This window comes from Catharus ustulatus, chromosome 22, assembly GCF_009819885.2.
Source record: "Catharus ustulatus isolate bCatUst1 chromosome 22, bCatUst1.pri.v2, whole genome shotgun sequence".
Taxonomy (NCBI): Eukaryota; Metazoa; Chordata; class Aves; order Passeriformes; family Turdidae; genus Catharus; species Catharus ustulatus.
The window spans coordinates 1,363,849-1,647,915 of record NC_046242.1 but is presented as its reverse complement, the minus strand read 5'-3'; the positions used below and the strand labels follow the sequence as shown (position 1 = coordinate 1,647,915).

Here is a 284,067-nt window from a genome sequence, read left to right as displayed (position 1 = left end):
TTCCTGTGGACTTGTGTGTGAACTCCTGGGTTTGGCTGAGAGCAGGAGGATCCCCATGCATAAATCCCTGCACAGTCAGGTCTCTGCTGCCTGCCAGCCTTTGGGGACACTGATGTGAGCGTGGGTGACCCTGGGGACGGTGTGTCCTGCCCTGTGTCAGCACAGTGCAAAGTGCAGCACGGAGAGAGGATCTCCTGCAAAGCCAAGGAGCAGAGAGCAGCAAGGGACACGTTACCTTAAATCAAACGGGAGCACACAGCCAGGCCCTGCTTCCAATAGGACACTGCCTCTGGAAAATTTACAGTATGCTTGGTTAAGGCAAGTCATTTTATTCCATAAGCAGCGCTGCACCGTGGGGTTATTGCAGTGCTGCCAACAGAGGCTGTAAATATCCCTGGACAAAAAAACTATTCATTAAAGAAATGTACCCTCAGCCATCCAGCCTTAAGTTTGCTGACACTTAAATCCCCCTCTCTAATGGTGCTCGTTATTGAGGCTGACTGCAGGCAGAGCCCTGCTGGGCAGGGAGGAGGGCCGTGCTCTGTGGCAATGTGTTACCTGCTCCTGAGCTCATTCCTCCCTTCCCTCTGCTGCCTGTTGTCCATGCCATGGTGTCCCTGTCCTCCTCCTGCACCCCAGCCGTGCCCTGGGGTTCATCCAAATCTTTGTGTTTTCCCCATTCAGAACACGCTGTTGTTGAAGTGACATCTGAATGCCATTACCTGATGGAGCTGTCACCTGTCTCCCTTCACAGGGATGAGGGTCAGGGCTCAGAGAATCCTTGAATGGCAGAAATAGAGCTTGGGCAAACTGACAGGGAACAGCTGGAGCTGTCTCAGGGAGGCTCAGGCTGGAAATGTGGGAAAGGTTCTACCCCAGAGGGTGCTGGGCACTGCCCAGGCTCCCTAGGGATGGGCAGGGCTGCCAGAGCTCCAGGAGGGTTTGGGCAGCACTCCAGGGATGCTCAGGCTGGGATTAGAGCTGGGATAATGGAAGGTGTCCCTGCCCATGGCACAGGGTGAAACTGGAGGTGTTTTAAGGTCCCTTCCAACCCAAACCACTTTAAGATTCTATTACTGTACGATCGAGGAGACCTTTTTAATGTGCAAAGAAATCCCCTCCCACACATAATTCAGCACTTTGTGGCAGCTCCAGAGCAAATAAAGTTGTATAAATAATAATTAACAGTAACAAATGTGGAGATTTAAGGGAGACATGCAGGAGCAACACTTAAGGGACAGACAGGGCATCTTTCATGGGATGTGTTAACGAGGCAAAAATTGATTGCACAGCGTTGTTGGGGGTGGACTCTCCTTCCCCCAGCAAACGCCTTTTCCAATTTCCATCCTGCTTTGGAAAACAACTCCCTGCAATTCCATATTGTGGCTCTTCCAAGCAAGTGCTGTGTTTAAAAAGCCCGTGTTAAACTGTTGGGTAATGTAAGCAAACAGCACATGTGCTGCCCGGGATGCTGGGGTGCTTTGCATGCTGATTTGTGGCTCTGCCTCCGCTGCTCCTGGCACCTGATCTTTCTTGCAAACGAGGCTGTTTTGCCTCAAGGGTTCTCTACCGATTAAGTAATAAATAAATAAGGATAAAATGGGCCCAGCCTTGCCTAAAATAATTTTGGAGTTTAAAAAAGAGAAAGATGGAGAGGGGTTGCTATTGATCTGAGCTTTTAAAACATCGTGGCTACTTTTCTGCATTAAATGGCGATAGGTTTGGGAGGTGAGGATGGAGGGATGGAGTGAAAAATAACAGCAGTGCATGAGATGGAGGGGTTTATTTGCTAGCAGGGATTGGTTTGTTTGTTTAGCTTTTTTCTTGGCTATTCCTTACTATCCCCCATGTGCTTGCAGCAGTGTAGCAGATTCCCCTGAACTTGGCTCCCTCTAATGAGTGCTGCTTTTTAAATCGGGCTTACAGAAGTTTATTTTTGGAATCCCAGAAAGGAATCCAGCCCTAAATCCCTTTCTTCTTAAACTCTCAGGTTGCAGGGCCTGGCAGGCCAAGGCACAGGTTTGTGTGATGTATTAAACCTGACACCCTCTTATCTGCCAGCCCTCAGACGGTGCCTGTGATGGCCCTCACTGGGGTCTGAGGGGCTGCTGCTGCTTTTCCTGCAGTTCCTGTGCCCTGGCATCCCTCAGCCATGGCCAGGAGAGCTGGGTGAGCTGCCAGCAGCCCTGCAGCCCACCCAGACACAGCTGAGCCATGCAGGGCTGCTTTGGGGGGATGCTGAGCCATGCAGGGCTGCTTTGGGGCAATGCTGAGCCATGCAGGGCTGCTTTGGGGGAATGCTGAGCCATGCAGGGCTGCTCAGGGGCAATGCTGAACCATGCAGGGCTGCTTTGGGGGAATGCTGAGCCATGCAGGGCTGCTTTGGAGGAGTACTGAGCCATGCAGGGCTGCAGAGGACTTTGGGAGGATGCTTTTTGTGGTGTCCCACCTGAGGTGTGGGAGGTGTTGCTTTATCAGGTTGGAGACTGGGCAGGAATCCTTCCCTGTGAGGGTGAGGAGGCTCTGGCACAGAGAAGTTGGGGCTGCCCCATCCCTGGAAGTGTCCAAGGCCAGGTTGGAGCAGTTTGGGATGGTGGGAGGTGTCCCTGCCCATGGCAGGAACAAGATGAGGTTTAAAATCTCACCCAACCCAACCCACTCTGTGGTTCTCACACCAAACAATGCTCAGGCACAGATGTTTTGCCCAAGGTGCTGCTGTGGGCTCGTGTCCACCCCTGTCCCCTCTGCCCCCCAGCTGTGAGAGCATCAACAAAAAACTGCAAAGCTCTGGCAGTGCTGGCTGTGATCTGTGTTTGGAAAATAAAAGGAAAACCAACTCTATAATATTTTATAGCTTCTGCCATGGTAGTGTCACACCCCATTGTAGCAAGCGCAGTGCTCGGCTTGACGTGAAGGGTAAGCCAAGGGCAGGCAAAAAAAAAAATCCTTGTTTTTTAATATTATTAAACTTCAAGTATTCCAAGTTGCTACAAATAATAAAGAGTAAATTTAAAAGGGACTGTGAAAAATGGGGCAATGAACATCTGTGCTATGTTGATTTATCTGGCAAAAATAAGCAGAGGAGTGAAAGCAGGAGCAGGAGCAATTTCTCAGGCGCGTTGGGCTGGTGCAGGGACGTGTTTGTGCTGCATGGCAAAGAGCAGCGTGGGGCTGGGGTGAGAGGCCAGACCCCAGCCTCTGCTGCTGGAGCCTCTGATGTTAATCTTGGTGATGGGGAGGGAAATATTGACAGCAGGATGGTGCTCTCTGCCTTGAATGACAGGCCATATGTTTGTAAAATAGTCTGAAGTACCAAATAGAAAAGGCCTGGGCGAGTGGAGAGAGACGTATTTTCTCTTTACATGTAAAACTTCCAAGTCTTGGCAGGAGCCCAGCAACAATTAATCAGCAGGAGCCTTTTAGAAAGGCTCTTCCTAGGAAATAAGGGTACAGAAAAATCCTTTAAATTAAACATAATTTAAAACAAAGTAGTGTGTCAATAGGGGGGGAAAAAAAGAGAATGGACTTGCAATAAATACAGATTACTTGGTATAAATCCATCAGGCCCATCCTGCCTGTGCCGCCGTGGCTTTCTTGGTGTTGGGATTTTGGCAGGGATGAGCAGGATGGGGGACCCAGGGGTGCCCCAAAGGATTACAGGCACTGAGGGCTGGGACAGGAGCGTGGTGGGAGCCCCAGGAGCTCCCCAAACCCAGGAGAGGAGCAGGGTTCTCACCATGCAGCACTGAGCAGCAGAAATTCTGCTAGGGGGGAGGGAGAGGAGGAGCAGATCGGATTTCTAAGCACCCTTGAAACCAAAGCTGCACTGTTTATAAACTTCCATAAATATTAATTGATATTTAATAAGGTAGGCAAACACAAGGGAAAGTATTGTTTTGGCCAACTCCTCCGCAGCGATCCCAGCCAGGCGTGAAAGAGTTTGTGTAACTTTCCTCAGGGGTTAAGAGCAGGTCACGGAAGGTCCTTTTCCCTGGCCGCTGTCCCAGCTTTTTAAGCTCTCAGGGAAGGCAGGAGGCTCCTGGGAACTGAACCCAAATACCTGCAGAATGAAACCGCTGGGCTGCAGCGCGCGGGCACCGCCGGCCCTGCCGCGCCTTTCCGGGGGGATTAGACTGCAAAGGGGGTGACTGTTTTGTCAGATGGGCAGGCTGATGAGCTAATCAGGGCTGTTAATTGATATGCTTTCCCACATAACTTGACAGATCAAACAGGTGGCGGATGGCGCTCGCGCTAATTCACGTCGGGCTGGCGTCCCGGAGCCGCGCTGCGGCTGGTGCAGATAAAATGTCAGGGAAATAGGTCAATGTGCAAAAAGGACAGGCTTGGCACTCACCAGAGCTCCTCCATTCCCACCAACCCTCCTCTGGAATACCAGTCCCTTAGGCAGCTTCTTTAGGTAATCCTCACTGCCAAAGGGTGGAGCAAAATCCAAGGGAATGCGTTTCCTCCCGCGATTTTTGGTGACTTACTGAGGTTTTGCTGCCAGCTCCAGAGAAAAGAATCATGAAAGTATTTAAGTTTTATTTCTCATTCTCCTATCGTGCATGGGCTGATTCATGGATTTGCACCGAGACTTAGCGGAAAAATCAATGTCAAATAGAATGGAGGCTGATATTATAAAATTAAGATCTAAGATTTTCTGGCCGTAGAGCTACACTCGGAGTCAATCTGTTACAGGGACTTGCAGCGAGTTCATGGGGAAGTGGGGGCAGAAATGAGGCTCTTCTTGCCAGCTCCTCTTGCAGAAATGTGTGAATTCTTCTGACCTTGCTACACACCTGGGCCAGCACCCAACTCCTCCTTGCTGCTGGCAAGGTCGAGCTTCCAAAACCATCACCCATGGGAAATTTCATTACTCCTGAGCATGGGGAATAGCCAGTTCTGCAGAGAAATATCTCCTGTGACCCCGCAGCTGGAATGCCAGGGCTCTATTCCATGACAAATCTCATTTGGGAGTCAATGGATGCAACATCTATTCTGGTTGTTCATGATTTTGGCTCATTCCTGTGATTTTTCTTCCCGGGGAGGGAGGGAAGAAGCACAGTGTATTTGTTGGCCAGATGGTGAAATGGCTTTTTAGAGTCATTCCTCAAACTCTGAGAGCAACCAGGACCCTTCTCCCTGCACACTGCAGGATTGTTGGAGAGAAAAGTGGATCTGTTGGAAGAACATCACAGCTCCTGGGCATTGAGGGAAAGTTGGAGGCTTTACAGGGTTTGGGGTGGAGTGACTTTTTGCCTGTCCATTTTCTTTTCTATTTTCATTTTTTTGGAGGGAGAGGAGGAGTGATCTTCTCATTTAACCAGATACACTTCCCAACTGGTGAGCACCTCTCCGAGCTGTACCTTGTTTGGAAAGCACATCCAAAACCCAGCTCTGATTGCAGAGCAAAACACCACTGCCAGTGCTGCAATTACAGACAAAGGCATCTCTGCAGCAGCCTGTATCGAGTTCACCACTTTTAATTACAGCACCCCACAGCAGAACTTCCACAAAACATTTTATCCGTGCGTAAAATCGCGTGGAACCAGCAGAGCCCTGGAGAAAGCTCCGCGTTCGTCCCCGCGGAGTCTGAGCGCTCCCCGCTCCTCCACGTGGGCTGTGCTGCCAGATTGACAGGGGTTACCTTTGATGGGAGGCAGATGGAAAAGGGAAATGTAGGGATTAATCCCTGTGTCCCAGCTGATGCAGCAGCCTGAGCAGGTGGCGGGGAGGCCGAGCCCTTTCCATCTCTCATTGTGTCGCGGCGCCGGCCCAGCCTGCGGCAGGGCTATTATGTGATATAATGGTGAGATGGGAACAGCCAGGGAACTTCTTCCTTTGTGTTCCAAAGGCCACGATGGCATCTTTATTTGATAAAGGAATTGGATTATGTCTAATCCCCGCTCTTGGAGGCGTTTTATTACTTAGAAAACACTTCCTTCAAAGCGCCTTGGCTGGCGCGCGCGGGGTGTAAAACACCGCTAGCGGGAGAGGCCAGACAAGTTTCCAGGGATGAGCAGAAATCCTCAGATCCTTTCTTGAGGGGCTGCGTTCAGATTTCAGGCATTTTTTGATTAAATTCTAAAATGGAAGCCAGGCTGTGCCTTTTAATGAGCATCTGATGAAGAGCCCAGAGCTGGAGCCACCCAGCCTGTTCCCCACGTGCTTAAATCAGTTTATGCTCCCACCCCGGATATTGTGCAGGAATTTAGATTCTTTCATAATGAATAATATATCCATGAAATGTGAGCCCTGCAAATTTAGGGAAACAGGCTGTCAGGTGACCCAAGGAGTAAAATTGGGGAGGTGAGGGCCGTGAGCACAACACAGAGCACATTGTCTCGGGAACTTCCTTTGGCACCAGTGACCAGACACACTTGGCAGATCAAAATAAAAGCTCAAAGTGGGGAAGAGGAATGATGTGGCCGGAGAGCATTCAGTGGTTTGAATCATTTCTAATGCCATGACAGGCCTGTAAACCAGGAGGGGAACTCCCCTGGGCCTTGGGGGCTCCTGTGGGCATTTTAGAGGAACATGGGTCATGCAGCTCCCAGTTCCACCAGAACAGGCTCAGCAAACTTCTCAGAGCTGCAGGTCTCTTTTTAGTCCCTGCACTTTCCTCTTCTCAGTGTCCTCACAACAGAATTGCTTCCAAGGGTGGTCTCATTTCAGTGGTCAAAGTTCCCAGGCCAAAATATCTGCTGAGTTTTGTTACTGGTGCAGATCAGCCGTGCTGGGAGGAGAATCCTCCCTCCCCTCGGGGAGCTGCAGCCTTTCAAACCAAGGTAATCCCTCCCTGGAGCCAAGGAAACCAAACCCTGTGACCTCAGCAGACATTTATCATCACCTGAGGGCTGGGCAAGGTTCACTGAGCTTCAAGCAGGGCTGGGACTGGGTGGGAGCTGGGAGAAACTCTCTGGTTTCATCTAGGGCTGGCACTGACTGGGAGCTACAAGGAAAAACTAAATGCTGCTTTTTCCAGGGGAGGCACAAAACTGGGACCATGGTAGAGGTTTGAGGGGATTCATTCCATCAACTCTTTCTTAAATCAGTGTTTGCTTAGGGACTGGCCTGTGCCAGGTGGGTTTAGGAAGGAAAGGGTGGGAGGTGATGCCCATGGCAGGGGTTTGGAATGAAATAATCTTTCAGGTCTTTCCAACCCAAACCAATCCATGATCCTGTGAATAAGGAGTGAGTTTCCCTCATCCCAAGGTGCCACAGTGATGTGCTGGAGCCCAAGCCCACCTTTCCAACCCTTGCACCCAAAAGCTTTTCCTCGCCCTCCCAAGCTCTCCCTGCCCACATGTGGAGCCTTCCTCTCACTGACCAGTGACCGAAAGCAGAGCTGCCTTTTATTCCAGAGTATTTCACTACAAAAGTGCTTTTGAAATAAGGAAAAACAGGGGGAAATTGCAGTGGGCTTAGCAGACAAAATTGAGCAGTTGACTGTGGCAAGGCATACAGTACTTAAATGCAAGAGCTGATCTAATCGTTGTTCTCGAGGAAGCTTTTTGCTGCATTTTAGCACACAAAGCTTTTCGTTTTCTCTTTTGTGGCTTGAGCTGCTATTTAAGAAAGCAAAAATCAATAAACCTTTCCAGCTTTCAATCTTTTGCCCCAAAAGGTGTTTTTTTGGGTAGTGTTTTGTCATTCATAAGCTGTGGCGACAAATCCTTGACATCATTCGTGGATAATATCGATCAGCTCTTCCGTTGCGCCAAAGGACAAATAGAAATCATTTATCTGTCTGGACTCCAAAACAGCAAAAGACAAAGGGCTCTGCCAGCCACCCATGACAATCAGCAGCTGAAGGTATTACCAGGGGGTCAAGTTCAGAGGTCAGTGGTCAAACAGGTTGTCATCAGTTTCTCACAGGCAGCAGAGTGGAAAAAGCCAGCTGGGTTTTGTTTGCCAAACCCTGGAGCCTGGTGCTGCTGGGTGCTGGTGGCCCAGGGGTGCTGCCCAGGCTGTGCTGTAGGTTTGGGTTCATTCCCTGTAAATTTGGGGTCTTAACTCCTCCTTCTTTCTGGGGCTGAGGGCCAGGCCCAGGTGAACCACAAGAAGCTGCAGTTGCCGACATTGCTCTGAGCATTCCCTTTGTTTTGATGTTGTTACACGATTTTCTTCCATTTTCTGCCTCCTCTTGGGCACAGGGTCCTAAACTTGCTGCTTCAAATGTATCTTAAGGTCTTGGCAAAACCCAGAGATTACTGAGCAAGCTGCTGCATCCCAACAGTATTTCCTGGGATGGAGGGAAAATATTGAGGGGAAGCATCAGTTCCACCCAAGTTCTTCTTCTCCACCACCAGTGCCACCAAATTAGAATTAACAAATATTTCAGTCAGGATTAAATGGGATGCTGTGAGGAGTCAGTCCCAGAGGGAAAGCCTCCCTGGTCATACCTCCTAAACCTGCCAGTGCTGTGCAAAATCTCCTCATGTTGCACTGAGAAGTCTGCAGGGTCTGTAGCAGCAGGAAAAACACCTAAAGCAAACTTGCTGCCTCCTTGGATTTATCTGCAATGCAAATAAACACCTGAAATCCTCTCTTCTCCAGCCTCATAAAAAACATGGGCTGCTCTGAGCTTTGTGGGGAAGCCCTGATCCATCATTCAGGCAGGACAACACGACTGCTGCAGAAATCCCTTGGGAAGGCAGAGGGGAAGGGTCCAGCCAGAGCTGCTCGCCTGATCCTTGGCTGTCCATAAACCCAGGCACTCAGGGGCACTTCCAGAATTACTGGAGTGAGGGGAGGAGGCCATGGGTGGGAAAAATGCCAGCATGATCCCCGTTTTCCCACATTCTGGACTCTTCTATGGGCTGTCTCCCCTTGTCCCATGTCCTTCAGCACAGTTATTCCCAGTGGTTTGATTTTCAGGGGCTGGCAAGCAGAGATGTGTGTTGTGTTTAACCAGGAGTGCCTCTCTGGAGTCCCTCTCTGTGCTCACACAGCATTGACACCTGGCGAGGAACTCACTGCACACACACTCCCAGGAAGGTTTTATTTAAACTGGGACAGGTTTCCTCCTACTCACCAACAGCTGGCTGAGGCAGCAGAGACTTTCTTGCAGGAGCCAGCAGTGCAGAGAGCTCTGAGCAGGCTCTCCCTGCATTTCACAGAGCTGGGGAGGTTCTTGTGCAAACACAAATTCCCACTGGATGCATAATCCAGATCCTCAATGCCAGGCACTGAGTCCGTGTGGTAAATGTGGCTCTGCTGAAATTTCTCCTGGCAGACACAAATTCTGCCTTTTATTTTATTTTATTCTCCCAAGGACACTGCCAAGGTCACCACGAATCCTGATGCTCCAAAGAGTGTATCAGGGATACAAACCCATTTCACCAGGCTATTGTTGTATGTATCCTCCTGTGCATCCAACTTCATTTCCACTTCAATTTTATCAACCTTCCGCTGGAGACTCAAGGAGATAGGAAACAAGTACTGACACGAATTAGCCCGGAGATTGACTGATATAGCTCAGCCCAGGGAACCCTGGGTAAAACCTTCTCTGGGCTCTTTCTCTCTGCCTTTTTTTTTTCTTTTTTCTTTCCATTCCACCCCCTTTTTTTCTTTTTTTTCCCACTACAACTGTCTCTGTCAGTCAGCTGTCAGAGATGTCACCACTCCTGCCTGGCATGACAGACAGGGCAGGAAAGATTTTGATGGGGTAATTTGCCAAAAATACCCAACGTGGCATAATAAAGATGGCAGCTGGTGGCAAAGGCTCTGGGGAGGAGATTCCCTGTGGGTAAACTCGTTTTTCACTTCTCAAAACCGCTGTGAGCCCCAGCTGGGCTCCCCCTTTGCTTTGGGGAATCCGTGGAGGAATTGGAATGGAATTCATGGAGCATCTTGGAGTGGGAGGACACCCATCCTCCCCTTCCTCACTTCTGCAGCCCAGCCCAGGGCAGGGGGAGCTGAAACTCCAGGATGGGGGGTCCTGGCAGAGGCAGGGATTGTTCCAAAGGGTGCAATCCATGGTGCTGGCAGAGGCAGGGATTGTTCCAAAGGATGCAATCCATGGTCCTGGCAGAGGCAGGGATTTTTCCAAAGGGTGCAATCCATGCTCCAGGCATGGCTCAAGCACGGTGTGGAGAGAGGACCTGGCTCCTCCAGGGGGGACAGGGCTCCACTGCCTGCCCTCTCCACAAACTTCAGCCCCTCTTCTTCCTCCGTGCAGGAAATTTATGCCCTTTGGGTTCAAAAAAGGCTCCTAGAGGGAAAGAGAAAAGGGAGAGGGAGAAAGAGAATGAAAATGATTTTAATTTTTTTTTTTGGCGTAGAAATGAAGCTGATATTGAAAGTGAGTAAATTTTAATGAAACGGTGCAAAAATGACATCATTTACTCAGAAATCATTAATTTGTCAGCATTAATATTTCAGCTACAACATTGCCTGTCATTCTGTGCCAGCAATGACTGATAAATCTATAAAAGTGTGCTGCTAATTTACTGAATATTTATGTGCAGTGTCATTTGCAGAGTAGGATTTGAATTTATTTCACTCAGTATTCAGCTGGAGAACATTTCTAACAAACCTAAAATGAACAGCACCGGGCTGTGCAAAGTGAAGCTGGCAAAACTTGCCAAATAACATTTTTGAAGGGAGATGAGAGCCCTGGCACGAGGCTGTCCCTGTCCTGGTGGGACAGCGCGGGTGGCTCGGGACAGGGCAGGGAGCTGCCAGCCCCGGGGCTGTGCTGACACAGATTTGTCACAGCTGTGCCATTTTTCATCTCAGACCTCCTCAGAGGTGTCAGCTTATCCATCCCAGCTCCTGGGAGGCCGCACACGTGTCGGGAAGGAGCCCCTGGGCAGGGGCTGGGTGGGAATTTCTGCGTCAGGTTGGAGCACGCAGGAAAGTTGGCAGGGCTGGGGTGGGAAAGGGAGGAGAGGGGAGATTTTGGCAGAGTGGTACAACTGAGGTGGAATGGGGCTGGTGTGGTCCAGCCCTGCCCTGTGTGACATGGGGACACCTGTGTTGGGAACCCAGCATGGAGCAGGGAGCGTCCATGGGAGAGATTGGAGTGTCCATAGGAGAGGTGCAGTGTCCCTGGCACTGATGGAGTGTCCATGGGAGAGGCTGGAGTGTCCATAGGAGAGGTTGGAGCGTCCATGGGAGAGGCTGGAGTGTCCATAGGAGAGGTTGGAGTGTCCCTGGCACTGGTGCAGTGTCCCTGGCAATGATTGCAGTGTCCCTGGCACTGGTGCAGTGTCCCTGGCACTGGTGCAGTGTCCATAGGAGTGATTGCAGTGTCCCTGGCACTGGTGCAGTGTCCCTGGCACGGGTGTGGTGTCCATAGGAGAGGTGCAGTGTCCCTGGCACTGGTGCAGTGTTCATGGCACTGATGGAGTGTCCCTGGCACTGATGGAGTGTCCATGGCACTGATGCATTGTCCCTGGCACTGGTGCAGTGTCCCTGGCACTGGTGCAGTGTCCCTGGCACTGGTGCAGTGCCCACAGCTCTGGTGCAGTATCCCTGGCACTGATGGAGTGTCCCTGGCACTGGTGCAGTGTCCCTGGCACTGGTGCAGTGTCCATGGCACTGGTGCAGTGTCCATGGCACTGATTGCAGTGTCCCTGGCAGTGATGGGGTGTCCCTGGCAGTGATGCAATGTCCTTGGCACTGGTGCAGTGTCCCTGGCACTGGTGCAATGCCCACAGCCCTGATTGCAGTGTTCCTGGCACTGGTGCAGTGTCCCTGGCACTGGTGCAGCGTCCATGGCACTGGTGCAGTTTCCCTGGCACTGATTACAGTGTCCACAGCACTGATTGCAGTGTTCCTGGCACTGGTTCAGTGTCCCTGGCACTGATGCAGTGTCCCTGGCACTGGTGCAGTGTCCATGGCACTGGTGCAGTGTCCCTGGCACTGATGCAGTGTCCCTGGCACTGGTGCAGTGTCCATGGCACTGGTGCAGTGTCCCTGGCACTGGTTCAGTGTCCCTGGCACTGACTGCAGTGTCCCTGGCACTGGTGCAGTGCCCACAGCCCTGACTGCAGTGCCCACAGCTGGCTCAGGATTATTTTATCACACCCCAGCCATCCCACAGCTCCCCAGCGTCCATGCTCTGGTCCCTGCAGTCCTCCCAGGAGTGCTTCAGTGGCTGCAGACAGTTCTGGTGCTTTCCTTGGTGTCAGGGTGCAGCACAGCCATCAGCTGTGTCGTGGGACAGGGAGTTCTTTGGCCACCAAAATGTGATTTTGAGATGACAGAACCCTTTGGAAGCTCAGGTTGAGTTTGGATAGTGCTTTCAGGCAGAAAATGAAGAAAAATATAAAAAATCCTACTGAAATGCCTGACATTGGGTGTTCCACCCTGGTGGGGAGGAACTCCCAGGGCAGTGAGCAGAGCCCTGTGTGCATTCCCTGGGCTCCATTCCCAGCATTCAGGGTGCTGGGGGCTGCACCTGGTCCTTGCAGCAGCTCCCAGAGGGTCCCTCCAGCCCAGGGTGACTCTGGGCTCTCCCTGGAGCTCCTGAGGGCCAGCACTGAGCACTGCTCCGTGGGGCTGCTGCTAATTAATGGGGGTATTAATCCCAGTGCAGCACCAGAGCCTTATTATAGTCACATTTTTCACTTTCATCAGAATAATATCTTATTATATTAATATTTATTTCTGGCTAATGGGCTGTGAAATGAGCTGGGGTGGGGTTGGGGGTCCCTCCCAAGAGGCAGCAGGGCCTGTGCCCCTTCCATCCTCTCCCTTCCCCAAGGGTTGGGAATGTTGTGCTGGGTGGGGATGGAGGTGCCAGCCATGCCAGGGGTCCTGTGTGCTCTGTGCCACTGTCCCTGCTCCCCCTCAGGGCACAGGGACAGGGAACAGCTCAGGGACAGAGGGGGAGCAGGACAGAGACAATGCAGAACCTCCAGCTTTGGGCACAGCTGTCAACAGGATGGAGATTTACTCTAAAGGAGGGGAAAAAACCTTGCTTACACTTCACCACTCACATCTATTAGTTGGGAAAATAAGGATGGCATGAGAGCAAGGAATAAATCCCTTCTAAAAATAATTTGGGTGAATGCATTAATTTTGCTGTGCACGTGGAAGAGGGTAGGAGAATGGATTTTAAGCTCGCTCCATTCTCCAAAACGAATCTTAAGCCTTTTAATTGTAGAGTGTTGGCATAAAAACATATTATTTATGAAGCTGTGGCTTGGTTCTACATGGCCCCTGTGCCTTTTTCCTTCTTTTAAAGCAAATCTCATTTATTCCTTCCTAAAAGGCGCTCTAGAATCTAATATGAGCATTATGAATATTTAATTTTCCAAGCAGGGTTTACACAAACCCCGAGTGCCTGGTGCCTGGGCTGGCCCTGCTTTGGGGCTGGAGCAGATCCTGCCTTTCTGCTCTGCTTGGTCCATGACAATTCCTCAGCAGGAAGGAGGGAATGGCTTTAAATTGGAAGAGAGAAGGCTTAGATTGAATTTTAGGGAGAAATTTTTCTGCCCCATCCCTGGGAGTTGGAGCAGCCTGGGCTGGTGGAAGCTGCTGGGGCTGGAACTGGATGGGCTTTAAAGTCCCTTCACACCCAAAGCTGCTGAATTCTGTGGTGTCCTGCCCATCCCAGGCTGCTCCATTCCCTGCTCCTGGACAATCCCTGTGTCACAGGGGGAAAAGGAAATTCTGGGGACACCCCACGGTCACAGAACCCGGGTGGGAAAATGGGAACCCCATCAAACCCTTCCACAGGAGAGGGAAGCTCCTGGTCTGCAGCTTAATCATTAGTAAAAAATTATTTCCTACAGTGTTAAAGATCTAATTGGTCCAATCAAAAGGCAAATTAATGACAGCTCATTTGGAGAAATCTGCATGTGTTCCAGCAGGGGCTGCAGGAGGAGCCACAGCGTTCCCAGAGCTGGTAGAGCTGGGGTGGGAGCCCTGTCCTCTGCAGCACAGCCTGTGCTCCCTCCCCAGGGACTGGGTGTGCCTGGGACCTGGGAGAAAGAATCATTTTATTATTGGTTTTATTTTATTTTATTTTATTTTATTTTATTTTATTTTATTTTATTTTATTTTATTTCATTTTATTTTATTTCATTTCATTTTAAATTCATTTTATTTTATTTCATTTTATTTCATTTCATTTTAATTTCATTTTATTTTATTTTATTTTATTTTATTTTATTTTATTTTATTTTATTTCATTTCATTTCATTTTATGCTTACAACATGCAGATTTTCCCTGTCACTGCTTGGGATTTCCCTCTGAAACCAGAGGAATGGGCTTGTGCTCTCAGACCAGACAGCCCAGCTCCTGTATCCACACCAGACCAAACCCTTTTTCTCCTGAGAAAATGTTTTATTTTCCAGTTTGTAAGTGCTATGTTTTCTTGGTGGGGTGAGAAGCACATTCCTGCCTGACTTTTTGCAAAGCACTGACAATCTATCCCTTTCCTGTTCTGTAAAAATCAGAGTTGTGGCTGAAGGATGCTCTGGGGTTTGGGGATGGATCCTCTGTGGGTTTTTGTGGTTTCTGTGCTGCAGGTGCAGCAGCCTCAGTCAGGGCTCTCTGTCAGCCCAACCCTCAAAGCTTCATTTTATTCCAAATCCATCCAACACTTCACACCAACAGCTTCCCACAAACCCCAAACATTCCCAATTTTCTGTAACAGCACTGACAGCACGGTGTGACCCCAAACCCAGAACAAATCCACCTTGCAGGCTGCACTTTGGGCAGCCTGGACACGTCCCTGTCCCTGCCTCCATCACCCCTGGGGAGGATTCCCATCCTGGATATTTCTCACTGGGTTTGTCCCCACGCTGTCCCCAATGCCAGGGACCTGGCAGTGCCACCCCACACCCAGCTGAGCCTGTCCCCTGCAGGGCTGTCCCCTCCCTCCCTCCCTCCCAGCTTTTCCCTGGCATTGTCTCACCTTTCCCCCCGCTCTGATAAATGCTCCCTCCGCAGTTCCTGCAACCTCCCCGAGCGTCCTTCATTTGTCAGAGATCGCAGCCTTTTACAGCAGGTCATTATTTCACCAGGAATTCCAACAGAAATATTTCCAGTCCACACCAAGCGATCTATTTCGCTTCCCCACCCACCACATTAGCCTCTGAATACTCTCATTATACCATTACTAATTAGAAATTCTCTCAAATTGGCGGCTGCATTAAAAAAAAAAGACAGTGTGCTGAGCATATGGCATAATATCCTATTAATGAACACTCTAAATTCAAACTCAGGTCAGCTGTTCATTTCTTGCTCATGACACTCAGGCAAGGGGGAGAAAAGCAAAGCTTCTTTTTTTTTTCTCCCCCCTCCCCTTCTAAAATGCAAAATATGGAAGGCTGGGATGCAGTGGTGCCTTAGGCCAATGCTTTATTTGATTTGCTTAATTTTTTTTTTTTGTAGAGTTGTAAAAAAATTTTTAATTTTATATATATATATGCATTCATAAAGCAGAGTGGAAGGCAGTGCTCACCTGTGTGGTGCCTCTTTTAAACCAGCAGAACAGGCCACGAGCCCTGCCCAGATCCCCCTGAGCACCACGAGCACTCTGAATATCCTGGGAGGTTGTGTTTTATCTGGGAGGTTGTGGTTTGTTTTCTGAGGTTGTGGTTTGTTGTCTGAGGTTGTGATTTGTGTTTGAGGTTGTGTTTTGTTTTGTGAAGTTGTGTTTTGTTTTCTGAGGTTGTGTTTTCTCTGTGAGGTTGTGTTTCATCCTGTGAAGTTGTGTTTTTATTCTGTGAGGTTGTTTTGTCTGTGAAGTTGTGTTTCATCCTGTGAGATTGTGTTTTCTCTGTGAGGTTGTGTTTTGTGTTTTGTGTTTGAGGTTGTGTTTTGTTTTCTGAGGTTGTGTTTTCTCTGTGAGGTTCTGTTTCATTCTGTGAGGCTGTGTTTTGTCCTGTGAGGTTGTGATTTGTATTTGAAGCTGTGTTTTGTTTTGTGAAGTTGTGTTTTGTTGTCTGAGGTTGTGTTTTCTCTGTGAGGTTGTGTTTCATCCTGTGAGGTTGTGTTTTGTTTTTTGAGGTTGTGTTTTCTCTGTGAGGTTCTGTTTCATTCTGTGAAGTTGTGTTTTTTCCTGTGAGGTTTTGTTTTCTGAGGTTATAATTTGTGTGTGAGGTTGTGTTTTGTTTTGTGAGGTTGTGTTTTGTTTTGTGAGGTTGTGTTTTGTTTTCTGAGGTTGTGTTTTGTTTTCTGAGGTTGTGTTTTGTTTTCTGAGGTTGTGTTTTATTTTCTGAGGTTGTGTTTTGTCCTGCTGGCACCAATGGCCCAGAGCAGGGATGGGTGACACAGGAACTGCAGCACACACATTTTTTTTCCCTTTTTAGTTAACTGGGCTGACTGTGGCACCACCTGCTCTGTGTGAGCAGCTTTGGGGCAGAGCTCACCTGAGCCAGGGTGGGATATGACACTCCAGGCTCAGCACTGCTGGGGCTGGGCTCACTGGGCACAGCCCCTCTTTGGGTTTTTTTATTTTTTTTTTTTTATTGTGGGTTTTTAGTGCCATGAACTTCACAGTGCAGTAAAACAGATTCCTGTTCCTCTTCTCAGGGCAGCTGAGCTGTCAGGGCTTTAGGCCCCATCAGTCTTGTTGTCACTGAGGTTTATAAAACCACCAAATGATATTATGTCAGCTGATTCTTTAATGGGATAATCATTAGCCAAGACCTGAGTAAGGTGTTTTTTTGCCATCACTAATTTCACCCCAAGGTGAACGTGCAGGCAGAGCCCTGGGGCACAGCCCTGTGCACTCACTGCAGCTCCAGCCCTGCTGCTGCCACGTGCCTCTGTCCCTGAATTTTTGTCACAGACAGGTCACAGCATGAAGGTTGTGACTTCCACAGGTGCCACAGGACTCCTGGCTCCAGCCCTGAGAGCCTGGGATGGGATCTCATCCCCCTGCTTCCCTGCACATCTTCACTTTATTAGGACAAAGGATGCACAAGGTGACAGCTGAGGTCTGACCTTCCAGCAAAAAAAGTTTAGGCTTCTCAACAAAATGAAACTTTTCAGTAGAAAACAAATATTTTGCCTCATCAAGAATCCAATTTTCTGTCAAAATAGTTTTCATTAAATATTTCCAAGTAGCCCCGGGTTAGTATTGATTTAAACTGTTGCAAGGGAGAGGAGAATGAGGCTTTGTCTCTACGAAGATCATGTTCTCCCACCAATTAAAATTACAGAAGTGAGGAGCTGCTGCTGCCTCCAAAGGGGGGCTGGCTGATGGAACACTCAGTAATTATCCTCCTTGCACATCCCAGGGATGCTCAGGAGCCTGGGAGCAGTGGGAGCAGCAGGCAGAGGGGTTGGGAAGGGCTGCCAGGAAGGGAAATCTCCTGGGAGGGCACCTGGGGGCACCTGGACCGACCCTCGTGCTGCCCACTTGGTTCTCTGGGTGCTCAGGACCTGCTGGAGCTCAGCATGGACAGAGAGACAAATTGTGGCTCATGGCACAGGAATCACAGAATCCTTGGGAATCATGGAGCTGGGACAGCACTCAGCTGGTCACTTTGGAGACTTTTCCCAGAAAATGCAGTGTGAAAGCTGAAGGGAGGTGCAGGGCTGTCTGTGCAAGGGGCTTTTGTGGGGCTGGGGGAGGGTGGGCATTGGGGTCCCTCAGCCTGGAGCCACATCTGTCCCTTCCAGCCAACTTTTGTGCTCTGAGGGTTAAAGCTGAGCTGAGTGCACTGAAGCCCAGGAAGAACTGAGTTTTATTTCATTGGCACCGGGGTCATTCCTGATTTAATTATGTAAAAATTAATGTGAACGTCTTCCCTGGTACCGATAGGCCAGCCATGGAAATTGAATTGGGTGAAATGCTGGTTAAGCTAATCACTCACAAGTCATTATGATGGCTGAGCACAGGGATGCTGTAATCTGCTGGGACTTCCCAGAGACCTGATTGAAGACCAAGTTTAAGACCCACAGGTTTAATCAGACAGGACTGGTGATGTTGCACTGAGGTGATTTTCCAGTAGCTCCGAACCATTTCTTGCTGCTGTGAGAATCCACATTCCAGGTCCTCCTGTGCTCTTCCCAAAGCATTCCCAGCCTGGCAGAGAGCTGTGCCCAGGTGAGCTGAGCCCTGTGGAGCAGCTGTATCATGACATTAATTCAGGAATTCAGGGGGAATCCCAGCCCAGCCCTGCCTTTGCTCCCTGTCCATGGGGAGCTGCAGGTGAAGGGCTCTGCTCTATGTCCTCTGCTGAAATGAGTCCTTTAGAGGCAATAACAATAGCTGGATTTAAAATGCTGTCACTGCACACCTGCAGCTCTGTGTTCATGTGCAGCTCTGTGTTCATGCACCTGCTGGGTGTTTTTGGGGCAGCCAGGGCTCAGGTGAGCTCCAGCTCTGCCATTTCTGCTCTTACAGGGCCTCCTGAGAGCTCCCCTTGCACCCAGAGCCATTAACCATCTTTAATCTGAGTGTGATTTTTTTTATACCAATTGATATACATTTTAAAGGGAGAAGAACTCCCAGTCAATATTTAGAAGAGCATGAACAGCTTGCAGAGTGCTTTACCCATCTGTTCCCAAAAATGACCACCTTTGTAGGTGCCTGGAGGGTGCTGGGCCCGAGCTGCTTCCCAGGCTCAGCCAGGAGCCAGCTGATGTCCACAGCAAATCAAGATGCTCGTTGTAATGTTCACAAAAATGTAATTTGATTTGCCTTTGTCAACAAAATCTGCGGAAACATCCCCTGCCTGAATAAATATCCCTGCAGGGTAGCACATGCTTTGTAAATAATTTTCATTGTAATCCCCTCTTCCTAGCAGGGTGGAGAGTTGAGAACATTCATCAAGTCTCACATTAAGAAAATAATTTTCTTGTACCTAATTTGTGCAATAAATAAAGTCCACAATTTCTTGCTTCTGCAGCAAGGAAGTGTAAAGAGCTGACACTGGGGTTTTTTGACACTGGGTGGTTTTTTTGATGGCTGTTCCTGCCTCAGGCTTGGTGCCAACAACTCCCCAAGAGTTTGGGGTTTGGGGCTCAGCATCCTCTGGGCAGAGTGGGGTATCTGCCAGACTTTTATCTGCCAGGAGTGGGGTCAGAGACTCCAGATCAGCAGTGTCCCCTCCTTGACCTGACCTGGAACAACACCTTGGATGATGCCAAGCCTGGCTTAAGCTTTACCCAGCTGAGGGGTCCTTGGCCAGGCCTGGCACAAAACTGAGGCTATTTTTCACAGAACTTGGAGAGATTTGCTTGTTTGCAGCCTGTGCTCAGGACTGACTGCAGAACGAGGGGCAGGGTGTTGCTGTTATTTTATTTTTCATCCTGAATTCTCCCTGGAGATGGAGCTTTAGCTGTGTGCTCTTTTCTGCTGCTGTCAGGGAGGGTTCCTGCAGAAGGAGCCATGGCAAGAGCACAGCCTTGTCCCCAGGCATTGACTCAGAGCCAGCCCAGGGCAGCTCTGCCCTCTCTGATGGCCTCAGCTGCCTCTGGGCACCCTTTGGCACCTGCACCAGGTGCTCTGCACCTTCAGGGGTCACCTTCAGCGCTGCTGCCCCTCGGGCTCTGCTCCCCAGCAGCTCTGGCAGGCACAGCTCAAACCTGCAGGACAGGAGCCCTGGCTAGGAAGGAAACAAGGAGGACACAGCAGAGTTTTGGCCTCTCAGGAGCTGCACCTTGGGTGATCAGACTCTGAACTCCTCCTTGCTGATCCCATTCTCACTGGGGACCCAGAGCTCAGCTCTGTCAAGATGGGAGAACACCAAGACGGGAGCACAGCTTTGTTTTTCCCCTTGTAGAAATGTAAATCTGTTATTTATATATATTTTATGGATGGCATGTTCCTATCCCCGGGCATTTCGCATTGGAATTCAACTCATTGCAAGCCTATTACATGTTCACTAACTATAAACCATCTGATTTATATTCATTAACCAGTCCTAGACAGCAGTAGTGGCATAACTTTAGCACTGGACATGCCTCAGTCGACGGCTGAACTAAATTTCAGTTAATTAAGGTGCCGTAATTGTTGTCCAGTACAAGTGTCTTCAGGGCATTCGCTTTGTAAATAATTTTTCACCCCAACCTTTCCTGCATACTTGGTTGCTGCTCTGCAACTTTGTTGGTGCCATAAATTGTTAGGAAATCAGCTCTCCTGCCTTTGTGGTAGGAGCAGGTCCCTTTTCTGTGCCTTGCCAAGGACAGCAGTGCCATTAATGATTGGCAGAGGGCAACGGGGCTGTGCAGGAAGCAGAACAATCAGAAACCCCTAAAATACAGGGGGATCTCATCAACAGCAGGGGTGTGAGCTCAGGGCAGCTCTGGTGCAGGATCCCTCCCTGCCTTGGCTCTCCTTCCCCTGGGGGAGCTCACAAAACTGAGCTTAGCAGAGCCTGGCTCAGAGCAGGCCTGGACAGGTTAAATCTGCTGAAAAGACAGATTAAAAGCTGAAACCCCCTTGCTTATTTGCTTTATTTTCTCAAAAGCTCAGGTCTGGGGAGAAGCAACCTTGTGGAAGGGGACATTTCCTCCCATGCTTTTACACCCAGCAGGCGGAAAGCGAGATGGGAAGGAGTTCCTTGTGCTTGATGTGGAAATAATTGTGGGGCAGCTCTGGAAGTGGCTGCTGTGGAGGAGGGTGGTGCTGAGGGGGAGGGCAGGGAGCAGCACTCACCAGCACATTTTCCTTTTCTTTTTGGAAACAGGGCAGAAATTATCATTTCTATGGTACTGGCTGTAGGTTTGGGTTTCCTGGGTTTGGTTTCTGTTAAAGAAGTTTCTCTGAATTTCTGAATGTGCATTACCAGCACATGTCCCTTGTGGTTTTATTTCAAACAAGGGGCTGGATTCCCCCCTGTGCTTTAGGAGTGGAGCAGTGGCCAAGATTCCCTGTCTGCTTCCAGGGATTCATTCCTGGGCAGCTCTGAGCTTTGTGCACCAGTAAATTCTGCTGCTCTGCTCAGACACCTCTGAGCACGTGAAGGGGGCACTGGAGCCTCTCCATTTGTCTGCTCGACTTTCCCCTGGATGTGACAGCTCCTTCCCAGCCCTGCCCGGCAGCAGACATATGCCAGTCCCTCTGATAGTTCATGTTCACTTATTAATATAAAGATTCCACTTCCCCCTCGCCAGAGCAAGCCTTGCATGATGCCTCTGACAGTAATTCAGTTGTAGCCTCAATCAGCTGCTGCATCTCCAGGCCATGGCTATCCCGCTAGCCTTTTCCAATTTTTCACTACACCAGTCATGAATAAATCTCCAAACCACATCAGATTGCTGAAAATGGAAATACCAGAGACAGGCACCAGTTCAGTAGTCAAAGAGCATCACCTTCCTGCAGCAAGCATGCACGCTCTGTGCTCCCTTGTGTGCTCAGCACAGCCCAGCCCAGTGCTCCCAAACACCTGGGAGCCTTCAGAGTGCACCCCGAGCATCCCTGAGCGTCTCTGAGCATCCCTGAGCATCTCTGGGCATCCCTGAGCATTCCTGAGCATCTCTGAACATCCCTGAACATCCCTGAGAATCCCTGAACATCCCTGAGCATCCCTGAGCATCTCTGAGCATCCCCGAACATGCCTGAACATCCCTGAGCATCCCTGAGCATCCCTGAGCATCCCTGAACATCCCTGAGCATCCCTGAGTATCCCTGAGCATCCCTGAGCATCCCTGAGAATCCCTGGGTATCCCTGAGCATCCCTGAATATCCCTGAACATCCCTGAACATCCCTGAGAATCCCTGAGCATCCCCGAGCATCTCTGAACATCCCTGAGCATCCCTGAGCATCTCTGAACGTCCCTGAGCATCCCTGAACATCCCTGAGCATCCCTGGGCATCCCTGAGCATCCCTGAGCATCTCTGAGCATCCCTGAACATCCCTGAACATCCCTGGGCATCTCTGAGCATCCCTGAGAATACCTGAGCATCCCTGAACATCCCTGAGTGTCTCTGAACATCCCTGAGCATCCCCGAGCATCCCTGAACATCCCTGAACATCCCTGAGCATCCCTGAGCATCCCTGAACATCCCTGAACATCCCTGAGCATCCCTGAGCATCCCTGAACATCCCTGAACATCCCTGAGCATCTCTAAACATCCCTGAATATCCCTGAACATCCCTGCAGGCTGCTGCTGCCCAGGACAGGAGATTTCCCCCCTGGCTGCACTGCCACGAGCCAGCAGCAGTGCCCAGGAGCTCAGGAGGTTCAGGCAGGTTCAGGCAGGGCTGCCCTCTCCCAGTGTGCAGACAAGGGCTGTGTGTTTGCAGCAGGAAGTGCAGCAGCACGGTTGGGTTTCCAGGCTGTTCCCTGCCCTCTCTGAAGTGCAGCAGCCTCGTGCTGTCCCTGGTGGGTGCTGCCAGCCCCCAGCTGGCACAAATCCAGGTCTGTCCCTTGGGTGCCACTGTCCCCTGGCACTGGGATGCAGGGGTGCCAGGGAGGCAGGAGGATGCTCAGCCTTGTCTGGAATCCTCAGCTCCATCCATTTTAATTTCTCCTGTCACACTGGCACTTTTCCCTGCCACAATCCTTTTGGGATGGGGGTTCCAGGAGGGGGCACCTCCCACGGGGGTTTCCTTGTGAATCCCAAACATCCCCTCCCCGTTACCTGCCCTGACCTCTGACCCCTCCCCTGGCTCAGTCTGGAGCTCTCAATGGTGCCTTTTGAAACTTGACCCAAAGGGTGAAACCTTGGTTGTGTCCAAATTGAGGGGGCCTTGCTCCCAACGTGGGGCTGCTCACCCTTAATCTGCCCATTACAAACACAGGCATGGTGCTGCCTCTGCCAGCATTGTTCTGGGAGAGCTCCACAGAAAAGCAACTGCAAACCAGGATTATTTAAATCACTTTAGGTCAGAAAATCGGCTAGAACTTTAAAAAAAAAAAAAAAAAAAACCACAACAAAAACCAAAAACCAAATCACCACTCATAAAATAAATCAATTTCTTTAAAATTAGCCTCCTTAAGTTTGACATCAATTCTATTTCTGTAAGGTTTGTCTGTTTTGTAATTTTGTTTTTTATCTGTGTTGTTATATTAAGCCCCCTGCTAATAAAATGTCAAATTAAAAAAAAAATTAGTGTCCCTAGCATTGCAGAAAGCCAATAAAATAAAACCTTACAAGAGAAGCAAAAGAAAATTTCCATCATTCTCTCCTTAACCGAAATCAAAATTAAAGTGTTATTAGAAATTTCATTAGGATGGAGCAGATTGGTAATGAAATTACATTCCAGCTTTCCACAAACCCGATGTATTAAGTAGGTTTGATCAATGATGTTCACACAATTAATTTTGTCTGATTGCTGGGGATTACTTTATCGACAGCCACATTTCACACTTGTGGGGTTTTTTTGTTTCCCCAGTAAATTCTCCGCGATGTCACATCACACGCTGGCCGGGCAGGTTTGAAGCCCTGGCTCTCCAAGCGCCTTCCAGCCGACCGTGACGGGAGCCGAGGTAAGGATGTCACTGCTCCTGATTGTCCCTTCTGCTGGGGCTTGGGGACAGCCAGGGGTGCTCAGGGACACCTCGTTCCTGCCCTCCTGGAGGTTCTGCTGGGTGTGGGGGGCTCAGTGCCCGTCCCAGGGTGGGCTCTGTCTCTGAGCTGTGGGATGAGCAGAGCCAGGCTGGGGTCTGGCCCAGGCTGGGCAGATGTGTTTGTTCAGTCTCAGTGCTGCTGTTCCACAGCTGGCAGGGAGCAGGAGGGGAGGGCAGCAGCTCCATGAACCACAGGCTGGTTTCAGTGAACTCTGCTGCTGGTCCTGGCAGCACCGAGGATTCTTCGAGGTTTCGCCGTCCTTGTCCCTGGTGTTTCCTTTGTGTGTTCCTGGAACCTTCTGTGTTGGTGCTTCACAATGGAATTAGGTGACTTTTACCTGTGAAAATGAAGGTCTGTGATGTTGTGGGGGCAGAGTGAGTTCGCTTTTAAGTTGCAGGAAGGACTTGGTTCCGTGTTTGGGTCTCTGTGTCTTAGAAACGACCCTGGAATTCAGCTGCTCCAGCGAGATTTTACCCGCAGGACTCCGTGGAAAGCTTCAGTAGTTCAAGACCTGCAGAGGAAAGCCCTTTTCCTTCTCCTAGGGATAACCTTTGCTGTGCTTTGGGCACTTTCTGCTGAGTCCCCAGCTGTACATTTTCAGTGCCAGGGAAGGGAGATGCCCCACGGTGGGGTCGGGGTGAGGCTCAGGGCACACCGAGCTCCTGTCCCAGCCCCTGGAAGCTGCTCTCCTTCTCTGCACACAGCAAAGATACCAGGATCTAATTTTTAGAGATGAGACATCTCATCTGTCAGGAGCTGAGTGAATTAAAATAAGAGTGTGCTTTTTTTTTTTTTCCTTAAAACAGCCCAAAGTTTTATCAAGATGCCATTTATCAGCCGCGCTACCAGCCGCTAGCAGTAGGCATCCTGCCAATCATTTTATGGAAATTGGGAAGGACTTTAATGTTTGGATGCCCATCTGAATCGACTCTTGTTCATGTCAGCAGATCTGATGTGAAAGCAAAGGTGCCCCTATGCAGTCTAGTTACCATCAAACCTGTAAGTGTCAGCATTTTAAAGGCAAGGAACACAATGCTGATGGTGGGCAATGTCACTGGTTTAACCTGTTTCAAAGACATCAGCTCCTGCAGTCTTTGCCTGCTCCTTGTCTCTCAAGGATTAGTTATGCCCCAAGTGCACCTGCTCCGTTAATCTCTGCAAATAATTATGGAGATACCTGCTTATCACCAGCTTCCCCTCGTAACAAATTCATCCATTCATCCCTGCTGGTTACCTGCAGGAATAGCCAGCAGCTACCTCGCTTGGTGTTTGAGCTCTGGGGTCTCACAGGATCCTTTAAAGCTGTGTTTGGGTGAAGTCACTGTCCTCTGCAGGGCCAGCAGGCAGCTCTCCCCAGCCTGGGTTTGGCCACTGCAGCTCCTGCAGCCCAGACTCCATGGGCAAGGTCCAAACTCACCTTCAACCTGAGATAAAACCTCTCCAGCCAGGTCAAAGGATGCTGCTCAAACCCCAGTGCCCTGTGCACAAACTCACCTTCAACCTGAGATAAAACCCCTCCAGCCAGGCCAGGGAACACTGCTCTGACCACAGTGCCCTGTGCACAAACTCACTTCAACCTGAGATAAAACCCCTCCAGCCAGGCCAGGGGAGACTGTTCTAAGCCCAGTACCCTGTGCACAAACTCACCTTGAATCTGAGATAAATCCCCTCCAGCCAAGCCAAGGGACAAGGCTCAAACCCCAGTGCCCTGTGCACAAACTCACTTCAGTCTGAGATAAAACCTCTCCAGCCAGGCCAGCAGACACTGCTCAAACCTCAGTGCCCTGTGCACAAACTCACCTTCAGCCTGAGATAAAACCCCTCCAGCCAGGCCAGGGGACACTGCTCAAACCTCAGTGCTCTGTGCCCAAACTCAATTTCAACCTGAGATAAAACCCCTCCAGCCAGGCCAGGGGACACTGCTCAAACCCCAGTGCTCTGTGCCAAAATTCACTTCAACTTGAGATAAATCCCCTCCAGGCAGGCCAAGGGATGCTGCTCTAACCCCAGTGCCCTGTGCACAAACCTCTGGGAGCTGGCTGAAGAGCCAGGGCTGGGCAGTGTCACATCCTTGGCCACCATCTCCCATCCCTCTGCCTCCTCCCCTGTTGGTCTCTCCATTTCCCTGCTTTCTGGGCTGTGTGTGATTTGGAGCAGGGATTTCTGGTGGTCCCTAACACCTCTCTGCCGCTCCATCAGCATTTCCTTCTCCTGATGTGCTCCACAGCCATGTCAGGGCTGCAGGAGGCTGAGCTGGGCACTGCTGCTCTCGGGGACGGGGCTGTGTGTCCCCAGCACCCCTCTGCTCTGTTTGCACAGCATTTCCATCATTCTGGAGGTGATCCCAAGGGATCCTGAGGTGCAGGAGCACAGGCAGCACAGGCCCCTCACAGGGGCACTGCTGCTGCTGTTGACACTCAAAGTGATTAACATGAGTAGGACAGTGAGAGGGAAATAAATAACATCCTAATCTCTGGCACCATCATTCCTTTGATGAGAACAAAAAATATGAAGACTGAAAGATCAAAATAACTGTATTAGAGCATGAAAAGGGAAATGCTCTTTTAACCACCGCTGTTCAGATATATCTCCTCAGATCTGACATGCTGTAATATATTTGTAACACAGATATATATTAGGGGGTAAAGCTGGTGATTAATTTGCTTTACCTTTTCAGAGCATATACATAAAAACCTACATTAGCAGAATTAGCATTTTACCTGTCTTTGAAGATCTTTGCTTTGAAATGTATAAAGTCTTGTCGATTTTATGTCTCTCAGAAGAACAAGAGTTGTTTTTTTTTTCATGAAGCTTCCCCCTGGCCCAGCTCCTCGCTGGTTTGCTGGCTCAGTGCAGGCAGAGATGCTCGGGGTTTGTCTCTAATTACTGCATCAGCACCCTCTGGGGCATTGCTTTAGCTGCTGCCCATATTCACCCCTCTTGACTCATAATTGCTGTTGAAGCTTCTGAGACTAGAGATCAAAGTATTCATGTCATTCATGTTTCTGTCAAAGGTCTTATCGTCAAAGCACCAACTATATTTCGAGAGACATCTGCTTTTCTCAAGAGCAGCACACAAACTTGGCTTTGCCTTTTTTTTTTTTTTTTTTTTTTTTTTTTTTTTTTTTAATTCCCTCCTCCTCATTGCAATGCTGCTGCAAGAAGTGCAGGTGAGAGGAGGAGGAAGCAGCGAGGGGCTGTGCAGGCTGCAGCCCTGGAAATTCAGTTTTGATGGTTGAGGAGCATCATTCCAATCAAAACTGCAGCTCCAAATTTCTTTTTTTTCTTGACCTCTCCCCTGCCTGCACGTGTGGGATGTTGGAGCTGGAGTTGTCTCTGCAGTTTTGGTGGAGCAGGGTGGGTGGTGAGATTTCACCTCCAATAAAACATCAGGGATAAAAACTTCATTTGTGGGTTTTAATGCAATGGGAATTTGGATTCAGACAGCGCGGCAGAAACGCTCAGCTGGATTTGTGCTGCTTCCCTTTGGGACAGAGGCCGTGGGTCAGGGGATGCCCAGAGGGCAGGGAATGACTGAGGAAAACCCAAGGGGTGCAGGATTTGTCCCAGTGCCACCAGCCCAGCCACACGTGGGGAGCAGCAGAGCCCCAGCACTCCCTGCCCACCACAGCAACTTCTGATGAGTTTCTCCCCGAGCCCTCAGAACTGGGAGCAGGAAAAGAACTTTATAAAATTCTCCACAACCAGTCGAGCGGAACCTATTTTCTCTCACAATGCAATTAACGGCACCAACATTTACAAAATATGATTACAAGCACTTTGGTTAAGTAGAGGAAAGTATATTAGATAGCAGCGAGGGGTTGATCTTAATGTGCATTTTTTCGAGAGACTTGCATTTTCTTTGTGCAAATAAAGAGGCCCTAAATTCTCCATAGGCACTAAAATCAATGCAGTGGAACCATGATAACAAACACAGGCTCCACTTTTTGCTACATCCCCCAATTAATTAAGCCTTTCACGGGCATGTAATTAGGAACATTAGCAAGTCATAAAATTGCCGTGAGTCTCTAAATTATGTGCTGGCCCTCAGCAATTTGTTTTTAATTCCTTTTGAAGACAATGGCACTGCGGGGTCCCATAGATCTTCATAGCAGCCTACTGTTTACTTCTTTATGGCTCTATGAAGATCTAACTGTTTTCTACTGCTCCCAGATGCACCCGCACTATTTTCTTGTGCGTTTTCATTACCTGAGTTAGATTTAAAGGGAAAACGGCCTCGGCTGCCCCGCGCCCGCCCCGCCGGCTCCGGGAGCGGGGAAGGAGCGGGGAGGGGCGGGGATGCTCGCCAGGAGCTCGGGATGCTCGCCAGGAGCTCAGGATGCTCGCCTGGAGCTCAGGGTGCTCCCCCAGAGCCCGGGGATGCTCGCCCTGAGCCGGGGATGCTCGTCCTGAGCTCGGGATGCTCTCCCTGAGCTGAGGATGCTCGCCCTGAGCCCGGGGATGCTCGCCCTGAGCCGGGGATGCTCGCCCAGAGCTCGGGATGCTCGCCCGGAGCTCAGGATGCTCATCAGGAGCTCAGGATGCTCGCCCTGAGCCGGGGATGCTCGCCCTGAGCTCGGGATGCTCGCCTGGAGCTCGGGATGCTCTCCCTGAGCTGAGGATGCTCGCCCTGAGCCGGGGATGCTCACCCTGAGCTCAGGATGCTCATCAGGAGCTCAGGATGCTCGCCCAGAGCTCGGGATGCTCTCCCTGAGCCGGGGATGCTCGCCCAGAGCCGGGGATGCTCGCCCAGAGCCGGGGATGCTCGCCCTGAGCCGGGGATGCTCACCCTGAGCTGGGGATGCTCGCCCTGAGCTGGGGATGCTCGCCCAGAGCTCAGAATGCTCGCCCAGAGCAGGGATGCTCGCCAGGAGCTCAGGATGCTCGCCCTGAGCCGGGGATGCTCGCCCTGAGCCGTGAATGCTCGCCCAGAGCCGGGGATGCTCGCCCAGAGCCGGGGATGCTCGCCCAGAGCCGGGGATGCTCACCCTGAGCTCAGGATGCTCACCCTGAGCTCGGGACGCTCGCCCTGAGCTGGGGATGCTCGATCTGAGCCGGGAATGCTCACCCTGAGCCGGGGATGCTCGCCCTGAGCCAGGGATGCTCGCCCTGAGCTCGGAATGCTCGCCCAGAGCAGGGATGCTCGCCCTGAGCTGGGGATGCTCGCCCAGAGCTGGGGATGCTCACCCTGAGCCGGGGATGGTCGCCCTGAGCTCAGGATGCTCACCCTGAGCCGGGGATGCTCGCCAGGAGCTCAGGATGCTCACCAGGAGCTCAGGATGCTCGCCCTGAGCTGGGGATGCTCGATCTGAGCTGGGGATGCTCGCCCTGAGCTGGGGATGCTCGCCCTGAGCCGGGGATGCTCGCCCAGAGCCGGGGATGCTCGCCCTGAGCTGGGGATGCTCGCCCTGAGCTGGGGATGCTCGCCCTGAGCCGGGGATGCTCACCCAGAGCCGGGGATGCTCGCCCGTAGCCCGGGATGCTCGCCCGTAGCCCGGGATGCTCGCCCTGAGCTGGGGATGCTCTCCCGAAGCTCAGGATGCTCGCCCTGAGCCGAGGATGCTCGCCCGAAGCTCAGGATGCTCGCCCTGAGCCAGGGATGCTCTGCAGCCGCCAGCCAGCACAGCAGTTTGCACACTTTGATGCAGACTGGTGCGAAAAGGCAGATAAATAAATAAATAAGCGGGAATCATTTCGGGGGAAGGTTTATCTCCCTGTTACTGTGATTTACTCCTCCTTGATGAGAGCGTGTCTGGCAGCCGAGGCGCCGGGAAACGTCTGTGAGCTCGCGGGGTCAAGAGCGGCAGAAAGTGGGAGCAAATCGTTCTTCCTTCCAAAATATCCTGGCTCACAGCTGAGGGGCCACCAGGATGATACCTGGATGTGTGCTGTGGTGGGGACACGGGGCCAGCTGAGCCCTGTAACCCCTCTGGGCTTTATTGCACTGTGGGGTGGATTAGGGTTGGATGCAGAGGTGCCCAGATGTGTGCAGCTGTGTCCTGCCCAGATGTGTGCAGCTGTGTCCTGTCCAGATGTGTGCAGCTGTGTCCTATCCAACAGTGTGCAGCTCTGTCCTGTCCAACAGTGTGCACCTCTGTCCTGCCCAGCTGTGGGTCTGTCCTGCCCAGCTGTGTGCAGATGTGTCCTGTCCAGCAGTGTGCACCTCTGTCCTGTCCAGATGTGGGCCCATCCTGCCCAGCTGTGGGTCTGTCCTGCCCAGCTGTGGGTCTGTCCTGCCCAGCTGTGTGCACCTCTGTCCTGCCCAGCTGTGTGCAGTTGTGTCCTGCCCAGATGTGTGCAGCTCTGTCCTGCCCAGCTGTGTGCACCTCTGTCCTGCTCAGCTGTGAATTTGTCCTGCCCAGTTGTGGGTCTGTCCTGTCCAGCTGTGTGCACCTCTGTCCTGCCCAGCTGTGTGCACCTTTGTCCTGCCCAGATGTGTGCACCTCTGTCCTGCCCAGATGTGTGCACCTCTGTCCTGCCCAGCTGTGTGCACCTCTGTCCTGCCCAGATGTGTGCACCTCTGTCCTGCCCAGCTGTGTGCACCTCTGTCCTGCCCAGATGTGTGCACCTCTGTCCCGCCCAGCTGTGCAGCTCTGTCCTGCCCAGCTGTGTGCACCTCTGTCCTGCCCAGCTGTGGCTCTGTCCCAGTGCTGCATCCCGGATTCCAGCCGGCTCCAGGCGGGTGTTGCTTTCCAAGCACGGCTCACCACGGTTCCCCCGAGCGCCGGGGATCTGAGCCAATTAACGCTGCTGAATTACAGAGTGGTTTAGTGGTGATAATAACAAGCAGAGATTGTAGTAAATGAGGTGAATTCTGGCTCGTCTCCATCCAGCTGCAGTGACACCAGGGCTTGTGGCCATCCCAGGACTCCTGGCTGCCTCCTGCACTGTCCTTTGTCCCTTCAGGTATCCTGTGCTGCCCTTCCCTGGGGGTGGCAACAAAACCTCTGTGCTGATCTCCTTCTTAATGCAAAGTGGAGAACGTGTTATTGCTGGACCAGGGGATGTGTCAAAAAGCAGCAACCCAGAAGGGAAACCATGCCCAGAATCCTTCATCTTCACCACTGCTCTCCCTGCCTGATTTAGCTTTGTTTTGGGGCTGGAAGAAATATCAAGCTGAGCATATTATAAACCTGTGCCTCGTGGTATAAAGCAGCAGCTGGGCAGAGGGCTCTGTCAGTGTCAGCAAGAGAGGGAAAAGTGGGAAGTGTTTGCAGGATAGCCAGGAATAAGGTGATGCTTAAAGGGTGCCTGAAGTGCAGGAAGAGGAGAGCTCAACATTCCCCTTTTAAAATCAGTTTGCATCTCAGTGAAATGCTGACTGTGGGGGGAATGCAGCCTGGGGTAGGGAGGAACAAGTTCTTCCCTGAGCTGCTCCCAGCACTCGTGGCCAGCCTGGAGGAGGAGCAGCTCTGTGGGTGGGTTTGGTTCTCTCTGCATCATGTGCCAAAATTTCAGCTTCCCACGTCAAATGTTCCTCGTGCCCCTGTGAATTTACTGTGTGAGGAGGGAGGACTCTGTGTGTGAAGGGGGAAAAAACCCAAAAAAACAGACTGAGGGTTCAGTTCTGTGGCTGTGACACTTTGAGCTGAGCCCACTCCTGGGTTTATGCTTTGTGTGTGCACGCTTTGGATTTGCATGGCACAAAGCCCGGGATAGGTGGGAGTGATGGGATGGATGGAATGGATGGGGTAGATGGGATGGCTTGGAGGGATGGGGTAGGTGGGATGGATGGGATGGATTGGAGGGATGGGATGGATTGGCAGGATGAGGTAGGTGGGATGGATGGGATGGATGGGGTAGATGGGATGGATTGGAGGGATGGGATGGATTGGAGGGATGAGATGGGATGGGATGGGATGGGATGGGATGGGATGGGATGGGATGGGATGGGATGGGATGGGATGGGATGGGATGGGATGGGATGGGATGGGATGGGATGGGATGGGATGGGATGGGATGGGATGGGATGGGATGGGATGGGATGGATTGGAGGGATGGATTGTAGGGATGGGATGGATTGGAGGGATGGGATGGATTGGAGGGATGGGATGGGATGGATTGGAGGGATGGGATGGATTGGAGGGATGCAGCGCCGTGCTCAGCAGCCCCAGGCCCCATCCAAGGTGTTCCTGCCAGCTCCCCAGTCCCATTCCCGGCAGGGACGGGAGGAGGAGGAGGAGGAAGAGGAGGAGGAGGAGGAGGAAAAGGAGGGGGCTGTGCTCCTCCCGCACCTCTCCGCGTTCTCCCCCGGTTCCACCGGGAGCTGCTGTTGGTCCGTGTGCTCAGGGACGAGCAGATCGCATCAGGGGCTGGAACTGGGACAGGCACATCCCCTGCAGGGACAGACTGCCCCTGGCACACCCCAGCCCGTCCCCACTGCTGCACACGAGGGATTTGCCTTCAAACCGAACATTTTTGCCTCCTTGCGCGCAGCGATGTTTCAGTGGGAGCGAGCAGCGCAGCGCAGGTTCTGGCGGGGATGCTCGGAGTTTGGTGGTGCCCCTGCCTGGCCCCAGCTCGGCTCCGGCTCTCGGGGAGCTCGCAGGGATGGGCAGTTCGTGAGCCCATCACTGCATTTCATCGGCGTGCACAGAAACAAAGGCGCACGGGAGGATTGCGCGGTGAGCGGGTCCGGGGTTTGCCTTATTTCACACACGCAATCCCCCAGGACAGAGGCAATGGTTATTAAAAAGCCCAGAGAGCAGTGTCTAACCTTGAGTAAGTGTTTTCTTGTTGTCATCCCAGGATCTAAAGAAAATCCTGAAGAGAATACATGGTGAAGACATATATTATAGTTGGAGCTTTTTATCTCACACATGTGACTTTGCCTATCATGAACTGTACGTTTTTATTCTCACTAGTGGGACAAAACTATATCCCACTGCAGCATATATCAAGAGGAAGAACATTGTACCTTCTTTGCATTAATATAAATAGCTGTTTAGGACCGATTCCTTGGCCAGATACTACCATCCCACCTGTCCTTTATCTGAGATATTTGGCATGTAGCTCAAGTTTGGTTTATTTAGAGTCGGGATACAGCAGCTTTTACATATTAAAGGTGCATTTTAAAAGAGCATTTTCTATTCTAATTTGGGGGGAATGGAGCTCTTTAGGGCATTCAGGGAACGATGTCCATCTGATTTACATTTCCCTTGTTGGAGCAGAGCTGCGTACGCATATTAGGATGTAAATAATAGTGATGGATACATGTATCTTTAAAAGATCCATTTTCTCTTTTGACTAAGGCATCCAGGAGAGGAAGGAGAATGTAGATCACTTTTACAGGTGCAAAATCAATCTTCTAAGACAATGTGCAGGACACAGGAGCCAGCCCCTCCTTTCCAAGGGACTCGTGCCAGGGTGAGAGGTGCAAAGTTCCCCAAAAGTCGTGTCTGGCACCCAAGGAGAGGCATCTGCTGATGATTTCCTTGGCTTCTGCTCTCCCAGATGCTCTCCCACCAGAGTCAGGCTTGCCCAGCACAGATTTTTAGCACCACCAGCATGCTCAGGTCTGATTTGGGCTTCCAAAGGCTCCCAGTCCCCCTTGTCTGAGCTGGGAAAAGAATTCAGTGCACAGCCAGTGAAATTACAAATTGTAATTGGGGTCCTGCTAAAGAACATAATTTTTGATATTTTGCTTCTCTGTGAGGGGCTTGGCAAGTGCAGGTTTGTGTGTTCCCCGTTTTATTTTATTGTGGCTTGAGGAATTTCCTGGGCCTCTCCCAGATCTCCCTTCCAGCATCACTGGAACGCCAGGATCCATCACATCCCAAAAGGAGCAAACAGGAAAGAGAAGTCAGAGAAAAGGGCACCCCAAGAGAGGCTGAAATGGAGCAGCACTTCAGCTCTGCCCTGGCTCCCCGTTTTTCTGTGACTTCAGCAGCAAATTGCTTGAGGAAAATGAGAATTAGGAGGATTTCTCCTCTGTGTTGGCATTCCAGAGATGGACACGGGAGCCCTGCAGCAAACTGCTGGATCTCTGCTCCTCTGGGAATGCTTGTGTTGTGCTGAGGGCTTTGCTAACATTTACTGACCCAAAACGAGGAGCACGAGTTCACTTTTCAAGTTTGCTGCTCGTAAAACTCCTGGGCAAGGGGAATGCCCTGGGAATGTGGGGCTGGCTGGGCTCTGATTTCAGGAGCACAGGGTGGCAGGTAATCATTGACTGCAGCAGGGACTGTGCCTCTGGGGCTGGTAGCACTTGTGCTCCCGTGCTGGATTAACCCACAAACTCCTGCCATAAAACCTTTCCTGGCCAAGGTGATTTGTGGGGAAACCAGAGCCTGCAGTGAACTTTCTCATTTGTCTTTGGCTCTGGCTATTTTCCCTCCAACTTCAGAGGTACCAAAAGGAAGAAAAAAAAAATTAAAGTCCCTTGATCATCACAAGGGGAAATTAAATCTCTGGGCTTAGCCCTCATTTCCCTCAGCCTTCCAGATTGCCCAGTGATGGGAGCAAAGCTCATTTCCTGCGGGATCCCCTCGGAGCTGGTCACTCCTGAGGAGGGGAGGGAGCTGGGGCTGAGTGATTGCTGCAGGAAGGGGCGTGAGGAGATGGGCTGAGATACCAGCCTGGTGTCACAGGGGCATGAAATGGAGCAATCAGGAGCTGGGGGAAATTGGGGTCGTTCACAGACCCGAATAAACAAACTCTCAGCTCTGGAGGACAGGGCAGAGCAGGGCCCAGAGATTCTTTTGACTTCTTCACCCCTGAGAGCACACACAGCTCTGTGTGGGAGGAGGACCCTCAGAAGCCTCCCTTGGAGGGGGATGTGCATGCAGGTCTGGCTGAGAATGAATTTGTTTCCAAGCCATCTCCAGTGGGTGTTTCCTGCCTGTCTGTGCCCCAGCTCCACCACAGCACTTGTGGCTGGCTGTGCCCTGGACCCCAGAGCTCTGGTGGGACCCCCAGTGCTCTGCTCTGGTGATGAGGGGGTGATTGCTCATGGGCTGGGCTCTGGGACCTCAGAGGAGTCTGTGATGTGGAGTGAGAGGGACACGGGAGGAGAGGGGAGGTGGTGCCAGCTGTGCCCAGAGGAGCAGAGGAGGCAGGAACAGATCCATCACCAGCTGGAGGGAGGGAAGAGAAGGACACTGATCTGAGATCTGGTTCTCTTTGCACCATGAGGCAAAGCCCAGAGATGGAGTTGGAAGGGGTAGGAGAGAGCTGAGCTCAAGTCTGGCCCTTGCTGATTGTGCCAGCCCCAGTTCTGTGCTGGCAGTGACAGAGCTCTGCTGCCTCATTAACCCCTGCAGGGCTGGTTTGGGCAGCCTCCAGCACACCCTGGAGGGGGCTGTTTGTCGGGGTGGGATGTGTGAGTGAACACCACGGCCAAGATGCTCCTCCAGCTCAGTCTGAATGCCATTATTTTGATTCTTTATTTACCTAGAGAGTGCCCCAGTGAAACCCAAACAGGCAGCTGTGAGATGTGACTTCTGAAATGCAGCCTGGGCAGCGTGGCTGTTCTCAGATCCCTCCTCCAGAACCAAAAGCAGTGGCCAAGAGCTGTGGGAAGGAGGGATTGGGATTTCAGAGCCCCCTCCCAAGCCATTCCCCTCCTTCCCTTCCCTTCCCCAGGGCTTGGTTTGTGCAGGGAATTGCTTTGGGCTTGGGGAATGGGAAGATTAAGGATCTCAAACTGCAGGAAAGAAGGGAAAAGCATCTCCCCAGTGAGCAGAGCCCGGTGGGCTGAGCCTGGAGCAGGGTGGGCCAGCCCTGGGTGCAGCCAGGAGCCCCCGAGGGCAGCAGGTGACACTAACACGAGGGGACACTGCCCAGGGCTGAGTGACAGCGCCAGTGGGGCAGATGGACGTCAGGCGTGAAGGCTGCGCCTTCCTCTGCTCAGATCTCAGTCACACAGCTCTGAATCACGAGCTCTGCAACCAGCAGGCATAAATTTATACTATACAGATGAGAACTGTGCCTGGGAGACAGAACATCTATCTCCTTTGCACTTATCTGCCACCGTGACACAAACAATCAGAGATGATTCTCTGGCACAACAAACAGCAAAGTGTCTTCTTTGTCTTTGCCTCAAAGGAAAACACTATAACACATCTTTTTGGCCCGTGCTTTTATCACTTACTTTTGTTCAATAATCTCCCTGCCCAATACAGCGGATTTGGCCGCGTGTGTGCGTGTGTGTAATAGGAAATCTGCCCTGTCTGAGCAGAAATAAATACACTGTCACTGGGGCTTACACAGCCTGCACAGCCCGTGGCTTAACCCCAAATCTCCGTGCTGATGCTGGATTTTCTGCAGTGCCACACAGCCTTGGCTTTCTGGGGATGTGCAGGAAGGAGGAGCTGGGCAGAGTGGTGCCCAGGGATGTGGAAAGAGGAATTCCAGGGCACAGCAAAGGGAAAAAACAGCCACAGGTGTGTCTCACCCATCCTTCAGGGCGGGATGTTGGCTCTGGAACCTCAGGACAGGCAGTAACACTGCTCACTACAGTGCTGGGGCTCTTTGGCTGTGCTGGGAGCTGACAGGACTCTGGCTTTAGGTGTTTTTAGGTGGAGGGAGGATAAGCAGAAATGGAGTGAAATATTTGGGGTCCCTCCCAGTTCTGCTCAGAAATGTTTCCTGTGGCTCCAGCAATGGATGGTTTGACTGACAAAGCCACGTCCTGTGCAGGAGGAAGGGCCAGGCCCCCAAAGCCTGAGCTGATCCCAAAGGTCACAGCCAGGAATTGCAGCAGCACTGGGCTCTGCCAGGCAGGATCCTGTGGAGCTCCCAGCCCTGCATCCCAGGGATGTCAGCGGGCATCCAACACTTAGGAAGAAAAATTGCCTTTCCATTTTACATCCTGCTGGTTTGAATAGGGAAAGGAGCTGCCCTGGCTCGGGCAGTGCTGCAGCAGCAGCTTTGGGATGGGGGTGCATTCCTGAGGCAGGGAAATGGTGACAATCAGGGACAGTCCCACCTGGGCACTTCCCTGCCCTTCCCTCAGCCGGAATTTTTTCAGGCATTAGCAACAGATTTGCTGTTCTCTATTTCAAAAGGAAAAATGGGATCCGATCGCACCTCGGATGCAGGCAGTCCCTCACACAATATTTCCAGATAAGGCACCTTTTAAGATGATGTATGGATGCACTTACCTGTTGTAGTGCTGCAGAGAGCGAGGGCTGGGGACATCCACTGCGGGTTCAGCCACCAGGATCCATTTCAAACATAAACTTGGATGAATGGGGCAGGGAAAATGGGAGCCAAGCTCCTGATGGGAAGGTTTCACCCCCTAAAGTGTTGTGATGGAGCATTTTGGAGTGAAAATTGAGGGGAAGAGCAGCTGGAGTGGGCAGCGGGAGTAGGGGACGGTTTGCTTTTTTTTATTGTTTTCCCCAAAGGCAAGAAGGGGAGAAAACAGTTCTGGTGTTTGTTGCATCCCTTTCAGATTGAATTCCAATTTGTTATTAGCATTTTATATTTTGCCTCCAGCTGATTATGTGTGCAGATTAAAAGTGCCTTATCTGCTCGGCGGCCCGGCCGCGCTGCGCGGGCTGATCCGGAGGGACGCGATCGTTTACACGGGGTGCTGATAATACACAAATCTCATTCACCGGGGGCTTTGCATTGTGTGCTGATTTATTTGGCTTCAGCGCTGCTCATCATCATCTGCAGCTCTGTAATCTGCATTCCAGCGTGCAATTAGAGGGATTCTCTGGCTCTGCACAGCACCCCAACGCCGCGCATCCATCACGGCTCCTCTTCCAGCAGGGAGCACCGATGCAAATCACTGCTCTGCAACCCTTATTGATCCAAATGGTTGGTGATTCTGACCCTCAGAAAGTCTCTGGGGCACAGCAAGAGGGGCACAAGGTGTTTTCACTGCTCACCCTGCCTGCTGCTGACCCAGCTCAGCCCTCCCAGCCCGGGAGCGGAGCGGGCACCCCGAATTCCAGCCACGGCACACGAGTGAAGGATCATTTCCTGACCTCCCCCAATCAATACCTGCTCGATGGTGACTTAAAAACACCAGACAGCTTTCCTAGACCGAAGCCCTTGGATAAATGAAGTTGTCATTGACTTCTGGTGTATCTGGTTGGTGTGAGATCCTAATTAGGACAGGATCACAATAACGGGGGGGGATAATAAACCCATTGGATCAGGTCTGCCTGCAATTGCAGCACATCATCCCCTGATGCCAACTGGAGCCCTGTACAGGAGTGAAGTGCTCAACTCATGGGTGGATTCAGCTTTAAAAAATGCACAAAACTACTGGAAGTATTTCCTGGGAATTTATCAGGAGGGCTTTCAGTTTCCTCTCTGGTGTTCTTTCCCTGCTCTAGTAAAGAAAGGACTTTAAGCTGAGAAATCCAAGATGCTGAGGAAAATTGTGTTTTTCCATTGCAGAATGTTGCTGCTGAATTTATCACAGGATCACAGAGTGATCACAGCACTGGTGCCATCATTGAATTTATCACAGGATCACAGAATGATCACAGCACTGGTGCCATCCCTGAATTTATCACAGGATCACAGAGTGATCACAGAGTGATCACAGCACTGGTGCCATCCCTGAATTTATCATAGAATACAGACTGATCACAGCACTGGTGCCATCTCTGAATTTATCATGGAATCACAGAGTGATCACAGCACTGGTGCCATCCCTGAATTTATCACAGGATCACAGAGTGATCACAGCACTGGTGCCATCACTGAATTTATCACAGGATCACAGAATGATCACAGCACTGGTGCCATCCCTGAATTTATCACAGGATCACAGAGTGATCACAGCACTGGTGCCATCCCTGAATTTATCACAGATCACAGAGTGATCACAGCACTGGTGCCATCCCTGAATTTATCACAGATCACAGAGTGATCACAGCACTGGTGCCATCACTGAATTTATCACAGGATCACAGAATGATCACAGCACTGGTGCCATCACTGAATTTATCACAGGATCACAGAATGATCACAGCACTGGTGCCATCCCTGAATTTATCACAGGATCACAGAGTGATCACAGCACTGGTGCCATCCCTGAATTTATCATGGAATCACAGAATGATCACAGCACTGGTACCATCCCTGAATTTATCACAGAATCACAGAGTGATCACAGCACTGGTGCCATCCCTGAATTTATCATGGAATCACAGAATGATCACAGCACTGGTACCATCTCTGAATTTATCACAGAATCACAGAGTGATCACAGCACTGGTGCCATCCCTGAATTTATCACAGGATCACTGAACGATCACAGCACTGGTGCCATCCCTGAATTTATCATGGAATCACAGAATAATCACAGCACTGGTGCCATCCCTGAATTTATAATGGAATCACAGAATAATCACAGCACTGGTGCCATCCCTGAATTTATCACAGAATCATTGAATGATCACAGCACTGGTGCCATCCCTGAATTTATCACAGATCACAGAGTGATCACAGCACTGGTGCCATCCCTGAATTTATCATAGAATCACAGAATGATCACAGAATGATCACAGCACTGGTGCCATCCCTGAATTTATCACAGAGTGATCACAGCACTGGTGCCATCAAACCTTGCATCCTGCCTGGAGCTCAGAACTCACAGAATAATCCTTGCAGCATCTTTAGCTCAACTTTGGGGAGCTCTGAGCTGCTCTAAGCTCGATCCTACCCTCCCTGTGATTCCCTCAAGCTGTGTTTTGTCCCTGCATCCAGCCCTGGGAAGCTGCAGGGATCTCCTGGAGCTGTGGGTGCCTCAGCAGCTTTGGGGAGCTGCTCTGTGCTGCCCACAGATGTTATTTCAAAACCCAAACCTGTCAGATCTGGGTGCTCCCTGCCCTTTGCCCCTGTCCAGCTGCCCTGAGCCGCAGAGCTGCGAGGATTTGGAGGTGTTGGGAGAAGCCAGAGCTGTTTATTTGCTCTGCAAGGCCCTGGGCACATGGAAAAGACTCTTTGATTAACGTCGGCTTCCTCTTGGCACTGTTTGACGGAACAAGGCTGAGACACTCCATTTCAGTGAGCCTGTGTCGAGCAATGTGTATTAGAGAGTCCTCAATTTCACACGTGCTTACTCCTGAGTGAGTTTCGCATAAAAGGATTAAGGAGAGAGGAAGTGCAGAGGAAATGGGATGTTAGACACCTTGTTAAACGGGCTGTCAGGGTTTCTGGAGCGTTCATTCTAACTCTATTCCACTCTACATAGAGGGCAGCCCATTACCCGGGGATCACAGGGGCCTCTGCGAGTCACGAATTACTTTTAAAAAGAAGAAAGCAAAAGCAGAGCTGAAAATAGTAACGTGTGATTGTTGTCCTCGTTGTGGCGTTATTGTGGCGGATGTTTCTGCCCGGGGGGAATCTGGGATGCGATTTGCAGCAGCTGCAGGGAGCAAACCTTTAGCTGCCCTTCCCCAGCTTAGCTCAGTGCCTGGAAGATTGGCTGGGGGAAAAGTGGGAGAGAAACCCTGGGGCAGGTCAGGAGGAGAGCACAGAGCTCCTCGTGTCCCAGCAGAGGCAGCAGCTCCCATCTCTGCCCAGAGGGATGCTCAGAGCTCCCAGAGTGAGCCCAGAGAGGGTTTCACGCTGTGCTGTCTGTGCTGGGATGGCTCTGGCAGGTGCCAGGTGTGTCCCTCTGTGTTCCAGATCCCATGAAGGAAAGGAGTGTGGTTCCCAGAGCAGGACCTTTCCCAGGGCAGAGCACTCCTGTGCTCAGGGCTTATCAGCAATGCAGCCTCACATCAGCTTGTTTCCTGTAAGTCAGATCTGTTTTAAGAGCTGTGATGAAACAGAGCTTCAGAATCCACTCTATGAGCATCCAAATTAAAAGCTAAATAGGATGTAGCTTTCAGTTTGGCTGTATCTTCATATGTCAGCACTCATTATCCTCATATGTCAGCGCTCGGCAGCCTTCCCTCCACACTCTGCTCTGTGCTGGGAGCTGGGGGCAGGGACGGGCTCCTCCAGCCCCATCCCACCCAGGGCTGGGTCCTGGCAGAGATCCACGGCTGTCACATCTTCCTGTTCCATCCTTTTGGGCCGGGCTTTTTATAGAGAAACCCCCGGGGCTTCAGTCAGGAATCGCTGCCAGCACAGCCCGAGGGGCAGCAGCCTCTGCATGGCTTGTGGAGGGAGCAGCCTGCTCCTGGTTCTCCATCCTACTTCCCCCCCAAACCATCCTCCTTCCCAAACCATCCTCCTTCTCCCCAAACCATCCTCCTCTCCCCCCCAAACCATCCTCCTTCCCCCAAACCATCCTCCTTCTCCCCAACCATCCTCCTTCTTCCCAAACCATCCTCCTTCCCTCCAAACCATCCTCCTTCCCTCCAAACCATCCTCCTTCCCCCAAAACCACCCTTCTCTCCCCCTCAAACCATCATCCTCCTCCCCAAACCATCATCCTCCTTCCCTCTAAACCATCCTCCTTCTCCCCAAACCATCCTCCTTTCCCCCAAACCATCCTCCTTCCCCCAACCATCCTCCTTCATCCCAAACCATCCTCCTTCTCTCCAAACCATCCTCCTTCCCTCCCCAAACCATCCTCCTTCTCAAACATCCTCCTTCTCCCAAACCATCCTCCTTCCCTCCAAACCATCCTCCTTCCCTCCAAACCATCTTCCTTCATCCCAAACCATCCTCCTCTCCAAACCATCCTCCTTCCCTCCCCAAACCATCCTCCTTCTCCCCAAACCATCCTCCTTCTCCCAAACCATCCTCCTTCTCCCAAACCATCCTCCTTCTCTCCAAACCATCCTCCTCTCCCCCCCAAACCATCCTCCTTCCCTCAAACCATCATCCTTCTCCCCAAACCATCCTCCTTCTCCCAAACCATCCTCCTTCTTCCCAAACCATCCTCCTTCCCCCCCAAACCATCCTCCTCCCCCCAAACCATCCTCCTTCTTCCCAAACATCCTCCTTTCCCCCAAACCATCCTCCTTCTCCCAAACCATCCTCCTTCTCCCAAACCATCCTCCTTCCCTCCAAACCATCCTCCTTCCCTCCAAACCATCCTCCTTTCCCCTAAACCATCCTCCTTCTCCCAAACCATCCTCCTTCTCTCCAAACCATCCTCCTTCTCCTAAACATCTCCTTCCCTCCAAACCATCCTCCTTCTCCCCAAACCATCCTCCTTCTCCCAAAACCATCCTCCTTCTCCCAAACATCCTCCTTCTCCCCAAACCATCCTCCTTCCCTCCCCAAACCATCCTCCTCCTCCCCAAACCATCCTCCTTCCCTCAAACCTTCCTCCTTCTCAAACATCCTCCTTCCCTCCTCAAACATCCTCCTTCCTCCCAAACCATCCTCCTTCCCCTCAAACCATCCTCCTTCCCCCAAAACCACCCTTCTCTCCCCCTCAAACCATCATCCTCCTTCTCTCCAAACCATCCTCCTTCCCTCCAAACCTTCCTCCTTCCCCCTCCTCAGAGCTCTGTTCAGCCGCACATCAGGGCTGATCTGGAGGAGCAAGGGGAGCAGCAGTGGGGATTTGGGGCAGCAGAGAGGAGCTCTGACTCCAGCTGAGCTGCCAACAGCTCTGGGAGAGGCAGGAATGTCCCTCCTGCACATTCAGGAATAGGTGGATTGATGAAAGGAGATGTTGTGTGCACCATGTCCAAGGAGTAGGAACAGTAAAATCCCCCAGGTGCCCCCAAAGTGCCCTTGTAGGGGGAAGAGGGGACAAATCAGGCATGGGACATCCCTGGGATCCTCCAGCACCCCAGGGCTGCTCCCCACTGCAGCTCCCAGCAAAGAGCCCTGCCATCCTCCAGGCTGGGTAGGAAGACACAAAGTCCAGCTAAAATTATCATTCAAACTGGTGGTGGGGAAGAAGCGAGTTTGGCCATAAATAATCCCACACCTGGCCTTTTAATTCAGTTATCTCCTGCTCGGGAAAGTCGGATCTGCCGTGTGCTGTGCTGGTGCCAAGTTAATTACTTGAAAATGAGTGCCTGGGGTTGGACCAAGAATTTCTCATCAGCATTCAGCTCCAGTGCCATGGCAGGAGGGAGAGCCCAGCGCATGCTCTGCAGGAAAATGAAAGGGAAGGGGAGAGGGGCACTGCTGGGCTGGCTTTTCTTTGAAGAGCCTGGAGCTTGGGGGGATTGAAAAACCCTGAGCTGGGTTTGGGGTGATGGGTTTGGGGTGCTGGGTTTGGAGTGATGGGTTTGGGATGCTGGGTTTGGGGATGCTGGGTTTGGGATGCTGGATTTTTAGGTGCTGGTTTTGGGGTGATGGGTTTGAGATGCTGGGTTTGGGATATTGGGTTTTTAGGTGCTGGATTTGGGTTGCTGGGTTTGGGGTGCTGAGTTGGGGATGCTGGGTTTAGGATTGCTTGGTTTGGGATGCTGGTTTTGAGATGCTGGGTCTGGGGATGCTGGTTTTGGGATGCTGGATTTTTAGGTGCTGGATTTGGGATGCTGGTTTTGAGATGCTGGGTTTGGGGTGCTGGGTTTGGGGATATTGGGTTTTTAGGTGCTGGATTTGGGGATGCTGGGTTTGGGATGCTGGTTTTGTGGGTACTGGATTTGTGGGTACTGGATTTGGGGATACTGGGTGTTTAGGTGCTGGTTTTGAGATGCTGGATTTGGGGATGCTGGGTTTGGGTTGCTGGGTTTGGGATGCTGGATTTTGAGATGCTGGGTTTGGGGTATTGGGTTTTTAGGTGTTGGATTTGGGGTGCTGGTTTTGAGATGCTGGGTTTGTTTTCCAGTCTGAGTGTGGGACTGGTGTTACTGGGACAAGGCTCATTTTTGGGGTGGAGCTGGAGGGTTTGGGGCCAGCAGAACCAGAGGGGGGCTGAAGTGGGTGACAGCACCTGCAAAGCAAAAAAGAGCAGCAGGTCCAAATCACTGAGATGCTGCTTCTTGCTCTGGCTCTGGAAATCCCACTCCTGCTGCCCTTTAGAGGCTGCTCCTGCTGTGGGTTTGGGATTTCTGGCCCGGGGTGCTGCTCAAGCCCCTGGCAATGTCCAGCCCTGTCCTTGCCCACCCTGGCCCTGCAGCCTGAGGCAGCCTGGGGCCAGCAGGGCTGTGAAAGCCAGAGCCTGTCCCTCCCTCCCCTCCCCTCCCAGCACAGAGCAGCACTCGCCCTGAATGCCAATGTGGATATTACAGGGCAGGCAGGGAGGCAGAGGTGCAGCTCCAATACTAAATAGCTGGGCCCTTTAAGCTGTTTGGCCAGACCTTATCGTTAAAAAGGAGGGAGAAAAAAAAAACCTCGTCTCTATAGGATTCTTTGAGTCATTGCTTCTTATGTGTAAACAGAGGGCGGCAGCTTACACAGCAAACTCAGCCCGGAATAGCTTGAGGTGATTAACAGTTGTTTGATTCCTCGAAGATTTCCACATGCTTATGCCAATCCAACTGGGAAAGGCAGAATAAATATTTTGAAATATGCCCCTTCTTTTGTAAATTAGGCATGATGAGTGCTGCTTAACTGTTTAGCTCGGAGTTGCAGCGTGGGTTTTGTTCAGCAAACAGCGGCAGAAGGGCTGAGCTGGGGACAGGAGCCTGCAGCCAGGGCTGCTCGCTCTGCCAGGGATGTTCCCTGCTCTGCACACCCCAATTTACCGAGGGAAGCAGCAGCTGGAGTGAGCTGGCAGCATCCTGCTTCCCAGCATGGCTCTGTATGGTTTAGGCCTTTTACTTTACCTGTTAAATTTAAAAAAAAAAATTCCACTTATCTCCAAAAAAATATTTCCTCAAACTAATTAAAAAGAAACTACTTAAATTAAAAAAAAAAAAATTCAAAAATTTCCTCCCAAATTGACCCTAAACCAAAACACTGTGTCACCTTAGTCCCCCCAAGTGCCACTGCCCCAGGGATTTGGTGCCAGCCTTGGAGAAGAGTCACTCTGTGAATGGCAGCACCAAGAAAAGTGCTCAGGTGAGCTGGGCCAGCTTCACCCCCTGAGATAAATCCTGGGTGAGGGAGATGGATCCTGGCAAGGACTGCTGGGATTTGGGATTTGGTTTGGGGTCCCAGGCACACCAGGAAAGGGAAATGCAGAACCAGGATGGATCTGTCAGGCAGCAGCAGCTCTGCCCCTGCCCCAAGGGCTTCCCAGGGCAAAAATTCCCATCTTACATTTGTGGTAAAGGAAAACTTTTTCTTTGAAATGAGTTCTGGCTTCCATAGTTTCTCTCCCCTTTTTTGTGCCCAGGTGCTGGGGCAATAAACCACAAAGAATTCCAGAATCTCTTGACCCACAGAGGCTCTGCTGAGCAGTTCCCTGCTCATTCCCATTACAGGCAAGGAGAGGAACAGCTCAGGTTTGGTCCCAGTTTTATAACAACGCTTCCCATCCCACCTGGGGACCACAAAAGTGCTTTACATGCATTAATGGAACCCCCAGTGCCCCTCTGATGGGACAGTCAGGTTTTATCTCCCCTTTGCACGTGGCCAGACTGGGAATCACCTCCCCCAATGTCTCAGTTGGGATTTTAGCCAGTGACCAGCAGGTGTTGGGGTCTCAAATTCCCATCCTGATGTGCCTGAAATAAACCCATTGCTATCCTTCACTTGGATTTTAAAAGTTTTGTTTTACCTCAAACTTCCATCTCCCAATAACCAACCCACTCTCAGCTTCCCTAAAATTGCACTTTCTTTGTGAAATCTACACTCAAAAAAATCTCAGAACTTCTGGACCATACAGCAGCAGAAATATTGAGGCTGAAGGGAAGCACTTTATTTGCCAGATAAATAGGCTTGGTGACACTTTGGATATGTAGAAGGTGGTGAATAATTTCTTCTGCTTGGGCTATATATCCTTAGAGGACTCGATGAATTTTTCATTCTGGAAGATGTGTTCAGGTCATTAATTGCAGTTTGCCACAGGTCTGTTCCACTTTTGTCTGGGTAAAGCCTATCTCCTTCAACATACAACTCATTTACCCTTTGTAAGCTATGTAACATTTGCATTGTAAATTGGTTAGCTTAACTTAATACTCGAGTAACCCCAGGAAACCTCTGCAGAGGATCCTACGTGTGCTGCTGGAGCAGCCAGGGCCTTTTCCTGGGCTGGGGGCTGGGGATCCTCCCTCCCCACAAACCGGGGGCTCCTGCAGCATCCCAGCCCCCCCAGCTGGAGCCAGCCAAGCCCCCGTGCTGTGCTCAGGGCTCCTCTCCCTGGAGCTGCAGTGAATTCCCTTCCCAATCCACTCCCAGCTCCTACTGGAGCTGTGTTGGGACCCTGGGAACTGGGAATTGTCCCCCAAACCCTGCAAAGCTGGTGCAAATTTGGTGTATTTTGGAGCTCGGGGCTGTCTGGCTCCGTGGCCTCCTGCCCAGGCTGAGTTGTGCTGGAGCTCTGCCCCAGGGCACAGGTGCCAAGAAGTGATGACTGGCGAGATGCAGGATGCTCCATCCGCTGCCCCAGCTCCCCAGGAAGGGCTCACAGAACTCAGAACTGGGTTAACCACAGCTAAAATTAACCACAGCTAAGAATAACCACAGCTTTGGGGTACAGAACTCTTCCTGTGCCTCCCCCTGCCATGGGCAGGGACATCTCCACCAGCCCAGGTTAATCCCAGCCCCATCCAGCCTGGAACACTTCCAGGGACCCAGGGACAGCCACAGCTTCCCTGTGCCAGTGCCTCAGCATCCTCACAGATAAGAATTTATTCCTAATATCCAATTTTTGTCAGTTTTGAGCCGTTCTCCCCTGCCTTGTCACTCCATGCCTTGTCCAAAATCCCTCTCCAGTCTGTTGGATCCCCTTTGGCATTCCCCAGGCATCAATCTCCCAGCACAGGCAGGACTGCAGGTTTGTTTTGCACTGTCCCATCCTGCTGCCTGCACTCCCAGCAGCCTCTATCTGCATAAAACAAACCCAAATAATTTAATCTGCTCCAGTGCAGAGTGTCACCAATTCCCCAGAGTGAGGAACATCTCTGGGGTTCCCACAAGCACTGCAGAGGAGCAAGACACAATAAGTGCAAATTGAGTGAACTCCAGAGGTTGGAATAAGAGCTGTGAAATATTGCTCAGGGCCCCAGAAGTTCCTTTAACCCATTTTCTGAGCTAGCTGAGGGACAGGGCTGAGCCTGGCAGACAGCAGCACACAGGAGTCAGGAGCAGCTGAGCCAAACCCACTGTCCCAGAACTTGTGGCCTCGTTGGAGGCAGGAAAATTCTGAAAGTTTCTTGATGTGAGGTTTGCTGCCCCACTTATTAAACTGAGGCAGTGTGCAGGGGCTCAGCCAGGCAGCAGAGATTTGGGAATCTTCCCCTTGCAGGGTGGGTTTGTCCTCAGCAGCACCAGGGACTCAGAGCTTGGGGTCCCTGCTGGCCTGTGCCAGCCTGGGCACAGCTTTGGGGAGGGATCAGTGGCTGTGCCAGCCTGGCTACAGCCCTGGGAAAGGAGCAGTGGCTGTGCCAGCCCTGGGAAAGGATCAGTGGCTGTGCCAGCCTGGTTACCAGCCCTGGGGAGGGATCAGTGGCTGTGCCAGCCTGGCTACCAGCCCAGGGCAGCACTGGCTGTGCCCACTGGAGCTCGGTGCCACTGAAGCACAGGCTGTGCCCCCTTGCATGGTCCCTGAGACAGGAGAGGAGGGAAAACCAGCCAGCAATGAGATTTTGTCTCCTGGATTCCCAGAGGGATCCCTCTGGATGCAAACTGCCCAGGAGAGAAAGGTGCTGCCCTTTACACATCTCCGTGCTGGTACTAGAGATGTCCTGGCTGTTTGCTCGTTACAGAGTGACCCATTTGTGAATATTTTACAGAAAAAACATCCTGTGAGAATTAGCAGAGCCTTCCCCTCCCGTGGCAATCAGCACCTCTGCCTCCCGGGGAGCTTCCCCGAGCTTGGCACTGTTTTAATCTCCTCAATAAGAGAAGATAAAAGAATGGAGCAGCTGATCCGATAGGCCCGGGGATAATGGTTGGCATTCCCTGCCTCGAGATAAGAGCCGGGCTGGGAAGGAAATCATCTCTGCGGGAGGAGCTGCTGTGTGCACCCCGGGCAGCTCCAGCCCGGCCTTTGTCCCTGCTTTGTGTCCCCAGCGAGTGCCAGCCTGGCCGGGAGCTCAGAGCTGTCTGTCTGTCTGTCTGTCCTGTCCATCCCCTCCATCCATCCCCAGTGCTCAGAGCTGTCTGTCTGTCTGTCTGTCTGTCTATCTGTCCTGTCCATCCCCACCATCCATCCCCAGTGCTCAGAGCTGTGTGTCTGTCTGTCCTGTCCATCCCATCATCCATTCCCAGTGCTCAGAGCTGTGTGTCTGTCTGTCCTGGTGCCCATCCCACCATCCATCCCCAGTGCTCAGAGCTGTCTGTCTGTCTGTCCTGCCCATCCCCACCATCCATCCCCAGTGCTCAGAGCTGTCTGTCTGTCCTGTCCATCCCCACCATCCATTCCCAGTGCTCAGAGCTGTCTGTCTGTCTGTCCTGCTGTTCATCCCCACCATCCATCCCCAGTGCTCAGAGCTGTCTGTCTGTCTGTCCTGCTGCCTATTCCCAGTGCTCAGAGCTGTCTGTCTGTCTGTCCTGCTGCCCATCCCCAGTGCTCAGAGCTGTCTGTCTGTCTGTCCTGTCCATCCCCTCCATCTATCCCCAGTGCTCAGAGCTGTCTGTCTGTCTGTCCTGTCCATCCCCATCCATCCCCAGTGCTCAGAGCTGTCTGTCTGTCTGTCCTGTCCATCCCCTCCATCTATCCCCAGTGCTCAGAGCTGTCTGTCTGTCTGTCCTGTCCATCCCCATCCATCCCCAGTGCTCAGAGCTGTCTGTCTGTCTGTCCTGTCCATCCCCTCCATCCATTCCCAGTGCTCAGAGCTGTCTGTCTGTCTGTCCTGTCCATCCCCATCCATCCCCAGTGCTCAGAGCTGTCTGTCTGTCCTGCTGCCCATCCCCAGTGCTCAGAGCTGTCTGTCTGTCTGTCTGTTCTGTCCATCCCCACCATCCATCCCCAGTGCTCAGAGCTGTCTGTCTGTCTGTCTTGCTGCCCATTCCCAGGGCTCAGAGCTGTCTGTCTGTCTGTCCTGCTACCCATCCCTCTGTCTGTGCTGGGGCTGGGATGGGCAGCAGTGTCTGCAAGGTGGCAGCAGGGGAGGGGATGTTCAGTAGCACCTTTAGCTGAATAAATCAGGGAGGTTGCCAGCAGCCTGCCACAGCAAACATGCATGTTAAATCAAATCAGATCTGCTGCAATGGGGAAGATTTAATGGTAGGGGTTTGTTTGCTCCCACCATAAACACGGAGATGTGAGCACTTCACGGGGAGAACATCTGTGGGCTGGGCAGGAGGTGTCAGGAGCTGGATCTAACATGCAAGGCTTCTCTTCTGTGGCCAATTAAACAAATTGCAGCAAAACAGCATTTTATTAGTATTTGCCCATAGCAGTCGCCTGCTGCAATAAATTTCCTTGAGGCACTCAGGAGGAAGGGGAGGGGAGGATTGGCAGGGAATGGAGGCAGAGCTCACGGCAGCACAGCCTCCAGGGCCTGTCTCCAAAAACAACTGCTCTGCTTTATCATAAACACGCTGACTTATGAGCTGCTCTGCACACAGCCCTGCACAAATAATAATAATGAGGAGGAGCAGGGAGGCAGGGCTGCTTTCCCAAAGCAGTGGGACCTACAGGTCTGGGAACAAAACTTCTCCCAGTGCCTCTCTGCTCCCCTTTAATTCTTTTAGAATTCATCCCTGCCCATTTGGCCTATCCCATCCTCTTATTGCCACGTGCTTCTGCTTTTTAGCACAACTTTTGTCTCTTTTGCACTTTCTTCCATTATTATTGCTTTTAAGGGACAGTTTGTCTTTATTTTTTTCCCACGCAAACGGGGGCTGCAAAGTCGGCCAAACCCATCCCCAGCACGGCTTTGCTGGCAGTCCTTGGGATTTCTCAGGTCTGAATATGCCAGCACGTTTCTTGGCTGAGGGCCTGGCACAGTCACAGGCAGGAGCTGATGTTTCTCAGTGTGGTGTAGCCGAGGCACCTTCTGTGGCTTACACTTTTTGGATGATGGAGAGCTCGAACGAGCGATAGATTTGATTTTTTTTTTTTCTTTTCCCCTTTTCCTCTTCTCTCTTTCCCTTTTCTATTCTCTTTCCTGGGCCAAAGCACCACCATCCAGTTGATGGATGCCCCATCCCCAGTGATAACCAGCCCTCTCATCTCTCTCACCCTCCAAGGGAGGAAACACTTCAGAGCAAACCATCCTCTCCAGAGAGGTCCTGGGACGATGGCAAGCACCAATAAATACCCCAAATCGCCCAGGTTACAGCAAACAAATGGTGTTCTGCTGCACAGACACTCTCAGCCGGGGAAGTGCTGCAAGAAATGCCCTATTTGTTGCTTGGTTATCTCCATATTTTACGTTGGAAGCACCATTCATACCGGAGCGGTGTCGCCGTTATCCCGGGAATTCCTCATTTCCCGACAGCCCCGCTCCAGCTCCTGTTGCTGCTGCTCTTCCCCTCCCAGCTCTCCAGCATGATCAGGTGAAGAGATAAATAATTCCACCTGCACTGCTGATTGATGGCAAATTAATGTTCAACAGTCACCTCCTTCAAAATACGCCGCTGAAAACCGCCTCAAAATGTGCAGTTTTGATCATTTTCCTTTCTCAAGAACAACAAAATCAAGGCAGCAGGTTATTAGTGGACATTAATTATCTATTTTTAATGAATTAGCTGACCAGCCTGGCTGCTGATGGATTACACCTATGAAATTATATTGCTGTTGAAACACAGGATATGTTTAGATGGCATCAGCCTCTTGACTTGAGGATGGATTTGATTTATTCTTCATTAACATAATTCCTAACACACCGCTTCTTTGGGAAAGAAAATTAGTGTCTAACCAGGAGCTAACAAGTTTAATGGCTTGCTTGAAGGAAAACATAACCATTGACTGTGAATAAGCAACTAGAGGCATTAATATGTTGCTGCTGTTGCTCTTGGGTTTATGAATCTCTATTTGTAGGGGAACATTCCTGCTGTGGATGGATGGGAGAGGGTGGAATTTCCTTGTGTGTGTCTGACTTGGTATCAGGCAGGGAGGTGTTGGTGCTGGGCAGGCTGCTCAGGGTGCAAAATCACCTTCCCAGTGCATCCCAGTGAGCTGTGGTGATGCTGGGAACAGAGGCCAGTCCAGCATCCTCTTGGGTTTGGAGAGCAGAGTCTGGAGCAGCTCATGGAGAGGGAGGCCTTGGGCTTCCAGCCACAATTCTCATTTATTTCCATTTTGCAAATGCTGGGTTTGCTGCAGGTTGTCTGCCCAAGTTTTCTGCCGTAGAAGGTTCAGTTAAATTGCTGGTGAGCCTCTATTCTCTCCAAAAATGTTCTTTAATTTATCCCATGCTGGCAGACAAACAGCACAAGAACTCAAAGCAGTCCAAGACATCCAGGTTGGGTGCAGGAGGGAATTGAGCTCAGCCAGGGGAGCTCACCCTCAGAGGAATGAACACTTGGAATACTGGGATGGAGAGGAGGATGAGGATGGCTGCACTGAAACCCTCCAGAACTTTGTGCTTTAAGCTGCTCGCGGTTTTTAGTTTGCAGCTGATATTTTAGGGGGTTTTAATTGTGTTTTGTACCTGCCTGATCCAGAGGGCTCTGGCTCTGGAGGACCCTTCCTCTCCTGCTGGGGCCTGGCAGGTTCTGCTCCCGTTTGGCACGGTGACACCTCGGGCTGTGATTAATGAGGAGCTGTCCCTGCGCCGTACGGATCCCTGTTAGATTTGGTGCTTATTAATTACAGCACAGCACCGTCAGCACTTTTGGAATTGGGGTCCCTGCTTTGCTAATTCCCTTCTTATTTCACATTCCTTCTTTGCCTGGTTCCCTCTCACCTGTGTCTCCTCCTGCCCGGGGCTGGCTGATGGATGAGGCTTCAGCAGCCGTGGATTCCACGCTGGCTGAGCCGAAGGTCAGCGCTGGGAATGGCTCCAGAAAAAGCAGCTGTTCAGCAATTCCCACCTCAGATCCAGTGTCCAGCTGCCTCACAGGCTCTCATCCCAAGCCAGCTCCCTCACTCATGCCCAAACCCAGGGCTTCTCCACCACTGCACCCTGCAGCCCTCCTTGATTTCGTAAAACCATTTATCCTTCAGACTTGGTTTGTCCTCCAAGTTAAGAAATCCGTGCTGAGCCCTGGGGTTTGCTCGGGGACAGGCCACATTTTATCTGTAGTTTCACTCCCATTCCTCTCCTCACTGTTGATTGAGTTGGAGGCAGGACAGTGCCCAGTTTGTGTTTCTTCCTAATCCACCTTTATCTGAAAAAACCTGATCCCTGTGATGGGAAAAAGTGAGGAACTGAGCACAGAAACCAAAACACTGATGGTTTTAACTGGTATTTGGGCTGGGGCAGGTGTGGGTCATGTGCTGGGTGTGGGACAGACAGTGAGGGACACAGTTTGGCCAGTGAAGGGCACGGTTTGGCCACTGAGGTGCTGCAGAGGCTCTGTGCAAACTCTGGTTGTGCCAGTTCCAGCTCAGACCCAGGCACTGATTGAATTCAGGGTGGCTGCTCCCAAGGGACAGGACCAGGCTGTGCCACCATCCCTGTGAGTGCTGGGGGAGGGTGGCAGTGCCAGCAGCCCCTGAATTGTGCCCTGCAGAGGGCACATGGGCCACCTCCATTTACCAGAAGCCAGGGGTGATAAGAGATGAGCTCACACCTCCCTCCTGCAGCCACTCACCTGATAAACTCCTGGCAGGAAGGGGCAGGCACGATAACCATGCACACACAGCCCCCTTCCTGTGGCTGTAAAACTTCTCCCTGATAACAGGATTGCTGCTTGATTCCCAGTCACTGTTTAGCTCCTTTACAGGACGAGGTAAACACCACAGTAATTTATACTGTCCTCCCCGATCAGCTTCGCCCTCTTTTACATCTTGCCTTGCAAATAATAAGGCAGCCCACAAAGCCATTTGTTTCCTAATGACAGGGGTTTCCATAGTGAGCAGATTAAGGAGGAGGAGATTAGAAGATTATACACCAGGCAGGACTCACAGGTTTATGGGGCTTTGGAGATCTGACGATTAATGCATTTCATAAATGGAACTTTCTTTGGTGACAGGTAGAGCGCAGGGAACCGGGTGTTTTAATTGGCAAAATTTATTTAGCAATTCTCCTTGAGGATGCTTCAAGCACCCAGGCAAGGCTTGTACATGGTGCAATTATCAGGTCCCACTGCTCAATTAAGGGTTGGTGGATTTTCTCCATCAAATTTGGCGTGGATGAGCTCTGTGAGCTCTGTCTGCCCAGGCTGAGCCTGTGCCCTTTCTCTAAGGGTGCCAGGGTGCTGGGCTGGCATTAATTGCTTTCTGTCTTCAGTGCAGGAAAGAGAAAAGCTCCTTTTCCATCAGAGGAAGGAGCAGAGCTGCTTTTCCATGGGGGCTGTAGGTGCCAGACGTGGTGTTGTTATTTATGGTGGCACTGTGATCACAGCCCAGCGTCTCTGTGCTGGGCAAGGGGTGCCAGGGGAGGTTCATGGTCTAAAATACAGAGGGGAGGAAATGGAGATCATGTCTGGGACATGCACTGGGGTAAATCTCTTCAGTGGAAGATTCAGGAATCCCCAAATCCACATAAATCCTATGGAAAGTGTTGGTGTCCTGGAGCAGAAGGGTGCAGCTAACCAAGGGGTGCTTGCAGGGTGTTTGAATTCCCCACAGAGGATCCCAGGTTTGCATCAGAAAACTGAAAATTAAAAACCTGAAAAAATGTGGGAGAGGGACCCAAAATATCTTTTATAGCCTTTGGCCAAAAGAAGCTGAAAAGGAAAAAAAATTGGGAAAGAAACTGTGACAGTGTTCTTCTCTTTAATTTTCTGATGAAAAATCAAAACAGCAGGGATAAAAAAAACCACTTGCTTTCATTTTGTTGAAAACCCAATTTTCCACAAAAAGTAGGTTTCAATGGAAAATTTCCACCTCTCCCCTCTCCCTCATGAATTGTTTCAGCACTGGCAGCCCTCTCCCCATCCCACCCCTGGGAGCCACCTGGCTCCAAGGGCCACTCAGAGCTGGAGGAGAAGGATGGAAAAAGCCTTTGCAATGAGCCAGGAGGCCAAATCCTGATCAGGTGCCTGAAGGGGGCTGGGTACACTTTCCTGATCCAAATTTGGATTTGGATTTGGATTTGGATTTGGATTTGGACCCTGAGCCATGTCCATGACCATCCTTCTGCCTCCTTCCCCATGGCTCCAGTTGTTTTCAGCTGACTGTTTAAATGAACAAAAGGGCTCCAACAAAGCCAGTCTGGGCTGAGTGGCCATCCAGGCATGGTGGCAGCCTGGGCTGCAGTTCCTCCTTCCAAGATGACTCAATCAACTTTGGCTCCTGGAACAATCCCCCAGCCCTGCCAGGAGGACAATGGAGACAGCACTCCTGAAGCACGGGGCTGGGGCAGCCCTGTCAGCCTGCGTTACAGGGATGCTTAAGAGTTAATTAAATTACAATTTGCTATGCTGCCAGTTCACACCAAGCTGCAACATCTGTGGAGGGACAGAGGGCTGGGGGAGCTGGCCAGGACAGAGCTGCTGTGCTGCCTCTGGGCTGGGATCTCCACCTGCTCTCTGGCTGGGCTGTGCAGGGAACACCAATGAAAAGAGATTTTTTTCTGGTACACTCATATCTGGGGCTGTTGGCTTTAGGTTTAAAAACCTTCAAGTGGAACAGGAGCTGGATGGGGGCAGCTGTTTGCCCCAGGTCCCAGGAACTGACTGGGGCATCAGGTAAACTTCAGCAGTGCCAGTTTGTAAGATAATTTAAAATATATATATTTTTTTAGGAGCTTTCTGCATTTTCTTTTAGCTCTTGAGTCTCAGTTTTTTAAGACTTTCTTCCATGACCGCTGGTTTTATACACCTACTGAATTTTCTTATTTTCCCTTCAGGAAACTTGTCAGACCCTCCCAAGGGGACGATGGTTTGTAGGTCCATAGGCAGGGTTGTTGTGTCTCTGTATCCTGGATTTCGCTGCTTCCAAGGCACAGGGCTCTGAATCCCTCACTCTTTTGAATCTGTTGGTCAATCTCTCTGATTTTTCTCTCTGTTTTCCTGCTTGCAGCCAAATTATGAAAGGCTGAGAGCAGGAGCTCCGCTGCAGACAAGTGCAGGCACATGCTCACAACCTGAGGAGTAGCAGGCGAACACTTCTGCGGTAATAAGCTCCATGCTGTGCTCAAAAAGGGCACTTAATTTTTCATTCTTAAATGCTGTGATGTTCTTGTCTTCCGGCTTCACCAAAACTCCTCCATGGAGATGGATGGGCCATGCAGAACACAGTTATCAGAAAGATTAAGCCAGGACTTGTCATTTTTTATATCAGCCAGCAGTCAGGTTGACGAGTGATGTCCTCTTAGCTCCTGGGATGCGTCCGGCACCTTTAGTGCCAGTAGTAAAAAGGACTATAAAAAATACCATAGAAGAAAGGGTAATGATGAAATTTAACTGCTCCCTAGCACACACCTGGGGTCTAGTAATCTGGAAATGGGGGGTTCAGGTGCTTCATCTTTTACTGCCTTGTCCTTGTCTGTAAGTTTAAGGTCCTTCCACTGAACCATAACATATTGTGGTCACTGCCAAGAGCCAGTCCTTGGCCCCAGGGCAGGCAGGGACAGCTCGGCACAGGCAGGAGATGCTGAGCACTTCTGCCCTCAGCCAGCTGGAGGAGGAGGTGCTCAGCTTGGAGGGTTCACCCCAAACTGGGACACTGGTGCTGGGGAATCCTTGTGGCAGTTTCCTCCCTGCCACTCACTTCTTGTACAGGCAGAGAGAGCACAGCCAGAGCTGGTGGGTGCTGCCAGCTCTGCCAGGGCACCCAGGCTGGCACAGACACCTGGGCAGGTGAGTGCCTCTCTCTCAGCATCCCTCAGAGGCTGTGGAGGCAGCTCCATGAGCTGTACATCCCCAGTCAGCACCACTTCATCATATCTCAGGACTGCAACCCGTCCCGCTGTTATTAATCTAAGAAACAACTGATACTAAATGATCATGCTACATTAAATTTATAGACCCTTGCATATAGCTGCTATTGATCTTTTCTCCAGCATCATAAATATGTGATGGAGTGTGCATGGCAATGCTTTCCCCCCTGTCCATTAAAGGTGGTTAAACTTTTCATCTCTGGGGCGGAAACGGGCGATGGGTCTCTGCGGGCAGGGGCAGCCCGGCCAGATCATTTGTGTTTTAATTACTGGGAGGTGCAGAAAGCTTCAGCACAACAGGAGGCAAGAGCTATTGCCTTCCTGCTTCCCCTGACTTGCCTCTTTTCCTCTCCTTGCCCAGGATCTGTCACTTTTCCTTATCCATCTCCTGTCTCCAAAGGGATGCAGAGGTGGGATTGTTTTTAATCCTTCATTCCCAATCCTGCCCTGCTGCTTACAGCAGCACATCAGAGCAGGGAGATCATTGACAGGAACCCAGCCTGGGTTTGGGAGAGCAGCTTTCCCCACACACAGGTGCTGTCCAGCACCTTCCAGGCTTTTCTGTGGTGTCCAGCATGAAAAACAAGTCACCAAGGGACACTCCAAGGGACACCACACCCTGACACTGTGCAGGACCTGGCACAGGGACACCTGGGGGGGACACCCAGACCCTCAGGTGTTGCTGTGATACAACCAGGGAAGGGAGATTTGCAAATCATCCTTCGGCATAGCCTGGAACAACTTATATCCTAGAGCCATCTAGGGGCGAAATCCCGGCTGGTGGAACCGAGGGGAGCGGTGCCGGCGGGTCCAGAGGGGTCAGGGCTGGGGAGGCAGCCAGGGGGGCACTGCCACATCCCCTCGTGGGTCCCCAAAGTCCTCCTGAACCACTGGACAGTGAATATCTGAATATCTGAATATCTGAATATCTGAATATCTGAGTATCTGAATATCTTCTGTCTCTCGGTGCTTCTGCAAGAAGCAGCACCCGGAGCAGGGGCTCTGCCAACTCTGTGCTCAACAAAGGTCCTGGAAAATCAGCTGAAAATCTTTTTGGCTTTCATGCTTCTGCTGATAATTTGTGATGTTTTTCAAGCGCTCATCAATAAGTTGGTGCTTGGAAGAGCCTTGGCAGCATGAAAGGTGCACAGTGTGGAAAAGGATGCATTGAAAAATGTCTGTGAGTTTAGAAACAAAAGCAATCCTTGACTCAGCCCCCTGTGCAAGGCCAGGAACAGCTCTGGGAGGGCAGGGGGGCAGCAGGGACTGTCCCTGCCCTGTCCCCAGGTGTCCCTGGCAGTCACTGAGATCCCAGCTGCTCTCCCCTGCCTCTCCTGCCCCTTTGGCTCTTTGCCCTGCCAATGCTCCCCGAGCCTGAGCTGGGCTCAGAGACACCCACAGCTCTGTTCTCAGCTCCCTGGCTCAGAAATGGGCTCAGTGATGCTTTGCAGAGGAGCTGATGGCACAGGTGAGGGGACCCTGGGCCTGGAGGTGCCACCAGCGTGCCCAGAGCCCTCCTGACAATTCGATCCGACTGTGATGGCAGGGAGGGGACAACTGGTGAGCAGCACAATACCCTCCTTTAAATTATTCCTCCTCCTCCTCCACAAATGTCATAGCAGAGATTAGCCATCATGTGTCCTTAAGTATCCCATTTATCCCAAATGACTCTGAGCATGTTAACTGCATTTAGATTAAAATGAGCCTTTATACCCATAGCATCTTCCCAGCCCCTCCTGGCCCCTCATTCCTCATTTCAGAGCTCAGGATGTGGAGATACCTGGGAGCACAGCAATTCCAGGACAACTTTAAACCCTACAAAATTCTCTTCATTTTGATTTGCCAGTCGTGGATTCTTTTTCAATTAACCTCCAAAAGCACCAATTAAAGAGAACAGTGCCACGATCACGTAAGAAGAGGCTGAGCCAAACCCTCCAGAAGTGTTTCAGCACCAAAAATTAATGATGAGGGTCAAAAGCAGGTTGCAAGGCAGAGTCAGCTTTGAATGGGAAACCCCTGAATTAATGTAAGCACGAGCCCAGAAAGTCTGTGGAAAATTTGAGGTAGATTTAATTAAGCTCCTAATTATGCAGCCAAGTTTGTCTCTGCTAAAGAGTTTCAAATGTGTTGGAGTCTCAGTTTGAAGGCAAAGTCTGGACATTGAACCCCAAGGTTTTCCTTGGCTTTGTGACTCCCAGTGAGCTCCCAACATCCACACCAGTCAACTCCCACCCATCCCAGTGAGCTCCCACCATCCACCCAGTGAGCTCCCAACCATCCCAGTGAGCTCTGACCCATCCCAGTGAGCTCTGACCCATCCCAGTGAGCTCCCAAACATCCCAGTGAGCTCTGACCCATCCCAGTGAGCTCTGACCCATCCCAGTGAGCTCCCAAACATCCCAGTGAGCTCTGACCCATCCCAGTGAGCTCTGACCCATCCCAGTGAGCTCCCACCACCCACACCAGTGAGCTCCCACCTATCCCAGTGAGCTCTGACCCATCCCAGTGAGCTCCCACCTATCCCAGTGAGCTCTGACCCATCCCAGTGAGCTCCCACCCATCCCAGTGAGCTCCCACCCATCCCAGTCAGCTCCCACCCATCCCAGTGAGCTCCCACCCATCCCAGTGAGCTCCCACCCATCCCAGTCAGCTCCCACCCATCCCAGTGAGCTCCCACACATCCCAGTGAGCTCCCACCCATCCCAGTGAGCTCCCACCCATCCCAGTGAGCTCCCACCACCCACCCCAGTGAGATCCCATCCATCCCAGTCAGCTCCCACCTATCCCAGTGAGCTCCCAACCATCACAGTGAGATCTCACCCATCCCAGTGAGCTCCCACCCATCCCAGTGAGCTCCAAACATCCCAGTGAGCTCCCATCCATCCCAGTGAGCTCTGACCCATCCCAGTGAGCTCCCATCCATCCCAGTCAGCTCTGACCCATCCCAGTGAGCTCCAAACATCCCAGTCAGCTCCCACCCATCCCAGTGACCTCCCACCATCCCAGTGACCTCCCACCCATCCCAGCCAGCTCCCACCACCCCAATTTTGGAACACCCAACCCCCAGACTGACCCAGAGGCCAGCTGGGGACCACCCATGCTGGGGACCACCCCCAGGGCACACACAGGGTGGCTCCCAAAGGCCACCAAGCCTCGGGGGAATCTCTTCCCCACCCTCTGTCCCTTCCCTGCCACCCACCCCTTGTCACTAAGCCACGGTGACAGTGCCACTGCTGCTGTGCTGCTGTGGCTGAGTCCCCAGCACTGCAGCAGCAGGAGAGGAGGGCTTGGGGAGCAGAACATGCCAGAAGTTGGAGGAGCTGGCACTGCTCCTCTCCTCTCGCCGCCGTCCCCCGGGGCCCGCGGTCTCTTTAGTGCTAACACAGTAACGAAGGCCACAGCCTATTAATTGCAGTGACAATGATAAAGGAAGAGTCAGAAGCAGCTATTTGTCTTTCATGTAACCTCGTGCATCATCACAAGATAAATGAAAACTCATTTTCTGCTTTGATTCAGTCTAATTTTTCAGGGCCCCCGAGGCAGGTTACAGGAACTGTGCTGCTTCATCCCCATAAAAGTGCCAGCCCTGGGGTTCAGGGGTCAGGGAAAGTGCACAGCCAGGAGCCCCAGCTCTGCCCAGCTCCCAGGGGTACAGTAAAAGCAGGAAGGGTCTGTGCTCATCATCATTAAATCCCCATTGGGAGGTGTTGTCCAGGCCCTGATGGATGAGCTGAAGGCAAAGGGACTCCCTGTCCCAGCACCCTGCTCACCTTCCCTGGGCACCTCACACGGGGCAGGGGGTCTGGGGCAGGATTTCAGGGAGAAACACCCAGGGCAGGGGGGTCTGGGGCAGGATTTCAGAGAGAACACCTCACACCCAGGGCAGGGGGTCTGGGGCAGGATTTCAGGGAGAACACCTCACACCCAGGGCAGGGGGTCTGGGGCAGGATTTCAGGGAGAACACCTCACACCCAGGGCAGTCTGGGGCAGGATTTCAGAGAGAACACCCAGGACAGGGGGTCTGGGGCAGGATTTCAGGGAGAACACCTCACACAGGAGGTCTGGGGCAGGATTTCAGGGAGAACACCTCACACACAGGGCAGTCTGGGGCAGGATTTCAGTGAGAACACCTCACACCCAGGGCAGGGGGTCTGGGGCAGGATTTCAGGGAGAGCATCTCACACCCAGGGCAGGGGGGTCTGGGGCAGGATTTCAGGGAGAACACCTCACACCCAGGGCAGTCTGGGGCAGGATTTCAGGGAGAACACCTCACACAGGGCAGTCTGGGGAAGGATTTCAGGGAGAACATCTCACACAGGGCAGTCTGGGGCAGGATTTCAGAGAGAACTCCTCACACCCAGGGCAGGGGGGTCTGGGGCAGGATTTCAGGGAGAACACCTCACACACAGGGCAGGGGGGCTGGGGCAGGATTTCAGGGAGAAACACCCAGGGGAGGGGGTCTGGGGCAGGATTTCAGAGAGAACACCCAGGGCAGGGGGTCTGGGGCAGGATTTCAGGGAGAACATTTCACACAGGGCAGTCTGGGGCAGGATTTCAGGGAGAACACCTCACACAGGGCAGGGGGGCTGGGGCAGGATTTCAGGGAGAACATCTCACACCCAGGGCAGTCTGGGGAAGGATTTCAGGGAGAACATCTCACACACAGGGCAGGGGGGCTGGGGCAGGATTTCAGGGAGAACATCTCACACAGGGAAGTCTGGGGCAGGATTTCAGGGAGAACACCCAGGGCAGGGGGTCTGGGGCAGGATTTCAGGGAGAACATCTCACACAGGGCAGTCTGGGGCAGGATTTCAGGGAGAACATTTCACACCCAGGGCAGTCTGGGGCAGGATTTCAGGCAGAACACCCCACCCCAACCACCTGCCCAAAGCTGCTGTGCCCCAGGACGTGCAGGGCTGGGATGGAGGCAGGGTGATGCTTTGAGTCACACTCAGGATGCTCCATCTGGGCTGTGACCTGCTTAGCAAGGGCTTCTCATCCCAGAAACTTCACTATTGCTGTGAAGGGAGCAAAACACCCCAAAATCCCATCAGCTGCTGGCCCCATCTCCCAGCCAGCTGCCTTGTCCAGCTTTCCTGCCATCTCATGTCCCCTTTCTCCCAGGACATCTCCTGGGGGAGCACAGAGCCTTGGAGCCTCATCCTGTTGGCCTCAGGGCTCAGAGCATCCTGTTCCTCCTGGGATTTGCTGGGTCAGGCCCTCACTTTGTAGAAAGGCTGGGAAAGACTCTGGGTGTTGGGCAGGAAGGTTTGCCAGAAATACAGAATGAAAAACCTCATTAAGGCAGAGAAATTAAAAAGAAACAGGGGGAAAAAAAGCAAGTTTTATAGGGAATTAGCCCATTCTGATCCAGAGGAATCAAACCCCCATTACATGTACTGGTCATGCCTCTTGTGCAGATTTTGGTGTTAACAGTGTACAGCACATTAACTGGGTTAATCAGAATATAATCTCGCCTGCATGCTGCCCTGGTGTGTTCTCCAGCCAGCCCCAAAACAGCTCTCCCCTCTCACACTAGGTAACACACATTTCCCTCCTGCCACCCAGAGAGCTGGAAATCTGAAAATAGCTCAGCCTGGGCCGTGCTGGCCAGGACAGGGCTCCCATCTGTGCAGGTTTCCCAGGCTGGAGGTGGTGGCCAGGCAGGGCTGGTGGCACTGGCACTGTGCCCTCTCTGGACACAGCTCCCCAGGCTGGCAGGGACAAATCCCCTCTGAAAAAAGGGGGAGCAGCTCAGGGGAAGGGGATTTGTGCTGTACCCATGATGCTGCCATGCACAGAACCCTGGATTTTAACTCACAATATCATTTATTTCCTAAATACCACATAAACAAATACCACCAGGGCATTTCCCCAGTGCTGATTTGCTGGTGCCTGCTCCAGCTGAGCCCGGGCTGGGGGAGATTTGGATCTTATTGGCATTAATGAATTTTTGCTTTGTTATTATTTATTTTTTTAAGGCAAAACAAAACTTTGAAAATTTTTAAACTCAATTCATAGCCTGGGATTTGAGGACAGCAGCTGAGCAGTTGGGTTGGAGCTTCTCCCTGGCCTGGAGTGGGGCACTTCCAGCAGCTCCCTCTGCAATTCCTGCCCCAAGGCTCCACCAGGATTTGCAGACTGAAGTTATTTAACAGTTGTGTCGTGCATGAGAGGTGCTTTAAGGACTCACAGCTCAGCTGAGATGCTGAAATGAGGATGGCAGTGACCACTAGGATCATGAAACCCCAGCTTTGTGAAAATGTCACTCCCCCATCTCCTGGGCAGAAAAGCTCTGCTTTGCTCCTGGAAGAGGGAATTTCCAGGAGCTGTGGGTGCAGAGCCAGGCTCAGTCCCTGCTCCCTTGGCTCCCTCCATGCCCAGGTTGTGCTGGGAACACCAGAGCAGCAGCCAGGGGTTGTTCTGAGGTTGGTTTCTATCAAAGCCCACAAACAGTTTTAAGGAGAAAGCCTAATTTCCCACACTGGCATTTCCTGAGGGGATTGTGTTTCGTTTGGAGGACTTTTGGCTTTGCTTTTCACCCTTTTGAAGTTGGTTATTATCAGGGTTCTGCGGTTCGTTAATTATTCTCCTCAGAAGCACAGGAAAGGCATTTTTCATCTGAAAATAAGGCAAGAGCTGTTGTTATTTGGCTTTTCTCCTTTGTAACTTTTATTTAAAGAAACAGAGAGAGAAGTGGGGCAGCAAAAAGGGTCTTAGGGAGCAAAATGAGAAATTAAGACCAAATAAACACAAATCCTTCAGCAGCAGGGTAGGAAATGTGTATTTCTCTTCCATTTTCTCCTGTTCAGGAGGGAGGGGGGAAGGCTTTGCTAACACATTCAAATGAATTTGATATTCAATCAATGAAGATTAACTTGCCCAAGGTAAGATGGTTTTTACATTCATAAGGAAGTCAAATACGATTATGCATATGAGGAAATTATACAGAGATGAGTAGAGTATAATGTATGATAATTATTTGAAAGGATATACTTACACACTGATTAGCATATCTTGAAGACCAGACAGAGATGGAAGAATAGAAGGTAAAGAGATTCCTCAAGATGAACAAACTGTATAAAACTCACTCCCCAAAAATCACAGAAGTTGGTTAGAAATAGCATTTTCTTACGGATGGCAACTTTAAAAAAAAAAATCCCTCACAAGTTCACCTCTTGATTAGAAATATTTAAAAAAATTATTCAAATCAAGCATGTGGAACTTGAGACATCTCCCTGTGCAGAGGAAGGATGGACACAAAGAGATGAAAGGGGAAGGCCAGCAGGACATGCACGTGGGGAGGCAGCAGCAGGAATTCTCTTCCCAAGGGAGGGCAGCTCCAGCTGTGCCAGGATCCAGCACCACTGGCTCCACCAGACAGAATGGCTGGGCCCTGCACTTCAGCACGCTTTGGTTTTTCCTTCCTGGCTGCTGAGATGGGAAAAGAGCATTCCCATCTTTCCAGAGCCAAAATATTTCTCTGTGTTCACAAAAAAAAAAAAAAAAAAAAAAAAAAAAAAAAAAAAAAAATCAGTGTGGAGAGAGCAGCTGAGGTGGGGTTTGTGTTAAAGGGCAAGGGGAGCTCTGAGCCCTTCCACCTCTCAGGGGCAGGAAAATCCATCCTGCAGGGAGAACATTCCTGTGCCTGGGGGATGTTGTGTGGTGCTGGAGGTGTTTGGGGTGGGCAGGGGATGGTCCCACACCCTGTGGGACAGGGGGAGATGCTGCCCCAGTTTGGGATCAGATGCTGGGGGGTGTTCAATCCCAGACCCCAGACATCATCTGAGGATGTGGCTGCTCTGGGAGCTGGGCTAAGGGCTGGCAGTGCAGATTGCTCCTGGACCAGGGTGGTTCAGCTCCCTGAGCAGAATTCCAGGGACATGGAGGGGCTTCTCCTGCCTGGTGTGGGGACACAGCAGCCACACCATGGGGTCCCTGTGGCTGGTTCAGAAGGGATCACAGCAGGTCCTGAGCACCGTGGCCAGGGCTGTGCTCCTCCCTCCAGGTGTGTGAGCTGCTGTGGCTGCTGTGTTTGTGCCGTACCTGCCGTGTGGTGACAGCTGGGGCTTGGAGGAGAATCCCTCTGCAGCACCAAACTTGTTTGGGGAGCTTTGAAAGGGGCTTTGAAAGGAGCTTTGAAAGGAGCTTTGCAAAGGAGCTTTGCAAAGGAGCTTTCCTGCCCTTCCATCAGCGTGTGTGGGATGGAGCTGGGTGCTCCAGGTGCTCTGGGAGGGCTCCCAGGGCTGTGACACCCCCAGAGGAAAGGCAGCACATGGGGACAGGCAGCCCAAAGTCAGCTGGCTCCCAGCCCAGCCCAGCATCTGCCCCGGAGCCACCACAAAGGCCGGCAGGGATTGCAGCCAAGGCAGGGGGCGGGGAGGGAGGGAAAGGTGATTTTATAGAACTTGAATACATTTGTCTGGCAGACATTTCCTGGATCCTGCTTCGGCTTTTAAGAGCAGCACTGTAAATTCATCAACACCACATGATTTTGTCAATTCTGACAGCTAACTTCAATGTTACGACAAATCTGGCCCCAGAGGATATTAAGCAAAGACGCATGAGCCTATAATTTTCTGCTTCCACGTGTGAGATGCTATAATGATCAAAAGAAAATGACTTTCTAACTACCACATCTCTTTGTGCTGTTTTCTCCATGCCTGCTGCACTAATTGAATCACCCCAGAGCCACTGTATCAATTCTAACTTCTGTATTAGGATTTAATCAGGCATGGGGACAGACCAGCTTGGAGAGGTGAGGGGCCTTTGTGAGGTGCCCATCTGCCTCTGACATTAAAGCCGCTTCCATTCAGCGCTGAGCAACTTCAGGGAAATCAGGGATGGCCAGGGAGGCGGTGGGAGATTAGCTGGGCCATGGCTGGGATGGCAGCTCGGAGCTGGCACACGGATTTATCTCAGCACCCAGTGCTGGCTGTGCTGTGCTGGGCTGTGCTGTGCTGTGCTGTGCTGGGCTGTGCCATGCTGGGCTGGGCTGTGCCATGCTGGGCTGGGCTCTGCTGGGCTGGGCTTTGCTGTGTTGAGATGGGTTGGGTTGTGCCATGCTGGGCTGGGCTCTGCTGTGCCGTGCTGGGCTCTGCTGGGCTGGGCTGTGCCATGCTGGGCTGTGCCGTGCTGGGCTGGGCTTTGCTGGACTGGGATGGGCTGGGCTGTGCCATGCTGGGCTGGGCAGTGCCATGCCGGGCTCTGCTGTGCCATGCTGGGCTGAGCTTTGCTGGGTTGGGATGGGCTGGGTTGTGCCATTCTGGGCTCTGCTGTGCCATGCTGGGTTCTGCTGGGCTGGGCTGTGCTGTGCCATGCCAGGCTGGGCTTTGCTGGGCTGGGCTGTGCCATGCTAGGCTGTGCCATGCTGGGCTGGGCTCTGCTGGGCTGGGATGGGTTCTACTGGGCTGGGCTGTGCCGTGCCGGGCTCTGCTGGGCTCTGCTGTGCCATGCTGGGCTGGGCTTTGCTGGGCTGGGCTCTGCTGTGCCATGCTGAGCTGGGCTTTGCTGGGCTGGGTTTTGCTGGGCTCTGCTAGACTCTGCTGTGCCATGCTGTGCCATGCCAGGGTCTCTGCCTGCCTTCTCAGCCAACAGCAGGGCTGTGGTGGCCACGGCACAGCTCGGCACAGAATGGCACAGCACAGCACGGCACGGCACAGCACGGCACAGCATGGCACGGCACAGCATGGCACAGCACGGGTGGGAGCCGCAGGCTGTCCCTTCTCCCTGTAGGTGTGATTTGGGATGGGATTTTGGGATGGGATGGGATGGGATGGGATGGGATGGGATGGGATTTTGGGATGGGATTTTGGGATGGGATTTTGGGATGGGATTTTGGGATGGGATGGGATGGGATACAGGGATGGGATGGGATACAGGGATGGGATTTTGGGATGGGATTTTGGGATGGGATGGGATGGGATTTTGGGATGGGATTTTGGGATGGGATTTTGGGATGGGATGGGATACAGGGATGGGATTTTGGGATGGGATTTTGGGATGGGATGGGATGGGATTTTGGGATGGGATTTTGGGATGGGATTTTGGGATGGGATGGGATACAGGGATGGGATTTTGGGATGGTGTGGCACTGAGAAGGTGGCACAGGACACTTCACAGGTCACATCCCTTCACACGGCTCCTCCCAGCCATGGGATCTCGGGTGCAGAGAAGCTGCAGTGTCAGGGCTTGGGGTGCTGGGGTGTGCAGGGGGACATGGCCAGAGCTGTCCCCTCCCTCCCACCCTGATCGGCTTCCAAACCCCGCTGGAAACCTCTCAGAAAACGGGGGCTTAACTACCTGATTAAATCTCCCCAGCCAAAGCGGGCCAGGCACTAATTTGAGCTTGGTTCCCAAACTGGGGATTGTGTTGGTACTTTATTTAAAATGCACCGATGAATAGAGGCAGGCAAGGAGGAGGGTGATTATATCTGCCTGCTCGGCATTGAGGAGAAAAGAGCGGAGAGTCCCAGAGCCCAGAAACATCAAAGCCAGAACAAAACCCCTCTTTCTTTGAGAGCTGAAAACCTTCTGCTCCTCAAAGGGGCTTTAAGTGGTGGCTCTTGGTAGTTCTTTTACACCGACAGCTTTTCTGCTTGTAAAGGGCAGCTTTGAGGACAGGGACAAGCCCTGGCTGAAGGGAGGGCTGGAGGGAGATGCCCATGAGCTGGGAGGGAGCTGAAAAAGGACCGGGAAGCACAGCCAGTTTTTTTTTTGGGAATTAAACAGCATGAAATGGAGCCCAAAGGCGCATCCTGAACCACAGGAGCCGCTCATGGCCTGGACCAGCGGAGGAAGAGCGGGATAAAGGCAGAGCCGCACGCTCGGCTGGCTCGGGGTGCAGATGGAGCCCAGCCCGCTCCTCCAGCCCGGCTGGAGCTCGGGGGCCGTCGGGGGAGCTGAGAGAGCCATCACTCGCTCTGCCCTCAATGACAGGCCCTTGAGTGAGGCACCATATGCCGGCTCATGCCTCCCCAGCCCGAGTTTTGTCAGCGGGCGCTGGCTGCGCAAATTGGCACAATTCAGCTCCACGGCTCCTCAGCTGGTCTCCACACCCCACTTGACACTGGAGCGACCTCTCCTTTGTGGGAGCCGGCGAGAGGGGAGGGGGGACCCGGCCGTGGGGATGCTCCCCCCGCCTTCAGGCAGCCCTCGGAGCAGGGGAGGGGGAGAGGGAGCAAAGGTGCCCAATTAAAAGCTCATTTATAGCCCGTGCCGAGTAAACAGTTGATTGCAAATGGGGTGCCAGCATCAGCTCCGTGCCCTGTGCTGGGCACCCCAAAATGCCACGGAAAACATCAGCACTGCTTTAATTCTTTAATCATCCTAGTCTGGTGGGGAAGGGGCTCTTTGCTCTCCTGTCTGGGCTCCATTGTCAAAGTACACTGCAGGGAGCAGATCCTTTTATTAAAAACCCAGAGTTTTGTGGCAGAAAAACTTTCAGCGGAAAAAATTTTGACTTCTCTTTCTGGTTCAACTTTGTTCAACACAAATTCTGAGCCAAATTCCCTCCTGGTGGATGAGTCCCTCACTGTCAGCTTGCACCTATGAGTGTGTAGCTGCTGTAGCATGAATGGTGTTTAAAGCCTCCCCAGACTGAGAATGCAAGAGGTTTGTTGGATTGTTGGATTGTTGGTTTGTTGGTTTGTTGGATTGTTGGTTTGTTATTTGTTGGATTGTTGGTTTGTTGGTTTGCTGGTTTGTTGGATTGTTGGATTGATGGTTTGTTGGATTGTTGGATTGTTGGTTTGTTGGTTTATTGGATTGTTGGTTTGTTGGTTTGTTGGTTTGTTGGTTTGTTGGTTTATTGGATTGTTGGATTGTTGGTTTGTTGGATTGTTGGATTGTTGGTTTGTTGGATTGTTGGATTGTTGGATTGTTGGTTTGTTGGATTGTTGGTTTGTTGGTTTGTTGGATTGTTGGTTTGTTGGACTGTTGGATTGTTGGATTGTTGGTTTGTTGGACTGTTGGTTTGTTGGTTTGTTGGTTTGTTGGATTGATGGATTGTTGGTTTGTTGGTTTGTTGGATTGTTGGTTTGTTGGTTTGTTGGTTTGTTGGATTGTTGGTTTGTTGGATTGTTGGATTGTTGATTTGTTGGTTTGTTGGATTGTTGGATTGTTTGATGGTTGAAGAGCAAAGCACCCATCGACACTGCTCCCTCCCCTGCTCCCTTCCCTGCTCCCCTCCCTGCCTGGCCCAGGCAGAGCTCTGGGCTCGATGTGGGGACAGCCAGGTGATGCTGCAGTGCTGGCAGGGAAGGATTTTCCATTCCAGCTGCTCCTGCCATCTGGGGAAATCAAACGGGGGGGATTGGATCAGCTGGTCGCATTAAAAAACGTGGAACTTGTTTCAGCTGAGTTGTCCAATAGATTCAGCGCAAGGTAGATCAGCCGCTGCTTTTCCTTTGGAAAGGAAACAGTTTTTAATCTGTTATACAATGGGAATGCCCCATGGGGGCTGATAAGTCTTGTCATTTAATTATCCTTTAGGCTCCTGTGTGTTGGTTAAAAACTCTCTTCATTTGTTTCTCTGCTGTATTGTCTGTAGCTGTGCAGTGTGGCAGGGTGACAACTCCAAAAAACACGAGTGTGGAGGGGAGGAAGGGCTTGGCAGGGCTGGCTGGGTGCAAGGGGCTGTCCTGCCTTGGCTTCTCCATCTGGGCAATGGCAGGAGAGGGACTGTGGGTGCCAGGGGGGGTCAGCATCCCCAGAACTCCAGAGAGAACATTTTGGATAGTGGATCTGCATTTGGAATGGTGTGCAGTGCTCTCCCCAGAGAGCAGACACCCCAGGTCTCACCTTTACATAGAAACACCCAAAAATGTGGCAGCAACGGCAGCTCTGGCTGAGCCAGGTGCGAGGAGGTACCCGAGGGTGGGATGGGGAGAGCTGGAGCAGGGAAGAACCAGCACAGTCATGACTCCCACACACTCCTGCCTGCACAGGGCTGGCTGCCAGCAGCTCCTGCCAGCAGCTCCGGAGGGAGCAGGCAGGGAAACAGAAAAGAGAGGCTGTAAGTGTGGGTTCAGCACCCAGCAGAGCGCCGTGGGGGATGCAGGATGCTGGGGGATGCAGGATGCTGGGGGATGCAGGATGCTGTGTGCAGGTTGGACCCTCCATCCCAGCCAGCCTGGAGCTGTGACCCCTCTGGCACTGGGGAGGGACAGCAGCTCAGGGAAAGGCCTTGGCCCCGCTGCCTCTGCAGCTCTTGGTGTTTGGCTCAGACAAAGGCTGTTGCTACATTCGTGGCATCTGTTAACAGACTACTGCTGTCATTAGCTGCAAGCAGGCATCTGCTGCTCCAGCCCAGCACGGAACAGATGCCAGTTTGGAGCAGTGGGGGCAGGGAAAGCCCGCAGCTCCAATATTTCACTTTTCCACCGACGGCCCTTCCCAGTTGGCAGCGGCTGCAGCTCGACAGCCACAATGCTCAGACAGCTCTGCCCCCTCCCCACGGACCCACATGGATCCAGCCCCCTGCTCCACATCCATCCTTCAGATGCAAAGCCCCGAGAGCTGCGGGTTTGTGGTGCTCAGTGCTGGCACAATCTGAAATGCATGGAGTCAGCAGCAGCCTGTGCCAGGCTGGGAGCTGGAGCAGGTCTGGAGAGGGAGGGCTGCTCCAGGGAGCAGTGTCCAGCCCCTCACCCCTCATCTTTTAGGAATCCTTAAATCTGAATTGTAATAATAACAGTAATAATAATCATATTGATAGTGCTGATGTAAAAAGAATGGTGCAAGGGCTTTTCCACATTCAGGTTTTCCTGTTGTGGGACAGATGAGGAGAAAAGGGGAGAAGTGCTTGTCCTGTGGGGCTTTCCCCCTAATGCCATACAAATGGGAAGATGAGGACCCTGTGCTGATGGTAATGAGACAATATCAATGTGATGTGTTGTTAGCACCGTACCAAATAGGCTTTTAATTTTCTGGGGAGGTGTGGTGCCTCTCTGCAGTGCCAGCATCAATCATCGTCAGCAGGGCCGGTCCCGGCTCTCCCGGGGGCTTTTCATTGTAAAGGATTCCCTGTCCCTCTGGCTGGGGGCTGTTCTACCTCCCTGGCCGTGCCTCTCACAGACTAATTGCTGATTTGTTCTTCTTATGATGATAGAACTCGTGTCACCACAAAACAGAACATTAGGATAAAGTCTTTAGAGTGGCTGTGCAGCTGGAAAACTCATTTACAACCCCTTCTGGTAAAAAAATAAAAATAAAAATAAAAATAGCAGTGTAGGTAGCAAGGACATTTGGGGCTGGGAGTGAATATGGGTTTGGTCAGAAGCTGCTCAATACCCACTTGGAGTGGCCACTTCCTCACAAATCCCTGCTCCTTTTCTCCCAAATCTCTGTAAGTGACTTTTCCTTTGGTTTGCTCTGGCTCCTTGCAGGATTTCTTTCGCTGGGAGCAGAGGCTCTGCTCACACAGATGGGAAAATCCTTTCCTGCCTTGCAGCTCCTGATCCTGGAGCTCCTCAGCCCTGGCCCTGCTCTCCTTGCCCAGCACACTTCCCATGCACCAGGACATTTGTTCTGCTCCCAAAGGGACATTCAGGTGACTCAATGTCGTGGTGTTCCAGAGGGAATGGCCTTGTCCTGCTTGGAAATCAGGTCCTGATGCCTTTGGAGCCCATTTCCCCAAGCACTGCAGTGCCTGAGAGCCAGTCCCATGGGGAAGGAGGGATCTGGGCACACTCAGGGGGTTGGGATGTGCAGGGATGCCCGTGGTGCAGTGATGGGCACAATGATTAAAGCATCACACCTGGGAGCTCCCACTTACTCTGATGTCACCTCAGCTGCTGCTCCCCCAAAATAAGGAACATTTGGGGGTGGTTTCCAAGCATGAGGTTGCTCAGGAGGGTTAAATCCCTTTTTCCTGCAGAGTGGAGAGGAGCACCCACCCTCCAGAGCCCCAGCTCTGCATCCCCACCCTGGCTGGCACTGGGGACAGAGCAGTGCAGGGGGAGAAGGAAGAATAAGGAAAAAAATGTTGGTGTGAGAAGCTACTTGGGGGAAAAAAGTATCCTTAAAAAAAAGAAGAAGGTGGCCAAGCAGTGGCTGCAGCCCCTTCCCCAGATGCAATCCCAGTGCTGTAATTTCTGGGGGAATTGGTTCATCTTGGGTGCAGATATATTTGTGTCAAGGTGCAGCTGCACAGATAGCCTGACTCTATGCATAGTAAGAGGCTTTCAGAGAGAGAGGTTATGCCCAGAGCAAGGCCTTATCAGAGCAAGCTGCCTGCCATTTATCTGCTTCCCTATCAAATATGAAAACAGGCCTCAATCTGCTGCTTCTATTTTCCTTGTGAAGGCTATGGGTGGAATAATAATTTAGGCCAGTTTTTTTGTTTCCAGCACCAACCTTCTGCCAAACTCTGCTGTTGCCAACTTCCCCAGGCTGGCACTGGCACGTTCATGGGACACCAGGCAATCCCAATCCTAAGGGAATGGGGTCCCTGCTCTCTTGGGGCTGTGCAATATCTGCTCAGCACTTTGATATCTCAGTAATTATTCATTATTTGCATTTCAGTAGCCCCTAGGGGCTTTGCCAGGGCTGTGGGGTGGGTGCAGCATTCACATGTCCCCCATCCTGACCCAGGAGGGTCTGTCCTGCTCCATCCCATGCAGGACTGGGGTCACCTTGGGGGTGGCACCCCTGGGGTGGCAGTGGCAGAGGAGAGTGGCAGGACCAAGCTCTGCCCATCCTGCAGAGCCTCCCTGCTGCCACAATGAGGCCTGAAAAGCCTCTGCTTACATTTTTAATTCCATATCTGTGTCTAACTGCTGATGCTAAACTCCGATCCCGCAGCTTCTGAGGGCAATGCGATCCACATGTTAATATTTTAAGCCAGCCACTAATATTTTTATGTGGGAAATTGAGATTTTCTACGGTTGCTGGATGAGCAGGCCGTTTCTCCACGCTGGAGTAGGAAAACTGTAGCTGGGGAAAACATCATTATCCATATTTGTGTTCCTCATGGCTGGGAGGGATGGCCATGCCCTGGCCTGTCACTCCAGCTGCCCCAGTGTCACTGGGATGGCATCAAAGTGGGGTTTTATTTATTTAGTGGCCATTTCTCCTCAGAGCCATCTTTGAATCCTTTGTATTTTTAAATACCCAAGAGCAGAAACCTATTTATAAAACTCAGGTTCCTTTTGACAGGCACAAACAGAGAGGATGATGTGGTCAGGGCTGCTACAAAGCTGGGGAAAAATCAAAGTGGAAATAAGGGGAACTCCAAAGATATTCAGCCAAAATGCACAGAGATATTTTCTTCTCAATCATGATTTTCCAGCTTTTAAAAGCTGTGGGTGTTCAGTAAACTGGGACTCACAGAGCTGGAGGAGCCAGGAGATGGAGCTGACAAAACATTTCAGGATAAAAACTCATGGAAATTCTGCTGCCAAACCCTGAAAGCATTTTGGGCTTGGAGCACGTTAGAGAGGAAGGAGGACAAATGCAGAGCAGTATTTCTGCAGCAGTTAAATGTGTATTTTGTGTCTGGGCCTCGAGGAGCACTGGAGATGCTGGCCCTGGTATGGATTACTGTGAGAGAAGCTGCCAGGCCCCCATCATCGCTCCAGACAAGCCCATGATGCAAATTGGCAGCCAAAGCACTGAGCAGTCAATACAGATTAGGATGAAGTCTCTGCTCCTGTCCAGGGCAGGGGCCCTGCATTGATCCCAGCCCAGCTCCAGGAACCTGAGCCTGGCCCGAGGTGGGGAGGGAGCAGAGCCTGGCCCAGCTGGGACAGGACCAGCCCTGCCCTCCCTCCTGGGCTTGGTCCCAGCGCCCCAGGTGCCACTTTGTACAAAGAAAAGCCTTAAAAACTCTGGGCAGGGGAGTACAGGGGACCAAATGTGCTTTAATTCAGGTTGAAGATTAAACTCACATCTCAACCTGTCCTGCCTGGGGCCTCTCCCAGCTATTAATAAATTTCCTTTCCTCTCTCAGCATTTCCAAGGTGTCCCCACTCATGTCCTGCTCTGCCTTGTCCCCCAGTGATCACATCCATGGTGGTTTTGGGGGACAGGGTTTATTCCTGATGTCCATGCACAGGAGGGGTTTGCAGGATTTATTTCACCTCCCTGAGGGACCAGCCCCACCCTGAGCAATGCCCATTCCAGGGGTTCCATTCCCAGCCAGCCCCTCGTGCTCCTTAGGCTCACCAGAAACTGCTTGAATGCTTGAGAATAATGAGCACATTGATAAAAATCAACGTTTGTGCCTCTTCATTTGTGTCAGAGAATGAGAGGTGATTTTTGTGGGGTCCCCCAGTTCCTGTGGGTGCTTTGCCTGGCTCTGATTCCAGCTGCAGTTCAGCATTTTCCTCTTCCCACACTGCCAGCAAATCCACCCGGCACTGGGGCACCCTCACTGCCCACCAAAAATAAAATCAGGGGTTGGTGTTTGTGGGGTGTGGCACCAGTCCTGTTTGTTTGGCAGGCAGGGAAAGGGATTGGGTTTGATGATTTCTGTGGGGGATGTGGGGTGTCCTGGAAGGCTCTGATAGCAGATTTCCTCGTGCTGCAGAATTACCCCAGAAATGCAAATATCTCTATCAGTCAGGATCCAGAGCAGCAAACCCCCAGCCCCAAGTGACCCCCAGCCCTCCTGCTCACAATCTCGACCTCTGGGGCATTTTCTTCTCCAAATAATTTATTAGATAGAGGCTGCACGAAATAATCTGTCTTTGTTTTTTCCCATTTGCGTTCTCATGCAAATGAATTCCCACGAACTTTTAGTTTCTTTATTTCCCAATTATCATGCAAAACTCATCTCTCTGAACTGTATCTCCTCTTCTCCACTTTTTTCCTTCTCCCTGAGGAAATTCCCTCTGTTATGGCCAAGGGCAGAGCTGTTTCTGCACCGTGCTCACTGCAGTGGGGTCTGTGGGGTGGGGAGCTCTCAGCCCCTGCTCACTGAGAAAAAAGGGTTAAAACCCTTCCACAAACATCCACAGGGGCAGGGGGTCCACAGCAGCCAGGCCAGGTCCAGCCTAAAAGCCAGATCAAGCTCCAGAGCTGAGCTTGGTGAAACATCTGGATTTAAACCAGTGGGGACAGGGTACTTGGGGCTCTGACAGAGCTGGGTTTAATTTACAGACTGAGGTCTAAATTTGCAGCCCCATCCCCTTTGTGGGGTCTGTGTGTGCTGTAACTTGTGAGCATCACTGAAAGTTTGGGGGGGAAAATGGAAAATACCAAATTCCTGTTTCTTTCCTGGTTCATTAAAGCAATCAATATTATTTTTTGTTTCCCCACCAGGCATTCCTGTCGCTTGGGACTGGAAGCTCCTGTTTTCCATGGAACCACAGAATGGTTTGGGCTGGAAGGGACCCCAAAATTCCTCCCATTCCAGCCCCAATGCTTGTCTCTGACCAGGATTATTCCATGCTGGAGCAGCACCAGGCTGCCCTCCCTGCCCTTCCGCTGGCCAAGTCTTCCCCATTCACCCTCTCTGAGAATAAACTACCTGGATAGGGCAGGAAAAGGTGGGGAAAGCTCCCAGGCAGCAGAATTGTGCCCCCAGCAGCAGGGTGGCCTTTGTTCCCTCCCTGGCCCCGCAGAGCCTCCCCTCTCCCCGCCAGCCTTTGAATTTTTATGCCGGTGCCTTTCTTTGCATTGACCAGAGTTTATCACATATCTCTGGTTGGGATCCTGCCTAGCTTAGCATAAGACAAAAATGGGGAAGGGGGGGTGAAATCGGCTGAATAATAGGATGGATTTGTAGCAGCTGAGGATTTGCATTCAAATGTTCGCCAGCCTCCTCTGAGCTCGAGTTTTATCATGTCTTTACAGCCAACAGCTTGTTTATGAATAAAAAATGTGGCATGAAACCAGAGGAGTGAGTTGTCTTTGTTTTGTCAAGTGTGCTGAGACAAAATGCTCGCTCCTCACAAGTCTTCACTCCATACAAGGCTGGTGGGTCGGGGGCAGCTGGCCACGGGCTGCTACCTGCGCGTTGCCATGGCCGGGGGCAGCCGGGCACCTCCATATGCATGAGCCTGCCTGGGACCCGCCAGCACAGCAGCCCTGCTCTGACAGGCAGCCACTTTATTAACTCATTAAGCTCATCTTGTTCCTTTAAACGCGGTATAATTACAAATAAAGCTGTCACACTTTGTTTGCAGTTATATAATTTAGCTAAGTGCCGCCGCGACCTGGGCTGCAGGGAGGGGAGGGAGGGGAGAGCTGGGGATGCTGCAGGGGAGGGATGGGGGAGTTTGGGGCTGTGCTTGGTGGGGTTTGGCAGGTCTGGGATGGGGTCTGGATGACAAGGAAGGGAGTGGTGGGACCATCAGTTATGGTGTGTGGGTGCAGGGAGCAGCCATCCCTCTGCCCCTCCATCCATCCCTCCGTGGATCCATCCTTCCATCCTTCCATGGATCCATCTGTCCATGGATCCATCTGTCTGTGAATCCATCTGTCCATCCTTCCATCATCCCTCTGCCCCTCCATCCATCTCTCCATGGATCCATCCATCCATGGATCCATCCATCCATCTGTCCATGGATCCATGGATCCATGGATCCATCCATCCATCCATCCATCCATCCATCCATCCATCCATCCTTCCATCATCCCTATATCCATCCATCCATCATCCATCCCTCCATGGATCCATCCATCATCCATCCATCCCTCCATCCATCTGTCCATCCATCCATCCATCCATCCATCCATCCATCTATCCATCATCCATCCATCCATCTGTCCATGTATCCATCTGTTTGTGGATCCAATTGTCCATGAATCCATCTGTCCATGGATCCATCCATCCATCCATCCATCCATCCATCCATCCATCCATCCATGGATCCTTCCATCCTTCCATCATCCCTGTATCCATCCATCTATCCATCCCTCCATGGATCCATCCTTCCATGGATCTATCCTTCCATGGATCCATCCATCCATCCATCCATCCATCATCCATCCATCCATCCATCCATCCATCCATCCATCCATCATCCATCTCTGTATCCATCCATCCTCCATCCATCCCTCCATGGATCCATCCCTCCATCCCTCCATCCTCCATCCTCCAGCCCTCTGTCTGCCTCTGGTAGGGGAGGTGTGGAAGGAATCTGCCACTTCCCAATGCTGGGAAAACACTGCCTGGAGTGGGGATGGGGCCTTAGTGACAGCAAGGGGTGACACAGCAGGATTTGGAGGAGCTGGCAGCGCTGATGGAGGATGGATCCCACTGGAAGGCATTTAGATTGTTGAAGAAAAGGGGTTTTTTGTTATTTGTCTCCTTTTCGGAGTGACAGGAGGAAGAGACAAATGTTACACAGGTGAGAATCAGCAAAATTATACAAAGAGGCTTTTGAACTCCTGAGTGGGATGCAGCCACTTTCCATGTTGGAAAATGAGATCTCCTTCAGCCACAGCTCTAACTGGGACAGACCTGCCCTCATCCCAGTGACACCAGTGAGGTCCTACTCTAACTGGGACAGACCTGCCTTCATCCCAGTGACACCAGTGAGGTCCTGCTGTGGCTGGGACAGACCAGTGACACCAGTGAGGTCCTGCTGTGACTGGGACAGACCTGCCCTCATCCCAGTGACACCAGTGAGGTCCTGCTGTGACTGGGACAGACCTGCCCTCATCCCAGTGACACCAGTGAGGTCCTGCTGTGGCTGGGACAGACCTGCCCTCATCCCAGTGACACCAGTGAGGTCCTGCTGTGGCTGGGACAGACCTGCCCTCATCCCAGTGACACCAGTGAGGTCCTGCTGTGACTGGGACAGACCTGCCCTCATCCCAGTGACACCAGTGAGGTCCTGCTGTGGCTGGGACACGTCCTGGGGGACAGGGATGGCTTTTGTCACCCTCTGCAGTGGGAGCAGCTCCTTTCAGAGCCCTCCCAGGGAAACAATGGGCTGTGAGACATTTTCCTGCTTCCTGCAGAAACTCCTCCAAGGCTGTGTCCTAGATTTAGCTCAGGTTCTGATAAGGCTGGGAGAGATAAGTCCCAGATTGTACTGCTGTGCCCAACAGACTGGTTACACCGTGCTTGATGACACTTCAGCCCCGTTGTCATGACCCCATATAATCCGGCATCCTGGACCATCTGACACACATTTACACTTAACATTTTGTTAGAGACTCCATAAATGAGATCTCTTTGACCTTCAATCCTTGGCTAATTGCTAGTTTCATGTACAAGACCAGCCTAATTTTACGTGATAATTACCTGGAAGTGGCAATACATATGGCATGGCATGTTTGAAATGTCAGAACTGGGAAAATATCAAGTGGCTGGAGTCTTAGGCAAATGGAGGGAGTGGAAGGGTCAGAACAATATCCTTTAGTGCTCAGTGCTGGAGGAAGGGCATCTATCACTGCAGCCCCCAGCAAATGGGATCCATGTGTAATAAATCCCGTGCATGATGTTTGTTGGAGGGGTTGGATGGGCAGGGGGATGTAAAACAAAAAGAGATGTTGGATTTGCAAGCTTTGAAGTCACTTCCTCAACTTGTTTCTTTTCACCAAGGAATCCCCACTCAGGATTGTTGTCAAATATTCCTGAATTTCTCCCACCCTGTTGGAACAAATCTGATCACCTCCCACCTGGGAAGGGGTCAGAAGCCACAATGAGCCAGAGCTGAGTCACATTTGGGGGCTGCTTGAGGGAAGTTTGGCACATTTTGGCCAGTCCCAAGAAAAGAAAAGCTGTTTTTGCTGCAGGAAGTGGGTGCCAGGGGGGTTTGCATGGCTGAGCAGTGCCTGGTGGGGAGGGATGGGGTGTGGGGAGCACCCCAAAAACATCCAGCCCTTGTAGGACACAGCTGGAGCAGCAGCAGTGCCCCAGCTCCTGCCTGGCTGCTGCTCTGCCTTGCTGGAAATGTGATTATTCCTCCTGTTTGCTTACCAGGGTGTAACCACCAAACAATGTCATGTCCCTTATTTGGGTTTCATTAATTGCTTGATAAGATTATCATTAAGGAAAATAAATTAAAATCACTTCAGTAATTATTTCACTGTAAACATTATTGACAATGCTTCCTAACTACTGTAAACTCCGATTTAAAGCCCTGGTTAGGAGTCCTGGGTCGTGGGATCACCGTGATTAGAGGAGGAGCTGGGACTGGAATATTGAGCACAGAGGGGCAGGTTGTGTGTCCAGAGATATAAATTTATATATACATCTGTGTGTGTGTGGATTTTGTTGTCATTTTTAGCCTATCAGCTTTCACATTCCTCTTTGAATGTCTCAGTGATGCTGCTCTTTTATTGAAATAATGAAAAGCACATTTTGAGGTTCTCAGATTGTCTGAAATTTCACAGCCCATTTTTAGGCAGTGCTGGTTTATCCCCAAGGGGCTCTGTGCTGGTCCAGGCTGGGACAGGGATTTTAACATTCCTGAATTCCAGAAAAGCTGAGGGGATGCTGCTCCATCAGTGCTTCCCCTCTGTGTCTGTCCTGGAAAATTTACAGCTCCTGGAGCTGAGGCAAAGGCAGGGCCATAAATCCTTCTGTCCCTGCCATGGTGCTGTGCTGGGATGGCCTTTGGGGACAAAGGAAGGGGCTTGTCCCTCCCTTTTTGGGATTGGGGTTTTGGTGAGCCTGGTCCCAAAGCTCTGCAGCTCCTGGATGGGTGCTGGACACTTTTGGGGCATCCCAAAAGAATGGGATTGGGCTGCAGCATCTTTCCCCATCCCTTTCCATCCTCTACCCTCTCTTGGGCAGTCTGTGCTATAAATACTGAAAATCCTGTTTTAATTGTAGCCCCAAATGACAGGCTGTGTCTGCAGTTAGAGGCAGAGCTGATTGTGTGTCCCACCCTGTGCAGGGGATGTTTGTAGGACAGAACATGGACACAGCCCCACAAAATCCCTTCCTCCAGCACCTCGTGCTTCCCCCTCTGCCAGCAAACCCTGCTTGAGACAAACAACCAAAGCCAGGGAATTCACAGCACATCTTCCCCCTGTGGTGCCTCCACACAGCCTCTGCTCTGTCCAGTTTGGAGGTTAATCCTTTTAGAACATGGGAATTGGGAAGCAGACCCAGTGCCAGCCCCAGCAGTCTCCTCCCAGGTGTGAGCTGGGATTAAGCACTGCACTTCCCCGTGCTTCCACACAAACCGATAAGGGGCTGCTTATCAGATGGTGAAATGGTAAACAGCAGATAAAACAGGCCGGTGATAATTTCACAGCAAAAGGTTCAGGAGAACAAGAGGTGTTTGAACTTCAGCCTCCTGTGGTCACCCTGGCCTGTGTGGATATCCCCAGGTCAGAGCAGACAAATCCCAAATTTCCATCCTGCCCTGGGATGAGGGACCTGGGGCTGTCCTGGAGAGCCCTGGCTGGTAAAGACAGGGCTGGGAAGGACCTGGTCCTTAGGGAAATGTCATTTCCAGGGACTGGGGTGGGTTGGGAAATGTCATTTCCAGGGACTGGGCTGGTTTGGGGAAATGCCATTTCCAGAGATTGGGCTGGTTTGGGGAAATGCCATTTCCAGGGACTGGGGTGGGTTGGGAAATGCCATTATCAGGGACTGGACTGGTTTGGGGAAATGCCATTACCTGGGACTGGACTGGTTTGGGAAATGCCATTATCAGGGGCTGGGGTGGTTTTGTTTGCCTGTAAATTGGCAGAGAGTGGCTTGAGCAGGAAGGGCCCTGTGCTCACCATCCCCCTTCCCCACTTGCAGGAGGTCTGGCAGGGTCAGTGACGTCCCAGGGGGTCTGCAGGGGGATGGGGGGACAGCTGCTGGCAGTGGGACTGGCTGTGGGCCACATGTATATATGTATTTATTTATTTATTTATTTATTTAATTTATTTATATATTTATGTATATATTTTTATATATTTTTATATATGCTTATAATTTATTTTATTTATATATTTATGTATTTATGTATATATTTATATATAATTACATATATTTATATTTATTTATATATTTATATATATATTTATGTATTTATATATTTTAAAATATTTATTTATATATTTATATATATTTATGGGGTGTCTTTGCCAAGCAGTGCTGTGACTCTGGTGCTCCTCCCTTGGAGCTTCACTTCTGCCTCCAGGCTGCCAACTCACAGCACCACAGAATCCTTCAGGAAAACCCCTCTGAGGTCACCAACCTCTGCCCAAACCCCCCACAGCCACCAGAGCACATCACAAAGTGCCACATCTGTGATTCCTGAGCAGCTCCAGCTGCATTTCCTGGTGCCCAGCGCTCCCAGTGCTCCCAGTGCTCCCAGTGCTCCCAGCAGAGCTCCCAGGTGCTGCCTCCTGGCTGATCCTCAAAACCTGCATCATTTTTTGTGCTGACTTGCTACAACACGGATAGTTGTACTTTCCAAGTAGCTGGCAACCCTTAATCAATGTTAATTGGCTCTAATTAGCATATGTTAATTAATGATATTTACTACAAATTAAAGGTATGAGTGCTCCCAGAGGGTTTCCTGTTCATCCAATTAGTGCCAATTAGTTGCAATTAACACGTGTAAATGAGATGCCATTGAACCCAAAACAAACAGCACAGAGTGTGCAGCACTGCTGCCAGTTGAACTTGAGCAGGGGAACGGGAGAGGGGCTCAGAGGGCCCTGGAATACCTGTGCAAGGTCTCTAACATCTGTTTAAACCCTCTCACTAGGGCTCATCCTGCCTCTACTGCTGGGGCACAGAGCTGGAGCGGAGCTGAGCTGGATAAAAACTCTTGGATGTGGATTTGTGTCACAGAAACAAAGTCCTTGTGTTGGGCAGGGGGATGTGCAGCCCCAAAAGTGAGGCTGGAGGGACCCCACAGAGGCACAGGAGAGCCCAGAGGTGTCCCTGAGCTCCCCCAGGATCTCCCCAGCTCCCCCTGAGCTCCCCCTGAGCTCCCCCAGCTCCCCCTGGGCTCCCCCAGGATCTCCCCCAGGATCTCCCCCAGGATCTCCCCCAGGATCTCCCCCAGGATCTCCCCCAGGATCTCCCCCAGGATCTCCCCCAGGATCTCCCCCAGCTCCCCCTGGGCTCCCCCTGAGCTCCCCCAGCTCCCCCTGGGCTCCCCCAGGATCTCCCCCAGCTCCCCCTGAGCTCTCCCAGGATCTCCCCCAGCTCTCCCAGGATCTCCCCCAGGATCTCCCGCAGGATCTCCCCCAGCTCCCCCTGAGCTCCCCCTGAGCTCCCCCAGCTCCCCCTGGGCTCCCCCAGGATCTCCCCCAGCTCCCCCTGAGCTCCCCAGGATCTCCCCCAGCTCCCCCTGAGCTCCCCCAGGATCTCCTCCAGCTCCCCCAGGATCTCCCCCAGCTCCCCCTGAGCTCCCCCAGGATCTCCCCCAGCTCCCCAAACTCTGCTGCTGTTCCCTGGACAATCCCAGCTCCATCACCCACAGTGGCACCTCCAGCCCTGCCCTGCTGGGTTTTTTTGGCCTGCAGGAAAACACACCCACCAAAGTTTCCACTGCACAGGCAGCCTGGCAGGAGGCAGAACAAATTGTCATAATTGTGTTTAATTAAAAAGCGTAAATGGATTATCTGCAGGTAAGGATGATTTATTTAACTAATCAGTCTGATCACGGGGAGTGTGCAGGCTGGAGATGGAAATCATTGGGGGGAAATGGGGAATTCCTTTTTCCCATCAGTCCCAAAGTGTGGCAGGGTCTGAGCACGAAATCCACCTGGAGAGAGGGGCCAGGCTGGGAGCTGCATCCCCAGGGATGTTCCTGCACATCCTCTGCACTTTTTATTTCCCTTTTCTTTTGTGTTCTCAGACAAAACAGCTGCCTGGGCCGGGTTTTGCACAGCTTGGGGAGGGTTCAGGGTGACCCTGGCTGGGACAGAGCTGGCAGTGCCACCCCAGCCCTGCCTGCAGCGTGGGGGACACGGCTGGGACACCGAGCCCAGGGCCAGGCACCATCAGCACCAAACCAGCATAATTAATTGGCCATCTGCTTGGAAAGGCAGCACTGGGGTGTGACTGCCTCCAGAACATCCCTGCAAGCCCAGAGCTCTGGGCACTGTGAGCAGCTCACACACCCTCGGTTTTCTGTGCCTTTGGGAGGTGGAGATGCTCCCTGGGGGGATGCAGAGCCTGGAGCTGGGGTTTGTCCAGGATCTGAACCCAGGGGAAGGTGCCAAGCAGCCCCTGCTCACCCCCAGAAATGAGTTTGCAGCCCCCAGTCCCCACCCAGGCACAGAACAACTCCCCTGGTGTGGGTGTGGGGTTGGGGAATTATCTGAAACCATCACGGCCTGAGCTGGGAAATAAAGCACCTGTGGTGTTTTCTGCTATTCCTAAGGAAATTCTCCTTGTGTTTAATAGGTGATGTTTAATAAAAATGAAAATGAGCTTATCCTGAGCAGGCATGCACGCCAAAAGCTGGCATTTAAATTAGAAATTATGATTTAATAACTTGTCAAGAAACCCACCAATGTAACAGCGTGATAATTATTGAAAAGAGGCTCCATAAATACTGGAATGCCGTGATCCAGGGTGAGAAAAGCTGGGTGAGCTCTGCTGGGGCTGGGGTTGGGCTGCCATGACCAGGACAAGGCTCTTGGTGAAGCCCTGACAACCAAAATGATGAAAAATTAAATTTCCAGGTAGGTTTGGGGGGTCAGGATCGCTGCCTTGCACCCCTAGAGCCTCCTCTGCAGCCAGGACTGATTTGCTGGGGAAATTCCCTTTGTTTGAATCATGGCCCATCTCCTAATTTAAGCAAAATGTTCACTTAAGGACTTCCCAATATATATTTTAAATTGCAGTCCCGACTTGCTGTTGGAGGATTGTGGCTCTCAGCTGGAAGACCATTATTTCTACCGTGATTTACAAAGCAGTCCAGGAGAAATCTGTGCCATAAATATTGAAGTATTGTAATAGATAATTCCCTGGGTTTGGATGTGACAGACCCCGTGGCACGAGGCTGGGCTGGCAGGAAGGGGTGAAAATCCAAATAAAATCAACTGCCAGGTTTGGGGGTTCCTTGTTCATCCCTCTCCTTTTTTCCTCACAATCCCCATCCAGGAGGAAACTCTTGGGGATGAGCACAAAGAGGGAAGGAAAAATAACAAACTATGAAAGTGATGGGGAAAGATTGCTCTCCTGTTTCCCCTAAACCAATAAAACGTCAAGGAAAAACTTTCACACGGATTTTTCAGTGGCAAATGCATTTCCTTGGAGAAATTTCAGGTCATTCTGTGACTAAATAGTGAGTCTGCTTATTATTCTGCCTGCTGCTCCAGGACTTCTGTTTTTTATTATTCTTTTAAGTGAAAACAACTTGAGAAATAGAGAGACAGAAAATCTCTTTGACGCTAAAATCAAATAGCTGCATTTGGGAGAAATAGGGAAAAAAAAAAAAATAAAGGAAGAAAAAGCAACGAAAATCTCTTAGCTGGTAATTTTGAATTGCAAAATGACTGATCCCATTAAAAAGTGGTGCTGTGGGCTGGGTGCTGCCGGGTTTGTGGCACTTCCCACCCTCCGTGTCACCCCTTCCATCCCAAAAAACGCCGGCACTTTGTCTGGCCGGGCTGGCGCATCTCTCACCTCCCGAGCTCGGCACTCGGGGCTGGGAGAGGTTAAATTCAGGTCAGAGCACATCCCGAACATCCCGAGCATCCCGAGCATCCCTCGGGAGCCGCCCCCAGCCAAGGTGAGAGGGGGCTGGTCCCGGGAATGTTCCCAGATCCCCCAACGAGCAGAGATGGATGGATGGGCGACAACTGCGCCTTTGAAGGGTGACAGTGGGATCTGTCACCGGATCGGGACAGCGCCGGTACCCCCAGGAGCCCCCGGGGATGGGATGGGGATGGGGATGGGATGGGGATGGGGATGGGGTGGGGATGGGGATGGGGGCTGCTGACCCCTTCTACAGGACACCTGTGGCCATGGCCACCCCTGTGTGTGCCCCAAAAACACCTCCTGAGCCCCAAAATCACCTCCTGGGCTCCAAAAACACCTCCTGGGCTCCAAAAACCCTTCCTCATCCCCAAAACCACCTCCTGGGCACCAAAAACACCTCCTCAGCCCCAAAAATACCTCCTCATCCCCAAACACACCTCCTGGGCTCCAAAAACACCTCCTGGGCTCCAAAAACCCTTCCTCATCTCCAAATCCACCTCCTCATCCCCAAAACCACCTCCTGGGCCCCAAAAACACCTCCTCAGCCCCAAAAATCCCTCCTCAGCCCCAAAAATACCTCCTCAGCCCCAAAAATACCTCCTGGGCACCAAAAACACCTCCTGGGCTCCAAAAACCCCTCCTTGGTCCCAAAAAACCCTCCTCAGCCCCAAAAACCCCTCCTCAGCCCCAAAAATCCCTCCTCAGCCCCAAAAATCCCTCCTCAACCCCAAAAACCCCTCCTGGGCCCCAAAAATCCCTCCCCAGCCCCAAAACTCCTCCTCAGCCCCAAAAACCCCTCCTGAGCTCCCCCAGCCCGAGCCCCCAGGGCAGAGACACCCGCGGGTTTTCCTTGGAATTCAGGAAATCTGGGATCGGGCTTGCAGCCCCACCCAGGGTTTATCCCAGGACAGGACGGATTTCTCCTCCTGGCCTTGTCCTTCCCCAGCCCCAAAGTCCTGCTGGGTTCCTGCAGGGCCACAGAACATCCTGAGCTGGGAGGGAATAACCAAATAATAAATAATCAAATAAATAATAATCAAATCCAGCATTTGCTGAGTGTTGGTGGCGTTGGGTGGGTTTGTCCCCGTGAATTCCCAGCCCGAGGCTGAGCTGGTTTCCCTGGGAATGGGCACAGCTCTTTGTTTTCACTGAACCCCCAAAAAACGGGGCTGCCCTTCCTGCTGCTCCCACCGGGGGATTCCCAACTTTTCCCTGGACGGGGTGGGGACAGGGGATGGAGGATTTGGGGAGGATGGAGGATTTGGGGAGGATGGGGATGGAGGATTTGGGGAGGATGGAGACAGGAGGATGGAGGATTTGGGGAGGATGGGGACAGGGGATGGAGGATTTGGGGAGGATGGAGGATTTGGGGAGGATGGGGACAGCAGGATTTGGGGAGGATGGGGACAGGGGATGGAGGATTTGGGGATGATGGGGACAGGGGATGGAGGATTTGGGGATGATGGAGGATTTGGGGAGGATGTGGACAGCAGGATTTGGGGAGGAGAGGGACAGCAGGATGGAGGATTTGGGGAGGATGGGGACAGGGGATGGAGGATTTGGGGATGATGGGGACAGGGGATGGAGGATTTGGGGATGATGGAGGATTTGGGGAGGATGGAGGATTTGGGGAGGATGGGGACAGAGGATGGAGGATTTGGGGAGGATGGGGATGGAGGATTTGGGGAGGATGGGGACAGCAGGATGGAGGATTTGGGGAGGATGGGGACAGAGGATGAAGGATTTGGGGAGGATGGGCACCCTCAGATTTCACTGTGCCTTAACCAGGATTCCCAAAACCTGGGCACAAAGTTCAGTGGGTGCTCAAAGGCTTGGACCACAGAAATTGGGTGTTTTCCCACTGGTTTGAAAAACAGGGATGTGATCACTGATTGCTGAGGGTTCAGGGCCAGAGGGCTCCGTGTCTTTCCCACAACAAAGGAGAAAGCAAAGAAAAGGAAAGGAGGAAAAATGGGAGGGAAAAATGAGGAATGGTGAGATGAAGTTGTGCTCATTGAGCTCTCTCCCATGCCCAGATCTCTGCCATTAATATTAAGCAGTGCCTGACAATACCACTCTGCATTTTCCAAAAGAATAACTCTCAGCCTGCTAAACAAACCTGGGGACGCACAGAATTCCTCAGGATGTCTCATCTACAGAGGCTTTATGATAAATGGAACAAGGCAACAGCCAGGGAGAAAAAAAAAATTATTTAAAAAAAAAAAAAAAAAGAAAACGTAGAGAATTGACATTTGGAATGGAGCTGGGATGTGCTGGGAACACCAGAGCCTTATCAGCCAGGGGGGCACCTGCAGCCCTGCCTAAACCCAACCTCATTGATATGCAGTTATTCACGTGTGCAGTAAATTCCAATTATGTTTACAGATGTCTGCTTAACATTTATGGAAAAGGAACCTCAGCATGGCTGAAATATCCTTATAAGGGTTTGGACCAGGCTTGCTTTTTTTTTTCTTTTTTTTTTTTTTTGCCATCACCAATTTAATTATATTTTGCAGGTTTATGAAAAAAAAAAATAAATTCCAGCTGAGCTCTCTGATAGAAGGTTTAACATCTAATGCATATATTTGGTTGTATGTCCATTTCAGAGTTGTTTTAACTGTATTTTTTTTTGTTTTCATGTTAACTCAGGAGTTTCATTGATTTTTTTAAATGCACAAAAAAGCAGTTAAAGATGAGCAGGTTTTCATGTGGCTTCCTGTTGTAGGTTATTTTTATTCTTTATCTTGGAATTTCCTCCCCATCCTGAGCACTCACCTCCAAAGGTGCATTTCCCAGTTTTAGTGGTAATGAGGATTTCCTCATTCTCACAGGAATAAGAAAAATGTGAATTTTCAAGTTACAGATTTCCCCTTTCCCACCCTGCCCTGGGCCCAGCCTCACCCCCTTCCCTGGCACTGGGGGATCCCCAAGGAAAAGGGTGTTCTCTGTTAATTCTAGAATTATAAAATTACTCTTTCCCTGCTCTTTCTCCCTAAATTCTCGTGGATTATTTCAGTTTGTGAGCCCTGGGGTGCCCAGGATTGGGTTTCTACACAAAGCTGAGGTGGTGAAAAGCTCTGAAAAGCTCTGGGTGCTTTCTTGGTGCCCACCTCCAGCTGCTTTTGCTCTGGCCAGCTCTGCAGCCGTGCAGGAAAGGTTTGGGTTTGATTTTGTGAGGGAAGAGCAGGGATTGTGCCCAGACCCCAGAGCTGCTCCTGCTGCCCCTCGCCCTGCAGGACACAGAGGGGCACAGAGGGAAGGAAACAACTCTGGGAGCTCTGGGGCAGCTCCTCTGGATTTACAGGAGAGATGACAACAGGGAACAACCTCTGCTGAATGATAACAGGGAACAACCTCTGCTGAATGATAACAGGGAACAACCTCTGCTGGGTGTTTGGGTCAGGCTGGGAGGGTGCAGGAGCTCCATGGCTCACAGATCCACCAGGGACTGCCACAAACGGGATGGGAGAGGACAAACTGAGCTTAGGGATCCTTTGGGATGTCCCAGAAGGAACAAGGGGATGAGGTGAGGACAAACACCCATCACTGAGCTTTAGGGACTCTTTGGGATGTCCCAGAAGGAATAAGGGGATGGGAAGAGGACAAACACCCATCACTGAGCTCAAGGAATCCTTTGGGATGTCCCAGAAGGACCAAGGGGATGGAATGAGGACAAACACCCATCACTGAGCTTTAGGGAGCCTTTGGGATGTCCCAGAAGGAACAAGGGGATGGGAAGAGGACAAACTGAGCTTTAGGGACCCTTTAGGATGTCCCAGAAGGAACAAGGAGATGGAATGAGGACAAACACCCATCACTGAGCTCAAGGAACCCTTTGGGATGTCCCAGAAGGAATAAGGAGATGGGAAGAGGACAAACTGAGCTTTAGGGACCCTTTGGGATGTCCCAGAAGGACTGAGGGGATGGGATGAGGACAAACACCCATCACTGAGCTCAAGGGACCCTTTGGGCTGTCCCAGAAGGACCGAGGGCTCTGGGTCTGTGTGTCCCTGCTGGCACAGCAGGAGTTAATGAGAGACTGCAGAGAGATGCTGCTGTGCTGAGAGAAACTTATTTGATCTGAGGGCGTATGTGGAATAAATACAGCAGATTCTAAAAAGCAGTTTTGTTTATTAGCACACCCTTAAGGAAATAAATTGTACATCATTAGGAGCGGCGTCTCCTCAGCAGCCAGGGCCGCTGTTATTAATGCATTTATCTAATAACCATGCGAATTTCTCCCCATTTATTCTGCAATCTTAGAGGCTTTACAAATATTGACTAATTACAGCCATGTAGATTTTATTCCAAGGGCTGAAAAAGCCACACTGGCAGGGAATTGTGCAGACTCACAGTTCCTGAGGTGGAAGTTTCCCTGCTCACACGTAGGCGACACCACCAGCGCAGACTTCCCAGCTCCTGCGCTTGTTCTCGGTGAAAATGGGGACATTTCTCGGGCAGGAGGGAGGGAATCTGTTCGCCAGGGGTTGGGGAAACAGGGTTTATTTGTTTGCAGGGGAAATCTCCGGTGCTTTCTTGGTGATGCTCGGAGAGAGGAGAGGAGCACCCTGAGGGCTGGGCTGGCACAGAGCTCCTGGGCCCAGAACCCAATGACCCAGCCACAAAAATGACAATTTTTTAGAATAATATTTGTTTTTTAAAGTGCTTCTGAGCATGGAGGGTCGGCCCTTGGTGTTGCCAGCGTGACTCTGCCCTCCAGCAGGATCCACATGGGGATGGAGCTCAACCCCTGGAAAAATCAGCTGGAACTAGCAAAATTTCACATTCCAGACCAAAATAATTGGGTTTTTTTCATCCTGAACACACTGTACTGATGCATCTCGGGGTGGTGGGATGGTGGCTGTGTGTGCCACGTCCCCAGCGTGGCAGTGAGAGGAGCTCTGTGCACATCAGCCACGCTTGGAGCGTCGCTCGGGAGTGAAGGGAAGGAAACAGAGACTCAAAATGTGCCTGGGGAGGCACCCAGGAGTCAGGGACTTTGCTGGGCTCTCACCCAGCTCCAGGGCTGGAGTGTGGGGAGAAGGGAGGCCAGGCTGGCCAGAGCCTCCACGGCCTCTGAGATCCTTTAAAACAGAAAATCGTGTGAATAGGACACGATGTAGCACCGTAACAAATAACACATCCATGGACAGGATTAGCCAGGGCTGAGCTGGCAGACACAAACACAGCCAGGAGCTCTGGATTCACTCCTGAGGGGACCCTGCTGCCGTGGTACCTGCCCCAGGTGATGCTGAACCCAGCTCTGCATCTCCGTTTTTCTGTCTGTCCTGTCTGTTTGGATTCCGGTTATTTTTCCCCAAACGTCCTGCACGGCAGTGATGTCAGCACCAAAATCTGACATTCCGCTGATGACAAAAACCCTCGTGAGCCGAGACCCCTCTCCTGCAGCCCCTGGGGAAGGACGGGTGATGCTGCAGCCCCTTCTGCTCTCAGGCAGAGATACCTGAGGGACTGCTCTGCTGGGAAGGAAGGCACTGCCCGCTCCCAGAAAGAGCAGAAATCAGGAATTGGGCCCGGGTCAGCGGCAGGAGCAGCGGGGATGCTCCGGGCTCCCGATCCCCTCCGCCCCTGCGCAGGAGCCGCGAGTCGCGCAGGGGAGATCGGCTCTCACTCCCGGGGAAGTTCAGCCACTGTGAAATCGGTAAATTAAGGCGCACAGAACTTAGAAAAACAATATAATCCTGCGGGTGCTGAAATAATTAATTTCCTAATCAAGCACACCTCGCTTTTTTTTCAATTTGCAATCAGCGCTCTGGTCCGACTCCCCATTTCAGGCACCCCAAGGAAGGAATAATTTTGGGCAGCCAAGCCGGAGGGGCCCGAGGCAGGGGTGAGACCCCCGCGGGTGCTCGGCAGAAGCTGCAGCGAGCGCTGGGCGATGCTCTGGGGGAGGATTTGCCGTGCTCGGGGTCCAGCCCGGAGCCGCGGGGCTCCCGCAGAGGTTTTGTGCGGGGCTGTCTCCGCTCTCTGCACCCTTGTTTGCTTTAAATCACTTCAAATGCGGAGGCTGTCAGACCAGACAATTAACATGGGGAAGGGGGAAAGTATTACCATCCATTATTTGCCATAACATGAATTTAAGCCGGGAAGTCAAATGATAAAATATGTGGTGAAAAGTGTTGGTGGTGGGAGTGCCTAAATGAGTAATAGCCCTGGGCTTCTGAGCCTTGAACTTAACGTGCTAAGTAAATCCCCGAGGTCAAAAAGTATGAAAATTGTTGCAGCTTGGGGAGATATATTTTAACTTTGGGAAAGGTCCGCGTAGATCCGCTGCCGGGTCGGGGAGGCAGATGCGGAGCAGCCGCAGCTCCGGGAGTGGGACCGATGCTCGGGGGATGGGTGCTTGTTTGGGGAAAAAAAAAAAATGAAATAATGAAATAATATCGGGCTTGGATGCTGTGGCTCCGGGCAGAGGCTCGGCCGGTCCCCAGTGCCGGGAGGAGAAGCGAAGGGAGCGGCGGCTGCGACCCCCGGCACCCCCCGGGACCCCGGCCGGGATCGCGCTCCGCTCCGCCGCGCTCCAACTCTGCCCCTTTAAAATTCCTGCTGCCGCTCGCGCTGACCATGCGGCTGGATTTATGGAGAGAGATGTTTTAGCAGAATCCCCCCGAGTCCCCCATCAGCCCTAAATCCCCAGCCCGCGCTCCCCGGGAGCCCTCCTGACACCGAGCATGCCAAAACAGCTTCGTTTTGCCTATGCATTAGCAATCTATTTTACCTTTTTGACATCTCTCACACATAAAACCGTAAGAGAGAAATAAAATATCTGTCTCTGGGCGAAAATAAAGCTTTGCCTCCCTCCTGATCTATAGGATATAAAATAAAGCCATGGCTTTGATAGTGGCTTTTCCTTAGACCGGAGTTGCTTTTGCACACACGGAGACAATGAAGATGGATGAGCCGGGAGCGGAGCATCCTCCGGGGGTTCGCTTCACCCTCTTTTTTTATAGCCCCCCCTCGCCCCCTCTGCCTCTCCACTTTTCTTTCTTTTCTCTTTTATTCGCCTTTTATGTGCCCTTTAGCGAGGGAAGGATCCGTGCCCCGGCCCTTCCCGGACACTTTCCCGTCACTCAGAGGCAGAACGCGCACCTCGGATTTGTAATTATTTATTAACCGTATTTCCCATAAACAATGCATGAGCTCGCGGTGTAAGCGACAACATTTAGCGACGTGGGGAGAAACCCGGGAGGGCTAATCACGGGGGAGGGGGGCAGGAAAATAAATAAGGAAAAGGAAAATAAATAGAAAAGAAAGGGAAGGAAAGGGAAAGGCGAGCGGAGCCGGTGTGGTGTTTACCCTCAGCATCGACCCGAGTGTGGCAGGATAAACTGGGACTTTCTAATACATAATTTAAAGATCTTCTTCTCCTTCTTCTTTCTTTTTTTTTCTTTTTTTTTCCCCCCAGCTCTTTTAAAACAAACCTGGGGATGGATCCTGTCCAGCCATGGGGTTTATTGCGCGGGGATGTTCTACAGGCTTAATTACATCTTAACTTCAATATTTGGACAGTGCATTAAGCGCATGGATATTTAATCAGGCGGAGGCGCTCTTTCTGCGGGGGGAAGTGCTGGGGACGGGGGAGAGGTGTGACCCCCACCTTCTCTGCGGGCTGTGCCCCCACAGCTCCGAGACAGCGCCGGGAGAGACCCCCGGAGCCCCGGGGAGCGCAGGGATCGGAGCCGAGTTCGGGGCTCCCCCCGCCCCGTCGGGGCAGCCGAGCCCGACACCTCCCCCAGCCCGAGCGAGCCCGTGGAGAGAGGTTTAAAAAGGAGGGAAAAAATAAAATCAAATTCAAAATAAATGGGGAAAGAGGGAAAACTTAGTGCTGTCGGGGGAAGGATGCGGTGGAAATGCCTGCGGTGCGTGGGAGGGAAGTTTTGGCTCGGCTGGGGATGCGGGGATGCTCCAGAACCGCGGCGGTCCCAGCGAGGGGCTCAGGGGCTGTGCAGCACCGGGACCCCGTAAAAGAGAGAGAAATCCCATTCCTGAGCACTGCGGTGGCGAAAGGGGATGAGAAACAGCGCGATGTTTAACTGAAAAGATGGGAACGACACCCATAAAATGTAAATTTAAACTCGCCTGAAAGGGTCTTGGTTTATTTTTTTGGTATTGGATTTTAAATTAATTTGAGTTTGAGTTTCTTTGGCGTTTTCTTTTGTTAAATCCTTTTATTTTGCCTCTCTCTTTATTTGCGTCTCTGTCACTATTTTACTTACACTCTCTAGTTTTAAAATTTTGTTTTTCCTCTTTTAATTTCCATCCTTTTGTTTTGGTTTGGTTTTTAAATTTCCCTTTTTAAAACATCCCCTGATTTCCCTCTTTTCTTTCTTTATTTTTTTTCCTTTTTTACTCTCTTGATGTCCCTCCTTTCCAGCCTCGGGGCCGGCCGGGGTTGCTCTGGAACATCCCGGATCCCCGCGGGGTTCGGGTGGGTTCGGACCCGCCTGGGGCCGGGGCCTCCACCCGGGAAAACCGCAAAATAAAGTAAAAAACAAAAAAATCCCCCCTGTCCCCAGCACCCGGCTGCTGCTTCCTCGGGGCTGTTCCCCCTCCCCTCGGCTCCCGGGGGGTGCGGGAGGCTGGGGCAGCCCGGCCGTGCTGGGGTTTGATTTTCGGATCCTGCAGGAGCCAAGCGAGGGCATTTTGGCCTCTCAAATCCCTGCTCTGGGAGGGGGTTGAGGAGAGGGGGCAGTGTCCCCACTGTCCCCACTGTCCCCACTGTCCCCACTGCCCCTCGGTCCGTGCTGCTCCTTCCCCGAGCTCTGGGGGTTCGGATGGGGAGCCCCAAACCCCAGGGGAGGGGCCGGGCACGGCCTGAGCCCCCCGGGGAGCGGGGCACCACCAGATGCTTTCGCTAACGCCTGGGAAAGGAAAAAAAAAAAAAATCGCTGTGAAAAAGTGGTGCTTGATGGACACGAGATGCTCATCTCCTTCCCCTCATTCATCCCCCGACACATGGCACCGGGGCCGCGGGCAGCTGTCGCTCCCGGGGCGGGGAGCGGGGCCGCCCTCCCCGCATGAGAAGCGCCCATGTGGGGCGATCCCGGCCCCATCGATCCCGGCACGGAGCCACAGCTGTCCCGACAGGGCAGGGAGGGGAGCCCGGGGCTGGGACACAGCCGCAGGAGCTGCGGGGCCGTGTCTGGGCCCGGGGACAGCCCTGGAGCCGCCTCTCCCGGCTCTGCAGCCCCGCCGGTCCCCGGCGAGGAGCGGGTGCGCTGCTTTCCTTTTTCTCCCTGAATTCCAATTTATGCCTTCCCTGTGTTTTTGAATTTTTTAAAATTTATTTTTGTTGTTGTTGTTTGGGTTTTTTGGGGTTTTTTTAACCCCATCAAAGGCGAGGAAAGCAGAGGTGAGAGAGCGAGGGCGGTGGGCACGGGCGGGGGATGCTGCGGCTCCGCCACCCCCGTGGAGCCCCGGGCACGCTCGGACCCTTCCAGCGCCTTCCCCTCCCCATTCCCCGCCGGGCTCAGCCCCCAGGGACAGCGACAGGGACAGGGCGGGCTCTGGGGCCGGGCCGGGCCGGGCCAGGCGGTGACACCTCCCCGGAGCGGCGGCTCCCGACGGGCAGCAAAGCGCGAAGGAAAGAGAAACCTCCGCACCGCCCCGGTACCGACCGGCCCCTGGAAGGTAAAAGCGAATTAATTTTTATTTACCAAAAAAAATAATAAAAACTAAAGAAGGCACATCGTGGTGGCCGCGGATGTGAGCTGCGAGCGCCGGTACCGGAGCCGCCGCCGAGTTACCGGAGCTCTCTGTGCCCTCGGCGGCCGCGTGGCCCCGGGCCCGCCGCCCCCTCCCCACCGGTGCGGCCCCGCCGGAGCGTCCCGGGCCGCACCCCGGTCCCGCCGCTGCGCTCCGCTCCTCCCGGGACGAGCGGCCCCGGCTCGGGGCTGTCCCGCACCCCGCGCTCAGCGGGATCTCGTTTGTCCGGTCCCCAGCGGGGCGGGGACCCCGCCGGCTCCGGTAACGGGCCCGTGACCCCGCGGGGCTGCGGGGCCCAGCGAGCGCCGCGTCTGCTCGTGCCCACCGTGCCCACCGTGCCCGCCGTGCCCACCGTGCCCACCGTGCCCAGTCCCCGCTCCCTCGCACCTACCGCTGCATCGCGCTCGGGGGCCGGGCCGGCTGTCGGCGCGGCCATCGGGCGGTGTGTCTGTCGGTGCGTCTGTCTGTCTGTCGGTGCGTCTGTCTGTCAGTCGGTGCGTCTGTCTGTCGGTGCGTCTGTCTGTCTGTCGGTGCGTCTGTCTGTCTGTCGGTGTGTCTGTCAGTCGGTGTGCCGATCGGTCGGTGTGTCTGTCTGTCGGTCTGTCAGTCGGTGTCTCTGTCACTCAGTTTGTCTGTCAGTCGGTCTGTCTGTATGTTGGTGCGCCGGCCGGCCGGTCGGTGTTGTCTGTCTGTCTGTCTGTCTGTCGCTCGGTGTGTCTGTCTGTCAATGTGCCGGTCTATCTCTCTGTCCGTCGGTGTGTCTGTCTGTCCGTCGGTGTGCCGGCCGGCTGGTCGGTGTGTCTGTGCGTCCGTCTGTCCGTCGGTGTGTCTCTCTGTCGGTGTGTCCGTCCGTCCGTCGGTGTGCCGGCCGGTCTCTCGGCGGCCCGGCGGGCGGAGGCGGTGGCGTTGCCCCGGCTGCTCTATAAAGGGGCGCGGACGCCCCGTCCGGCGGCGGCGCGGCGGGCGCGGGGGGGCGGCGCTGTCGCTGTCGCGATTGGCGGCGAGGGCCGGTGACGTGCGCGCGCGGTGCATAAGGCTGCGGCGGCGGCGGCGCCGGGACCATGCAGAGCCCGTGCGCGGCCGGACGGCGGGGCCGCCCCTCTGCCCCGCGCCCTCCGCCCGGCCTGGCCCGCCCGCCCCGGGCCCTGCGCTCCGCCGCCGCCGCCGCCGGGCCATGCCACGCTCGCCGGGGACACGGGCGGCCGCCGCGGGGAGCGATGCGCGGGGGTAGGTAGGACGGACTGACGGACGGACGGACGGACGGACGGACGGAGCCGGGCGCGACGGTGCCGCCGAGACGTCGGGGGAGAGAGAAAGAGAGAGAGAGAAAGAGAGAGAAAAGGAGAGTGAGCGGCGGAGCAGCGAGGAGCGGCGGAGCGTGTCCCCGGCCCCGCGTGTCCCCGTCCCCGCAGCAGGACGCGCAGGGCGATGTCGCCGCGGCAGCAGCCACAGCCCGTGTGACCGCCACCGCCTCTCCATGTCCCGGCTCGTTATTTATTATTATTATTATTATTATTATTATTGTTATTATATTTTTTCCTCCTTTGATTTCTCATTGGGAAAAGCACTTTGACTTCTGACTGCTCTACCTCAAACGTTAGAAAAACTCATCACGCTCGCTTTTTGGCGGTTTTATTTTGAATTTTTTTTTAATTTTTATTTTTCTGAGCGCCGATCTTTATAGCCGTTATTGTTTTATTGTTACTATTATTATTACTATTATTATTATTATTATTATCCGTGTGGCTGGTAGCGGCCGGGATCCTGCGGCTGTGTCGAAGCGCTGGGCACTGGGGGGTTCTCCTGTGTGCCCCTCCTAGGACACTCGAACGAAGATTTTTCTTCTTCCTCCCTTTCTTTTTCTTCTCCTTTACTTCTCCAAGGCTTTTAAAACATACATAAACAAAAACAAGAAAAAAAAGAGAGAGAAAAAACAAAACAAAACAAAAACAAACCTTCGCCGGTGTTGTCGTCTTTCTGAAAAAAAAAAAAAAAAAGAAAAAAGAAAAAAAAAAAGAATTGTTGTTTTTATTTTTTTTTCCTTGATACCTGGGAAACCGCTGCCCCCCTCAGAACTAACCAAAGACAATGGTTCACTGTGCAGGCTGCAAAAGGCCGATCTTGGACCGGTTTTTGTTGAATGTACTGGACAGGGCTTGGCATGTGAAGTGTGTTCAGTGCTGTGAATGTAAATGCAATTTGACAGAGAAATGCTTTTCGCGAGAAGGCAAGCTTTACTGCAAAAACGACTTCTTTCGGTGAGTACCGGCCTCCGCCTGCCCCCGCCGCTCCTCTCCATTCCTCCTTCACCTCCATTTTTTCCCCTTTATTTTTGTTGTTTTCCCCGCTGTCAGCGGGACCCCCGAGCGCCTCTCCCCTGCCCCCGAACGCTCAAAGCGCGGCGGCTCCTCGGGGATCCCGGGGGTCGGGCCCGGGCCCGTCGGTGCCGCCGCTCTCCGCGTCCCCGGCCGAGCTCCAACTGCCCCAAGTTCTCTCCAAACTATCGCCCGGCGGGCCCGGGGCCGGGAACACGGGCACGGTCCGGGGTTGGGAACACGGGCACGGTCCGGGCCCGGTGCAGCGGAGCGGGGCTGACCCTGCCGGGGCTCTGGGGGCCGTGAGCGCGGTGCTGCCCGGACCGGAGCCCGGTGCTGTTCCTGGTGCTGTTCCCGGTGCTTCCCGGACCGGAGCCCGGTGCTGTTCCTGGTGCTGGTCCCGGTGCTCCCCGGGCCGTTCCCGGTGCCGTTCCCGGTGCCGTTCCCGGTGCCGTTCCCGGTGCCGCCCGGCAGGACAGGCCCGGTGCGGGCGCTCCCCGGGCCCGGCGCATCCCGTCCACCGGCGCCAGGCCGAGCGAGGGCAGCGACCCTTCGGCGGTGGATGGATGGATGGATGGATGGATGGATGGATGGATGGATGGATGGATGGATGGATGGATGGATGGATGGATGGATGGATGGAAGGATGGATGGATGGAGAGGGAAGCGGGGATCCACGCTCGCTCACCGCCGCTCTCCCCGCGCATCCCGGCATCAATCCCGGGCTCGGGGCCGGTGCCGCTGCCCCGCCGGGCCCCGCCGCCGCACACGGGCGGTAAGGGCTCGGACCGGCTCGGGGCCCCCGGCGCACACCGGCACAGCTCCCGGCCCGGCCCCGCCGCCGCTTGTCCCCGGGCACGGGGACCGGCACAGCTCCGAGCTCCGCGGCTTCTCCCCGGGAATGGGCCCGGCCCTGCTCCGGTCCCGGTTCCCAGAGCTCCGCCGGGCACGGGAGGCCTCCGGCCCCGCTCCGGTCCCCGCACCGGCCTTGCCCGCACCGGCGACTCCTCCGGCCGGCCGCCACCGAGGCCGGTACCGACACACGGACCGTGCAGAATCCCTGCGAGCTGCTCAGAGCGCCCCTAACGCGAGTGTCGGGGCGTCGGGGACACCCGGGCAGCGCATCCCCGGCGCTCAGCGATCCCGAGCACAGCCCCGCTGCCCAGGCCGGCTTCGATCTTTAATTTTAAAAGCTATAATATCGCGGAGAGAGAGCGCTCTGCAGGGATGCCGTGTTGGTTGAATCCCGTTTTGCATGGGCGAGCAGGGTGTGCGGAGGCCGCGCTCGGGCGCTGCTGACGCTGCCCGGCCTCTCTCCGCAGGTGTTTCGGGACCAAGTGCGCGGGCTGTGCCCAGGGCATCTCCCCCAGCGACCTGGTCCGCAGGGCGCGGAGCAAAGTGTTCCACTTGAACTGTTTTACGTGTATGATGTGCAACAAGCAACTCTCCACCGGCGAGGAGCTCTACATCATAGACGAGAACAAGTTTGTCTGCAAAGAAGATTACCTAAATAACAGCAATACTGCCAAAGAAAACAGCCTGCATTCAGGTGAGGGAGCGCGGCCGGGGCCGTGAGCGCGGGGATCGGCTGCTGCTTGGGATGCTCCTCTCCTTCCTCCTCCTTTCTTCTCTTCTTTTTCCTTCTCTTCTTTCTCCTCTCCCTCCTTTCTCCCTTCTCCTCTCTCTTCTCCCTTCACTCTCCCATCCCTTTATTTTCCTCTCCTTCTTGTCTTTTTTTTTTTCTCTCCCCTTTTCCCTCTCCTTTCCTCCTCTCCCCGCCCGTACCGCGGCCCGTCCCTCGCGCTCGGCATTTCCCGCCCGGCTGAGCGTGACCCGGGTTTGTTCTCCCGCAGCCACCACCGGCAGTGACCCCAGCCTGTCCCCCGACTCTCAAGACCCCTCCCAGGACGACGCCAAGGACTCGGAAAGCGCCAACGTGTCCGACAAGGAGACGGGGAGCAACGAAAACGACGACCAGAACCTGGGGGCCAAGCGGCGGGGACCCCGCACCACCATCAAAGCCAAACAGCTAGAGACTCTGAAAGCCGCCTTCGCGGCCACCCCAAAACCCACCCGGCACATCAGGGAGCAGCTGGCACAGGAGACCGGCCTCAACATGCGGGTCATCCAGGTACGGCCGCCTGCGGGCACCGAGCGCGGCTCCGGGGGATGCGGGGGCGAGGAGGGGCCGGTAGCCGGGCACGCTCCGCACTGCGGGGCCCGGGGAATCCCCACCGGCCTTGGGAATCGTTATTGCCGAGGTGGCTCCGTGCTTCCCGGCGCTTCCTGGCATTTCCCGGCGCATTTCCCGGCGCTTCCCGGCGCTTCCCGGCGCTTCCCGGCGCTTCCCGGCGCTTCCCGGCATTTCCCGGTGCTTCCCGGTGTCCCCGGTTCCCCATCCCCGGCCGGTCGGTGGGGACAGAGCTGCGGGTTTACTTCGCAAAAGTCCTAAAGAAGCTGCTGCAAACAGTGTGGAAACTAATAACCAGAAATGCGAGGGGTTAATGGGTAAATAAGAATGACAACGCGCTGGAATTATTAAAAGGTTTATAAACCCGCAGCGCTGGGGTAATGGGGGGTTAAAGGACCATTAAAGACGAGGTTAGATTGGAGAGGCTCAGTGTGAGGGTAATTAGCAGCAATCTTGTCAGGGTAATAAGAAATAACTCAATCATTCTTGACCCGCAGTCGGTGGGGAGCGGGGCCGCCGTCACGCGTGGGTTCGGCCGCGCTCGGAGCGCACCGGCCAGGAGAGACCGGGAAAGGGGAAAAAGCGCAGCTTTTGGGTTTTGGGATGGGGATGGACACGGGGAGGGAGGGGAAGGGCAGCGGGACCCGCGGCTCCGGTGACCGGCGCCTCTTCCCGCCGCCCTGGCAGGTTTGGTTCCAGAACCGGCGCTCCAAGGAGCGGCGGATGAAGCAGCTGAGCGCGCTGGGCGCTCGGAGACACGCGTTCTTCCGCAGCCCGCGCAGGATGCGGCCGCTCGTGGACCGGCTGGAGCCTGGCGAGCTCATCCCCAACGGGCCCTTCTCCTTCTACGGAGGTGGGTACGGCTGCCTCTGTCCGGTGCGGGGATGCGGGGCCGTGCCGGCCTCCCGGCTCAGCCCCGGGGCTGGCCCGCCCGGTTCCCCACCGCGCATCGCGGGGATCCCCGCGCCCGGGGCATCCCGGTGCTCTCCCGGTGCTCTCCCGCTGTTCTTCTCCCGCTGTTCTTCTCCCGCTTGTTCTTCTCCCGCTGTTCTCCCGGTGTTGTGTCCCCGCTGTTCTCCCGCTGCTCTTCTCCCGCTGTTCTTCTCCTGTTGTTCCCCCGCTTGTTCTCCCGGTGCTCTCCCGGCTGTTCTCCCGGTGCTCTCCCGGTGTTCTCCCGGTGCTCTCCCGCTGTTCTCCCGCTATTCTTCTCCCGGTGCTCTCCCGGTGTTCTCCCGGTGCTCTCCCGCTGTTCTCCCCTGTTCTCCGGTTTTCTCCCGGTGTTGTGTCCCCGCTGCTCTGCGGGAGGGGGGTCTCGGCGCTGCCGCAGCCCGGTCCCACGTTTCCCCTGGGGTTCGTGATCTCTCCACTGGGTCCCTGCCCTCCTGTTACCTTCCCTCTGTCTCTCTTTGTCCGCCAGATTATCAGAGCGAGTATTACGGCCCTGGAAGCAATTACGATTTCTTCCCGCAAGGACCGCCTTCGTCCCAAGCGCAGACCCCCGTGGATCTCCCGTTCGTGCCCTCGTCGGGGCCGTCAGGGACCCCGCTGGGGGCCATGGACCACCCCCTGCCCGGACATCACCCCTCGAGTGAGGCGCAGCGCTTCACTGACATCATGTCGCACCCCCCGGGAGACTCGCCCAGCCCCGAACCCAACCTGCCCGGGTCCTTGCACTCCATGTCCGCGGAAGTTTTTGGCCCCAGCCCCCCATTTTCGTCGATATCCGTCAACGGTGGTGCTAACTACGGCAATCACTTGTCCCACCCTCCAGAGATGAACGAAGCCGCTGTGTGGTAGCTTTAAAACAAACTGGGTCTAAGTAAGTGATGATCATCTAGTCTGCTTATTGTTATGGTGTACAGAAATGAATTCATATAACATCTCTCCCGCCCTAAGACAATTTTACCTTGGGAACGAACTGAATCCAATCGCTCCAAGGCAAGCTTTGCTCTAGACCAGGACAATCTCCATGTTATGGTTGTATCAAACAAGCGAGGGGACTTTTTTGTACCATTGACAGAGAAACTGGGGAAGCTGTACAGTAAAAGTGCTGCCATTCCGTAGGATGGCCTAAGTTTGATTACCCTGTTGGATGTCATCCTAAGAGCCACAATCCTTAGAAACTTCTCGTTTAAAAAAAAAAAAAAAAAAGAAAGAAAAATTAAAAAATAATTGAATGAAGGAGAGGTCAAAGAAAAGGGGAAAAAAAGGCGTCAAGAACTCTCTATAGCGTTCCTGGTTAAGGATGGTTCTGGCATTATGAATCTGTTTGTTCATTTTTGTCTCTCAGAAAGTTCGACAACAAGAAACTCTTTTTAGCTTCAGCCATTTCAGCCTGCTGCCGATCAGGTGGGACAACTTTTCCTTTTTCCTTTCTTTTGTTCTTTTTCTGTTTTGTTTCGGTTGTTTTGGTTTGGTTTTTCTTTTTATTTACCTTTTCAAAAATAGCAAATACTAAATGTTAAGCCCTCAGCACCAACTCTTCTACCTTCACAAAGCTACACGTACAAAACCTCCTCATCATAGCAAAGGTCACCACCCAGACCTCTAACGAAAATGACTTGAAAATACAAACAAACAAACAAAAAGTATTCTACCTTCACAGAGAGAGAAAAGCTAAACAAAAAGACTCTATTGAACTAAAAACAGTCAACTGTTTACGTCTAATGTTAAATTCAGGAGCTCAATGTTTTACTAATAAATCCTGTTTTAGAAAAACCTCTTGTTCAAAAGCAAAAGATTTTGAGCAGCCAACCAAAATAGTTCATTTTCTTTTCTGTAGATGTTCTAACAGATTGCAGGGCTTGTGGTTCACTGTGCTAGTTTGTAAAAGGTGTTGTTTACAGAAGGCAAAGAAAAAAAAAAACCCACAAAACCCAGACAGTTGCCAAATAAAGTAAATATATAGCACAAATACTGTAAGGTGCTTTGCACCAGCAACCCGAGAAGGTGTTTAAAAAGTGTTACAAGGTTAAAAAGAAAAAAAAAAAAAGACAAACAAACATCTTTGCTAATTTTTAGTCCTGTTGAACATTCATGGAATTGTTAATATGACTTATATAGACCCACACAGGTTTTATTTTTGTGTCTTTAAAATAAAAGTCCAAAATATTTAAATTTTATGGTCAAATATGCAGTCAACAGCTGCTACTTTTTTCTTTATATATTAAATTTCTCATATGTCTTTTATTGTTCTAATGAACCTAAGCTTGTGTGACCTCCAGTGCATATTAGACCATTCACTGTATGAAAGAAAACATGTTGGATAAAATTTGTGCGTTTTTAATAAAATTAGAAAATCTGATGTTTAGATAACTTGTGTTTCATTTGATGTTTTGAGCAATTTTTGGAAATTGATTCTCCTGAGTAGAATGCTCCTCTCTGCTGCTAATCCTGGGCAGCTCTTTGGCTCTGCTGGGAGTCTGAGCCCTGGTGCCGATGCTGGCACGGCCAGAGGCAGCTCCAGCCTTTCTTCCCCTCTCCAGACTCAGTTGTTGAACTCCAAATACCCTGTTCCACCGCATTTTAAATTTTAAAATTCAGAAATAATCCAATTATTCAATATCTTCAGTTATCCGTGCTCTGTGCTAAGAGAGAACGTTCGAAATGCTGATTTTATGCATAAACAAAAACATGCTGTAAATGTAAAATGCTTGCAAAGATTCCGTTGCAATTGATCAGTTAATTCTCCAAAGGTAATTTTATTTTTTTTCTCTCCTAATTGTATAGTTTGGACACAGCATGTCCTGAAAGTAATTTTAACCATTTTTTCTTAAAGCAGAGTCAGTGCTTTGCGGCGCTTGGTCGTTCTGAAGTTCTCTGAAGGGCAGTGGGGGAGAATATTTTGCTCTGCCCTCGATACAACCTCATTCTCTTGGAGAAAAACGAAACAAACAAAAAAAAAACAGCCCTGGAGCCTTGCAAAATTTCCCGTTTTAATTCTCAGCCGTGGCAGATTCCTGAACGCTCAGTTCCTGCAGAAGTGCCAGAGGAGCTGGAGCTGCAGAGCCGGGCTGGGCTCTGCTTTGGGAGTTCCCCCTCCATGGAGAGGTTCCAGCTGGGATTGCTTCTCCTCCCTCCTCTCCCCTCACCCTTGGGCTGCTCCTCTCTGGTTTTGTGTGCTAGAGCCCAGACTCCCCATTCCCAGTGATTCCATTCTTCCTCTCTTTGGACTGGGGGTGGGAGAAGAACCAACTCCAAACGCTTTTGAGTTTCTAGTTCGTGATTTTCAATGGTGATTTTTGGGTTTGTTCACTACCTGATTTCTATGCCCAGCAGAGGGGCCACCTAGATGAAGCAATAGTTCACTTTAAACACAAAATGTCTTATATAATAACAATATAAAGGTAAAAACTACCTGCAAGGGATCTGTTAGTGTTTCTAAAAAAATAATTCATGCTTTATTAAATACAGGGGAGACTTCTTAAACTCCTGGACTCCGTGTCTAACTCATTTGTTTGTCTTTTGTGCCATTGCCATGTTTTGTTGCTCTGGTTTGCATTTACATAAGTGGAGGAATGGGTGATTTATTTATTCCAAACTTCTACTTATCTGGGAAAGATAAATACTGCTGTTTGTGCTGCTGGGCTGGGCTGCTGCTTTATTGTTGAATCAATGATTTTAAATGAGGATTTCACCAAATATGTTTGTTTTGCAGGAAATTTTTGAGGGCTTTCTTTCTTTCTTTCTCTGTCTCTCTCTCTTTCGGTCCTTGTACAGTTTATTCTGTGTTCATTCAGGCAGCAACACAGCTCGGTTTAGGCTGGTGTTAGGCTTGGTTTAGGGTGCTAAAAATGAGAATTTGTCTTTTTGTGACTGCTCCCATCGCTTCCTTGGGGCTTTGCTGGGTTTGGGGGAGCCCAGGAGCCGTTCCCATGGCCGAGGCCGAGCCCCAGCCCCGTGGAGATTGGAATTCTGCGCTCCTCAGAGCCAGCTCGGTGCGTCTGAAGCCCCTAATCCAGCAACAATTGCACAGTCAAAACTCCTTTTGAAGGCATTGTCACGTTGGCTTCTTGTAAGTCCTTGTTTACAAGAGCATTTCCATTGACTCCAGCGGCGTTCCCGGGGAGGGATGGAGGGATGGATGCAGGGAGGGATGGAGGGAGGGATGGAGGGATGGATGCAGGGAGGGAAGGAAGGAAGGAAGGAAGGAAGGAAGGAAGGAAGGAAGGAAGGAAGGAAGGAAGGAAGGAAGGAAGGAAGGAAGGAAGGAAGGAAGGAAGGAAGGAAGGAAGGAAGGAAGGAAGGAAGGAAGGAAGGAAGGAAGGAAGGAAGGAAGGAAGGAAGGAAGGAAGGATTATGGATGGAGGGATAGATGGAAGGATGGATGGCTAATGAATGGATGGATGAAGGGATGGAGGGATAATGAATGGATGGATGGATGGAAGGAGGGATGGATGGAAGGAGGGATGGATGTGGGAGAAGGGATCCCAGGATCCTGCGCTGCCTCTGCCGTGCAGTGCCCGTCTCTGTGTCCCTGCAAGGGCTCCCCACGAGCCTGTTGGGAAGTAACTGCTCTCTTTTGGTCTCTCCTGCCTCTCCTGCTGCTGTTCAGGTGAGCCTGGGGCCGTGTCCCAGCCCAGGGGGACGCTGTCCCTGCCCCCCTGGTCTGCTCCCCGGCTGGGGATGGCCGGGCCAGGCTGAAGAGCTGAGCACAGCCACGTGTCAGCCCTGCTGCAGTGCCCAGGAAAAGGTTCCAGGCACATCCTGTGAGTACTGCCCTGGGGAGCTCTCTGTGGGAAGGGGATTTTTGCAGCTTGATCAGAGGCTGGTAAAATGCCGTGAGTCTCCAGCAGCCAAACCTCTGCTTTTGGCCCAAATGTCCCACACTGTCCCCACTGAGCTCCTTCCCAGGCCCTGCTGGGATCTGTTTGCTCGGGGATGGAAAGGGATTTGGGAAGATCTGTGTCCCAGGAGTAAGGATGTGCTCAAATGATGATTTGGAGACAGTTGATTTGTAATATTCTAATGCCCGTACCCAGGTGCTGAGCAATACAGGATACAAATTGATAAATAAATGTAATTTCAAAATATCAGTGGTGATTGACACACTTTTCCACCCTGGGAAGTGGCAGATATTTCAGTGTCCTCTCAGGAATAGTCTGGTTTTTTATCTTGAATAACTGTGTTGTCTGTAAGCTTTGCATGTTCTTTCAATATGAAATTGAAGCATTTGCAATGTCCCTTCCTAACAGATAAATTCACATCTACTAAGTTTAAACAATTGGTACAAATCCTTCCATGCTGCTGAGCTGGGAACAAGGAGTTGTGATGCTGGAGCAGGTTTTGGAAGGTCCTTTCTTTGTCTCTGCTGTGGCACTGGGGTGCTCAGCATTCCTCATGCCAACAAAACACCCATGAAGATATAAATGAAATGAGCGGGCCCATTAAAATATATTTTGATGACAAATCTGGGATTTGTTTATTTGTTGATAGTGGTGGTTTAGCTGCAGAGTGTGGGCTCGTGCTTGGAGTGGAGTTTGGTGTGGCTGCAGAGTTGTTCACTCATTAAATGCAGAATTGTAGTGCAGGAATTGGAGAGGAAATGTGGCCTTGGGGTGAGGTGGCCTCCAGATTTCTGCTCCATGCCCCTGTTGCTGGAACTGTGGTTGTGGGGTGATCTGGGGGTGTCCATGCAGGGCTGTTGTTGTTGTTGTTTTTGGTGGCATCTCATGGTTTTTGTTTGGAGCATCCCTTGGTACCACTGCTGGGACAAGGGGGTGGCTGAGCTCTCCTTCAGTTTCTGCTCCAGGATGTCCCCAAATTCAGGGACAGCTCTGTCCTCGGTGCCCTTTGGGTACAGTTCAGTTTGGAAATTGTAAGAACTGGGGAGGTTTTATTGCTTGTTTGTACTCCAAGCTCCGTTCCTGAGGAATGTGCCCCCGCTCTGAGGCTGCTGGGGTGGCTTGGGAGGAAATCCTGGGCCCTGCCCCCCAGGAGCTCAGGTCTGCAGGGACAGGGACAATTGTGGCACAGGAACCTGGGCTGGAAAATCCCCCAGCCCCCGAGTGAGAGGAATTCCCAGTGGGAATTTCTGGGAGTGAACCCACGGGAGAGGCTCCCACACTTCCCTTGTGCCTGTCTGTGTGCAGCAGGCTGCGCACAGGACAGCACACACGATGAAAATCAAACATTTTGCTCCTTCCAAAATCAGTTTTTGTCTAGTTTTTAAATTGCCTTTGGGTGGCCTTTAAAATTCTTATCTGCTGGAAGCATCTTTGGGCTGTGCATCTCTTCAGACACACTCTGTTCCTTCTATTTTTCAATGTAGGAACCATTAAGGGTTGATAAAATCTTTAAAACAATTGTGTTTTTTGAATGAGGGATGGGTTAGGAATAGCAGAAGTACTCAAGTAAATAAAAGCACAGAAGAAAAATACTAATAAATATTTATAAGGAGAGTTTTTTATGTACATAATCTAAATTTTATGTAATTTGTTTTAGTGGATGGGGTTTGCTTGTGTTCTTTTCTTCTTCTCCCCAGTTTTTTTTTCACTTCTTTTTTCTCTCCTTTTCATGGATAAATTGTGTTGCTGGTTTAAAAGGAAATTTTAACTGAACTAGCACGACTGAAACGATAAAGGTCAGTTTGGAAAAGGACATTTGCTCGCCCAAGCGTTGGCAAGACCATCCCCAGCTCGTGGCTATTTTTGGCCAGCACGAGGCCCTCTGTATATGGGTCAAATTTTACTGTTGATGAAGTAACTCAATTAAATCCAGCAGAGGTGACTCCAGGGTGGGTAATTCCCGTGTTTCTGGCTGGGAATTCTGTGGGAATGGGTCCTGCAGCCCAGGCTGGGATCCCTGAGAGGCTCCACATTTCCATCCCAGCCCATGCCCGTGTTCTGCTGAAGGAAAGCTCTAAAAGATGGGATTCATGTTAACAACTGTGAATCCACAGCCAGGGAGGATGGCCCAGCCCTTCCCTGCCAAGGCTTCCCTCTCATCCCACAATTTCCCAAAAGCTGACGAGCTCCACGGGCACGGCAGTGAGAGACATGGAGCAGGAGAAATCAGAGCCCTTTTTCCAGCCCAGCACATTCCCTTGTTTATCTGCTCTGTGTTTATTCCCATTTTAGCAAACAGGTACGTGAATGAAACAGTAAAATTAAGAAGGAAAATGGCAAAGAAATTATGTCAGTGAGGTTGATGGAGTTTCTGAACAGGCCAAGGGTTTCTCGGAGCCGAGCATGAGGCATGAAAAGCATTTCATGAGCATCTCAAATGAAAATGTATCGATGGAGTTTTTGTGCAAATATTCCCCTGCTCTGCTCTGAGTCCCGGGCACGGCAGCGTGGTTGGAGGGCATGTGAACCAGAAATTAAAACCCAGCCCTGGAGTCTGATTTAATTACCCTGCTAAGTGAAAGGCAGAGGACAGAGAATAAACAGCGGCGAGGGCGGCTCTGTGGGTGAAACATTTTCCCAATCCCAGACTTTCATAGGCTGCAGTTGCTGTTTGATGTGGCTTTGCATTGACTGCATCTCCTGAAACGCCGTGAATGAGCAGGGGCTGGGGTGACCCAGCGGCGTGGGGTGCCCCAGACCCGAGCAGAGTTTTTGTTCTGCACGGGGGTGAGTGATGGATGTGGCACAGCAGAGGAGCAGGAGAGCTCTGCCAGGACCCTGAGGGTGCAGCACAGCCGTGGTTTGGATGCATTGCTGCCTTTGGGATTTATATGGAGCAATTGTCCCATCAGTCTCAGTGAAATCCTGAGCTCGGTGGCCTGAGAATCAAAAACGCTGGGAATTCAAGGAGCTCATTTTTTACTCCAAAGGACTAATGCAACTCACTTGTATTTTTTATTAATTCTACTGGGTCTGTTTTATTTAACCATCACTAAAAGCCTCTCTCCCTTCATTAACAGGGCAATTCATTATTTGTGAGGGTAGAGAATATCCCTTTTTCACTCTAAGAGTGCAGAGGTTTGAAAATGCGATTATGCACCGGTTCTTTGGTTGTGTGAGAGGTGAGTTACTCAGAAGTAACTGCAAAGGTAAACACTTGTTCCTGCTCCTTAATTTGCTTCTCCAGGCTCCTCCCTTTGTTTATGGTGGCTCCTCCGAACAAAATACCGACAAACTCAAAGGGGAAAAAAAAGGAAAACCTAGGAGCAAAGCCAGGGAAGATACACTATGCACATCTCCTGGTTTATAAGTTTCCTGTTTTTTCAAACCATGTCTTAGCAGATAAATAAATAAGTAAATAAATAAATAAATAAGTAAAAATGAGTGTTTAATTTCTCATTGCTGGAGCAGGGGCAATCCCCCATCATCGATGATGCAGAGCATCCTGCCGTGATAAAATAAACACAAACTACAAAACGGAGTTGGATTTTATGCTGCTGAGTATTTTAAGGTTTTGGGGGAGGTTTGCAGTGAAAAATGCGCGTTTTCAGTGAATCCTGTTTTTTACATAAATCGAGCCGTGTGATGTCACCAATGTCCCCAAAGCCAGCCGGGCTGGCGGGGAGGATCACGGCAGGGTTGAGAAGGGCAGGGCGATGTTTGGGTTTCTCCAGCCGGTGCCTGCCGGGTTTCTCCCGGCTGGAGGCGATGGGAATTCCTGATATTCCTCTGCCCTCTGTAGGAGAAGCGCCCGCATGAGCCGTGCTGGGGATGGATAAGCTGCATCCCGGCCTTCTCCAGCACAAATCACTGCTGCTGGCTTCTGTGGCCTTCACAGCACCTCGGGAACGGGGGACAAGAAGGGGATGAACATCAGGGAGCTGCTGGAACCTTCCCAGGGGATGTGGATGTGATGTGGAGCCCCGGCTCACTGCAGGCTCTGAGCTCAGACCTACACCCGCAGCTTGGGCTGGACATGTTGGAACCAAATCCAGCCCCACTGCCGACCCCAATTCCAGGCAATTCCTCGAATTTTGGGGCCACTTTAGGAGCACAGAGAGGGGTCGGGGAGGCTCAGAGGGCAAACCCAGAGACGCTGTCCCTGCTGAGGCTCTGCAGGCCACGGCTGCTGCTCCTCGGCCAGAGCCAAAATCCCTGAATCCCTGAATTCCCTCTGGCTGGTGTAACCCTGGTGTAACTGTGGTGTAATTCTGGTGTAACTGTGGTATAACTCTGGTGTAACTCTGGTGTAACTGTGGTATAACTCTGGTGTAACTGTGGTATAACTGTGGTATAACTGTGGCGTAACTCTGGTGTAAGGATCCATCTGTGCGCAAGGCCTGACCCCAGAACCCAGCTTTGGGACCTCACTGCTGTGAGGGACTCCAGCAGAGGAATATTTAACACAGGACGGGAAAAGAATTAATTCAGTTCTGCACAGCTGGAGAGGCTGGAAAAGCTCGGCGTTGATTTAAACCTGCACTTGTCATATTGTGCATTATGCTGCTGCGCTGCCGTTATCCCGTACCGTGAGACCCCAATTCCCACAAGTACCGGGAATGCCCCGGGACAGACGGGGTTGAGACAGCGGGCAGGGGCTCGGGGGGGTCCCGGTTGGATCCCGGGATCGTTCCCGGTTGGATCACGGTGTAACCCCGGGTTCACTCCCGGTGTAACCCCGGGTTCATTCCCGGCTGGATTCCGGGTTCATTCCCCGCTGGGAATTCTATTCCCAGTTGGATTCCGGGTTCATTCCCCGATGGGCATTTCATTCCCGGAGTCACCCCGGTTAATTCCCGGTTGGATCCCGGGATCGTTCCCGGCTGGATCACGGTGTGACCCTGGGTTCATTCCCGGTTGGATTCCGGGTTCATTCCCCGCTGGGAATTCTATTCCCGGTTGGATTCCGGGTTCATTCCCCGATGGACATTTCATTCCCGGAGTGACCACGGCTCATTCCCGGTTGGATCCCGGCGGCACCGGGCGCTCCCCTCACGCAGGCCCCGCCCCGTTCCCCTCACGCAGGCCCCGCCCCGGCCCCGCCCCGGCCCGGCCCCGCCCCGGCCCCGCCCCGCCCCTGCCCCGCCCTCTCACGCAGGCCCCGCCCCCGCCCGCGCTCCCCCACGCTCCCCCACGCTGCCCCAAGATGGCGGCGCCCTTGGCGCTGCAGCTGCAGGAGCTGCTGGACCCCCGGCCCGGCCCGCGGGACCCCGAGGATGATGCGGAGGAAGGTGCGGGAGGAGAGGAGCGGGGCAGCGGGGTTGGCACCGCGGCGGCGGGGGCGGGAGGGGCCGGCGGGGGAGGCCCGGGTGCTGGCGGAGTGGCCGCACGTGGCGGCGGCGTGGAGGGATCGGGCGCTGCCGTGCTGCCGGCCCGGGGGATCTCAGGGTCGGGGCTGTCTCGGGGTTATCTCCGCCGTGGAGTTCATCTCGGGCACCGAGCCGTCTGTGGGATGGGGGATGTGGCCAGGATCGGGGTTCTCGGGAATCGGGCCTGTGCTGGGCTCAGCCTGGTTCTGTTCTGCACGCTCTGTGAGAGCAGTAGTGCCCTGTAAAAAAGTCTTAATAACCACTGAGGAAGTTACCGTGGTCAGCAAAGGCCTTTTCCCGTTTTAGTAACCATGATTTTGTTCTAGATTTGGCAGAAGCCCAGATTGGGTTGGGTTGGAGCCCACCCAGTGCCACCCCTGCCATGGCAGGGACACTCCCTCTGTCCCAGGCTGCTCCAATCCCTTCCAGCCTGGCTTTGGGCACTGCCCGGGATCCAGGGCAGCCACAGCTGCTCCGGGAGAGCTTCATCCTGCGCTGGTGCCAGGACTGAGCACTCCAGGAGAGCGCTGCAAGGATTTGCCTCTGCCCCTCCTTGTTGCCCAGCGTTTTGCCATCCTCTGCTGGCTGGAGTGACTCTGCTTAGAGCACGTTTTGTTGCTTTGGTTATGAGCAGGAGACTTTTTTGCCACACTCTGCCTCTAACAGACACTCCAAGCGAGGCATTAACATTTCCAGACACACATTAGGAGCACTCAGTGATGATTTGAGTCGCTGGACTGCCCCAGCAGAGCCAACCCTGTAATTTGGCACAGGGTGCCTTGCACATGAGTGAGGGCAGGGAGGGAGGATGGTGGGATGTGTTCTCTGGGCTGCACTGCTCTGCTCTGTGTCCTGGAGAAGAAGAAAGGCAATAACCACAGTGAATTTTTGTGTTTATGTGTCTCGTATATGTAGCAAAAGGCCAAAGTGCATCTGAATTGGAGTTTTCCTCTTTTAATCTGCGAGCATGGAGTGAGTGAAGGCACTGCAGCTTGGCAGAGTCCTCCAGACGAGGGGCTGAATTTCCAGAGACCCTCCTGCATCCTTGGGAGGGATTGGATAGGCTTAGTTCATGTTCTGCTTCATGCAGGAACCTTTCCCCCTTGCAGGAAATGATTTGTGAGCCTTCCCCATGCTTTTCCAAGTTCCTGTTCCCCTGCTGTTACAGAGCATGAGGAGCTTCCCAGGGCTCCTTCCAGACTGCAATTCAGTTGAGTTTCAGACACCCATTCCTTTTATTTCCTCCCACAGCTACAGTTGCTAAAGTGATTGACAGATTTGAGGATGAAACCACGGATGACATTTTGCCTGTTGGCAATATCAGGAAAAGAGCTTCAGCCTCTCTCCTGGAAGCTGATAAGAGGTACAGTGGAAAAGCCACATCTCGGAAAGCTTTGCAGGCAGAGCTCTGGGGAGATGCTCTGTCTGAAGAAGGATCTGGTAAGAAATCTCTTTTTTTTTTTCCCCTTTTTGCTGGTAAACCATGATGTCAATACATGACTGAGCAACCTCAGGGCCCTGTTACAGGGCAAGGAACAGCTGGAATTGAGTTGGACATCTAACAACCCAAACTGAGCTGTTGCTGATGAATTGTTCTGCTAAGTAAATCACTTTTTTCTCTCATTTATTAGCTGAAGATGAATTAGATGACTGGTACAGTGACACTGAAGGCTCAGAAGAGGAGGACAGTGCTGGCACTAAGGGCAGGGAGAGGCCCAGCAGTGCTGGCAGTGAGCAGGAGGATGACTTGGAGGATGATGAAGAGGAGGAGCCCCCTGCCCAGGCCAAGGCACCAAAGTTCAGCTTCCAGAATATCACCGACTTGGAGAAGTTTACAGAGGGGATGGATGATGCAGGGAGCAGTGAAGGGGAGGATGAAGATGAGGATGAGGATGATGCTGACATGGAAGAAGGAAGTGAGGAGGAGGAGGAGGAATTTGGGAGTGAAAACCACGATGATGGCAAAGAAACCAAAGACAGCGAAGATGATGGGGGAGTGCTGACCTTCTCCAGAGGACAGGAGTCTGCAGAAGTGGAGAAGGGCAAAGCTGTGAGGAACCAGCTAGGTTTGTGCCTGTTTGCTGTGTGTTTGCTGGCAGTGTGAAAGCAGCCATGCTGGGAAGCCCCTCAGCATGGGGAGGTGCTGTCAGCACCCTGCTTGTGCAGCCCTGTGTGTGTGTGCAGATGTTCTGCCACATCTGGTGTCACTGCTGCTGTAACAGCTCATGATGTGAAGTGTATTTATCCATCAGTTTAACTGAACCAGTGCTGAGTATCCTCATGGCACTGTTGGGTTTGGGAGCTTCCTGTGCTGCTCCTGCTGTGACCACTTTGTTTTGTTCCAAAATGTAACTCCCAAAATGCCATTTCTTCCTGTCTGAGCTGTTAAACTATCAAACCTCTGTGTGCAGGCTGTCCTCTGAAACAGTAAAGCACAGGGATGTTTGGTCTGTGGGTCACAGAGCTGCAGCTGGGATTTGCTTTGTCCAGAGACAACATTTTGTGCTGGTCAGTGCATGCCAGGACTGCCCTGAGAGGGGAGGGCCTGAGCTTCAGGTCCTTCAGGTCCTTCAGGAGGAACAAGTGCCTTGTCTTGCTAACTGATTCTTTCCTTTCCTTTCTGTTGTGAAGCCCTGTGGGATCTGCTGATGGAAGGGAGGATCAAGATGCAGAAGGTGCTCCTGACAGCCAACAGGCTGCCCCAGCCAGACACCTACCCCAGGTTCAGGAAGGAGGGGGGACAGGACTTTGACAACGCTGTGGAGAACTGTAAGAGCCTTTTAACCTTTCTCCTTTGCTCAGACTCTGATAAACAATTGCTGTTCTGGGCTGGGATGCTTTGTCCAGACACATTTTGTACCAGTTTTGTGCTGGGCCAGTGAATGCCAAAAATGCCCAAAGCAGGATCATGCAGCCCAGAGGAGCTCTGTGCAGATGAATTCCTGCATGCAGCTGTTTCATCTCTTTGTTCCTGAGATCCCTGCTAATGATGAGCTCTGTAGTAGATTCTCCAATGTGAAATCATAACATGCAGGCTGCAGTTGGTGAGTGCAAAGCACTGGGCTTTGTGGGTGTGGGTCTGTTCGGTTTTTATGTTTGGACACCTTTTTTCTGGCCTGGAGGTGAATGCATGGTGGGAAGAGATGTCTGGGCCATCAGACATGACCCTGAACCTTGGCAGCAAGTTTTGGCTGTGATCCTCTGCCTCCCCCCTGCCCAGGAGCTGCAGCTGCAGGTGAGCTGCCCTCTGCTTTAGAGTTGGCTCTGCTGCTTTAGATGAAGTGATTAAGGACAAAAAGGCAAAGTCCCACCAAAGCTGTGCTGACCTTTCAGAGGAACACACATTATTAATGTCCTTAATGAGATGCATTGCAAACTGCCCCAGCTCCATGTTTCATTACAGGTCTAAGATGCAATATCATTAAAGACCTTTAACAGAAACAATGCTTGACATTTTGGTATTTCCCATAAGCAAAATACACCCAAGAACATGGAGTGTGATGTCCCCAGTGCTGCAGAGGCTGATCCCTCAGCTGTGCAGAGCTCTGAGGGAAACCCCACTGCTCAGAAGTGCTGAATGATCCCCTCCTCACCTTCTCCTCACCCTCTACCAGGGGAGCTGTGGGGGTCACTCTGTTCCTCAGAGCCTGGGTTTGTGCTCTGTGCTCATCAGGCAGAACATAAAGCTGGAGTGACCTGGGCAGGGTCAGCAGAGGAGATCTCAGGCTGGCAGATGGGAAATACTGAATTCAGGAACATTCTGCTGCTACACTTGTACATGATGAGCTTCAGCCCTGGGGAGGATTTGGGATCATCATGACATGGCCTCTGTTTTGGCCTGGATGATCTCTCCTTGCAGGGAACCCTCAGCACTTCTGTCCAAACCCTCCAAATAAATCTGGCACGTTTTTATCATCCTCCTTGAACAGGAGGGAATGATTTGGTGTTCCAGTTGCACAAAAGACTTGGTGCCAAAATCCCAGACTGCAGGATGCTGAAGTCAGGAGACTCTCACAGCTCCTGGACAAGAGTGTTTCCAGTGATTTTTCCCAAATTTTTCCATTTCTCATGAAATTTCTGCTCTGTGCTCAGAGGAAGATTGAATTTTTTGAATTGGAAAATTGTCCTTTGTGTATTTTCCTCTTGGGTATCTCCTGCTCAGAACAGCCCTGTGTGGTGCTGGAATTGCCAAAAGCTGAGAGTGTAGTTGTGTTAAAGGGGAGACAGCAATTCTCCATCCATTTGCAGTTTTAAAGCCAAACCTGGGTGGAAATGGCAAGGTCATGCTCATTTTCCAGATTTTGAGACCAGAGGTTACAAAACCTAAAGTGTTTAATTTATTATTTTTGTAATCTTTTATGATTTTTTTTTTTTAATGTTACAACATGCTTTGGACAACCTTAGATTCCTGAGATCTCAGGTTCTGGTAGATGATTTACTGCAAAATTGCTTATAAATTGAAGTAGAAAATGTTTTGCAGACCTGGCAGCTTTCAGGCTTCACACCCATTTGTCACCCAGCATTTCCCTTTGTGTATAGAACAAGAATTAATTAGGCTGCACTGCAGGAAAAGTTTATGGCCATAATTTATATAGGATGAATTTCTGTTTAAAGAGACAGCATTGCTTTGTTTGTGCTGTCTTACTTTTTATTTCCCTATTTTTTTCTTTTTTTTTTAAAATTTAAATCTTTAATTATATTCCAGATTTTTTTTTTTTCTGTCACCCTCTTTACATACAAATGGGAGACCAAACTGTGGTGGTGGAGCTCATGTTTATTCCTGTTTTGCACTCACTGAGATGGTTTTTAGTGCTGAGATCAGAGTGGCTGAGCCCTGAAAGCAGCACAAACACCCAGAGTTTATTGCCCTGCTCACACAAACCCTCCCAGCTCACAATTCCAAGGTGGGCTCTTTCCCCAGGACAGATTTGTATTCCCCTGCATCTTCCAGTCTGGTCCAGGGCTTGAGATGTTGCCTCTGTTTGGGGTCTTGCACGTTCAATTAATGTTTTTCATAATCAATGCGAGTCAGAATTTGCAATCTGCTCCTGATTTGCACATTAAAGAGAGCCATTAATTAAAAATTCCAATCCCTGGCATGTTCCCGCAGGATCCCTGCATTATTTACATAGAAAAGGAGTGCAAGGTGCAAGTTTCTGTGCTGTGCTGCACAGATTGCAGCCCTGCCACTCACACTGCTCTCAGCTGGGAGCTTGGAAAGGGATCTCCTGAAATTGTCTCCAAAAATCACCTCAAGGGCAAGGCAGAGCCAGAGTGGAGGTGGGATAAACACTGATGGAGCCACATCCAGTGTGAGGAATTAAACACTTCCAGGGTTTGGGGCTTGTTGTGTTAAATCTTGATAAAATGACAGAAAAACCCACAAATAATTGAGGGACAAGGAGGTAACAAGGGCTTTAAGGAATTAAATTTCTTCATCCTCAAAGCCCTGAGCTTCTCAGTGCAGGTCTGTAGCTTTTTCTTTCTAATTCTAGTTAAAAATACTAAACTGGAAACTTTTAATACTTTATGGTTTTCAAAAAGAGCTGTGAATTCCAGCTTTTAAATAGCAGATTGTGTTATTTATGTACAGGTAAGGATGTACAGAAATCCAGGTGAGGAAGCTTTTTTTTTTGCCAGAAACTGGTGGGAATTGCAGGATTTTAAAGGGACAAGTGGCTGTGCAGGAGTTGAGGAGGTCCCTGAAATGTGAACTGCTCACTGCATTTTTGTGGGATTTTGGGGTTTTTTGGCTTTGACTCCATCTATCAGTGGATTAAGAGAAAATACCAGAATCCCACATTTCTATTCCTCAGCATGAGGTGCAGATAATTTCAAGAAATGGAGGAAACAGTGGGTTTGGTAAAAGTAAGTATGCAGGGTGTGTGGGGATGGATTTGCTCAGTGGAGGAACAGAAGTGGGGACAACAAATAATGAACTTGTTTCCACTTTGGGGAGCTGTGGTGAAGTTTGACCAAGGTTTGTGATCAGTAATAAAACAAACCTGAATAAAGTGAATCAGGTAAAAAAATGTGAACAGCACACTTAGGTCTCTCTGAGTGTTTCTCACTGAATATTTTAATTTTCTTCTGGGTTGGTTCTGCAATATTTTGAAATTTGGGAGAGAGGGAAAGATTCTGTTTAGTCTCTGGTCAGTGTATCAGTGTGTTCTCAATGTCTTTTTAATGAGGATTTTTGTTGGACTCTCTTAATCCCAGTCACTAAAATATTTTTACGTCCTCCACAACATCCAGGTAAGTCGTGTTGAAGACCCTGATTAAGCAGGGAGTAATTTTGGATAAAATCCAGCCTGCTGTAGGTGCCAGAGAAGCTGTTCCTGGGAGAGAGGATGTGCCTGGCAGTGCCCCTCACCTGGACACACCTGGGTAGGGAGCAGCTCTCTGAGGAAATGGGATTTATTAACACAGACTTGGGATTTCTAGGGAAAGCTTGCAGGACTCAGCAGCCAAGAGCTCCCTCATAATTTTGTTCTCACCTCTATTCCTGGATCTCTTTTAGAGCTGCAGTGTATCCACACCTCCATCTGGAGATGTGAATGCATTAATGCAGAGCAGGGTGAGTGTCCCAGGGAGGGGGAGGAACCGAGGCACAGGCAGATTACACAGTTCCAGAGGCATAGAGCAGTTACAGGATTAATTGGTGCTAGGCAAGATCATGGACTTAAATATATTCTTGCTTTGAAGATTTCACTGGGAGCCTGCACAAATGTGTGACAGCAGAACTGGGTTTCAAGCCTGAGTGTAAATTATTGTGATCAGATCTAGCCCACTTAAAACTGGTAGTTCATTTTAATTGAATTGTATTAGTCTGGACACTTTATGAATACAAAAAGCATCAGCCCTGTCAGTTCCTGCAGGGTTGGATGTGATTTAAATGGATGTGGATGCAGGTGTCCCCAAATTTCACCTCTCCTCTCTGATCTCATGGAGAATCTGTTCAGCTCCTTTTGGGACTGAGCCAAAGCCTGTTGACATTAATGAAGACTCTTCTCTCAGCTGAAAGAAATGAATGAATCAGATCCCTTTTTTTAATAAATTCTGTGCAATATGGCATGGAGAGCTTTCGGTGAGGAGTGGGCTCAGTGAGGATGAGCAACCCCTGGGGGTGCTGTGTGTGCCAGTGGGAGGGGAGAGGCTCAGACAAAACCCTGGGCTCAGTTTTGGAGCTCTGTTGTTGGGTGTGAATGTGAGGTTGGGTCATGAAGTCCGTGATGTTTTGGACATGTGCAGAATTTGGGCTGTGACAGGTACCAGGGAGGTATTTTGTGTTTTGCCATTACTGTCTGTGATTTGTTCAGGAATTCTGTGTGGGAGGTAGTGGAGAAATGCAGGACTTTTATTTAACGTGCAGTTTTGGGCTGTTTTCAGAGAAAAAACTTTTGCCCTCCCTCATGGGGTGCCAAGGCTTTCAGCTTGTGGTTATTCAGTGTTTTTGAGCAGAATTTTTGTCTCCTTGCCATGTGTAGGTGTGGTAAAATTATTTTACAGGTGCCCTTCACAGCCATGTGTGTTGTTCAGGGGTGATATCTGAAATCTGCCTTAAATTTTAGTGCAGGAAATGCTGGGACAGTCCCTGGCTGGTGACCTGATCCAGCCCTTGGGATTACACCACACTCAGACAGCTTTGCCTACACCTGAGTTTCTCAAGATTAATAGCTAATTAAACTGAATTTAGCTAAATATTTGTGCATGTTACTCTGTGTACTGCACAAACAAGATGCAGGGAAACAAAGGCTTTAAAAGTGTCCAGACAAGCGTGTGCAAATGTCAGCTAACTGGGATTAATTGGCAACTGGGTACCTTGAGGTGGAAACTCAGGGCTTGTCTTGATAAGTGTAATTAATGGCCTGGTATTGTGTGGAGAGGTCAGTCTGGATGGGCTAATGTTCCCTTCTGGCCTTAATATCCAGATAGAACTATGAAATTTCACATTTCCTCCTCCTTTCTCCTCCTTGCCCGTGTATTTGGGGACTCCAGGCTGGCAGAGGCAGCAATGTGTGCTGTCAGCTTCTTTGCATTTCCACTAATGGAAAGCATCAGTTTTTATAAATCTCATTTTTTTTGCCAGCCCCATCCCCTCCCTGGTTTGGGCTGATATCAAAAGATGATGGTTGAGGAGAATCAGCAGAGCATGAACTTCATGGAAGTGTTTCTCTTTCTCTCCTCCTCAGCTTCCCCCCTCCCCCAGTCCCCTCTAATAAACCCCTGAATACCCAGCCTTTATTCTGTTGTTGAATCCAGTTATTTTCTTTACTTTTAGCAAACTCATCTGTGTCTGATCCTGTTGTCCTCCCTGTCAGGTGCAGTAATACTGGAGTGAAAGGGCTAAATTGAGGCAGTTCTGGAACTCCTTGGGAGTCAGCTGAAGCACTGCTGCGGGAGGGGGGTGCAGCCCTGGCTCCTTTGTGCCCAGGGAAGACAATTTTCCCCTCTGCAGAGGCTCTTGCATCATTTGCATTCCAATGGAACCAGCAAACTGGGCTGGGTATGGCAGCAAAGTCAGCCCTTTCCTGCTGTCACTTGATAAAATTCCCCAAACTCGCTGTTTTGGGAGGCATGAAAGGAGTGTTGCTCCCATCATTTCCTAAATTTGGACAGATTTCCCAGTGCTTTGTGCTGAAGTCTGTGAGAAATGGGAATGCAACCACAGCACCTGTAAAAAATCACCTTTAACATGAGTCTGGGCTGGCTCACCACACAGAATTATTTCTTTTATTTCTGTGCCCCACCTTGCTCCTCCTGAGCTTCCTTCCACACTGAGAATTCCATCCACAGCCCCATGTCTGGGATGTGACACCTGGAGGAATTCCCCTGCCTTTTCCTGCTGCTGGGAATTCAGAGCAAGCTCCAGAAGTAACACTGACAGCCTTCAGAATTACGGTACGGCGGAGCCGCGGCGTAATTCTTTGTTGAAGAAGTTAGAGGCCTAAAATGTTAAGGCTTATTGTTATTCCGAGTTGATAATCTCTGCCTTGCTTTAATAATTTTTCCTCATGCCTGGATAGCCTGCGAGTTGCACAATAATCACTCACACAGCTTTGTAATCAATGCCCAAAGTAATAGGATTCCGCTGGCCAACGGCAATTAATAAATTTGTGTCTTTTTTAAAACACTAGCAAGTCGGGCCTGAAATACGACTGACTGGCTTTCCTCATTTGCATATTTATTGCAGTGGAAAAATTCTTGCCGAATGATTGATGTTGAGCCTGCCTCTTGAATTCCAAACAGCACATTATTATGAAATGAAAAATGCCGGCCATACAGTTGATTAAAGTTGAAGACAGTGGAATCGGTGTTTTTTAAGATTGTGGGAGAATTAAAGGCATATTTTAATAGATGTTGACAAGAAGTGAACTAACAAAAGCAAAGCAAAGGATTTGCTTGAAAAGATTTAATCAAACGTGTTTGGTGGGGGATTAATTGCTGGGGATGACGAGTGCAAGTGGCTGGCTGCTGGATGTGAATGGGGAGCATTGTTCCAGGGCCAGCTCTTCAAGGGCCATTTTGACCTGGAGTTTAACTCCTGTCCCACAGCCCTCTGGAGGGAGGGAAGATTCCCCCTCTGTGCTGGATAAACCTGTGTACCAGGTGGAGATACTTGTGGTGTGCAGCCACTGAAATCAGGCTTGGATTCCTCTCCTCCTGTTGATTTGTGTGCTGGGGGCTCCATGGGGGCTCTCAATATTGTACAGCTCAGTTTTGCTCTGCATGCCCTGATCCCAGTGCCAGCATTGCTCCAGCTTTCCTGTGTGGAGGTGCAGGGAGAACAGAAAACACTGTGTGCCTGTGATATTCCAGTGATGCCAGAGCCTCAGGTTTAATTGAGGGGAAAAACTCCTGAATTTCCAGTGCTGGCACAGGCTCTGGAGTGGGGCTGTGTGCTGGGCAGGTGGTGGCTCCTGCTGCTGCATCCCAGGAAGGGTTTTCCATGGATTCAGTGTCCCTGCATGTGGCTGCTTGGGAGGGTGGAGTGAGAGCCTGGAAAGGAATCCAGGGCTGTTCCTGGTGGGAATCCTGGGCCTGGAGCCCCCCTGGCAGCCCAGCCCCAGGGCAGTGCATGGGATCCTTGGCAGCTCCCTGCTGCCAGCTCCCCCCACTGCAGTTTGTCCACAGCCAGTGGCACTGACAGAATTGATTTGGTGTGGTTTGAGAGCAGCAGGATGGGTTTCATCTCTGGTGGGTCTCCTGACACTTTGATCCATGGCAGTGCTATCCCTGAATGGAGCTAAAACTCCAGGGCAGCTTCCAGCCTGGCTGGAGGGCTGGGTGAAACGAGGATGTGTGAGGAGCACTGAGAGAAAGGCACACTTTGATTTACTGGGGCTGGCTCCCAGCCTTCTGGGTGGATTGGTCTGCTGCCTGCTGGATCTGGAACAACTTTTTCCCTGCTGGACACAATGAACTCCTGTGGACTCTTAAAAGTGCCTCATCACTGACTCTATCTGAGCTGCAAGTTACACTCAGCCACGTTTGTTGTGTTCTTGTTTCAGACAAGGAGCAGCATTACAAAAACCCTGCTGGGGTAGGAGGGTCAGTCAATGTCCACCTCCTTTCAAAGTGACCCAGTTTGCATCCATGGAGCAGTTTTGGTTTGTGCTGCCTGCGTTCACAGGTGGGGCCAGACTGCCCCAAAACAGGCAGACAAGGGAACAGAGGGAAGAAAGCAGCTCCTTCTGGAATGAAAAGTGAGCTGGATAGAGCAGGGCTACAGGGGAAGAGAGCAGAGGAGGGTGACATTGGCTGCTGAAGTTGAGTTTGCAGCACACTGAAGCAGCCAGCAGCAGAAGTGAGAATGCCATCCAGTAATGCTATTAAACACACAAGAACTGAGATCAGGGAAATCACCCAGCTCTAAGAGCTCCTGATGAAGCCACTGCCTGCAATAATTAGCCCTCCCACCCAGTTAGACACATGGTCATTGTCTTCCCTGCCCTCTCCAGCCCCTTCACTCCAAATAAAATTGCTCCCCAGCCCCACTTCTGCTGGGGTCTGTATCTCAGAGCCTGGGGCAGCTTGAGCCTGTCTTTATTTCCCTGCCTGCTCAACGTGGCCCTGCTATACCCCAGAAGGGCTGGAGTGCTACTCCAGTTGTAATTGCCAGGATCAAAGCTGCCTGGGGTGCATTAGCACTGCTGCTGGAGGAGAGGCAGCAGGGAGAAAATAAACAGTTTGGGAAGCTCTGGGGACGTTTGGCTGTGTTGCAGGCAGCAGGAAGGATTTTGCTGGTGTAAGCTCTGCACTCAGGCTAGGGTGGGGGCACTTGGCTCCTGCAAGTGATGCTTCAGCTGCAGACACCTACAACAAATGCATTTTTTTTGGCTTTTGTCTGTTTGTCTGGTGGAATTGTTTTGATGCTCACACACGTCTGATTTACAAGTGCAGCAAACCTAATCCGTTAATAGGTTTATAGAGAGCAGTTGTCAGTGTATCTACGATGAGCCATGGGCTCAGGGAGGGTGAGTCCAACAGCTGATCTGCAACAAAAATCTTAAAGCATCTTCTCCTTGACATTGCTGTTACTGAGGTCAGGCCATAATTTATCTGGAGGTGGTGACAGCTGAGCAATATCACAGTGGGAGCACGTGGAGATTGAGACCTCTGAGTGTCTGGGCTGATTTCTGCCTCTGTCTGCCTGAGGAAGATTTGCTGTTCACTCTACCCATGATCTCTGTGTCCCCCACTGAAAAGCAGAAATGAAGAAAAAAAATGGGCTGGGGAAAGGTTCTCCCTGTTGTTTTGGTGCCATGTGCCAGGGGAGGTTGGGGAGTTGAGCAGAGCAGAGGGGCAGCAGGGGAAGCTCTGGGGAAGGTCCCAGCTCCTGCTCTCACACAAACCCACATGCTCTGAGTTCATGTTTTTGGGTAGGGCTGTGCCAGGTGTTTCACCTGGGAGAGCTGACCCTGAGATGGGTGTGCAAAGGGATGGTTTGTGCAAGTCTGGGCACACACTTGTTTTCTGTCAGGGTTCTGCAGGGAGGATTGTTGGTTGCCATTTTTGAAGAGCTGTGGCAGTGTGCAGTTAACCTGTCCCACAGTCAGAGCTGTGTGTCCTTGGAGACCCCACAGCCATTGGAACAGGCACTGCATGGATACAGGAAACCTGTCAGCTGCAGAAGCCTTTGGATACACAGCACCACATCCCCCTTCAGGATTTGTGTGTGTCAACACCCAGTGTGCCACTGCTCTCCCAATAAAAATCCCATTCACACCGTGTATTGATCAATTTACACCCCTCCACCCCTTCTTCTCTTCCCTTCCTCTCTTCCTGAGGATCTCTGGGCCTGCAGTTCTACTTTTCTGATCAGAATATTCTCATTAAACTTGCCAGGTCATGGTTTAAAGTTTCCCCCATAGATCAGATCTTGTCACTTGTGTCTCTTGCTCTGCAGGTTGTAAAGCCCTGGAGGCCTTGCTGAAAGCGCTGGTGGAACTTCAGGATGAGCTGCTTTATCAGTACCCAGGCACCAGGCATCTGGTGGATGGAAAGCAAGCAAAAACTGAGAGGTAAATGCAAAGAGAGATTGGATCTTTCTGAGCCCTGTGGTCTGCAGCAATCAGGACAAAGCCCAGCCCTCCTGAACCACCCTCACCCTGCTGCTCTCTCAGCTGCTGCTGTGGCTGGGTGACAGACACTCTGTTATTTGAATTCCTTCTGCCTTGTGGGAAGTCTGGTTTGTCATATTTCTGATAATGGAGCAGGGGCTAAACCGTGGGGCTTTTATTAAAATTATCAGTGTGCTGTGGGCTGGTGGTAGAGTGGCCTCCAAGGACTCCCACATTGCCTGAGGGAGGCACAGGGTGTTTATCTGAGTGCTTTTGTTCCAGTGAGGATGAAATCCCAAGCAGCAGCGATGAGGAGCCCGGGAAGAAGGCTCAGGAGAAGAGGAGGAGCCTCCCCAAAAGGAAACTGAAGTTTGAGGAGTACCCTGAGTTCATAGCCAAGCGCTACAGGGACTTCAGGACCTACAGGAACAGCACCCTGCAGAAGTGGCACGACAAGACAAAGCTGGCAACTGGCAAAATGGGGAAGGCAAGGCCTGCTTTGTGTGTGCTGACATGGCTCTCGTGGAGCAGGGATCTGGGGAACTAGTTCAAGCTGAAAAAGGGGAAATTTGGGTGGGATACAGGGAATAAATTCTTCCCTGTGAGTGTGGGGCACAGGGTGCTCAGAGCAGCTGTGCCTGCCCCATCCCTGGAAGTGTCCAAGAACAGGCTGGATGGGGCTTGGAGCAACCTGGGATGCTGTAAGGTGTCTCTTGGCAGTTTCTGTGTTGTCTCAGCCAGACATCCCATCACAGGCAATCTCCAGCAGCAAATAATCTCCAGGAAAATGTCACTCCTGCTGCAGGAGCTGTTTGTGGGGGCCCTCTGAGGCTCTCCTCCATGCAGTCTAGGCTTTAATACAATGGGTAATCATTCCACCCAGAGATCCAGGGTCTCCTCACATCTCTGAGTTGATATTCATCATCCAGAAGTTAATCTGAACCAGAACAGCAAAGGCATTTTATTAAGCCAGGCGTCAACTTGCCTCGGGTCGGGAAGGGAGAAACAAATAAAAAATCCTCCAGAAACACCCCCCTCTTTCTCTTGGAGTGACATGGAAGGCTGGAGGAGCAGGGGTGCCTGGAGGAGAGGCTGTGTGTGCTGTGTGACACTGCTTGGTGCCCGCAGGGTTTTGGAGCCTTGGAGCGCTCGGTGCTGGCGCAGATCGAGCACGTGCTGCTGGACAGGGAGCGGCTGCTGCGCCGCACCCAGACCCGCCGCTCGCTCTACACCGTGCTGGGCAAGCAGGAGCAGCAGCCTGAGCCTGGCCCTGAGCCTGAGCCTGGGCCTGACACCTCGGTAAGGAGGGGTTGGTTCCCCTGGTCCATGCTGGGAGATCCTTTAGTGGGTGTTGTGTTCTCTTTGGGGATGGGGATGGAGCAGGTGGTGTCTGAGCGTTGGTTCCTGCAGTGTAATGGCTGAGTAAAAACATCTAAATTCCAGTTTTGTGATGTCTCCTGTCTCAATTCCTGAACTGGTTTGAGCTGGGATTGTGCCCCTCCTGTGCTGCTCACTAAATCTGATTTTTGTGGTAGCGGCAGCAAAACTTGCTTTTCACTCTGCAGCTCAGCCTGTAACCCAGAAATTCTCTTTTAAAATCATACTGCATATAACCTACAGAATATGTTAGTAGTAAGCCCTTTATTAATTTCGTATTTAAGAATGAATAAATACTCAATTCTGAGAGATCAGGTAGAATTACTGGACTTGCAAGATGTATTTTTGCCATTACATTAAAAATATCTGTAGTGCTTTGCCAGAAAGACTTTGCACAGTCCTATTTATTTCCCAGTAAAGGCATCATAAATCTATTTTGGCATTGGCAGCGTTTCTGCCTTGCCTTTAAATGTATTCCTGGTCCTTAAAAGCTGGTTATGTTGGGAGTTTTTCCCCATTCCTTCATATCATCAAGTGTGTTTACAAGCTGCTGCACGTGATGTCTCTGGAGTTAGGCACAGGAGTGTGCAGAAATGAGCTCTCAGTATTTCCTTGATGCTTCCAGGAAGTCCTCCCTGCCTCAGACTCCAACAGGCACCTGAAGGACATCGATGAGGAGATATTTGATGATGATGACTTTTATCACCAGGTAGGTGATGGTAAATGTGTGTTGGAATTCTGGCTCCAGCTGGATTTTAATGCTTACAGAGAAAATGCTGGTTCTGTGCTCCATATTCCTCTTTACCTGTAAAACTCACCTGGTTTAACACCCAGAATCTCTGCAGGTCCCTCAGGGCACCCTGCTCTCAGTTTTTGCTCTGAATTTTAAGGTGCCCTGTGGATGTGAACTTGCTGCTGGTGCTTGAGTGTGTCAGGGCTGCAGGAACTGAGAGGAAAAGCTCTGAATCCTCTCTGTGGGCAGAGCCCCCTTAGGAAAAACAGCCTCAGGAGCACTGGAAGTTGTTTTTGTCTCTGCCTAAATCATCTCATTTACCTGCTGAATGGGAGAGCTCCTGGGCTGCTCCAGCACTTCTCTTGGAATTGGGCCAGCTTGGATCCAGGCCAGTTATTCCTTTTATTTGCAAAATTCTTAGAAGCAAGGAATCTGCACCCAGTGCACGGAAACACTGTGCTTGTAGTTTGTTTAATAAAGACAGTGCCAGCTTTGTGGGAACTGCAATTGTCACATATGGAGGAATATGTCACTGTGTGTGAAAACCACTGCCTGCTTTGATGATCCACACAGAGCCTGAACTTCAGAACTGAACAAATATTGTATCACTGGAAATACAGATTTTTTTTTATCTGAATAGTTATATTGGAGTGTCCAGGAAGGTTTTTGGGGAGTAGCAGAGAGCTGTTGCCATGTGGGGATGCCAGGCTCCAAATGGTGATGGGAGAGCACCTGTCCTGTTGGCAGCAGGGATTGGAGGGGCCAAATCTCTGGAGATAATGCTGAGGTGGGATTTGGGCTCCAAGTGCTGCAGAAGTTCAGCTGTGGGGGCAGATTGGACCCTAAGAACACAGGAGAAGTGAAATTGGTGTAACAAACTCTTGGGGTGGAGAAACAGCTGAGATTGACAGACTAAGGACCTGTGCAGAGGAGGTACTTCTGAAATGTTAATTTTTTTCAAACAGAACAGCAATGGATGAGTGTCCCCATCTCTCCCTCTAATAACTGTAACTCTGTTAAATCGTGATTTCAGAAATATGAGCAAGCCCAGCTTAGCTTCTCCCCTCACTGGTTAATTGGGGTGCTGGGGTTAATCTAAATTAAAACTTAAACTAATAGAGGTCATTGAGGGAAGAGAATCACCTGAGTAAAACAAATGGGTCTGCCAGGCACAACTGTATCTTGGCCATTTCCCAAGAGGGAAGTGGCAGCAAATTGGAGCAGTTTGAGGCTGGGGCAGAGGTGAAGGATGGGTGCCAGGGGCCCCTCTGGAAGGCAGAGCTCCAGATTGCCTTCCCTGCTGCTCCAGCTGCAGGGGCAGCACCAGCCAGCAACATCTGGCAGCACAGGCAGGCATGGGTGCCACTTTGGGAACCCCACGGACTGGAAATCTGGTGCTGAGGCTTTAATCACCTCCAGTGCTTGGCAGCGGCTCCGACAGCTTCCCCCGGCCTCGTACATCACACACAGACATCTGCTGAGCCCACGGGCAGCTGCACATCCATTCTCCTCTCTTGCTGGGCTTTTTGTGATCTCTCTCCCTCCCTCCCACCCTTCCATCCCCAAAATGTTTCCTGGCAGGGAGGATGCTGCAGCTCCCCGGTGTTTGTGGGGTGCCTGTGCCTGCTCTGCTGCCCTGCTTGTGTCCTGTGCTCAGTGGGGTTTGCCAGAGGCTGGAGCTGAGGCCAGCTCAGGGACAGGCTGAGGAAAGTGGCTCTGTGTTTCCTGTCACCTCCCAATTAAATTGGACTCATAAAGTGCTCTCCTTTATTTGTCAGGGCGCGGAGCTGGGGCTGAACGTTGCATTGAGAGCGGGGAGAGCGCGGCACAAAGGAGCTGCCAGGGCCTGAATGGCTCTGCCTTCCCTGGGTCACCACTGAGCAGGGCTTTGTGTGTGTGTGTGATTGCATGTGGGCATGGAAATAAAACCTGGGAGGGAGCTGCTCCTGCAGGAGTGATCAGCAGCACAGGCTGAGGGTGCTCCCAGCCTCTGACCCCTGTGCATAACACTGATTGCAGCCTGCACTGCAGCACCTGCCTCTTCCTTCCACTGAAATCACATCCAGCCTTGCCTTGGGATCCTCTGCACTCTTCCAAATAACATTTTATAGTTGTTAGTTTGATTGCTGCTTAAAAGGTGAACGTTCAGATAAGGAGCAGCACTGGGAAGCAGCTTCCTCTGTGTGTCAGGGTGAAATTAGGCAAATAAAATGAACCAGATTTGATGAATGTGCACGAGTTGGTGACAACAGAACAAGTAGTTCTACTGTTTTATTATAGATTGTAAGAAAAAGCTCTTTAATTAATCTGTTTTTCTTCTGGAAAAACAATTTTTTTATCCAGGTCTTAATATTCAGTAGAATTCAGCAGGTGGGTCTGGTGGAATTTTGTGATGATTCAGGATTTAACTCTCTTCTGCCTGTTCATCCCTCTTTGCCTTTTCTCCTGTTCTTGTTTTATAAGCAGTTACAGTTTTTATTGTGATGACCCATATTGGATGGTGATGGAAAGCTGAGCTGAAAAATGCAGTGAAATATTTTTATTTGGGTGGGAATAGTTGCAGTGTTTCAGAAGGCAGCAGTGAGAGGCTGGAGCCCATTTCCTTTTCCTTTAAATTCTCCTCCATCCATGGTTTTTAGGGAAGAAAAAAGCTTTTTATTTTTGGAAGTCATATTTACGTAGAATTCATTACAGCTGATATTGCAGCATTAAGACTTAAAATTCCAGCCTGCTACCAGGGAGCTGCTGCTCTGACATGCTACAGTGGAGATTTTATTGTTAGGTTGAAATACTCCTCTGCTAAAGGAGAGAGTGGAAATTGGTTTATTTCCAACAGGAATTAGGTTAGTGTTCATATGCTAAGTGTTCCACTGGTAGCAGCTCTTCCCAGAACAAATGTTCATCACTGCTGGCAGCAGGTATGCCCAGGGAGAATTGGGAATATCCATAATCCCTTTTTTCCTCTGCTCTGCTGCTCCCTCCTCCCCTGCTTTTGGTGTGCATTTGGTGACAGCAGTCCTGGCTGTGGGCACCACAGAGGAGCCAGAACATCCAATCCAGATTTCTCATCCCCCTCAGAGGGATTTACCAAGGTCAGCATCCTTAAACCCCCTGTGGGACTCACAGCAGCTTCACTGCTGGGTGAATTTCCCCTGGTGTCCCCACAGTGAGGTGTCCTGTCCAGGAATTTGATAATGCCATGAGCAAGGAGTTCCCAACCCAGAAAACCATTAAAAGTCAATAATGGTGAAGAATAGAGAAGCCTGGCTTGGTGACAAGCTGGTTTACCTTAATTAAACCGGTGAGTGATTAATATGGACAGCTGATCTTGTGGCTTTAATTAGATGCATTTAGAGTTTTGTGTGAATAAGAGATGTCTCAAACCATCCCACAGGTTAATGGCAATACAATACTCTTATCACAGGCATGTATCTTTCAAATGGCTGGCTAGATGGTTAATAACACATTTTAAAGCTTGATTTGGAGCTTCTCCTAATGGGTTCTTCGAAAATAGGCAAATCTGTGCATCTTACACAAACCTGGATTTGAATAAAATGGGTTTTAAAAGGAGACTGTCCAGCGATTTCAGCTTGCATTTTATTAAATATAAAAATCAAGTTTTAAAAAAGCATTTCAAGGGGGTTTAAAATAATATTTGAGCTGCAAACTTAAATTTTCTCTGGTGTTGGTAGAAATCCAAATGCTGAGTGGGAGCTTGAAAGGGGATCTATAGATGGACTTTTTTTTAATTTGATTTGCTCTGTAAGGTGCAGGACAAGTGAGCCTTTTGTCACCAGACTGATTTCAGCTCTCCTTAGCTCTTTGTCTCAACTGGAAATTCTTAGGGGTCTGCAAATCAGAAAGGTCAGAGAGTGCAGCATTAGAAACACTGATAGATAGTGCATGAAAATGAGACCTAACCTCTGAAATGAAAATTGACCTCTAAAAAGAGAAATGAGTCTCTTTACCCTTGAACATCACCCTGCTGGCATTCCCAAGCCCCTCTGGCTCTGCCCAGTGCCCCTGATGTGCATTTCTCTGCCTCTTTTAGGGGGATTCTGGAGGAGTCATTCAGTGGTGCCAGCAGGGACCTTGGCTTGGGTCAGGGACAGGGTTTGGGGTCTGCAGGAGCTCTCCTGGCAGATATCAGCATTCCCTGCCCAGGAACATCCAGCTGGCATGGACAGCCTCCCTCTGCTGCCAGGGCTGCTCCTCCTGGGCCAGCTCTTGGGAGCTGAGCTCTGCTGAGCTCTGGGCTGTGCTTCCCTGCAGCTGGGGTCCTGCAGGTTCAGGGAAGAGGTGAAGGAGGGAAAGCAAAACAGGATCTGTTTGAAATCAAAGCCTTTTGATGCTGGAATTGCCTAATTCTGTCTTCACACATCAGGGCTTAACGCTGATGGTGATTTACTCACACTTCCTAGTTAATAATTAGACATTGGGAGACACCATATATCACTCCTAATGGAATATATGGGGGCTGATGAGAGTTTTCTGTTTTGACTAATAAATTCTAAGCAGAATCGCCAGGCTTAATGAAATATTACCGTTTGGGAAGTGCTTTAAGTCTTGTGCTGGGAAAACAGTGTTGCTTTATTCAGTAAATGAATTTATCATTCAGTCTGTATCCTGAGCCCTGGCTGGCTCTGGAGCACAGGCTGGATGCAGGACTCTGAACCAGAAAGCAGAAAACTAATCAAATCCTTAAAGACCAGAGGCAGCCAGGCAGGCCTGGGCTGACTTTTTCAGTGGTAGCCTCTGGCTACATCCACTTTTATTTTAGTAACCATTGTTAGCATGATTTATAACCCCAGCTCGCAGACCTTCGCTATTTAGATGTAACAAGATGCTTCACAGCTTTTATTTCCATTTCCTAATTTCCCTCTTGCTCCTGCTTTTTTTTTTAATTTTTTTTTGTACCTCGCCCTCATCTTTGCCTCTCTCTGCTCTCCCAGGCAGTCCCACAGCTGACACTGCACTGGAAGAACATCTGGAGCACATCTGGGCCTTGTCAGCCCCAAGGGTTGGTTCAGGGTTAGGAGCCTGCCCCAAAAATCCATCTTGGAATGGTTTGGGTTGGAAGGAACCTTAAAGCTCATCTTGTTCCACCCCACCACAGTCAGGGGCACCTTCCACTCTCCCAGGGCCTCCCCATCCTCACAGCCAGGAATTCCTTCCCAATATCCCATCCAGCCCTGCCCTCTGGCATCTTCTCAGCAGTGTGGGCACAGCTGTGACATCCTGGGGCTCTCCCTGGTGTCTCAGTGAGGATTTCTGGCCCAGCAGGAGGAGCCAAGCCCTGCAGGGAATGTCCTGCAGGTTCCCTGGGAGCACAGGGTGGGTGTGTGACATCTGTGACATCCCTGCCCCTCTCTGTGCCTGGGGCAGGAGCCAGATCAGAGGGGACAGCAAACACCCTGCACTGCTGGAGCACAGCAAACCTCTCTCAGCTCTCTGCACCACTTGTGGCTGCTGCTCCAAGCCTCCCTCCCACCTTGCTTTTGACAGAATATTGACTGGGAAGCAAGATCCCATTTCTGCTGAGCCTTGAGGGCAGCTGTTTGCAGAGTGGCAGTGCTACACAGGTTTACTGTGTCGTATGTCTGTGTAACACTGGATTTGGATCTTGTATTTAGCTGCCAGAAGTGACTGTGATGAAGTGGCAGAGATAAACTGATAGATTGTGTGCCAGAAAGATGTTGGGAATCAATCAGATAAACAGGGCAGAGAAGGAGCTTGCTGTTTTCTAGTGATAATAAACCAGTGGCCTGGCTCCTGGAATTTCTAAATTTAATTGCTGCAGTAATAATCTCCAAAAATAAGCAAGTAGGAAAAAAAAGTAGTGGCAGGTTTTTAATTATGTTTGAAGCACTCTTTTTTTTTTCTGGTAATGTGATGTATGCCTCAAAGGACTGGAAATACAGGGTGCAGGAAAAGCATCCTGGAATTGCCTGGATTCTGGTTCCCTGTGGGTCTGTTCCAGGTGTGTCTGAGCTGAGGCAGTAACTTCACTTGGGGGAATGCAGGTGTCCATAAAGCAGTTTGTTCCCTCACTTTTGGAGGGTTTGTTTCTGTTCCCTGTGTTGATATCTTGGCCACTTCCCAGGGCACAGCAGGCAGGGTTTGCAGTGAGTGGTGATAAACACCCAGCACCAGTCAGGATGCAAAGGCTGCTCACAGCATCCTGTGGCTGCAGGAAGCAAAGAGGACAAACCCCAGCCCTCAGGACACAGAAAGGAACAGAAAAGGCTGCCTGAGCATTCCTGCTCTAGCTATAAAAAGGATTTTGCTGTGCTGTTCTCTGAGCTGCCCAACCTCTTTGGGAATCATTTCAGTTCTCCTGCCCTTCCCCAGGAGTGTGGGGCTGAGCTTCCCCTGCACATCTGCCCCTGTCAGAGCTGTGGGACCAGGCTGCACAACAACTGAGCTCATCCCAGGTGGGATCTTTGTGTCTCCTGCAGCTGCTGCGAGAGCTGATCGAGCGTAAAACCACATCCCTGGACCCCAACGACCAGGTGGCCATGGGCAGGTGAGTGGGGTGGCTGTGGGCAGTGAGTGGGGCTGGCACAGTGCCTGTGCCCTTCCTGGGGAGGGCAGAACACTGAGCTCACCTGGGTAAAGACATTATGGCATTAGGAGGTTGATTCTCTCCAGCTCCTCCTGAGTTGTGATCACCCAGCCTGGTTTTGCAGCTGTTGGTGTGTGATCCTCTGGAGGTGTCTCCTTATTGCAAAGGTTTGGTCCAGGTGTTTCTGGCTCTCCCTGCAGCACTAAGTGGCACAAAACCTGCTGGAAATTTGGCTTTGTCTCTTTATTAACTCTGGTTTGGTGTTGATTTAGAGGAATAAACCTGATATCAGTTAAAGCAATTCCTGTGTGTCCCTCCTGTAAGAAGAGATTCTGTACAATTGAAACAATACCAGGGAATGTTCCCTGCATGAAGTAAAATAAAATTCTCGTTTCTCTGTTTAATTCTAGAGTTAGAAAGTAAAGAATCTTCCAAATGCCACTTCATTGAAATAGTCACAGAATTTCTCTAATTCAGAAAAGTAAAAGCCAAGGAAAGCTGGAGTTGGGCTCTTCCCTGAAACAATTTTCTGGGGGTTGTCTGTAGGGAGGGGAAGAAAATGCATCAGGAAATTTTGTGATGGTGGAACAACTTTCCTCCTTGTAAAATATCAGCCAGGTTTTAGTGCAATGAGTCAAATTTATTTTGTGTACGTCCGGAATATTATGGAAAGCTATTCACTATGATTTAACACGATATAGACAAAATTACATTTAAGTGGTGATTGCATTGTACATTTATCTGACTTTACAATAAAATAGATTACAGTAATTAAGATTATATTAAGATTGCAGTAATTGGATTTGTTAGATTTTTTCCCTGATGCCGAGTTTTCATTGTATAAATCAGGTGAGATGACGCTCGTTTCAGTTTGAAAAAAAATATTTATAACCAGGAGAAGTTTTTCCCTGCTGGAAACTTCTTTGACTTGAGGAAGTTGTGGTTGAGAAGTGGAGCTTTTAATGCAGAGGGATCAGAGAGTGTTTCAGGGAGTGTTCAGTGCTCTGAGGGTGTGTTCCTGTTCTGCATTCCCAGGCAGTGGTTGGCCATCCAGAAGTTACGGAGCAAAATCAAGAAGAAAGTGGACAGAAAAGCCAGCAAGGGAAGGAGAATCCGGTGGGTGCAAAAAAAAAAAAAGGACAAAAAACCCCCAGTGACAGCTCTGGGTGTGTTGTACCCCAGTTACCTGGGGGGTGTTGGCTGATTTGTGACTTTGAGGGCATTTCTTGCTCTGGGAATGCTGATGTCCCTGAGCCTGGAATAAACAGCAGGGTCTGAGGGAACACCAGAGAAAGGTGCTCACATATCCCTGAGCCTGGAATAAGCAGCAGGGTCTGAGGGAGCACCAGAGAAAGGTGCTCACACATCCCTGAGCCAAGAATAAACAGCAGGGTCTGAGGGAGCACCAGAGAAAGGTGCTCACACATCCCTGAGCCTGGAATAAGCAGCAGGGTCTGAGGGAACACCAGAGAAAGGTGCTCACACATCCCTGAGCCATTTGGGGCTGTCATTCCCAGAGAGAGCCAATAAACCCCTCCTGTGCAGTTTGTATTTCCTGGCTCAGACATGGGCAGTGCCTCCCAGGGAAGATGTGCAGAAATACCTCAGGTAAATCTCTGCTCCTCACTGAGTGCCAGCTGGAGTTTGGTGTCAGATCTCTCTTAGCTGACACCACAGCTCCCTTCATGTCTGAATCATTTCCCTCCTGGATCACTCACTTGGGTTGAGCTCAGTGGAAGGGAAGCAGCCTGGAGAGCAGGAGGTGTTTCCCCTTTGCAGAGCAGCTCCCTGAGCCTCCCTGGGATCAGCATGATTTGTGGTGGAGGAGGGAGGATGCTGAAAAGCTGCTCTGCTTCCTGAAAAATCCACCACATTAACCATCCTTTGTGAGTAAACTATAAATCCTGGCTTTAGATGGCATCTGATAGAAAGTCAGTGGAGTCAGTCTGGGTCTGGCCTGGCATAGCAATTTTTAAGATAGATGTCATAAGATAATTTATTGGAAGAGGGAAGAGCTACTTTGTTGGCCTGAAAAGCCTGTAATTATTGGCTATCAATATTCTTTTCTGTCAGCATCACACATAATTGGATATATTCAGGATTCAGTCAAAACTCCTGACAACATCACACAAGTGAGGCAGCCTCGTAAAGCTCCAGGAATAATGGGGAAATCTCTGCCTGTGTGCAGCCTGTGCCTTCAGCAGTGCTGGGAGAGCAGCTCCCCCACAATCTTAGTGCCTCTTTCTGCTTCTTTAGCCAAAAGTTTACTGACTGTACTGAAAATAACAATAAAAGGGAGAAAGTCTCATTGTCTGTGCTTGGGATTAAGGTGCAGTGAAGCTCCTGCATTTTCCAGAATAGGGCAGTAGAGCCCAAATGGATGTTTTTAAATAGTTGGTGATTCCACTGAGAGACTTGGTGTCATCCCCGGCAGATCCCTGACCCTCTGTTCTTCCCTCTCCTCTAAAATTGGGACAGCAGTGCTTAAATTTGCCTTAAATCATGACTTTGAGATCCTGGAGAGCCAAGTATTTCATACCAAGTTTCATCTGTCTCCTTAATTCTTCCTTTTTAGCAAAGCTTGGCTATCACAGCCTGTTGGGATGCAATGTGCAGGTTGATTGTAGGGGCTGAGGATCTGCAGGTGCTTCCAGAAGCACTCAGAGGGAAATTTGGGCATTAAGAGGGGAAATAAATTCATCCAAAAATCAAACTTCAGAAAGCTGTGAGGTGGCTGTGGAGGAGGGATGCTTGCACACCTCTCACATGTCAGGGCTTTCTGATCTGAGCTGCTGCAGCCTGGGGTGTCTTTCTCTCCACTAAGTGAAATATTTTACATCTGCTGGACTGGCTTTTTCCAAGCCCTGATTTCAGAAGCTGTGGACAAACAGCTGGTGCCAGAGGCTGAGTGCCACATGCCAGGCTGTGCCCTGCTGTTTGTGGCTGCTCCTGCTCCATCCCTGCAGCTCCTTCCAGCCAGGGACAAAGGCTGCAGGGTGCAGGGGAGCTCTGAGCTGGGCTGTGAGCTCAGCATCCCCCAGGGAATGTTCCTGCACAAACAAAAGGGACTGCAGAGGTGGCAGAGTGGAAAGGTGATTCTGGGCAAATGCTAGTGAATCCTGCTATTTGTCAAGCTCTAAAAATAGCAGCAGCCTGCATGAGCCACCTCAGGCTGGGGTGGGCAGGCAGTGCACACAAATGCCTGGTTTGGAATCCCCTGCCCTTGCACACAGGGTTTAAAACCTTCTCATTCAGAGCTTCTCAGTACCCTGTTAAATTTTATGGCAGGTCCTTGAATATAAACCATGAAATCCCTGCAGGCTCCTGCCCAGGGTGGCAGATGGGAAGGAGATCCCCCCTCTGTGGAGCTGCAGAACTTGCAGCAATATCTGATGATGAGAATCTGTCCCATCCCACCTTTTCCTGTCTCCTTCCCTTGTTTTTCCATGCTCCATTTGCAAGTTCCTCAGGGTGAGATTTCCCAGCTCTGGGGTGGCTCCAGAGTGGGATTTTTTTGTCCTTTGGGGCCTGCAGAGCACAGAGCAGGGCAGGAGGGGGAGCAGATGGATGCTGGAGCAGCTCTGATGCTCCTGCTGCCTGCAGTGGGCACAGGCTTCAGCAGCTGGGGCAGGAGGGGCTGTCTGTGTGTCTGTCTGTGTGTCTGTTTGTGTGTCTGTTTGTGTGTCTGTTTGTGTGTCTGAACCCTCAGGGCTGGGCAGGAGGGGCTGTCTGTCTCTGTGTCTGTGTGTCTGTCTGTCTGTCTGTCTGTCTGACCCCTCAGGGCTGTCTGTCTGTCTGTGTGTCTGTCTGTGTGTCTCTGTCTGTGTGTCTGTCTGTGTGTCTCTGTCTGTCTGTCTGTCTGTCTGTGTGTCCCCTCAGGGCTGGGCAGGAGGGGCTGTCTGTGTGTCTGTCTGTGTGTCTGTCTGTCTGTCTGTGTGTCTGTCTGACCCCTCAGGGCTGGGCAGGAGGGGCTGTCTGTGTGTCTGTCTGTCTGACCCCTCAGGGCTGTCTGTCTGTGTCTGTCTGTCTGTCTGTCTGTGTGTGTCTGTCTGTCTGTCTGACCCCTCAGGGCTGTCTGTCTGTGTCTGTCTGTCTGTCTGTGTGTGTGTCTGTCTGTCTGTCTGACCCCTCAGGGCTGGGCAGGAGGGGCTGTCTGTGTGTCTGTCTGTCTGACCCCTCAGGGCTGTCTGTCTGTGTCTGTCTGTCTGTGTGTATGTCTGTCTGTCTGTCTGACCCCTCAGGTCTGTCTGTGTGTCTGTCTGTGTGTCTGTCTGTCTGACCCCTCAGGGCTGGGCAGGAGGGGCTGTCTGTGTGTCTGTCTGTCTGTCTGTGTGTCTGTCCTGGGCTCACAGGTCATGGCTGCTACTGTCCTCGCTGGGATGAGAGAGGATTTGCTGTTTCTCAGCTCATTATCCCTGTGTATTAGGAATATATTGGGATTATTCCTGTCCTGAGAGGGGAGGGGCATTGCCAGCTGCAGCTGGGGCTCCTTAGGGATCAGCCCCCAGGAAATGCCTGCTTTTCCTGTGGGAGCTGGGCTGCTCTGGCCAGGAGCAGCATTTCCCCCTCAGGAGCAGCTCCTGATGTGATTCCTGCTGCTCTCCCCAGGTACCATGTCCACAGCAAGCTGGTGAGCTTCATGGCACCTCTTGACCTCTGCACAATGAATGATGATGCCAGGTGAGTAAGAGATTCATTATGTTTCTCAAATGGCTCCATGACAGCGTGGTATTGACCTGTTCTTCAGCCTGTCACCCTCTCCATTCCTTCTTATCACTTCCCCATTTGTCACTGGCATCACAGCCTGGGTGTCTTGGTCACATCTGTCCTGGCAGCCTGGCTGAGCTTTCACTCTGTAATTACTGTGACACCAAAGGAGAAATTGTCATAAATCTCAGCACCTTTGATTGTGCTGGAGAACTCCTCCCATTTTGAAATTTCCCTGTTTTATGGAATTAGTTGGGAAATGCATAGCTGAGCTAGCTGGTGTCTTCAGGTAGAATCAGAATTAAAAAGAGCTCCAAACAGAAATAGCAGCTTTTCTATCCTGGTTAATGGGCATTTTCTTAGCTCAGTTAGTAACTGAAATAATTCCCTCAAGATTCACTCAAGACTTTTATGTTGCTTGTGTTTATCTCTGTTTAAAGAGTAAGGAATTTTATTGGGAGGCTATAATGTTTTAATGTGGTAATTAGTAAAGAAAACACCAGTGGAGTTCTGTGCACAGTTACCAGACAGCTCTCCCACATACCCAACCACTCCTTAAACCCAAATCTCCAAAAGCTGAGCTGTTTGTGGGGAGGAGGTGGGATCATTTTTCCAGTGAATGGATGGAGAAAGCTTGAGAAACATCTTTCCCCTGGGTTGTGGAACATGTTTGTGCTTTGTGAGGGAGAGATGTCATTTGTCTGTTTGTGAAATGGAAACCAAACACCTGCTGCTCTTTTGCTGCTGCCTTTTGGGGGATTGCAGGGACTTTTGGATGAGAGGTTTTGTGTCCATAGGACCTGTGCTGTTCGTGCTGTTGCATCTTTCTCACAGTTGCTGTACTCTGCTTTTTTTCTCTCCTTTTTATTTTTTTTTCCAAGTAAGAGCAAAGCCCAGCTGCTCTGATTTTTCAGTATTGTTTGGATCCTCTCACCACAAAAAGAAATGGGGTAGGCTCCAAGCTGTTCCTCCAGCCATGCAGTCCTAAAGTTCAGCTTAAATTTCCCTCTGCTGTGATTTAGGACCATCATTTCTCATTGTGTTCCAGGTGGGAACAGATTTTTGCTTCCTCTTTGCAGCAGCCCTTGCACATTTGAGTGAGAATTCTTGTGAAAAGCTGACTGTTATTTTTTGTCTTCCTCCCCAGTTTGCACCATTTGTTTTTGCATCCATTCACAGAACACATCCAAAATACTGAATGGGTGTCTGAAAATCAGATCTTTTGTAGGAGTTTTGGTTCAACTCTCCCCAAATGAAGTCAGTCATTTGTTTGAAAATCAGAGCCACTCTCTGATCAGGGGCTCAGCTCACCTCTCTGTTTAAAATACACCATTTAAACATTTAAATGTTAAAATGAGCCACAGAACCTCTGTCCAACACCCAGCTGGACCACACAGAGCAGGAAGAATCCAACATCTGCAGGGGATTTAACAGAGCAGGCCAGGCCTGCTCTGGAGAGGGAAGCAGCAATGATCACAGCTTCCCTTTGTGGCAGAAAGAGGTAATTTTATTGTTTGCAGTGTGAATCACTGCACTGAAATTGCACTTCACAGAGATGTGGCTGTGCTCTGAGCCAGTTGTTTTTTTGGTGTTTTTTTTTTTTTGGTCAGGCACTTGAAAAGCATGACCCCAGAATAGATCCAGCTCTGATCAGCAGGGCACTGTGCTGCAGTGGGAGAGATTTCCCAGTGCTGTGTAGGAAATGGATGTAGAAACAGCTGGCAGAGCTTTGCCAGGGGCAGGAGGACACCAGGAAGATGCCAATAAATAAATAAATATGTGTCTGCAGTTGGGGGTGGTGCAGAGGGCAGGCAGGGAGTGGTGCTGTCCCTCTGGTTCTTCCTTGGCTGTGCAGGAAGAAGAGAAATCCCTGTGAGGAGGAGCAGCCTGAGCACTGCCAGGAGAGGGATCCCTCCAGGTTTTCCAGCCTGAATTCAGGAGACAAAAGTCAAATAAGTGCCTTTGTCAACATCCCTGGCACTTGGTGCTCACTCCTGCTGCAGGTTGGGATAACATTCTGGAGACAATTCATCTTCCCCCTGCCCATTTTCCAGGCACCCCAGGCATGGGCAGGGCTCTTTAACCTCCTGCTCACATATTTTATGTTCTAATGTGTGGGGCACTGGTGGCCTCCAGCCCTCCTTTTTAACCCCTCTCTGGCAGTATTTTAACACACACACTGGAAGTGATTTTTATGGTTACCTTGGGGGTCTGTGTTTATAGACTTTAACACATTTATTGTCCTCTTGGGCCAAGGTTTTTCTAATCAGTCCAAGGTCATTGCTGAGAATGCTCTGCCTTGGGACAGGGAACCCAAAGGCAAAGCTGGGAGTGTGGTCTGGGGGCTGTCCAGAGCAGAGAGGACGGGGTTGGTTGTGGTTTCTCCTGGGTTTGAGGCTGGGCATCATGTGCTTTCCCCTTGAAACAGGTTTTTCCCCTCCTCAGGACATGGCATCCTTCAGCAGCACCTTGTGCAGGGACATGGGGCACAGAGAGGTGACAGCTCCCTCTCCACAGCTTTTGGGTGCAGAGAGCCTCAGGGAATTCCTGAGGATGTCCCACAGGGCTGGGCTGAGGCTGAACCCAGACCTTGTGTGCACTCATTGCCCCAAAAGCCTCTTTGGGAGGTCAGGTGCACTTGCAGAGAGCTCCTGTGCCAGGTACAGGTGTTTGTTTATTTGTCCCTGTGGGCAGCTGAGGGGTTCCCAGTGCTGGGGTGGATCAGTTCCCAGCCCAGGTGAAGTCTGAGCTCCTGGAAGAGCTGGGTTTGCTTTTGGGGTTTATCCTGGGATTCACAACCCTGAGATCTGCCCCTGGGAGGGGAGCAGAGACTGGACACACACTGCAAACAAGGCCTGGTGTCACATTCCTGCCATGAACATCCTGATTCCACCTCTGGAGGACAGCAGCTTGCAGGGAGAGACATCCTCTGAGGACACAGATGTTTGGTCCAAACACCTTTATCTCCCAAGACAACTCAGGTTATTCTGACAGGTGAAACAAGATTGTGCAAATATGCAACAGTGATCTAATCAGCTGGAACAACAGCAGTATTTTAACTGGCACTACCTTTTAACAGCATCATTAAGGGCTCTCATTACTCTTTTATTAGAGGCTCACTCTATTTCTTATCAGATTACAGAATGAACATAACTCATGGCACTGATTTGATCTCTTGTTAAAGAGGATTACAGCTTTGCATTAGCTGGGATTGACATGGTTTATAATTTGCTGTTGAGGCACAGGCTGGAGGTGTCAATGTGTGACCCCTCCCCACACCCCCCAGGGAAGGGCACCCATACATCATCATTAAACTGAGCCAGGGCCCTGCAGGAGGGGCAGGCAGGACACCAGGGACACCCTGCAGCTCCAGGTGGGGATTTACAGCTGGGGGAAGGTGGGGAATAGATCCTGGTTTATATGGGCTGGTTTATACCTCTGCAAATGGATCCTCATTAGGGAGGAGGGATTTGCATCCTTTGTGAGCCCAGTCAGAGGGAAGGGGATGGCTCTGGTGGGGCTGTGGCAGTGTCAGGAGCTGGGAGTCACTTCCTTAAATCCCACATCCATCTGCAGGCAGTGCAGCCCTGGCTGCAGGATCCAGCCCCAGCCCAGTGCTGCTCCTGCAGGTGCCTGCTGGGAGGCTGAATGAACACCCAGATTATCAGTGGGGTTTGGATTAGAGCCTTTCCCTCCATCCAGCCAGGCCCTGTGCATTTTCCCAGTCAGAATTCTCCCTTCAGTGCAGTTGCTTTGTCACTGAGTGTCTTGCTGCAAGCAGAGGGGGGTACATAGCAGGAAATCCTGGTATTAAAAGATTAATTTACTTATATGACATAAGAGTTTAATAAAAAAATATTAAAAAAAAAAGGTTGGTGAGATAGCAGCCTTTAACGTGGCTCACTTGGTACTTGGGGTATTAAAACACCATGAGAGCAGATTAATGGAGGAATTTGGGCTTGGAGATTGTCAATCCAGGGTGCTCAGCAGCACAGAATTCCTGGGAGGGAGCAAAGCCCTTCCTGCTGGAAGAACTGAGCCTGTTTGGTGAGAGGAAAATGCCTCCAAGGCTGTGCCTGGAGGGGAGGATGTCCTGCATTGGGAAACAAAGGGAGGAGCAGGAGCATGGAGGGCAGTCTGGAACCAAAGGGAAAATGTTTTCCTGTGAAACTAAACCTGCTTGGGTTCATCTGAGACTTTGGCATCATGGAATCCCAGAATCTCAGATTGCTTTGGTTGGGAGAGAATTTAAATCCCACCCAGTGCCACCCCTGCCATGGCAGGGACACCTCCCACTGTCCCAGTGTCCAGCCTGGCCTTGAAATTTCTTCTCTTGGTGCCTGATTTTGCATTATTTGAAATCCCCCCAGCCTGTGAGCCCCTGGAGCACCCATGTCCCTCACCCAGGGCTGATGGAAGGGCTCAGCTGCCAGGCTGGGGGCTGACCCAGCTGCTGGCACTGGGCTGCAATCATTGTGTCCCCAGAGCTGATGTTTGACATCCCTGGCAAGGAGACAGGAGCCTCTGCTATGGAAATTTCCTTCTTAAAGGGGAAAAAAAAATAACCTGTTAAGGGCTGCGAGATGATTTGTCGTTTTTCCTTGGTGAGACAATTTGTCTTCTCCTGCATCAAATCTGTTATAAAACAGGCAAGCTGTGAAAGAGGGAAATCGTCCTCGGAATATGAGGAGCACAAAGAATGGTTCCCTCTGCACGGGGCACTTCCCAGCAGCATCCCAGAGCCTGCCCTGCTCAAATCCCCATCCCAAACCAGCCTGGGAGGTAACACTTAATGGATTTCCTGGGGAAACCAGAGCTGCTGGAGCCTGCAGGTGTCTGCACCCTGTGTTTTGTGCTGCACAAACTCCTGTGAAAATGGGTCTGGGACTAAAATCAGGATGAGAGAGGTTCCAGCTCTGCTCCATGTCTGTGTGCTGAGCTCAGGGCTGGGCAGGAGCTGGGTGTGCTGAGGGGATGTTGGAATTGTGGCAGGGACAGCAGGGATGAGCCCAGGGCTGGGCAGGAGCTGGGTGTGGTAACAGAAATGTTGGAATTGTGGCAGGGACAGCAGGGATGAGCTCAGGGCTGGGCAGGAGCTGGGTGTGGTAACAGAAATGTTGGAATTGTGGCAGGGACAGCAGGGATGAGCTCAGGGCTGGGCAGGAGCTGGGTGTGGTAACAGAAATGTTGGAATTGTGGCAGGGACAACAGGGATGAGCCCCGGGCTGTGTCAGGGGACAGGGCTTTGAGCTCCATCTCTGTGCTGTCCCCTCTCCTCAGCCCATGCCCTCATCCAGCCCCTCCACTGGGCACTGAGCACACCAAGAATTCCTGTTCCTTTCATTCAGTTTTTAAAGAGAAATATTAATTTTCATTGATAAATTTAAGGCTTCAGCTTTGTTTTGTCTTCTGGTGCGTGCTGTGCTTGCTGCGCTTTAATCTGAATTTCACACCACAAAACATTTCACAGATAATCCCAAGCTGGGAGAGACCCCCATGGGTCACCAATTCCAGTTCTTCAGTGGATGATCCATCCATGGATTGAGTCCCCAGAGCTGGGGTTGGCAGCTCCCTGCTCTGCCCTGCCTGGTGCACACAGAAAGTTTTTAGGGAATCCATCAGCCAGCTTCACTTCCCATCATCCAGGGGTGTTCATGTTCCATCTTCTTTTCCACTTTTTGTGAATTAAGAATTCATAGTTCCCAGTGGAGGATGGCAGTAGGAATGGGGGATACACTCATTTCAGTACTGCTTGTGGCATATTCTAAATTATCTCTTTTTTTTGGGTAGGAGAAGAGAAGAAGTGAAAGGTGCTTGGGAAAAGGCAGAGGAATTGCTTGGAGGGTGTTTTTACTAAAGAGCACAGCAGTGACTGGAGCACTTTTAATAAAAACCACCCCCTATAAGCTGAATTTCCCCCCTTAATATTGTTCTTCTGCTGGTTTGCAGAACTGTATTTTCAAAAAAGGAAATAACATGATTGTAATTACCCAGAGCAGCCCAGCACTGGCTGCTCCCCTCCCAGGTTTGCTTTCCCCTTGGAGTATTTGGTGCAGCTGCAGGGGGGCAGAGGAGATTCCTGGGGGTCTGCTGAGAGTTTTTGTGATTTCTGTTTTGATGCTTCACAGAGATGTATGAAATGTGCTATTAATATTCATCCAGGGCACTCCTTCCTCTCTGTTGTGCCTGGAAAATGTCTGTAGTAACAAAACCTGGGATTTGGAGGGGGAAGAACCACTCAGCACCCCCAGCTCAGCACCTGCACTGGCTGTGGCTGCTTTTATTTCATTTTTAATTAAACAATTGTTGACCTGGAAGCAGCAGTGTCCAGGTGGGGAGGAGCCACTGGAAGAGATGCATAAATAATTAAACCAGGGTACTTACACACACATGTTTTATGGCAAATGGCTCTGTGGCTCCTGATCATTTTTTCCAGAAACAGGTTTTATGATAATACAGTAAAAATATTAAATTAGAAAATGCCTCACTAAGGGTGATAAAACCTTACTACAGTGGAAATAGGTAATTATCCCCTCTACAGCCTAAATGACAGTTTAAAAGAAATAAAAATGTTAGTGCTCATTACTTGCTTTTGTGGGTTGCAATAAAGGGTGAGTTAAATTTGAATTCAGGGAAGACCCCTGCTCTGGCTGTAGTGAGGTGGAAGTTGTGTTAATTAAGCACAGGTTATTCCTCAGCCCAGACCTTGTGCTAAAGTCACCTTTCCCCAGCTCCAGGTAGCTCTGGCTGTTTCAGCCCACTGGCTCAAGTCTGATGTTTAATATCTGTGGGTGGAGGAGAGAAATTTTATATTTTTTTAACCAAAATCCAAGTTCATTATGCATAGCCTTAAGGGGGCTGAAAGTATTAAAATCTGCACTTACCCTGGTGAATTGAAACACAGACAAGGTTAAACCTGGAGGATTGATGAGTTTTACTCTCTGCATGGTTAAATCCTGCTGAGGGGAGAGGAAGGAGCCTGGCTGCTGAGGGGAGGGGGGAAAGGGTTGGCTTGTTTTATATTTGATGTTCAGGGTGAAATATTTGCCCTCTTTTGGGGGTGCTGGTTTCTCTCTCCTCTTGTCACTCTGCCAGGGTGTCCCTGCTGTGTCATTTTCCAGACAAATCCACTGGGATTGGGCTTCATCCCATTCCTTTTGCCAGTGCCATTCCTGGGGGATGAGGGAACCCCCCTGACCCCCAAACCTGGAGTTTCCTGTTCCCTGTCAGTGCCAGCAAAGACAAATTCCTCCTTGAAACCTCCCCAGGCTCTGCTTGTTTAAAAAATGGCTTTTTATTTAAAATCTGTGGGATTGGAGCAAATTCAGCATCCATCCCTGAACTCCTGAACAGGAGAGCAGCAAAGGGAGACCAAAACCCAAGGAATTTTCCTGCTGGCTTCTCCCCCAGGGGGAAGGGCAAGGCAAGGCTGCAGAGCAGCACTTTGGGGTTTTTCTGCTCCTCAGGAGCTTTACAATCTCCTCAGCTGGATTTGAGCTGCCTCAGGTTCCTGGGGATGGAAAAAAAGAGTGAGTGTGAAAGGGAGAAGGGGCTGGAGAGGGCAGCAGGGCCACTCTGGATTTCCAGATCCTTTAGGGTGGGTTTGGAGGAAGGTTTGAGGCTGTTCCTGCATTGCTATCACTGAGATTTCATTCCTTCACTTCCTGGGGAAGTTTCTGTGCCATCACTGCTGAACATGGAATTCCTCCTCTGGAGGCTGCCAGGGAACCCTCCCTGCAAGCAGGGACAGGGCACAAACCCAAAAACATTTGGCTCAAACCCAAATATTGCAGTTCTTGGAAGGGAAAATCCCACCTGTGTACCCAACCCTCCCCTCCATGTGTGCAGCCAAGAGCTTTTAGGAGCTGCACTTTGAGAAAATCCAGCTCTCCCCTGCTTTTCCCTCCATGCCTGGCTTACAAGAATCCCTCCTTTCCCCCAGCTCACCTTCTCTGCTTCTAAAATTAAAGATAAATAACACCAGCCCACTTTTCTTTCCTTTTTTCCTTTTTCTTTTTCTTTTTTATTTTTCTTTTTTTTTTTTTTAAAGGGAAATTTGCTCCTGTTATCAGAATTGCTGCACATGGGATATTAATTGGAATCTTGTTGCTGGGTCATTTTCATTGTTTTTCAAGTACTGTCCAAGAAAATGTATGAAAACTAAATTACAGCCCCACGTTGGCTGTGTGATTGAATCCTCCTCACAGCCCTGTACATCCTATTAAAATATTCAATCTTGTTTTCCTACTTGAAGAGCCTGTCTGTAAAGGGCAAACTTAGAGGAACCCTCATTCTCTGGAGATCCAATGTGCATCCCCACTGGAATATTTCCACATTTCTGTCCTGCCTGGGACTGGGCTCACACACATCCCCCCTCTGCCTGTATTTATTAATAGAGATTCTCAAATGCATTTTTAATTACACAACTGAAGGAGGGGAGGCTCTGTGCAGCTTTTTGCTTCCATTTTTGACCTTGCAAAGTAACTTTTCCCTCTGCACCTTTTACCCCCCAGGACGGAGCTTTATCGGTCGCTGTTCGGGAAAGTCGCGAACGGAGAAGAACCCGAGCAGGATTAGGGTCTGCATGGAGCTCCTGGTGTTCTCCAGCTGCTCCTGGTGTTCTCCCAGCTCCTCCTGGTGTTCTCCAGCTGCTCCTGGTGTTCTCCAGCTGCTCCTGGTGTTCTCCAACTGCTCCTGGTGTTCTCCAGCTGCTCCTGGTGTTCTCCAGCCCCCTCAGCCTGCCCAGGAGCTGAGCCAGCCTCGGGTTTGTCCCCAAAATCCTCCCTGAAGGAGCAGCAAGCGCTGCTAAATCAGAGAGAAGTGAGCCCTGTCCAGGCTGGAATGCTTCCTCCCTAAGACAATCCATTTTGAACTATTCCCTGTCCATTCCTGACCTTGATTTTGCAGCCTGGGCAGAGTGCTGGGGGTGGGACACAACCCAGCCCCCCCTGCAGCTGGATCCCCCACGGGTTGTTTGTGTTGAACCCTTGGAGATTTGGGGGCTGGGGGGGTTCAGTGCCCTGTTCTGGTGCTTGGCTGCATGCTGGGAGTGTGTGCCTTCATTTTTCACCAGTCAAGAGGATTTAAATGTCATTTCCATAATTAACATGGCCTTAAAACAGAGGAAAGGTGCTCCTGTGCAGGCCCCAGAGCTCCCAGCTCTCGTTGTGCTTGTTGAACAGGCACAGGGACATTTGGTGCCCCTGATAAAGGGATGTTGAGCATCCTGGGGCTTCTCCAGCCCAGCTCTGATCCTGCACTCTCAGATCTTGCAGCTCTGGGCCAGGATGCCAGCACACGACTGAGGTGACTCCATGGTAGGAAATCCCACAGAGGGAATTTGGGAGCTGCCCTGACCAGAACTGAGGTTCCCTGGTGTCACTGATCCGTGTCACAGCCAGGGCCTGTCCCACTGAGTTTCCCTGTCCCTGCCTGGGCTTTGGGCACTCCAGTTGAAAAGGTTTGTGAGCTGCTGGTCCTGCTGTGATGGTGCAGGAGAGGGCCCAGAGGTGACAGGAGGCAGAGCAAGGGGGAGGCTGTGGTGGAACAGATCTGCCAGGGTGAGTAAATCCCTGCTCCTGGCAGGGCAGCAGGGCTGCAGCTCCCAGGGAAGAGCTTTGATTTCCCTTCCCTCCCTCCTTCCCCAGCTCTGTGGTCCAGGCAGAAAAGCAGCTGGAGTTTGGGATCCAGTGATGGGATCAGTGGGGTTTCAGTGCCCCCACGTCCAGCAGAGCCCAGCACAGCCCCAGCCAGGAGCTGATTTTTGTCACCTGCTTTGGATCAGCTCAGGTCAGCACTCCCCATCCCATGGCAAACCCTGGCAGTGTCACCTCCTGTCCCCAAGGGAGATTCTGTCCCCAGAACCTCGGTGTAACCCTGGAGCTCTGCGTTTTTGGGGTGCTGGGGGCTCTGCCACCCTCCCTGTGCCTCCTGTGTCCTCTGCACCTCCGGGGCTCTCGGGGTTTGGTTTTTTTTTCTGTTCCCTTCCCGGCTGTAATGTTAAAAGGGTAATAGGAGCCACTTTAAATGTGATAACTTCTCGCCGGTATTGTTGGAGGAGATAAGAGCCCGAGCCGAGCTCAGCAGCGCTTTTGAATTCACTTATCAGTGTTTGAGCAGGCGCTGCCTGTCCCCATCCCTGCCACCACCTGGGCCGGGGGACACGGGGGACACGGGGACAGCCTGGCCCGGGGGAGCAGCTCTGACCTTGCACAGAGGGCAGGACAAGGGCTGGACCTGGAAAAGTGCAAAAATCCCCCAGGAGCAGCCCTGAGGGGCTCTGACAGCTCCCAGAGCCTGGGGACAGCAGGGACAGGGGCTCTGTGTCACCCTGTGTGTCACAGGTGAGGGGGACACACACAGAACCTGAACTCCACCAGGATTTCCTCATGCTGCCAATTCACTGCGAGATCTCCTCTCCCCCATCAACGGAATATTAATTCTTTATTAATTCATGATCCAGCTGCTCATTAGCACCTCCACAAATGGGCACCACACCTCAGCAAAGCACTCAGAGGTGTTTTGGGGACGGGGCTGTGCACAGGGAGGGACACAGGGCTGTGTTAATCCTCTCCCCCAACCCCGCCACAGCCAAGAATTTCAACTTTCAGACAAACAACTTCATTTACAAGTGTGTCTCTAATTAGCTGCAGAATTAGTAAAGCAGAGTTTTCCCCCCATAGATCGGCCAGAGCCCCGGGGGAGGCTCTGGAATGGAGAGAATCGCATTTCCAATTATTTTGTTGAATTGCTAATTTAGTTATTGTGCCTGCCGTAATTGTGATGGGTATTGGGTGTGCAATTCAATTTGTTTTAAATATTTGTGGGAAGGCTGATCAGTAATGGAGCTGACCTATTTCATGGCCCAAAGTGAGAGAAGAGACTAAAACAAAAACCAGCTACAAAGCCCCAGTTTGTCTCAGTTTTTATTTTGATGTCTCTCATCCCTCTTAAGACTGTTGATGCAACAAAAGGTTTACATTAAAAGATGATGGCACTTTGATCTTGGGCTTTGGAGAGCTTACAGCTTTGGTATGTCTTTTCTTGGCATTTTAATATGGAGATATTTTAGGCTAAAGAGTTTTAAATGTGATGCTGGAGTTCAGTAGGGTCTGTCCCCTCTGCACCCCCCAGATTTTAACTATCATGATTCTGGCTTGAGAAACGTGGAAAAAAAATCAACTGCTGGAGTTGTGGTGGCTCATGTGGGCAAATTTAAATCTCACCTTTTGTGTGAGACCCCAGAGGTGTTTGGGGATCAGCTCCCAGGGATCTGATCCTGCTGGGCCCTTCCCTGCCCAGGGCACAGGATGAGGATGGAAAAAGGCTCCAAAAAGGCTCCAAAATCCCCCAGTCCAACCCTCCCTGCCCCAGCACAGCCCTGGGAAGGACATCCCCACGTTGTCCCACCCCAGCAGCACTCCCTGGGGTTTGGGGGGTTCCCCTGCTTGTCCCATTCTCTGTGATGTTCAGGATGACAATAAATGAAATAATTCATGGAGGATTGGAATGGGGAGACACCTGGGGGCAGAATCCACAGACCCCTCCCTGTCCTGGCCTCCAGCAGAGCCCAGCACATCCAGGACAGGGTGACAGAGGCCACTCAGAGCAGACAGAGCTGTAATTCATTCTTTTTATTAAAAGAAATTGAGGTAAGTGAAAAACTTCAGCACCAGCGAGAACCGTTCGTACCCAGGGGTTCCCCCACCCAGTGACCCCCCCACCCACACCTGGGGACACCCTGGGGACACCCTGGGGACATCCAGGTGCTGCTGCCACAGGGCCCCAGCAGGCCAGACCCCAAAGTCACCCAGCAGAGTTTTTGAAGCTGCTTTGCCCCAGGTGCAGCAGGGCCTGAGCTGGTGCTGTAACACTGAAATTTGGGGGCTGCTCTGCACGAGGCTGTGGCAGAGTGGGGACATTTCCCACTGTCCCTGCAGCTGTCCTGGGAAAGGGACCCTGGGGACAGGGGAGGAGCCCCCCAAGTCCCGGTCCTGCCTGGCTGACACATTCTCTGTCCGTGTGTCTGTCTGCAGCCCACCCTGGCATAAGCAAAAGCATCTTTGGGGCTTGTTCAGGGGGCTCTAGTGGAAAAAAAAAAATCTCTTAAATCAAATTAGGGTTCTTAACTATTAAGAAAAAGCAAATCCTGCAGGTGGCCGAGCTCTGCTGGCCACGGGCAGGGAGCAGCGAGCCCGGGCTGGCACCTCCAGTCACTGGCACCAAGGCAGGGCTGCATTGCACTTCAGGAGGAAACAAGGACAGGTGAGAGGCACTGGCAGCATCACTGATCAATTCTCTCATAAACCCAGCCCTGATGGAGCATTCTCATCCATACAGCCCTTGCTGCTGTACTGAAGGAGGGGCTGTAAAATCTGAAATTCTTTAAGACCATCATGGGTGAGGCTGGGACTGCCCAGAGCTCTGCCAGGAGCTGTGAGAGGGGGGCTGTGCTTCCCTCCAGCACTGCAGCTTCTCTCAGCTTTTGTCACATAAAAAACCTGTGGAAAGGAGTTGGGGACCTGGGCAGCTGCCACCCCTTCCTGCACTTACCTGGAATGAGATCCCAAACCCAACCTCCTCCCCAGCCAAGCACAGGCAGCTCTGGGGCAGGGCAGGATGATGAGAAAAGCTCTCCTCAGGTCCTCTGACTGAAATTTCCTCCTGCAGTTCCATCCCCACTGGGGGATTTGGTTCTGTCCTTTCTCCTCCCTCACCTCAGCTGCCTGGCTCTGCCCAAGGAGAGGGATGAGCACTTACACCAAGGATACACCAAGGATGCACAGCGGGTTGTGTCCCCATCCCTTCTCCCTGAACACATCAGGGAAGGGAGAGCACAAACACTGAGAGCTGCACTTTGGTCTCTTGTGCCTCCTCCCAGAAGGGCCTTGCACACAATCCACAGCCTGCTCTAAGGGAATTGGGCACCAAGGCAAAGCCAGGGGGGTTCAGGCCCCAAAATCCTGCCCCCAAAATCCTCCACAGCCCTGGGGAGCCTCCTGGGGGCACGGGGACAGCCCTGGCCACAGCAGCTAAAGGCTGGTTCTGCTCTACAGGACAAGACAGACGTGGGACACACAAATCAAATCACCACTGACAGAGGGTGACACACAAATCACCACTGACAGAGCCAGGGGCTGGAGAGGGGACAAGGGGACATTGGCACTTGTCAGCACGGAGCTGCTGCTGCGGGCACGGGGCAGGGGAGGAGGGCAGGGGGTCCCTGAGGGACAAGGGGTGACCTTGGAGGGACAGGGGTGTCACTAAGGGGTGACCCTGAAGGACAGGGGTGTCCTTGCAAGGACAGGGTGTCCCTACAGGGGTGACCCTAAAGGACAGGGTGTCCCTAAGGGGCGTCCCCAAAGGACAGGGGTGTCCCTAAGGGGTGACCCTAAAGGACAGGGTGTCCCTGAAGGGACAGGGGTGACCCTGAAGGGACAGAGGTGACCCTAAAGGACAGGGTGTCCCTAAGGGGTGTCCCTGAAGGACAAGGGGTGTCCCTAAGGGGTGACCCTAAAGGACAGTGGTGTCCTTGCAAGGACAGGGTGTCCCTACAGGGGTGTCCCTGAAGGACAGGGGTGTCCCTAAGGGGTGGCCCTAAAGGACAGGGTGTCCCTGAAGGACAAGGGGTGTCCCTAAGGGGTGACCCTAAAGGACAGGGATGTCCCTGAAGGACAGGGATGTCCCTGAAGGACAGGGTCTCCCTACAGGGGTGTCCCTGCAGGACAGGGGTGTCCCTAAAGGGTGTCCCTGAAGGGACAGGGGTGACCCTAAAGGGACAGAGGTGATGCTAAAGGACAGGGTGTTCCTACAGGGGTGTCCCTAAGGGTTGTCCCTGCAGGACAGGGTGTCCCTGAAGGCCAGGGTGTCCCTGCAGGGCCCTGCTGTGCCAAGGCCTCGCGGTTCCGGAGCTCCCAGCCCCGCTCTGGTCAATAAATAAGGTACAGGAGGGGACTCAGTTCCGCAGGCGCTCGTGTTTATCCATTTCCTCGTGTCCCTGGCCAAAGGACACGCTTCCTCTGGTCAGCTTGATTTGAAAAAATAAAACTGTCCCTGCAGCAGCGTTCCCTGAGCCTCCCCGTGGTGGCCCAGCAGACCAAGGGCAGTTCCCAGCTCCGGGCTCCTGGGGCAGGGCGGGGTGGCACCCACGCTCCTACGTGGAGGAAGGCGAGTCCATTGTGGAGAGGATCCTCACGACCTCGGCTCGCTGCGTGGGGGAGATGTGCTGGGTCATGTGCACGATGGAATCCATGGCAACCTCGGGATTGGCCTGGACCAGGCTGCAAAGGGACAGAGGTGAGCGAGGGGCTCGGAGCCTCCACAGCCCCCAGCAGGAATTCCAGGGAATGGATGGGGCTGTGAGCCCTGGGAGCTTCCTGCTGGGGCTGGAACCCTGAGTGGGGAGCTCTGGAGCCAGCCCTGAGCCCTGAGCCCAGCCCAAATCCCCTCCCTGCACTCACCTCCGGATCTGCTTGAGCACGTAATCCCTGGAGATGTATTTGATGTTCTCCTCCACCACCGAGCGAACGCCCTCCTCCTCCGTCAGCTGCTTCTCCAGCCACTCCACCAGGTCCTTGTTGCTCTCCCACAGGTAGGCCTGCCAAAAACCACAGCTCAGCTTGGCAAAATCCACAGGTAGGCCTGCCAAAAACCACAGCTCAGCTTGGCAAAACCCAGAGCTCAGCCTGGCAAAACCCAGAGCTCAGCCTGGCAAAACCCCCAGCTCAGCCTGGCAAAACCCACAGCTCAGCCTGGCAAAACCCACAGCTCAGCCTGGCAAAACCCCCAGCTCAGCCTGTCAGAACCCCCAGCTCAGCCTGCCAAAACCCACAGCTCAGCCTGGCAAAACCCACAGCTCAGCCTGGCAAAACCCACAGCTCAGCCTGGCAAAACCCACAGCTCAGCCTGCCAAAACCCAGAGCTCAGCCTGCCAAAACCCACAGCTCAGCCTGCCAAAAACCAGAGCTCAGCCTACCAAAACCCCCAGCTCAGCCTGCCAAAACCTAGAGCTCAGCCTGGCAAAACCCAGAGCTCAGCCTGGCAAAACCCCCAGCTCAGCCTGCCAAAACCCACAGCTCAGCCTACCAAAACCTAGAGCTCAGCCTGCCAAAACCCCCAGCTCAGCCTGCCAAAACCCAGAGCTCAGCCTGCCAAAACCCAGAGCTCAGCCTGCCAAAACCCAGAGCTCAGCCTACCAAAACCCCCAGCTCAGCCTGCCAAAACCCACAGCTCAGCCTACCAAAACCCAGAGCTCAGCCTACCAAAACCCAGAGCTCAGCCTACCAAAACCCAGAGCTCAGCCTGCCAAAACCCAGAGCTCAGCCTGCCAAAACCCAGAGCTCAGCCTGCCAAAACCCACAGCTCAGCCTACCAAAACCCAGAGCTCAGCCTGCCAAAACCCAGAGCTCAGCCTGCCAAAACCCAGAGCTCAGCCTGCCAAAACCCACAGCTCAGCCTGGCAAAACCCAGAGCTCAGCCTGCCAAAACCCCCAGCTCAGCCTGCCAAAACCCAGAGCTCAGCCTGCCAAAACCCAGAGCTCAGCCTGCCAAAACCCACAGCTCAGCCTACCAAAACCCAGAGCTCAGCCTGCCAAAACCCAAAGCTCAGCCTGCCAAAACCCCCAGCTCAGCCTACCAAAACCCAGAGCTCAGCCTGCCAAAACCCCCAGCTCAGCCTGGCAAAACCCAGAACTCAGCCTGGCAAAACCCACAGCTCAGCCTGGCAAAACCCACAGCTCAGCCTGCCAAAACCCCCAGCTCAGCCTGCCAAAACCCCCAGCTCAACCTGCCAAAACCCAAAGCTCAGCCTGGCAAAACCCCCAGCTCAGCCTGGCAAAACCCAAAGCTCAGCCTGGCAAAACCCAGAGCTCAGCCTGCCAAAACCCAGAGCTCAGCCTGGCAAAACCCCCAGCTCAGCCTGCAGCCAGCCCTGCCCTCCCCACGGTGCCTGGGCTGGCAGCTGTGGGTGACACACCTGCCTGGGGAGCCCCACACACCCCCCTGTTCCAGGATTATTTATTTCTTCTGCCTCCTGCCATAAAGGGGGTGGAAGGGGACCAAGGAGGGGCTGCAGAGAACGAGCTGCATCCATCCCAGGAGCTGCCCCAGGTCAATCCCACTCTCCCTGCCCAAATTCTGGTGAAACGTGGCTGAGCTGAGGTGCAGCTGCTCAGGGGATTCTCCCAGTGCTGAATCATCAGGGGACCTGAGTCCCATCACCCCCAGGCTGTCCCTGTGCTGTCCCTGTGCTGTCCCTGTGCTGTCCCCAGCAATCCTGGCAGCCCTGACCCAGCCCAGAGCCAGAGCAGCTCCTTGGGCACAGCTCACAACCCCCTTTTTGCCTTTCACGAGATCATTGCACCTGATATTTGCTACATAGCTGGCTGTGTAATAACTCAGGAGTGTGTGAGCCCCTAACAGCCTTCTCTCCTCTCCTCTCATTTTCTTTACAAATCATTTAAGAATCGTTTTGTTAATGGTTTCCGGAAAAGCAAGTGCTGCCATTAGCACTCATTCATATTTATGTCATTTTATTTGGGTAATTAAACACAAAGCTCCTCATTTAAAGGTGCACTATCCTTCTCTGTTATCACTAACCAAGTCAGAGGCAGAATGACAATGAGCTGGGGGTGGTGACACCGCGGTGGCACCCCCTGAGCACCCCCTCTGGGACACAGAACCAGAGCCATAAAGGCTGGAAAAACCTCTGAGACCATCGAGCCAGCACTGCCCATGTCCCCAAGTGCCACATCCAAAGCCACAGCTTTGAAATCCCTCCAGGGGTGGGGACTCAGCACTGCCCTGGGCAGCTGTGCCAGAATTTCCAATTCCAGGCAGGAATTTCCCTTTCCAGGCAGGAATTTCCAGTTCCAGGCAGGAATTTCCAGTTCCAGGCAGGAATTTCCCTTTCCAGGCAGGAATTTCCAATTCCAGGCAGGAATTTCCCTTTCCAGGCAGGAATTTCCCTTTCCAGGCAGGAATTTCCAATTCCAGGCAGGAATTTCTAATTCCAGGCAGGAATTTCCCTTTCCAGGCAGGAATTTCCAGTTCCAGGCAGGAATTTCCAGTTTCAGGGAGGAATTTCCCTTCCCAGGCAGGAATCTCCCCCATGCCCACCCTGAGCTGCCCTGGCCCAGCCTGAGGCTGTTCCCTGTCCTCTGTCCCTGCTCCCCTGGCTGTCCCCTCCTGCCACTGTCCCAGGTCACTCCAGGCCAGCCCCAGCTCCTCTGGGCACCTCCCCACCCTGCCAGGGAGGAATTTTGGTTCCAGAGCCCATCCCAGCCCCTGGCACTCTGCAGAATCCCCAAATTATCTGATTTCCTTTCACCCCATGTCTCTGATTGTCCCAGCCCGGTGATGTCACTCGGAGATTTTGCTTATTTTATGTTTTTTCTCCTTATGATGATTGGAAACTGGTGGGGTTTTGCTCCCTGCCTGTGCCCCTGCCATGCAGAAACGCTCCCTGCATACAAAGGAAGGTTCAGGGAAGGGGGGAAAGCCCAGCCCCAGACCTGAGCAAAGCTCCATTTACCCAAGAATCCCAAAGCTTTTAGTTTAGGAGAATATTTAATACTCTTATTAATCATTTTTAATCCGTTTGCTTTTAATTAAGAAACAGCATGATGCTTCCCTATCAACATATGCCAGGGAGCAGATTAATTGTGGCTTAAGATAACTCTCCTTGATTGGTGTAATGTATTAGCTAACGAGCTGCCTGCTTTTGGAGAGCTCAGGCTCTACCTTGGAAAGGCTGCTGCCCTCCAGAGAACATCCCCCCTTCCCTGGAACCCCTGGGTCTTGGGGACTTTTAAAATGGAATGGGAAAAAAAAACCAAAAAAAAAAACCACCCCAGAATTCAAAAATGAAACAATGAAATAAAATAGGATTTTAAAAAATAGAAAGTAAAATAAATAAAGTTAATTAAAATAAATAAGATAAAGTTAAATAAAGTAAAACAACCAAAAAAACCCAGAATTCAAAAATAAAGCAATGAAATAAAATAGAATTTTAAAAAATAGAAAGTAAAATAAATAAAGTTGATTTAAATAAATAAGATGAAGTTAAATAAAGTAAAACAACCAAAAAAACCCAGAATTCAAAAATGAAGCGATGAAATAAAATAGGATTTAAAAAAATAGAAAGTAAAATAAATAAAGTTAATTAAAATAAAGAAGATAGAGTAAAATAAAATTAAATAAATAAAGTAAAATAAAAGAAAGTAAAACAAAAGAAAGTAAAATAAAGAAAATAATGTAACATAAATAAAATAATGTAACAAAATTAAGTTACAGAGTAAAAGAAAATGAAACAAATGAATGAAATTAAATAACAGTAACAAAGTAAAAATGAAATACATAAATATATAAAAATAAGAAAAATAAATAAAATTAGATAGAATAAGAATAGACTAGAATAATAAAATTAAGTAAAAAAAATTAAAATAAATACAATAAAATTTAAAATAAAATAAAGTAAAATAAAATAAAATAAAGTAAAATAAAATAAAATACAATAATAAAATAAAATAAAATTGTAAAATAAAATAAAATAAAAGACAGGTCCTGGCAGCCCAGGAGCCTCAGCCCCAGCCCCAGCAGGTCCTGGCAGCTCGCACTGACCTTGACTGTCCCCTCCACCTCGACGAACCAGCGGCGCAGCATGGCCTGGATCTGCCCGTCCGTCAGCTCGGGGTTGGCCTCGTGGATTTTGCTCTTCACGGCCTCCTCCAGCAGCAGCCGCCGCAGCCGCCAGTAAAAAAACGTCCTGGAGGTTTTCCAGTCCAGCACATCCTGCCAGGGCACAGGAACAGAGGGACAGAGTCAGGGACAGCCCTGGCACAGACACAGACAGACAGAGAGACAGACAGACACACAGACACAGACACACACAGACACAGACAGACAGACACAGACAGACAGAGAGACAGACAGACACACAGACACAGACACACACAGACACACAGACAGACAGACACAGACAGATAGAGAGACAGACACACGGACACAGACAGAGAGACAGACAGAGCCACCTCCTGCCCAGGGACCCAGCCTGGCCTCCTGCTCCTGCTGGGATGGTTTCACTTTCTCTTATATCTACATGTATAGATTTATATATTTACATGTCTATATTTATATTTACATGTCTATTTTTACATGTCTATATTCATTTACATGTCTATATTTAGTCACATGTCTATATTCACATGTATAGATTTACATATTTACATGTCTATATTCACATTTATATTTACATGTCTATATTTATGTCTATATTTCTATATTTATATTTGCATGTCTGTATTTACATGTCTATAGATTTACATGTCTATACATGTCTATATTTACATGTATAGATTTATATATTTACATGTCTATATTTATATATTTATATTTACATGTCTATATTTACATGTCTATATTCACATGTATATTTACATTTATATATTTACATGTCTATATTTATATATTTATATTTACATGTCTGTATTCACATGTCTATATTTCCATTTCTATTTCTGTGTACACAACCAGGATGGGAGTGCTGGAGCAGCTGTCTCAAAGCTTTGTTCCACCACAACCATCAGTCTCATTTTACAGAGCTGGAACAGCTTCAGCTGCTTCACAACAGCAAAGTTCTCTTTGTTCCAAACTCTTGTAACAACTTTCTACCCAATAGTATAATGTTAAAAGCTGACAAGCATTTGCTCAGGCCAATTAATAAAGCCACACATCTTGCTTTGGACAATGCTTGGAATAGCTTAAAACAATGGATAAACTTCATTATTAATTTTACATATTTCTACTCTCTTGCTTAACAAATTCTCAGCTCACAGCCCTGTTGTTTCCTGTCCTTGCATCTTCAGCATTTCTCCACCCTCAGATTTGTTTTCTGAGAGTTTTCTGCCTTTTCTGTGTCTCAATCTGGAGGTTGTCCCAGGGCACTCACGGTGATGGCTCCTTTCTCCTGCATCCTGCCGGGGGTGTCGTGCAGGTCAGCGAACTGCATGGCCACCTGCTGGTACATGGGCAGCAGGAACTCCTCCCTCTCCTTCAGCTTGGCCTCCAGCTCCTTCCTCTCAGCAGCGCTCAGCTCGGGGGTGCCTGCAAGCACAAACAGCTCAGAGCCTGGGGGTGCAGCAAATTCCCCCCTGGAAAGGGAAATTCCCCACTGGAAATGGAGATTCCCCCCTGGAAATAGAAATTCCCCACTGGAAATAGAAATTCCTCCCTTGGAAAGGGAAATTCCTGCCTGGAAATGGAGATTCCCCTCTGGAAATGGAAATTCCTCCCTGGAAAGGGAAATTCCTCCCTGGAAAGGGAAATGCCCCCCTGGAAAGGGAAATTCCTGCCTGGAAACAGAAATTCCCCCCCTGGAAACGGAAATTCCCTCCTGGAAATGGAAATTCCCTCCTGGAAATGGAAATTCCCTCCTGGAAATGGAAATTCCCCCCTGGAAAGGGAAATTCCCTCCTGGAAAGGGAAATTCCCCCATGGAAAGGCTGCCCAGCCCAGGCACAGCTGCCCAGGGCAATGCTGAGGAATTTTAAAAAGCCAAAGGGCAAACCCCAGAGCATCAGTGCCCAGCACATCTCTGTGGTCCAGCCCTGATTTTGTGCCACAGAGACTCAGGCAAGAGCTCTGGGGGTGTTTTCACCATGGAAACTCCGTTCCACTTAAATGCCAACCATCCAAGGCATCAACTCAGTGACATTTAGGGGACTCACTCCTGAAAGAGAATAATGTCCCAAAATAATGTCCCAACAATAATGTCCCAACAATAAGGTCCAGCAGCAAACAGACCATGGTAGCCACCTCCAAGCCACCAAGCCCAGCCTAAACCCCAGCCTAAACCCCTGGGCACAAGCTTTACAGCAAGCCCAGCAAGGACCAGCCTCACCCAGTGCAGAATGCAAGGCTGGAATTCCCTGGCTCACAGAGGGTGATCAGACAAATCCATGCAAGGCAATTCCAGCACAGGCTCCTGAGCATGAAGATCAGCTCTGGATCCCTGCAGGATGCTGCTGCTCCTTCCCCAGCTCATTCCCAAGATAATCCAAGGCTGCAGCTCCAAAGGGAAGAGCTCCTGAGCACTCCTGGCTCTCACACCCCTGTATTTGCATTTTTTCTAAGCCACAGCCCCTCCACACAAAGATCCTTCCCAGGGAAAAAGTGTTTTTTCCTACCTAACCCTTCAGAGGTGAGTAAGAAGGTTTTAATTAAGAGAAGCTCCCCTTATAACCTTCAGAATAAAAAATTATCTATATTTATCCACGTTGAACTCCCTGGTTTTAATGGCAACAGAGGCACTCAAGGCAGCCCTGCTGAATTCCAGCCCTGGCCACCGAGTCCACCCAGGCAGGCCCAGTAATGATTTAGGTGAGATTAACAAATATGTCAATGTCTATTTTCTGCTTAATTTAAAAGCAGCGTCTATAAAGATTTTTGACTTCTGAACCCTGTTCTCCTGGAAGAAAGAAGGTAACAATGAGGAGGGGGGATAAAGAGTGATTATCCCATCATCGATCGTTTGTCAGGAGCATTTCTTATTCACTGGACTATTGTAAAAAGCTAAGCTCTCGATCAATCCTGTAAGCCCCCTGTACAATTAAATATCTTGGAATGGTTTTCTTTCTTTCCTAGTCAGATCTTGAGGCCTCAGGGTTTTTTCAGAAAGCCTGGGGTTTATTTATTTATTTTGCAAGGAAAAAAAAAAAAATAAAAAAAAAGAAGCCTCCTTCCACAAATCTTACCCTGGCAAGGAGAGGGGAGTTAAAATATGGGATTCCTTTGCTCTAGAGGTACTTGACAGTTAATGAAACTGTTAAAGTTTAAATCATAGGAACATTATAGACCTCTAGGTATGGATTGGCTGCTAATCAATAGGGAAACAAAAGGAGCAGAGCTCTGAGACAGCCCCACTCCACGAGCAGAGAGCCTGGCACACAGCTGGGAGCAGCAGGAACCAGTGTGACCCTCCTGAGCTGGCAGGGAGCACTCCTGGAGTGCCACAAATGTCACCTCCCTCTTGGACTGCAGCCTCCAGGTCACTGTGGGATGGGAAGGGGCAGGAAAACATCTGAATTCTGTTCCCAGCACCTCCAGCTGGCAGGGAACACCCAACACCTCCTGCCTCTACACTTTTATCCCTTTTCTTGTTCAATCAGCAGCAATCCTGCCTTAGCCAGGTTGAAAAGATGCCCTGGAAAGCAGCTTTGGGGTCCCACCTCATTTCCACACCTGCAGCAACACCTGAATCTCACCTCCTCCTCTTCTGCCTTGAGCAAAAGTTGACAGAGATATTTTTTTTTCTCTCCTGTGAGGGTGTAATGCCCTGGCACAGCTGGGGCTGCCCCTGGATCCTGGCAGTGTCCAAGGCCAGGCTGGACAGGGCTGGGAGCAGCCTGGGATAATGAAAGGTGTCCCTGATGAGTTTAGGGCTCCTTCTAATCCCAGCCACCCTGGGATTCCATGGAATTCAGCAAAAATGCCAGAGGTGTCCAGGCTGCCCAGGTTACTGCCCCAAGCCCAGCTGGAGGGAGCTGCTCAGAGGGGAGGGAAGGTCACAGGGAGCCTCTCACCTCCCTGGAGACACAGGCATTTTTGGATTGTCTCTTGTTTCTTTAAATGAGACAGCCTGTAATTGCTTCACTAAATATTCAGCAGGATTTATGTCAGAAAGGTGCAGCATGAACAGCCAGTGAAGGTCACACATGCTCTGGAACAGGCTGCAAATATCCTTGGACAGAATCCTGAGATTCCCACCCTGCCCCTTCCCACTCCTTGCTCCTGAGCTCTCATTTCCAAACAGGTCAAGTGACATAATCCCAAAAAATTCCAACCCCAGCCCTCCTGGGGGGAAATCCCAGGTGCCCAGTGCCACAGAGGAGCTGACAGACAGCAGGATTTGCTCCTGGAGCCCCGTGGTGGTGAATTAACACCAATTTAAATGCAGCAGCACCTGCACACTGAAGCTGCACACAGCCACAGAACAAAGTCCCAGCCTGTGTCCATCCAGCACCCCATGAGAGATGGAGCCCAAAGAGCTGAGGTTCCCCCAGGTTCTCCTGAAAAACTGGCACTGGGGGCCAGTTCTGCACCCCAAAATGTTTATTTTTCAGAGAGGAGCTGCTGTGCTGAGTGATGAGTACTCAAGTGTTCACTCACTATTTGGAAATTCAAAGACAATTTTGGATGCTCTTTAGCCAAGGAAGGTGTGAGGCAAGCCCCAGCAGCACAGACTGGCTGCCCTAGGGAATGAAATACATGAAATAAATAAAATTAGAGGTGCATTCCAGCACACAGGACAGCTCCCAGGATCAGTGAGGACATTCCCACTATCAACACACATCAGTGATGACTACAGGAGACATAGAATTGCAACAGTGCTGCTGTACCTGGAGCCATTCTGCCATTCCCTTCTCTCACATTCTGCCATTCCTTTCTCTCACATTCTGCCATTCCCTCCTCTCACATCCCAGCCCATCTCTGCTCCCATTTCCCTGCACCTCTGGCACAAGGCACAGAATCTCTACATGAACCTTATTTTCACTCCATGTTTTAATCTAATTGTAACAAACAAACACAACTGAATCTCTGGGTTTTAAAGCCTGGCCCAAGGTTTGCAGGCTGCACCATTCCCACATTTTTGGGTGATCCCTGCTGTCCCAGCTCCACGTGGGAATGTGGGGACAGAAGGGCCACCCTCACTCCCCCTGCCCTCTGCTGGAGCAGCCCCACTGCTGTGAGTGACACTTTAATAAACCATGGGGCTAATCAACATTGCAGCACTCGTGCTGGAGAATTGATAATGAACAGATTTATGTCAAATGATTCAATATCTGCCAGCCTCCCCTGCTCTCCCATCCCGGCCGCCACGTCCGGGCTGGTGGGACAGCACCGCTGCTCCCCGAGCTCTGGGGAGGGATGACAGCCACTCAGGGGTTAAAGAGAGGCAGTGAACCCCCAGCTAATGAGTAAGAATTCAGCAGGCAGTGTAAGATAAATGGAGCTTTCTCTGCTTCTGCTGGAGTCAGCATGAACTGCGGCCCTGCGGCTTGTTTGTGGCAAATGGAGTGCGCGAAATATCAAAGGGCAGTGATCCAGAAGAAGACCGACTTTGACAAATTTTAAATTGGCCAGAAAGAAAACCAGCAAAAAAAAAAAGGGGGGGAAAAAAATTATGCAATTCAGTGTGTCCTGCAATCTTGGCTTTCCTGCTCTGGTGTGGAATTAGTGGCAAAACAGCAGCGATGATCACCCGATGCTGGGAGCAATTACGATCCATCTCAGGGAGATGCTTATCAGTGACTGAGGCTTTTAGAGCTCTCCCTATGTACAGTTGTAAGTGACTTGCTCTTGTGTTGCAGTCATTTTAATTAAAGTGTATGGAGTTTGCTGGGAGTAATTACCCTGTAGAGGAAGAGGGGGGAAAAGAGCCCGAGCAGCTCTGGTCTCCTCACATGGTGCTGGGGTTGAGGCTGCTGGCACAAAACTCTACCCCACCTTCCCCTTGTGGCTTTTTTTGTGTCCCTCAGGGTTTGAGGGTGTCCTGCACTCAGAGGTGAGTGCTCTGCTCTGCTCCCCCTGCCTCCAGGATTTCCACACTTTGTGCACAGCATTCCCTGTGGCTCAGCACATTCCCTTCCCTAAGCACATATCTGATTTCTCCTTCCCTGGAATTCCCTGGGTGACAAATTCCCATGGAAGGGGAGCTGGGGGTTCCTGCCTGGACACCTCCAGAGAGGTTTTTCAGGACTCTGAGCTGGGTCCCCACCACTTGGGGTAATCACTAAAGGGACACTGTCAAGTCCGACAGAGGCCAAACTTGAAAACTTTTGAATTTAAGATTTAAGACACAGAATAACAGAATGGTTTGAGTTGAAAAGGACTTCAGAGATTATTTCATTCCATGGGCAGGCACACCTTCCACTATCCCAGGGCACCCCCTCACCCTTCACCCTTCATTATTCTCTTCCCAAGGCATATCAGGAGGTTGTTTTGTATATAAATTGTTGCCCTGCCATAAATTTTAAAAAAAGCCAAATAATAAAATGTAACTGCAGCAATAGCCAGGATTTATCAGTCATTTGCAGAACACTTTTCCTCCTGAAGGATCCCAAAAGGCTTTATAAATTCAAGCCATACCCACATGGCACACTTCTCCCTCCACTGAAATGTAGTCAATTCTGGAGGTAAAAGGAGGCTCTGTAAGATTATACTCTTATAGTAAGAGCCAGTAAAGAACTATCTAAAGAGCCAATTCCCCCAAGAGAGAACATATCTGATATTAAGTGCATTTTGCTGAGCACTCTGTATTTTGGGATGGTGAGTGTGCAGCAGGCACTGGGATCACTCAGAGTGGCAATAACACAAGGCTGGTTGTGCCAGCACTGAGCTCTGCACAGCCCCTGCTCACAGAGACAAGGACAACATTCCTCATTCCCCTGACACTGAGGAGTTCATGGATGTCACTCTGCAGGGTACCCCAGACACCCAGTGACAGTCCAGCAGCCCAAAACGACTTTGATCAAACGTGAAACGCTTGGCCCACAAACCTTCAGTGAGCTGAGCAACTGCTGAGCTGGAAATCAGACCCAGGCATCTGCAGTGAGGGTCTGTTGTGACATCCAGCCAATAAAATAAAATAAAATAAAGAAGAGAAATCAGCTCAAACCCCGCTGTGTTGCACACCCAGGGTACACCGAGCATCACCTCACACGTGCACTGGGCTCATCTGCTTTTCTTCCCGAGGCAGCCAGCAGTAAATAAAGAAGGAAATGACTCTGAGCAGAGGCTGAGGGGTGCCCAGGTCCCTGCCAGGGTGCCCCACGTACCCAGGCGCTCGGCCAGGCCGATGTACACGGGGTCCACCCTGCGCATGGTCTTCACCAGGTCCTTCCTGCGGAACCGGATCTCCACCGTCCCCTCGGGCTCCAGGATCCCCCCTCTGCAGGGCAAAGCACAAAGCACTGCTGGCACCTGGAACCCAGCTCACAACTGAGCATCAGGCACACAACTGAGCATCAGGCACAGAACTGAGCATCAGGCACAGAACTGAGCATCGGGCACAGAACTGAGCATCAGGCACAGAACTGAGCATCAGGCACAGAACTGAGCGGCTCAGCGCCAGCTGGGAGTGTGGGAGCATTCCCCAGGGCTGGGGAGGGACAGAGAGGTCACACAGGGCTGGGGAGGGACAGAGAGGTCACACAGGGCTGGGGAGGGACAGAGAGAGCTCAGACAGGGCTGGGGAGGGACAGAGAGGTCACACAGGGCTGCGGACATGGTCATACATGTTTGGGGAAGGACAGAAATGTCAGGCATGGCTGGGGAGGGACACAGAGATGGTCAGACATGGCTGGAGAGGGACAGAAAAATGGTCACACATGGCTGGGAAGGGACACACAGATGGTCATACATGTTTGGGGAAGGACACACAGATGTCAGACATGGCAGGGAAGCACACACAGTGTCACACATGGCACAGACAGGCACACAGATGTCACATATGGCTGGGGAAGGACACACAGATGTCACAGAAGGACACACAGATGTCACACATGGCACAGACAGACATACAGAAGCACACACAGCACAGACAGACACACAGAAGCACACACAGGTGTCACACACAGGTGTCACATACACACACAGAAGCACACACAGGTGTCACACACAGCACAGACAGACACACAGATGTAAACACAGGTGTCACACAGGTGTCACATATGGCACAGACAGACACACAGGTGTCACACACAGATGTACACACAGTGTCACACACAGCACATACACACACAGATGTCACACACAGATGTCACACATGACACACACACATAGGTGTCACACAGATATCACACACAGCACACACAGTGTCACACAGTGTCACACACAGCACATACACACACACAGTGTCACACATGGCACACACAGACACACAGATGTCACACAGGTGTCACACACAGTGTCACACAGATGTCACACACAGGTGTCACACACAGCACACACAGGTGTCACACACAGGTGTCACACACAGGTGTCACACACAGATGTCACACACAGTTGTCACACAGTGTCACACACAGCACAGACACACACACAGATGTCACACAGATGTCACACACATGACACACACACACAGAGCCCGCAGTCAGGGCTCACAGCCCCCCGAGCTCAGTGTGCAGGGCGGGGCAGGCAGAGGCCGGGCTGTACCTGCTCTCCCTGTCCGCGTACATCTCCATGTGCCGCGGGTTGATGGTGGGGTCGATGACCACCCAGGAGCCGCCGCGCAGCTCGCCCTGCGGCGGGATGTAGATCAGCACCGGCTGCCGGTACTCGCGCAGGCCGTCCACGATGTACGCGCCGAACTTGAGCACCTGGTCGTACATGTCTGGGGACACAGAGAGGTCATGGGGCTGGGGACACAGTCACACAGGGCTGGGGGACAGAGTCACACAGGGCTGGGGACACAGAGTGACACAGGGATGGGGACAGAGTCACGCAGGGATGGGGACAGGGAGAGTGACACAGGGATGGGGGACAGAGAGAGGTCACACGGCTGGGGTCAGTCACACAGGGCTGGGGACAGAGTCACACAGGGTTGGGGACACAGAGTGACACAGGGATGGGGACACAGTCACACAGGGCTGGGGACAGAGAGGTCACAGGGCTGAGGACACAGTCACACAGGGATGGGGACAGGGAGAGGTCACAGGGATGGGGACAGAGTCACACAGGGCTGGGGGACAGAGAGAGTGACAGGGTTGGGGACAGAGAGAGTGACACAGGGTTGGGGACACAGTCACACAGGGCTGGGGACACAGAGAGAGGTCACAGGGCTGGGGACACAATCACACAGGGATGGGGACAGGGAGAGTGACATGGGGATGGGGACAGAGAGAGGTCATACAGGGCTGGGGACACAGAGAGAGGTCACACAGGAATGGGGACACAGAGAGAGGCCACAGGGCTGGGGACAGAGTCAGGGATGGGGGACAGAGAGAGCCACACTTGGGGTCACAGAGAGAGGTCACAGGGCTGGGGACAGAGTCACACAGGGTTGGGGGACACAGAGTCACACATGTCTGGGGGACAGAGAGAGGTCACAGGGCTGGGGACACAGAGAATCACACAGGGCTGGGGACAGAGGGAGTCACACAGGGCTGGGGACAGGGAGAGTGACACAGGGCTGGGGACACAGTCACACAGGGCTGGGGACACAGAGAGAGATCACACATGTCTAGGGGACAGAGAGAGGTCACAGGGCTGGGGACAGAGGGTGTTACGCAGGGTGGGGACACAGAGAGAGGTCACAGGGTTGGGGGACAGAATGAGTCACACAGGGTTGGGGACAGAGAGGGAGTCACACACAGCTGGGGAAGGACAGAGAGAGGTCACACATGTCTGGGGAGACACAAAAATGGTCAGACGTGTCTGGGGACATGGTCATACATGTTTGGGGAAGGACAGAAATGTCACACATGGCAGGGAAGGACACACAGGTGTCACACATGGCACAGAAGGACACACAGGTGTCACACATGGCACAGACACACAGGTGTCACACATGGCACAGAAGGACACACAGGTGTCACACATGGCAGGGAAGGACACACAGGTGTCACACATGGCAGGGAAGGACACACAGGCTGCAGTCACAGCTCACCAGTGCCCCAACCTTGGACATGTCCAGGGCTGGGGCAGCCACAGCTTCTCTGGGATCCTGTGCCAGGGCCCCAGCACCTCATGGGGAGGAATTTCTCCCTGGCATCCCATCTCAATCTCCTCTCCTCCAGGCTGAGGCCCTGTCCTATCACTCCATGCTCCTGATAAATCCCTCCCCAGCCTGCAGGACCTCCCACACCAGCCCAGATCTGAACCCCCTCCCTGGAAATGCAGCCTGGAGACTTTCCATGAACCCACATCCACTCCAGCTCCTCAGCTCACACCAGCTGCTCCACACCAGGGGATGGATGACCCACCCCTGATTTCCCAGCCCACAAACATTCCCAGACTTTGGGAAACCAGGCTGGGCACATCTGTACTGCCCAATTTCAGACTCACCACCCCAGACCTCTCCCACAACTCTTGTAATGTGAATAAAATGCACCTAAGGGCAGCAGAGCTTCTCCAGATCTCCATAAAAATGTGTGTGGGGAGGGATGGGGAACAGCACTCAGCTCTTCCTCCATTAAAATTTGTTTAAGGCATTTTGCTCAAAATTAATAAGACCAACTCCACTGTGTAAAGACAGTACATTGAAAATATCAGCCCCAAAGGTGATTTAAATAAAAGAGAGAAAGGGAAGGCAGAAGAATTTCTATGAGATGATATAGTTTCTAATGGATACAGTTTGTAATGGAATAGGCACTCTTGAATATATACATTTTGTTACATATAATTATATCTAGAAGTATTAAATCAAAATACAAGAAATGAAGAGCAGTGATGAGGCTCATCCAGCCCTACTCTGTCCATTCTGTCAAAGCTCCCACTCAGAAACCCCAATCAATAAATCCCCTTCTTCAGGGGCATTTCCACAGCCAGGTAAATGGGATTTCCCTCAGAACTCAGCCAAACTTCCCCTCCCTCCCTCCCCAAAATTTCATCTCTCCCAACCCCCTCCACCATTTGGGGTTTTTCTGGGAGCCCCCCAGTTTGTCTCATTTTTTTTTCTGGCCATTAAAATACCAGTGCAGAGAGAAGTGAGGATTCATTTATGAGCCTCACACCTGCAGCAACAGAACTGTCTGAAAACACTGAGACACTTTTATTCATCTAAAATCCCTCCATCCCTGGAGAAAAGCCTCATTTCTGGGGAAGAAAGAGACTCCAGCCAAGGTCCCTTTGTCATTTAACCCTCATTTCAGTGTTAGGCATTAACATAATTAAGCAATTAACTCTTTAGGAAACACACACTTTTATATTTTAAATACATATTTACAATATGTAAATAAATATATACTAGGCACTGACAGGATCTCTCCATTTCATTTCCAAGGTCATTGCCCAAATACTCAAGAAAAGGAATTTCATGTTATTTAAGGGGTACCAAAATGACAAAAGGAAGAACAATTTATTCCCTCTAATTGGGAATAAACATAAATCCCAGAAGAGACAGTGAGGACTGAGAACCAAACAAAACTCCAACCCTTCCCTTTGTCCTGAGCAAAGAAAAAGACTCAAAAGGGGTGACAAATTTATTACTAATTATACAATTATTTTATTATGTAGTGCTAGTAATAAACCACTTGAAGTACTTTCAGCTAATTCTAGTGTTAAGAAAATAATTGCTTGATTCAAATTATTTTAACTGAATTAATTCTTTACTAGACATTTTTTACTAGTGCTACATAATAAAATAATTGTGTAATTAGCAATCCATTTTTCACTCCTGCCACGGGTATATATTTTACTCAGGTGAAGTGCAGAGAAGAGCAGCACTAATTGTTTGAGCAGGAGCAGGAAATTGGGGGAACTTGGTGCTTTCTCCAAAGCTCCCCCAGGTGTCACCAGGACAGGATTTTATTCCCCAGGTGCTCAGGGAAGCATTTCTGTGCCTGTGGAATTTTTGGAGGAAGCTCACCCTGCACGGTTCTGGGACCTGATGAAATAACTGATTAAACCCTAATATTTGGTGTTGAATAAAACCAAGCCTGGCTTCCTCTGCACACCCAACACTTCAGCAGGGCCAGAGGAGCTGGAGACACCCTTGGTGCCCCCAGATCTGGCTGTAAACCCTGCTGAGGAGCATCCTCCTCCCTGACTGCTCCAGCCCCAAATCCTGCATTCATTTAAACCCAGAGCTGGCTCTGCAGGAGGGTGGGCAGTGCCCACAGAGCCCAGAGCCCTCCCCACAGGGACACAGCCTGTCCCCATCCCTGGGTGTGAATCCTGGCACTCAGAGCCCTCCCTGTCCCCATCCCTGTGTCCATCCTTGTGTGTAAATCCTGGCACTCAGAGCCCTCCTTGTCCCCATCCTGGCACTCAGAGCCCTCCCTGCCCCATCCCTGTGTCCATCCTTGTGTGTAAATTCTGGCACTCAGAGCCCTTCCTCCACAGGGACACAGCCTGTCCCATTCCTGTCCCCATCCCTGTCCCCATCCTGGCACTCAGAGCCCTCCCTGTCCCCATCCCTGTGCCCATCCTGGCACTCAGAGCCCTCCCTGCCCCACAGGGACACAGCCTGTCCCCATCCCTGCCCCATCCCTGTGCCCCTCCTGGCACTCAGAGCTCTCCCTGTCCCATCCCTGTGCCCATCCTGACACTCAGAGCTCTTCCTGCCCCATCCCTGTCCCCCTCCCTGCCCCTCTGCAGCTGGAACATCAGATGGGAGCTGCAGACAGCACTGGCCAAGAGTCCTGGCTTAGAGTAAATTTATAACAAACTAAACAAACAAAAATAAATAAACTCTGCACCTCTTGTCTCCCCCTTCACTCCTGGAATGAAGCTCAAAGCTGCAGAACTCAGCACCCAACACACACAGAACAGACAACACAAACATGATAAAGCCACCCCAGAAATCCATCACAGCCCAGCCCAGCACCAGCCACCCCCTCTTCACTCCACTCAACTATTTGATTTTTTTTTTATTGTTATTTATAATCTGTGCTGGGCAAAAAGGAGCAGTGCCCCGTGGGGAGCAGGGTGGGATGTCAGGGGGATTTGCATTGATCAAACCCTCCCTGCCAGCCCAGGACCCTGGTGCTCATTCCCAGGGAATTTCACGCCTGATGTCTCCCCGTCGTGGGTCACTGCTGGTTCTCCCAAACCAAGCCCTGCCAAATGGCTCCTCCATCAGAATATTCCAGCCAGTTTTTCATAATTTAATTTTGCATTATGCTCAGGAGCCTTCTGGCTCGTTGGGGAAAGCACCACCACGAGCTGCCTTTATTTAGGGCGTTATTTATTTATTTTCCAGCAGGAATTAGACCTCCCAGGCTGACTAGGAAAGAGGGGGTTTAATTTTTTCCCTCTTTTTTTTTTTTTTTTATTTCCCTCCCCCTTCACTAATGTCAATTTTCAGCATAGCAAGAGCTGTCTCTAATCTTTTCCTACTCATTACACACAATTTTGGAGTCATTTTACCCACAGTGCAGTCGGCTCCTGGCAGTGTGTTTGTGTGCACTGAGGGGTGGCATAATTGTTTATTTTCCCTCCCTGCATAATCCCCAGCCAGCACTGAAACCAAAACTGCAAACAACTCCCCAAGGGACACCCAGAGTGTCAGGAGACACCAGCAAGCTGGAAAATGCAAGGAGCAAAGTGCAGTGGTTCTGTCCTTCCCTCCTCCTGCTGCTGCCTGGAATAACTTATAATATGCAAAATAAATATGAACACCCTGGTGCTGCCTGTTCCACCCAACTCCAAAGCTAAAATTCTGTTTGTGAGCAAGCCAGATCTGACATTTTAAGGTAAAACAATATTTAAGGATGAAATAAAATAAGCTAAAATTACATCAACAACTTGCCAGAGAGTTGTGTGGCTGGGAGAGCAGCTCGTGCAGGGGTGCAGCAGCAGCACATGGAGCAGGTATTTTCCAGAGGGAAGAATTCTGCCCTCTTCTGCCACCTCCCACCCTGAGAGCTTCCAGCAGCTCAGTGCTCCTGGGACTCTCTCACACAGCTAAGAGGCCCTGATCTAATCTTTTACCTCCGATTTTACAGCATCCATCTCACATCCTCGGCACTTCACAGCATTTCAAGCAGCACTCTGTGGTGCCCTGAGCAGCCAAGGCAGAGCCAAAACCACCCCCAGGACAGCTCCAAAGTGCTGCTCACCTTTCATTCCCCCAGAGAAGCCTCTCCAGTTTGCAAAGACCATCAGGGGCAGCCCCTCTCTGTTGAAGTCCTTGATTGCCTCGGCTGTTTTGAAGGCAGAGTCAGGGAACCACACCTGCCCAGCCTGCTGGATTATCTGGTGGGAAGCAAAAATCCACTGTGAGGCCTTGGAGCACATGGATGTGAGAGTTAAAACACAGAGAAATCATCAGGGATACACAGTGAGGAACATGGCATGGGAAATGAGAGGGAGCTGCCTGGCCATGGGAAAATTGGGATAATCCTTCTGCAGCATTCCCATTAACTCAGCTAAGGAAAGAGAGCATGGACAGCCTGACTCTGTGATGCTGTGAGGAGGGGAAGGAGGAGAGAAAGGACATGGAGAGATGGAGCAGAGTGAAATCAGGCAGGGGAACAGCAAAATGTCAGAGCAGGAAGGGCTGGAACACTCCAGGTACAGCCAGAGAGCAGGGAGGGGATTTCTGCCAACCCCAACCCCTGTCCCTCCCCTGAGTGCTGGGATTGTCACACAGGAATGGTCACAGCAGCCCAGGCACTGCTCCAGCACCCCCAGCTCTCCAGAATTTGGGGAAAGGCAGGAATCCCTGGCCCAGGGCTCCTTCCACAGGGACAAGCAGGGACAGAGCACACCCACCTTGGCCTCCGAGTCCAGGTTTGCAGGATCAGCAGGAATGCTGAGCTCCACTGTCCTGGTTTCCACAGCAACCACTCCTACAGGTATTCCTCCCAGCCTGCAAACAGGTGAGACAGAAAATTCCTACTCCTGCACATCCAAACACCCAGGAGAGACAAAGAGCAGCAGCAGCCCTGTGGCATTTTGCAGAGCTGAGGCATGAAAATGGAGAGATCCAGAGAGGTCACAGCTCTCAAAGCAAAATCTATCCCAAAAATGAGCATATTCCTCTCTAAAAATTAAACAGAATAAACCAAACCTACATTTTGAACACTAAATCCATGCACCCACCACCCTTTGCCTGCCATCACCCAGATTTTGGTACTGATGGCCTGGACAATGAAAAATCAGAATCCCAGAATGGGTTGGGAGAGATTTTAACTGCTTGGTGTGTTTGTCCCAAATCTGCTGCTGCAGGGGGGGCAGGACAGGGGTGGGTAGGGACACAGGGACACAGAGTGCAGGGACACAGGGACAAGGACTCAGGGACAGGGCTGAGCAGGGTGCAGGGACAGGGACACGGGACAGGGCTGGGCAGGGGGCAGGGACAGGGAGACGGGGACAGGGGTGGGCAGGGTGCAGGGACAGAGGGACAGGGGTGAGCAGGGACACAGGGTGCAGGAACAGGGCTGGACAGGGACACAGGGACAGGGCTGGGCAGGGACACAGGGAGAGGGACAGGGACACAGGGAGGGGTGAGCAGGGTGTAGGGACACAGGGACAGGGCTGGGCAGGGACACAGGGACAGGGACACAGGGACAGGGACACAGGGACAGGCAGGATGCCCAGCTCTGCCTGCCAGGGGATCCAGCCCCTCCTGCACACTAAAGCCATCAGTACCACACTGCCAGGACAGTCCCATCTATCAGTGCCACACTGCCAGGACAGTCCCAGCCATCAGTGCCACACTGCCAGGACAGTCCCAGCCATCAGTGCCACACTGCCAGGACAGTCCCAACATCAGTGCCACAGTGCCAGGACAGTCCCAGCTGTTGGTGCCACACTGCCAGGACAGTCCCAGCTATCAGTGCCACACTGCCAGGACAGTCCCAGCTGTTGGTGCCACACTGCCAGGACAGTCCCAGCTGTTGGTGCCACACTGCCAGGACAGTCCCAGCTGTTGGTGCCACACTGCCAGGACAGTCCCAGCTGTTGGTGCCACACTGCCAGGACAGTCCCAGTCCCAGCCATCAGTGCCACACTGCCAGGACAGTCCCAGTTATCAGTGCCACACTGCCAGGACAGTCCCAGTCCCAGCCATCAGTGCCACACTGCCAGGACAGTCCCAGCCATCAGTGCCACACTGCCAGGACAGTCCCAGCCATCAGTGCCACACTGCCAGGACAGTCCCAGCCCCATCTATCAGTGCCACACTGCCAGGACAGTCCCAGCCCCATCCATCAGTGCCACAGTGCCAGGACAGTCCCAGCCATGAGTGCCACACTGCCAGGACAGTCCCAGCTATCAGTGCCACAGTGCCAGGACAGTCCCAGTTATCAGTGCCACACTGCCAGGACAGTCCCAGCAGAGCCCCCTGTCCCTCCCAGCCACCTCAGCTGATGAGACACGAGCAGCAGGGCAGAGCAGGGCCCACGAGCACTGAGGGATGGAAATATTCCCAGAGCCTGTGATGAAGGGTCTGCTGGAACCCTGGAATTGCAGAAGCCGTCCTAAATCGGTAACTTATAACTTCTGTATTAGGGCCCATGTGACCTAATAAAGAACATCTTTATCCAAGTATTACAGTTATTTATTGAACTTGAAAACAGCTCAAAACAACTTCTGTTTTCCATAATACTTCATATAAATTTTATCAGGCTAGCACATGAAGATGCTACATCTTGTTTTATAGTGTGTCCCTGGACAAGTTGCCATAGAATAATAAAAGACAATTTACAGCCAACAGCACACATATTCCAAACATACATACAAGAGATGAGTTTTGGCAGCACTTACAGTAACAATCCCAGAAGAATACATTCATATTTGTTTTTTTTTCAAAGTGCCACTGCTTTTGAAAGGAATGTTTCATTTGTGTTATATATCCCTGCTGTGTGAGAGTCCAAAGCCACTTGGAATTTGTCAGAAGAAAGGAACTGCAAGTGAAGCTGAGCATGGACAGAGAGCTTCTGGCTTTGCCAAATCATTGATTTCCACCCCTGGCACACTGCTTAGCCTGGAAGCCTTTAAATTATAAAATTATAGAGCCATGGAATGGGTTGGAAGGGACCTTAAAGGTCATCTCATCCCTTTCTTTCCAACTCTTTCTATTAAATAGATATATACACACATAGAGAGAGAAAGAAACACTCACAGGGATGTTGTGTTCTGGAGAAATGCAAAGCAGAGGCCAAACTTGATTTCTACAATTGTCAGAACTTACCTGGCTCTCCCCACCACGACTGTCTGTGCCCAGGGCTGCATGATCTCCATGAATGAGCCATGGTCAAAGAACCCACTCAGCCACTGCCCTTTCTGATCTAAAGGGAAGGGAAAAAAAGGGAAACATCAAAGGAGGAAGGAGAGAGGGAAGAAAGAAAACAGAATATCAAAGCAGCAACTCAAACTTGCCTAAAAATGCCAACTGCAGAACGTGGCACTGTCTATTTATTTATTTAATTTTAAATAGATGACAATACAAGGGAGCATTAGACAGCTGAGCATTTGTCTGCCTTCAGCCATCATGTCTTATTTCATTTCCTAGTCTGCATAAAGACAGCAATTTATCAGCAAAAGCATCATTTATTGTTAAACGATGGGGTTCGCAGAGCAGAGGGACTTCCCGTGCTTTTAAATAAATAACTCTGCTTTTTTCAGGACTACAAACATTTGTCAAAAGGCAGTAAAGTCATTAAAGATGGTTTTCAACACATCTATTTCTATTTTAAAACTTATCTCATATTCTTCTCTTGATCCTGACTAATCTTTCCTTGAAAGAAGGAATGCTGAAGAAACCCAGGAAATAAATACGAAAATTTCAATGATATTTTAGAGTCAGTCACAGAAATCACAACTCTCTGGGGACTCCTGCTTTGCACTGGGGTTTTGGGAAGCTCTGCATAAAAACAACCCCCAAAAAACCCCCAAATCCCTCCCAGCTTCACCCCCTGGCTCAGAGCTCTTCCCTCTGAACAAGCACCTCTGCTTCTGCAAACCCAAGTCCAAAACCAATTAAAAAGTGGAGATCCAAGCAGGCTAACCTCTGCTGACTTAAACAGGATGGAGAGTGTTTTATCAAGCCCAAACTTGTAATTACTGTGTTCTACATTCCTTGCCTCTGTGGCCCCACTGTAAAATGTGACCATCCATTTCAGAATTATCTCTTTATCGCGAGCCCAGAGCTGATCGTTGAGATTCTGGCCTCGTGTCGGGCGTCAGTTTGAAGAATATCACGGCAATATCTCCTCTAATAAATGGCTTTAACTTTTCACCTAGGAGATATCTGCTTTAACTTATCACAGGGAATCATCTGCTTTCCTTAACGCTTCCACTAAATTAAAATCTGAAGTCACTCGATTTGGAAGGCGGCGATTGCGGCGCCCGGACAGCTGGATGAATTGCTTGAGAGATGATGAAAAAATATTATCCAAAACCAGAAAACTTAGTTTATCACAAATCTCATTTTAGCCCCCCAAACTCATTAATAACAGCAGGAGTAATGGTCACCCAGTTTGCAGTTTGTGCCTACACAAGGCTGCACAAGCCCAGTGGTGCCAACACAACTGCCCAAGGTCTGCAGGAATATTCTGGTTCCTTTAACATGCAGACTCTCTGTGGATGGACTTTCCCCTAAACTATAAAAAAAATTCCATAAAAGTAACTATTCTGAGTAAATATATCATCTATAAAAGCATGGTGTCCTTGAGCACTCAGATGTACATGCTACTTCTAGATATTGTTCATAACTAAAACTATAGATTAATATTATTATATGTAAATATTTACATATTCCACCCAGATTGCTTGGAACTAATTATTTCACAGAATCTGAAATACATTTGGGTTGCAGACATCTGACAAACAGCTTTGGAACAAGAAGAGCTGCTGCATGTCCTGGCCATACTTGGGTTGGGGCGTCCAGCCAGCATCCAGCGAGGGTCGTAGGGGGTCTTGGTGGGGACAAAGTCAATGCTCCTGTCTATGGGGTCCTTGGCTTTCAGGATGGGCACAGGGCTGTGGATATTCTAGGGGAAAAAGGAGAATATTGAAGGAAGTGAGCCCCCAAAACCCTGCAAACAAAGCACACAGGGGCACCCTGCAGGCACAGGAATTACCTTTGGCATGTAGGAAAGCCACTGCAGGATGGTGTAAACTCCTTCAAAGTCATCACAGACGGTGTCATGTGTCACCCCGTTGTTGTGCATGATCTGGATCCCTCCCAGCTGGTTGTTGGAGGTGTAAACTTCCCTTCCAAGCACCTGGGGGAAGAAAAAAGGGAAAGCCATCAGTGCTGGGAAGTGGCCAGGAGGTGCTGGCTGGGGAGGGACACACACACACCCAGCCCTGCAGCACCTCAGGGTCACTGGGAAATGAAAAGGATGGAGCAAAACTCTGACAACACAGCCTCCCAAACCCTGGGTGGAGGTAGGAGCTGCTGAACAGTGATCCCTGGTGAACAGGGGGCAGGGATGGGGGGGTACTGGGAAGGAATTGTTCCCTAGGAGGGTGGGCACAGGGAACCAGAGAAGATGTGGGTGCCCCTGGAAGTGTCCAAGGCCAGGCTGGACAGGGGTTGGATCAGTCTGGGATAGTGGAAAAGGGGCAGAGGGGTGGAATTGGATCTTTAAGGCTCCTCCCAAACCACTGTGGATTCCACAACCCCCAAGGGGAATGGAATGACAGCAGTGGGGAAACTGAGGCAGTTTCACCTGCCTTGCCCAGGCAGCACAGTGACCAAAGCTCAGAGTGCTGAGCCCAGCTCAGCTCACTAATCCCAAACTGCTCCAAGACAGCTGTAGGGTGGACATATTTAAATGGGTGGGAAAATAAACCCAAACAAACCAGACAAAGGCCCAGCAGCTCCTGTGAGAGGCTGGGGCTCCTCATTCTCTTGCACAGCTCCATCTGTAATGTGGGGCTGGGCAGAGCAGCTCTTTTCTCATTCTCCTGCTGTCTCTTCCCATTTGCCCTCTCCCTGACTGATACACTGATCTCTCGGTCACTTGGCTTTCTGCTCCACTGACTCCATATTACTAATAACACCTCTGCCACGGCCAGTTTACCTCATGAAGGCAGGAGCACATCATTACAAAATAAACTCATAACTTTGACATTCCTGCAAATACACGCCGTTTGTTATTTTTATGGGTTGAGTCTTTCTAACAGACAGAGGACATTACACACCTGCTTCATTTGGATCTTAAAAACCCCCCAGAAATGCTCACAAACAGCCTGGCCTCCCCCAAACACCCAGCACAGGAGCTGCCAGATGCCAGTCAAGGTTTATGTACAGAAGAAACCAAGGCATGGATGTTACAAAAGCAACCCCCAAATGCAGAATTCAGTGTTTGTTTTAGCACAGGGATGTTCCTGGCTCTCCCTTCTGAGCTCAAACATCCTCCTCCTCCTCCTCTAACAGCAAAGCCAGCAGCACAGATTTAGGTTCAAGGATAAGAAAAGCCCAGGCCTCCAGATGCCAGGCACAAGCCTAGCTAAACACTTCCCAGGGAGGAAAATAAAAATAAAGAGGATTTAAACTCCCCCTCTCTGAAGTCATGCAAACACATGGGCCCCTGCTCCTGCCTCTGTGACAGCTCAGGTTTAGCACTGCTGACAGGCAATGAAACAGCCAAACACAGCACTGTTCTGCCCCTCCAATCCCTTTTTGGAGATCAGAATAAACACACAGCTCCTCCAGCAGAGCCTGGGGCACAGGGACACCCCAGAGCAGGATGGAGCAGGGGCACAGGGTGCCCAGCTGCAGGAAAAGCTGCTCTGAGGAGAGCTTGGTCTGGGATTTGGAGGAGCTGGAGGTGCCCAGGTGAGCTCTGCATCAGCCCCACCTAAGCTGCTGCATCCCCAGACTGGGCACCAGGGGGTTCAGGAGGATGCTTGAATGGTCTGGGTGGGAAGAGACCTTAAACTCTTTCCATGAAGGAATTCTTCCTCCTGTCCTGTCATTTGTTACCTTGGAGAAGATTTCCCAAATATTCCAAAATACTTGGGCAGTGTTGCCAACACTGAGTTCATCTGATCTCCACAAACCCCACTAGGAAACCACATTTCTTGTTATTTCAGAGGATCTTTTGGCAAGCACAGGATTCCAACAGCCCCTAAAGGAAGGTCCTCAACAGGTTCATATTAATAATTTTCCAGCACTCCAACCCATGTTGAGCAGCTGCTTGCTCCTCTCAGAAGCTGAGCTGCTGCAGAGCTGGGACTTTCCCTGCAAAGCTGGGCTGGGATGGCTCATCTGTTTCACCCAGGATGAAAGATCTGGAAACATGACAGCTTGGAGGGCTTGAATGGGAATCATTATGTAACATAAGTGCTGTTATTATTCCAAGCATATCATGTGTTTATATCAAATATAAGTGCCAGATTTTTATCCAAATAATTTCAATAATTGCAATTCCCATCCCACAGTTTATATTGTCTGCCAGAAACACGAAGCAGAAGGGGCATATGCACGTCCTATAAATAGCCTATTTTTCATAAACAGGCAGAAATGATGGGAATGAATGTCTCATCAGAAAAAATGTAGGAACACAATGCAGGAACTCCAAACCTGGCTGCTATTATGTGCAGCCAAGCCTCGACAGAGCTCAGCGCTCATTTCCAGCTCTTCCCCCACATGGATCGTGCATTAAGGGGGGAAAAGCAGCAAGAGGGAAGCGAGCCCAGCTGAGCACAGAGCCCTTCCTGAATGGGCAGCCTGGCCATGGGAGCACAGGCAGCTCCTCTCTGCCCTTCCTGCATCCCCAATCCCTGAATCCAGCCCGTTCCTGCACTCCTAATTTACGAGCGTTCGGTGGGGGACCCTTCTGACTTGGGAACAGATTGGCTCTGTCTAATGCTTGGAGATTATTAAAGGCAGAGCTATACTCCACTATCAAGTCTACAGATCTTTTATTTAGAAGATATGGTGCTCTAAATGCACAAAGAGCTCCCTGTCACCTTCACATTAAAGCCCCTAGTGCCTGGTAAATGGAATTATATAGCTGTCATCTCCTTTCCCCAAAGTTTTAAGAGTACAATGGGCTCATTTTTTCCCACTCCATCCCAGCTTCAGAACTAAGAGACCTACTTTGTATTGATTTAGAGTCTCGGAAATAAATAAACCTGCTTCTCCAATGTGATTCACAAGAAATTCATGATACACTATTGCATGATATATTTCAAGCTGCAGCTCCGGCTCTTTTTTCCCTTTGGTGAGTGATGGGGGAGGTGGGAGCTGGGGGGAGGTGGGGAGCTGACAGCCTGATGGGTATTGGGGATGGCTCCTGACTGCAAATCCACAGGCAGGTCCTACTGGTGGAGCCTTTCCCTGCTCTCATTTGGTGAGATCAGAGGGAAAAAGGGTAAAAAACAGGAATTGTGCTTCACCCCCAGGGAGCAGGGCAAGGGGCAGCAGGGGCTGCAGCTCCCAGCTGGAGATGCCAACACTCCTTCCTGATGCACAGAGCAGGGCACACAACCAGAGCCTCTCTGGTTGCAGCATCACACGTTTTTGGTGGGAAAAAAAAAAAAAAGGTTTTTCCACCTTGCAGTTATTGAGGAGGATTTTGGAAAATTTCTGGGTTGCAGCAGAAAATTCAAGTTTTGTAATCTTGGGAGCTGAACTATAAACTTGAGATCAGACAGGCTTCAAATGACCTCCAAAATATCTGTGGTATATATTTTAAAAAAATTAATTTTGAAGGAAAAGTCAGCTGGGAAATAAAAACTGAACAACTTTTCATTCTACCCAAAAAATTCCAGAGGAGAAGCTCATCCAAACTGCTACTTTTTCCTGAAGAGCTCCACTTTCAGGGAAGTGGCATTTCCAAATGAAAAATGTCTTGTCAAAACCCTGGTGCCCCTCTCCTCTCTCCCTGCGTGTGTTTTGCTCAAGGTCACTCCCTCAGCCAGTGCTAAATCAAAAGGACTCAATACACTTTGCAAACTAAAATTACAGCCCCTATTCTACATGGTGCCAACACCCATAAATCCCCCCTGTCCCAGCCAGGGGTTCCCTCATCTGGAGATGAACCCCATAAACAATATTAATGCTTGTCTGCAGCTTAAAGATCTTGGTCATTTCCTCTGTCACCTTCTGGACCCCTGGGGTTACTCAGAGACCCCCAGGACAGGGAAACTCTGCTCACTCTCCAGAGTTGCAGTTCTCCAATTCTCTTCCTTATATTCCCATCATGCATCCAGAATCACAGGGAATTTCCTGGGAGAGACCCCAGGCTGCTCACCCCAAAGTTCCCCTGGGGACATCCCAAGAGGGATGGTCAATAATTCTGGGATGTGTTGGAAAAGCTCAGCTCCTGTGGAACATCAGGGAGCAGAGTCAAGAGAACAAACCCTGCAGGATCCCCAGGAGCTGGGACAGATTTGGACAGGCAGAACATGGGCCACAATGCTAAACTCCTGTTTGGCACAATTAAACACACACAGAGCCCCCACCCACACAGATAAACTGAGCAGGAGCTGTATTAAAAATGATAGAAGGAGGGAAAATAAAAAAAGTCAACAGAAATCTATTAGACTTTCTACCCTAAGCAAACATCAAGGGACTGATAATGGCAAGGCTGGAACGTAAATTGTCTCTAATGGGAACAATACACAAATATCAGCACTTAAAGAAAGGCAATTAAAACCAAAATGCAGCAGCAGAGGGTGGTGGCTGTTTATCTGCACTGAGGCCAGGCATCCATCCTGCCTGCTCCACACAGAGTGTGACCTGTGTGTCACCAGCAGTGCCACCAAGCACACCCAGAGCCTCTGGCTGGCAGGGAAACAAAGGAATGAGCCTGGCTTTGCTGTCCTGAGCCATGGTGACACCTCCAGCAGCACCTGGTGGGGGAGTTGGGCAGCTCTGGGAGCTGCAGAACCCACCCTGAGCCCACCCAGAGCCCACCCTGAGCCCACCCTGAGCCCAGCCAGGACTGGGATAACCTGGGGCAGCTCCAGCCTCCACACCAGGAACCAACACCTGATTTCTGGCTGACACTCCCCAGCCCTCCCTGCTTAGCATTCCCCAGCACCCTGCACCCATACAGATCTTCCCAACAGTCCTGCTGTGCCACTACAGCAAGATTCATATCATGCATTAATAATTATAATGCTCCTTTGAATGACAGGGCTGGCACTTGCTGTTCTAACTCACATGATTGCTCTCACATGATTGCTTTGATCTAATCCCAACACTGGAGTCATCTTGAGCAGACACTGAGCTATCCCTGCCTTGAATCACACACAAAAAAAACCAAACTAAAAGAGATTTCCACAGTACAAACCCCAAACAGCATCAGGCTCACAGGGCTTCTATTTATTTTTGCAGATTGTGAAATTGAAGGGTAAATATTACTGTTGGCAATCACTGCCCAGGCTGTGTGAGCCTCCTGTTCCTCCCTGAGCTCCTCCAGGGAGCCTCAGAGCTGCCCAGACCTCTCTCACATGGGCACAGCCCCCTGAGCAGCCCTGACCTATTGTCTCATCCTGAATCCCAGAGCATCCAAAAGGTTCTGCAGCACTGAATCAAAAAATACAGAGATATTCTCTATCCAACAAGACCAAACAACACTTTTTCTCTTTTTTTTTTTTTTTACCCATTCTGGTCAAAAATGTCACCCTACAAGCAGGCAGGGAAATGAAGGCCAAAGTGCTGAATTATGCTTTGAATGTTTCATGTTTTACTTTTGTCATTTTCCCTGCAGACTCCTGGCAGGTGGGGTTTGTCCAGCTCATCCTTGGAACTCTTGGATGCTCTGAGCAAACCGTGGGGAGCACAGGGCTGAGGATTCAGGCAAGGCAAGACCAGAGAGCTTGGGGGAAAATAAAGCTAAAACAGGAGCTGGTTAGAATTCTGTCACCTGCAGAAGGGGTGACAGCTTTGGGGCAGCTCTTCATCACCATCAAACAGCAAACTGAGAGCCTGGCTGAACATCTACACATAAAAATGATGGGAATGCTGCCTGGAGCAGCTCCTGGAAGTCCCAGCTGAACCTGGCTGCCCTGAGGAAAAGCCTAGAACACAGATCTGCAGGGAAAATGGGACTGAAAGCCACTATTTGTTTCCATTAACACAACAGTCTCCAAGATGGGATTTCTTTTAAACACAAAAGACAAGGAGGAGCAAACTGATTAAAAATAGGTCAGCAGCAGAGTCTGGAACATCCTTGGGAGGACAGAAACGGAATGCAGCCCTGGAAGGCTGAAGCACTGCAGGAATTGGGAATGCCAGGCTCTTTGGTCCTACTTCCATTAAAAAGAAAACCCATGGAAATGAAGGTGTTGGTGCAGGGCACAGCACATCAGGTCTGAAATCAGCCTGTGCTCAGGTTGTGACGAGGAGGAGGAGGAGGAGGAAGGTTTGGGGGTAGAAAAAGGGGGAGGCAGGGGAAGTTTTATAAAAAAAAAAATCTCTGCCTCAGCAAAAGTTTTCATTAAAATTTTAGACAAATGATCTCTGTGTCCTTCTCCCATGCTGCCTGGGGCTCCATGCTATTTCTATGCAAATAACAACCTCGTGGTTTATATCTTATTATTTCCACCGGAGCTGCGGCGACATGACCCGAGACGTGTGTGAGGTAGAGACAGCAACAGAGAGAGAGGGAGAGAAAGAGAGGGAAGGGAGGGAGGGAGATGGAGTGGCTGCTCGCTGAAGTGTGAAAAAATATTGTCAGGAGTGAGCAGCAAGAACAAAAAAAAAAGAGAGACAAAAAAAAAAAAAAAAAAAGAAAAAAATTGCAGGGATAACGTGTTTATTTCAGCCCCTCTCCCCATGTGAACCAGCATCTTTTAAAATTCATTGGGCATCAGGCGATCATGCACAATCCATCTGCTTTCACTTTATCATTTGCATTTCATGCCTCCTGGCTTTTGATGTGCTGATACTTTGATGCAGTCAGGAGACGCGCATTATCATTATTTCAATTTGCAGGGGGGTCAGCGGGCTCGGCACACGCTCCCCGAGAGCAGGGAAATGGCATTTCCACCTCTCCACCCCCTGCTGAAATGCACTGGGAGACAAAAGGGGCCAGCAGAAACACGGCCCCGTGTCCCCTGTGCTGGCACAGCCCCAGCACACCTTTCCTGCCCAGGACAAACAAAGGCAGCTCCAGCAGGAGCGCAGGGAAACCCAGCCCAGCCCTGGTGCATTCCCTGCCAGGGATGGGGCTGGGGATGCTCTAACCCTGCTGATTGCCCTCTGTGCTCCCTGGCAGTGAGTGAGGAGCCAAGCCCAGGAGCCCACCAGGAGCTGCAGCTGCAGTGACACCGACCTTGAGCTCATCCTCTGAGTTAGAGGTCACCCCCTGGCTTTGGCAGCTGGACCTTTCCCTCCACACCTAAACCCTCAGGCTGCTTTTACATAATGATCATGGACAGGACCAGCAACAGCTCTGGCTGCACAGAATGTTTGTCACCATTCCCCTCCGCTCCCTGTGTAAATTAGAAAGAATCCAGTGTTTCACAGGGAAAAAAATAAAATTAAACAACTTCCCATAAAGCCCTGCCTGCTCTCTGAGAGCCCAATTGTCTCCACTGCTGCAGAAACAGTTTTGTGCTGCACGTTCTGCTGGCAGAGAGGAGACATTTTGAAGATGTGTCTGCAGGCACAAGAAGTGGCAGCTTTGTCCTGCATCCTCTAGGAACACGAGTCAGCAATGGAAAAACTGTCCCAGATGTCTGGGGGAAGCTAAAGGTGGCAGTTTCCATGATTTATCTTTGTTCCAGCACCATCTCTCCCGAAGCCCCTGCCAGCCCTGAGTCCCCAGCTCCTCCAAGGGAATGAGCAGCACCCAGACTGACTCAGAACAGCTACAACAGGTTTCCCTTCCCAGTCTCACTGCTGGGATTGAGCAGGAACAGGAACACATCACACCCCACAGCCCAACAGCCTCTGCACTCCTGCAAGGGCACACTCTGCACAACTGGCTCCTGACCTGATCTCTGTCCCCAAAAAATTCAAAGTGGCTCTGTAAATCCCAGGGACAAGAGTTTAATGGGTTTCAGGGAGCCCAGGGGGAGTCTGAATCACCCCATGGCAGCAGGATGTGATGGATCAGCACCCACTGCTTGTTTCAGGATCAGCCAGACTGAGCTTGGACATTCCCTGGACACCAATTCCCTGCTTCAAACTCACTTCTGGGACACAACTGCAGCTGGATCCCTTCAAGAAGCCCTGGGCAGAACTGCAGGGACTGGAAATGAGGATCACAGGAAGCAGCATCACACACACACACCCAGGAGTGAGTGGGGACTCCCAGGTTCCCACTGCTCAAGGGCAGGTAAACACTGCTGGGAACACTGGAAAGGATCCAACAGGTTCTTCCCTCACCTTTAGCAGGCAGAGATTCAGAGCTGACACAAACATCCCAACAGAGCAGGGAGGAGGGAAAAGGACACACAGGATTATTCAGCCCACTGAAATTCCCAGGATGAGATAAATCCCTGTGCCTGTCAGGTGCTTAATTCAGTAATTTTTAAGTGCCTAAAATTCAGTGGGATTAATCCAGTCCTGTGAAAACAGGCACTGGCTCCAGGGGCAGGGAGTGCAGTTGAACCTGGGATGAGGGGGAGAACTGAACAGCCTGGCCCTGCCATCTGGGAAACTCTGCAGGATCCCCAGCAAGTGACAGCTGGAAGCAGGCACCTCACTGCACTCCAGCAAGCACTAAACTGACTCAATTCCTCTTTAAAGGCTGGATCTTCAAATGCCTCTTTTCCTCCCATTGATGCAGGTGTGTGTGATGTGTGTAAGAGATCTAACTGAGGGTGCTGCAGCCTAGAGTTGATAGGATCAATGCTTCATTTTCTGCAGAGCCCCCTTTATTCAGGGGAATAATTCAACAAGAGCCTGTTTTCCTTTATCTCCCATTGTCAGGCAGGCACTCCTGGAAACACAGCTTGCCATGGAGCACAGGCACCCCAGGTGCTGAGAGTGCCTGAGAACAAAGCTGCTCGATGGGGAAGGGCACTCACAGCACACAGCCCCAACTCCAGGGAAACAAAGCCCTCAGGGACAGGGATGGGAGCAGAGAGGGCTGGGAGCTGTGTCTGCAGCAGGCAAGGAGCTGCAGGCTCTGGGATTAATGGGTTTGGGGCAGCAAGGGAGAAAATCTGCCTCTGGAGTGGAGGGAAAAAAAGAGCCACTTTAGAAGTGATGCTGTGAGATTTCTTTGTAACAGCCCCAGCTATTCCTGCTGACCCCACAGCTGAGATTTCCAGCAGGAAATCTCATTCCCAGCCTGGAAAATCAGCATGCAGGCTCCTCAGCTTCAGTGCTGCCCAGAGCTAACACAGTGCTGTGGGGGACTGGAAGCTCAGGTGATTCTCCACATATTTTTGGAACTTCCAAGTGAAGACACCACCTGGGCACTCCTGGTGTTTAATCCATGCCCACAATTCCTGTTAAAAGCTGCTTCAGCATCCTCCCAACCCAAACCATTCCAGGATCCATGCTTCAGCATCCTCCCAACCCAAACCATTCCAGGATCCATGCTTCAGCATCCTCCCAACCCAAACCATTCCAGGATCCATGCTTCAGCATCCTTCCAACCCAAACCATCCCAGCATCCATGCTTCAGCATCCTCCCAACCCAAACCATTCCAGGATCCATGCTTCAGCATCCTTCCAACCCAAACCATCCCAGGATCCATGCTTCAGCATCCTCCCAACCCAAACCATCCCAGGATCCATGCTTCAGCATCCTCCCAACCCAAACCATGCCAGGATCCATGCTTCAGCATCCCAACCCAAACCATGCCAGGATCCATGCTTCAGCATCCTTCCAACCCAAACCATCCCAGGATCCATGCTTCAGCATCCTCCCAACCCAAACCATTCCAGGATCCATGCTTCAGCATCCTCCCAACCCAAACCATTCCAGGATCCATGCTTCAGCATCCCAACCCAAACCATCCCAGGATCCATGCTTCAGCATCCCAATCCAAACCATTCCAGGATCCATGCTTCAGCATCCCAACCCAAACCATTCCAGAATTCATGCTTCAGCATCCCAACCCAAACCATTCCAGGATCCATGCTTCAGCATCCTTCCAACCCAAACCATTCCAGGATCCATGCTTCAGCATCCTCCCAACCCAAACCATGCCAGGATCCATGCTTCAGCATCCCAACCCAAACCATTCCAGCATTCAGGACAAATCTCAGCCCTGGGAGCTGCCAGGCAAGGACTCACTTTGTTGAGGGCCCCACAGCCCGTGAGGATGATGTGGGAATTCTCCACCTGGATGGTTCTCTGGCCCAGCCTCACAATGTAGGCACCAATCCCAATCGCCCGACACGTGACCTGGAAAGAAATGGAAAAAAAAAAAGGAGAAAAAGAGAAAAAAGAAAAAGCAATGGCATTGATTTGTGTCTCTCTGCACAGCCCCAACCTATTGATTCAAACATTGAGACAAAACCAGGTGTGTTTGTAGCACAAGGCCATAAAATCTGCTCTAGCTGGAAAATTCCAGAATCTGTCACTTTGTAAAGCACAGGATGTGAAAACATTAATGCATTTTATTTATAAAAACAAAAAAGCAGCGACTTTCAGACTGAGCAAACCTGAGGCCAAATGCCTGAAGTGTTTTAAGTGGAGTGTGCAGGGAGCAGCCCTGCCCTGTGCCAGCATCACTCCAAGCCCATCTCCATCAGCCACAGGGCTGATCCCACAAGGAAGGCTGGGATATCACACAGGATTTTTCAGCTGAAACACACAATGCATTTGAAGAATAGAAAGCAGTGGGGGATTACCAAGCTGATGGTGATAACACTATCATAGGCTAAAGATGATTCTCCAGCAATCATGCCAGATCCTCTGAGGTTCTCCACTCCCAGCCCGTCCTCCTTGCCGATGATATCTGTTATCTTGTACCTGAGGGAGACACACACAGCCTTTGAGGCACGAGGTCCAGTCATCTGCTCAATCAGTTTGCCACAAGGAAAATGAGAAGTGACTAAATATCATTAAGGCTCCAAGGAGAAGTGTGCACAAAGCCCAGGCAGGGCTGTGCAGAGCCCATCCTGCAGCACTGCAAGGGGAATGCCAAGGGAGAGGAAGGCCTGGGATAATGTCCTGTCATTCCCAGGATGTGAGGAGCAGGGAAAAAAGGGGCAAGAAGGGAGGGGAATGCAGACAAAGGATTACAATGAGGCTCTCACCTTTTCTTCACTTCCTCCTTCCATGCCCTGACCCTGAGGAATGTCCCAGCTGACAACAAGGACATGCCATGCACCACTCAAGGATGAACAGAAAGTTTTTCATTCCTACCTGGACTCTCCATTTTCCTCCACGTGTTCACAGTGCACAGAGTTCAGGGCACTGACTTTCTTATAGTCTTGAGGGGTCAGGTACAAGTATTTGTAACCCTGCAGGGAAAAATAATTAATTCATCCCAATCCCACCTGTGATCCCTTCCTGATCCCCTGCAACCCCTTCAAAAAAAAAAATTCACAGGGGCAGAATTAAATTCCACAGAGAGATAAGAATATTCTCTCAACACTGGAGATGCAGCTGAGGCCAGTGAAAGCTGGGAATGAGGCAATATTCAGCACTAACTCCTTCTAGATGCCAATCTGCTTCCTGGGAGATCATCAAACCCTGCCAGGGAATGGTCTGGGTTAGAAAAATTGCACCCAGCCCCATCCAGCTCAGCCTTGGACGTTCCCAGTGCTCCACATCCAACACCAAGGAGAGCTTTGGATGTGACACTGAGAAATGTTCACCACCACCTCTATTAGAAGATTCCAAACAAGACTCCTGTGGGTTGGTGCAGTTTTCCCCCCAGCTCCTGCTCCCCTCACCTTGTAGGGGTTGTCAGGGTCCTCCCAGGCCACGTGGAACATGTGCCGGATCTCCTCGGCCAGCCCGATCCTGGCCCCGCTGTTGGCAGCCACATAAATCCTGGGGATGCCCTGGGCCCTGGCCAGCTCTGAGGCCCTGAGGAACAGCACATCCTCCTGGGGCCCAAAGGAGCCGATCTTGTAGGTGATGTCATTGCCAATGACGATGATGTCCCGGCCCTCGGGGTACTCCGGCGTTTTCAGGGTCATCTTCCAGGCCACCATGCCGATCTGCAGGCCAAGATACAGCACAGGGTGAGTGTTGGGTAAAAAGGGTGGGGAAGGAGGGAGTCACACAGGGATCAATCCTCTTATTTGGGGAAATGGTCTTTGGGATTCTCCTGGACTTGGGAGCAGCCCTTGATCCTTCCCACGTTCCTGGGAGCACCTCCTGCCCTGCTCCCATCCCAGCAGGACACCCACACTGGTTTTCCCCTCCCTGCTCAGGGGTCCAGCACAGTGCAGCACGTTCTGCCCTCCCTCTGGCAGGGAGCTGTGCATTCCCTGTGCTCCCAGGGTCAGCTGCCCACATCCCTCAGCACCTGCTCAGCCTTCACCCAACCCTCATTTTAAACACCTTTTTATTCCATTGCTGGCTAAAATTTCCCCCCATCCTTCTTTTCATTTCTTCCTCTTTTCCTTTCCCCAGTTTTACAGCAGCTGCATCCCAAACCTGCCTGGCTAAGCAACTCTTTTTGCTGCATATTCCTCTTTCCCAAAACCCAGGGCTGCTGTCTCCTGGCCCATCTCCTCCCCTGCCTGCCCCATCCCTCAGGCACAGCTCCAGGAGGCAGCCAGCTCGGAATGCCATTAACAGATGGGAGCAGCAGTGTCCCTTGAAAGCCACATGCATCACCCAGTCCCCGCTTGCCCAAGGATCATAAGCTCTGAGTACACATTCCTCAAGCCGATTGCACATCCTCTGCAATCAGCAGGGCTGAGACTCTCATCGTGGAGCCTCGGAATTCTGAGCATGATGAACTAAAGAGGGAGGGGGAGAGGCAGCAGATAGATCTGTGCCATTTAATCCACATCCAAATGGCACAATACACAGCCCAGATCCAATCAGCATCTGCAATAAGATATGCCATAATAGGCTCATTAAAAAAAATAAAGAGGCAGAGGAATTAATCAAAGGGTCATTGGAAGTAAAGCAGGCAGCAATCCAAAAATATTGCAGCCAGCTACTGGCAGATCCTTCCTTACACCTCCCCTTCCAAGAGCTGAGATTGCAAGTTAACAGAGTGTTTCAGTTCACCTTCTCCTTGCATTCCTCCACTCCTACACTGACAAGTTGAAAGGGAATAATCTGTTTGCCTCTGAATATTTGCAGACTTACAGTTCCACCTCAGCATCCACCTGCAGGGCTTGGAACAGAGAGATGCTGCAGCAGCTTCAAAGAAGGGAGCAAAAATCCCTAAAAGTTTTCCCTTAGAGCCAGAGCCAAGGGACCAGGGATGGAGCAGGGCTGGTCCCACTGCCATCCCACCCAGGATGGAAGAGATTTTCCTCACTTTCAGCAGCTTGATGACTTTTGACAGCACAGGAAACAAGCCCAATTTAAGGCATTTCTTATTTAGAAAATTCAGATTGTGACAGAAGTGTTGGAATAATTTCCTAACCCAAGATCATGTGTCCTCTACACCAGTAAAGTCCCTTTTGCTCACCAGTAGAACAGAAAACAATCTAGCCAGGGCACAAACTCCTGAAAACAGTTTACAGAAATATGGAGTAGCCCTATATAGTCTAGGAAAAGCAAAATTAAAAGTACAGCACTATTAACCTGGGTGTCTTGCTACCCCAATTCACTGCATGCTTTGTGCCATTTATCCAGCAATAAAAGCCATGGGGATCTGCACAACTAAGGAATTTTTTTTGCTATGAATTTGCTAGATTTGGTTGAGATTTATGGGCAGTGGAGAATGGCTTTCTACTCCAGAAAAAAAAAAAAAAAAAAAAAAAAAAGAATAATGAGATTTTTAAGTTAACGGCAGCACTCCAAAAACTGGAGAGGTCCCAGGTTAATTAACCAGGCTGAGCTAATCACCTAAGAGCATGGGCAGGTGATGGTGAGCAGCCCTGCCTTTGGAGCAGGCTCTTTTGAGGAGGCAGCACAGTTTGGAAGTGCTGCTCCTGCCACAGCTCCATCCCCAGCACACCCAGGAGTGAAGAAGAGGCGGAGGAAAAAAATAAAAGCAGGAACCGTCTTATTTAACTGTTTTTATGTTGGCAAAATGATTTGTGCCACGGTATTTCCATAAGAAGTGGGACCATTATTCTCCTGTAGGAACACATTTGGTTTGAAAAGTATCAGTGGGCAGCACGTGAAAATCAAAGGGGATGAATTATTCACAAGCCCCGATCAGAAGCGATCATTATTTCTGATGCTCCAAACTGTGATTAGGATTCAGTGCTCAGCTGTCATTTGCTCCCTGGACGGCCCCAGCCCGGCAGAATTGCACAGCACACGGAGATGACACCCAAGTTTCAGCTGTGTAATTTTACACACACCTTCCCCACTCCATCCTGGTTTAATGGAAGCATTAGGAGGCGGCGGAACGGGCGCGCGAACCGACGGCGCTCGTAAACGCCGCTCGTTTGACACCCAGTGTCAACACTAATCATGGCCTAAAATTAACACCAAAATTGACTTCAACATTAATTGCACTATCGATGGGAACAGTAATACACACACTGATGCAGTTCCAAATTGACTGCCAGTGGCAGCCAGAGCTGTTGACAGCAGGGGATGGGGAAAGAGCCGAGCCCAGGCTCCGAGCAGGGGGAGCCAAGGCCAGGGACAGCTGTGCTGGGGACAGGGAGGAACCAGGGGAGCCAAGGCCAGGGACAGCTGTGCTGGGGACAGGGAGCTTTCCAGGGGAGCCAAGGCCAGGGACAGCTGTGCTGGGGACAGGGAGGGACCAGGGGAGCCAAGGCCAGGGACAGCTGTGCTGGGGACAGGGAGCTTTCCAGGGGAGCCAAGGCCAGGGACAGCTGTGCTGGGGACAGGGAGCTTTCCAGGGGAGCCAAGGCCAGGGACAGCTGTGCTGGGGACAGGGAGCTTTCCAGGCTCTTTCTGGTTCTGTAATTCCTGGAGAAGCACAGCCAAGAGAATCACAGAATGCCCTGAGCTGATCAGCCCAACTCACAGCTCTGTACAGACACCCTGACATTCCCACCCTGAGCATCCCTGAGCGTTGTCCAAACACTCCTGGAGCTCTGGCAGCTGTGCCCATTCCCTGGGGAGCTCATCCAGTGCTCCACCAACCTTCTCCTGACATCCAAGCTAAACCTGCCCCTGGCACAGCTCCAGCTGATCCCTCAGGTCCTGTCACTGGGCACCAGAGAAGAGATCACTGCTGGTTTATTCCACTTCCCTCACTGCAGGATGGTGCTGAGCCTGGGGACTGGAGGCCAGGATTCATTTCATCCATTTACATCCAGATTTGGGGAGCTGAACGTGGGTATTTATTTGGTGCAGATGCAGCAATTTTGGCATTTCACCATTTGAATCTGCTGCCTGGAACTTCAGCTCTAAAAGAGCTGCACTTACACCATGCAGAGCTCTCCAGTTTTTATCTGGAGCATGAACCAGCTCCCAGGAAAAGGGCAGAGTGCACCAGGCTTGCCAGAGGCATTCCAGCTCCGTGCCTGGACCAGGGTGGAGTGCCAAAAGCCAGGATTCCTTCTTGGCTCTGCAAAAGGAGTCCCTGAGCAATCCAAGCGTGGTGTGGCAGCCCAGCCAAGCACGCTGGCACGAGCTGAGGGATGGGAGGGAACAGCTCCAGCACCAGCACCAGACCTGCCCAAGTGCTCAGGGAAAGGTGTCACAGAATCCCAGACCCACCCAGGTTGGAAAAGAGCTCCAAGATCATCGAGTCCAACCTGTGAGCCATCCCCACCTGGTCACCCACATCCACTCATTCCTTGGACACCTCCAGGGTGGGGACTCCAAACCTCCCTGGGCAGCCCCTGACCACCCTTTTTCCATGGAGAAATTCCTCCTGAAGCTACAGAAGGGCACAGAAACATTAGAGAGAACAGAGCCAGCCTTCATCAGGAGCTTTCCTGTGGGCAAGAACATTCCTGTCCACAGTATCCATGTGATCCAAATCATCTATGAGAACAGAGAATAAAACTGTGCCACCTCTCCCATCTCTGTTCCTGGAAGGTTTGGATTTGGGGATTTTAAAACCCTCCAAGAAGCCTGCAGCACTCGCTGCTGCTTTAATTCCCTGTGCCTGCCATAAAATGCAGGAACAGGGGGTGACAAAGCAGAACATGCAGCTCAACGATTAAGCTGTGCTTGTATAAAATGCATTAGCTACACCTTTCTGCCTCTGGCAATGTGGGAAGCCACCAGAGCAGCGTTCCAGGAGCCCTCTGCCATCCTGAATTTCCCCTGGCCAAACCTTCCCAGCTCCCCAGGAAAGGTGCTGCAGCCAGAGCTCCAGCACACAGCGGTGGTTGTGGATTATTTCTGATCCTCGTGCTGCTGAGGAGGAAAAACTGTGACATCTAGTGCCAGTGGGGAAAATGACACATTGCTCATGGGCACAAGGACAGGGATGGAGGGGCATGTGGGGTGTTGCTGCAGACCCTCCTTACATCACTTTCTCCTTGTCCTTGAAGATTAGTTGGGTCTTATCAGCAGCTGGGGCCAGAGGATCAGGGGAAATTGCAGCCAAAATACAGAAAGTGCTACAGAAAAACACCCAAATGCCCAGCTCAGGACTGACACAGAATACACTGAGTTCTGCAAGGGGCTGAGGGAATTACCTTTTCACTCTGAGATTTCTGCTAATATGCTAATCTTGGGAACAAAGCCCTGGGGTTGGAAGGAGGTGTCAGTGTGCTCCAGGTGATTTAAACTGTGGTGGATACACCCCTGAACTGCTCTGTGCTCACCCAATTCCCGACTCTTTCAGAGGTTTCCCCATGGCAAGGTGGAACAGGATGAGGTTTAAGGTCCTTCCAACCCAAACCAGTCTGGGATTCTGTGACAAAGTGGGAAAAGGTGGATGGTCAGAGGCTGGGAATCACCCTCAGTGATAAGGGCAGGGCAGGGCCAGCAGCACCAGGGCTGGGTCCCTCTGCTCTGGAGCAGCCAGAGCAGTGTAGGAATAAAGAGCAACTTGTATTTTCACAGCCCATTAATTCCTTGGCTTCTTTGTGGAGACCACAGCAAACAGCTAATTACTGCAGTGGGTGTGAGACACAGGGAGAAAAACCTCTTGGGGTGGGTAAAGTCTTGGGACCTCAAGATTTTCCTGCAAACACAGATTTTTGCCCAAAATGCTGCTTGCAAACTCTGTGAGGACAGGGGGAAACCCCAGCCTGTGCCAGAGCAGGGATTGCAGCTCTGGCTGAACACACTGCCCACAAATCTCCTGGATTTGATGCTGGTTTCTCAATTCCTCCCATCAGCTCACCCAGCTCAGCTGAATGCTGTCAGAGCAAGAGAGTCCTGACCCTTTTTCACAGGAGGAAATGGAACTGTCAGCCAGGCCAAGCCCCCAGTGCTGGGGCTGCCACTGGAAGGGTGGGAATGGCTCTGAGCCTCTGGCCCAAAACAAGAACAGGAACCTGAATGTGCCCAACAACAGCAGCATTCTCACACACAGCACAGCAACCACAGCACACAGCAATTCCCTGCAGATTTTACTCTTTACTGAGAAACACAATGGGCAATCCCTCCAAGGACTCTGAATTCAGAGAATCAGCACCTTTTGCTGGTAAGAAAGAAAAATAATAATAAAAATCTGCCATTTACCTGAGAAGTTTCACCATCAGTCAGCTCACTGGAAGCAGCTCTGGATGGGCACAGACTGCACTGTGGAGCTGCAGGGACCTCAAAGCCCACCCAGTGCCACCCCTGCCATGGCAGGGACAGCTCCCACTGCCCCAGGCTGCTCCAAGCCCATCCAACCCAGCCTTGGGCACTGCCAGAGGAGCCCAGAACCTCTGCAGCCCCTCTGGGCAAGAAGACATTTGATAGCTCACATCAGATCAGATTAATTTAAACACCAGCACTCCACACACCACAACATTTCTTTACAGACTGAAGTCTACCAAGGGTTAAAAAAAAATCTCCTAATTTTTTTTTTGGTGGTCTTTGGGTACAGAATCTCTTATAATAAGACTATTTGTATTCATACTGGCAGAGTAAACACTACATGTTCATGCCCAGGCAGCTCTGTGCTTGTAATTTCAGCAAGAACAGAGCGAGGTCCCTGAGGGACTTTGCTGTTTCCCCAGCCACCATCCACTCCAAGGCTGAATGAGAGCAGGGAAGAGAGAAAGATGATGGCACAAGGCTCCCCAGCAGCCTCAGCCTGCACTGGCAGTGCAGGGAACAGCTCATTCCAGCTTTAATCAAACCAGCTCAAACGTTTCTGCTCAAGTCCAGCAGAAGACAAGGCAGCAGCAAAGCCACAGTCACCATCAGGGTGATTTCAAAAATGCTGTTCCAAACCTTCCCCTGGCAAGATCATGAGGAAATGGTGAGGAAAAGCCCTGTTTCCTTCATCACCACCTTGATGGCTTGGAACAGAGCCTCTGCAAACCTGGAGCTGTGTATTTAGGGAAATATGCTTCAACAACACCAAGAAAAAAAAATTACACCATCACCTGGAACTGCTCAAATTCCAATTACTTCAGAACATTCATTTACCAATTCCCACAAAAATCACCACCACATCTTCCAGTGCTTCTCTTTACTCCAAAGCTGCAATTTTTGCCTTCCTAATGGGAAGACACCCCAGCAAAACCCCACCACGACAGCAAAGCCTCCAGGAGTGGCTCTGCCACCCCCAGCACCAGCTTGTTGTAACTCTTGAGTAAATCCTGCTCAGAGGAGGAGGTTCTACACAAACCACGATACAAACCATGTGGGGAGGATGGAAATGGAAGTATAAAATAGATTTTTCTGTGGTTTGGGTTGTTTTTTGGTTTTTTTTTTTAGCAAATGAAAATATTCCTGTTGAGTCTTGTAAAACACATTTTGCTCAAATACAAACCCCAGTTACCTGGAACAGCTGAATGAGCATTTTTTAATTATGAAGCCCAGCACAGGCACAGGTTTGAAATGGAACCATCATTTACCATGGAAGTTAAAATACCCATTGTAGGGAAGGCATTAATTTTTAATGAAACAAAAACCTCATTTTCAAGGGTGAGATTTCATCTGTGAAAGGCTGAATAGATTTTGTGCCTGGTTGGAAAATTTTCACTCCGATTGTCCAAAGCACAACATCTGGTGGGGCAAGGAGGGAGGAGCAGCATGGAAGGGAGTGACACTTGCCTCATTTCCCCCTGGCAGCCTGTTCATGTGCACCAGCTGGTCCTGGTCATCCAGCACCAGCTCTGTGTAGGTCAGGATGTCCGAGGGCAGCGGTGCCGGCGGCAGGAACGCGTGCTCGTTCATGGAATTCCACAGCTTGATCAGAGACTGCAAGAGAAATGCTCCTTAACAATGGCACCTGCAATTATCTGTGTCCAACCCACCCCAGGGTGGTGTTCCCAACAGGATCTGGGATTGTTCCCAGCTCCTTCATGGAATTCCACAGCTTGATCAGAGACTGCAAGAGAAACCCTCCTTAACAATGGCACCTGCAATTATCTGTGTTCAACTCATCCCAGTGTGGTGCTCCCAACAGGATCTGGGATTATTCCCAACAGGATTTGGGATTATTAACAACAGAACTTGGGATTGTTCCCAGCTCGTTCATGGAATTCCACAGCTTGATCAGAGACTGCAAGAGAAACCCTCCTTAACAATGGCACCTGCAATTATCTGTGTCCAACCCACCCCAGGGTGGTGTTCCCAATAGCATTTGGGATTGTTCCCAACAGGATTTGGGATTGTTCCCAGCTTGTTTATGGAATTCCACAGCTTGATCAAAGACTGCAAGAGAAATGCTCCTTAAGAATGGCACCTGCAAGAATCTGTGTTCAACCCATCCCAGTGTGGTGTTCCCAACAGGATCTGGGATTATTCCCAACAGAATCTGGGATTATTCCCAGCTCCTTCATGGAATTCCACAGTTTGAGCAAAGACTGCAAAAAAAATGCTCCTTAACAATGGCACCTGCAAGAATTTGTGTTCAACTCATCCCAGTGTGGTGTTCCCAACAGGATTTGGGATTGTTCCCAACAGGACACCCCAAAATATCCCCCCTGACAGTATTCCAGGCATAGCAGCTGCTCTGGGATTTGATTTTCCCCAAAGTGAAGTTTGAATGAGGTGGTTCAGGACAGCAAAGCAGAAACACCATCCAGGGAGAGCAGGTGACAAGGTGGGAAAACAAAGACATGCCAACAAGAAAGGGGAGATGGTTTATGTTTCAGCTTCTCCTGTTTGACACATTAATGGATTTCCAGCAGTACTTTATCCTAATTTCATTCAAGGTAGATTCAATCCACAGCTGATAATCCCTGGCAGCCACTCCCTGGTTCCCTACAATCAAAATGACAAAAAGAGCAACAAGAGGAGCCCAAAGAGCACTCACCTGCCTGAACATCTCAGGAATGTCATAGACATAGGATGTCCCTAAAGTCTGTGCCTGGAACCTCTTGGACTGCAGCAGGTCTTTGGTCACATAGGGAGTGTTGATCAGCATCCCATGGAGTGGTCCCTGCTTGTCTCCATAGGCCTGGAACATGATCTGCAGGACAAACCACAGCCAAGCCCTGCTTAATCCACGAATTTTGTACCCCACACTGAGCCAGCTCTTACCAAACCCCCCAGGCTGCTCCAGCCTGAGTGTCCCTGCCCTCTGCAAGGCTGCTCATGCTCAGGCACCCTGTGCTCTGTCACACCTTGGGGACACCTCCCTGCACAACCCCAGCATCCAGGGCTGACTGCCCCATCCCTGGGGAGCACAGAGCACACCCAGAACATCCCTGGAACACCCAGAGCATCCCTGGGAGCACAGAGCCACACCCAGAGCATCCCTGGGAGCACAGAGCCACACCCAGAGCATCCCTGGGAGCACAGAGTCACATCCAGAGCATCCCTGGAGCATCCAGAGCATTCCTGGGGAGCACAGAGCACACCCAGAGCACCCCTGGGGAGCACAGAGCATCCCTGGAGCATCCAGAGCATCCCTGGGGCACAGAGCCATACCCAGAGCATCCCTGGGGAGCACCCAGAGCATCCCTGAGGCACAGAGCCACACCCAGAGCATCCCTGGGACACACAGAGCCACACACAGAGCATCTCTGGAGCACTCAGAGCATCCCTGGGGCACCCAGAACATCCCTGGGACACACACAGAGCATCTCTGGGGCACACACAGCCACACCCAAAACATTCCTGGGGCACACAAAGCACTCAGAACATCCCTGGGGCACACAGAGCATCCCTGGGACACCCAGAGCCACACTCAGAACATCCCTGGGGCACACACAGCCAAACCCAGAGCATCCCTGGGGCACACAAAGCACTCAGAGCATCCCTGGGGCACACAGAGCATCATCCCTGGGGCACACAGAGCCACACACAGAACATCCCTGGGGCACACAGAGCACTCAGAACATCCCTGGGACACCCAGAGCATTCCTGGGACACCCACAGCCACACCCAAAAGATCCCTGGGGCACACAGAGCATCCCTGGGGCACACAGAGCATCCCTGGGAGCACACCCACAGCACCCAGGGCATCCCTGGGAGCACCCAGAGCATCCTTGGGACACACCCAGAGCATCCTTGGGAGCACACAGAGCACCCAGAACACCCCTGGGGTACACCCAGCCAAACCCCAGCACAGAGCCCAGCTGAGAGGAGCTCCCAGTCCCCAGCAGCTCCCCTGAGCCCCTGGCTGTGCCATGGCTGGTGGGAGCCTGGAGCAGCCAGCAGAACTCTGTTATTTATGGAGCAGGATCTGCCAGCTGGGTCAGGACTTGCATATGTCACTGGGCTTGAAGTTTTGATATTGTAAGTTTAAAAGATTTTCCCAGAGTAGCAACATGAATTACCAACTGCAGTGCTTCGTGCACTATATATTCCAGGCAGGCAGGATTTGGAAGGGAAGCTTTTCAATGGAGAAACAGGAGATAAAAATGGGATAAAAACACCTTAAATGGCCCAAACTAACAGGGACACACCTGGCAGGAGGGACATGATCAGGATGTGTTTAACAGAACTGAGTTAACTGGAGAATTACACAAAATTCAGGAAAGCCTGTTTTTATTTTTAGATAAAACCAGCAGTTTATGCTCTCTCCAGTTTGCACAAACATTAATTTGGGAGGCAGCTCCTTTAATGGGAGAAGCATTTGTTCAGGGTAATGAGTGTTTGTGACAATGCCTGTCTGGGGATCTGTCAGCATCTGCACGTGGAAATTCTCCTTAAATCTCTGGACAGCTCTGTGGGGAACTGGAGGAGTCTGTGCTGAGCACCACCACTCATCACTGCTGAGAAACAAGAGATCAGGGTCATTCTCTCACCATTCTTCAGAAGTCATGGAAGTACCCAGCACAACAGTAATATTTGAATTTTTAAAAAATATTTCTCCTCTGAAAACACAGAACTCGCCCTAGAAACCTCCAGCATGAGGGGGAAGCTTCCTAAAAACATCAGCTAGAACCTGGTTTAATATTCTGGAAAACAAATCAAATTTAATGCTGGAAAAGTTGCTAAAGCCACACACACCCCCCTGAGCCCACTCCCCAAGTTGGACACAATGAAGCTCAGAGCTCACTTGTGACCTTCACAAGTGACTGACCCAACTGGAGGGTTAAGCTGGAGGTTATTAAAATGTTCTTTTCTTTCCTCATCTCCCCTCAAAGGCAGGAGTGAGGTAAAACACACTGACACTATCTGCTCTGGGATCTCAGGGCTGGATGGACTCCACAGCCAGCAGCTCACTGGAAAAATTTAATGGAAAAAGGGGGAGAAAGGTGACTCAGCACTTTGTGTTCTACATTCACAGTGCCCAAGTGATTTATTCTGCTGCTTCTCCTGCCTGGCAGAGAGATGATTACACAGGGAGATGTAAACATTTCTCTATTTAAATATTTTCCATGCATCCCATGCTCCATGGATTTCAGCATGTGTAGGTATTTCAGTTAACCACACTGTTCCTGCAGCATGGAGAACAGAAATGCCACACCAGCCACAGCCATTACAAAGGAGCCCATTACACTCCATAAAAATGATATAAAAGCACCTTCCATAATTTCACATCATCCTCCCCAGGTTATTCCTTACAGCTTCAGAATTTAAGGACACATTCACAGATTTTCTTCTATCTGCTCAGGAAAATGTATAATTAATAATAGTTTTTATTACCATCTACAGGATGAGCATGAGCAGTGATTCCTTTTCTATACTTTTTTGAGCACTCTGTGGAAAACTCTTTGGGAAAACAACTGCCCAAATGATTGTACAAAACAACCAGAAGACTTGACTGACTTAACTGATCACATTTTCACATTTTCACACCTGCTGCTGTGAGCTTACCTTCACATTCTCCTTCCTTTGGCCAAGTTGAATGGCAATGTTGTGCCACATAAAATTTATTACAAGGCTTGAAGCAGCCTGGCCTAGTGGGAGGTGTCCATGCCCATGCATGGGATGAGATTTCAGGTGCCTTCCAACCCCAACCACTCTGAGATGACCTGGAGCTACCACAACCCATTGGAGGAGCCTGAACAGGGAGTGGGACTTCAGGTGGCTCTTTAAAATGCTGTTTATTGTGTCCAGATGACACAGCAATTTATTTATTTATTATTTTAAATGCTGTTTATTGTGTCCAGAGGATACAGCAATTTATTTATTATTTAAAATGCTGTTTGCTGTGTCCAGATGATTCAGCAATTCCCAGGCTGTGGGTGACAGAGCCCAGCCCAGCCCTGCAGCCTCAGCTGTGGGTTTGTTTGTCTGAAGCCACTCTAGTTCTGGTTCCAATGCATTATTTACTCTTCATTGCAGAGCACCTTAAAACCTGACAATCAATACCTTTACTATCACCTTAGCCTATCACAACTACTGACACCACCACATTCCTGTTACTATTTTCCAATCACTAAAGTTAGTGTGTTACAGTTTAAGCTAAAAGTTGTTTATCAGTTTTCTTCTAGTGAAAATTTTGGGAGCTTTCTACTTGCAACATGGCATTTTTGTTTGCCTGTAAAAGTCTTTTAAAGGAAAAAACATCTTATTTGAGGTGGATTTATCTTTTGATTTGAGTCACGAAAACCCCTCCAACTCACAGACTAACACAGCCTTTGCTTTCTATACCCAGCAAGACTGGTTCAGTAATTCTGTCCTTTTATATCAAAATTTGCTTTAATTTCTATTCCTTCTTCAGGTTTTACATTCAAGATCTTTCTGTTACACACAGATATCTGTGGGACTCTGCCAAATTTCCCATTTCCCACCAGGCGTCCATCCCCAGCTGGGCGTGCAGGGCCGTACCTGTCCCGTCCTGGAGTCTGTCACCTCCTTGTAGAGGCTGATGTCCAGGTAGTACCCCGACTCGTTGGTGAGGAAGAGGCGGATGGGGATGGCCCTGCCCGTGGGGGTCAGGCGGATGTTGATCTTCAGCTCAGCCTGCAGCACCCGCAGCTTCCAGAGGCGGCTCCCGTAGCGCATCACCATGGAGCGCACCGACTCCTCGATCTGCACACACAAACAGCCTGTCAGAAACAGCTAAACCCTGCCTGGTACCTGTCCTGCACCTGTCCTGGCACCTGTAGGTCCCTGGCACCTGTCCTACACCTCCTTGGCACCTGTCCTGACACCTGTCCTGGCACCTGCAGGTCCCTGTCACCTGCAGGGACACAGGCTGGGAGACCCCCTCCAGCCCAAACCACTCCTCACCATGGAGCGCACTGACTCCTTGATCTGCACACACAGAGACCTGTCAGAAACAGCTAAACCCTGCTAAACCCTGCCTGGCACCTGCCCTGGCACCTACCCTGGCACCTGCAGGGACATGGGCTGGGGCTCCCTTCCAGCCCAAACCACTCCTCACCATGGAGCGCACCGACTCCTCGATCTGCACACACAGAGACCTGTCAGAAACCCTGCCTGGCACCTGCCCTGACACCTGTCCTGGCTCCTGCAGGTCTCTGTCACCTGCAGGGACACAGGCTGGGAGAGCCCTTCCAGCCCAAACCACTCATCACCATAGAGCGCACCGACTCCTCGATCTGCACACACAAACAGCCTGCCAGAAACAGGCTAAACCCTGCCTGGCACCTGTCCTGGCACCTGTCCTACACCTGCCCTGGTACCTGCAGGTCCCTGTCACCTGCAGGGACACGGGTTGAGAGCTCCTGTCCAACCCAAACCACTCATCACCATGGAGCGCACCGACTCCTTGATCTGCAGACACACACAGTCCTGTCAGCAGGCAACTGGGACCTGCCTGACACCTGCCTGGCACCTGTCCTGCACCTGTCCTGGCATCTGTCCTGGCACCTGCAGGTCCCTGACACCTGCAGGGACACAGGCTGGGAGCTCCTGTCCAACCCAAACCACTCCTCACCATGGAGCGCACCGACTCCTCGATCTGCACACACAAACAGCCCGTCAGAAACAGCTAAACCCTGCCTGGCACCTGTCCTGGCACCTGTCCTGCCCCTGCCAGGCCTGCAAGGAACATGAGCAGGGAGCTCCCTTCCAGCCCAAACCATTCCTGGATCCATCCCTGCTCTGTGTCCCCCCATCCCACTGCTCCATCAGCACATGGCCCAGCGCACTACAGGACCTTGGTGACCTGTCCCTCCTCATCCTAAACCCTGAGACAGGCAGGAACTCCTCCTGGGGACTACTGATGTAGTGGGACACTGATGGATTCTCATCCCCCTCTCCCCTGGATTCACATCCTTGTTCAGTTTCCTGGATTCTCATCCCTCTCTCCCGCATTCACATCCTCTCTCTCCTGGATTCTCATTCCTCTCTCCTGGACTCTCATCCCCTGTCCCTTGGATTTTCATTCCTCTCTCCTGGATTCACATCCCCTGTTCCCTGCATTCACATCCCTCTCTCCTGGATTCACATCCCTGTCCCATTTCCTGGATTCTCATCCCCTCTCTCCTGGATTCTCATGGCCCATGGAACCACAGAATGGTTAAGCTGGAAAAGACCTTGAAGATCAAGTCCAACCAGCCCAGCCCAGCACAGGGACCCCCTGCCTCCCCTCCACAGCATCACTCACACCTGGAAACTACAGAATCCAGGGGAGCCAGATCCTTGGCAAGCAGCTCTGCAGCCCTTGCATGCACAATAATCACATTTCACTGCCTGCACGGAGCTTTAAATCAACAAAGCAATTACCACTTGGAGCTGGGCCTTCTGCTCTTCTATTAAACTTTATAAAATACCACTGTGGGCAAAGTGCATATTAAAAGAAGGCAATTTATAGGCTGGGTTAAACATTTTTCCCAAAAAAGTCTCTTTTGCACAGCAGCTCAAGGAAAACTCATGGTTTGGATCTGAGGGCAGCCCAACTTGCAGGGATGAATATTCCAGCTTCTTCTGAACTTCCTGGGAACCAACAGCTCTGGACATGCCAGGAAAGGTTCATTCAAAAGGGATTTAAGCCACCAATTTTTAATCATGATTTAAAAGTCAGCAAGCAAGAGAGTTATTTTGATACTCAATCCATCTTTTTAAACTTTCAGCTGTTCTCCTCAGGAAAGGTCAGCTCTCATCTTTGGGTGCCCATGAACTGAATGCTGATTTCCAGCTAAATTCAGCCTGGACTTGGGACTTGCTTTGTGGTGATTCTGCTCACCAAAAACATCCTTTATGACTGAACACTTTCATCTGTGCATCTACAAAGCTGAATGTTCATTTATTTATAACGTTCATCTCTGTGGTTTTGTATCAGAGACTGAAAATGAGGCACTTCTGTAGCTGAATTTACAGATTCTTTTTAAGTTCCTAATTTATCTCATGTTCTATTTGGATGCAACCTGAATTTTGTAACAAACAGAAGAGCATTTACACCTGCTTCCTTATTAAAACTGTTTACCTCAAACACACAATGAAAAAACAGGTTTAGTTTCAAACACCAAACACATTTCTAATAACTGTCCCTCAGTTTACACAGAGGAGCTGAGCTGCACAACAAAACAGCTTTAGACTGCCAGAGGGCAGGGCTGGATGGGATAGTGGGAAGGAATTCCTGAGGATGAGGATGGGGAGGCCCTGGCAAAGGCTGTCCCTTCCCTGGAAGTGCCCAAGGCCAGGTTGGATGGGATATTGGGAAGAAATTCCTGAGGATGAGGATGGGGAGGCCCTGGCAAAGGCTGTCCCTTCCCTGGAAGAGCCCAAGGCCAGGCTGGATGGGATATTGGGAAGAAATTCCTGATTATGAGGGTGGGGAGGCTCTGGCAAAGGTTGTCCCTTCCCTGGAAGTGCCCAAGGCCAGGCTGGATGGGATATTGGGAAGAAATTACTGATTATGAGGGTGGGGAGGCTCTGGCAAAGGCTGTCCCTTCCCTGGAAGTGCCCAAGGCCAGGCTGGATGGGGCTTGGAGCAGCCTGGGACAGTGAAGGGTTGGGAACGGGACGAGCTTTACCCAAACCATCCCATGATGCTGTGATTCCATGCACTAAACTCCTCCTAGCCCTGCCAAGTGAAGCCCTGGCAAGAGCAGGAGGCTGAGCAGGGCAGGAGGTCCCACCTTGGAGGGGTCCATGATGACGGTGGGCACGAAGTTGAGGAAGATGTGGTTGCAGTCCGTGCGCACGTTGGTGTTGTTGAAGGCCACCTCCAGCTCGTCCATGGCCTCCAGCAGCAAACGCTCCCCCTCGTTCTGCAGGTACTCAAAGGAGGCTTCCTGCCACACACAGCCAAAAACACTGACTGGTTACTCATAAATCACTGAGAATGCACAGTTTGGAAAACCACAGATGGAGAGAACAGAACCCACGTGCAGCCCTGGAGCAGACCCACCCCCAGTGGGAACCAGTGGGAACCAGTGCATCCCAAACCTGGCTGCCTTGTGCTCAGAGCACATCTGAAACCAGACAGGGCAAGCCACTGCTGCCTCAAGATCTAAGGATTTATGGCTGTCCTCTTGGACTCTTGAAAAATCTCCCTGGAGCACAGAATATCAGGACTCCAAAGAGCAAGGGGAGGGCACAAGCTCCAGCCCTCCACCCAGGGAATGAATGGCCAGCTTTGGATCCTGACCCTGAGCAAGGGGAGGGCACATCCCCAGCCCTCCACCCAGAGAATGGTCACTTTTGGATCCTGACCCTGAGCAAGGGGAGGGCACAGCCCCAGCCCCCCACCCAGGGAATGAATGGCCAGCTTTGGATCCTGACCCTGAGCAAGGGGAGGGCACAGCCCCAGCTCTCCACCCAGGGAATGGCCAGTTTTGGATCCTGACCCTGAGTTTCACTCACCACCTTGGATGATGCCTTAAGTTTTAGCTTTCATATTTTCCAGATTCTGTCCTGCATTAGTGTGTGATTCTGAACTTCACATAAAGCGTCAGCAAGTTCTCCCAGCTCAGGCACACAAAACAATCCTTTTCCAGCCCCAGAAAAAAGGACACCACTGCAGCTTCAGCCCAAAAATGCAAACAGCAGCAAATTGAGGAGAGAATCTGGGAGGGTGGGACTGCAGAACCCAGAGCTGGAATTGCACAATGAACCCCAAGGTGGAAATAGACCCAAACTTATAAAAATGGGAAAACTCCAGAACCTGGAGCTGGAATTGCACAATGAACCCCAAGATGGAAATGGACCCAAACTTATAAAAGTGGGAAAACTCCTGACTGTGGGTCCATCTTGTACTGCTCAAGGAGAATCCCTTGAAAACCTTTTAATAAATTAATAATTAATTAATAATGAATTCCTTTCACTCTGCTCCAGATCAGCCTCTTTAGGCACCATGGAAAGCACAAACTCACCTTGGTGACCAGGTCTGAGTGCCTTATGATGGCCCTGACGAAGAACCTGTAGTCTGTGACCTCTGTGCCCACCTCCACCTTGGCAGCCCCCAGGTACAGGTGCATTTTGTGGTTGGCACAGGGGATGGCCGTCAGGTCGAAGTTCCTCATGCGGTTCAGCTCCAGCTGGAAGGCCAGGGCTGGCTCCAGGTGCCTGTAAATCCTGTCCTCCTCGAACTGCAGGGGCCACAGGCACAGGGCAGGGTGGGAGAGAGGGCATTGCAGAGGTGAAACATTAATGGAATTTCGTATTTAACTCCAACTCTAAAAATTCAAACAAATCCAACCCAGACTTTTCTATCTCACTGTGCAATTGCTGAAGCAAACACAAATTGCAGGACAGCAAGTTCTCAAGCTCTTCCCCTCCCAAAAAACCCTCTTTTCCACAGAAACCAGAAGGTTTTGTCCTGATTCTGAGGTGTGAATCACTGCATGAAAGAAAGATCAAGCAAACACCTGGAGGAGAGTATTAAAAATATCCAACCCACCTTATCCCGGGCACGGAAGGTGAAGAACTTTGGGAATTCCCTCTGTTTGAAAATAAAAACAACAGAGTTAGCCCTCCCAAGCAAGCACTGATGTCCCCAGAGTGCTCCCAGGCCACTCCTGGGGCAGCACCACAGCACAGCAGGTGACACAAGCTGTTCCCAGCCACTTTTTCAACATCACAAAGGTGGTGGAAAAAATCAAGACAGCAGAGGAAGCTCAAACCTGCCCTCACTAATGCCAAAGAGGCTGCTTGATTGGCTTGAGATTGTTATTGTCAGTTATTAACAGATAACAACACAGAAGTGGGAAACCTTTTCTAGTTCTGTTATGATCAAGATTCCTGTGGAAATGTCTGGAGTGATGTGAACACTCTGTCATGGATGCAGATGTACACAGAACAATGATTTTATCCTACAGCTCTCCTCATACCATTACTGCCAGAAATACTCTCTTCCCAAGGAAAACTGGGAGTTGGGATCAAATAACTTTATTGTAAAAATATTACAAAAATCCCCCATCTACCACTCAGTTTCTCTGGTTTTCTGTGGCATAGATAAAACCCTGGCAGAGCCTTGAGAGTTTTTTGAAATATTTTTCAAATGCACCACATGGGAACAGTGCTGCCTGTGCTGAAGGTGACCTGGAGGGACACACACAACTCGCCAGGACTGTCTTGCTAAGCAGAAAACAGGGAGCCTGACCTGGAGCCACTGAATTTCTGGCTCACATTCCATTATCCATGAAAGATGAACAGCTGGAGGGAGTGTGACAAGCAGTGACACTGCACAAGCACCACTGAGCAACACAGATTTTAAGGCTAAAAGTGTATTCTGGTCAGTCATCTTCCTTCCCTCCCAGGTAAAACAACCTCACCTGATGACTCTCAGCTGAGCACAACAACTTTGTGTCTGGAAACTCTTCCAAAATCAGCAGTGGTACAAGAAATGCTGCCCAAAAATTCAATCTATGTAAGAAACCTCTTCCACATTTCCTCATTGTCCCAACCCCTCCTACCTGCTCTCCTCTGCAGCTTCTCCCACCATCTCCAGCCTCATTCCACCACTAATGGAATTGCTTCCAAGGCACCTCACTGGTGTGCTGGGCAAATATCATCATTAGATGTGCACACACACAAAAATCCTCAGTGCCCTGGTACCAAAATCCAGAAGAGTGCTCCATTTCCTAGGCAGAAGAATTATACCCCTGCTGTGTTCTAATCAACCAACCATCATCAAGACAATCAAAATAATTTGCCTAAATTAGCCAATCAAGACACCCTGCAAACTGCAGAATGTGAAAAGCTGCACCAGAAATCATCAGAGTTGATTATTATACTAATAATCACGTTAAAAACCTAATGAGATGAGGAAATTGGAAGCTTGCTGGAGCAACTCTCTATTACCTCAACATGCTGGGAACTAATTATATAGACTGTAATTAAAACAAAAACAAACCCAAGCCCAGGCCCTGGCTAAGTTAATAGTTGGTCCAGTAATGAAGGGCTGGGAGAGCAGACAGTAATAAAGAGTGACAGAGCAGCTCCCAGAGGTGCTCCACAAACTTTGCAGCCAGATGACACCAAAGTGAGGGTCCAGGGAGAGCCTGGGGATGTTCCTTCTGTTCTGTGCCTCCTTCCTGACCTCTGACACATCCCACAGCACTTCCTCAGCAACTCGGATTTTTCATTCCGACCCATTCTGTTCTCTAAAATTTCCTTTTTGAAACCTGAGTTTTCTTGCCAAAAAACTCGCCACAAAATCCAGATTTCACTGGCTGACACCTCTGTACCTGGACTGTGAGCAACAATTCCCACGTGGTGACTCCCACATGGGTTCCAACATTATTTCTGCTGATTTGTGAGCTAGTTCTCCCTTTCCTAGAGCAGCTGTGCTGAGCACAGGATGAATTTCCTGCACTCCAAAGGCTCCTGATAACCTCCAGAATTGAAAAGTAGATACCCAAGAGACAAAAATCTGGTTTATGCCTTACATTTCCACCTAAGCCAGGCCTCAGTGATGCCCAGGGAGAGAAGTAATTCTCAGCAGTAAGAGCATCCAGCATTTCCCACACCACAAAACCACTCTGCAAAATCTAACAAGTCCCTTCAGTGACTGCTCTAAAGTTATTTTAAAATCAGTGAGGAGCTGAAAGAAATCACCACACTAGCTAAGAAAGGAGGTTTCACTGATAATTGCACTCCAGGACAGAAAACAACACTGAACCACGAGGAAATCTTTGTCAGGGTGGCTTCCTGAGCTCAGCCAGGTGACAAGGGGGACTCAGAGCCTCTGGATGCCAGCCTGGGTTTGCAGCCAGATGTTCAAATAAATACTCCAACACTTCACTTGGGCACCAGTGTGGGCATGAAATGAGATCCAGATGAGCAGCCCAGAGCCCCCTGAGTGTCTCCTGGCCCCACCACAGGAGTGCCACCCTGCTCCAGGCCCTTTTTACTTACATGGAATCTCTGATCCACCTCATAGTTGACCTGTTTCCTGAAGTCCTTACAAACGAAACATACACACATAGGAAGAAAAAAACAAAAGCAGAAGACAGCTAGCAATTAGGATTAAAATCAAAAAATTAATTAATTCAAGAATACAAGAGGCGTCAAGATTGTTTACAATTGTAAATTAATTTTCTTAAGCGAATTCATGAAAACCATCTCAAGTTTTCAAGGACAAAAACAGTGAAGAGAGAACTAAACACAGTAAATACAGCATTAAATTTGAAGAAAAAACATGTCAGGTGCCAATGGTACCATGAGCTAGAAACCAAAGAGCTGTGAGCATCAGGAGAGATGTGGAAATACCTTTTGTGCCACAAGGAAAGTCAGCCTCCGAATGCCATGCTCAATCAGGACTGATTTCTGCAAAAACAAGGATGGAAACAGCTGACTGCACTGGCAGAGAAAGAACAGACTGAAGTCTGAAATCCTCTGTGAAGTGCAAAAGCTCTGCAGATCCTTCTGAGCTCTGCTCCCCTTCAGCTTTCCCAGCTGCAGCAGAAAACCCAAATCCCTTCACAGCACCACAGAATCTTCACCTGAGCAGGTAAATACCTAAATCCCAGCCACACTGGATTCCAGCTGAGCCTGGCTGAGCAGGAATGCAGCAGAGTCACACCCAAATCTTGCAGGAAATATGCTTGGTTCATTTTTCAGGATTGCTCTTTGAAGGGAGCTCGGTGCAGATGTGGTAAGGTCACGGAAAATGATGGGAAATGATGGAAAATGAGTTTTAGAGGAGCTGACCCACAGAAAGATGCAGCTCACACCTGCCCTGGGCACTGCAAGCTTGTGGATAACCCAGCACAAACCTGGAGAAGGCTTTTTAATGCTTTGGGGCATTAAAATAGAAGGGAGAGGGACTTCTAGTATGGGCAGAGAGGAACAGGACAAGAATCAGATGGACAAGGGTTAAATGGGATGTCAGGAAGGTCCCAAACCACCCTGGGATTCCAAGATTCCCCACTGCAAAGGTGATCCAAGTCAGATATCAGTTATTTTTCCCAAACCCATCCCAGGATATCCATCCTGGCTGCTCCTCCCCCAGCCCCCTCTCAGAGCAGTGCTGCCATCAGCATTTGCCACACCACTGATCCTCTGAGATCTCCCAATTCTCCCCCTTTTCAAACTTTTCCCCTTCCTGCTCCCTCTTCCAACTGAAAAGCAAAGAACACAAAAAGGAGCAGCAGCTCAGCTCAAGCAGGAACAAACCAGCCCCTCTCTGCACAGCCTGTGATGTTTTACTAAGGTTAAGCCCTTTGGAAATGAGCAGCAGTGACTATATTCATGGCAAGAGGAAGAAAATAACTTTAATAATGCCATGATTTAAAAAGCAAAAATTGTTATTGCTTTTAAAATTCCACAAGTGGCAGACAATAACAGCAGAGCAACAGGATTCTGATTACATGGTAATAATGTGGGTCTCCCAGCAAGGCCACAGCTATTAGAGAGCGATTAGCCATCAGCACCTGGAGAAACTCCATTTCCACTGACTGCCTCAATCTCCTCCACAAGTCATTTACAAGTATATGATCCTAATTTCTATTAAAAAAACCACACACAACATGCTGGGACTAGAAGATTATTTGGACAATTTGGATCAACCTATTTGATAGTTTAATGTGGTTTTGGAATTTTTTTTTTTTTAATATATGTATTTTATTTCTTTCCTTTTATCCCCTCCCATAAAACGCCTGGAGCATGATCAAGCAGATGGAAAGCAGAACTAGTTTTAATTCTTAGATTTGATTGTTTTCCTTGTTTAAAGGGACAGGAGGCTGCTGAAGCCACGTGGATGCCAGCCCCACCTTGGAAGCCCTGATTTCTGCAGGACATGAGGGGTTGTGGAGCTCTTCCAGTGCTCCCAAAACCATGCAGCACCAGGAATCCCAGCTCCACAAACTGGGGGAGTTTTCTCCACACTGGAAAAGCAGAGCCCAGAGGGGACACAAGGAGGCTGCTCCCAACCCAGGCTGTCCCAGCACTCACATCTGGGACTCTAAAGTGTATCCCACACTCAGGAAGGAGCAACAGAAAATGCCAAATAATTCCTCCTCATGCCAGGAATATTGTGTAAGGTGGGTGCTCCAGCATGCTAACAAGGGCAGTGAATTTTAATTGCATCAAGGCTATGGTGATAGACAAATACAGGACATTTTAATGTCATTTTACATCGTTCTGTTGCTCTTTCAACAACTTTATCACCAGGCCAAGGGACAGAACACATTTTCCAGAGTATGTGGATTGACCTGATGTGTTCAAAACCTTCCAAATCTTTCATCCCACCAACAACTGAAGGGAAGAAGCTCTGACCTGACAGATTAGAAGGAGAAACAATAACCTGGTATTTTCAGGAAGGTGCAGCTACATCCAGCAATGGGAAGGTGTTGGATGGGATCAATCATGATGTCAATGTGGCATGATTGTTTTGAAATCAAACAAAGCTGGGAAGAGGCAGTTTTTTCCAATCCTGCAGAAGGCCAGGGAGGCAGGGGGGATGCAGGGCTCACCTTGCTCTGGGTGAACTCCCTGAACATGGCAGCCAGGCCGTCGTCGTCCACGTCGCTGTCGGTCTTGATGGCCACGTTGAGGATGTGGATGGGCTCCTCCCGGGCACTCTGCAGGGACAGGGGGATGTTCCCATCAAATCATGGACAGCCGAACACCCTCAGCCCTCAGGACTCAGCCCTAAATCCAGCCTGACAGCAGAGATGCTCTGGGGGGAATCACCTCACCAGGGAAAACTGTGAGGGGAAATCCTTGAGCAAAGAGCATCAAAAATCTGCAATTTCAGAAGTCAATGTCCACAGACACCAAACAGGAGCCTCCTTTGGAGAATCCAAGTCTGAGGATGAGACAGGGCACAGGGTCAGGGCCTCTCTCTACAAGGACAGTAGAGGACTTTGCATCAAGGAGAATAATTAAATTAATCAAAGTGTAGGGGCAAAACAATGTGAGTTTTCACATCTACAACAACATGAAAGAATGTGGAAACATCAGTTCCATTAGAGCTCCAAGCAATTACAGATTCAGCCTTCAGGAGCCTGTGATTAACTGGGAAGAAGTGAGTCTGGACAGAAATTACCTTGGTGAGGTGAGGGGATGCAAAGAGAGGGATCTGAGGACATGAAGGTTGGCAGTAATATCCTGGAAAAGTGCTCACACACATCAGGATCGATGGATGAGTGGAGAACAAAGCCCTGCAATGTTCCAGCAGAGCTTCCCTCTCTTGTGGAGCAGGTGCCTGTGTCCTGAGGGAAATGCACTTTTATCCCTAAGGATTAGGGACCACCTGCCTCCTCTGCACCTGTTCAACACAGCCCTGCAAGGACTGAGCGGCTCCACTCAGCCTGTGCTCCCAAAAGCAGCTCCAAGAGGCAGGGCAGAGGGAGGGAGCAGGGTGTGAGGTGGCTGGAAGGGGTAAGACAGAAAATTTGGCGAGTCAGGTGTAGGACAAAGAGGCTGAAGATGCAGTTCAACATCCTGGTGCAGAGTGAGGCTCTGGAGACTTAATGGTGGCTTTAAACTCAGTTATGCTGCTGTGGATCCAGCAATTCTGCTGATGCTAAAAGCCATAAACTAAATTTACATGGAGAGCAGGAGGCTGAGCCACAGCTCCAGAGCAGAGCTGGGAAGCGGCGCCGACGCCGCGTCACCCGCTGTGGGGACAAGCAAATCACAGCCATAAATACACACAGCTAACTCCAGCTGGGGAGAAGCAGCCAGCCTCAGCCTGCTGCCAGCCTGACAGCACCTTCCAGAATAAAAAACCCACCCTACCTTGTCCTCATCGTAGAGGGCAGCGTGGCCGGCCTCGGGGAAGGTGGGGCTCTGCGGCGGAGAGTCGCAGAAGCAGCCCATGACTTCATCAAAGATCCTGGAACACAGCAGGGAAGGAGCAGTCACAGCCCAGCACTGCCAGAACACAGCACACAGCACCCAGCACTGAGCCCAGCAGCCCTGGCTCCTTCTCCTTCCCTCCAAGATCAGCAGGCAATTCCTCAAATTGTCCAGTCAGAGATTCCAGGTGCAGGCTGACAGCTCTGCTGGGGGTTTGCCTATTCCAAAAGGTTGGAAGCACAAAGAACTCTCCCCAACACACATCCACAGAGCACTAGGAGATATCAGCACATTCCCAACCAGCAGGATGCTGATCCCTGCCTGCAAACTGCTCCTCCAGCAGCCTGAGTCTGCCAGGGGACACACACAGAGGGATCCAAACAGAAACACCAGTCTAAACCAGGCTCAGAACCAGCCTAAACCCAGCTCTAGGCCTGGCAAAGCCTTCTCCCAGCTCTGTCAGGGCCCAGGTGAGGGGGTGGCCACACAAAGAAGCCCCACAGACCTGACAAAGTCCTCGAAGGTGCGGAAGGAGACCATGCCCCCCATCCTCTGGCACGGCGGCGTGAAGGAGTTGTCCAGCAGCACATCGCTCACACTGGCCACGTGCACCATCCCATAGTGGTTGAGGTTGGAAGAGAAGGACATTCTAAACAGCAAGGCAACAAGAGCACAGTGAGCAGGGCCAGGGGACAGCACTGGGAGCAGGTTTGGGCACTGCTCTGAGCACCTGGAGCCCTGCCCTGCCTCTGCTGCCACCCTCACCTGGATGTGGTCTCAGTGACAGTTAGCAAATAATGGAACAACCCCTTAAAACAGGCATTTCCTGAGATGACAGGAGAATTCTGGCTGTGCAAAGCTGAACTTATTTTTCCTCCTGTCTCTATGTTTTGCTTTGTTTTGATTCAAACAGCAGCAATTTTAAGATCTGACACTTGAAGGACTCAGTACATTTTTACAAATAAGGTTGAAGCACACCATGCTGTATTATCTTATTGATTCCATGATTTTCCTGATCATACTTTAATTTGCACTGCTCAAATGCAGTGTGGCACAGTGACTTCTCCAAAATTCTTTACTGAGTCTAATGCTCACATTCCTACCCTTTCTGTTCAAGAAACAACTGGAGGTGGCACTCAGTGCTCTGGGCTGGTGACAAGGTGGTGATCAGCCACAGGTTGGACTCCATGGTCTTAGAGGTCTTTTCCAACCTGATTCTGTGATTTTTACGTTGTTTTGTTTTTTAAGACTCACAATGCCATGGTCAAGACTGGCAGAGGAAGCTTCTCACATAGTGAGGAAAAAGCACAAAATCAGATTGGACCTTTCTCTGGTGACCACAGCTGGGGTTTGGCTTCTCTGCAATAATTGTCACCAATTTCTGAGCTGTATGACAGACTCATCTTCATTCAGACTTGTTTCAAGAGCTGCCTGTGATGTGGTGACACTTCTGGAGAGGGAGCTGGACCAGGGACCACACACTCCTCACCTGCCCTCCCTGCCCCTGGGACACCCTCACTCTGCTCCTCTGGTGCCACAACAGGAGGAGATGGGGGAATAAAGTCAGGGAGTTGATTCCCCACCACTCCCAGTGCCTCAGAGCTGGGTGGGGAAAGCAGGGCCAGCCACTCCAAGCAGGAGCAGGCTGAGCACTCCTGCCACAGCCTGGCTGAGATTTCCTCCTTCCCACACACCAAACCCACTGTGATCCAGCCCTGAGAACAGTGTTAACAAGTCTAAAGTATCATCAGTGTGATTAATAGCTCTCCATGCTTAAAGTCACTCTCTGTTTCTTCAATTTATCTCTGATTAAGAGCCGTGAGACTTCCGAGCCCATTTTTACTATTTTTCCCTAAATAGGCTTGTAAGCAGCAATAAATAATAGGTATTCATGTTTTGAAAGAGGAATTTTTCAGGACATGCCTTGGTGTACATTTCTTACAACTAATACAAAAACTATCACAGACCAGGAACTGAACAAAAAGACAGCAGACATTTTTCATGTATTATTTAAAACAAGAAATACTTTTCAACTGAGACACAGGAGGAAAAATTAACGTCCAAACCACAACAAAACATGCTGTCAGCTGTTTGAGATGTAGATTCATCTATGGTGTGAGGGAGGTGGAACAGCCCTGACAGGTTCTAAGCTAGGGACAAGAAACCAGGGTTGGGCTGGGGGGTCACAGTGACAAAAAAACCCCCAGGACAGAACTTTGCTGTGTAAAACCCTGCAGAATGAGCTGAGTCACTCAGCAAATTTGATTTCAAACATCTCTGCATGCAAAGATTTTTTATTTTTTTTTTAAGAAAAGCTGAAAACATGTTTTAGACAAAGTGAGAAGGGAAAATAGTAGTCATGGTTGAGAGTTTCCCAAGTAAAAGAAGGGCACTACAACAAAACATGTTAAAACATTCAGGGTTAGGCTACTTCTTTCTAGTGTGGCTTTTGAAATGTGAGAAGATGAGGAGTACCATACCTGTTTAACGTGGGGATGTTCCCTCTGTAATCAAACAACCACAGTTAGTCACAGACTGGTTAGTGACAGCCTTCATCAAGAACCATCATCAAACTGATCACACAACCAGCAACACCTTCAGCACTGACTCTCCCCAGCCTGCCAGCTGCCAGGGAGAGCTCCTGGGCAGAGATGGAAAATCCCAGGGGAACGTTTGGCATGGAGCCCCCACTGCTGCCCCTCTGCACACACCCAGGGCCAAGCAAGAGCAGAGGGCAGCCTGCACTCCCTGACAGACCAGCAAACAGCAAAAATTACAAAAAAAATCACCATCTCACACAGGAAAATTGCAACAGGTTGAGGAACACGAGGCAGCCCTCGGTGCCAAAGCTCCAGGCTGGGCAGCAGCCCACGCACAGGCTCCCCCATGCAGGAACAGAGCAAACACACAGCACCATGGAACACCTTGCATTCTCAGCACTCAGTGCTAAAAAGAACAGCCCTAAGGCTAAAAAATAATAACCTTGAGGCTAATTTGAGGAAAACTTTACCAATTCTATCATAACATCGCAGGCAGAGCAGGGCTTGGTGATGCACACAAGGCACAGAGGAGTGAGGGGAACATTTTCACACCAGCAGAAAGCAGCAGAGCCCAGCCCACCCCAGGAGAGTGCTCCATGCAAAATGAAAAAATTGCTGGGATCTGACATGCAAAACAGCACAGATTAAATTTTTTACAAGTCCTTGCACAGGAGGCTTGTGCAAAGGGATGAGCAAGAATTAAAAGCTGGCAAGGAGAGCTTTGAGGAACATGTGAGTGGACAATCACCCCCTTCCCTTCAGGAGATCAAAACAAAGTTTTTTGGCATCCTAGACCATAGGCAGACCCCAAGTTGCTGAGCACAAAGTGTTTAATGGGCAGTGTATTAATTAATTAATGTGACACTGCTCAGCCTGCCCTGCTCCTGGCCCAAACTGCAAGCTGATGTGTTGGGTGCACTACTGGTAGGGACACAAAAAAAAATCCCATAATCTCCTTTAACCATATGGGGAACAAAATCCCTAAAAATATATGTGTTATGGTATAAATAACACAAGTATTTCATTTTTGGGGGGATGGTGGGGACAGCCCCTGTGCTGCAGAGCCTGTGGTCAGCACAGACCGGGCCCTCAGGGGGTTGGGACTATTTTTTGAGCTTGGCAAAGAGTGGGAAAGCTGCATGTGATCTACTTCAGTTGGAAAAAATAGTCTGGAGAGGACTGGCAGTTCCTACCCCCAGCAGGAACACTCCTGTAGCCGTCCCTGGAAGGCTTTCAGAAAAGAGAGGGACAAAAAAAACAGCCTAACAAATGTTCAGCTCAGCCTCAGGAAGGGCACCCTGGAGCTGAGCTCTGGGAGCTTCTCCTGCCCCTCCACACAGAACTGGAGAGGAAACAAGACAAGGGGGAGTGCATTGAAATGGAGAGAGAGCAGCTCCAAATGGGATATCAGGGAGAAATTCCTTCCTGAGGGAGGGGAGAACCTGGCACAGGTGCCCAGAGCAGCTCTGGCTGCCCCTGGATCCCTGAAATTGTTCCAGGCTGGATGGGGCTGGGAGCAGGGGAAGGTGTCCCTGCCTTCCATAATAAGATTTTTAAGGTTCTTTGCAGCCCAAACCATTCCTGGTTCTGGTCAGAGCCCCTGGTAGTAGCAGGAGTGACCCAGGCACAGGCACAGCCTCACACCCTGCCCTCCCCAGCCCTTCCCTGATCCCTTCTCTGATCCCAGAATGGCCCTTCCTGACCAGGACCTGATCCCAGTATGGCTCAGCCCCAGCTCCAGCCCCACTGCACCCCCTGCACCTCCTGGGGACTCTGATTTGGTTTCCCTCGCCCTCTCCTCCTTTTCTGTCCCTTTTTCTGAGGACAGGAGCTCTCCCCACACCAAGGCCATGCATGCAAAGCTCAGCTGTGAGCGAGTGCCAGAGCAGGGCAAAGCTTTGGAAATGAGGCAGCAAAGCAGAATCAGCAGAGGTTGGCTCAATAACCCACTTGTAGTTATTAACAGCAGTACCACAGGAGAAAGAGCAATTCCACTGGCTCTGACCAGTGCCATTCCTCTTATGTTTCTTCATTTCTGCAGAAGAATCTAAGCAGAAGGCTGTGAAACATGCCTCAAACCACACATTTTGATTGGGTTTTTCCTCTCCCTCTTTCTTCCCTCATTCTTCTGCTCCCTCTGTGATTCAGCCAAGCTGAATCTGCTACAGAAGTCCAATTTGCATAAAATTATCGTCGTTCCATTCAGTTTGCTGCCCCTTCCACAGCCCCTTCTCTGCTCTGCTGGAAGATTTTGCCCTTTCCGAGGCAGGCAAGCCAAGGGAACAGCAGCACATTACTGCTGCCTGCTGCCTAATTAACATCAAACCTCAGCACGGGGCTGCAGGGATTTACAGGTGTCCTGGAATCGTTTTCCCCTCCTCCCTCCCTGCACAAACCACTCGGACAACAAGGAGGGAGCTCAGGCTGCCTGGCACCCCGTGAGTTATCCCTCTGGGGCTGCAGGGAGGGTCAGAGCCCACAGCAGCACAGCTGGGGCACTGCTGGCATCCAAAGAGTGATGCCAGAGGCTGTTCCAGCATCTAGTCCACAGAAAATGCTTTCACTTTGTCAGAAATTCACATTTTATGAGTAGGTCATTGTAAAATGATAGGAGGAAAAAAAAAAACTCTGCACTGTGCTCTAAATGTGAGTGTGGGGTTCTTTAAAAAGCCATTTTTGGGATGTTTAACCTGGCTTTCAGCCTTCCAAATGGTTCCTACCTGTAAGCTAAGGAAGAGGCTGGCAAAAAGGAGCAACCAAAACACCCCATAGATGATAAAACATCAGGAGACAGCAAAGGGGAGATCATGCACCACTCTCAGCCTTGGAATCAGCAACACCAAAGCCCAAGGTGGGGCAAGAACAAACATCCAGGAGCACAGAGGGAGGAGGCAAATCCAAGCACAAGACAGCTGAGGCATTTCTGCTGATGGAAACACCCCTGGAGGGGCTCTGGTGGGAATTCCTGCCCAGTGCAGGGCTGGAACCAGATGAGCTTTAAGGTCCTTCCACCCCAGGCCATGCTGTGGTTTGATGGTGCTGATGAAATGAGAGCAGCTCATGCCTAGGCTTGAATTCCACCCTTGGAAGCACCATGGAAAACAGGATGCAGCCCCAGGAATGAATTCAACCCAGACAGGGCACCCATGTGTGTTGAGAGTGCACTCCTGGCTCCAGAGGCACCCAGGGTGTGCTGAAATCAATCCAGGGTGTGCTGAAATCAATCCAGGGTGTGCTGCTATCAAACCTCTCCTCTGTCCAGTCCCCAGAGTCACAGCTGCCTTAAAGCCAGGCAGGCTCATCATCAGAACTCCCTCTGCAGTGCCAAACCCTCCCTCACCTCCTCCCTGCCAGGATCCAAGAGCCCCCAGGATCCAGAGGGGCAGCTGGGGGTGCTCCATGGACAGAGGGAAGCTCAGGGAAGGCATGGCTGAGGCAGCAGGGACCAAAACCAGCCTGGCTTGGATTTCAGCTTCCTCTGGGGCTCAGCAGAGCAGAAGGCAGAGCCCTGGGCTATCCCTGCCACACCCCAAAATCAGGATAAGTGAGCACCCCAAGTGTCCTTGCCAGCATCTGCCACAGGGGACACATCCAGCTCTGAGAAAAACTGGGATCTGTTTTGTGGGAGCACATTTGTCTGAGCTCCTGATCCTCCAGCACATCTGTTCCTGGGGAAGGGGATCTTGGAGCAGCTGAGCAGCCTGGCTGGGGGAGCTGGAGAGAAGGGGATGCTGTGGGAGGAGCAGCAGGCTCCAGGAGCTGGCTACAGCAGACAATGTCCCAGTTTAATTTAAACCTTACAGCTCCAGACATAAGAAAGGTTGCTGGAAAAAGCAGGAGAGGAGAGGGGATTAGAAAGAAACACTTTTGTTGGAAAAGCACTGTAATTCCCTCTCCTCCACACACAATGTTCCTTTGAACAGAAGATTTTAAGCCAAGATTAGGCAAGGCCTGCTCCATGCACACCTCAGAAAGCTTTTCAGAGTGTGTCACCTGGGCTGCCAGGCTCACAAAGGCAGCTGGACTCTGAGCACAGGCAGTGCTGACAGCTCAGAGCAGGGCTCTGTGAGTGTGCCCACTACCAGCCCACACATCCCCCTGCATCCTCACCTCCAGCCTGGCTTTCTGCTCAGGGAGGGTCCCCAACTCCATTTGCTGCCAGATGGTGACACTGCACTGCTCATCTGCCCTGCACTGGGCACAGGGAGTGCTGATGGATCCATAAAACCCTCTGTGGTTCCCATTAGAAGCTCTTTTTCTCCCTGTGACTTTCCCTTCAGTGAGGATTCTCACATTAGGATGTTTTCTGTTAATTTAAACAAATAATTCCCCAAACAGTTTCTGCCCACAAAACCCACCAGGAGCAGGTTGCACTTCTGTGACTTTGTCAGCAGATTTAACAGCTTTTCTGTCCTCTCTGCTTCCCTGTGGGCAGCTGATGGCAATCTTTCCATGGCCAAAAACACAAAATCTGAGCCTGAGCTGTGATCAGGCAGCTCAGGAGGAGTGACTGGGATTGTTTCTGCCACAATTAAGTGAAGGCATAGCAGGGTTAAACACCAATAAAGAAGAATTTAAATATAAATTTAAAAACCCTAATTAGAATTTAAACCATTATCAGTTTGCTGTTTTCTCTACATGAATATTTGCTTCAGTAAAACTTGGGCTCTCAAAGGTTCACAGACATCTGATATAAAGGGACCAGGGTTTGAAAATACCTGAGGCAGTGGTGAAAAATGTGTGGCAGTATCTGAGAGCAGCTCCCAAAGGCAGAGATCCCCTAAGGGCTCCCTGGCATCTGCTCCTGCACATCCCTGCAGAGCCCCAAGGGACATTCTGGGATATTTTGGCTTTGGGGTTTGCCCTTGGAATGCTATTTTAGCTTTTCAGCCTAAGAATTTGTGCTACAAAACACACAGAAAAGCACATGCTGAACACAGACCATGGTCAAGAACAACAAAGAAGACTCAAAGCAGGACAATGTCAGAGTTTTGAGATTTCCATGTCCTGGGTTTAACACCAGGTGTTAATACCAGAGCTCCCTAAACCCTGTGCCACCATCAGCACCCTCCAGCCACCCCAGAGGGAGAACAAGAAGCTGCCCCAAGCACCAGGAGCCAAATTCATCACTGCAGGGCTGAGCTGCTTCCCTCTGCACAGGGAACACCTCGTGCATTTTGCACCAGCTGAGGAGCAGAGCTGAGCTCACAGCCCTGTCCCTGTGTAAGGACAGAGGGGATTTCAGGCCACAGAGCTGCTCCTGGAGCAGGGAACATCCCTCCTCTTCCACTGACCTTGTCTCATTAAACCTGAGCACTGCCAGGCCAAAAATCCCCAAGCAACAAAAGCAACTGAGGCCAGCAGAGAAGAAATGGAGGAGGAATGAAGGGGAGGAGAGAGCATTATAAAGGGGTACTAAAAATAGTGTGCAATTATTTACAAATATTCTAGAAATGCAGGGAGCAGATGAGCCCAAACACGTGTCCCATTTGTAGCAGGAGTGGTTTTGGGGCTGGCTGGGGACAGCCATTCATTTCCAGCAAAGCAGACCCTGAAAACCATTTCATAAAAGGTACTGATGGATTCCCAACGAAGCGAGACCGGACCCCACCAAAAATGAAATCAGGGAGAAGATGTTTGGAAACAAAGGAGGGAGGAAGGGACAGCACGGACCAACAGTGGCACCCGGTGGCTGCAGGGACTCACTGCGACCTCAGAGCCAGCAGGGACAAACCCAAGGGACAGCTCAGCCTCCCTGCTGGGGAAAACAGGGCACAGACAAACACCACAAAAACCTGGCCCAGCACAGGGGTGGAAAGGAGATGAGCTCTCCAACCCAAAGCACCTTGATCCAATGTCCTGTAAGTTCTGATCATCAGGTTTTGGTTTTTTTAAATGGAGCAGAGATGCCACCCTCATCTCAGGAGGAGGTAACAAGTTGATGCTTTTGGTTGTAGGCACAAAAATCAAATTGTGTCAATCCCTGTGTTTTGTATAAAACTCTCATCTTGGTCTGCTCCATAAGAAGATGGTGTGCTACAAGAGATGGCACCTTATCCAGCAAAGCCAGCAAGGAGCAGAGCCACACAAGTAGCCAGGAAGGGCTGGCAGGAAGGGGACAGAGACTGCTGGACTGTTCTGTATTAAAATTCCCATTAATTGATTATTCTGTCTGGAATTGTGTCTTTTGGAAGGCTCAAGATTCAGCCAGAACTGACATTTTACAGATCATTCACTACCCAAGCTGAAGTTAAAAACCAGAAAATACATGAAAACTGCACCAGGTTCAAACCAACCCCCTTTCACAGCAGTCCTAGTGCAAGCTGTTTTTTTCAGGATGAGCCCTTCCCAAAGCTGCAGCAGCTCTGACCTGTTGGGGTGGGAGGTGGGCAGCATGAACTGGAACTCCACCACGCAGGTGTTGTCCTTGAGCTGGCGGTGCTGGACGCTGTTCAGCTCGTAGGCGATGTAGGCTCTCCGAACGTACACCTGGGGACACAGAACCCCAGAGCTGCACAGGGCTGGGGCACCTCACCCCACAGACCTCAAAGGGTTAACAGCCAAACAGGTGACTCCAAATGAGTAGCTGGATAAACTCCAATTCAACCAGAAAGGCAGAACTATCAGGATTATGATGCTGTCCTCTGACAGCAGCTTCATTTTCTGCCTTCAACCACCTCAATCTTGAAATTTCACCCAATTATCAATGTTAATGCTGTTAAACACCAGATTCTAAGCATGCCCAATCCCACATAACCTACACCCCTCTTGGATCTTGCAGGGTGACAGTGCTCAAAACAAAACAAATCCACAGGAAAATTAAAAATACTGATTTTTTTCAATCAAACTCACCTCCAAGGCTGCCATTCTTACCACCTGGTTACTGTGGTAGAAGAAGTTGGGAAGCACATCAAAGATGGATGTCTCAGACAAAATAAGTTTCTAGGAAAGATCACATCAAGCAGAGGTTTAAAGGAGAACTCTGTCTTGCAACCAGGATCAGGCAACAAAGGAAAAGCCCCAAATCAAGCCTGGCTAGTTCTGATTTCTAAATTTTTCCTGTTGTTCAGCAAGGATTATGACTTTTTTATGTTAAACCACAGAAAACCTGAAGCTGGAAGGGATCAGAGTCCTTCCTGCTCCTCCAGGACTAAAACTAAAACCATGGGAGAGGTGCTCCTGGAGCTCTGGCTCATTCCCTGGGGAGCCTGTTCAGTGCTCCAGCACCCTGTGCAAGAAGAACCTTTTCCAAATGCTCAATCTGAGCTTCCCTGGCACAGCCCCACCCCATCTCCTGGTGACCAGAGGGAGGAACCAGCACCTCTCCTCTGCTGTGCCCAGTGAGGAAGGTGCAGAACTGGCACGAGGGGATTCCCACATGGGAAAAAAGCAGGGAAAAGCTGGACACAGCTGAAAGGCACGAGGAGTTTGGGCTGTGGAGGTCAGTGAGAGGGAGGCAGGGAGCAGGGAGGGGAGGCTGGGGGTACCTGCAGGTTCTCAATGCAGAACTGGTGGCCGTACATGTCGATGGCCGACAGGAAGATGGACTCCACCTGGTTGTGCCTCAGCTCGTAGGAGGGCAGGTGGGAAGCAATGAGAACCTGGGGAAACACAAGGCAATGTCAGAGAGAGCAGCCAGCAGCAGGGGGCTGGCAGCTGCAGGCAGAAGCAGCCTGCTCCATCCCTGAAGAGGCAGCCAGATTGTCCCGTGCTCTGCAGCACCACAAACCCTCTCCCCTCCCCGGCCTCATTTGTGTGTCTGCTCCGTTTGTGTTATTGGCAATTCCCCACGGAGAGAGGGAACAGCTCCAATCAAGTTCCATCAGTGCATGTGATTTAGCAGGGCAGAGCTGCTGGTCCTGGGGATTGCCTGCCCAGCTGTTAATTGGGAAGCAGAGCTGGCGGGGAGCAGCAGTGGGGAGGCTCCAGGCACAGCCACGCTCTGCTCCTGGGCAGGGGAGGCAGCAGGCACCAGGACCAGGCATTAAATGCCCAACATGAAGGATGCAGAGGCAGGAAATGGAAGCAGCTTGCAGGGAAAATGAAGTGGAAGAGCCACACAAGGAGTGCAGCAGCATCCCCAGCTGATGTGGGGAGGTTCAAGGACACAAACACAATCCTGAAGGAAACAGAAGGTCACTGAGCAGCTTCAAACACCGTGCTCATTTTCAACAGCCAAGCTTTGAAATAAAAGGAGAGGCCCTCCCAAGTGTGAGCTTCAGGCTGGAGATGGGGATGTGCAGGGAGAGCAGTGATCAGATGTGGGGTCAGCGTTATCAGGAAACCACTGAGCCCTTCCTGGCAACAGAGGGAGGGTTAAACTGAACTGCTGGAGAGGAAGCTCACAACAACATCTGGGTGCCTGTGTGACACCCAAATCAGTTCTGCAGCAGACTCTTGGAATTCATAGTATCAAGAGTTTTTCCAGTTATTTCCAGGTTAAAACAAAACCGACAAAGCGCAACTCAAAGATGGAAGAAACCCTGAAAAGGCCAGCACAATTCTTTGTGGTAATTCCTCAGCAGCTGCAAAGAACATCTGGTTCTTGTGCAAATGGCTCTCCCTGCTCTCTGCACACGTGGACCCACAACTGTAAGGCAGGTGAGGAACCTGGAGAGCCCATCCATGCTCCTGCACAATCCAGGCAGCTGTGCTGGTCAGGTTTGCAGAAGACAAAACCACCAAAAACCACAGTGACCAAGCATTTCCACTTCCTCCATCACACAAACCATGGGCTGTTAACCAGTTAACTCCTGTGTGAGCCAGACAAAACTTTTTGGAGAACAAAGAAATGCATGTTGAATTTAAATATTGCAGCGATTGGGAACGCACCGCAATCTTCGTTAACCACTGCTAATTAGCTCCACTGTCAAAGTGCTGCTCACAGGAACCCACTCTCCCCATTTGCACAGTGATCTAAACAAACAGCAGGAGGTGTGGCTGTCCCAGAGGGGTGAGCTGCAGGCAGAGCAGCCTGGGCAGGGATCCCTCACCTGGCGGGCTCGCAGGGCCACCTTGGCGTTGGTCGTCTTGCTGAGCTGGGTCAGCTCGGTCAGGATGTTGATCAGCTCATCTGTCAGCGTGGGGTCACGGCCACACAGCTGGTCCTGGCGACAGAGAGAACAGGAGAGGCTTAGGACAGAGGGAAAACATCATCTGTGCTCCCCCAAAGGAGTCTGAAGCTGGAATATGAACACACACCCAGGGCTGGACCACACCATCCCCAGGAGCTCTGACCCAAATTATCCTGACCTGAATTATCCTGGAATCCTGTGCTGACAAGGACACAAATATGCAGAATTCAACAATTTTACACACATAAATAAAAGGTGAAGGAAGGGACAGGCACCATCTCCCATTCTCCTGTTTGTGGCACAAGTTTTGGCACCCAAACATGAGAAATGCTGATTTGTCAGAGAGACTCAGAAAATCCCTTCCCATTACAGTTTCAGGTTTGTACCAGAAAGTTTCTCTAGCATCAATGCAAAATTCACAGGGCTTAAATTGCAGCCAGACACCTTGAGGAACATGTGGAGGTCAGCAAACCTTCCCCATGAAGGGTGACCAGGGTTACACTTTAAAAACCACCTCAGACCTCAGAAGTCCCCACAGCTCCACAACCACAAACCACCCAAGCTTTGTGCAGCTTCAGCCAGCACCAGAAAGGAGATCTGTCATCCCTCTGACAAGGCTAAGCAAAGCTAACTAAACCCATGAATAATGTACTGTATTTCCTGCCACACTACAGGACTGACTCCATAAAATTCCTTCTAACCAGAGAATTGTGGATCTGAGGAAATCCTCAAGCTTACCTTGCTGCCTAAAGTGGCTGGATAAAACAACAGAACTGAAGAGCATAAACTTCCAGTGCTAAAAAAACTCTTCTGAATTCATCCATTCAAAAAAATGCCAACAGTAAAGACTTCCTTCCAGAAATAGTTCCAATTCCCATGAATAATCCCACAGCCTTCAACACTTCTTGTGAGCCTCTTCCCTCCCACCCCGAAGCTGGAAACCCTGCAGGAGCCTCTAACGTGATTCTTCCACACAGCACTTAACAGCTTGTCTTGATAAATTAATCATAGGAGGGAAATGTGAGATGAAACAGGGATTTACCACGAGAAAGAGCTGCTGCCTAAAAGTTTAAAGAGCTCTTAAACACCTACAGACCAGAAAAGGCCATTTGAAGATCCAAGAAATAGGAAAGGAAAAGGGGAAACCTCTGTGCAGCAGGTGGGATTGACAAACCAGGGAAAATCAAGTAAAACCCAAAGCCAAGAAATACAAAAGTCCCATAGAGTGAATAATTACACAACAGCTCATACTCCACGAGATTCCAGGGATCAACAGCTTTTCCCTCACACTGCTCTTGATTCCTTCCTCTCCAGCCTCACTCAGGCACGATGGCAACTCCAGGAATGATGACACAGATCCCCAGGGAGACAAACCACACTCAAACCACTGAGAAAACATCTGAGCTCCTGACTCTGACCAGACTGTCCCCTCCTGACCAGTCCTGGGCCACCAAACACGAGTGTCACTGCTCCCAAGGAAAGTTCTGGGCATTTATCCCCTCCAGGACACTGTGGGGATTCACAGTGGGTAATTCAAGAGCTGCAGGATTTGAAACACAAACTGCTGGCTGTTGTTTTGTTGCTGCTCCAGGGAAGAGAAATCTGATAGGACACAGGACCCTGCCATGGCAGCAGCCACTCCATCCTGCTCAGGCCAGGATGTGCATAAGTTAAGCACAGAAAATGAACACACAACAACAAATCACACCATATTTCAGCAGATGTATGAAGGATGAAGCAGTTCCCACCCTGCCTTCAGTGCCTGCTGGCTAAAAAAGGTGAGTGATGGCAGCATAACACCATTACTGAAGCCATCCTCAGAGCCCCTGGTTAATAATGGATTCCTGGGACACATCAATTACAGCCACACAGGCTGCCCTTACCCACCCCACACAAACAGCCTGGCCACCCTAAAACACCCTAAAACACCACAGCTGCCACTGGTGACACCAAACATGTCATGGGGACGTGAAGAGCCACGAGCAGGGAGGGACAGGAGTGATGGTTCATGGAGTGCTGGGAGCTCAGGGACACCCAGCTGTGCCAAGGGGGACACAGGCACGTTGGAGCTCCTGTTCCCACTCCAGAAGGGAAATCCCTGTGCCCTGTTCCCACTCCAGAGCAGAAATCCCTGTGCCCTGTTCCCACTCCAGAGCAGAAATCCCTGTGCCCTGTTCCCACTCCAGAAGGGAAATCCCTGTTCCTACCCCAGAGCAGAAATCCCTGTGCCCTGTTCCCACTCCAGAGCAGAAATCCCTGTGCCCTGTTCCCCCTCCAGAGGGGAAATCCCTGTGCCCTGTTCCCACTCCAGAGCAGAAATCCCTGTGCCCTGTTCCCAGTCCAGAAGGGAAATCCCTGTGCCCTGTTCCCCCTCCAGAGCAGAGATCCCTGTGCCCTGTTCCCACCCCAGAGCAGAAATCCCTGTGCCCTGTTCCCACTCCAGAAGGGAAATCCCTGTTCCCACCCCAGAGCAGAAATCCCTGTTCCCAGTCCAGAGCAGAGATCCCTGTGCCCCCACGAGGCAGCACCTTGGCCCCACCAGAGGCACTGAGATAACCAGAGTGATAACTGAGATAACAGGAGGTAACTGAGCTGTCCCTCCATGCTCTCCCTGCTGTTTCAGCCTGAGCAGACCTGGCAGTGGTGGTGGCAGGAATGACCCCAGAGGAAGGGACAAGGGAGCTCTCTGAGATCTCCCCAGCACCAAGAGCCCACACCAGGTGACAAACCACACCTAAAGTTCCAGTCCCATCCTAGCAGGGAACAATCAGGATGACAAGAAGGAGCCAAAGGCAGGCTCTGGCCCTGCCTGCACTGATTGGCAAAGGCAGCAGCAAAGCCTCAGCCCAGCTCCCTGACAAGGGCTAACGCCTCGCCGGCACCCCCGTGTAATTACACACTTGAGTGACTGGACTCTGAAGAAAATTGAAGGCCTGAGCTGTGAACAGCTGCCATTTTCTCTCTCCATCACGCCAGCGTGATTACTTGAGAAATGAACAGCCCCAGCTCAAAGCTACTCCAGAATTCTCAGAGGAAATATGGCTCCGTGTTCAAATAATGAGATTCTTAAGGCAAGCGTTACTTACAATCACACCACACACCAGAAAGGGAAAGGGGGAAAAGAAAGGGGAAAAGGAGAGGCAGGAAGAAAGAACATCAGCATCCTTACATCTTACAAATGAGAATTTAAGAAACCCAGCCTCACTCTAGGAAAATTATGACATTTCCTTTGCTTTGGAGAGTTATTTCGTGGATGGCTACTTTGGGTGTATTTTGGGCAGTAACAGACCACGTTATGCTTGTAAAACAAAAGATGAGAGAAACACAGAAAGAAAGAAAGAAAGACAGAAAGAAAGAAAGAAAGACAGAAAGAAAGAAAGAAAGACAGAAAGAAAGAAAGAAAGACAGAAAGAAAGAAACACAGAAAGAAAGAAAGAAAGAAACGCAGAAAGAAAGAAAGAAACGCAGAAAGAAAGAAAGAAACGCAGAAAGAAAGAAACGCAGAAAGAAAGAAACGCAGAAAGAAAGAAACACAGAAATAAAGAAACACAGAAATAAAGAAACACAGAAATAAAGAAACACAGAAATAAAGAAACACAGAAATAAAGAAACACAGAAATAAAGAAACGCAGAAATAAAGAAACGCAGAAATAAAGAAACGCAGAAATAAAGAAACGCAGAAATAAAGAAACGCAGAAATAAAGAAACACAGAAATAAAGAAACACAGAAATAAAGAAACACAGAAATAAAGAAACACAGAAATAAAGAAACACAGAAAGAGAGCAGCAGCACTCACGATGAGCATTGTGACCAGCAGGTTCTTCTTGGTGACCTGGGCATGGGAGAAGATGTAGTTCAGCACCGCGTTCATGTCGCTCTTGTTCTCCTCACGAAGGGTGAACACACACTTGTCATAGTGACCTGCAGGCAGAAATGCACATTTCTTTTCCGTTCTTCACACCTCTGTGGCAAGGATTATAAGTTATTAGATGTGTCTTGATTTTCCTAGGTGTATTTTTTGAAGGGAGCTGACAAGGAAGATGGAGAGAGACTTTTTATAAGGGATAGTGACAGGACAAGGGGGAATGGCTTCACACTGACAGGGAGCAGGGTTAGGCTGGGTATTTGATAAAAATTCCCCCCTGTGAGGGTGGGGAGGCCCTGGCACAGGTGCCCAGAGCAGCTCTGGCTGCCCCTGCACCCCTGGAAGTGTCCAGGGACAGTTGGACAGGGCTGGGAGCAGCCTGGGACAGGGGGAGGTGTCCCTGCCATGGCAGGGGTGGGATGGGATGGGATTTAAAGTCCCTTCCAACCCAGGCCATTCTGTGTTTCTCTGTGGTCCACACAAATCAATTTGGGAAGGAATCATTCCCACCATCACTTACTGCAAACTTTAATTCTAACATCCCACTTTAATAAACAGTTCCAACACCAAATGCCTCCTTTGTGAGCAATACTGAGAGAGGAATAGGGAGCTCAGACTTTCATTCAAATGACAACCAAAATGAAATAACAGCAAAAAGCCTTGCACCATCCTCTGCTGCCAGCAAATTGAAGTGGAAATGAATCTGCAGCACCATTAGGCCAGGGCAGGTAATGGAGCAGGACAAAAGAGTGGAATCTGAACTACCTGTAAGAGCCCCAGCCTCAGAATCAGCCAGGGCTTCATTGCCACCTTGTGCCTGGATCCAGCAGTGCAAGGCACTGATTTCACCTCTCAGCCTCACTGAGCTTTGGGAACAGAAGCTCCTCTACAAAACCCAGGATCTGACTCTAGAGCCTGAAAAATAACCCTGTGCACCCCACCCTCAGCACAAAGTGAGGGCAAACCTTCTCCAAAGGACTTTCCAGGACTAAACACAACTCTGTAAGAAATCAAACCCTTGATGTGCCCAGAACTCACCGTGCTGGAACTGAGTCTCCACCTTGAGGTACTGCCGGAGCAGATCCATCACCACGGCCTTCATGTGGCCCCGAATGCCACTGCGGTACCTGCAGGGCAGAGACACCAAAACCCAGCTCTGAGCCAGGCTGAACACACACCCAGCCCTGCCCTGGCTGCTCTGCTGGGCAGGATTCCCCAGGGGAGGGCTGACCTCTGCACCAGCTGCACGATGCTCTGAGTGTTCATGAAGAAAACCTCGCGCTCCGACTTGCGGTTCAGGGTGGCGGCGTGGCTGTCCAGGATGTTGGCAATCTGAGAGGGAAAGGCACAGGGTAAAAAAAAGCACTGGATGGGCTGGGCAAGCAGCAGAGACACACAGCAAAGGAAGTTCAAGATGTGCCAGTGATATAAAAATCACTGCACTGTATCATACAGTGGAGAAATCAGCTTCCAGCATCTCCTCACCCTACCAGGCCTCCCTTGGCTGCAATCATTCTTTTTTGAGGTTGCATTGGTATAACAAACCATGCAAAAAGCAAATAAATGCTCACAGGGCCACTGATAAGGTTGAAGTGTTTCCAAAGTGCCTGGTTAAAGCTGTACTGAGCAGGGAACACGAACCCTTCAGCACAGGAAAAGAGACAAGCCTTGAAGTGACACAGGCAAGTTCCTTTCACCATGAGGATCCCATGTTCAAACACACCTTCCAGGTTCAATTAACCTCCATGTCATTTAACAGAACTTTCTCTCTCTCTGCCCCATCACAAACCAATTTTTATCCCTCCATGAGGTGTGGGTGGTCACCTGTTGGCTGGGGAACTGGCAGAGGACCGAGGTGATGTTGCTGGCATACTGGGCCATCTCCTTCTTGATGGACTTCTCCACATTGGGTGGGATCCGGCCAGAAACGCTGGTCATGATGTCCTGAAGTTCCAGCAGGGGCAAAGATGGGTCCCTCAGGGTCTTCATTAATCTCTCAACCCAGCCCTTCACCTAGAGACAAGGCAGTGTGAAGGCAAGAGTGAGGAAGAGAATAAACAACAAAACAGGAAAGGAGTGATGTCCAACATCCCATCCCACAGGTGTTGCCTGTGCAAAAAATTGCTCAACCCTTCCTTGAGCTGCAAGAACATTGTGGAAGGAGAGGCCCCCAGTACCTTGCTGCTGAAGAAGGGCTCTGGCAGGCAGTAGCCATTCATCACGTTGACCAGGTTGTCCAGGACGTAGTGGAAGATGCGATGGAGCTTCTCACCCCGCAGCGCCGTGCTCTGGATCTGGGGCAGGGTACCCGTGTGCAGCTCAGCCTGCAACGAGGAACAGCCTCACTGCAACGGGGAACAGCCCCACTGCAACAGGGAACAGCCCCACTGCAACAGGGAACAGCCCCACTGCAACAGGGAACAGCCCCACTGCAACAGGGAACAGCCCCACTGCAACGAGGAACAGCCCCACTGCAGCGAGGAACAGCCCCACTGCAGCGAGGAACAGCCTCACTGCAGCGAGGAACAGCCTCACTGCAACAGGGAACAGCCCCACTGGGGGCACCAGCCATGGGCACAGCCAGCTGCCCTCAGCTGGAGCCAAGGTTTCACTTGCAAGGATTCCCAGGGTGGGAATGCAGGGCTGAGAGACATCCCCACAACAGTCCTGAGCTAAGCAGAGAGCAGGAATGGTCGGTAAGTTTAGCCTGAATCAGAGAGAGAGGAAAAAAATCTCAGTCCCACTCCTCTGAGACAAATAAATGGTGAAGTGACAATTCCAGTACAATGCACAAATGGGAAACTGGCTCACTGCACCATTTGTACCACTCTGGCCATCACTCCCACGTTAAAACCCCACAGAATCTGTGCCTGCTGCAGTTCCTCACCTGCTGAACCCTGCTGGGATCATCCAGCTGGAGCTTGGCAATCACACAGCCTGGATCCAGGACTGCCCCTGGCCGTTTGACATAGTGGATGCAGCCTGATTCTCCTGCTGTTATTGTCATCACCATTTTCATCACCTGTAGCAAGGAAAACAGGTTACACACTCAGCTCCACGTGCCCCAAAATGGTTCTAGTTTTGGGAGCCAGCAGGCAGTGTCCCACCAGAGACAGACCTGCATGAGCACCTCTGGCATTCCCAAAACTTAGAACACAGACATTGGGAACAAAACCCAAACATTGAATGGGATAATAATAACTGGCCACAGAAGAGTGCAGCAGGAACTTCAGAGATGTCACTGCTCACACTGCCTGGGCCAACAGGGGACTCAGGAAGGTCCCACACTCAGCACAGTGAACAAAGCAGACAATTTTCTGGTGTATTCCAAAGGCTCCTCTCAAAAGCCACAGCCACACCTTCCCTTCAAGCAGAGGGAACCAGGATCATTTTCTAGAGCTCTCAGACAGAAATGCTTCCCTAGATCAAGAGCAGAAGGGTTGGGAATGGGGGAGCCAGTTTGCTTTTACCCTTGCTCTGCTCTGCACCACTGGGAGCCACAGGGATTGTGTGGGTGGTGCCTTCTTAGCCATGACCTGTTGCAGTGCAAAAGCACTTACATAAAATTGCTGGATCTCTGTCTTGATATTTTTCTCCTACACATTGTCCCAAGTGGTTTAATTGCCCCTCTGTCATCACACACCTTCCCCTCCTTCAAATCTGCTTTGAGCCACACACTCCTACACAACCCCTTGTGCTTTCCTCACTGTGATGCAGAAATTGCTCATCCTCCTCCATGGTAAGAGTTAAGTAACTTCCCAGGGAGAAGGGAGGAGTGACACTTATTAACTCCTGGGATTGACCTGGTAATGATCAGCTAACCAGGATGAAGTTTGTTACTTCATCCTGCTGTTCAACTCTGTGTCATTACTACAAGAATCCTTCACCACAGCTGGTAACACATGGATCTCACCTTCCCTTGGGATCTCAGCAAGGTGAAAACTATGGTGTTGGGCTTTTTTTAATCACTTGGTGTGATAAATTTGAGTGATTAACACTCAAATTTCATCTGCTAAGTAATTTCTTCCCCACCTTATCACTCTCACTGATAATTCCTGCTGTAGTCCAGGTTAAAATTTGTAAATAAGATGCTGTGAATTATCCCTCAAGCTCAACTCCCAGTCCCAAAGCATCCAGCATCCCTCCCCCTGAGCTTTTTCCTGGGCAGCCAAACCAGTTCTCTGAGACTTTTACCTCAATTTCTGCAAAGCACTGGCCTGCAAACACGTGTCCCCCATCCTCCACCACGTACTGGATCAGCTTCCCAGCAGAGGGAGAGCGCAGGATGGAGGGATCATTCTCCTTCTCAAACACACAGGTCTTGTTCCCAATGGTGATGCGGTACCTGGGGAAGGACAGGACAGAGCAGTGCAACAGAATTCCCTGGGGAAGGCAAGGGAAAGGGAAAAGCCAGCCTCCCTTTCCCTATTCTACTTGGAAATAAAACCAAGGGAAACACCTCAACCAGCTGAGAGGTGGAGATTCAAACCCAGAAAGTTACCCAAATTCTGAGCAGATCCATTACTTTTCCCAGAAGATAACACAGCAGAGAGGGCAGAGTTCACATTCCAGACCTGGGGATGCCCTTTGCTGCCCTTCCTGCCATGATCCTTGCAGGGAATTTTGAGGGAAACACTGAAACTTCTCTTTATTTCTAAAGCAGCTGTGGAATTTCAAGAATTTTAAATGTTTCCAGATCCTGTTTTTTTTTTTTTTTATTTTTATAATCCCAAAAGCCACTTTTAAGGACTTTCCACATGGTGCACAGCCAGATCCTTCCTCTAACAGCAACCAAGGTCTGTCCTGTCTTAAAACTCATAATCGAGGAGAGAATTCCATTCCCAGCTGCTCCTTTGGGAAGCATGAGGTTACAAACACACCTCATTTGGGCTGTGTAAATGCTAAGCATGAAGCTGCAGAGGTTGTTACCTGTCCACTTCTTCCTTCATGTAGGTGGTGTAGCTGCTGCCGTCGTAGGAGAGGAGCAGCCCCCCGTCGCTCAGGCGGTGCACGTCCACCTCCACGCACGAGCTGTTCATGATCACCACGTAGGAATTGGGAGACTGCCTGGTCACCTGCACACACACACAAGGATGGGAATGGTCCACTGAACTGAGCACAGCATTGAGTGGCTCTGCCACAACGCTGAGTGTTGAATAGTGGGAGTTAATGAAGGGGAACTGAGGTGTAAAAAAATTGGGGTCACAAAGGTAAGAAGCAAGCTGATCAGAGGGATGGAGCACCTCTCCTGTGAGGAAAGGCTGGGAGAATTGGGATTGTTCAGCCTGGAGAAGAGAAATTCTGGGGTGATTTCACTGTGCCTGAAGGGAGCCCACAAGAAAGACAGAGAGAGATTTTACAAGGGTCAACCCAAACCAGCCTGGGATTCTGTGGCACAGCAGGCAAGAGATGCCAGAACCAGTGCTGTCCATGAACGTTGATTTAATCCTCTGACACTTTTGCACTGATGGCTGAGGTTTGATTGTGCAATCACAGACCATTTTCTCATCCTCATCTCCTTACAAGCCACAGGTCACAGTCGTGTACTAAAACTGCACAATGGAGGAGATAATTCAGGGGGAAAAAAGAGAGATTGTCCCACAGGGAAAGCAACAAGTGCTCCCCTAGAGAAAGGGATCCTGCCCCAGAGCTCCTATCTGAAGCTGGGTAAATCCTCTAAAGAACACTTCAGTGCTGCTCAATGCCTCTGTTCCTCATCAAAGATAAACCCAGGGAGGTGCAGAATTCTCCCTGCTGCAAAAACCAGCCTATGGTCTTGTCATTAACAACTCCACCACCACAGATTTGCCCAAGGAAGCTAATGAAGATTGCACAGGCAACCTTATTTCCTAACTTTGATATGTTTGTTTTTGTATCACGGGGTTTTGTATGCAGCAAAAAAGCAACACCACAGGGGAAAATTGCTGCCAGTTCTGTCACACTGGTGTGTCAAAACCCCAGCAGAGCAGACCTACAGAGACAGAAAAATCAGCTGGAAGTTTTGGTCAACCTGTAGTAGTCTGTGCCTGTAACAAAACAGTTTTCACCCTACTCAGAGCAAGAGGCTGAAATGTTTACAGAGACATTGCAAGGGAGGGGTGTTGTGGCCAAGGAGGCTGTGCTGATTTCTTCACCCACTAAAGCAGAGCAAATGAGCCCTGCTCAGACAGAGCTCCCTGCACAGATGTGTGCAAGGATGGGGCCAGAGCAGCACAGTGGCCATGCCACAGGAGGGGGGTCCCACCCTGTACCTTCAGCACGTATTTCCGTCCCTCGTAGATGAGCTCCACGTCCACCGTGTTGAGCAGAGTGTGAGCAGGGAGGACCTGGCCCCTGAAAAGGGAAGTTCAAAACAAAACTGATCTCCCACAAGCCATCAAAATGACTACCAAGGGTTCAAAGAGCTTCAGAGATGCATGCAAGGCTTTAGGAAACACTGGCAGAGAGAGGGGATAGGTTTTATAGAGTCTCTTCTTAGGAGAGACACGAATCAGTTTGACCAAGTCAAAGTCCCTCCAGCCACACAGGCCAGCTTTGCTCTCCTTTCCATTCACTCCTGGGGGATGCAAGACCCCCAAATGCTGCCCTAGCAGCACCCAGAGAAAGAACTCCATGTTTCTGGGCTGTTTCCTGGAGCTCCTGCTGGAAACCAAAGCAATCCGTGCAGACAGCAGGGGATATTCTGAGGAGATGCAGACACCTGCCAGTTTTCTCAGCAGATAAAAACCCCCCTGGGGCCAGGGAACAGTCAGCAGATAACAATCCCTGAGCATCCCTTGAACAGGACTTGTACATCAGGAGCAAATACTGGAGAGCAGCACTTTTACCTTTCCAGGGAGTGCAGGAAGTTGGAGACGCTGTTTCGGAAGCTGACATCAGCCACGTGCAGAGCCCCACACACCACCCCCAGCATGGTGTCAGGCCTCTCAGCCTAGAAAAGGGGACACACACAGTCACACCTCCTCCAGCTCCAGCCCAATCTCAACACCCAGCCAGAAGAATCAGCAGCCTCAGCTCTATTTTTGGTTCATGGACAACTCTCTTCAGAATCAAGTCAGCAGTAATGTGAACTCTGCACAGAAGCCATTATTTCTGTAACTCCTTAAAATTACATTTCCTTCTGCCTGGATCAAATCTCGAGGCTCCAACAACATTTCCACTGTCACCTGTCCCAGATCCCAGACACAACAGTGGCCTCAATGCTTTTCTGCACAGCTGTAAGACAAACCTCCCCCAACAGGGACGACCTAGGATTTTGATAGAGGTAAGAAACAATGCCACTAAAAATGTTTCTTCTTTAAGTGGACATTCATCACCCCTAAACCCTTTTGCACCAGCAGGCACCACCCCTGCTCATTCCCAGCTGTGTTCCTGCCAGGGGAAGCAGCTGCACCTGCACTTTCTCAGCGATGAGCCGGTCCAGCCAGCCCGTGTCGATGCGGTTCTGCTGGAAGCTCTCTGTCTCCAGCAGCTTGATCAAGTATTCCACAGTGGTCCTGAAGTCCCCTCGGATGGACAACTCCTTCAGAGCCACCACCATGTTTCTGGAAGGGGAGAGAAGCCCTGTTATCTATCCCATCTAATGGCAGCACGCAAGCAAGGTCAGAGCAGAGGAGCACAGGCACTGGAGCAGGATCCTCCAGGAATTTTTGGGAACGGGAGAATATTGATTTCCCTGCTGCTGGTGTGAAGAGCAGCTCAGTGGGACCAGGAGTTCCCTCTGTTAGCATCACCCAGAGCTCTACCACGTGTCAGGGGCTTAGACAGACAGACAGACAGAGCAGAACTGGGGAAAGGCTCTGGATGAAAAACGTGGATGACAGGTCAGACAGGTCTGCCTTAGGACCAGGTGCTTTAGAATCCCACACCACAGAGGGCACTCTGTGCTTCACAAACCATCCTGAAGCATTGCTAAGTCAGGTTAGCAATGTTTTTCCTGTTAGAAGCCTTCATCTGGGTGCTTTAAAGAGGGACTTTCACACTGTGGTGGCAGTGCCACAGCCCAGCAGCAGGTGTACAAGGCAGGGATGAAACAGAAAGGAAGAACAAGGAAGAAAATCAAGCAAAAAGTGTAGAAATGTAGATGCAACATAGTGGAATAGCAAAGCAAGACGGGATGAGAAGCCTGACCACGAAATGGAAAACAAAATAAAGACAGGGAGATTTCTCTGGAAACTCCTAGAAGCAAGGAGCCTTGTTTTCCTGTGGCACTTTGGATCAAAGAGAACAAACCCAAGCAATTCCAAGGCTCTCCCACACTGCTGACTTACGAGATGGCTTCCTCACGGTTCTCTCCCCAGGAGAAGCAGTGCCCAAACTGGGAATCAGCAAACTCATGGAGCCCTCCTGCAGCAGCCACGCTGAAATAGCCCCAGACATTCTTATTGCTGCGGAAATTCAGCTCCTGAACTGTGCCAGAGCTGGGCTTAAATCCCTGCAAAGACAGACAGACAGACATTGCTCTAGGACCCAAAGTGAATAATCCAGAATTTGGGCCCTGGAGGCTCTGAGAACACCTCCCTGTGCATGGTACAACAAGTTCAGGCTGTGTCTAACCCAAGTCTAAGTGAGGTAAGGGAAGGATCTGTTCAGTTTGTTGCCAGCAGTTGCAGCACAGCAGGGCTGGCCCTGCACAGCCACAGGGAGCTGCAGGCACAGAGGATGAGCTGCAGGCACAGAGGATGAGCTGCAGGCACACAGGATGGAGCCTCACCTCGTCAGGATTCTCACTGGTGATCCGGGCAGCGATGACGTGCCCACGGGGACTGGGGACGTGGGCTGAGTTCTCAAAATCAATGGTTGTGTCTCCCCAGGGAGAAACTCCATACATCACCCTGATGTCCTTGATCCTGTGCAGGGGGATCCCCATGGCAATCTAAGGAGAAACAAAATAAAATATAAAAACCACCACCACTAATTTCTCTCCTCGCAGAGTCAAACATTCACACCTCCAGGACAACTCAGCTCAGTGTAATATCCACCTTAAGCCCTTCAGCCAGTATTTTCCATTGACTGATTAAAAGGCTCCAGGGAAAGCTGACAGTGCCAGGTCAGCTGAGGATGGGCAGGCATTAGGCCTGTTAAAAATAATCTGAGGTCCCAGTGAGACAGAAGGGCCCTAATGGCTTATAGGAAACTGGAATTTTGTAATTATAAACTGTGGGGAGAGTAACCTGCAGAACCAGCTGCTGGTTGCATCCTTGTGCAGCAAAATCCCATTTGTCCTGTTCATTAGTTGGGGTTCTATTACAGATACATTCAAAAAAGAATTAGAAAATCATACAGAGCCTTGATGAGGTGTGAGGGGACTGAGGCATACACCCACTGCTGCAAAGTTGGGGGTCAGGAGTTTGGGGGGACAAACCACAGCACATCAGCAGCTGCTCTCTACAGGATCTCTGAGGAATCCCCTCGTGGCTTTGGGGAACTTTAAACAACTGCAGAAAGATGAGAACTCAGTGTTCTGTGCTCACCTGGAGCTGTGCTGCTGGCAGGTTGACATCTGCCACCATCTCTGTGCAGGGATGCTCCACCTGCAGCCGTGGGTTCAGCTCCAGGAAGTAGAAGCTGCCGTCCTGGCTGTACAGGTACTCCACAGTGCCTGCACTCACGTACCCGACCATTTTAGCGAGCTTCACTGCACACTGGGACACAGCAAAAGAGAAAATTGCATTGCCAGTTATCCACCACACTCATTTCAGGTTGTTGCTGGCACTCTGAAGCACCCCAAAACTTGTAACAGGCCCAGGACCTGCTCAGAGAAAAGCCTGTGGCACAGGAGTTTTGATTTCCAACTTGTTTCGTCTACAATTTACAGAAGGCAGAGTTTGAAGCAGAGATTTGCAACACTCAACATTAGGCAACTCCTGAAACTTGCTTTTAATATGGTAACACACATTTAAAACACACTTCCCTCCCTTTTTGGGGGCACAGATCTTTGAAAGGAGCTGCTGGTGAGATTTAGTGTGGAAATGTGAGTGGCTGCCCACACAAAGCAGCTCGAGACACACACACAACCCTCCACTGCTCCTTTAAAACATTCAATAAAATAAATAAAAACACAAAGTCCTGCCTGTTTCTGGAGCCTGGCCAGGGCAGGGGAAGCTGCAGAGCCACTCTCACCTGCTCCATGTGCTCAAACACTGCTGAGGTTGCAATAGAGGCTGGAGCCTCCTCGATGATTTTCTGGTGCCGGCGCTGCACGGAGCAGTCCCGGCCGAAGAGGGAGATGGCATTGCCGTACTGGTCTGCCAGGATCTGCACCTCCAGGTGCCTGGACTGCTTGGCCAACCTCATCACAAAGATGGGAGAGCCTGGCACTTCAGTTTGAACCTGCAGCAGGGACAGGAGGAACAGGCAGAGTGTTTGGTGTGAGGTCTCACAGACACCCAGGCTGAACATTTAGAACAAGGCAGCACAGAGCAGTGGGGGAATCACCTGTCTGAACAGATTGGGGAAGTCATCTGCATTGTTCACTTTCCTGATTCCTTTTCCTCCTCCTCCTTCAGAAGCCTTGATCATGACAGGGTAGCCAACCTCCTCAGCAGCCTGGCAAGATGGGCAGAACAACAGGGTGAGTACAAAAAGGCAGCAGAACCCAGTGAAAAGATCATTATTTCCCTATTGATTCACACCCAAGCTTCCATATCTGACTGTTTAGCAACCAATGGGATAGAAAAGAAATATCCCATTGGAGACAGTGCCTGTAGCTGGAAAAATCAGCAGGGATTTTGTGATTACAGAGAATTCTGACCTGTCCAAGTGATCACAAAATCTTTTGTCAGTGCTTCAGTGCCATTAAATCTATAAATTCATAGAAAAGTTTCTGTATAATACAGAAAGATGGAAATCACATAAGGAAAATCACACACCCCACTCCCACTCTTCACAAAGGAAAACTCCAAATCCTGTATTGGGCCAGGAATATTTCTTATTCCAAAACTCCTCCTCAAGGAGAAACCCCAAAGAAGCCAAGTGTGTGGCTGTGGGTTTTTACTAAAACACCTCCTTCCTGCACTAAACATGAACCAGGTGACATCTTCAATGCCACACAACCCTGGTCCCACACCCTGCCTCTCCCTCCAGCCCTCACCCAGCTGTCCCAAAGGTTTGTGACCGATCAGCTCCCAGTGCCAAGAGCCAGCTGTGGGGCTGCAGAGGGGCTCCAGTTTGTGGTGCCATGAGGAGAAGGCTCCAGGGCAGCTGTGTGAGCCCCCAGACCCCCCCCAGAACCCCCCTCAGACCCACCCTGAGGCCATCATCTGCATCCTTCACGTAGCCCTTCTCGTAGAGCTCCTGGGGCACGCTCAGGATGCGCTTCTGCAGATCGTTCTCCTGCCAGTCCACTCGCAGACCTGCAACACAAACATCCCCTCTGAGCTCCTGCTGCTGCCAGCCTGGGAGAACTCACCTGTGGGACAGCACAGCAGCCTGAGGAACCCTGGGAGCCCTTAGGAAAGGTAAACAGACATTCCTGATTTCTGGGAGTAAATTTTGTATCCAATAATCCATTCTATCCTGCTCCATTTAGCTGTGAGGAGCAGGCTGTTATTTACAGTGTTTTGAAACAGAGGAATTCATGGAAGCAGAGTATGGGCTCCAAAACTACACAGAATCATCATGGGATGGTTTGGGTTGGAAGAGACTTTAAAGATCATCCTGATCCAGGGACACCTTCCATTGCAGCAGGAGCCTCCAAGCCCTGGGTGTGCCAGCTGAGCCTGTGAGCATCAGCTGCTCTCTAGGAAACCTCTTCCACGTTTTCTCATCCCTCCTCTGCACACTGCCAGCTTCTCCCACCACCTCCAGGCTCATTCCATCCCTAAAGTCATTGCTTCCAAGGCATCTCACTGCTGTGCTGGGCAAACAGCACAAAGGGGAAGCCCTGAACATCTCCTGGAACACACTCTTGAGCATGGAGCTTCTTAAAAATTAGACATGTTGTAGGGAAAAAAAGATTAGGATGATCTTGATAAACACAGGACAATTTTTTTCTTACCACTGCCACTCCAAGGAAGAGTTGGAATGCCAGCAGTCTGAGCCACGATGGAAGAAGCAATTTTATCTCCTAAGGCCCACATGGCTTGGCTGGGAGGACCTGCAAAGAGCAAAGGCAATGCATGAGAGAGAGAGAACAAGGGGTATCACACACCAGGGAAATATCCAGAAGTTTGATTCAGGAAAAACTCCACTCTTCCCATAAAACTGAACCCTCTTTAAAATGAGAACAGGGACAATCTGGTTTAACTGGAATCTTTTCTGATTTTTTTATCTCAACATTAAAGGCTATTTTGGAAAGCTTTCCCCTTCTCCCATACAAGAACAGCCCATCCATCTTGCACTGCAGACCATTCCCCATGGCTCTCTCTTGGACTCAGGATTTTCTATCCCCCTAAACCTCCCCAGTTCAAACAAGGAGCAGACACCAGATGAGCAGCCCATCTCCTCACCCATGAAAGCAATCCCGTTTTTGTGCAGCAGTTCTGGCAGTTTGGGGTTCTCTGATGCATGGCCCCAGCCAGCCCACACAGCCTGCAGGAGGAAAGAAACAATTTGCTCTTTGTTTGAATACAACAAGTGAGCAGAAACAGACACATGCAAACACTCCAAGTCTTTCTTTTCCTCATGGAAAAAAGCCTCAAACACCCAGGAGCCAGAGCAGCCTCTGAGCTGGGTATGCTGAATTTAAAGGATGAATTGCACCTCACAAGTGCAAGCAGGCTGCTGAGGAGGAGCTGGGTGTAGGGAAGTGCAAGGCTGCAGGGAACCTCCCTCTCCTGCAGACACTCATCCTGGGACAGCACTGTCACATGGCTTGCCTTTGGGTGCTAATTTGGAATTCCAGATTCTTTGTCCTGCCTTGCTCCCCAGGCACAACTCCTTCCTGAAGGAAAGATTGCTCAGTGTCTGTGGCACTTCTCACCTGCACTGGAATCCTCTTGGCAATATCGAGGATGAGCTCCACGTTTGCATAGTTGTTGTTGTTGGGTCCTCCTGGGACGGGCACGTAGTGATCTGCCATTTTAATGTACTCTGCAAACAGAGGAGCTCCCATTCAGGCTGCAGGACTTGCTCTGAAATTCTCCTTTTCCCTGAGCCCTCCCAGCTCCCTGAGCTGCTCCACAGGGCTGACCTGCCCCAGAACATCCCATCCCTAAAAGATCAGATTAATTCCTTGCCTCCCCACAAAGCTGAGGCCCTTCCCCAGCTCCCCAGCTCACCTGCATTGGCTTTCAGGTCCTCAGGAGTGACCATGACCACGAACCTGATGGCCCTCTCGTTCCTGAACATCTCGTAGGACCAGCGCCGGATGGACCTCATGCACTTCACTGCTGCAATGCCATTATTTGCTATCAGGACCTGGGTGCATTAGAAGCTGGGATGAAATAGGGTCTAAATAGCACAAAACAAGTAACAATCATGAAAGGAGTTTTTTTCTCTGCCCAGTTTGGGGCTGTGCAGTTTCCTTAGCCAGCCCCCAGCTCGTGGCCCATCTGTCAATTCAGAGAGCAGCTCTTGTTTCATCAGAAAATTTCCATGAGTTATACCTTGGTTGGATTAAAGAGCAGGACTCAAATCAAATTATTATGCATTTTTAAATACATTTCTTAGTGTTTTTCCAGTCTAGTTTTGTTTTATCTGTCCAGGAATCCTTCTGTATCAGCAGAGGTGCTGTGGCTCACTCACAGGTTTTTTATGTTTGTTTATCACATGGAAAAAGGAAACACAAAGATTCCAGGCAGAAGCACAGCTCCCAAGCTCAGAAATATCAGTAATTTGATACCTGCAACATACAGCCACAGAGAGAGACAAGTCAGGGCTCAGAGAGAAGCTGCAATATGCTAAAAAATGTCAGGAGTTACCTTTTCAATAACTTTATTCCCTCCAAACCGAGTGACAAACTCTGCTGGGGAGGCCACGGTGAAGTCCCGCTGCACATCCACCTTCTTCCTGTCCCGGCCTTGCTTGACAAGGTGCAAACCAGACATGCTGGGCCTGAGGAAATGGGGACAGACAAAAACACAACCTCAGTGCAGCAGGAGAAAGTGTGTGAACAGTGTGAAACTTCTCTTCAACCACATTTCCCAAGCAGAATCGCTCCTTGCCTCCAGACCCTCATGGCTGGTCCTCAGTTTTACAGGGATGACTCCTTTTAAACTACTTTTCAGTTATTTCCATGCAAAAATTTCAGGTTATTTGGAAAAATTCCAGCTATGCCAAAACATAAATAGGTAAAATTGCTTTTGTTGTATGTTGTTGCCCAACACAGAACAACAGTGCTCCACCAGATTGCTTTCAATCCACCTAGAGAAGCTGAAAACAACAGTGATTTCTGGCTTTGGCAAAACAAGCTACAAAGATCAGATTCTGTAAGGAAATCCTCTTGGGAAGCACAGCAAATTTATCTCCAGGTGCAGACTGGCTATGGAAATCATTTTCCAAGAGTTTCCCACTGCCCAGTCTTTAATACCTTCCTGAAAAGCTCTGAGAGCCAGAGGACAAATGCATCACGTTGCTCCTACTACAGACACAGAAAGCCAATTTTGTGCCTGCCAAGAGCAGCCCTGTGCCCTGCCACAGCCCTGCTGTGTGGAATGGCACAGCCACTTCCCCTCCTTCTGCTGCAGCTTCCACAGCATCAACACAGGGACAGCTCACCCTTCCCTTGGTCTGCTAAAGTTTACAAAGCTGAGTCTGTGAGAGGAAACTCCAGGGAAAAGCACAGAGCTGCTCCTCACACTGGGAATTAATGAGACACTTTTTATTCCACAGGCACTCTGCTCACCTCAGGGTTTGTTTTCCCTAACAGTTTCCCTTCCCAGGAGCACAGGGAAGCTCTTGCCCTGCCTCTGGCAGAACTCTTTGCAGGAATGAAGATTGGGAAGCTTTGGGAAGCCCTGAGAGCACCAAGGGGTTGGTGCTGGTCACTGGCAGATCTGGGCTCTGGATGGAACCTCTGGCCTAATCAGCTGCTGAAGGGTTGCTCCATTGAGTAATTCCACTGGGAATGGGATGGGATGCAGCAGAGAGCAACTGGAACTGCTGAGGAAGGGCACAAAGGGAAAAACAACACCAGGAAAAGCCCAGGCAGGTCTACAGATTTCCTTTTCACAACCACCACAGCCAGGGAGTCCAGGAGCTGCACCTGCCCCAGGACAGGGCTGGAGCATCCCTGCTGGAATGCTCAGAATCCCTCAGAAAACCTGATTTACCCACAGAGAACACAGACCCTCCTTAACACCTCACCAGGAGCACAGTGACACCACCCCTGTCACTCCCTGGGACACAGAAATGGCTCTGCCAGGTCAGACCAATTCCTGAGTATCTTATCTCAGAGAAGAGCCAGGGAAAGGCAAAGAACAAGCTCTGTGTGCACAGGTTCATTCCCTTGTATTTTCCCCTCTTCCAGGCATTTCCAGACATTGTCACCAAACTTGGAATGTGGGAGCAAAAGTTCTCACACTCCTGAACTCAGCCTGGGAATACAAGAACAGGAGTCAACAGGCAAGAAAGAGAGAAATGTGCAGTTAAGGTGGAACTTCCACTAAATTTGTGCATTTAAGGGGTCAGAGTCTGCCTGGCAAGGCAGGAGCACAGTCCAAGGAGTGAGGGAGGTTCGTGCATTACAGGTTTATTGACAGCAGTCCCAACGAAAATAAGAAGAGACAAAAATCCCAGGGTGAGAGTCTGTGAACTGTCCCACCAAGAAACTACTGCACACAAAGGTAGTGCCACAGGCAAAATGTCAACAGAGCCTGAGTTCATCATCCAGGATGCAACAAACAGACAGCAACAGCTACAGTCTGATCTGTGAGCATGCCAAGAACGTTACATTTATTTATCAATAATCACAGGCTGCACATTGTAATCAAAACTGAGGAGTTGGGTTTGGGGTTTTTTTGTAGGACAAGATGAGGCAGAAGCTGGACAGGAAGGAAGAAAGCACAGAGCTCTAAACAAAACAGAATAAATGCTGAGTTTGTGACTGTCATCCCTATTAATCACCCGCTCACAACTGCCACGTTCTGTGATGGAGTTACTCTCAAAATGCTTTTTAATCCTTCAGAGCTCACAGGGGGTGGGAGTTGTGCAGAACCCCCAACTTGAAAAACCCTGATCCCCCAGCTGAGCTGGCATCTTTGTCAGGGGCTGCATGCCCAGAGAGCCACAGGACAAAACCAACCCCAAAAACTCAGCGAGCATCTCCAGCTCCGAGCCCAGCAGGGCACACAGGCACACGTGTGTGTTCTTACCTCTGCAGCATGTGGTACCTCATCTCCTGACTCTGCTCTGCAGAATCCTCCATGCTGGCTGAGGGCAGCAATTCATGGATTTCAGCCTTGCTCACAGCTCCTCTCTGCAGCTGCAGCTCTCGGATTCTGCAGCCGAAGGAGAAGCTGCAAGGAGCCTCCCGCTGCTCCTGCTGCGAGCAGCGCCACTTCCAGCCCTCCCAACCTTTGTCCCTGGCTTCCCCCGGCCGTGTCACCCTGGCAGTGACGCAGCAGAGGGGACCAGCCTCCCTCCCCAGCCTCCTGCCCAGCCTCCCTCCTCTCTCAGCTGAGCAGCACAGGCACAGCAGCAGCCACAGGTTACGTAATGAGCCTTAACGCGGCTGCTCCGAGCCTGGGAGCTGCCAAACTGGGCATACTGGGAATGGGGAGCCCCCAAACTGGGCATACTGGGAATGGGGAGCCCCCAAACTGGGCATACTGGGAATGGGGAGCCCCCAAACTGGGCATACTGGGAATGGGGAGCTGCCAAACTGGGCACACTGGGAATGGGGAGCTGCCAAACTGGGCACACTGGGAATGGGGAGCTGTCAAACTGGGCATACTGGGAATGCTGAGCTCCCAGGCTGGGCACACTGGGAATGGGGAGCTGGCAAACTGGGCATACTGGGAATGGGGAGCCCCCAAACTGGGCACACTGGGAATGGGGAGCCCCCAAACTGGGCATACTGGGAATGGGGAGCTGTCAAACTGGGCACACTGGGAATGGGGAGCCCCCAAACTGGGCACACTGGGAATGGGGAGCCCCCAAACTGGGCATACTGGGAATGGGGAGCTGTCAAACTGGGCACACTGGGAATGGGGAGCTGTCAAACTGGGCACACTGGGAATGGGGAGCCCCCAAACTGGGCATACTGGGAATGGGGAGCCCCCAAACTGGGCACACTGGGAATGGGGAGCCCCCAAACTGGGCATACTGGGAATGGGGAGCTGCCAAACTGGGCATACTGGGAATGGGGAACTGTCAAACTGGGCACACTGGGAACGGGGAGCTGTCAAACTGGGCATACTGGGAATGGGGAGCTGTCAAACTGGGCATACTGGGAATGGGGAGCTGCCAAACTGGGCATACTGGGAATGGGGAGCCCCCAAACTGGGCATACTGGGAATGGGGAGCCCCCAAACTGGGCATACTGGGAATGGGGAGCCCCCAAACTGGGCATACTGGGAATGCTGAGCTGTCAAACTGGGCACACTGGGACTGGGGAGCTGTCAAACTGGGCATACTGGGAATGCTGAGCTCCCAAACTGGGCATACTGGGAATGGGGAGCTGTCAAACTGGGCACACTGGGAATGGGGAGCCCCCAAACTGGGCACACTGGGAATGGGGAGCTGCCAAACTGGGCATACTGGGAATGGGGAGCTGCCAAACTGGGCATACTGGGAATGGGGAGCCCCCAAACTGGGCATACTGGGAATGGGGAGCCCCCAAACTGGGCATACTGGGAATGCTGAGCTGTCAAACTGGGCACACTGGGACTGGGGAGCTGTCAAACTGGGCATACTGGGAATGCTGAGCTCCCAAACTGGGCATACTGGGAATGGGGAGCCCCCAAACTGGGCACACTGGGAATGGGGAGCCCCCAAACTGGGCACACTGGGAATGGGGAGCCCCCAAACTGGGCACACTGGGAATGGGGAGCCCCCAAACTGGGCATACTGGGAATGGGGAGCTGCCAAACTGGGCACACTGCACATGGGGAGCTGCCAAACTGGGCACACTGGGAATGGGGAGCTGTCAAACTGGGCATACTGGGAATGGGGAGCTGCCAAACTGGGCATACTGGGAACGGGGAGCTGCCAAACTGGGCATACTGGGAATGGGGAGCTGCCAAACTGGGCACACTGGGAATGGGGAGCCCCCAAACTGGGCATACTGGGAATGGGGAGCTCCCAGACTGGGCACACTGGGAATGGGGAGCTCCCAGACTGGGCACACTGGGAATGGGGAGCTGTCAAACTGGGCATACTGGGAATGGGGAGCCCCCAAACTGGGCATACTGGGAATGGGGAGCTGCCAAACTGGGCATACTGGGAACGGGGAGCTGCCAAACTGGGCATACTGGGAATGGGGAGCCCCCAAACTGGGCATACTGGGAATGGGGAGCTGTCAAACTGGGCACACTGGGAATGGGGAGCCCCCAAACTGGGCATACTGGGAATGGGGAGCTGCCAAACTGGGCATACTGGGAATGGGGAGCTGTCAAACTGGGCATACTGGGAATGGGGAGCTGCCAAACTGGGCATACTGGGAACGGGGAGCTGCCAAACTGGGCATACTGGGAATGGGGAGCTGCCAAACTGGGCACACTGGGAATGGGGAGCCCCCAAACTGGGCATACTGGGAATGGGGAGCTGTTAAACTGGGCACACTGGGAATGGGGAGCTGTCAAACTGGGCATACTGGGAATAGGGAGCTCCCAAACTGGGTACACTGGGAATGGGGAGCTCCCAAACTGGGCACACTGGGAATGGGGAGCACAGCTCCCTCACCCTCCATCAGCACCCACAAGGATCCTGCTCCAGGGGCCAGGGCTCAGCCTGGCTTTGCCAGCCCAGGAATTCTCTCCACTTGCAGGATTTCATTTCCAGGAGGGTGGGAGGGGACAGGGCCAGCGTTTCCAGGGCTGCACACAGCAATGTCACAGGCAGCTGGGGCAGGCACACACTCACAGTGTGACAGAGCTGGCACATCAAACTGGACACCACTGGGAGCTGGGACACCCTGGACATGGCACTTCAGATTTCTGTGCCTGTTTCCCACCTATGAGATGGAGATGAGATCCCTCCATATCCTCACAAGCTGGTTTAAAAAGGTGCATTCTTGTGTAGAAGAATAAATATCCTCACAAGAAAAGTGTTACAGCATGGCAGGGCCCAGTAACATCACTGGAGGAAGGAAGAATGTTTACTTTTACTCAGTGCCAGAATCATGGAACATCCTGAGATGGAAGGGACCCACAAGGATCATCAAAGTGCAAATCCTGGCCCTGCACACACAAATTGCAAATTTGGGGGTAGAGGCAGGATAATGAAGGGCAGTGACTGCAGCAGTGCCCTGATGGTAAAACCTGGAGTGGAACTAGGCACAGCAGCTGGTAAATTTTAATTTGGGGATATTTGGATCTGTCCTGGTGGAAGGCAGGCAGCACAGCTTTGATTTGGGGCACAGAATAACAAAATGCAGCCAGCCAGGAGGGGATCACTCAGAAAAGGAACAAGTGTCCACGTTAACCTGGTGGCAGGAGGTGACCTCCCTGCTGGGGCCAGGACAGGTGACACAGTGACACAGCAAGGGCCAGCAGCAGTGCCACTGCTGCCAGCTCCAGGCACATCCAGGGACCAGCAGGGGACAGGGACACTGTGCTGTGGGGTGGGGGCAGCCTCAGTCTGCACCCAAACCTCACCAGAGCCAGGGATCTGAGCAACAGGAACACCCCAACACACAAACCCAACCAGAGCCAGGGATCTGAGAGCAGAGCTCAACCAACAGGAGCATCCCAACACACAAACCCAACCAGAACCAGGGATCTGAGAGCAGAGTTTAACCAACAGGAACACACAAACCCAACCAGAGCCAGGGATGTGAGAGCAGAGCTTAACCAACAGGAACACCCCAGCACCCAAACCTCAGCAGAGCCAGGGATGTGAGAGCAGAGTTTAACCAACAGGAACACCCCAGCACCCAAACCCAACCAGAGCCAGGGATCTGAGAGCAGAGCTCAACCAACAGGAACACCCCAGCCTCACCAGAGCCAGGGATCTGAGAGCAGAGCTCAACCAACAGGAACACCCCAACACACAAACCCAACCAGAGCCAGGGATCTGAGAGCAGAGCTTAACCACCAGGAACATCCCAACACCCAAACCTCAGCAGAGCCAGGGATCTGAGCAACAGGAACACCCCAACACACAAACCTCAGCAGAGCCAGGGATCTGAGAGCAGAGTTTAACCAACAGAAACACCCCAGCACACAAACCCCACCAGAGCCAGGGATCTGAGAGCAGAGCTCAACCAACAGGAACACCCCAGCATCCAAACTCAACCAGAGCCAGGGATCTGAGCAACAGGAACACCCCAGCACCATGGAGCTACCCCAGAACTCAATGCCTTTCACTTGCCAGCCTTTGCTCCTCTTGGAAAAGCATCTCAAGCTGCCCAACCATCAAATTCCCCATTTACAAAAACCCCACCTGCAGCCCCCAACCCAAGCAGGCTCTGCCTATTGTGTCTGCAAGGAAACAAATCCACACACACGGTTAGAAACATTCCCTGTGCCTTCCACCAATGCACTGCTGGCAGAGACATGGCCACGATTTGCTGCTGGAGGAGCACACCCAGAGGAGCAGCTTCAGCACTGGTTAAAAATACCCTGCCAGCTGAATTCACTGCTGAGAAATCAATGGCCACGGTTTGCTGCAGCATCCCTCCCAAAACGAGCTGCACAAGGATGTGTCACCCACCCAGGGCTGCCCATCCAGCACACAGAGCTGCACAGAGCTGATTTCCTGCTCACAGTGCTCCCCCAGACCCCCCCCAGAACCCACCCCCTCCCCAGACAAAGGGAAAGGCTGTGCTGCTCCTCTCCTTTCCCTGCAAGGAAAAGCCACAGCTCAGGGACACGTACCTGAGGCACATCCCAGCCAGGAGCCAGCACTGATCCCAGCACTGCCACATGCCAGGGCTCTGGGTCACCTTCTGTGTGCTCCAGAGGCAGGGATGCATGAGCTGCCTGGTGTGGAAGGCAGCCTGGAGCTCTGCAGCACACACACACACACAGAGCTCCCCAGAGAAAGGACTGGGGGCTGTTTCCCCCAGGATGTGGCCTGGGAAGGTGTGGGAAGGAGAACTCTCCCCATCATTTGGGCTCTGTGCTTTTGTAAATATGATGAGAGCACACACTCGATCTGGGTGATAAGACTCAGGCAGCTGAAGCCTCCCTAAGATCTGCTCCAGTTTTAGCTCTGCCCTTGCATCTGATTTCCCAGGCAGGCAGAGGGAAGGAGCCAGCAGAAATGCTGTCCAGGCAGGGATGCAAAATTCCACAGCTGGAATAAATGGTTCCCTACCCTCAGGCAACAGGCACTGGAGGCAGCAACCTGCACTCTGTCCAAGACAGCTCTGCCCATGCTTTAAAGTGCCAGAACTGGCTTCAGCACTGTCAAAACCAGGGCTTCACCTGGAGGTCAAAACAAATGAAACTTGGCTCAGCTCTGACAGTGAATTGAGCCTTCAGGATTTCAGGAAATTAAATAAAGGATGCAGCTCTCTGCACTGCCTGGTAAATAATTTCTGTTCCATGCTAACACAGAATCCCAGCATCAGTCCAGGCAGGTCTTTAGTCTAAAGCAGGAATTTTTACAGAGCCCAAATGGGTACAAGCTGCCAGGATTCCTCCCAAATAACCAAGTGCCAACAGTTTGCCAGAAGTTCCTAACCACACACCTGGCTGTTTACCTGCCATGCCAGATCATTTGGAACTGGACCATTCCCAGGACACACAGCCCAAATCACTGATTTCCCTTTCAAGTCCACAAGCAACATCCTGATACTCACAATATCCAAACATCAGTCCAAATAAACAGCCACATTTAAATCAAATTAATACCCATACTCCAGTTCCTAAACCTACAAAGTACCAAAAGAGCTTTACTTTTAGATCCTCATGAAGTATAAAATTCCACATGCTCCTGGAGCAGCAAACAGCCCAACACTCTCCTGGCACCAAGATAAAAGTGAACAGCAGCAGCAGCAGCACAGGACAGTTCTGCACCAGGAGTGGAACAGAATTGAGTCCCTGGCAGGGAGCCCTCCCTGTGCTCTCAGGTTCAAGTGTTGAACAGATCTGATCTGCAGGAACAGGAGAATGGACCTTTTTAAACCAGACTTAGGGGTAGGTGGGGAGTCTCACATTAAATTTACCCAAGGTAAGATTGTTTATCATCAGGAGGATCAGGGGAGCACGTGGCAGATGCTGTCACACTGTGCCAGCTCAGCCAGGAATCTGCAAAATCTCCCAACAAATGAATGAATTTGGAGAGGACATCTCCTCTGATAACTGAGGTTAAAGGGAGTAAAATAACACCAAAATAAGGATACAATTTCTGAGAGGCATGCAAGGTATAGAGTGTGTTTGTTCAGGGAAGGAGAGAGCTGTAATTGCCACGTTATCAGTACAACCAGGCACAGCCACGAGTCCAAACCACCTCCTTGCCTTTCAACACACAGGAGCAAATCAGCTTTTCACTCCAGGTGAATGAAGCCCAGCCTTAAGCTGAATGAGGGCAGGTTTAGATTAGAAATTAGGCAGAAATTCTTCCTTGTGAGGGTGGTGAGGGCTTGGCACAGAGAAGCTGTGGCTGCCCCCTCCCCACAAGTGTCCAAGGCAGAGGAGAAATCCTTGGTGGAGCAGCCCCAAGGCAGCAGCAGCCCCACAGACCCCCCAGCACATTTGTACAAAAACCACAGCAGCACCAAGAATCTCACAGCATCAGTGCTCCACAGTGCAGCCTCCCAGCCACAGACTGCTGGGCTGGAAAGGAATTTCTCAGATTCAGAAGGGGCTCAAAAGGATCTTTCATTCCATCCAGGACTCTGTGCAGTCACTCCAGGGCTGGTTTCTAGGCAGGCACCTTGTCCCAGTGCCAGGCTGGGCACACTCAACCACTACTAAAATTGAGGCATTTGTCCAAATTTCCTTTAGCAGATGATTAGCTCTGCTGAAGCATCTCCATAATTTATTGGGACAATACACTGAGGAGTCCAAGCAGTGTGAGGAGCAATGAGCTAAACTCTGTGGGCTTCATATGAGGTAACAGCTGAACTCCATCCAAAAATTTGTCTTTCAGCTGATACAAGTGGATTGTCAGGTGACTCTGCACCCATGTCACTGCTTATGAAACCAGAGCCCTGATGGACAAACACCAGAAGACATCCAGGTTTTGTTCTATTTTAAACAAGAATTTGATACAAGATACCGTCTCGGAAGCTGGAAATTAAATTTAGTAATAATCAACAACAATTTATTAAACAAAACAGACAGGCCCAAAGTGTCATTGATGGAGGAGTTATTTCATCTGCCACTAAAACTTTAGAAAGGAGCACAGCACCTCTGTAACAGCTCACTACAGAGCTGTATCCCAGCAGGACTGGCTGGAAATTCTGACAGAAACTTTGGAGCTCAGAGACAACACAGGCAGAAAAAAGGGAAAAAAATGGCAGGTTTGGTTTTATTATTTAAAAGTGCAACATGTAAAACCCTCTGAACACTTCACAAGATCAACAAGGTGTCCTCAAAACCCTTTGGCAGCTGAGTAAATCCTGCACTTTAATCATAATTAAATATTGCTGCTCTGCAGCAAAGCCCCTCACCTCACACAGGAGCCATCTCTGTTTTAACCCCAGGGGAAAATCACCTGCAAATGGAAAGTTTTTCTGCCAGCTTCTTGCAAGAGATATGCTCCCTTGGACCTGCACCTTGTGTCAAAGTGTACAGAACCACCTGTGAATTTACCTTTGTCACTTTACAAATGTGATCACCAAAAGGAAGCTGGCAGCAGGAGCACCTCTGTTCCATTAACTGTCACAGAGTGACTCCAGGCAAGTTGTTGAACTTGTCTTTGCTGTTGTCTTTGTCTCAGTTTCTCCATCTGTAAACACGATTTAGAAATGTCCTGATGAAAGGGACAACCATCCTGAAAAGTATTTCAGCTCATCTGAGTTTATCTTAGAAAAACAGCCCACAGTGCTGCAACTTTTTTATTTGAATTGGCATTTCTCTGCAATTTGACTCAAAAGTCAAGAGCTCCCCAAAGGGGCTGCCAAAGTAAGCAGGTTACAACAGAGGTGCCCAAGGTTGCACTATTGCACTGAGGCTCTGTGTCACTGTCCCAGGAGCTCCTTGCTTTGATATTGTCATTTACAAACCTGTGGTTAGGTGCTCATCCAATTCCTTCTGTTCCTAAGATATATATAGTCACAGTTTCCTGCTTCAAAATCACCTTTTGTGCTGCCAGATCATTGCTGTGGAGAAGTTACCCTCTGTAAATTTGCTTTAAGGTTTTGCATCAGTTGTGCAAGGGCCACCTGAATTTGCACCACAGCTCTGTCCAGCACAGACCAATGTCCCCTCCTGCCTCAATCTGGGAGTTTGGGACTCTGTGTTCTCCTGAGAACCACCAAAAAACAGGAGAGGTTACAATTCCTTAACCTGCACAAGCAAAGAAACACCAGAACAAGGATTAGCTGGCTGGATAAATATCTACCACTGGTCAGCAAACCTTTCTGGAATCAAGAATTCCTTCAAAAGCAACAAAGAGAAGGCACTGAGGGGTTGTCCAGTAAAAACTGGAGTGGGATTCACACTGTCCTGGGTGTTCCAGGGATGGGAAGGCTCAGCAGAAAGAGCAGATCTCATGGCAAACAAATGAAGGATACATGGGAGAGTGAAGCAAGACTGACCAGGCACTGAAAAACTGATCTGTACAAGAAAAGTGCTCTGAGTACAACAGGGAAAATCCAACAGGAATGCAAATCAGCAACACCTACAAACAAAGGGGGCTTTGGACAAGGAAACACCATCACCACGACCTCAAAGCCCAGCTGATGGCTCCTTCACAAAGGATCAGGAGTGGGGCAGCCCTGAGGCCAACCCTGAGCTCAGACAGCAATGACCACATCAAATCCTGGTTTATCACCACACTGCAGGGCTCCAGTTTTCACTATAACCATCACAATTTTCCCTATTCAAATAATAATAAAAAAAAAAGATTCCATGATCCTACCCATTGCCAATTCTTTGGCTACATTTAAAGCAAAGACAAAATAAGCAAATATTGTTCTTGCTCTCAACAAAGAGGGCCCAGAAAAACCACACACAAGTGACAACTTTAAATATCTCAATGAAGAACTTCCATTGCCTGAAAGCCAGGACAAGACAGGCAAGGTGCTTAAGGAATTTAGGCACAAATACTTCACTAAAACCAAAGGAAAATTGAAGGGTTTCCTACAGATAAACATACAAGAGGCCATTTAAAAACAGAATGCTGGAGTGTGTCTTGGCACAATGAAAACATTTGAAGCCAAACACGGGTACAAAGCTGAACCTTTGGATTGAAAAGCTGAACCTTTGGATTAAAAAGCTGAACCTCTGGATTATCTTTGGATTCGACAGGGTAACAAGACTGGAGGAGTGTTTATCCATACCTCATATGGCTGGCCAGGCCATCCTGAGGGTTTGGAAGCCCCAGGTCCGAGAGGGAATCGGAGCAGACAGACACAGGGGACAAAGACCTCTCCTTCTCCTCCAGCAGATCAATTTTCACCAAGGAGCTGGTCTCATCCTCTGAGTTATCCTCTGACACAGAGCCAATGATGAAGCGGGAGTGAGCGCTCGCGTCCAGGGCTTTATTGGCGTCAGAAGATTCCTCCATGGCTCCCCCAAACTGGGCTCTCAACACTGGGAGAGGCAAAAGAAAAGGAAGAAATCAAGCCTGAGGTGAAGAGCTGCCCTTGGAGGACAAAGAGGAGGGCAAAGCAAGGTTCACTGATGGGAAATGCATGTTAAAAGGTCGGAGCTGAATCCTGAGTCCGGGATCAAAAACAGTTCTGCTCTAAGCACTGATTTCCCTGTTGGCACAAGGACTCTGAGATTCACTGCACAACCTCCCACCTCAGACAAGGGTGCAGGAGTCATTTGAAGGAAAAAAAAACACCAAGAAAACCCCACACATCAGACCCAAAACCTACAGACAAAGGCAGGAACTCCAAGTATCACAAATCACAGCATCAGAGAATCCCTGACTGCTTTGGGTTGGAAGGGACCTTAAATCCCATCTCATCCCACACCCTGCCATGGGCAGGGACACCTTCCACCATTCCAGGCCTTGGACACCTCCAGGGATGGGTCTGTTCCAGTGTTCCAGCAGGGAAGGAAAGCATTTTTTTAAAAATAAAAAAAATAATTTCAACTGAGAAAGAGCCATGAGAGACGTGGAAAACAAAGGAACACCCCAGAGCACGAAGGTGGGATGGGGAATAAACATCTGATATCCCCTGCTCTGCCTGGCTTTGCTGCACTTACATGACAACTACACCCAGCTGGAAACACATCTTTAGGAAATGAGGAGTGCACTGACCTCTGGATATCCACGCAATCTGAGCAGAGAGCCACTTCCAAAACGAACTGGAAAAGAGAAGAATTAGGAAGTAAACATGAGGGTTGTAATGAAGCATATTGCATGTGTGTTTTCCTGTTTATAGCATCAAAACCATCCTGGAAAATCCACAGGGACACCACAGGGACTGGCTTGCTTGTTGCAGGTACAGATTAACCCAGGAGCTCAACCTGCAGTGCCCAAGTCCAGCTGTGGCACCTCCTGCTGGTCCATCCTTCCGGAATCTTCCAAGAGACCTGAGTGTCCCGTCCCACCTGCCACTTCTGTTTCTAAAAGGAACAAGGGGTTGTGCCAGCACTATCTGCTCATATCAAACCTTCCCTGTCACCTGCTGGCTGATCCCAGCTGACTCCCAAGGAGTAAATCCCAGTGAAAACCTCCTCAGCCCTGCTAATTACAGCCACGAGCACAAGGATGGAGCACGATCAGACAGCGGCACAAAAACCTGGCCCGTGGTGTCACAAATGGGACATGATGGGGCTTTAATGAGGGCCCAGACAAGCATTCATAGCCAGGGCAATCCCTAAACACCACACTCCTGCTCTCCATCAGTAACTGAGAGCTAAAAACTCATCCAACTGGCTCATGCACTTCTGCCATGAAGGTACTTGGCTGAATTATTTAGATCAAATCCTGTGTTGACATCACTCCTCCCACAAACTCCAGTTGCCCTGGGGCCACGGGCACTTCATTTGACAGAGGTATCATTAACCATTTTGTAACTGAAAAGCCAAAAATATCTGTCTGACACGGGCATTAAAAGCATTTTAAAAACCCTTTTTAGAGGGTAGAGATGGGAAGAAGGGCAGGCATGACCAGAAAGTTTCCCTGCCCACCTGTGATGTGTAAGCCAAACCATGCAGGGAGATTTCTTTACCTGAGCTGCTCAGACAGCACAAACCCAATTTTGTTTGTGCACACAAAGATGCAGAGAGTATTTATGTGGATATTTATCCTGGCATCAGATCACTCCTAAAGATTTTCATCCAGACAGATTTACTGTTGGCACAATCACCAGCGCCAAAGAGGTTGGGAAGCAGCCAAACTATCTTCAACTCCAGTTCATTGAAAAAAACCTTTTCTAATTTCAATAACTAATATATTAATAAGCAAGTTTCAAGGATTTTTTTTTGCAAGTAGAGGATCAGGAAGTGAAGTGTCTCACTCAAATACTCCATGAGAAACCATCCACCCAAGGCCAGGCACTGCCACGCTCACACAACTTCCACACCTCGTTTGTCCCAGTCAGCTCCAAAAAAACCCAGTTGTTATCCATGAAACCCCACTCAGGTCCATTTCCCAAGGCACTTCCAAGCCCTGGGAGCCCAGTCCCAGAGCCAGGAGTTCTGCTGGGGTTGTGCAATCAGCTTTGTGCTGGAGCGATAAGCTCGGTTTGTTCTCAGCACGCCGAGAGTCCTCGTTCATATTTAAATTAATTTCAGCATTGTCTGGGGCTAAATGACACAGGAACTTTCTCAGAGATCCCCTCACCAACGCCTCTGGATTTCAGTGCTGTGAATGCAATGCACAAGGCTGTTCACTGTACACTGGTATATTACATATACAGAAATATAAAGGTAAATTCCATATATATCTAACTATAGGGGTGGATTACATAGAAATATAGAGGTGTATTACACACACAAAATCACACTTCTATTATCTATACACATATAGAGGTATAGCTCATAAATATACTTGCATTATCTATACACACACAGAGGTATATTCTGTATACACAAACACACAGGTATGTTACCTATATACAAATAAAGGGGTGTGTTATATTTATACAAATAAAGGCGTGTATCGTATATTTACAAATAAAGGAGAATATTTATGCACTTCTGCATGTTGTATTGGCTCTCTGAAGTGCAACTGCCACAGTTCCATTTTACACAAGCACCTCAAATCCAGCTGAGCACCAAGATAAATTCCTGTGCCACGAACCACTGCACTGTTTGTCTCAATAATCTGAATTAGACCCCATAACCCCAAATTAGGGATCCTCAGCCCCTACACTCTCTCCTGCAGGTGCCAACAGCCTGTCCCACAGGTGACTTCTGCAGACACTGAGAAAAACCTGCTGTTTGTGGAAGGATGAAGATTGAGAGCTCAATCCTGAGATGATGGAAGGACAGGTAACAGCACTGAGCCTGCTCAGATGCAGAAATACATTCAGGCACAGCTGGATGTGCACAGACTGAACCTGGCTGTGCTCCCTTCTCCCAGGGAAATCATTTAGGCACAGCTGGATGTGCACAGACTGAGCCTGGCTGTGCTCCCTTCTCCCAGGGAAATCAGCTCCAGCTCCCAGCTCTGCAGGTATTCAGGAATTTAACACCCAGATCCTGTCCCTGCAGTGAAAACTCTGCAGCCCAAAGCCAGCAAGTGCCAGGTCAGGTTAAACCTGAGGTGAAACAAGCCCCACTTGACTCCTCCACAGCTCTGCTGCTGCCATTAGTCACACACGGGGCTTGACAGCGAAATGCACTTGTAAGAATACCAGACTTTACAAGTTTTACAACAGCTTCACTTTCAAAGCAGTTTCAATATTGTAACATACACCCAGGCATGAAACTTGGGCAGTGACAGGTGGAAATTAAAGTTTCCTATTTTCCTCTAAACCATCCCATTCCAAAGACAAATCCACAAGTGAAGAGAACATCAGTATTTCAGTGCGTTCTCTCAAAGGATCAGAGTAAAACTTCTACCATATTGATATGGCATATAAAAAGGAAATTAATAAAACCAGTTGCATTCAAATGTCTCCTGATTAAAGCCCAGGCAGCTGTGGCATCACTGATCAACATGAACCACTTTAAAGTGACGAGATGCATTTGTGCTCTCACAGCCCTACCTGGAGAAACACAGAAAACAACGGAGCAAAAAAAAAAAAAAATCTAAAACCAAATTCCAACTGAGTCGCTTCTCCTGACCACAGAGAAACCAGCAGCGTGCTCACCTATACCAGGGCTGGGGGGGCAGTTCCAGCTCGGGAGGGAAGGGATGGCTCCTGCACCGGGGGCTCCCCAGCTCTGAAGAGCCTCGCTGGCTCCCTGGCCGTGCTGTTTTAACGCCCCCACAGCAGCGCTGAGCCCGGCCCGGTGCTGAGCCTGCCCCCGGTTATTCATTGGGCATTGCTTCACTGCCGGCCCCGGATGGCCTGGCACTCACCAAACACCTGCAGAAAAAACCTGAGACCTTCTGCAGGAAAGCTCCCCATGAGCTTTCCCCATTGCACACCGCTGGGGGAGGCTCGGGCTGCACGGCACGGGAAAGATCCAAAGGGGATGGAGTGTCCAAAGGATGGGGAAGGGTCTGGAGGGGCCTCAGGAGGAGCAGCTGGAGGCTGAGGGGACACTCACCAGGGGCTGCAGCTCTGTGACAGGGACAGGACCCCAAGGAACGGCTGGAGCTGGGCCAGGGCAGGGTTAGGCTGGGTATTAGGAGAGAATTAACTAGCTAGAACTTTCCACCTGTGGATGTAGAATCACAGAATCACGGAATGTCCTGAGTTGGAAAGGACTCACAAGGATTATCCAGTCCAGCTCCCAGCCCAACAATCCCACCCTGAGCATCCCTGGAGTGATGTACAAACACTCTGGAGCTCTGGCATTCCCTGGGAGCCTGGGCAGTGCCCAGCACCCTCCAGGGGAAGAACTGCTTCCTGTTATCCAGCCAAAATCTCTGCAGAGACCAAAATAAGAGCTTGTATTTACAGCCATCCCAGTTTAAACACTCGAGACTGTCTGAATCCCACTGTCTTTGAGAGATTTTGGCATCACTCAAACAGTTTGCTGAATATTTCCTGCCTGCTAAACTGGAACAGACTCCACTCACGCTTCGGATACTTTCTAACACAGCACTTCTCATTTTAAACTTTTTCAAGAATATTTCGGAGAAGGGAGGGGCAGTAACAACAATTTGTTTTTGCTCTGTCAGTCTGCTTTTAAAACTTCACTGGTTTTGAGCATCTCAGGGCTGCTCTCGGCAGAGCCAGCCCCAAACTGCTCCCCAGGATGCTGAAACCCCGCCAGGGTGAGACGGAGGAGGGATGTCCCGGTGCTCCAGCCCCGCTGCTCCAGCCCCGGGGCCTCGGTGCCGCCGCCCACGTGCTGTTGTGCTGTTCGTTTCAGGGTACGGGGGGACCGGCGAGGCCACGCCAGCGATGGCCCCGGGGGCGGCGCGGCCAGGCTGGCCCGGGCGGAGCGCGTGGTACCGGGAGGGACCGGGAGGGAACCGGGTGGGAACCGGGCGCGGCTGCAGCGGCGGCTCCGGGCCGGGAGACCCCCGCCCGTGCCCGGCTCAGCTCGGCCCGGCGCTGCTCAGCTCAGCCCGAGCCAGCTCGGCTCGGTACGCCGCCATCTCCCGCCGGCACGGCCCGGCACGGCACGGCCCGGCCCGGCCACCTCTCGGCGGCGCGGCGCTCGGCCAGGTCCCGCCCGCCCGGCACGGCATGGCCCGGCCATCTCCCGCGGCACGGCCGGGCCGGCCCCGCCCAGCCCCGCGCGCCGCCGCCCGCCGGTGCCGCCAGCCCCCCGCGCTGCCCCGCGCGCTCCCGGCGCGTTCCCCGGCGCGGCCCCGCCCTCACCTCACGGTGCCGGTGCAGCGGAGGCGCCGCGGGCCCCCGGCCTGGCGCTCCCCGCGCGGCCCCGCCCCGGGCCCGGCCCCGCCCCGCCGCGCGCGGCCCCGCCCCGGGCACGCCCCCCGGTGGTGTGATCGGGGTTACCTCGGGTCAGCCCGCGCCCCGCCCCGCCCCGCGCGCGCCCCGCCCCGCGCCGCTCCCATTGGCTGCCGCCGGGGCCGGGCGGGGGGGCGTGACCAATGAGGGGGCGCGGCGGGGGCGGGGCCCGTGAGGCGATGCCCGTGAGGCGATGCCCGTGGGCTGAGGGCCGGGCGGGGCCGCGGCCGGGCCCGAACCGCGACCCCCGGGACCCCCTGGGCACCCCCGGGACCCCCCGGCCCAGCAGGGAACGGAGCATCGCTCCTGCGAGGGAAGGCCGAGAGGGCTGGGCCTGCTCAGTCCCGACAGGAGGGGCACGAAGGGACCTCGTCAATGCCCATCGGGTGCCAAGCTGGGCCAGGTTCATCCCGGTGGTGCCCAGCAACAGCTCAAGAGGAAGCAGGCAGGAGCTGATGCACACAGATTCTACCCGAACATTCCCTGCAGACCCCGCAGGGTGTGGAGGGTCCTCGCTGGGATATTCCAGAATGGTCTATGCTGTGCTCTGCCATGGCTGGCAGCAGCAGGAGCTGGCAGCAGTGACCCCTGCGCTCCCCCTGTCAGTGTGGGAGCAGGACACGAGGGCCCCGCATGGCCCGGGGACGCTGCCCTGTCCCTGCTTGGCACAGGCAGGGAGGACAGAGCTGATAACAGGTGCTGAGGACACGGCGAAGCAGGGCCAGGCACTGCCACTGCCTCTCCTGCCTTTCTTTGACCTTCAGCTGCTTGTGCTGTGGACTGACAATGGTTTAAAGAACTACTCCTCTTCCTTTTTTTTTCACATTTTATTTTTAAATAAAACTCTGCGGCATTACAGGGTTGAAATCCAAGTGGAATGAGTAACACAAGTTGAAATCCCGATGCTGCTGCAGCTGGTGACCTGTGCAGGCTGATCCTGCTGGAGCTGCCAGGGACCCCAGGGATCTGCACAGCAGTGGGGACAGTGAGCTGCTCCTGTTCCAAACCACAGATGATTTCCACCAAGGCAGTGCTAAGAAGGTGTGAGACTGCAGGAAACCACACTGACCTGTGGTGGGATGGGTGCCCACTGCAGGCAAGAATTACCCAGCCAGAAAATCTGATTTGGGGCTGTTGATAAAATTATTGGGGGAACAAACCTTATTCTCACATCCTCTTGGACAAAATCTGGGAGATTTGGGCATGGACACTTTTATTTATACCTTTGTAGCATAAATACATGGATACAGATGTAATTTTTACATAAAGAATCTTCCTCTGAATAAGTATTTCATGAAGGAGCCAAAGAGAAGGGTTTTGGTGTTAGTTAATCATCTCCAGTGCTCAATCCCAAGTGAGGGGGAGTGCTTGGCCTGCTGAGGGGCTGGTCCCAAATCACTGATAATAACTACATACAGAACTTACAAAACCAGGGGATTACGACAGGCGCTGAGTTCATCCTGGCTGCCGTTCCCAGAGCTCCAGGCCTGCTAAAACCTGCACCTGCACTCTGCCTGTCTGCCCAGCCCAGCTTCCATCCAGGTACAAACACTGTCCAAACACTGCTGGAGGAGGGATTGCTTCATACCCTGAAATCCTGCAGCAACTCTTCCTCTCAAGGGCAAAGAGAGGCATGAACACGTGGAAAAGAGCAAGTCAGACACATCAACCTTAAAAATCTTTAAAAAGAGCTTTTTTGGGGCTGTGAAGATGGTGAAGGCATGTGAGGAGAGGCTGAGGAATCATTGGAATAATCAGCTGGAGGAAAGCGAGGGCTGATCCTTGTGGGTCCCTTCCAAGCCAGGAGATTCCAGGATTCCATGAAATTAAACTGCCAGCAGTGCTGGAGTCCCCATCCCTGGAGGTGGCACCCTCAGTGCCCTGGGCTGGGTGACAAGCCACGTTCTGGGAGGTCTTTTCCAACCTGGATGGTTGTGGGATTCAAGTCTGGGCAGGAATAATCCGTGTTTTAATTATTTCACAGGGTTCAGACATCCTTTTCCATAGTTTTCTTTGAAATTTTTGAATCATAACCACGTTGTTCTTTGGAGGAGGGGTGGTAAATGCACATCCTTTTCCTGCCCTGCTCCAAAACTGGACACATTTATTTACTCTCATTCCACCACGTCCAAGCATGTGCACTGCAAACTCATGCCACTCCATTTTCTCAAAAAAAAAAAAAAAAAGGAAGTTTAGCGTTAGTAAATAAACTGCAGAGAATACAGGGGAAATGTTTTTACCTTTTGTGACGCTGGTTCCACCTCTCCTGACCAGGCTCTGCTGACAGCCCCAGTGCAAACACAGGACAGATCACCCCGGGTGAGGGGGTCGGTGACACTGCCAGCCTGGCACCAATCGTGCCCTGGCAGCCAGGAGCAGAGAGAAAGGTCAGATCACTTTTTAAAACAAAACACCAGCCCTAGAGGCTCCACTTGCTCTTGTTTTAAACATAAACATCTTAATTTAAACAATATCAATGCTTAGGAAAAAGTTTTCTGGATTCTCTGGAGCTTCGGCCACTTGAAATGTCAGTGATTATTTGGGATTGAACAGAAATATTTCATCCTTCCATGCTCGGGGACACACGTGTGGTTACCGAGCACTGCAAAGCTCTGGAGGAAAAGGGGATTTCCATCGCCACCGTGCGTCCGAGGCAGAAAACGCCGGTGCCACAAAAAACTCCTCCCAACAGAAAAATCCCACCAGGACTTGGTGGTTCACCTGCAGGGAGAGACCTGACAACGCTCCCACTGATTTCTGTGCGGGGGGACTCTGGGTTTGCTGCCCCAAAAATCTTGTGTTTCACCTGAGGGCTGCAGGTGAGCACAAGGAAGAAGAAATTATCAGCAAAAAATTGCAAACAGCAAATGAAAATTACCTAATTTGCTATAAAACCTCTGCATAGCAGCGTGTGAGCACTTAATTCATTCCAAAGGATCCACCTGGATCTTCCTGGAGTGACAAAGGTGCTTGGAGAGAGGCTGGGAACTGAGCTGAGACCCTTTGGAGCTGTTTCACACGTGCCATCGAGCAGCCACGGGGTGGTGGCACCTTCAGGACTCTGCTGAGTTGGAAACCACTGGAGCAGACTTCAGGAAAAAAAAAAAAGACTTTTCCTGTCACTGCTCCCTCCAGGAGCCATCAAGGGTCTGTGGCTTCAGCTCAGGTCAGCCAGGAAATGTCGTGTCACTAAAATACTGCTCTGAGACTCCATGGATTTTTCATGTCCCTCATGAATGTATTTTTCATTCCCGTGCCAGAGTCATAACAGGAAGACGCTCAACACTGAAATATCCAAGTCCATGGAAAGCTGCAGGCTTCAGGACAGCATTTTTACCTTTCCAATGCATCACCTCTCCTGGGAACAGCAGCTGCTGAGAAGATTCCTATGCTGATTCCTTCCATTAACCACCCAGAGTCCTAATTCCAGATGCAGGAAAAACCTGTTGGCAGAAGCAATAAATATTTAATTGACATTCCAGACTTTGCCTCTCCCAAATTCTTAATTTTTTCCCATCATTTTTCACATGGGCCGCCAGCCTGGGCAAAAGGAAAGGGAAATAATTGCCAGCATTTTTAATATTGTTGGTAAGGAGCAGAGATGGGGGAATGGCTTCAGAGTGCCAGAGGGCAGGGTTAGAGGGATATTGGGATGGAATTGTGCCCTGTGAGGTGGGGAGGCTCTGGAACAGGTCCCACATCCCTGGAAGTGTGCAAGGCCAGGCTGGGACAGTGGAAGGTGTCCCTGTCCACAGCAGGGTGTGAGACTGGATGATCATTGAGGTTCCTTCCCACCCAAACCACTCCGGCAATTCTCTCTAATTGTATCCTGCTCTTATCCCCCACAGGGCCGGTTCCTCCCGCACAGGGCCGAGGGAGGCCGCTGGAGGCGGCACTGGAGCGCCTTTCCCCATGGAAACCATCCCGCTGCCCCTCAGGCCGCCCTGAAGGCCGAACAACGCCAGGAGCGGGGGGAAAGCTGCTCCGGGGCTCTTCAGGGCCGCTCCCCGTGGTTCACCCGGCGGGCACAGCTCGTACCGGGGAACGCTCCGGTACCCCCGGGCGGGCCCGGCGCCCTCAGGCCCGTGAGGGGCGGGGCGGGGCGGGCGCTGGGTGCGCACCGGGCCCGCCAGGGGGCGCTCCCCGCTCCGGCGCGTGCGCACGGCACGAGCGCGCGGGCCCGGCCCGCTGCCCCGAGCGAGGTGAGGCGGCCCCGGCACTCCCGGTACTTCATCCCCGGGGCAGCCAACGGGCCGCAGCGGGGCCGGGCCGCGGCGAGGGCAGCGCGGACAGCGCGGTTGGGGCAGAGGGAGGAGCGGGGAGCGGCGCCGGGAGCGCGCGGAGCCTCGCGGGCCGCGGCGGGACCGGAGGGGGCGGGGCCGGAGGGGGCGGGGCCGGGCTGGGGCGCCCCCTGGCGGTGAGGGGGAGAGGGGGCAGCAGGGGCTGGAGAGGGGATTGGGATTGGGATTGGGATTGGGGTATGGGATATGGAATATGGGATTGGGATTGGGATATGGGATATGGGACATGGAATATGGGATATGGGATATGGGGTGTGGGACATGGGGTGTGGGACATGGGGTGTGGGACATGGGATTGGGGTATGGGACATGGAATGTGGGATATGGGGTGTGGGACATGGGATTGGGGTATGGGACATGGAATGTGGGATTGGGATATGGGATATGGGATATGGGATTGGGATATGGGGTGTGGGATTGGGATATGGGATTGGGATATGGGATATGGGATTGGGATATGGGATATGGGATATGGGATATGGGGTTGGGACATGGGATATGAGATGGGACATGGGATATGGCACATGGGATACGGAACATGGCACATGGGATTGGGATATGAGACATGAGACATGGGGTATGGAGTATGGGATATGGGATTGGGATATGGGATATGGGACATGGAATATGGGACATGGGATTGGGATATGGAATATGGGATATGGGATATGGGATTGGGATATGGGATTGGGATATGGGACATGGGATTGGGATATGGAATATGGGATATGAGACATGGGATAAGGGACATGGAATTGGGATATGGAATACGGGATATGGATAAAGGATATGGGATGTGGGATAAGGGATATGGGATATGGGATATGGGATTGGGATATGGATAAGGGATATAGGATATGGAACTGGGATATGGGGAATGGGAATTGGGGAGTGGGATCTAGGGGATGGGATATGGGGCAGTGGGGATTGGGATATGGGGAATGGGATATGGGGTTGGGCTATGGGGAATGGGAATTGAGGAGTGGGATCTAGGGAATGGGATATGGGCAGTGGGATACAGGGAGTGCTTCTGGGAGGTGAGAGCATTCCTTGCACAGCAGCTGTTTGTAACTCTCTGCTCAGCACGTCCATTCCCACTGAAACCCTCCCTGTGGGCTCACAGCCCCATCACCCCCAGCTCTGGTTTGGTGTCCCCATACCCAGAGCTCACACTCAGATCTGTGTGCAGTGGGGTCTGAGAGCTGCTGACAGCCCCTCTGCTCCTGCTCAGGACACCCTGGGAGGATCTGCAGGGACAGAATTCCCTTTGGGATTCGCAGTTTGGGACTGACTCACACTCCAGGTGCTCAGGGCAGCCGAGCTGCACTGCGAGGAGCAGGGATGGAGCGCCTGGCCTCCTTCAGCAGTAAGTGCCACCACAGAATGCCTCCTTCAGCAGTAAGTGCCACCACAGAATGCCTCCTTCAGCAGTAAGTGCCACCACAGAATGCCTCCTTCAGCAGTAAGTGCCACCACAGAATGCCTCCTTCAGCAGTAAGTGCCATCAGAGAACGCAGCTCCCACAGGTGCTCATGAAGAACCTGCATGGTACCAGCATTTCTTGCAGCAGGGGGATTTTGGGGTCACCATCCCTGCGAGTGTTCCAAAAAATGTGTGAATGTGGCTCTTGGGGGATGTGGCTTAGTGGTCACACAAATGATTCAGAGTGAGTTTTGTTGAGTTGGTTTAAATCCATTTTCTTAGAAAATATCAGAATCCCAGACTGGTTGGAAGAAACCTTAAAGCCCATCCTAACTGCATGCCCTGCCAGGTGCAGGGACACCTCCACTGTCCCAGGGTGCTGCAGCCTGGCCTGGGACACTTGCAGGGATCCAGGGACAGCCACAGCTTCTCTGTCCAGGGCCTGCCCACCCTCACAAGGAAGGATTTCATCCCAATACTCCAATCTAACCCTGCTGTCTTTCAGTTTGAAGCCATTATAATTTGGCAGTCTTATTTTGTTGCACAATTGAGTTCATTTAAAACCCACAGAATCCCAGAACATCCTGAGCTGGACCATGCACTGTGGCCAGGCACAGATGAATTTAGGGGCTGCCACAGCAGTGCTGTGCTTGTGCCACAGCAGAGATTTGCTGTTGTTTTCCAGGTGACCCTTTTGACAAGCCCCCGTGCCGAGGCTGCTCCTCGTACCTGACAGAGCCCTACGTGAAGTGTGCTGAGTGTGGGCCCCCTCCCTTCCTGCTGTGCCTGCAGGTGAGAGCCTCTCCCTGCCCTGGGACAGCCACCAAAGCCTGCCTGGGACACAGGGACAACTGCTCTGGCCACACACAGGGACAGGGAAATCACAGAAGGGGGTTTGGAGGGGGAGGGATTGACCTGTGGCAGGAGGTCAGAGAATGGGAGTTAAAAACGGGAGCAGTGAAAAGCTTTGCAGGGCAGAAGTAACACAGTTCTGATCTTGTGTTCTGCAGTGTTTCACCCGAGGGTTTGAGTACAAGAAGCATCAAAGTGATCACACTTATGAGATAATGGTAAATATTCCTTTTGGATAACACCTCAGTCCTCTCACAGCTTCCCAGGAGGGAGGGACCCCTGCTTACTCATAATACATTGCAAGGTTAAGTGATGCAATTCTTTAATTCTTTTAAAAAAAGAAAATATCCCCCTGGAACAGAATGGATCAGTGGAGTAATTTACAGCTGCATCTTTTTGTTGTGCCTGCATAGCACAATGCACCTCATTAGATTTACAGTCCTTGAACCAGCTGCAATAATTTCTGTTTCTCTAGGCTTGTTTCTTCTTCCTCAAAATTAATAATTCTTAAAGTCCCCAGTAATTTTACTGTGTTTCATAGCATTGTGGAATTACAGCTGGGAGACACAACATGTACCAGTATTTGCTGTGGTTGGTGACCCAGTGCCCTAAGTATTCCAATAATTATTCAATCAGGTTTTGTGAAAGTTTGAAACTACCAGAATTATCTCCTGTGTCACCCCATGGTTCAGAACTCCTTTGCCCTTTCTGAGGTGGGTTGGAGCAGAGGATCACAGTTTGTTCTGCTTTTTTCTTCTCCAGACATCTGACTTCCCTGTCCTGGATCCCAACTGGACAGCTCAGGAGGAGATGTCTCTCCTGGAAGCTGTGATGGACTGTGGATTTGGGAACTGGTGAGAATTCAGTGCTTCAGACAGTTTCAGTCAATGATGAGCAGTTTTCCTTTTCCCTGGATCTCACTGCTGAATTCATCAGTGCACATTGGCTGTTCAATGACTTACTGTGAGTTAGACACTAATTCAGCAGCCAGAGTGGAAGGCTGGAGTATCAGAGCCTGTTTCATGAGTTATCTGTCTTCTCCTTTATTAAAAATAGTTGTGTTAAAAGTACAGAACCCCAGAATTCACAGAAGCAGAACTGAGAGTTCTCAGGTGCACATTGCTGTCAGAAGTAGGACTGATAACTGGTTAGAGTTTGCCCTTACCTGGAGTCAGTAAAATGTGTAAAAAGCTCTCAGATAACAGCAGTGAGTTTCAAGCCTGTTGAAGATGTGGTAGCTTCCATCAGGCAGAGAGTTTCCCATATGCAAACAGTGAATTTCATTGTTCATGGGCACCCAGAAATGCTCCCTGGCACAAACATCTGAGGTTGGTGCTGAGAACATGAGTTCAGACACCATCACAGGCCCCTTCTCTGCACACAACCAATCTCTTTTCCAAAATTATCTTTTTGAAAACCCAACATTTCTGTGTTGCTCACATGAAGCCTCCCCCTCTCTCTGCTCCAGGCAGGACGTGGCCAACCAGATGTGCACCAAATCCAAGGAGGAGTGTGAGAAGCACTACATGAAACACTTCATCAACAACCCCTTGTTTGCCTCCACCCTGCTGAACCTGAAGCAGGCAGAGGAGGCTCAGCACCACGAGACAGCCATTCCCTTCCACTGTGAGTATCCCTCCCTGCAGTCAGCAGCTCTGGGAGGACAGGCACCACAGATCCTCTTTGCTTCCATTCCCAGAGGGAAAACCTGTTCTGATAACTGCTGGGACAATATCAGGAGTTCTCTCCACTCTGGGTTCATCCCTGGGTGTGTCAGTTCCATGGGAAACACAAACATCAGGGGCTCAAAAGCAGAAGTTCCTCCACAGCCAGAGCACACACAGATCTGGCTGCTTTATCCATTGGATAAATCCACCCCAAAGCTCCTTCCATGTGTCCCTCAGGACAGACACCAGTGTGGGTCTCACCCTGCCCAGCCAAGAGAGCTGAGAGGGGATTTCTGCCTTCAAGCTTTGCCTCTGATCATGTGCACCTTACTGAGTACACACTGTGTCCCAGGCCTGACTGCTGGTTTAATTTGTCACAGAATCACTCCTTTACACTGTGCTGATTTCACACCTCTCCCTTGAAAGCTGCCTGTTAAAAAAGTCTGCAGCAAGTTAACAAATTCTCAGTTTTCCTTGCATTTCACATCTTTAGCATTCCCCCAGTCTGGCAGCTGTTCATTCCAGAGCTCCCCAGCCTCTCTGGGTGAGGCAGTTGCTGGCTGGCTGGAGGTTTACATTTCCCACTAGAGTGGTTAGAGCTAAACAGTAGGAACTGGGCAATTTTGGTTCAGTCCCTGGCTGTTATTGATATTTTTATGTGCCCTGGGCCAAGACAAACTCTGTGTGCCTCAGCCTGCTTTATCTGTGCCGTGGGACACACAATGCTCAGCTCCTGCACAGGAGCACTGTGAGCCTCAGACTGTTATTGTCTGTAAAACACCCAGCTCCTCAGCTGGGAAGTGCTGTAAAAACTGGGAGTTCTCTGCCTTTAATTGCAGCTCTGGCAATGGCCCCCAGAAGGAGGCAGATTTAACACTCCTGTTGCTATTAACTGAAGGAACCTGCATGCTGAGCCCCAGGGATCTGCAGGGGTTTAGAGGGGGATGCTCAGCTCCAAAATGTAGAGTTTACATTTTATTACCTGTTTATTACCTTGAATTTGTGTTTGACTCCTGAGGATACTACGAAGATCTCGATTGCTGCATTTTTCTCTGGATGAACTCTGTCTTTTCTGACTATAACACTGGATAAAAACCCAATCAGGGTATTTTTCTTCAACTAATTATTCCCACTTTTCCTGCAAAAAATAAACACTTATTTACAGATCCTTAAAAAAAGATCCCAAGCCCTACTCAACAAGTGAAAACCTTTTGTTTTTTCCAGCTGCTGATGATCCCCCACGGCCCACCTTTGATTCCTTGCTCTCCAGGGACATGGCAGGGTACATGCCAGCCAGAGCTGACTTTGTTGAGGTAAGAATGACTCTCCCATTATTTTAAATTTACTGCTGAGTGCAAGCTCAGCTCTCACACATCCCAGTTTGCCCCTGCCTGTCTTTTCATTTAAAAACATCTCAGCAGGGTGTAACACTGAGGGTGCTTGCAGTCCTGTGGTTTAATTGAAAGTTATCCCACGAGGAGCAGGGACTCTGATCCTTGCAGGTCCCTTCCAAGCTGAGCTATTCTGTGATTAAAACTCTGCATTAATTGAGGTTTTGGTGCCAGAGGTGGCGCTGGTGGCCTGCAGAGCTGGGCAGGCACAGAGGCTGCAGGACGTGCTGCTGCCACCAGATGTCCACATGTCCATCTGTCCGGCTGCTCCCTGCTGGGAATTGGCTGCTCTGCCAAAGGATCAGCTCCAGCACTGTCACCTGCTGAGGGGAGCACACACAGCCCTGCTCCAGACATCACTGGGGACACTGCACTGCTCTCCATGCCCCAGTTCTGCTCCAGACATCACTGGGGACACTGCACTGCTCTCCATCCCCAGTCCCTGCTCCAGACATCACTGGGGACACTGCACTGCTCTCCATGCCCCAGTTCTGCTCCAGACATCACTGGGGTCACTGCACTGCTCTCCATGCCCCAGTTCTGCTCCAGACATCACTGGGGACACTGCACTGCTCTCCATGCCCCAGTCCCTGCTCCAGACATCACTGGGGACACTGCACTGCTCTCCATGGCCCATTCCCTGCTCCAGACATCACTGGGGTCACTGCACTGCTCTCCATGCCCCAGTCCCTGCTCCAGACATCACTGGGGACACTGCACTGCTCTCCATGCCCCAGTCCCTGCTCCAGACATCACTGGGGACACTGCACTGCTCTCCATCCCCAGTTCTGCTCCAGACATCACTGGGGACACTGCACTGCTCTCCATCCCCAATTCCTGCTCCAGACATCACTGGGGACACTGCACTGCTCTCCATGTCCCAGTTCCTGCTCCAGACATCACTGGGACACTGCACTGCTCTCCATGTCCAATTCCTGCTCCAGACATCACTGGGGACACTGCACTGCTCTCCATGCCCCAGTCCCTGCTCCAGACATCACTGGGGACACTGCACTGCTCTCCATCCCCAGTCCCTGCTCCAGACATCACTGGGGACACTGCCCTGCTCTCCATGCCCCAGTTCTGCTCCAGACATCACTGGGGACACTGCACTGCTCTCCATGTCCCATTTCTGCTCCAGACATCACTGGGGACACTGCACTGCTCTCCATGCCCCAGTCCCTGCTCCAGACATCACTGGGGACACTGCACTGCTCTCCATGCCCCAGTCCCTGCTCCAGACATCACTGGGACACTGCACTGCTCTCCATGCCCCAATTCTGCTCCAGATATCACTGGGGACACTGCACTGCTCTCCATGCCCAGTTCTGCTCCAGATATCACTGGGGACACTGCACTGCTCTCCATGCCCCAGTTCTGCTCCAGACATCACTGGGGACACTGCACTGCTCCCCATGCCCCAGTTCTGCTCCTGTCCATGGAGGAATGAGTGCAGCCACACAGGGATTTGTTTTTGTACCTCTGAGCAGGAGCAGCACCCAGCAATCCCAGCCAGGCACACAGGAGTTGAATTAGTGATCCTTGTGAGTCCCTTCCAGCTCAGGACATTCTGTGACTGATTTCCATCACAGTCAGGGAGTCATGTCCTGATTAATTCCCCCTGTCCTGTCACACCATCCTGCTCCAGCTGCAGCCATGGGGGGCATTTACACACATTTTCCCCAGGTAAAGCTCCCATGGGAGTTCATTTACACACATTTCCCCAGGTAAATCTCCCATGGGAGTTCATTTACACACATTTTCCCCAGGTAAAGCTCCCATGGGGATGCATTTACACACATTTTCCCCAGGTAAAGCTCCCATGGGAGGCATTTACACACATTTTCCCCAGGTAAAGCTCCCATGGGGGGGTATTTACACACATTTTCCCCAGGTAAAGCTCCCATGGGGGAGCATTTACACACATTTTCCCCAGGTAAAGCTCCCATGGGGGGGTATTTACACACATTTTCCCCAGGTAAAGCTCCCATGGGGGGGCATTTACACACATTTTCCCCAGGTAAAGCTCCCATGGGAGGCATTTACACACATTTTCCCCAGGTAAAGCTCCCATGGGGGGGCATTTACACACACATTTTCCCCAGGTAAAGCTCCCATGGGGCTGCATTTACACACATTTTCCCCAGGTAAAGCTCCCATGGGGGTTCATTTACACACATTTTCCCCAGGTAAAGCTCCCATGGGGATGCATTTACACACATTTTCCCCAGCTAAAGCTGCCCTGTGCTGTTTATGCTCAGAGATGGAGCCTGAGCTGTGTCTGAGTAAATCTCTCTGTTCCCAGTCCTTGTGCATGTTCTGAAACCTGAGGCCAATATTTTAGTGCTGGTTAGTGACAATGTATTAATCCCCTCTGAACAGGAGTTTGACAACTATGCTGAGTGGGATTTGAGAGATATTGATTTTGTAGAAGATGATTCAGACATTCTGCATGGTAAGTGCCATATTTTTGTACCCAGTCTGAAAACTGCTTCAGATGCCTGTGCAGCTTTTCATTGTGTCTCTTTAAAAGGGAACATGTACACTTTTAATGTATGGGGTTTAATGTTTGGGTTTTTAATGCATTCAATCTGTCAGGGTAGGAATTAATGCAGGCACAAAGGAGGTGTGTGGTTTATGTGAAACACATTAAAAGTGTCACTTGAAGCTGTGTGATTTTTCATGTGTGCAACATGCCCTGAGTTAGAGTAGCATCAGCTGTGTGTGACAACTTCCTTTTTATTGTGAAGATGAGCCCAGTTCCTGCTCTGAGTTTCTGTCTTAACAACAGGAATTACTGAAGTGACATTTTAATCCACAGGGAGGAAAAGATGCTGCTTTTCCCCATGGTTGTAAGTACACACAGGGTTTAAAAGTCCTGTGTTTGTGCCTCAGAATTCTGCCATCTGTGTCAGCTCTGAGCTAAAGCCTTTGCATCCCTTGGAGACAGACAAATCCTGTTACATACAGACAGTCTTGGCAAAGTTAAAAAAGCCAGCTGGAAGTTGAGCAGTGTGTGCAGGAGCTTTAGGAATGCAAACTCTGTGAGAGTTGTGTGTCAGCCTCTCCCTTTTCAGCATTTACTGAGAGGGGCACTGCTTGAGGCCATGGCAGGGATTCCTCATGCCAGCTCTCTGCTGGGTCCTGGTGAGCTGAAAAAGCAAAATAATCTCCTGCTTCTGCAGGTTAATTGACAGATTGCTGTTCAGTCACACCTGCCTTCCTCCCTGGCACAGCTCAGCCATTTGAGGTCTCTCCTGTCCTCCAGGAGCTCTGCTAACTCCTGCTGGAGCTGGATCTGCTTGTGCTCCTGCACATCCTGCAACAGGGACTTCCACAATCGAATTAGGAGTTCACAATTCAATTATGTGTTGTGTGAGAAAATACTTCCCCCCGTCTGTCCAATATTTGTGCCTGATAATTTCATTGGATGTTCTCTACTCCATCCTTCAGTGTTTGGGAAGAGATGTCAGGCATTTGCTGTGTGCAAACTGCTTGGCAGGGGTTGTGGAGCGTGACCAGCTGGATTTTGGATCTCCCAGCCCAGGAATTCTGGCACCTGCCTTCCCACAGCTGTCCCAGAGCTGCCCACGTGAGAGAGAAAGCAAAAAATGAACTCCCAGGCTCCAGCCAGCTTTTTCCCTTTCACATCTTGGGGAGAGAAGGAATTCTTTTCTAAGAGTTTGGAATGAGATCTTTCACTTCTGCAATTTAATAAAAAAAAAAAAAAAGGAAGGAGCCACATCCTCCCTGTGCTGCAGTTTTAAAGCTGCCCACTTTACTTGAGAGAATTTTGAATTTTGCAGCCCAGCTGTAGGAGCCCAGGGGGCAGGACATGGCTCAACACGAGGCTCTGGAGAGCAGGGCTGGTTCCAGGAGCCTTTGTGCTTTGTAGCTGATGGGCAACCTGGGTGTAAAGGTGAAAATGTGACACAGGTGTAAAAAACCATTTTATAGCCCAGAGAAACCCAAACGGGGCCTTGCAGCCAAGTTAAGGCTCAGGTTGGGAAGAAAATCCTGCATTTGTTTTCCTGCCACACATTAAACCCCACTGGGTTCAAGATGAACTGTTGAAAATGATTTTCCTCTTGCATTTTCTGCCCTGGGAGCAGCCCAGCCAGTACAGTTTCTGTGCTCTCTCTTTCCTCCTGTGGTGCACATCCCACAGGAATGTTTGTGCTGCCATTGGAGTGGAATTCTCCCTTGTTCCCTTTCTCCCTCATTGCTTTTTGTAATATTTTGTAAAATTATTTTTTAAGAAGTTCTAGATTTGAGCTGCTTGACCTCTGTTTTATGATGTAGTATAACTTTTATATGATATTATATTTATCATTTCATCTCATGTATTTTACCTGTTAGATTTCCCTGTGTCACTCTGAACGAGTTCTTGGTATTCCCACAAGAAAATGCAATTTAATACAAGGTGGGAAAGCTCCCAGGCAGCTTTTATGAGGAAAACAGAACCTGTACCTGCTCTCCCCACCTCACAGGAGGTCACAGACATCACTCAGTCATTTCCTGGTATTAGTGAGATGGCCAAAATTTGTATGAAATCTCTCACATTTCAGTTAAATTCTGGAATTGTTCTCTTTTGTTCAGTGCTGGCACTACAGTAAGAGCGTGCAAATATATATTGCAGTTACACAAAAACATAATGGACAGATCAAAAGCACCAACCAGTTACAACCCTAATTCAGCCCACAGTGCTTGAATATTTCATGAACTACAAGTTTTCATCAGGCTGAATTAGAACGTTGGTAATTTATCTTTTTCCCAGCTTTTTTCCCCCCTTCTCATGTAAATGATTTTTCACTTCTAACACTGCAAAGTAATTGCTGAAACCACAGATTTAGAAGTGAGTGGAAATAGGCTGCAACTGGCAGGGAAATTTGATTTTAAGCTGCAAAGCAGTCGGTGTCCTTCTGACAGAACGTGGTGTTTATTGAGCTGGGATCTCCTGCCATGCTCCAGAGGCAGATCTCTGTTTGCCATGGTCCTGCTTTCCTCCAGGGTGGGTGAATTTGGACTGCAGCCCTTCACTTTGTCCCCAGCCCAGCACACACTGGTCCCACAGGCTGTTTACTGGGATTAATTTGCATTCTTCCCATTAGCTGGGCCTGGCCTGCCAAGGCAGGTTTGCTCCCATGGAACAAAGCTCTCACTCATTACTGTTCAGCAAAGTTTCCTGCAGACCAAGTGAGGCTGAAGAGGAATGAAAAGCAAAGAAACTGTTTTGGACACACTCTGGAGAAACCAAAATATTTGGCTTTGGTTTATTTTTTTTTTTTTTTTTAACTGGAGGAAGGAGCCTTGAATTGCTGCCTATCAGTGGGGCCTGCAGTGAGCAGAGCTTTATCAGAGCCCAGGGTGGACACTCTGAGCTGGGATTATCTCCCATCAGCAGCACAAACTGCCTCCATGGGGAGAGCAGAGGCAGATCATTCTCATTCCCCCAGCATCTCCTCTCTCATTTCCATGCATGTGTAGCAGTGTAGTAGTCAGAGTTATTCATGCATTCCAGATTTGGTAATCGCTGCTCCTGGGTGAATCTGGCTGGTAAAAACAAAAGCCCCTCCACCAGGGCATGTGGCACCAAATACTAATTTCACTGCAAGCACAAGCTCCTTTTTTTTCCCCTTCATTTGTTCCTTCCTCTCCCCAGCTGATCATCTTTTCTTTAGAATATTGTGCACTCAGGTGAAAGCATGAAAACTCCATGGTTAGAGGTGCATAATTGCTTGTGATATTTATAGAGGTTCTCCAGAGCAGTTTCTGCATGTACTTATTAAGTTCTGCCCACACAAACCCCAGAAAATAACAAGTTGGCTGAGCTTGCAGAGGGTTTCAAAACTACAAAAATATTTTCCCTAAATTGGCACCAATTCCAACCCTTCCTAATGGATTTCATTCATGTTTAACTTGCTGCATTCCCAATTTCTCATCCCCACATTTTAGCACAAAGGGGAATTTGCCACCTCTGCTTGTTTATAAATTAGGAAACTTAAATCCCTTGAAAATATACAGTGATGCTGGAAAATGCAAGGAATTGTAAAAATAAGTAGGAATATTGCAGCACCCCTCCTGTCTCATACAGAACCCTTTACTCTTAGATTAATGTTAGATCAATTTGGGACAAACTGAAGGGTTTTTTCTTGGGATCAAGCTCCTGAGTGAATCCCCACAGCTCTGGGCTTCAGCTGTCCCTGTTTGTATGAAATTTGATTACCCAGAGGGATGCAGGGATGAATTTCCCAGAGGCTGGGGGCTTCCTGGTGTTTACACCTCCATACATATTTAAAATAGACACATAACCACACTTCTTAATTGCATTATTAATTATTAATCTGAGAGTACAATCAATAAAGTGCCACCATCAGTTTTGCTCTTTTTGTGTAACCACAGAGAGAAATGGATCCTGGGTTCAGTCCCCCTTGGGCCACTCCAGTTCCCCTTTTCCAAAAGCTGGTTGTTGTGTCACAGCCTCTAAACCACTGCCAAGCCTTGAGCCTCTTCCTTCTGAGAGCACACAGAAATTATTAACATAATTTTAAAAAATAATACTAAAAATCAGCCACCTCTACACTCATTTAATGACCCAGGGTTTGTGTGTTATCTGACAGAGTGAGGCAGTGGAAGGTGATAGGTGTCTCTTTATCTTGTCTTTTCAAGAATTTACCCACAAAAAAAAGTTGATTAAGCTAATGGCTGCAAGGAAAAGGAGCTGCAGGCTCTGAGAGTGGCTCAGCCAGGCTGCAGACAGGTTTGATTTTGGGAAGGATGTGATTTCTAATGAGCATGGCTTTTTTCCTGGGCTTCTTCTCATTGTCCTGAACTGTTCTTTGTTCTCCTGGCAGACAGATAAGTTTGGAAGTTAAAAAGCTGGAATCTTCCAGATGTTTTTAACAACTGTAGCAAAGGCTGCTTTGAGCCCTCACAGGTCAGAAGTGTGGCTGCTTTTTGGAGCTCCTGGCTCTGGGCAGAGACACCTTTGCCCAAAGCTGACACCTCAGATCTTTTCTCAGGAGGAATATTTGGTATGAAGGAACAAAGAAATGCTGACAGCAAGACAGGCCAAGGAGGAAGAGGAGAGTTCTCAGGATCTGCCCAGATTCATGTTTACATGAGTGAATTCAGAGTGATGAATTTGGCAGGAGTAAGCAAAGAAACCTCCCCCAGGTACAAGGGCTGCAGCTTTGTCCCTCATGAGTTGATGCCCCTGTAAAATCACCTCAGGATTTTTAAACCAGCAAAGCAGTGACCATTTCAGCCTAATGTGAACATAAAAGCTTGAAATTCAGCCTCCTGCAGTGATTGCTTATGAATTGTTTAACCTTTGTGTTTTGCAGCTCTGAAGATTGCAGTGGTAGATATCTATCACTCCAGGTTAAAGGAAAGACAGAGACGGAAAAAGTGAGTTTTGAAGCAGTAACTCTGGTTTTTCCTTCCCTGTGCAATGCTGATGGATTACACATCATTAATTTCCTGCTTCAGGGAAAAAAAAAAAAATCCTGCCAGACTGTGACTGATTGCTGGACCCCCACTTTTTCCCCAGAAATATTTACATCATTATTTTTAAATCCTGGTGGTCCCTAAGTTAGTTTTCCACTGAAGATAACTCTATTGCTGACGTGGGCTTGAATAATTGATGCAGCTCATTTGACAGTGTTCTAGAATGACTCAATCTATTAATTAAATTAAGTTTTATTATAACTTTGAAACACTTTGTTCAATATTTAAAATTATATCTTGCTGAATTACTCCCTGCTGGAAGATGATTTGAAGTGAGGCTGCTCCATAAAACCACACAGTTCTGCTGAGTGACAGGAGGGATTGACCTGGTTCTTTATAATTCATAAATAAAAAGTATTTATGTGGTGTCATTTCCATGATGATCAATCTTGTCATGCTAAAGGAAAGCGCTGCAGGGCTCTTCATAACATCAATGTCAGGTTTTGTGAAGTTCCAACAGCAGGATGGGACAAAAATCAGGAAAATGGCACAGAAGTGCTGATGTCACTCTCAGAAGGGTGACTGTGCACGGGACAGGAAGGTTTTGGGCACAGCAGAGGAAGTGTAAGGGATTTTACAGAGCAAGTTGTGACCTGACCTTGACAGCCCAGCTCTGTGGTATCTTGTTTGCCCAAGTGGAGTCACCACAGAGCAATGAGCACGTGGCACTGCTCACACTGGTGACAAAGGGATTTATCAGGCACCTGCTTTTCCCTCTGCTCCTTCCCTGATCCCATCAGGAGCTGTTCAAACCCACAGTTACCTCCATCATCTCTCTAAAACCCAAGCTGCCATGGAAAAATGCCTTTCTCCTGCTCCCAGTGGCATTTACAGTGCAGCCCTACCCTGTGCTTTGGCAGAGGGATGTTTGTCTCCCTCTGAAGCTGGAAATCATGTTCATGAGACATTCATTACCTCTGATTTTGGAAGGACAAGTTATAAGATGCTGTAGATGTGAAATCTGTGCCTAAAGAAGCAATTTCCAACCTTTAAAGTGATTGCAGCTCCCTTTGTGCTTAGGGCTAATGCACACCACTGTCCAAAATTCACCCTGATTAAAGACACACTGCATCATGTTTCCATTCCAGCCAGCCCAGGTTTTATGGAAATTTCATTCATGTTTAGTTTTAGACTCCTCTGATGGTCTAAATCAAAGTTTCTTCTGAAGTCTTTGTGGTTTTGAGGCAATGCAGGAGTAATGGACTTTATTAATATGATTTTCTTTCATTTCCAGAATTATAAGAGATCATGGCCTGATAAACCTCAGAAAATTTCAGAGTGAGTATCAGGTGTAGCTGCTTCACTTCAAAGTGGCAAAACTTCACACATTCACCATTTCCAGGTCACCAGTGTGGTTTGTTCATACTGGAACATATTCAGATGTTCTAAATTCCAGCAGATTTCCTGCCCCAGCTGTTTCCAGCTGTCTGGTTCTAACTGCTCCCAGCTCAGTGTTTCACTTATTGCCTCACAATTGCTCAAAGCATTTTGGGCTCTGCTGAGTGGGGAAGAGGGGGAAGGTGAAACCCAGGCACCTCACTCCTGTGAGAAATGACTGAACAGCATTTAAACATCACCCTTTATGCCTTAAGGATTTTAAGGGCTGTAATTCTTGTTGCCTTTTACTCAGCAATTTGTAGCCATGACACCAAAAGGGGCAAAACGCGGATTTGCAGGCAGTGCCGAGGCTGGGGCTCACATCAGCCCCCACAGAGGTGTTTTGTCCTGGCAGCAGCAGTGCTGATGTGTGGCACTCTGCCCCCCTGCAGTTCTGGAGAGGCGCTACCCCAAGGAGGTGCAGGAGCTGTACGAGACCATGAGGAGGTTTGCGCGGATCCTGGGGCCCGTGGAGCACGACAAGTTCATCGAGAGCCACGCGCGTGAGTCCTGCTCGCACTGCAAAGCCTTGCATCATCTCTGTCCTAAATAGATCCCTCTCCTGCAGGGCAGGAGGTGGTTTTCCTCCTCCTCCCCCATCCAACTACCTCAGGAAAACAGACCCATTTGTGGTTTGATATGTTGAGTGGGTTTTTTCCACTCAGCTGTGTCTGAGCTCTTTGTTTGAGTTCACACTGACTGAACGTTCTGGTCACGTGTTAAAGGTAATATTTTTTTATCTAAAGACCACTGTTTATTTACTGGGACTCTGTATCAGGGGAAGAATAAAATCTCTATGTTATGGCAGTGTGGAGAGATTGGGAGCTGGCAGCAAGCTGAGTTCTTTGAAAGGCACACGTTAAACTATTCTATGTCACATAATTACATAGTGCAGTGGTCATTATGTCCTTACCTTAGGGGAGAGGCATTGTTCCATCCCTGAATCATCCCACAGCCTGCATTTAGGCAGATTCCAGTCCGAGTCACCACATCCTGCTCCGTTCTGTCACTTGAACTGCGAGAGCTGTTGCTCATTAGAAAGAACAAAGCGTTTACGCAGTTGTGCCCGTGTTTTCAGGACACCCTGTGTGAAATGCCAAGAGCATGACCCTGCAAAATCATGAGTCCCACAAGGGAGTGCTGCTCCTGGGACCTGGTTTTGTTGTTGTAGTGGCTGCAGATCCTCAGGTGAACCTGACAGCAAGGTACAGGCACTGCACAGGAAACACTGCTCTCCTGAGCAGCAGCAGGAAACAAATCCACAAGGAAACTGGGCAGTGCTGGAAGGCAGCTGATGAAAGCAGCAGACAGGAAATATCTCTGAGCAAAAGAAACATTTCATAATTTCATCTTACTGACTGCAGGAAAAAAAATTGTCTGCAAGGAAAAATTTTGGAAGGTGCAGCTAGGAATATCATAGTTCCAAGAGAATATTTGATGTATAAGGAGCCTGGCTGGAGTTGTTCCTCAGACCTATTGAAATGCCTTCCAGAAGTCCCACATTATTGTTATTTGCCTTGTCTAGGGTATGGCAAAGGGTCTATCAAAGCATGAAGAGAAAATGCCTTTTCTGAGTACACAAATGCTAGAAACCAGCAGAAATCTGTGACCAAGGAGCATGGGGACACAGAGAGATTGAGGTCATGTGGAGGGAGGTTAACCCTGGCTGTGGTTTGTGTGTTCAGAGCTGACCTGTGCAGGCAAATAACACAGAGCCACATTCCCAGTCCACCCCACTGACCCACTTTTGCTTTTTTGCTTTGCCCTCCTGCCACCTCGTGGGGCCCAACAGTGGAATTTGAGCTGCGCAGGGAAATAAAGAGACTCCAGGAGTACAGAGCAGCAGGAATCACCAATTTCTGCAGTAAGTACCTGATGCATTATTCAGCCCATTCCCATCCATCAAGGAAGGGAAGGATGATTCTACAACATTCAGGATGTGTTGAACAAAAAGACACTTAGTTCAGAGAGGCTCTGGAGCTGAGCAAGGCTTCAGCAATGATGCCCAGTCCAGCTGGGCTGGTTCAGAGCTGATTGGAGCCATCAGATCACAGTGTCTGACCCAGCTCTGCTCAGGGCACCACTTTGCAAAAGCTTCATTAAAAAAAGATTTATGTCATGGCACAGTGGTCTCAGGGCTTTATCTTGGGACACTTTCACTGCCTGTCACACATGTGATAACTGGAGAGAGGCCTAAGACCTCCACATCAATGAAATGGCCTCTTTTATCCTGGAATTAGATCATGGAAACCTTTTTGTTTGTTTTTGGCTGCAATGAACAGGGGAAGGGTGCAGGGTGGGATCTCACCCTTTGTGGTGCCAAAAGAGAGAACAGCAGAGGCTGGAGCAGAGACAGAGAACTTCCCAATGTTTCCTGAAGCAGGGAGAAGCCAGTGTGGCCTCTGTGGGTGAGGGCAGGGTGTGTGTGTGTGTGCCACAGGTGCCAGGACCTACGACCACCTGAAGAAGAGCCGGGACGAGGAGCGGCTGAAGCGCACGATGCTCTCGGAGGTGCTGCAGTACATCCAGGACAGCAGCGCCTGCCAGCAGTGGCTCAGCCGCCAGGCAGACATGTAAGCACTGCCCCAGTGCCCAGGGAACTGCCCCAGTGCCCAGGGAGCCTGGCACTACCAGCCAGGGTGGCCTTTGGAGCAGCTCCAGCGGAGGGTGGCCCTGCCCGTGGGACGCGATGAGTTTCACATCATCCACCCCTTCCAGCCCAAACCTGGCTGGGATTCTGTGGTTTAGTTTGCACCAAACACACTTTCCTGCCTGGCAGTAACAAATCCAATCCCAATTTATCAAAGTAGGAACAGCCTGCAAAATTGAGAAGGGCAGCAAAGTGGGTGACAGCAATGGTGCTTGTTGAGTGCAGGCAAAGGAGGGACTCAAACCCCTCAGTTTTCTCCAATTTATATTTCAGGAACTGAACTGCTGTTCATAAAGGCACGGAGGGAAATGAGCTCTTTATGGATCTTAATGAGGGCACAGCTGATGCCTGAAATATTTCAGATGATTTTAGATGTAGCAGCATTGTTAATGTGTCATCACCCTGCACGAGCACTTGGATTTAAGGAGCAAGCTGCAATGTAAAGGAAGTGCATCCTGTGTGCAGCATGGTTTGGGATTTCCCCACTCAGTCACCACTGGGTTTTTAATTGTGCCCCTGCACATTTCTTTGTTGTGTATTTTAACAGGTTTCAGACATATTTTTCAATGTGGGAACACTAAATATTTATAAATCCTGTTGACTCCTAGTCAGGGCTTGGGTTATGCAAGTTGAATTGTGTAATTATTATAAGTTGTGGAAGAAGCACATTCAGGGCCAACACATGCAGTTATTCTTAAAAAACATGAAGGCAATTTGAAAATTTCCTTTCTTTTCAGTGATTCTGGCCTAACTCCCACGGTTCCAGTTCCCTCAACTACAGGTGAGTGTTAGATGATGTCTGCTAAAACCCAGTAATATCTCTGACAGCCTTTTCTGACTCTTTTTCTTAAGTGCCACAGTGTCAGTCCTCAAGCCTCATGGTTAACCCTGCTTAAGTCAACATTGCATCAATCTGCAAGTCATTCCACTCGCATATCCTGCAGGATTTTTTGCTGAATTTCTAGATTTTTCTGACTAGAGGTCAAAACCCATCCTAAAGCTACATTAGCAAGGCAGGAAACAAAAAGATTTTCACAGTCTGTAAGCACAAATTAGGACCAACAGGACCCCATCTTCTTTCAGTGCCCAGTAAGGAGCAGATTCAGGGGTCAGTCAAGGTCCTCATGAGCAAGACTTAAATAAATTCCCATCCCATTTGTTGAGGTCATGGGGTGACTGACTCTGGGATAAAGTTGCTACAGGGTTGTTAAATGCTGCCAGGGAAAATGGCTTTGGCCCTGTCCCTACACCCATTTTTATGGGGCTGCTGTTAAACCACTTGAATCAAACCTCTCAGAGGTGGACACTGGGTCTGTATATTCTTCCTCATTTCTTCCAGGAGCCTCAGAAATTTGGGTCAGGATCCCAGGCAGTGAGTCAGGACACTGCAGACTGTTCTAAACCTATTTGGTGATTGCTAAGATCTGGTGTTTTGGAGAAAAAACAGCTCTGTGTATCTCAGGGCATCAGAATCCGTGAAGGGAAGCCAGTGTCTTCCATGGAAGGTCTGGAATGACAAAACTTCCTTTTTTATCCAGGATCCAGTGTCCCAGGAAGGGGACTGTGTTGCCTGTGATAGCTCACAGTGTTTACAAGCAGCATCACATGTGGAACAAAACCCAAACAAAATACCATAGAGTTGCTAATTAAGCAAACATCCTGCCTAGGGATGCTGGGGAAGAGCTGCCACGTGGCTCTAATTAAAGGCTGCATCACTCTGAATATACAAGAGGGCAAATTAATGCTTCACTTCTAGATTCTGAGCTCTTGACTTTGCAGCCTTGATATGCTTCCTTTAGTGTAGTTTGTGTGTGGGGGGTATTTTTGGGTTTATAAAAGAGTAAAACTGAATTTTGTCATATCTCCTCCCAGCACAGTCACCCCATGCCATGGGAGGAGGGAGCAGTGCTGGGAAATAACTTCCTTTACACCTCCCACAGACTCACACTCCAGCTTCTGCCCAGAGCCTCAGCTCTCTCTGCTCAGCTCCTCACACCCAGGCAGATCCTGTCTGCTCCTGCAGATGCCCAGGGGACAGAGAGACTTCCCAGTGCCAGGGGCAGGGTCCTTGGGACAAACAATGGCACAATGCACAAGGTCTCATCACTTTGCCAAATTTGGGACAGACCTATCTCTAACAGTGCTAAATATGCAGCCCACAGCATGGGGGTGAGAGACTTTTTCCAATGTGAATAAATAACCCAAATTTTGTCTTGAGCTCTGCAAGTTACAAAAAAAACCCAATACTATTAGAAAAAAAAACCAAACTTGCAAGCAGACAGCCCTTATGAAAGTTTAGGCTGTTCCTGGTAAAGTTATAAACAATAGTGAAAGTGGGAAATACCAGATGACCTTGTGATAAATGTTCCTTCAGAACTGTTTATCATAACAGACAAAAAACAAATCCCCAGACTGCATTTGCCTTGCAATACCTACATCATACTTAAAGGCATTTGAAGAAAACTCTGCCTCATGGAGTTCTCAGTAAGGCCAGAGAGAAACTGGCTGCTTAATCACACCAATAAATAGTCTCAGCATCCTTACAAGGTGCTGGTTTCAGCACACCTGGCACACCCTCCCTGGAGAGTCAGGGATAGTCAGCTGGGCTGAGCCATGCCTGATGCCAGTCTGACACAAAGCTTTTGTCTTGCAGTTCCTCCCAAAAATCAACAGCTCACAAGTCTCACGCAACATTCACAGAGCTTAAAATTGCAAAAGCAAACCTTTGGTGGCATCAGCAGAGCTTTATGCTAAGCCCTAAATAACCCTGCCTGTAAACACTTGGCTCAAACTGGGTTGAATTGCTTCCCTAACACACCCCAGGAGCAGCCACCTCCAAAGTGCTCCAGTTCTGCAGCATTTCCTTTCTCGTTCCGCAGGCAGACGGAGTGCCCCACCGCTGAACCTCACAGGCCTGCCAGGCACAGAGAAACTCAACGAGAAGGAGAAGGAGGTGAGGAAAGGATGGAAGGATCATCTCTAGCAACTGTGTGTGCACAGCACAGGGCTGCCCACACCACGTCTGGGGAGCTGTGAACATCACCTCACTTGCAGGCCCTGACTACTCTTCCTCTCACAGAAATCATTCAGGTTTTCCAGTTCTTAATTCCCTGTGCTACACACACAGCACAAAGTGGATTATTTAGCAAAGAAGGGAGCAGAGCAGCAGGGTGGTTTTGGTGCTGTTACAACATCCATCTCCCTGCCTGCACTTTGTGGACAGGCTGAGCAGAGGGGTTAATTTTCCTTAATGAACACTGGTTGTTTTTCAGCCCAGTGCAGTCCTGTCCTCTAACTCTGAAAAGCTATTGAAATAAGAGATTATTGAAGTCCTGAGGTGTCCTTAGAGTGCCCCAGGCAGGTTGCAGTGCCCAGGAAGCACAGCTGTATCTCAGCCTGCCCTCAGTGTGTGTTTCCCTTGGCTGGAGCTGGCAGCATTGGGAATCAGCTCACAGCTCCATGTGGAACTGGCATCTCTGCCTCCATTCAGCATGGCAATAATGATGCCAGGGCATCAGTGTGTGTGTGTGTGTGTGGAATCTGATTTCCTGGTCAGCTGAGACAGAAAGTCTGAGGTCTGAGGAATTCTGCAATTTCCTATCTGTGAGGAATGAGCATGAAGCATTTCCTTATTAAAGGGAGGAGACAGACAGTTTGTGCAGCGGGAGCAGCGCCGTGCTCTTGGAAGGCAGCTGGAATTTGGGAGCTGAGCAGGAGCTGTGCAGCCAAACAGCTCAGGGGCTGTGCAGAGCCATTCCTCACCAAACTTCCAACCACAGAATGCCTTCCCTGCACAGCTTCCCTGCCAGACTCCTGGAGGGGGCCGGCAGAGCTGCTTTTGTAGAAGGCATTAGAGCCTGAGTCTGCAGGGGATTAGCAGCCAGATGCCCTCCCTGGCTCCCGGCCAGCCCAGCGCTGCTTCCAAGTCTGGCATGTGTGCTTCCCGGCCTTTGCGAGGAGCAACGCCCACACAAGACACACTCAGAGCTTTGCTCCTGCCAGCCCAGGGCTTGCTTTCATCCTCCTCCTTTATTTTTCCACCAGGAATGGTTCTGAATGCAGCAGGCTCCTCCCCTCCCTACCTGTGGATCCAAACAGCTCCTGGCATTCCCCTGTGCAAAGAAACACTGCAAGTGTTCTCAGGAAAATATTCCCCGTGTTCCTCCCCCAGCAGGGCTCTGGGAATGGAAGAACATGACAAGTGTTGGTGTTTATTAACTTCACCTTTTGTCTTGCAGCTCTGTCAGATGGTGAGGCTGGTCCCTGGAGCCTATTTGGAATATAAAGCTGCTTTAGTGAATGAGTGCAACAAACAGGGAGGCCTGAGACTGGCTCAGGCTCGAGCCCTCATCAAGATTGATGTGAACAAAACCAGGAAAATCTATGACTTCCTGATCAGAGAAGGGTACATCACAAAGGCCTGAGGACAGGCAGCAGTGCTTGGCTGGAGCAGGCAGATGTGGAGAAGCTTTGAAGTCGCTTTGACAGCGCTGAAAGATTTTACCAGTGTTGAATGAAGGACATTTCCTTTTGTTTAAAACCTTTCGGGGCTTTTTTGTTGTTGTTTCTTTTTTTTTTTTTTTGTAAAAACAAGTAGGGAGCTTTGTTAAATTGTATGAATGCTGACATTTGTCTGGGTTCCTTTTAACTCTGCTGTTGTCAGGATTCCTGGGAAGCATCATGTGCCACATAAGCTGATCTGAAACGTGAATGGGCATTCATTCCTCACACCTCCTGTGACTGCAGACAGCATCACGGTACTCTCAGTGACACAGAATGAGGACAGAGTCACACTCTGTGCAGAACAGGGTATAGAAATGCAGTTCCTCCCTCCTTGTGTTCCTTCCTAAATCAGCAGCAGCTTTCAGAGGCGACAGCACGTGCCTGACGGTGTAAAAATAGAGCTTGCAGTGGTCCAGTCTTTTTAACTTAATTGTGATAAAGGATGGGAAAGGACATGGCAGGGAAGCTCCTCAACAGTTGTTACTTTTGTGTGGTGTTAGCACATATCCCAGCAGGAAGGCTCTGCACAAACAGAGGAGCTTCAGCTGCTCCCCCTGTGATTTGGGGGTGTCAGGTTATATTTAATCCTTCAGCCTCATGCTCCTTGGGAAGGCTGCAAGCTGCAGCCACTGCAGCTTTGGGAATGAAAAGGTTCTCAGGACCCTGATGTTGTCCCACAAAAAGGAAGCTCCTGTTTGTGGGGTTTGATTCCCTCAGCCTGAGGAGCTGCTCAGACACAGCCCCAGCACATCAGCTGATCCCTGAGCCCCAGCACCAAACTTTGGATTTGGATTTGGCAATCAGCTGGATGATGAAGATGGTTCTCTGCAGATGCAGCTTGTGTGTTTACTGAACAGTAAATTGTTTGTCAGAGAGTTTCCTGCTAAGGTGTAATGCTGGAATAATGTCCCACAGGAAATCTGGGAGCCAAAGCAGGTGGGGTGTTGGATGCTCCCAAGTTTGGGATCTCATGGAAGAGCCTGACTGAGCTACAGCTGCACCAATACCTCTCTAAGGCTTTGAGGTTCAGTTGTTGTTTGTTCCCCAAGAGTAATTATCCTGTGGACCTGAGGTGCCATTGAATGTGAAGTATTTTAGTTTGTAATAAAATCAGAATGACTTGAAACAATCTTACATCCACATCCCTGGACTGGAGTGAGACTGTAAAGGTCACACAGCTGCCTGGATCTATATCCATCAGCTCCTCACCAGGAGAGGGGAGATGAACGCCCAGCAGCGGCCGTAGGGACGCAGCCACTGCATTTCCTAGCAAATATCACTATTTAAAGAAAAGCAGTAGTAATAAACTACATGTTCAAGATTAAAGTCTAGAAATTGAGACTGGTAATGCCAAGGGAAAGGGCACAGTAAGCTGTAAAACCTTGGGAATGTTTCCCCTGTTGTCTTTTAGCATTAAACAGCCAAAGTGCCTTTCTTTTACCCTGAAGGAGCCGAGTGCACTGGAACCGTGCCTGCATCAGCTGGGGTTGGGTTTGGGGGCTGCTCCCTGTGGCTGCACTCCGGGCTCACGGCTGGGGGATGCAGATCCTGCCTTACAGACCGAGCTGGACATGGAACATTAAATAAGGAACAAGAGGCAGGAGGGAGATGGCATCGTGGGACCTGCAGGATTGGTGACACCAGGGCCGGGGTGACGCTGCGGCTGCTCCAGCTTAGTCACAGCGCTGAGGTATGCGCGGAATGAGTCTTGCCGGGGCTGTTATCCGCCTGTCATTAAAGCATCACTGCTGGGGGCTTTTTTGGGACTCACAGCTGCCGTCACCCCAGCAGCGAACGCACTGGGCCCGCTGTGACTCAGCCCGGGAGGTGGGGGCTGCCTGGAGCAGATCCCGGGGGCTCCAGCACCGGCTCCTGCTCCCCACGGCGCAGATAGCGCTGATAAGGAGCCCTAGTTCTAGTGCCTGCTCAAATTCCCATCAGGAGGGGCCTGTGAAACCTAAACCAGCTCTTTGGGAGGAAACACCACGCTGGGGCAGCAGCTTTTGAGCCGTGGTTAGACAAACCCCGAGCTGCCATCCTGGTGAGAAAAGAAAAGGGAAAAATCCAAACCACAGTGATGCCCCGTAGTGATCTCTGGCCTCCCAGCAAACTGGCTCAGTGACCTTCCAGGAAAAGCCAGCATGGATTTATTAGTGACTGTGGGGAAAGCACATGCAGGGGCACAGGCAAAGCACATCCCCACAACCCTCCCTGTGGCTGGAGCTGATGTGTGCTGGGAGTGAGCCCATCAGCAGCACCAGGCACACAAATTCCTGCAGCCTCCAGCCCACTGGGCCTCTTCCCTCCTGGCTGCTGCCCAGGGAGGTGAACACACTTCACAGGAGAACCACAGCAAGGCCACACATCCCAGCCTGGCACATGTCACACCTGGCAGCCTGGGGACAGCCTGGGGACAGCCACATCCTGGGAGCCTCTCAGCCAAAATCCTCCTTCCCAGGAGCTTGGGGTGGAATTCACTCCCCTTCTGCTCCTTGTGCCACTGGAAACTCTGCTGTGCTGTGACTGCCTGGCAGTGCTGGACATCCCTGTGGAGCTGTGACATTCCTGCCTCCTCCTCTGACCCACATTCAGCCCCACGTGGTGACCCGAGCTCGGGTTTTGTTCTCGCCTATTAAGGAGCCGCAGCCCCAGCGCCTGCTCGGGGATCTCAGCTCCGCGCTGTCACCTCGCATCGAGCGCCAGGCAGCCGATGGCTCCGTGCCGGGATTTATCCACAGGAGATCATTTCTGCCTCCCCTGGGTCCCTGCTGCCATCAGGGAGGCGAGGAGGGGAGGGCAGCTCCCTCTGGCCGGGCTGTGGGTGCTGCTGGAGCGCTCAGCGCCTGTCGCTCCGCGGTCCGACCACCCTGGATGCAGATGTTGCTCCCAAAAACAGGAGGTCCCAGTCCCTGGGCTTTTTTCCTCACACAGGGACCTTTTTCTACATCACAGCAGTGCAGGTGGTCCTGCAGGGAAGGGTAAACTCTGGCATAGCCATGGAGATTGGAGGGGATGGATGGATGGATGGATGGATGGATGGATGGATGGATGGATGGATGGATGGATGGATGGATGGATGCAGAACGCTGCTCCCCTCTCAGAAGGCCTTCGTGACCCTGGGCACACCCCAGCCAGAGCAGGGGCACACCCCTGATTAAGATAATAGCCCTAATGACCAGCTAATGGCCCGTGGTCAGGCTCACCCTTCAGAAATGTGCCCTGGACCCACCAGCCATGCGGGCATCTGCCAGGCTGGGCTGCGAGGTGGGTTTACAGAATCACAGAATATCCCAACCCACAAGGATCAGAGCCCAAGTCCTGACCTTTCCGAAGCCATCACTCCCTAAGGCACCGCGGAGTGTCATCGGTCACCACTTCCAGCATCTTGTCCCTACAGAAGTTTTCCAAGAGATGCACAGTTCCTATGGGAAGGGGGAGAACCTGATCACAACACGATCTGCCTTAGAGGAGAGCTGCTGCTGTCCCCCTTTGCATCCTCTGTCCCACACCAAACACACATGAAGCTCCTGGCAGGGCGAAGGTTAAAAGCTCAAGTTGCACCAGCATTAAAAACACCTTTGCAGTTGCGTGAGTAGTTTAAAACTGTCCAGGATGAGCAACGGGAGTTATCCAGAGCCTTTTTCTCATTCAGTGGAGGTGAGGGGGAATGAGGGGTTTAGATGCTTGCGGAGGGAATCCCACAGGCTGCCACTCAAAACCCATCCTCGTCTCTCCCTACGCTGCCCGTGGCCAATAAACACCACCCCAGGCTTGCAGTGCCAAGGCTCTGAGCCCCCAGCCCAGGGACCCCAGCCCCAGGGGGACACCCCAAGGGCTCAGCTGTGTCTCAGCTTCTCACAGACTTGTGATCACCCGGGGATTCGTCTCTGCCCCTGAGATGGTGCAGCTCCAAGGGAGGCAGCAGAACTGATGCAACGCGGAGGCAAAGCAAACCTTGAGCTCGGAGAGCCAAAACCCTCACATTTTCATTTTTTGGCCTTTTGAGGTTTTCTTAATTTGTCTATTTTTGTTCCTCGCCCACCTCCGTGCTGAGTGTGACGCGAGCCCTCGCTGGAGAGGCAGGGTTTTAAGGGAGAGCTCTGGCTGTTATAAAGCAGCGAGGTTCTCGGAAAAAACAGCCTCTGGAGCAATAAACAGATTTGGAGCTGAGGGCTGTGAGGGACGGCTCCATCTGGGCTGCTGAGTCATGAAACCTGCCCGAGCGAGATACCAGCCGAGGGTTCGGGCTGGGGGAAGATTCCTATGAGGGATTTGGGCTATTTCAGTCGGAGCGTGCGACAACAAAACCAGAGAGCGAACAAAAGCGGGCTGGGGTGGCCACGCTTCGCTCCAGCAGCCGCGGGGTTAAGGCAGAGGCTGC

The 284,067-nt window shown here is 50.6% G+C and overlaps 4 protein-coding genes and 2 long non-coding RNA genes across 8 annotated transcripts; 3 read left to right on the top strand and 3 right to left on the bottom strand.

Annotated features, from left to right (window-relative positions):
* Window positions 1-86,940: 86,940 nt before the first annotated feature.
* On the bottom strand, window positions 86,941-93,052 carry LOC117006150. Its single transcript, XR_004419956.2, has 2 exons — window positions 92,944-93,052; window positions 86,941-92,470 (listed from the first exon to the last, which is right to left on the bottom strand). It is a non-coding gene; the product is annotated as an uncharacterized LOC117006150 (long non-coding RNA).
* A 1,470-nt stretch (window positions 93,053-94,522) lies between these two features.
* LHX1 (LIM homeobox 1) lies at window positions 94,523-101,486 on the top strand. The gene is made up of 5 exons (XM_033078426.2): window positions 94,523-94,810; window positions 96,190-96,416; window positions 96,721-96,998; window positions 97,746-97,911; window positions 98,476-101,486. The coding sequence occupies exons 1-5, from the start codon at window positions 94,641-94,643 to the stop codon at window positions 98,853-98,855; spliced, it is 1,221 nt and encodes a 406-aa protein (XP_032934317.1). The 5' UTR covers window positions 94,523-94,640; the 3' UTR covers window positions 98,856-101,486.
* A 6,533-nt stretch (window positions 101,487-108,019) lies between these two features.
* Window positions 108,020-145,181, top strand: AATF (apoptosis antagonizing transcription factor). The gene is made up of 12 exons (XM_033078024.1): window positions 108,020-108,135; window positions 109,465-109,653; window positions 109,845-110,279; window positions 110,845-110,982; window positions 120,623-120,737; window positions 121,059-121,263; window positions 121,905-122,075; window positions 122,779-122,862; window positions 129,345-129,412; window positions 130,487-130,567; window positions 134,060-134,131; window positions 142,672-145,181. The coding sequence occupies exons 1-12, from the start codon at window positions 108,051-108,053 to the stop codon at window positions 142,733-142,735; spliced, it is 1,707 nt and encodes a 568-aa protein (XP_032933915.1). The 5' UTR covers window positions 108,020-108,050; the 3' UTR covers window positions 142,736-145,181.
* A 595-nt stretch (window positions 145,182-145,776) lies between these two features.
* On the bottom strand, window positions 145,777-253,983 carry ACACA (acetyl-CoA carboxylase alpha). 3 transcript variants are annotated; one of them, XM_033078023.2, is made up of 56 exons: window positions 253,925-253,983; window positions 249,292-249,338; window positions 248,360-248,612; window positions 236,727-236,859; window positions 236,085-236,223; window positions 235,787-235,896; window positions 235,314-235,395; window positions 234,863-234,961; window positions 234,112-234,218; window positions 233,302-233,412; window positions 232,987-233,196; window positions 232,338-232,508; window positions 231,578-231,739; window positions 231,135-231,298; window positions 230,258-230,408; window positions 229,692-229,795; window positions 229,116-229,197; window positions 227,794-227,939; window positions 227,059-227,209; window positions 225,752-225,886; window positions 225,042-225,188; window positions 224,689-224,877; window positions 224,096-224,196; window positions 223,903-223,991; window positions 222,796-222,920; window positions 218,918-219,031; window positions 217,412-217,525; window positions 216,777-216,866; window positions 216,295-216,413; window positions 209,865-209,888; window positions 207,890-208,033; window positions 207,325-207,421; window positions 206,055-206,162; window positions 203,851-203,907; window positions 203,497-203,541; window positions 201,038-201,079; window positions 200,511-200,726; window positions 199,275-199,430; window positions 196,054-196,257; window positions 192,143-192,298; window positions 190,936-191,082; window positions 183,594-183,863; window positions 183,061-183,158; window positions 182,544-182,664; window positions 181,984-182,094; window positions 171,904-172,047; window positions 171,693-171,813; window positions 170,013-170,109; window positions 167,591-167,687; window positions 166,936-167,071; window positions 161,369-161,546; window positions 159,991-160,103; window positions 154,104-154,258; window positions 152,777-152,947; window positions 148,618-148,754; window positions 145,777-148,437 (listed from the first exon to the last, which is right to left on the bottom strand). In XM_033078023.2, the coding sequence occupies exons 3-56, from the start codon at window positions 248,584-248,586 to the stop codon at window positions 148,311-148,313; spliced, it is 7,044 nt and encodes a 2,347-aa protein (XP_032933914.1). In that variant the 5' UTR covers window positions 248,587-248,612; window positions 249,292-249,338; window positions 253,925-253,983; the 3' UTR covers window positions 145,777-148,310. The 3 variants fall into 3 exon arrangements, with proteins under 3 accessions (XP_032933914.1, XP_032933912.1, XP_032933913.1); XM_033078021.2 differs by lacking the exon at window positions 203,497-203,541 and having other exon boundaries at window positions 253,925-253,962; XM_033078022.2 differs by lacking the exons at window positions 248,360-248,612; window positions 249,292-249,338; window positions 253,925-253,983 and adding an exon at window positions 239,118-239,406.
* A 1,883-nt stretch (window positions 253,984-255,866) lies between these two features.
* On the bottom strand, window positions 255,867-258,120 carry LOC117005912. Its single transcript, XR_004419922.1, has 3 exons — window positions 258,053-258,120; window positions 256,255-257,457; window positions 255,867-256,180 (listed from the first exon to the last, which is right to left on the bottom strand). It is a non-coding gene; the product is annotated as an uncharacterized LOC117005912 (long non-coding RNA).
* A 41-nt stretch (window positions 258,121-258,161) lies between these two features.
* On the top strand, window positions 258,162-280,826 carry TADA2A (transcriptional adaptor 2A). The gene is made up of 16 exons (XM_033078019.2): window positions 258,162-258,216; window positions 259,547-259,681; window positions 260,423-260,529; window positions 260,748-260,807; window positions 261,352-261,443; window positions 262,058-262,215; window positions 263,481-263,569; window positions 266,030-266,102; window positions 270,994-271,057; window positions 272,391-272,434; window positions 272,926-273,036; window positions 274,326-274,397; window positions 274,974-275,106; window positions 275,921-275,964; window positions 278,063-278,136; window positions 279,422-280,826. The coding sequence occupies exons 2-16, from the start codon at window positions 259,657-259,659 to the stop codon at window positions 279,605-279,607; spliced, it is 1,332 nt and encodes a 443-aa protein (XP_032933910.1). The 5' UTR covers window positions 258,162-258,216; window positions 259,547-259,656; the 3' UTR covers window positions 279,608-280,826.
* Window positions 280,827-284,067: the final 3,241 nt, after the last annotated feature.

Coding starts and splice junctions, on each gene's coding strand:
- ACACA (XM_033078023.2), bottom strand. CDS start 248,586: ATGGAGGAATCTTCTGACGCCAATAAAGCCCTGGACGCGAGCGCTCAC. Junction 233,413..234,111: donor ATGCAGATGATGGCCTCAGG/GTGGGTCTGAGG, acceptor CCATCTTGCCAG/GCTGCTGAGGAGGTTGGCTA. Junction 152,948..154,103: donor AGGAGAAAGGAGCCATCACC/GTGAGTGCCCTG, acceptor GTGCCCTGGCAG/GATGTGCTGGACTGGAAAAC.
- LHX1 (XM_033078426.2), top strand. CDS start 94,641: ATGGTTCACTGTGCAGGCTGCAAAAGGCCGATCTTGGACCGGTTTTTG. Junction 96,417..96,720: donor AGAAAACAGCCTGCATTCAG/GTGAGGGAGCGC, acceptor GTTCTCCCGCAG/CCACCACCGGCAGTGACCCC. Junction 96,999..97,745: donor TCAACATGCGGGTCATCCAG/GTACGGCCGCCT, acceptor CCGCCCTGGCAG/GTTTGGTTCCAGAACCGGCG.
- AATF (XM_033078024.1), top strand. CDS start 108,051: ATGGCGGCGCCCTTGGCGCTGCAGCTGCAGGAGCTGCTGGACCCCCGG. Junction 108,136..109,464: donor CGAGGATGATGCGGAGGAAG/GTGCGGGAGGAG, acceptor TTCCTCCCACAG/CTACAGTTGCTAAAGTGATT. Junction 121,264..121,904: donor CAACTGGCAAAATGGGGAAG/GCAAGGCCTGCT, acceptor TGGTGCCCGCAG/GGTTTTGGAGCCTTGGAGCG.
- TADA2A (XM_033078019.2), top strand. CDS start 259,657: ATGGAGCGCCTGGCCTCCTTCAGCA. Junction 259,682..260,422: donor GCGCCTGGCCTCCTTCAGCA/GTAAGTGCCACC, acceptor GTTGTTTTCCAG/GTGACCCTTTTGACAAGCCC. Junction 266,103..270,993: donor TGATTCAGACATTCTGCATG/GTAAGTGCCATA, acceptor TGTGTTTTGCAG/CTCTGAAGATTGCAGTGGTA.